The 251,038-nt window shown below is 36.1% G+C and overlaps 3 protein-coding genes and 1 long non-coding RNA gene across 17 annotated transcripts; 2 read left to right on the plus strand and 2 right to left on the minus strand.

Annotated features, from left to right (window-relative positions):
* Positions 1-3,625: 3,625 nt before the first annotated feature.
* On the minus strand, positions 3,626-142,490 carry WDR70 (WD repeat domain 70). The gene is made up of 18 exons (XM_031594528.2): positions 142,328-142,490; positions 142,185-142,247; positions 141,938-142,021; positions 139,426-139,540; positions 132,793-132,973; positions 105,756-105,815; positions 99,818-99,951; positions 95,961-96,114; positions 93,817-93,893; positions 62,457-62,631; positions 43,358-43,457; positions 37,841-37,925; positions 36,570-36,708; positions 19,327-19,427; positions 17,668-17,747; positions 14,914-15,030; positions 13,108-13,270; positions 3,626-5,380 (listed from the first exon to the last, which is right to left on the minus strand). The coding sequence occupies exons 1-18, from the start codon at positions 142,350-142,352 to the stop codon at positions 5,296-5,298; spliced, it is 1,938 nt and encodes a 645-aa protein (XP_031450388.2). The 5' UTR covers positions 142,353-142,490; the 3' UTR covers positions 3,626-5,295.
* Positions 142,491-143,758: 1,268 nt separating this feature from the next.
* Positions 143,759-175,254, plus strand: NUP155 (nucleoporin 155). Of its 2 annotated transcripts, XM_031594525.2 has the most exons (35): positions 143,759-144,024; positions 145,497-145,634; positions 145,974-146,070; positions 147,239-147,309; positions 148,164-148,256; positions 149,112-149,278; positions 149,654-149,759; positions 150,029-150,102; positions 150,399-150,490; positions 150,627-150,724; positions 151,065-151,217; positions 151,643-151,743; positions 152,905-153,075; positions 153,503-153,613; positions 154,510-154,604; positions 156,147-156,235; positions 157,816-157,878; positions 157,961-158,114; positions 158,889-158,955; positions 159,844-159,962; positions 160,170-160,273; positions 161,809-161,942; positions 164,014-164,205; positions 165,549-165,687; positions 166,529-166,664; positions 167,070-167,223; positions 167,508-167,612; positions 167,735-167,889; positions 168,340-168,469; positions 168,722-168,835; positions 169,332-169,452; positions 170,310-170,420; positions 171,641-171,777; positions 172,504-172,604; positions 173,683-175,254. In XM_031594525.2, the coding sequence occupies exons 1-35, from the start codon at positions 143,889-143,891 to the stop codon at positions 173,819-173,821; spliced, it is 4,167 nt and encodes a 1,388-aa protein (XP_031450385.2). In that variant the 5' UTR covers positions 143,759-143,888; the 3' UTR covers positions 173,822-175,254. The 2 variants fall into 2 exon arrangements, with proteins under 2 accessions (XP_031450385.2, XP_031450386.2); XM_031594526.2 differs by lacking the exon at positions 157,816-157,878 and having other exon boundaries at positions 143,765-144,024.
* LOC116229808 (uncharacterized) lies at positions 168,731-175,354 on the minus strand. Its single transcript, XR_016462032.1, has 3 exons — positions 175,263-175,354; positions 171,036-171,181; positions 168,731-168,817 (listed from the first exon to the last, which is right to left on the minus strand). It is a non-coding gene; the product is annotated as an uncharacterized LOC116229808 (long non-coding RNA).
* A 460-nt stretch (positions 175,355-175,814) lies between these two features.
* Positions 175,815-241,088, plus strand: CPLANE1 (ciliogenesis and planar polarity effector complex subunit 1). 13 transcript variants are annotated; one of them, XR_016462029.1, is made up of 54 exons: positions 175,815-175,937; positions 176,061-176,201; positions 177,024-177,159; positions 177,346-177,465; positions 178,303-178,529; positions 180,284-180,390; positions 180,782-180,938; positions 181,519-181,622; positions 181,798-181,980; positions 183,658-183,907; positions 184,927-185,079; positions 185,939-186,696; positions 188,756-188,940; positions 190,519-190,599; positions 191,408-191,572; positions 192,133-192,306; positions 193,466-193,694; positions 193,914-194,053; positions 198,156-198,379; positions 198,733-198,897; positions 199,926-200,067; positions 200,529-200,638; positions 201,782-201,943; positions 202,119-202,227; positions 203,541-203,847; positions 204,282-205,215; positions 206,326-206,483; positions 207,676-207,821; positions 208,092-208,159; positions 209,295-209,377; positions 210,730-210,798; positions 212,431-212,602; positions 213,135-213,422; positions 213,647-214,369; positions 215,150-215,316; positions 216,174-216,300; positions 217,045-217,099; positions 217,715-217,816; positions 218,273-218,365; positions 222,104-222,216; positions 222,444-222,642; positions 222,899-223,143; positions 224,597-224,690; positions 225,535-225,666; positions 227,100-227,130; positions 228,252-228,383; positions 230,564-230,702; positions 232,642-232,703; positions 233,626-233,790; positions 234,926-235,038; positions 237,191-237,360; positions 237,714-237,896; positions 239,430-239,599; positions 239,688-241,087. XR_016462029.1 is itself a non-coding variant. In XM_090132008.1 (53 exons), the coding sequence occupies exons 2-52, from the start codon at positions 176,115-176,117 to the stop codon at positions 237,852-237,854; spliced, it is 9,396 nt and encodes a 3,131-aa protein (XP_089988134.1). In that variant the 5' UTR covers positions 175,815-175,937; positions 176,061-176,114; the 3' UTR covers positions 237,855-237,896; positions 239,430-241,088. The 13 variants fall into 13 exon arrangements, 12 of the variants coding, with proteins under 12 accessions (XP_089988134.1, XP_089988133.1, XP_089988137.1 ...); XM_090132008.1 differs by having other exon boundaries at positions 239,430-241,088; XM_090132007.1 differs by lacking the exons at positions 239,430-239,599; positions 239,688-241,087 and having other exon boundaries at positions 237,714-238,324.
* Positions 241,089-251,038: the final 9,950 nt, after the last annotated feature.

The following is a 251,038-nucleotide window of genomic DNA, read 5'->3' on the forward strand; positions in this document are numbered from 1 at the left end:
ACAAAGCACCTAACTGGAACATGCTGGAAATATGTTCAGAATGTGGAGTACTGAAATGCTGAGCACAAGGATGTGTTGAGGTCTCCCACATCAAACACTTCTCATGTCAGAAGGATTCCGGCTGGACACAAACGGACAGAGCCAATAAAGAAATCCTTAAAGCAAAGGACATGAGGGAATTTTCTAGGAAAGTCAGCTATTTTTCCAAACATTTCTGAGCAGATTTATTAGAAGCTTATGAACCCTTAGGAAAATTACTGAAGAAAAGCATTATTAAGAAAAACATTTCCTTCTCATACATATGGGAAATCTTATGGATCTGCCACTAACCAGCAATTTCAGTTCTTCAGCTGAATGAGGAGAGAATACATTAATTATATTCCCCTGACAACTGGAAGCTGTAAAAAGCTGCAGACACTTGGGGATCAAGAGAAAATTCAAAACAAACTTAACAATATGGAGATATATTCTGAGAAAATGCAATTAAACTTTGTACAAAGGAATAATGCAATACTTAAGAATCATACGTAGATGCTAGACTGGCTGGACAGCAACCCTGCAGAAGAGGTTCTAGAGGCTGGGGGAGGATTATGAACTGAACACAGATCAGTAACGTCAAGCTGCAGAGGAATATGTAATGAGACATGCAAACGTTTTTCCTGTTTACTCAGCTGTTCTAAAAAAGTAGCTTCATCTGAAATACTGAATACATTGTGAGCAATACACTTCAAGAAGCATGTGGACAATCTGAACAAGGCAGAGAAAAGCAAGGAAATGGGATGTCAGAAAACAGACACATTAAAGGAAAGCTACAAAAATAAGAGGGGATAGGAGAAGATAGTAAAACTCAAATACAATAAAAAGCTGCTGCTAAAGAGAAGTTCATGCACTGACTCCTATGACTGCTAGAAATGGGATAGAAAATAGTGAAATTGTTACAAGCTGCTAAGAAAATTTTGTGCTGTTAAGCAAAATGAAGCATTGGAGCAGCTTGTTTAGGGAGACTGCAGAATCTCTACTATGAGAATGTTTATAGAGCTGATCCAATAAACTTGCCAGAACTGATCTTGGTTCAAAGATGGCCTACTTAACTTCTCAAGGACCCTTCTAGTTGAGTCTGTCTACCACATGTATTTATCTATTGCATCTATCATTCCATGACATACCAAGAGAAGGCCAAGACCCACCTACAGGATTACATCTTTGAAAGGCTAAGAAAAATCTTAAGTACTAGTTGTGACATATAATAGTCCTGCAAAAATACCATATTACACCTAAGGTTAAAACAACAACTAAAAAGACATTGGCTATGCTTCCTGCATCAATCTTCCTCTGGGTAATCTCTCAGAGTAAGATGAACATGCTGCCTATCAGCCATTAGAAAATATAAAAGTGCCAAGCCCCTCAAGTAATACATAGATTATGGAGATTCTAACAAGATGATCTTAGTGTAGGACACTGCTGCCAAGTGTGAGGCTGCCAGCATGCCCCAACACCTCTGTGTGTAGGATGGAAAACCTTTACAACCAAAGTGTATTGCAACTAGAAAGATTTGCTACGGACAGGGAAATATCTTGTATTTCAGATTGTCTAGACTCTATGAAGCTATTAGTTACTGGTGTCGCAGAAGACAGAGGATGCACATATTGCATACAAAATTATATTTAAAGTTGTATTTAAATTATCTAAAATCTTTCCAAATTTAAAAGCTGATGTAATAAGATGATTCCATGCTTCAGTGCCAGGCAAGCTGGACATCTTTGCTGTACAACTCCTATCTCTTCATTTATATGTTTCCATGTACATTCATGAACATTCATGAATTGGTGCAACGGATAAGAACTTGGGGATCAGCAACAGAGGACAGAACCTCACAAAGTTCTAGTCTGTTCATTTTTAATGGCTCTAACTGTGTGGCTTTTGGTAAGTTCCCACTGCTGAGAGGCAGGCCTGGAGAAGATACTTGGGCATTTAACATGACCAAGAAACACGAGAGGGATTTTGCAATACAGTTGTGACCAACAGGCCACAATAAAGACATAAAATTTCAAATGATTCAGTATTAAATGGAGAGCTACAGATGTCTCAAGTTGGATACACACAAAGTCATCAGAGGTCAAAGAAACAAATGGACAAAGATCCAGTCAAGAGGATGGCAATTCTCAATAATGCCACTCATTGCAAAACACTCCTCAGGGTTCAGCAAAGATCAAACTGATAGGTTAAAGATTCATGGTTTTTATTCCCATAAGAAATACTCTTCTTCAGCCCTAACAGAGAAAAGCAGGCGTGACAAGAAACACCAAACTAGTCATGTAAACAAAAGCAAAGAGCCAGAGACCTTTGGGTATAAATTCACAGTTCTCACTAACAATCACACACACACATACACACACACACAAAGAGAGAAGCAAGTACAATCTTCAGTAAATAATATGTCATAGGAAGTACCTGAGCAGAAAAGAATTCAAGCAACAACAACGTAGTGGCAGACAGGAAGAGAAAGTGCTAGCACTCAACTTCAGTCTTAGCAATCACCTGACCTGTTGCAATAGTTGTTAAAAATAAGACATGTAAGCAATACAAGAGAGAGTGTGAGACTTCGATAGCAACAGCAACAGTACAAACATGGAATGTGAATCTGGGCTGCCCACTTGGTGGGCTGCAATGATCTGGACAGAAAAATCCCTGCACAATGGACAGGCAAGTAGTACTGAATGAGTCATTGGCACAAATAATAGAAGAGCAGGAAATGCTGTAAGGAAACATATAGAAGCTGCACAGAATATGAAGAGAGATATTCAGGTTTGGAGAAGGCACCTCTGTAAGGACATCTACTATGAAAGCAAGAAAAAAGGCAAGGAAACAAAGCCCTTGTTTCAGAAATATTTAAAGCAAAGTCTGTCTAGTCTCTGGCTACATTAACACTCAATATGGACATAGAGGAGACCAAGATAACAACTTGGCAATGACTGAGACCTATATCTTGGGTAAAGAAAATTAGGTTCATAAAAATAAATATAAGTAGTGTTTCATGTTCCACTTCACATGTAGAATTGCATCTTTCAGTACTAATATTTAATCATGTTAATATTTTCCCTTGGACAGCTCAAAAAAGTCACAGCTTGTTATACCAAGTATGGTCAACTAGAGTGTTCCTATCTCCTTCCCCACCAAATTATCACTGAACTGTTCAATATGAAAAACTGCTTTTAAAAATGCCTTAACATTTGTTTTGTTGGTGAACATGCTGCAGAGATGCCATATAAGGACTATGGGAAACAAACCAAGCCAGGAATTAAAGCACAAGAATAAGTACAGTTAGTTAGTTTTAAAACTTCTAAACACACTTCTAAACAGACATCATTTGCAGGACTCTTTCTTCTAAGAATTGGGAAACAAGATATAGATGATCTGAATAAATAACATTAAAGGAGAAGCTCCCCTCAAGCTCAGAGAGTTGGTATAGCATTTTTCCTCACCACCTCTCCTTCCAGCACTGCTCCTTATTAAGCCACACTGCCTCAGTAAACAACTTCTAACAAGATAAATGCTAAACTTTAGTACTCATCCTAAAACCACAAACATAATTTTACAAACATATACAATTTTTATTCAACATTTTATTAAAGAGAAATTGGTAATATTTTATCTTCTACTACATTATATGTATGAAAATAAAAAGATTTAAAATAGCCTTGAATGAAACCATGTTGTTTAATTGCTGAGGGGGGCGTTGCACAGGAAGGCCTTTAGCAGCTCTAACAGCTGCTCTTCATCTAGCACTTCTTTTTCCTCCTCCATTTAATGCTTACCCGGATATTAAGCCCATCATTCTGCATATCACATCTGTAGCTGTAAACTAAGCATTTATTTGCTATTCTAGATAAATATGAACTGAAACATTTTTTTACAAGGGACAAGGACAAGTTGTGGATTATCTAATGTGGTTCCACTATTATCAAAACACTACACCAAGTGAAAGCAGTGAAAATATTTCCTTTTGGGAATGTTACCAGTGCTCATGATACTCTTTGAGGTCAAGCTTACTTTTCTCTAATGCATAAAAATAATATGAGAAAAAGATAAGCTTGAAAATCATACAATGCTTTTTAAAAAAATATCTAAGCTCCGCTGACAATATCAGGACCACATGCTCTGAGTTAGGAAGGTGATGAAGTGCTTGCTAAATATAGCCTTAAATTGCGCTTTCAGAATCTATTCATAATCAAGAAAGCTTGATTCTATATGATGTCTACTGCTCCGTGTCTTAGTAGAAATGCAGAGCACTTGTTATTTTCCATACTATTGTAATCACAATACTTACTGTATTGTATATTACTGCATGAACGTCTAAAACTAATCCAGGTTCTCTAAAGCACATTAGTTTTAAATCTGTCCTTCACATTCAGCAATTCTGTGTTAATGCTGAACACACACTTAAAAAACGCCTACACTTTATAAAGGATAGGATCAGTTTTCAGAGAGTGTGAGCTAAGGTATACATAATTCAGGCATACAACAATATCCACCTCTCTATCTGTATACATTAATATATAAAATGCTCACCATAAAAACACAGCTCAGCTCTATCCTGTACTAATGAATACACACTAATAGAGGTAGGAGGGCCTGAAAAAAATCAGCTAGGCAACAAACTTACAGTGTTTTTAATGCAGCATAACATATGGTTGTCTATTCCTATTTCACATTTTTGAAAAATGAAAGCCATACAAAACACTGGTGTGGGACACCACACATACATAACAGGGATGCAATTTATGTAAGAATAAACACCAGAAAAATTTTCTAGTGGATTATTTCACGCATGTGAAAAATGAGAAATAAAAATGTAAGTTTGGTTTATTTGTGGTAACATTAGACCTTACTAGTAAAAATAAAAAGTATATTTTATTTATATATTTAAAATCATTGAACACTGTTGTGACACAGCATTAGTAAAGTTTGCAATAAAAAAAAAAAGCACTCGGCAAAATAAGGAAGTCACTACAGTTCTATTAAAAATTATTAAGAGGAGTATTTTTTACTTAAATCAAAACATTAGAACATCAAAACATTAAGAAATTGGGAAGAGTTCTCCTTTGCACCACACACTTCATTCTTTATTACAGAATTCAGATGTGATATGACAATCCATTATAATACAATTCCTTTCGCACTGCAGCAAGACTTACAAAGTGAAGTAATTTATGCTTTCAAATTTTGATCCACTACACAAAACAAAGAAAAATGCTACAGTTTATTTCTTCTTCATTATTCTTTACACCAAATTCCTCAAATTTTACGTTTTTTCCATTCTGGCTTGTCTGTTTCATCATCTTCTGGTTCCACTTCTGCAAAAACTGTTTTTGGTTGTGTTCTAGAAAACATTAAGAAGAATATTATTAGAAGAAAATATTAAGTCAAACTACAATTATTTATCAGGAACTGTATTAGACATACATTAGACACAAATGACATCCTTTAAAAAAAAGCATCCTAAAGTTGGCTGGTTTTCATTCTCACACACACACACACAAAAACTGAAAAAGCAAACTCATCAACTGATTTTTTAAGAAGAGCTGAAGGCACAGCTCTTGGGCAAAGTATGGAGAGCAAGGTAATAAGCACGTATCTTCTGCAAGTATATTCTCATCAGCTCATAATCATTATCTGTGTGTCCCATAAGTAAAATTATGATAGATGAGAAGAACAAGTCAATTTAACATAATCTAGAAAAACGAAGCTTCAGGTCTCATCCCGTTATTCAGAAAAAGAAACCTCCATTTTGATACTCTGTAGTATTACAGGAGCCAGTGAGCAAAAACAGAACAGCATGGTTTCTGGCTGAGTTTGTGCATGAAAAAAACAGCTTCTCCTTAGAGACTTTATCCAGCACTACTGTAACATAATAAAACTAATGATCTACATATGAGAACACAGTGTATCCTACAGTCAAGCCTGATGGTATCTATTCCTCCAATGTTTACCTGTATTTTAAATAACACTTACATGTTGTAAAAATAATTATTAATTACTTTTAAAATGAACACAGTATCAAGCAGCATTTCAAAAAACCGTTTGGACATTCAGTTCCCGTGTTTTACACTTTAATTACTGCATGGCACCCACTTCCAACCTAATTCTTTGCACAATTAATGTCTAGCTGAAACTAACAGATTTCTGAAGTTGGCTGTGCTCAACTTCTCATTACATAATTACATGACAAAACACACAACACATCCAAGGCAGTCATCAGCTCACTAGTGTATTAACTAATGTCTTCACAGCAGTTTGAGGATGCAAAGCACTATTGTTACAACAGTTGTTATTTGGCAAACTCAACAAAATGCATGAAATTCACCCTAACTGCCTTACTGACACAACAGGTGTAATTCAACTGACTTTGAAGAGTAATAGCAAGACACTGGCCAATAAAGAACAGGATTCTTCAGTTGTTAAATATACAGCATAAGATAGGTAGTGGTGAAAGATGATTTTCTGTATACATGGAATCTTTCTATTGGCCTGCCTCCTTCTCTGTCTTCCAAAGGATACTACACTACACTTGATCTCAGCCAAAAGGCCGAGGATGTTCCAGAGATGGTCCTATAGAGGAACTCTCGATTAGTACATAGTCCCCTGGTGCAGGCTGTATGCCTCATTACACATTAGCAGACCTTGAATGCTTATGAAGACCTAAACTAGTTAGATGAGTCATTCTGCTCTCCATGGAAAACAGAAATGTAAGTAAACTCTCATCAGAAAATAGTTACATAAATTGTTCTTAACCAATCACTGAAAGAGGATTTTTTTTTTTTTAATCACCATTGATTCCAAAACAGCCAAAGGGGATGAAGGCTTCATTGGCACAAATACTGGATGCCATTGTCTGCTTAAGAAACAGAATGCATGGAATCTTCTGTCTCTCTCATTTTTTCAAAACCTGTTGATGATAGCTTATTTAGCACATTTTAGAAATGTATCTTCCTTTTATCACAATAATCAAACGAAAGGTACCCAAACTTAGGTACTAAAGGTACCAGAACTGAGATGTCTGTTAGTAAGACACAATTAATCAAATGCAAATCAATCATTTCTGACCATGAAATTTCAACACTCACAATTTTTATCAGAAACTTCCACTTGTAAAATGAACATCAGAAGCTATGCAATTTCTCTGATGGAAGAGGCACTGTGAATAGTTACAGATGTCAGGAAACGCCAGTAAGGTACTCAGACTCCAATAAAAATGTGGCCAAAGGGGGAGACTGTAGCATAATCCAGCGGTAACTGTCTCAAAAAAATACATACGGAGGAAATCAGGTCTGCTTGCTATCTCATTTTTAAAAATTAGCATGAAATGGCTGTAGCCTCAGCTCAGCTGCAATGTAAGCCATTCAACTTCCACAGGTTTTACAGCAGCAACTGGGATACTTATAACACCTGCCTGATTTAAAGGTGTAAGCACAGAAAACACTCTTTCTTACACAATTATCAATAGTGACTATTTAATTTAAACACACATTGTTTTCCTTACTGACTGCACTGGAGATTGCCAGTATATAGGAGCTTGCTGCATGATTATTATTTATATAAAAATTATCAAAACAGGTTTGCTACTTCAAAATGATTTCATTTTTGAGAACAAGATAATATTTTGGAAAGCTGTGTTCTTTTTCTCCATCAACTCTCTTATCAATTTTATTTATCTTTGTCCCTGAGAGCTACAAAATCAAACACAGAACAGACTAGGTTGGAAAGGACCTCAAAACATCAGGTTCAACATTTTCTGGGAAAAGCAAGCCTAGATGAGATTATTTAGCAGCCAGTGCTATCATGTTTTGAAAACCTCCTTTGATGGGGATTCTACCACATCTCTTCATCTTCAAGAAGTCATGGTCATCAGAACAGGGTCTTGATGACTGACAAGGGCAAGTTATTCATTTTCATATCAGGCAAAAGGAAGTTTTGGGAGAACTACAGGTCAGTCTACTTAACCTTTCACCCTGAGAAAGCTATGAAACAAATCCTCATGGAAGCCATTTCTAGGTGCAAGAACTCCAATAAGGTGATAAGGAACAACTGGCACAGTTTTAGCAAAGCATACTGTCCCTGACTATCTTAACAGAGAAAATCATAAGAGATTCCATAAAATTCCTCTTTATTCAGCATTTGTGAAATGACATCTGAATTAGTATAGCTACTTATAGGCTCTATAGCATAAGAGACAGTGGTGGCCATCAGACTGGTTACAATGGAAATATACTACCAAGACAGTTAGGGGACTGGAATATACCATACAAGAGAAGAATCTGAGCAAAGTGTGTCTTCAGTCTTAGCACAGAAGGCTAAAAAGGTATTCTGCTGTTAAATTACCTACAGCTACATCGCGACATCATGAGAGGCTACAGAGAAGATGGAGTAAGAATCTTCTTGAAGCTGCAGCTATAAGACAAGGGACAGCAGAACATGTGGAACATGGAAAATAATAGATACAAGTAATTTTATTTTCTTTTATTATGAGGGTGGTCAAATGGTAGAACGAACTGCCCAGAAAGGTTGCTGAACCTCCATCCATGAGGATATTCAATCCCAACTGCGTACATTCTTGAGAAACCTGATGTAATTGGACCAGAATAACCTAATCTAAGTGAGAAAGTTTTAAGTAGGTGGTTGGACTAGATGATCTCCAGAGGTCCCTTCCTACGTACATTATTCTACGATCATGTAATTCCACATGACTGTCAGAAGAAACTAGTATCTCATACACTGATAAAGGCGTTCCTATTGTCAGTTACATCAAAAGGCTGTAATCAAAAACAGGAAAACAAACTAAGACTATTCTTACTAGATTTGTTAGTATGACTTTCTGTAGACTTCCTAGACTCCTTTTTGCTTCACTGTTTTGCAAAGCATTCAGCTCTGCAGAAACTTAAAAGAAAAACATCCAGCGTTCACATAGACCTCTCTAGAGTCACTACAATCCCTCTGGTTATGTGTTGTCTTACTTAGTTGCTTTTTACAGATGTTGTAAAAGTAGCTCATTGACATCTGTGATTTACAAAGTTGCAGTTAAAAAAAAATACTGCTACAGCTAAACCAGCTGAAAAAGACAATTGCATATCACAGCATGTTACTTCTGTCACAGTAACTTTTAAAATTAGAGTTTATTTTGCACTGAAACAAATTTAAAGGTCAAGCATGCTTGAAAAACAGAATAATGTCAAACAAGTTACTTTCAGGCAGGCAAGAACCTTTAAACATCAGGCACCTTTGTATTCCTTTCCTCAAGAAGTAGTCAGACTGTTCTCAGTGACTTCTCTCTTCTGGAGGTTAACAACCTCCCAGAAAGATTTAGCTTAAACATACCAACGTGTCAGCAAAATCACTGTTCTAAAACATTCTGTTCACTTCTGCTTTTTCAGTTAAGGATAGTACATGATCCACAATATGACTAACACTTCACACACTTATAATGCTATTTAGGAAAAAAACAGTAAATAACAATAAAAACCAGTTAGACTATTTCGTTTTGCCTATGGCAAGCAGCAATGACAAAGACAGCCAAATAGGAGCAACAACTCTGTAATGTAAGATGTTTTCTAAGACCTGTGGTCTATGTTGATGCAGAGGGAAATTTCTGATCTTCCCTACAGTACAGAAGAAAGATACATCTGGGCCTGATTAGCCCCTCAGCTACAATGCGTAGTAATTTATACTGATCCTTCAGAGGGACATCTGAAGTCCTTACAGTATCTCTGTACAGCTGTGTTAAAACAAACAGCTCACAAAGAATGTAATTTTCAAACATTTACAACTGATGCCTCAAGTTCTTTTCCTGTCGTTCTTTAGTTGAAATCTTCAATCTGTCCTTCCTTTCCATTCACTCCAATGGAAAAACTCATGCCAAGGTCTCAAACAAGCTTTTTCCCCCCAAAAAAAATCTCAGGGTTTTTTTAAATTTTGTTTCGTTTTTTGTTTTACTCTTAAAAAAAAAAATAAAAATTCCATCCAGACTTTTCCTGCTGTTGTTCTCATCTCTTCTGACACTTTATTCACATTGGCCTTATGTGATATGTCATCTTCTGATTCCATTTGTACTTACTATTATTCCCTAGCATTATCCTCTCAGCAGCATGTGTTATTTTCACCCACCCTTTTGCCATTCATGTATTTTCTCTCCTTTTCTGGCTCAAATTATAAGACAAACAGAAAGGCCAATGTTAATAATAACAAGCTTGAAAATAAATTCAAGTGATAAATAATGCTAATATTTAGCTTCAAGAACAGATTAGGCACCTTTAAAAAGAAGGAATTATTCTATATACAATGTATACAATAACAGCAAAAGTTATGCCATAGGTATTAAACAAATTTTCTAAAGTGAAAACACAATTAAAGAAATTAATTGTCTTAAATGTTATCTGGCTGAGAATGACCTACTCACTTAAAATTCAGACCAGAAGAACTCTTAACTCTGGCATCACAATCAGACAGCCTATAAAAACTTCTTTGACTAACATTACTTTGTAGCAACCTCTAAAGAAAACAAATATCTATTCCTTAGACATCTTCCCAAGAAGGAAAATTGAAGACTGTAGGCGAATAACCATCTATGAGACAACGAAAATAACAGCCTTATCAAACAAGAGCTATCAGAAGTGAATATTTTTACACCACATTTAAATTAAAATTAACACAGAAATGTGGAAAAACCGATAGCAAAGAAATAAAGTAGTGAAAAGAATGAAAACCACTGAAAAAATGAAACACTGTGTTCACACTGATTGTGTGTTTCCAAGGTCCCAAGGCAGCACATCATTTTAAATACACATCAGGATATCACCTTTCCTAACTCTCAAATGTATCCTGTGCTATAAAAGAAGCACTAGTCCTAACTAAAGGAGACAGTTCCTCTAAGTTTGTATACTGCTTACTATTATGAACCCTGATTGTAACAGGGTCTCTGGGGAAAAACAATACAGTATTTTGTGATAATTTACATCGACTGTAAACTTGTACTTTAATAGAATACATATCTGATAAGAAGGTCTGTAAAATGCTTTATGCCAGGTAAATGTGCATTACCCATAAAGTCACATATTGAATGTATTATAATACAACCCTCTGTATTATGCATGCATGCAGGTAAGCAGCTAATGAATCTATGACTGCCATTGGTTTGCAGCTGCTAACATAGAGCTCCGTTTCTGAAAGTTAAGAACATAAAACAATTGTAAATTTTTTGCATTTGTTATAACTGTATATAAATAATAATAAATAGTAATTACAAAGAACAATAAGAATGAAGGTTTAAAAAGCTCTTTGCATGGGGTACATCTTGAAGTCAAGATTCTGAAGCAAGGATAGCTGCAATTTCCTTGGCATGAGATTTATCAACTGACAAAACTGTCAAGGCAGCATGCTGCTGGCTGCAGCCCAACTCCCCCACATACGTATCACCTTCTGGTGTGTAAGTTAATAGCAGTCTGGACTTGCATCCTCCCTATTTCTCAGCCAGCTCTCTTCTTCCCCTGCAGCTACATCTTTTAACAAGAAACCATAATGAGATCCACCCACCTGACACAGTAAGCCTTCTGTAATACAGCTATGTTTTAAAACTTTCATGTCGACTACAATGCAGGTGTCGGAGGTGAAACTCAATATAAAATCAATGAAGTTGCTTAGCCAAAAATACAATGAGGTATCTACCTGATGGAATGAGTGATTGTGTTTACTGCTGAGAACAAATAGTTGCACATTCTAAATAAAAACAGGTACCCACACATTCAAAGTAAATTTCATCCCTAGGAAACATGAACCCTCAAGCAATTAAAAATCAACAGTTGGCATTACAACTGTTACAGAATTAGCCTTTCAAACATTTCTTTCTTTGACTTCATACAAGGATGGTATTATAGAATGCACTGATTTGATGTACTTCAGAGCAACACCATACTTATTAATTATTTAGTCAAAGCCAGAGTGGGTACTAATGTTCTCTAACTCCTTTGGAAAAGGTATTAAGGGTCAAATTAGGAAATACGTGTCTCTGATAGAAAGATGTTACATTATTACATTCAGAGTTTCTGGGAAGATGTGATATTTTTTCATTAAGGAGCTACAGAAATAATAAGTACAGTAAGTAAAGTACAAATGATAATACTGCCTAGGAGATAAAACAATGAGCTGCTAATAAAAAAAATCCAATCTGTTACTGGCTCTGCCAATTCTGTGAAGCCTATTTCATCTTTTCACAACCTTTCCCTAATAATTTTGAAGATACTATTTATACTAGGCAGATTACTTTGTGCAAAAAAAAAAAAAAAAAAACAGCAGCAGTGACAATAACAAAATGTTAAAATATTTGTAATTTTTAAGTGGCATTTTCTGCTCCTTAGTATCAAATGCATTTATTTACTGAGTATTTTTATACTATCAAAATTTTATTTTTAAATGGTTTGAATTGTACTAATTCTTAGAAAATAAATAAATATTTGATAGAAATCACTAAAGAATATTGCAGCTTTCAGTGTAAAGTGGACAAGTACCACCCCCATATATACAGTTTAAATTGAGTGCAATTCTCAGTGTGATTTTTAATACTTATGTACCTCTCAAACCAAGTTAATCCAATGCATGAAAAATCCAAGTAATCAATGACATCTAAGAAACTGTTTAAAATACACTGTCATACCACCAAGCAAATATTTCTGAAGGTTTAATCTAAAACTCCGTCAGGGCCAGAGAGCAGACTGGAAACTACCATGCCGGACTCTTGTCAGTGGGACAGTAACTTACCAAAAGGCAAGTTTTAAAATCAGTTTCTGATGTTTACTTGTAGAAGACTTGTGAATTCAGAAAGCTTTAAAATTATTTCCTAGCACTACCAGGCAAATTTTAAAAATGGAAATATCAAATTTTAGTAATTTAAACTCATGGAAGCTCTTATTCACATGTAAGAGCATGATATAGTCTTGGTTTACCTATTAATGGCAATAAGCCAGAAAAGGCAAAGTATACTGTTAAAAATGTGTCTTCTATTTTTACCGAAGTCCCACTGGTCTCCAGAAATATTACTTGTACTTTTAATTGCTTCCTTACTTAGCATATGCTGGAGCAACCCAGTATGGATTCTCCTCTGCTTCCTTTGCATGACGTAAAATAGCCTCTCGAGGATTGCTATCATCTGTCTTATCCAGTGCAATATTCTTGACTATGTATGACGACAAGGTACCTCCATGAGTTCCAACACGGCCACCACGGCCTATAGCAATAAAAAAAGAGAAATTAGTATTTTATAGAAAAACATTCAAGAAGTAGATAAACAGATAATATCTCCAACAGTGATCTGATATGAAGAAGCTAGGTAAGATTACAGTAGGAGCTTAATTCAGAACTGTGTTCACTTAAATGTTCTACTGATTACACAAAGTAAGTAATTGTGATTATCAATTTATTTTAAGTTAAGTACTCCAATCAAAGAGCAATGTCTTACATTACTGGATGCTGCCCACCCATACAGCAGTCCCTCACTAGAAATGTTTGAATTCAAATCCAAACAAGCTTAGAATCACAGAACTATGGATTCATAGAATCAGCAAGATTGGAAAAGACCTTCCCTCAAGAATATCCAGTCCGATCATCCACCTATAACCAACATTTCATCACAAATCATGTCCCTTATTATAACACCTAAACATTTCTTAAACACCTCCAGGGATGGTGACTCCATTACCTCCCTGGGGAGCCTGTTCCAGTGCCTGACCACTCTTTTAGATAAGAAGTTTTTCCTAACATCCAACCTGAATCTCCTCTGCCGCAACTTGACACCATTCCCTCTATTCAAATTGCTACTTATGCAGAAGAAGCTGACCCTCACTTCACCACAACACCCTCTCAGGTAGCTGTAGAGAGGGATAAGGTCTCCCCTGAGCCTCTTCCAGACTAAACAATCCCAGTTTTCTCAGCCACTCCTCACAAGACTTGCACTCCAAACCTCCCATCAGCTTCACTGCCCTTCTCTGAACATGCTCCAGGGCCTCTATGCCTTTCTTGTAGTGAGAGGCCTCAAACTGAACACACTAGTCAACATGTAGCTGAGTACAGAGGGATGATCACTTCTTTGCTTCTGCTAGCAACACTATTTCTGATACAAGCCAAGATGCCATTGGTCTTCTTGGCCACTTGGGCACACTGCTGGCTCATGTTCAGCTGAGCATCAATCAATACTCCCAGGTCCATTTCCTCTACACAATCTTCTCAAGCCTGTAGCTCTGCCTGGGGTTACTGTGGCCAAAGTGGAGGATCCAGCACTTGGTCTTGTTGAAGCTCATCCCATTGACTTCAGCCCAGTTATTCAGTCTGTCCAAGTCTCTCTGTAAGGCAGATCGACATTTCCAGCCAACTTGGTGTCATCTGCAGACTTACTGAGGGTGCACTCAATGCCCTCATCTAGCTCATCAATAAAGATATTGAAGAGGACAGGCCCCAGCACCGGCCCCTGGGGAACACCACTCGTGACCGGTCACCAGCTGGATTTAACTCCATTCACCACCACTCTCTGGGCCGGCTCTCCAGCCAGTTCCTTACCCAGCCAAGAGTGTACCTGTCCGAGCCACGGGCTGCCAGCTTCTGCAGGAGAATACTGTGGGAGACAGTGTCAAAGGCTTTGCTGAAGTCTAGGTAGACTAAATAAACAGCCTTTCCCTCATCCACCAGGCGGGTCACTCGATAACAGAAGGAGATCAGATTGGTTAAGCAGGACCTGCCTTTCATGAACCCATACTGGCTAGGGCTGATCCCCAAGCTGTCCTGCAAATGCTACGTGATCTCACTCAAGAAACTCAGAACTCAAACAAGACAGCCTTTTTGGCATAGGACAGTATGAAGTGTTTATGTGTAGATTACCTGGTCCTGCTACTGGAGGTTCTGGTTTGTGAGATTTCATTGGGTCCAGCCTATCCTTCTCCAGCTGCTTCCTGGTGCTTCGCTGTCGTGGTTCACGGAACATTGGAAGTGCATGAGCTGAAAAGTCAAAGTTTGAAGAATAAAAAATGTTAGAAATTCCATTATCTTTTTACCATCTTAATAAGATGATGAAGACTGCGATTTGCTCGTACAACATCAAACGTGGCAGAAGCAGTCACCCAAGCAATGAGTTGCATTCTGGAGGCTTTTTTCACTTTAAATTTTGAATTTTTTAAACAAGGAAGATTTTCCAGGGTGCCTTCAGGCACCAGTATTTCATGTGAAATACTGATTGCATCATTTATGTATACATGATTTATTCCTCTGACATTCAGTTCGCAACATTAGCATTGCGATCATTTGGTTCCCTTTTTTTCTGAACTTTCAATTTTTCTACACGTTTCCAGTAATCCAGCAGCATGAAAACTCTAGACGCACTTTTGGATCTAAGAAAGAAAAGGAATCCCCTCGATGAACCATGATGCTTCTGCATACAAAGTCATGCTCATTTTTTTCTTAAATTACTGCACTAATCAAGGTTGGAAGAATACTGGAGAGTTTGGATGAATTATCATGATTTAAAAAATTCTCTTTCTTCAGAAAATTGCAACATCTTCAGTCACTGTAGTTTACATGTATGCTATTTCAGTCTGCTCAGAAAAACTACACTCAACAGCAGAAGAGGAACACAATGTCAAGGGACATAGTTTTCTCATGGTGAGGCTTAGCTTTCACATCCAGTGTGTGGATAGCTGGTGTTTCCCAAAATGTGTTGGAGTCAAAAGACTCAAAAAAGACAAAAATCCAAATAAACAAGACCTTAAATGTAGGGAAATTAGCTCTACATTTAATAATATAAAAAGGAAAGCAGCATCCAGAGACCTATCAGATTATTAGGTCCCTCTTTTCCAGTTCACTTCCAGAAGCCTGCTAAATTTATTAAACAATGAAAAGTCAGTCATACGAAACAGCAGTAGAACTTTTGGAATAATCTTAAGGGTTGTTTTTTTTTACAGATTTCATGATGGATTACAGCAAATTGTTACTGGCATTTCAAAGCAATGAATTTGATTGGTTTGCATAGAGCATCTGAGGAGTCAAGTCTGTCCAAGGGAAACTCAAGCTGCATATTCCTACATTTTGAAAGTAATATACAATTCTCCAAAAACATTCTTGCTTTTCAAGTAGGTATTATAGGCAATTTTGAGATTAAGAAGCAGCTACAATTAAAAATAAACAAACAAAAAAACACAAGGAGGAAAATGCAGCTAGTTCACTTTGAAAAGGATTTCTGAGATTGCCAGCTCTTCCCAGTTCCACCAGTTCCAGAAGAGACACATATAACCTCTGAAAAGTTTCATAAATATACAACAAATTTAAAAATACAAAAAAGCAAATTTGTAAACCAGTTCACTACCTGTTCACAAGTATTTTTACTACTTTGTTTTATATGAAAATATCCTTACATAATTTCAAAATGATGTGGAAGATTCACAAGTTCTATTGAATTTTAAGCAGAATTTAAAGGAAAATATATCACTCTTCGTAATATAAACTTTAACAGCACACAGACAATTTTTAGAGAACAGATAGTGTTGATATAATCAAGGCTGTACTAAGGATCAAGTGAGAATGGCACTCAGAGGAGACCTACGATCTTGATAAGCTGTTCCTTTACCCACAGCAGTCCAAGAACTGGAGCTGCACACCTGCAGCAGTGAAGTAGGAGACAGCTATGGCTGGAAAGTACCTGAAATGGGAATCGAGAACCAAAATGTCTTTGATATGGGCCTAGTCACCAAGACTTCCCATACTTTCCCATTCTAAATATCGTTTATTTTGCTGCCAACAGTTCAATAACAGTGGTTTCAGCTATTTCTAAGACCAAGATTACCGGTAAGCACAGCTGGATCCAAACACCATGGGAATAGAAGAAGAAAAGAAATAGGATAGCAGAGTCATGGGACTGCTGTCACTTCAGTTGAGGAAACACTGCATAGGGTGGTGCTAACAGGGAGGGCCAAAATCGCTCAGACTCCTAATCTCCTGGTAAAATTTGCCCTTGGGAAAAAGCAGGTCATTAAAATTTTCACAGTAACAATAACAATTTCTAAGGCCACCAGTGAGTCGTATGACAGAAGTATAACTCCTAATGCTGGAAAGACATTTTAACTATTTAAAAACCCATATACTACTAGGCAAGTTCCAAATCTTGAAAGATCAATAGGAATTTGCTTAAGAGCAATCCCTCACATAATATGATTTTGCCACTGGCACTTGTTCATGTTACCAAGTGGCAAAAGGCATACTCAGCAATTTACTTATGTAAAATAGAAGATTCAAGAAAGGATGAAAATAATCTTGGATCTTAATCTTTTTTTTTTTTTTTTTTTTTTTTTTTTAATTTAAATACAAAATCCTTATAAAAGGTCACTCCAACTTTTTAAGGCAGTTGTCTTTTCAAATGCACCACAACCTAGAACACACCACCATCTTTACAGGTCATACCAGATACATCCCTTTCCAGATTTGCAGGGCTACAAATAAATTTGATGAAGCACCCGAAGATTAAGAAATGACTGCAGGTTTTTAATAAGGAAAAATACAAAACTAAATCCTAAATCATCTGCAAATAAAATAATATCTGAGAAGGAGTTAAGGATGCTCAGATAAAAAGATGTATAAATTCCTTACGTGTTATAATGTAATCCTGTGTAAGAGTCTCTGCTTGTCTCTCTTTCCTTTTTGTTTTGACCACACATAATTTTGCTCCCCTGGAAGAAAACACAGAGCAGCACAGTTGGTCTGTTTATATCAAACAGAAACCATTTTTTATTCAAGCACAACATATTCACTTATTCAACATATTATTATTATGGATATTATTCACTATTCAACATATTTTTACAACATATTCCCCACTAAATCATATGGCACTTTGAACACACATGACTGTGTATATCTTGGTATGCCCACGAAGATGTGAAGGGGGATAAAAAGATGTAGTTTCTGTTTCAGATCAGAACAACAAGACTAATTTTAACTGGTGGTACTTTTCTTATTACTGTTATCTACCAGGAACCAAAAGGGTACAAAATTGAGCTCAGATTTTTGCTGTGTGTGTACAAGAGACTTGGGGCTACATCTGGGATAAACGTTGTCTATAGAGAGGTCCAAACAATGATTACATAATTTCCTTCTCTCCTCTAAATTGATAAGAAACAGAAAAATAACACTTCTTTCTGCCAATCTTACATACAAGAATTTAACTTCATACTCAAGAGTCCAGGTCATTGTAAGTATCTTGGAATTCTGAACTGCAACAGAGAATGTTTCTGCATGCTAGTGAAACAAAGATGAGGGCATATAAGGGAACTAAACTCTTTACTGTAACAATAGTCATACCACTCAGAATATATGAAACACACATTTTTCCCCTGCTGATAAGGAAGGAAGTTCTTCAGCCAACCCAGATGGTAAAAGCAAGGTAATTGCTGAAGTATTTATAGACTAGTTAAATCCTCTTCTATTCATTCTAGATTGACAAATCACCTTCTGATTAATCACTACCACCTTTCATTAGATGCAGGCAGGCAAAATCCACATGTGACAGGAGGGGGTGGTGGAGATGAGGTTTTAAATTAGGCCTTCCACCACTACTTCACATACTCTGAAGTTTAGGCTTATACTTCTGAACAACGTTTTTATTGCAAAAATGAAATGAAATATGACATCAAAAAGACTAATCACAATAAGCAATCTTTCAATAACACCATATCAGCAGCCTTCAACTGCTCAACTTGAGGTAATGGTCTCAAGTTGCACCAGGGGAGTTTTAGGTTGGATAGTAGGAAAAATCTTTCCTCTGAAAGAATGATACTGCTTTGGAACATGTTGCCCAGGGAAGTGGTGGAGTCACCATCCCTGGAGGTGTTCAAGAAACTTGAAGATGTGACACTTAGGGATGTGATTTAATCAATATGGTGGTGATGAGCTGATGGTTAGACCTGATGATCTTAGAGGTCTTTTCCAATCTAGATGGTCCTATGATTTTGTGAAATGAAAGGCTGGTTATTCTTACAGCACATTTCTCACCATTTCAAAATGCATGTGTTTGTAAATTCAGGTAGAACTGTCACCATACAGCATCACTAAGATTCTGGAGGAAAATGAACAGCTTTTGAAAAAGAAGTTTCTGATTTTTTCTTTTTTCTTCTTTACTGTAACTAAATAAGTAAAACCATGCAAAACAAACACTACTAAATATTTTTTTCTCATCTCCTAATGTAATCACAGAATCAAGCTAAATCCAAGGGAGTAAGAAGTTCTCAACAGTTAATCACTATTACGTACCTCTGGCTTTTAACAGGATCATAGTATACTTTAGCCAGTCCATTACCTGTACCAACCATGATCTGGTTCAGCTTTGGATGCCAAAGGCAACGCACAACACTCTGAAATAAAGCAACATATTAAATGCCAGTCATTCACTTAGATTTTAACATTGATACTCATATGTTCAAATAGCTGATCCTACATTGTAGTAAAAACAAATTTGAAGACATGAATGAATAGAAGTTCTTCTCCAGAATTGAACACAATGTAAAAGGAGTGACAACATATGGATGCAGGCTGGAAGGAAGTACAAATGAGTAGCAATGAGAAAACCAGTGGTTTCCACAGGCTTACTGCTCCACAGTCTTTGTGGGCATGATGAAAATACGAAATTGAAGGGGGATTTGAAAGAGAACAATGAAGTGCTTCAGATATAGCAGTGTAGGCTGTCATGACACTTGCATTTTTCTTTATAATTCTTAATTCTTCCACCCTCTTCTTTACTTTATGTGTTTTTCTCCTCACACTAAAGCTTTCTCATACAGTGTTGACCTCTCACTCACTGACCGCAGACTGCAGAGTGGCTAATTTTCACTTTTGATTCTTTTTTCTTCTAGAACACCCAGGAAAACTTGGTATTTGAAGCCCATGTCTCACAGCTCTGTCATCCTTCTGATCTGCACAGAAACTCATTTTCAGATATTAAAAGTACTGTTGCTTTAAAAATACAGCACAGTTCTCCATGTGACTAATCACTATACTCAATCAACACAGCAAGTCTGCAAGACTAGCCTGACTTAAGTGGTCACTATTCACAAAACATCTTAACACTAACAAAAAAAGCATGTGCATCTAGTTGAAAGAGAAAAAAAACCCAACACATTAACTATTTTCAAGAGACAGTAAGAGCTGAAAGAGATACCGTCCAAGACTGATGTCTTCATAATATTTTTTCATCCATGTAATAAATGCATCCAAAGCTAGCAGGATGCATCACCATGTTCAGTGCAGGGGAGTTGGACCAGATGACCTTTAAAGGTCCCTTCCAACTCTAAGGATTCCATGATCCTGTGATTCTGTATTAGTATTTCACTTAATAATGCTGATTTTTCTAGTCATTTTTCCCATAAACTTTCCATGTCAACTTTTACAAATTAAAAAAAAAAAAGACTCTACTCAAAATGAGTTAATAATTCAATATTCAACAATCTGCATCCATTTATCATTAAAATACCTCTATTTTTTTAATTTTACTTTTACACAATCCTGGGGTGCATTAAAAACATCATCGCTAGCAGGTCAAGGGAGGTGATCTTTCCCCTCTACTCTGCCCTACTGAGACCACATGTAGAATACTGTGTCCAGTTCTGTGCTCCCCAGTTCAAAAAAGACAGGGATCTCCTAGAAGGACTCCAGCGGAGGGCCACAAAGATGATAAAGGCCTGGAGCATTTCCTGTATGAGGAAAAGCTGAGTGATTTGGGTCTGTACAGTCTGGGAAAGAGACTGAGGGGGGATCTGACTAATATTTACCAATACCTAAGGAGAAGTGGGAAACAAATGGATGAGGTCAGTCTCTTTTCGATGGTGTGCAATGACAGGACAAGGAGTAATGGCCTATAACTTGAATACATGATGTTCTATACAAACATGTGGAAGAACTTCTACCTCATCAGGTAGGGGTGAGGTAGCACTGGAATAGGCTGCCCAGAGAGGCTTTGGAGTCTCCTTCTAGGGAGATACTCAAGACTCGTCTGGATACCTACGTGAGAGACCTATTGCAGAGTAGCTGCTTTAGCACTGACTCCAAGCCCTCTACCATTGAGGGCTTGGACTCAATGATCTCTTGAGGTCCCTTCCAACCCCTGCGATTCTGTGATAATACAGCACATTCAAAAAAATGGGAACCACTAATGTACTACAAAGAGAAATAACACTAAAAAAGCTAAAACATAATTAGGAGTGCAAGTAAAATATAGCCCTTTATCTTGAGAGGGGATAAACATTTAACCTAGAAGACAATGGTTACATAGCAGCTCTTTTGAATCTCTTTCGAATGGTGAATTGCTCTTGGTATTTCATATTCCTTCCTATGTCTAGTTTGGTCCACATCCCCCCATTCCCTCTTTTTGAATGTTACAAGGCATTTGACAAAAAATTCTAAAATGAAAATGTGAAGCCCATTCAGCCAACATGAATTAGATCTTCATTCTACTATAAGTTGAAAGATGACTTTTTAAAACCTATTATTCTCCTTGCTGCACTTCTCTAAAAGAAAAAAGTTGAGAAAAAAAGTTTGCATAATCTTTCTTTACAATAGTTCCTCTACAAAATATCCTACCCAATTGCATACAAACACATACAATGCTATATCTTCCCATTTACTTTAAAGTACAAATAAACCTGGCTTATCTATTTTGAGAAACTAAATGGCGACAATGTTTTTTACAGATAACTCTGAAACATAAAGTAAAATTCTGGCAATGCAGTATCTCCATAATCCTTGCAACAAGATAGCAAAATAATCAATGCAGAGTTCTTAATAAGTTGCTTTATTTAAGTAAGAGATTATTTCATACTGTTATGTAATGCTATTACTCAAAATGTTACGGTAATTCTAAAACATACAAAGCTAATAACAAGTTTTGAAGGTCAAAGGTGGGTGGCCTTTTCTTTTATTAATATTTATTGCATGTGTTTAGCCAGCCTTTTAAAACTTTGTAGTTAATGTGGTTCTCCACTTTCTTCTGTCAAGTAAATGTATTTTATAGCATGGTACTGGATATCAGCCAACAAAAACAAAGCCTGAGACAGTGTGGCTAAGCGCTGATGGGGATTGCTAAGTTTCTAACTTGTCAAACATCCACAGCACACTTAAAACCAGCAAGGCACGTGCTCCAGACCAGGCAGAAGAAACTGCCATAAAATGCAGCACTATAAATCTCCTCAATCTGTAAAATGTCTCCAGAATATAATTTGTTAAAAACTAAACAAATATGAGCTCTGAACATGCAAGTAATTTTATTAAGCCACTGGCATATAAACCTACTTTATTAGAAATAATGAAAACTACTTACAGAGATTTTCAGATTATTTTAGAAATTGGCAATACTTTAAGAAGAACGAAATACTGAATTCCTAAACTGAATCCTAATAATCTTTCCTAATCACATAATCCTACAGAAGTAAAAAATCTGAACAACTATACATCATAGGGATCTTTGTAGGCCAGGATTTAACACTGAGAGCAAGGAGCAAAGGAGAATCTTCACTGTGCATAAATAATTGATTCCCAAACATAGTATTTCTCCATCAATATGTCTAACTTTCTTGCCATGTTTATGCAGAAAAATTGGGCAGACATCTTTATCACTGGAAATGCAAATAATCAAATTTCAGGTCAAAGAAGGTTCCAGCTCTGTAGGCAAATAATTGTGCTCATACTAAGAAAACAAGTGTTTCCTTGGCCTGTCCAGTACATGCACGCACCCCTTAGAGGAATCAGAGAATGGCTGATGAGGCTGAAGGACACCTCTGGAGATAACCTAATTTACCTTCCCTACTCTGAGCATGCTCAGCTGCAATAGGTACCTATGGATGTTATCCACAGTTCAATTCTACATATTTCAGGATGGAGACTCCGTAACCTCTCTGGGCAACTTGTTCAATCTTGACCACCTCCATGACAGCAAAAATACACATTTTCTTATGCTTAAGTGGAATTTGTTCTAATTCATTTCGAATGCCTATTGCCTCTTGTCCCACCACTGGGCATCACTGAAAACTATCTGCTTCATTTTCCCCATCAAGCTTATGAATAAGCTTCTCTTTCTGTCCTCTTCTTCAGAATGGACAGTTCTCTCACTGTCAGCCTTTCTGTTTTCAGATACTGCAAGCATCTAATAATCTTTGCAGTTCTTTGCTGAACTCACTGTAATGTATTTGCATTTCTATTGTACTAGGGAGCTCAGAACAATACCCAGCACTACAATGTGTCTCACCAGAGCTGAGCATAGGGCAGTAACTGTCTCCCTCGACCTACTGGTAATGCTTTTTTACCTGGTACAAATACCAGCAGCTTCTTGCCAGTTTCTGCTTGTCTGAGATGGAAAGAGAATCTATCTTGAATCCTTATTTCAATTTAAGCAATGACTTTTTAAGAATAGTTTGTATCATTTTAAAGTTGTGTCACACAATGGATATCAAAATGAACAAGGTGATACTATAGTTTTAATTGCCTCCCCATAGAAAAGAGCTCAAGACAGAAGTATTGACATCAGCAGTTAAAAGAAAGCTCTAAGTGTACTAACCAAGCTGGCTTCATTCATGCTTTTTCAGAGAAGTAAAACAGGAGCACAGAATTAAGCTGTCTGACAGTGCTTTATGAAAGACTAGAACAAAAGACTACTAATTACTAGTACCAGCTTTATAAAAATTCAGTGGATTCCACTTTCAAGGCTCAGGAAATACCAGCAGTAATAACTTCAGTTAACTACGTTAAATTCCAGATTCAACACTAAAAGACTTAACCTGTTTCTTAAAATACTCAAGAGTTTGAATAAGGACAAAGCTATGCAGGTTCCAAAAACCATAAAATTCGAGATAATCTCTCAACTCTGCAAATGAAAAATATTGTCTTACTATAACAAATATAGACAATGCAGAATGTATTGTTATGCAAACATCATCAACATCTGAAAAAAAGAGGTTTCTGTAAACACTGAAGGTATTGAACAGCATATCTTTGAAACATGAAGTCCTGCAAGCCTGACATAAAAGTCCTCAAAGTGATTTTAACCACAGACTGAGCTGTCCAGCTGTTTAATCATAAGACTGATCTATCTTAAAATACAGCACTTATATATATACATCACTTGCAAAATATAATTAGTAGCAATGATTCAAAATCTGTTTGATAGTTCTACTGTAATCTAAGTACTAAGATCTTTGAGTGAAATCAATCCAAAAATACTTTGACAATATCTACTGCATGCGTAAGTTCGGAAGCATGCACTGGTACCAACCTTGGTGATTCTATGACTCTATTGGGAAATACTGGAAAACGATGGAGAAAAAAATGCTATGAAGTTAGGTAGGGAGAATATTAAAAATGTGAACAGAACATTGAGAAAGAATTTAGGACAGATTCAGTGGGTGTTATTGAGAGGAGGCCTTTGTCATTATTTTCAGATAACATATTATCCTATAATAATGACTGACTGAAAAGAATTTTTAAAAAATCGATGGAACTTTAGTGATATATTTTTTTTCCATTTGAGATCAACACATTTTCTTTCTTAAACAACAGCCTAAAATTAGCCATACCTAGCTAGTCCTTGAAACTAGTGGTAAAATTTTTCAAAGCAAGTATATCATTACATTAAATAGAAAAAACAAATTGCCTAAGCAATACTTTCAACTTTATTTTACACTAAAGCTTCAAATTTCATATTGTTTGAAAATCAGTACCAGTGATAAAAAATTTACCTGTAATAATGTAAGAGCTTAATAGTATGTGGTAATCTTTAACCATAAAACTCGTAAGTACAAAGGTGGCAGGCAAAGGTGCTTTCTCCCTAGTTTGCCATTCCATTTGCATTTCTTCTGAAACAGCTGCAGCCCCAGTTCATGTGGGGCTTATAAATACTCCCCTACAGTCTGTTTTCACCTGTGTGCTTCTCTTTGTATTGCACAAATAGAGCTGCTGGTGCAGGTAAGCAGTAAACTACATCATATAATATTTCTGTTAGGTTATTTTCCATTAGGCCTAGTTCAGTAGGCAACTATTCAAATGGCATTGCTGATACTATGCATGTCCCTTGCTTTGACAGAACTGGCCTCTAAATGCAGTACTGCAGCCTGAAACGGAATTATTTGTAACACAGAATGGAACATTTATTCTGGCCTAGAAATAGACTTCTGTGTTTAATAGGCAAAGTGAAGAATAACTGAAACAGATTTTTCAGCAAGCAAGAGCTAATTGCCTCAAATGAAACTGTCCAGAACACTTGGGCTAACACCCCTACAGGGGTAAACAATACAGAGAGGGCATTTTACAAGGTCAGCAAGAAAAGATTAAAATGATTTGTTGCATAGGAATGGAAAATTTACCACTACGATGAAACCACGAGGCTGGTAAGGTCATAAAACTGCAGACTGATGTCAAGGACTGAAAGAATTCTCCTGGATCTTTGGTTATAAAGACAGTTCAAGATTGCAGCAGTGATGACAAAATTCAGTTCCTGGCCCTCACTTCAAGTAAAAACATTCAGTTTTACAGCATGGACAGAACAAGGATGGAATGAGCACTGCCTACTCTTTTCTGCGATTTAGAGATCTCAACACCTGCTGTGGCCTCCTGTTCCTGCATTAGCTCCTTGATGGTTCCCCTTTCCACCCAGTAACAGAAGCTTTCCCAACATGGAGGAAAGGTTTCATGAGACTGTCAAGCCAAGCGTTAACAGGTCAGTCTCACTTCTCCCCAGCTACACAGCCCATCCCAGTAGTCCTGGCTTTTGTCTGATTACGAGCAGTTTCTTCAGTGTACAGAACAGGCAGAACAGTTCTTGTGTAAGAACATAAAATTCATGCCATATTTTCTGTAGCCCTGAAGTATTTAATATATTGTATTGCAATATATTAATATTCCTACAATATTCCTATTGTAAAGCAAAAAGGAACTATGGAAAACATACATAAACACGGAGCATATCAAGGAAAAAAAAAGCAAATCCAGCAAGTCTTAGTAGTTCCCACTATTAAAGAGTATGTATGGCCTTTACAGGAACATTAATTCTAACACCTGCAAATATTTTTCTGTCACATTCAAGAGTGGAGGCAGTCACTTCAACTCACTAGTATGGTATGAACCTATGAAAACCTAAGGTTGCCTGTTACACAACAGAGTAAGGACAGCATGTACAAAGATTGTCTCTAGAAAGTACTATTCATCCCTATCCTCCTTCACTTTCCTGCAAGATAGCTAGAGAAAATTAAGGATTCCCTCTATTGCTGTCTTCCTTCATTCCTCTTACTAACATTTTACATGAATGAGTTGATGCTGCACAAAGTACAGACTTCTTAATTTTTTGCACTTCAGCTGAAAATTTAACCAGCATACAACAAAATGTAACTGCAAAGAAATATGTAAATAAACACCAAGATATTAGGCAATCTTTTGCTATTAGCAGAATTTTATTAAACAGACATCGTTTGTATGCCTGTGCGTGCACTGATAACTGGAGTACAGAGGTCATCATTTGTTGCAAGACTGGCATGGTATCAAGTTTCATCATTTTCCAAAACATTCCAAGGGCCTATTTTTGGCATAAATAGGAATCATTATACACTTCTGCAGCACTCAGCTCAGTGGAGCTATATTCTTTCCTTGCTACTGTAAAATTTAAAGTAAATTTAGATGGGGTCATATTTTACAATGATAGTTTAATTTCTTTCCCCTCCATAAGGAGGTCTTACTGCCTGTCAGTCAGGAACTGTTTTCTTTGGAATCAACCTCTTTTCCCTAAAGACAGTTAAGTTTTAAGGTTAAATACCACACATTTGTGTTTGAAACGGAACATTTCATGGGAAGTGCATTTCATGATAATCCATAATAATGTACAATCTTACTTAGGTTCATTGGCATGGTTTCTTCTGCCAAGCAGGCCAGAGGAAGAAAAAAGTGTTTCTACATTAGTAATGCACTATTGGAATAAACCTGTTCGATTTTTCTTTCCCTTCACTTCAGATACAGTCTTTCATTCCTCTATAGCAGCACCACAAAAACTGCAGCTATCACACTTTTAGGCTAAGTTAACTGAATTCATGTCTGCTTTCATGGCAGCTAATTAAAAGAAAACTGTCTGAATGAAAGTACAGACCAGACTGATAAGTGGAGAAGATGTATTTATTTTCACCACAGAAACTATACTCGGAGGGCAGAAATCTTTGCTGAATGATGCTAACATACAGCTGATACTCATACTATCTCTGTGGTCAGTGCGCAGTCAACATCCCACTTGTAAGCTGAAAAAAGCAAAAATGATTTCCTCACAAGCTATTTGCCACGTGCTGGTAATTTACCACTGGAAAAAAAGATACTGTCAATTAGAGATTAATTGCAAACAGGAAGGAGAACATACTAATTCTAGACTTTCACACGTTTCAACAGTTGAAGAATATACTGTAGGTTTGATGGTATTTTCACTGATCAAAAAAAAGTCTGTTCAAATTTAGATAATGTTCTGTAACCATAAGGTGAAGATGCTGATGTTTGGAAAGTTATGTTTGAAAATCAGGTATTATTAGGAGAGCTTACATTTGAATCTCATCTATCATGGTTCTTCCATGGAGTGGCAGGATTTTCTCAATATATATTGCCTAAGGTCATAAATCCTTAAATCAACACAAATGAATGCAGAAGTAGCCTACTGTCTAACTTTGCAATTGAGAAGATCGGAACAAGTGAGGTGAAAAGTTTAGTAAGAGAGAATCAACACCATCAGAGGGAAGTGAAGATGTTAAGTGGGACTTATCTCACCAAACTTCAGATATCTACAACTTTATAGGTCTACTCTAAATGTCTGTGCCCTACTGCCTCACTTTTCAGTTAATGCAGATAAATCAGCATTTTACAGTGGCCTTCATCTAACCTATTTTAGGTATCTATTTTAGTATGAGATAAATCACAGTCTGGATGTGTTTATTTTCTCTGCTTATTAGAAAGGGAGCCGAGGGTGACTGGATCAGCTGTAGACATCTATATTTGGTCAGGTGAATCCCCTGCAGCCTACAAGGGCCAAAATAACTATATAAGAAAAACAGAAAACGAAATGGAGCAACACAATGAGAATCGGTATTACAGTATGTTGTGCTACTTACATAAAACTCCCCAGTTCAAGGATAAAGGATTCTGGAAGCCAAATTAAATATTCCCTATACAGAATGATACAGCAGACAGAAACTTCTAAAACTCATCAACAAATCTTCCGAATCTTAGTTTGAAAGTTCAGCTCTAGCTCTGTAGACGCTTAAAAATTGAATGAGGGTAATACAGAAACACAGTTCCCCCTTGCTGCTTCTCCCTGTCCAAACCTATAAACCTACTAAATAATTTCTGTTTTGAAGCTATACAATAATGATAGCAAGAGGTGCTGCTCTAAGAAAATATTTTCAGTTAGGAAAAGAAAAACTTTAACAAAATTTCTTTCTTACATGCAAGCTCTGCTTCAGTGGCCATGACGGTATGTGACAGGTCCTGTTTGAACAGTGCTGTTCAGATTTGCTGCACTTGGCTGTCCAGACAGTCAGATAAGAGGCATGTCAGCAGGGTAGATACTGAATGTGTAAACTGACATTCTGACTGTGCTTGTGGACTCCGTAAGCGTAGGGCACCATAACAGCAGACAACCTGGGCTTTTCTGATCGAACATTTACATTTGTTTTAACTGTATTTTTACAGCTTCTAACACTAATGAAGGAAATAAGTCCAGTATGCAAATGCAAGCAATTAGTTCATTTAGAAGATCTATTTTCTTTAATCTTATTAAAAAGAGTTACATATTCCTGACGAAGAACTGCTTGTTCAGTGCAACTTCTTTTAAATACGGAGGAGTTTAAGACATACATAATATTATGTATGTAAGCCTTACTGGCTTCTTATTATTGCTTTTTTTTTCTTAAGAAGCAATAATGATTACATTTCAAATTATTTCAAACATCAAAATATTTGAAACAGCTGAAGACAGCCTTCCACTAACAAAGAATCCTTCAACAATTTTTCCCCCATTTCTCTTTGACTATCTACCAAGTTTGAACTGTTTCTGCATTTAAGAAAGACATTAGTGCAATGACTTTCAATTTTTCCATTTTATAGTGAAGGTATGAATCCATCCTACTGTACTCATACGAATCTTCACAGACATGTCTGAAGTCACCCACCATTTTCATGGACTGAAAAGCTCTGTTTAAGTGCTTATAAAATATATTTTTGAAAGAACATATAAGATAATTGAGAGAGATAAAGGTCTCAGAATATAATAAATAAAAAGATGCCGCAGGATAGGCTCATTAGCATTATAAATTAGAAGCAGCAGAGTAATTCCTGCCTGTCTTCAAGATCTGGGGTGACCTCATTGTAGCCCTACAATACTTAAATTAGGGAGCCTACAAACAGGAGGGAAATCAACTCTTTGAAAGGGTAGATAACGGCAGGACAAAGGGAAATGGTTTTAAGTTGAGGGAGGGAAGATTTAGGTTGGATGTCAGGAGGAAGTTCTTTACAGAGAGAGTGGTGAGGTGCTGGAACAGGCTGCCCAGAGAGGTTGTAGATGCCCCGTCCTTGGAGGTGTTCAAGGCCAGGTTGGATGGGGCCCTGGGCAGCCTGGTCTAGTATTAAATGTGGAGGTTGGTGGCCCTGCATGTGGCAGGGGAATTGGAGATTCATGATCCTTGCGGTCCCTTCCAACCCTGGCCATTCTGTGATTCTGTAATTCTGTGATCTGAAAAATTCAAAAGAAGGCATTTATTTCCACCCTCTCATATTCTACCAAGTTCAGAAATAGGTGTTTATGGGCCTGTTTCAGTGCATTTGTCACCAACCCTACAAGACCATATTTTTTCTCTAATTCTACACAACTGGAATTTAAGGGGAATGAAAAAAAAAAAAAATCAAACTGAACATTTTAATCTGAATCTTACTTGCAGAAATACCATTATTTATACATAATAATCAAGGATCATTAGTAACAATGGTTAATACCGCAACTGACAGAAGCCAGAAATGAAGTAACTATAGAAAAAGTTTTCATTCTATAGTTGCCCTGATGTCTCTGCAGAAGGTATGCATGAAACATCAGCTACAATAGCTGTCTCCTCCCCTCTAAGAACAACAAAAATTCTTCTTAAGAGACATAGAAAGATAATGGTGGTCCAAGATATTAATTCCCACTGCTCACTCTGTAATCTTGTTTTGAGAGTGTGTTACAACTCATGGCTTGCCATAGTGTTCTGTCTGGGAAAGGCTGGTCTGCATTCTGGCTGCACTCATAGACCAGAGGATGGAAAAACATCTTACAAAACTGCCACATTTTCAACTAACTTAATAATAAATAACATTGACTACTAAGCCATTTCCAGAAGTCAGCAAAGATGGGCAAAGAATGCTATCAGTTTACTTCCACCTTTCTTCTTTTGAGCAAAGGTTGGTTGGTGGCCCTGCGTGTGGCAGGGGGGTTGGAGATTCATTATCCTTGAGGTCCCTTCCAACCCTGGCAATTCTGTGATTCTGTGATTCTGTGAAAGGTTGGTACCTATACAAACTATGCAGACTTTGAAGAAAAAAGAAAAGGCTGCTCACACAAGAGAAACTTTCTAATATTATTTAAAAAATATACTTTAAGCCACAATTGCAAAAATCTTCGGATTTGAGATTCCACTGGAGCTCACCCAAGGAGAAGAGCCAAGTATAATAAATAAGGTGGGAAGTTAGGGAATATCTAGAATGCAGTGACCTGCTATCATTAGATTTAAAATACTCATGTGAATATAGTAGTAGAGGAAACAATACCAATGATTTTCCCTTATGAAACATGACTGAGAAAAAAACGTGTGGAAACATTCAATAGAAAAAGGATCAGAAATTGATAAAATTTACTATTTTCCATGTAGAAAACTGAAAAGTCCAAACAGCATTTTCAGAGACCAATAATTTAAAACAGGATCTCAATGTAAAACACATGGATAATAATGCTGTATCATGCATCTTTCAATGCACGTCTATAAAACATTCCTAGAAGTGAAATGAATCACTAAGTAATGATTATTAATTGATGAAGAGAGAAAGAGACATAATCAGAGCCATAAACTGTTTTTCTTGTAATTGCAGGGCTGAACATTTTCAAACACCTGCTCTGTGAGAATTACGGTCACATTTTCACAACAGTATACTGCAAAACTAAGGCAGACAGCTCTCATGTACAACCCCCACTGTTACGGTGAGGAAAGCTGTGCAGTTCATCTTTCTCATACACCTCAAATCTCTAGTGACAGCTCCCCTAAAATAAAGTAAGTGCTGCTGCAGGATACAGGAGGGAAGGACTACACTGTCTTTACATATATGAAAGCAAGGAATAAAAACTGACAAGTTACCTCATTAAAAAAGAAAACACCTTCCCATTATTCATATCTTATAATAGATAGTTTTTACTTTAATTGTCACAAAAATTAACCAGACCTTAAATATTGCATTTACTTCTTTATTCTGAAATTTATATCCTCCTTCCAAACAGAAGAAATAAGTTAAAAAAACAAGACATACCATGCTGATATGTCCCCTAAGTTAAAATAATTTATTTTCCTTTTATTAAAAAGCTTTAAATCTTCATCAACTGGGCCGCAGTGGAAAAGCCCTTTCACATACTACATTGCCTTATAAACAATAAATGATATTGCTTGAGGTCAATGAAAGGAATACTGCAATCCTATATCAACTCTGCATAAAGGGTGCTGGAAGTTTCATATTTCTTTTTCTTTCTTTCCTTTTCATTCTTTAATTTAAAATGAATGTTTATTTATAGCTTGCCTCACAAGACCTTCCTGAAACATCCCTTAGAGAGATTTTCAGAAGTTATAACTTAACTTCTATTTATTTTGAAAAACTAAGAAAATATTAAAGAATTCTCCTAACAGAAATATGATTCCCCAAACAACATAAATATATGAATTTGGACTGCTGCTTATCTACAAAAACCTGATGGATATTTTAAAAGCTTGCACATCTCTTTCTAGTATACATAACCTCAGCATCTTTACTGAATTACTCAGATTTTCATTTAAAAATAGTAATTTCCATAATTGTACAACATATTTTTTTAGTGCCTATTCTTGCCTGTCACTAATTGAGTGTACTTCATCTCCTTTCTGTACAGCGAAAAAGACTGCTCTACTGCTGCCAAAATCAATCTTGCCTCTAATAAGAATAATTACTGGTCGATATGCTTGAATCAGATAAATGAATGACAGACGTGAGAGTGATTCAAGTGAGTGTTCACAGCTATATTAAATTAATGTAACATAGGGGGGAAATATGTAGCCAACACTGTTTCCCATACAGTAGGCATTTATAACTAATTCTCATGAAGATCTCATTGTTGCATAAATTGACCCAAGAATTAGGAATAAATCCTCCTTGATTTGTGCCTGACAATAAAACCTCCCTTCCACTCCAAAAAAGGTCCATTACAAAAATCCTGAAAGATGATTATTTACTAAGGTCCTGAAAGACCTTATTTACTATTAACCTATAGATGTTTTTATACAAATGTTTTCTTGTGGCTATTTGAGGTGCTGGCAAAATAACTGCTTTCTGAATACTGTATCATAATAATGTAAACTGTGACAGAAAAATCTACAAAAAGTAGCATGTGCATAGGACGATGAAGACTTGTATTTTGTCCATAGCAGGGTAAAGATTTGTTTTCAAAAATTTATTAACAAAAGCTAAGAAATAAATTCTCTATATTTTAGCAAGTTCAACTACGGTTACTCTCCTCATCATTTCCCTTCACTTCACTGGAGACTGAACCAGAGTAAGAGTGAAGTACTGCATTAGAGAGAGAGCATCAGAGGCATTTCTGACCCCAGAGTTTTGATTTAATCAGCAGCAGGTAAACAAACCTGCCATTATCCTGTAACACAGTTGTTTCACTCCCTGATAACATCCCAGAGAACTCCACTGAAAGCTGTTAACCACAGAATTCTTGTCTGTGTCCAGATTGCTCCAAGTCACAGATCACTGGAGCCAGAAGAGGACAGCTGAGAAAAACAATGCTGTGTATCTGCCTTCTGCACGTATCATGCAGGCATACTGCTACTGGCCAGAGACAAAGCTCGTGGCCTGCACCACATTTGACATTTATCTAGCAGTACTTAGTTTTTCTTCAAGAAGCATTACTAGCTCTAGAGAAGTCCCTAATGCTTATGTTGTGGGGCAGCATTCAGTATTTGGACAATGTAGTAGTTAGTTTAGCTACAAATGGTGACCAAAAAACCCCCAATCCTTATGCATGATATTGAGATTTAATTAGTATTCTATTCCCAGCCACAAGAAGAGACTAATCAGACCGTTAGTCCATTACTGAAACCACAAGGTTTCACTCCAGCAGCTCTGAAGCAGTAATGGTTTTTCCCATGAAAACTTGAAAGAAAAGGTGAAAAAAAGGTTTGTGTGGTATGATGGAAAGGAATGTCACACACAGCTTTGGTCAAACATTCCCATTAAATATTTTCCCATTACTTCCTAGGTTCATTCACAGGCCAACTGCACTGGCTATTTACCACAGAGGTTTAAGATAATGTTTACTTTCTTAACTGTTTTCCATTTTCCAAGATTACTAAAGACTTACTTAAAAAAATGCCTTGTGAAACAAACAAAATAAGTTACACATTAGCTGTTTATGTTTTCTCTTAGCAGTGTATTTTTTGTTACTCTGATTTAAATCCATTCTATCAATAAGCTGGCAAACAACTGTTGCCAAAAGACTTATAATTTTCATTGAATATTTGAAATAAATGACTAATTATGCCCTTCTTCAGCAATTTGAAGTAAATCCAATTGAAGTCACTTTCGTGAAAGTGAGCTCTTTGTAGAGAGAGTTACTGGTGTTCTTGTGCTCTTTTCCTACACATAATGGCATAATGCAACTTCATACACATAAAGACTAAAAAAAGCAACAAAAAAAGTGCAATTACATATTTAAGCAATATATAACATACTAAAGATAAAGATACTTGATATTTAGTTAAAAAGTCTCAGGCAGCAGTACATACTTATCTTTAATATCACTAACTGTTGTACCTGCATTTTTGAAAGTGTATAAGGAGAACACAGCAACCAAGAAATAAGTCAATACAAACAGTCATTAATTATTAAGCTGCTGAAAAAACACTTTGATAAACTACACACAAGATACAAACCAATCAATTGATAGATACTAATCTTATGAATTCATCAATTTATATATACAGACTTGAAGGATCATTTCAATAAATAGCTTTTGCCGCTTATAAAGTACAAAAGCCTTCATCTTTAAACTTGTTTGCTTTTACCATGCCTTTACTCATTTGTAGTTCATCTAACACTGCAATTTGAGAAGGAAAAGCAAAAACTTTGATTGCAAGAAAAAAGTCAAAGGATATAAAAAATAGAAAAATTTTGAAAAAATATACTGCTTTGATTTTAAAACACTACTTATAGTAATTTTTCTTCTTTTAGACTCACATCAAAATGTTTAACTATGTTTTTCTTACATGTGTAGAGTTGAAGTTGGAAGCTGGACAGTGATTGTAGATGTACTGTTAGTGCTGGCTCACTGAAAACTACATCGTAAAATCAGCATTTATGAGAATGAATTCTTCATCTATTATTTCCACTATTTTCATTTGATCCTTTATATTCCAAGTAGGAAAATCACACTTAAATTTTATAAGTACAGATGAAGAAAAACAGCAGCACTAAAACTCCATAGGCAATAATTTATTACTGTTTTAAAAAGTACTATATAAATATAAACACCTATAGAAACTTACAGTACAAAAACTGTGAACTTGCTGAGATTTGTACACATACTTAAATTTTTACTGTCTGAGTGGCCCGACTGAAGTCACATATGGACGCCTAATTCTGTTTTTCCAACAACTTCCTACTGCTAGTTCTCAACTCGTTTGTTCCTCCCACATTTTTAAGAAACAGAACTGTATCTCCAGATGCTGAGAAAAGTCAGCAGCAAAACAGTCCCTCTTGGACCCTCTTATTGTATTATCTACCTGAGAAAGTGAGCAGACCTTCTATTTCAAACAACTGAAGAACAGTTTTTCTGTAAAACAAAGTTATTCAAGACAGTTACATTCAAATTAGGTAGCTTCTCATTCTTGAAATCTTAAGTCTCGGTGGAATTTTCTGTCCTCTGTTATCAACTTCCTCACCAGCAAATGAAGATGCCATCACTGTGAATAGAACTGCTAAGTTATTTTGTTTCTTGCACCCCAGAAAAAAACAGCTCTCTTAAGAACCTACCTCCCACACTTTTATCTTACATAGTTTGTTTCCTTTGATCTGTCATGGAGCTTCAGAGGGAGTATGGAGGCATTCACATTTTGTCCCAGAAAATGGTTATGAATGCTTGGTTGTGATACTGGTATCAGAAAAAACGACATTCAACAGAAATCTGAAGAAGCTGAGGATCAGTATGTTCCACAGGAGGAGGATTTAAAAGCTAGTTTATGTTAACTTTGGAGGAATACTTTAGTACAAAATGAAAATTGCTGTGCATATAAAACCTATATCTAAAATGTATTTGTCTAAAATAAAAAAGTCTTCTTCCTCTCCAGAAAACCATGTTCTTTTTGCTTTAACATGAATTCTGCACTGTTACATTTGTAATACTGCTGCCACAGAAATGATGGACGTAATACATTCATCATTAGCAGTTTTATGTTAGAAGGAATTCAGAGGAGAAAATTAGATTTGAAAAGTAAATATAAATTTAAATTCTGCCTAATGAACTCCAGCACAAGCAGTTTTGTTGTGCTAATGAAAGACTACTGTGCTCAAGAAGTGAGTTAAGAAAGGCATAGGAGAGAAAAATATCCTGAAACACTACAGCACAAAAAAGATGTGGCCAGTTGACAGACCGCAGCAATTAACGGGAATGCAACAGCAACACTTAAGCAACAGCAATTCTGTTTTAATGTCTTGCACTCCTGATTGCTTTTAATAGTGTTACTTATTTACACTGCTGAGGACTTTTTTCAACTATGATACTAAGCTTCTTCCTTCTATACAAGGAAATACGTCTGCTGACTGAAATACATTCTACAGGAGTCTATTTTCAGGGACAAGCAGGACTTTATCACTAAATGGAATTTTGTCATGATGAATGGTGGAATGAACAACATAAATATATAAGCCAAAATCTGTGCTCCATTTCACAGGTCCAAAAAAGTTCACGCTAACCTTTGAGCAACATAGTGCTAACACCAAAGCAGAAGTCTCCTACTGATCAAAGGTCTCGTCTTAAGATTCTATTTATTAATTTAACTGAAATAACAGGGAGAATAGCACTCTACTTATGGTCATAATTCTTGAATAATGAATATTGAATAGGAATAAATTACAGCAGTGGTAGCAGTATATGGGGAAAAATCCAATGAATAAGATTTCATTCTTATTTTGAATAGTGGATAGAAGAAAATTAAAACAAATACCGCATCAGTAACTTCTATCTCATACAACTTCTGAAACGTCCCCCGATCAAAGAAGAAAAGCTTCCCACTGCCACCACCTTTCTTAACAGAGGTCCCTGTGACAAGTATTTTATCATCCGGGCTGAAACAGCAATCTGTCCTGTTAAAAAAAAAATACACTGTGACACTGAGCAAGCCCTTAATTACTGTGCAGTTAATTTATAAATCCCATTCCTTACAAATAATCCTATTTGTTACTCCTTTTAACACAAAGCTTATAAAGACATCGTCCGTCAGTTGTCATATATTAACACAGTTATCGGGCACAGTTCACATTTATAATTACAACTGTGGACAGGATGTGCAAAACTGGCAAAAAAATACCCCCCCTCAACAAAACTCCTCTTTCTCTCAAAAGTCTTGTGAACTTTTCCATGTAGAAAAGAAACAAAATAATCCTTTCAAATCTAGTTATCATCATTCAGTGAGAAATTGAATCAGTCTTGAACTTTGTTTTCACTGATGATACATTCTTAAATGCTGCACAGCAGTTTTATTTATATAGTTGCTAAAAAATGTTTTTAAATTTTTCCTTTGTGCTACAAAATACAGTGAGTGGATGTGACTACAAGTTTGAACTGTCCCTAATCTTCCTTTCCAAGAACTTGTTCTAAAAGTATAAATTTTCAGCAGAGTTGGATTTGATTGTGCTACAGGTATAGAACATAATGCCAATAAAAGCATCAAATTCGACACTTAGCAATATTCAGTATAATACACTATTTTAGTACCAAAGAGCAGAGTAAATAGCACTTCTAACATCATAACCTGCATTAATACCATGCACCTTTATGTTATGTCTGCTTTTCAATCTAGCTTTTTCTTTTAATTAATCATAGACCAAATAGGAATGAGGCTCACTTGATATATCTCATTACACAAACACAAGGCAATGAACTGGCCTCTTCCTGATAAGTTTCTAATCTAATTAGGCATAAGATATATGAGACTACAAAACTGCATAAAATAAGCATAGCTAGCTACAAATTATCAGAAGAAATAGGAGATATTTGAAAGCAGCTGTTAAATCCTAAAATAGCCAAGAACATTACTGCACAGTTCTCTCTGTGCAGGTTTTTTTCTCAACAGTTCCAGACCTATTGAGAAATGAGAAAAATCCATTTCTCATATGAGTTCAGAACAATTCATTTCTTAATACACATTCAATATCCTCTCCTCCATAACGCAACTACCACTGTTTATGCTAATTGCAATAACTTAAGAGTACTTACATTGGAAAAAAGCTAGACAGTCTTTCAGCTGAATGAAGAGGCTTTTTAAATTGTCTAATATCCCATATCTTTAAAGTATCATCTCCTGCGAAACAAGAGAGACAAGAGTTAGCAATAAAAAATTTAACAAACAATGATATGGTAGAAGCATTCAAAATGGGAATGTTTTTGGTAGGATTTTGTGCCTTAGTGGCAGTAAAAATGATAAGAGAAAAGAACTGAAGGCAATGAAGCCCTCTGGCTTCTTTAGCCCGCAAACAGCAAAACACTACAACTTCAGTTGTTGGCAAACAGGGCCTACAATCAGCCAGAAGTCCTTGGGGAAGGGTAGGAAGGAAGTAAGTGAGCCCAAGGTTACTATAATTAAACCTTTTCACACCCCTCCACAACACCTTTGGCCATAAAAGCCAAAGCTGAGGTTATAGTAAAACATTTACAGCCATTCTCATCTGTGTTTGATAAACACGGTGCGATTCTGCACACCCGTAAAAGTCAGAGTGTTTATTCCCTTCCAAAAGATATGACATATTAACAAAGTGAGCATGAAAAAATAAAAAAGAAAAGTTAGTTATGCTAGTAGAGATCAACATCTCTGCTGATCATCCTTCTGGAATATGTATTTCAAGCATGACAATTTGAGCCTTGAGCCATCTCACACAGACACCTAGGAATCTTCTTTATTTGACATCAGTGCTTGCAGGGGTGAAAAGAAGAACTTTCAAACAACAATTTCCCTTAAAAATACCCTAAGAATAATTTTAGAAAAAAGTTATACACTCTTCATAATCTAAGTGGCAAGTAGGTGAGTGGCAAGGACATGCTTTCTTACTGAGCTTTCTTACTAAGCACAATAATAATAATAATTATCCCAGAAGGGATGATGATGATGATAATAAGTATTATTATTGTATAAAATATTATATTATTATATTATATTATATACTACTACTACTACTAATAATTATATATATATACAATTTATAATATAATTTCATTAGTAGTATTAATGTTAGTATTATTTTGTTTTGGAGTATTCTAGGGATTCCCAGGCTTTAAGATTAAGAACTCAAAATAGGCCTTGGAAATAAAATGCAAACACAAATAAATAAATAAATTTGACTTTCCACAACAGAAGAAATCAAGGCCAGCAGTCTCCTTCACAGGGAAAGCAGTAATGTGTGGCCTCGTACATCATGTATGTTTATATTAAGACTAGAATAACTTCTAACTACAAAATATTTTTAAGAAGTGGACAACTTAAATAAATGATGTCTAGAGCAGAGTATATTTCTTTTCATTGGGAAACTAAATATGACGAGAAAGAAAAAATGGTGACTCTCTATTTTGGGAATATCATAGCATACACCAACCCAAGCACTTCAAAGCATTTGGTTTTGTAATATGAACCTTCCCTTTCCCTCTCTCACCCTCAACAAAAGAACACATCATCAAGATATTGGTGTATAGGTATCTAAAAACCAGCACTTTATAAAAGTTTGCAAACCATTTGGCTGACCTGCAAATCTCCTGGACAGGGACAGGTCTAAGGGTACGAATCAAGATTGTTCTGTTCCCAGTGGCATGACCCTTGACATGATCTTCAAGCTGTAGTCCTGCCAGGCTTTAGCAGGAGATGTTGTCAGACATTTAGATACAGCTCTGCCACTAACAAAAAGTGTACTCTGCTGGTTGATTCAGAAAGAAACAAGACATTTTGGATGGTATCAAATCAACATTGTCTTAAAGACCGCAGAAATAGTCAGTTGTGAAAGAGAAATTAGAAAACTTGGCCAATGCTTTGAATCTCTAACCATCTTTAAGAATAATACAAGACTTTCCAAATTCATGTTTAAATTACTTTTTTTTGTTCTGTAAATATGGTATTGATGCCTGGATTTAATTTGCATTAGGAGCTGAACTCACTGTCACTAAAAAAGTATACATATTAATATTTCACAACTCCAAGCATTTTTTTCCATCGGTGCTTAATGGGTTTCTTTTAGAGCTGCAGTAAAACTGATCTATTTTTAGCTACTTTTTACACAGCCAAAACAGTTACTCTTAAGCAAAAACATACAAACAAACTTGGAAGTTGCGCATTTCAGTGCAAAGCATTCAAAATAATTCATTCTTAGATAATTCAATATTTTTCTTCACGGCAGACTACTCCAAAGCCTGGCAGAATTTTTAAAAATTTTTATAGTCTTATTAAACAGTATTTCAAACTATTCTTTGCCATTTTAATGAGAAGGATACCAATAACCAGGTTGTAGTTCAATCTGATCAGGTCAGACACTATTTCTCTTGATAAATACCATGGGCATAATAATTAAGTGCTAGAAAAAGAATCTGTAATGAGCCAAGCCAGGCATTTTGCAAACTGCTTTTTGTCAAATTAAGGCCAGTGCACTAAGACTACAAAGATTTTATCTTTATTTATTTACTTTTCTCCAAAAGATACTGACCAAGTAAATGGATGCAAACAGACCCAGAAGAAGCAAAAGCTTTTGTCAATGTAAGGACCTGCCAGAAACTTGAGAAGTTTAAAGGCAGCAACAGCCTTCAAGAAGATCCTATTTTAAGAGGGAATCTTGTCTTGAAAGCAAAATTCAATGCTAAAAAAACTCACAGAATCATAGAATGGCCTGGGTTGAAAAGGACCACAATGAACATTGAGTTTCAACTCCCGTTATGTGCAGGGTTGCCAAACCACCAGACCAGGCTGCCCAGAGCCACATCCAGCCTGGTCTTGAATGCCTCCAGGGATGGGGCATCCACAGCCTCCTTGGGCAACCTGTTCCAGTGTGTCCACGCTCTGTGTGAAAAACTTCCTACTAACATCTAATCTAAACCTTCCCTTGAAAAGTCAAAATCAGGAGTTCTGTACTTACATCTGTAACAGCTCTCGCCAACATCTGTATCAACATTACCAAATCCTCTCTTATCATCCTCTCTATACATAATATTATTTTTCTACATAAGTTTACAGACAAACCAACCAACATATACCACCATATATATATCATATATATATACATATATACATACATACATATATATATATATATATATAGAACATGAGGTTCATGAAATTAATAAAGTCGTTGTTTCATATTATAACAAAAGCAGATTCTGTACAGACCAGGAGTCAGAAATGTATATTTTAAAAGGACCCCAAATACTAATGCTCACCTATTGAATGAAGAAAACATTCCCAAGTAGTATTTTTTTCATACTTATATAAAAAACATACTTTCATGGTAACAAGTATGTAAAAATATCACTTTCTTAAGTTTCCATCAAGTTGCTACCAAATCCCAACAAGAATAACACTGGGAACTCTCATAAGCATGTCCTTATTTTTTTTCATTTTCCCTTGTGCCTGCAGCTGAGCTCTGCCTCATCTCTCTTACATCCGACACAGAACTTACACTAGATGCAGGAGAATCAATAGGGCTTTCAATGAGAGTTCCCATTCCCCAAACAACAGTCCTCTCTTTGATCCTCAGCATTTGGCAGGTGTGTTAATCTATGAATGCTGGATCCACATCTGCTTTTATTGATACAGATCCAAAGTAATATTCACATTAGAGCACTAACTGAAGAAGTCAGTCAAAATAAGGTAAGAAACTTCCTTGTTTTGCAGCACATCATACAGAGATTAAAAAACAAAACAAAACAAAATAAAAAAGCACTGGACAAAGGTAGTACTTGCAAGCATACTAAGGGGACAAATTTCTGTACAACTATGAAAATCTGATACAGTTTTTACCACAGTCAGGTAGACAGAGCATAAGATAGAGAATCGTGTTCAGCACAATGCAAAATCTGGAGACAGATGAAGAAAAGCAAACAAGTGCCACAAGCAATTAAAATGTGCAAGGGTCATTTCTGGTATCTACATTCATAAATGCAAAATATAAGTGAATTTACATAAACAAAGGTTTCAAGATAGTACTACTGAATATTCCTAACATGAGCACTCTTGATGTGCTGTGGATATTTAAAGGGCATACAAATGTTCCTCTTTACATCATTTCAAGTAAAGTATGTCTTTGTGGATTTTGCGAGGGCTACACCACTGGCAGGCAGAAGTAGCATTTTACTTAGCCCAGAACAGACAGACTGATGGTTTACCCACTTTCTGAAGAGGAGAAGGTCTCACTTTGCACATGTTCAGTTCAGTAAGAATCACACTGAGGTTTTATCTCAACCCTTTATGAAATACCAGGATTGTTTATTAATACAACAATTAATAAACAATCCAAGCAACAGTAACATGCTCTAGTAAGCCAACGACTATCAAGGGCTAACAAGACCACTGCCACTTTACTCTGAAATATGTGATCCAAGAAATATAAATGTGTGGAATCTTAGAAACACGACAAAATGTACACAGTGAAAATACCATCCACTAGCAGCTGCACACCATTGTAATAGTCACCAATGCTGCTCAACTCATAAAGGACAGGGAAAGGGAAAAGGACACAACGCAATTGTAGATTTCACCCCAGACTAGAATCACAGCTTCTTCTTCAGAGAGTTTGCAGTATGTGGATACCTCTGTGATGGTAATTTGTACATGTAATCTCATTCTGTCTACATACCAAACTGACCAGATGTCACGTACATATGTTAGGCACAATACTGAGCCTACATTAACATACACTGCTTCTCCCTAAGCTTGTTTATTTGGCCTTGAGGCCATGCTAATGCATGCACACAGCTTCTGGTTACAGCTGGTTTCCATCCAGACAGCTTGGATTGCATGCCTGCACCTGCCAGCAAAACAGGGTAAACAAATCTCCAGTTGAAAAGTTGTTTTAGGTAGATACTGCCCCATCCGGTGCATCTAAAATAATGGAGAGATTGTGTCTTCATGTATATCATTGCCTTCTCAATACTTCTACAACAGTTCTAACTGAAATTTAAAAAACAAGGTGTTTTTTTTGCCCTATCCAGTAGATTATTTTTTTTCCTTTCAAGTATATCTTGGCCACTTACTTCAAGTTATCACTTTTTGATGCTTATAATATAATTATAACTACAAAACAATTCCAATTAAATCATAAAGGCAGACTGTATTAGAAAGCTGGAAGAATTAATAACTCTGCAACACCCATACTCTGACTAGAGAAGTAATAACCTTACCAGAAAGAACTAAGTAATATAATCTATTGTATTTTATTTTTAATTAAGCTAATAATTTCCTTCTTGGTGTATTACTAATGCTAGGCAAGAAGAAAGATGAGAAACTTTCTTACAACATAAACCAAAAAAATGTTATCTTTATATATTTCCTAACTGCTCTACATTGGACTTTCAGGAAGACAGTATTTATTGTATGGCATATCAAAGAAAAATAAGCAAACAGGTTTCTATCTTCAATATCTAATTTCACTATTTTACCTCCACTATGAATATTTATATTTAGAAATGATACAACTTAAATGGCTTCTTTACTGTGTTACGTTAAGATTAAGTTCAATACATCAAAGGTTTCTTTTGACCACTTACCTCCCCGGCTAGCAAGGGCAGTACCATCATAAGAGAATGTCAAGCAGGAAGTGTCAGTGCCTGTAGCATGGGCTTGCCTGCAGTGGAACTTTGTATGTACCTGTTTGTCAAACAAACAAAAAAAAACATTACAGAAGTTTGTGTATTTCAAGATTAGAAAACTGTACACTTTGTGTATTATTCCTAAACTTAAATAGAAAACCCCGTATTCTTAGCATTGATAGGAACCAAAGTTGTATGTTTCTACGGCCTTTAAAAAAAGTCATATACACTTTATATGGTTAGAATAGGCTTTCACAGTGTTTTAATGCAAAATTCAGTTTTTTCGTAGCGTCAGAATAACTGAGTAATTCCCACTAGCACTGGATAAAACGTTGTTAGGTCTGCTTAAGATAAAAATACATTTGAAGACTGTTCTTATCAGCCCCCTAAGCAGGCTCATTGCTTAAAAAAAACTCACAACGAACAAAGGAAAAACATACATACTTTGGAAAGAGCTTAAAAGAAGGACTGGAAGAATTGACTTTAGCCAAATTTCAACCCTGCCAAAATTCATGGTTTATAGATTAGAATGAAGCTCAGATATGCTGAAGTTTGTGTTCCATTTACATGTAATAAAATTCAAGTTTTAAAATGATGTATGTTTGTTTATTTTCAAGTGTATTTCCCCAATAATCCTGGAGAAACATGAAAAATACTTTCAAAGTAACATCTTTTTCTTGTACAGCGCTGACTTTTTGTTTATTAAGTCACAATTAATTTTAATCCCTAAAAATGCTCTATGTTAAAATTGGAGAAATCTCCTGTGAAATCCCAAACTAAATTTTAATACATTTGCAAAATCCAGCTTTGTCATTTCCCAACCAAACCCAAAGGTCTTGGCTGAGATACGAAAATGCCTATCAGGAGCATAATTGCTGGCTAACTCAATCGTCACTTTGTCTTAGCAATTTTATCTTTTATTTTCCATCACTGTTTGAGACTACACTGCACCATCTAAAAACCACCAATGTGTTCAGTGTCTGCTTTATCTTACAAAATGTCAGACAAGACGGCTCAGTGACATTTCAGACTGAAACACTCACTTAAAAACTAATCCAAACTAAATCAAAATACAAGATCAAAAAATGTACTATAAGCATAGTTACTGAAGTGCAAAAACCCTGAAAAATCCACCGTGTGTGTTCCAACCTGTAAGTTGCACTTATAGTTTAACTGTGTTTGTACAGTAGACACAGAATGATGGACTGACAAGATGGTGCAGCCAGGTAGAGGAGGCAGTGGTCTGGTCTGACTGCAGAGAAAACATGAAACTAACAGCAGGAGTAAGTTACACCATGGTTAGCAGTCCAGTGAGACTGGACTAGTAACGAAGAAGAACCAGGACAGGTTAGAACTGAGCTGTTGAGAAGAACACAGAAAGAGATAACCAATGCAGAAAGGAGACAGCAAAGCATCACAGAAGTCCAAAGGACACAGCGGATGTTATGAGATACTGCAAGAAAGGAATGGCCCACCGTAAAGGAAAATCAGAATTCACTATGCTAGCAGACATGAAGAACATTTCAGTACATGGGGAAATTCTGAGATTGGATAAGGAGCTCAGAAAACCTCTGGGATAAAGCATGCAACTTCTAAGGGTATAAATTGGAAGCACATGGGCATTTAGCAGTGAACAAGGAATAAGGCCAAAGAGGAAGGCGGAGATGAGGAGGAATCAAAATGGAAACAGAGACATGAAGGGAAAATGGAAGAAAGGGGAAAAAACAAAAAAAGAGACAAGTCAATTTGTGACAGTTAAATCCTTCTTTAACACTTAGGAAATTACACTTTTGCCATCTTTTCCTAACATAAAGCTAATTCATACAGGTTTAAACTGAAATATTCCAGAGTTGAACACTGCCTGGGAGACCATGTCTCACCTTCTCACCCACCTGTAAGATGGAGAATAAATAATGAAGAAAAAAATTTTCTTTCTCACAGAAAGAAAAAAGGCAAGACATGAAGACATGAAAACCTGGACATCCTTCATGTACCACAATGATGAGTATAACAGCAAAATACAGAGCAGTTTATATTTTTAGAGAAGGGTTTGAACAGTGTGCAATGTCGACCTAGAACCATACGCTGAACAGAAACGGGATAAAATACTGAGCAGCTGCCTAGTGATTACTATCCACTCTACAAATTACCAGATAACTCAGTACAACAGAATAAAATGGAGACTGTGATCACAATGTAAACTCATGGCGAGACTGATTTCAGTTTCCTCGGGATTCCCCAGTTATTTATCTTCTAATTTTTGACTGTAACTTACTGAGGCTCCTTCAATGTCCTATTTTGTATGTAAGAGACCTACGGTGGTAAATACTGTTGTTTACCCACACAAATATCTGTTCTGAATTTGGTCCAAAACACAGAAATCTATGTGTTATGACACTAATAATGATGGAAAGCTTATTTGGTGTGCAGATTTAGTTCAGTTTTGAGAGAAGACATATAAGGCATTAATTCCACAAATGACGCTTCAACAAACAACGGAGAGCTCCAAATATAAAACATACAGTTCTTTCAGTATTTACAGATGGAATGTAATAGCCTATGTTTAACCATAGCACTTGTTTTGTAATTAGTGTCTCTTCTAGCCAATTGCACGCGTACTGAAGAAACTCTATGGACAGATTGCAATTACAAAAACATACAAAAACTGTAAGACTTTTTTGGAGGTGTTAATAAGTACCAGGAAACATATTTTTTGCATCGAGTTGAGAAAAATTTACACATATGTGGTAACATATAGAGGAGAAACTGTGAATTATTTATTAGAAAATAAATGTTCTGTAGCTTTGTTAAACATTAACAACCAATTAAAGTGATGAATTTTTTGTCTAAGAAATACCATAGACGTTTGCAAAAACATGATAAATGATTAATAACCACACCTAAAATGTGACAGAAAGATTACAAAACAGTATTTAGCTATTTCAAATAAATTGTAAAAAGTTTAGTTTAGGCTCCACAGCACACGTCAACCTGTGACAATGTCACACTGGCACACACATGTTAAAATAGCATCCTGTTTTTCATTTTGCTGGCCAATTTCACAGCAAGTTCTTGTATTAAATAAAACAACTAACCAAAGCTTTTTCTTTGAGTCTTTCTAGTACGTAAATGTATGTATTTAAATAAGATAAATACATAAAGTACTCTCTCCCTCCCATCACATAATGTTTCAGGAGAATTTTATCTCCCTACTTCACTGCTCTCTGGTCAAAGGTACTGATTTATTTTTTTTTTAAGGTAAATTTATGAATCCACTGCTCAAAAAGAAACTGTTTCTTCAGGGAAATAATGGCTCACCTGAAACCCGTCACTCAACATGCAGTCTTTTCAGTGAAGTACCTATACTTCAACTAAATTAGTAACAATACGGATATCAAAGACTCAGACATTACTTGCCTCTTTATTAGACAAAAAAAAAAGTGAAATCAAGAGAACAAATTTAGCTCAACTCTCTCCAGCTTTCATACTTTTGGCATTCACATGAAGAAAGTCTCGTCTTAAAAAGAGATGGTAATACTGCATCAGCAATTTTGTCTTTAAAAATGAATTCACTCAGTTTACCACTGAAAAGACCGTTTTCCTAACTTTGAGCTCCGCAAGCCTGCCCTCCATATATTATTCTGCAAGGGAATATAACCCTGAATTGTAATACTAAATCAAATATTTTAAAATGATTGAAGGTTGCTCTAAAAACGACAGAAGGTTGAACGAGAAGTTTTTACACACACTGGCAAATGTTCCTTACAGTTTTCAAAGAAAATAATGTGTTTGGCCTCTGGCCTTTTAACATATTTAACAGACGTCTAATCTTGCTATCAAATCATAAGCAAAAAAATTGTTATCAGAATGTTTCTTGCTGGAAAGACATGAAAAAACAAAACTAATGTACACATTTCATAAGTTTGATTCAGGAAGGAAAAGAGAGAACACTGAAACACTAGGTAAAAATGTGAAGACAACAAGGGCAAAATATATCCACATTTCTCCTTTCTTTTTGTGGCAGAGATGTTCACTATTTCTGAGTACTACTACTGTGCACCACAAAATCTGACAAACTCATCAATTCTTATTTCTTTTTTGAAGGCTTATCTATTTCAGCTACTTATATATACATTCCACTCTATGCTTCAGCAATAAATTGTCTTCTGCAACTTGTCTGAAAGCCGCCAGCAAAGCAAACACCTTCTAGCTTTACATTAGCACATATATCTTTGTTAAGGAATTATGGCTGACTGGACTTGTGTGCATCATGAAATGACAAGCAGAAAACAGGAAGCACATGTGAGAAAGGAAGCAGCTGAATGGATTTGAAAGTAAGATGGTAAAAAAAACTAGCATAACAGTTAAACCTGATGATTCTCAAAGATCGAATGAAAATCAGAAAATAAAAGGGAACTGAGGAGGGCCTGGACAAAAGACAAGAAAACAGAAAGACAGAAAGAAAGACAGAAGGAAAGACTGAAAGAAAGACTGAAACATAGACAGAAAGGCAACGTGACCAGTACATCAATAATGAATATCCTTTAAACAAAAAATCTGGGAAGACTGATGATGGGCAATATGGTAAGCAAAGACACACAAAGTGTTCATCACAAATTAATAACATACAGAGATGCATGGTTATAGCTCTGTGTCACACAAACTGTTCCTCACCAGAAAACCTAATAGGACTCCATGAACAGAGCTCCATGAAAGGCAGAAGACAGAATGAGTCATTTTGTTCACCTCATCCAGAGCTCATCTATGAGAAATACAATAGTAGGCTTAAGCAATAAATTTTTTTAACTTCCCACATTGTTTCATGGATGTAATATTTCATAGTGTGCCAACACTTTCCCAAGATTGCATGCTTCCCACACACACTTTTCCCTTTCCTCAATGAAACAATGGTGTCACACCCAAGTAGTTTTTCTTCCATCTTGTTCCTAATATCTTCAAGACATTTTTTAATGCAGAGGAAGTAAATAAGGTTAGGTACTGAAGAAACTGAGATCTACACAGTTGCAGCATGTTTTTGGATCACAGTAATCTTCTTTTACTATAACATAAAAAAATTTACTCATTATTACTGCAAAGACAATCAACCCTGCAACAACAATCCTGTCTAGAGTAAAGAGAACACTGCCCCAAACTAATTGCACCATTAGCAACATACAATATACTTGTTTGTTTCAGTACATGGAAGGCATGTTCTGAACAAGGAAGCTCATTCCCAGAGAGGCCTCCCATGCTTGCTTCCAAGCTGTTCCCTCTGTTTCACCAGTGAATGCTGGACACATCAAAAAAGCTAGAAATCAGGATTCACCCTGATTTCTAGTGTGAGTTACGAGAGCAGGACTAGCTTGGCAAAGCTATCAGAAAGGCAAATCATGCATGGCTGAGGTTTAAACAACTGATTTAAACAGACTAAGATACTTCAGCAATATAAATTAACTTACACTAATAATTATCGTTGCAAAATCTATGGTTTTTAATAAAAGCATAAAGGCATTCCTATTACCATTAGTTAGCTTTAGAGCAACAAAAGCCTGAGCTATGAAGCTGGGGGAAAAAAAAGCCACCACCACAAGCACCAAAAAACCAGAAACGTTCTTGTTAGTCACAGTTGAGAGAAGCTGTTGGTGCTTGTTTTGAAAGTGTTTGTACCAGTGATGCAATGTCAGAGCTGTGACCACAACTGACAAGACAGACACATTCTCCTTATCCTATTTGGCCATTTCTACTAATCAATGCACAAACGCTTATTCACTTTGCTCTCAATTATAACTCAGAAAAGAAATTTCACTGTACCTTCCAGATTTACTGTATCACTTACAAATTATCAGATATTCATATGTCAGCTATATTCAGGAATTCCCTCTTTTTTTCCCTGAGTAGGTAGTTAGAGGCTATAATCGGATCTTTTTCTTAAGACTCTGTAAACATGATCCTAGGGCTTTCAATTTATTTGACAGCTCTTCAATACCACTTTCCACGGTGTAGAAATGGATGCTGTTTCAGTAATGACCATATTGATGCAAAACAAGATTAACTTATGAAATCTGGTGAAATTTGAGGTTTTAGCATTTATGCAATTATACTCCTATATGATTTGATCTTCTCAGTGATCTTTGAACTCAGTGACATTTTCATGTATCACTAGAAAATCTGAAACAGTCCTTCCCTTCTCTCAATCCTAATTAACCAATTATGAATATGGTAACCTAACTTTATTTGCAATAAGCAGAACATCTAACTGGCAATTGCATTTAGCTGGCCTGCATCAATTACGTTCTCATCTGTTGCAACTAGAGGAGTGCTAATATTTGAGGGGGGATGAAAGTTTTGGGAATTACTTTATCTCACATGCTTAGTTAAGGTTCAGTTTCATATTTTAACATCTTTAACATCTATTCCATATAAAAGATTTGTAATCAGAGTCACAATTAGTAAACAGAAGAGAGAATTGGCTTTCCTTTCTTTTTTTTTTAATACTATGTACGTTTCTTCATGTACTGTAAGGAAAAACAGACATCATCATTCTCTCACCATTAGCATCCTTAAATTTATCACAAGGAATGAATCCTTCTGGGTTTTTTCATCCTAGCCTCCCCATTCCATTTCAAGCACAATACTTCACACTTGTGTTTAACAGTTCCTCCATTAGCAGTGGCATCTTCAGAGCATAGTGAGATATGTGAACTGCTGTTTGTGAACATCATATCTCAAAAATCTTGTTTGTACAATGCACTTTTCATCAAATAGCTTTGAGCGTTTTTTTCCTCCATTGATCTTTTACAAACTTTAAACTTTTCATCCAATATCACTTTCTCCTTCATTCTCATTTCTCGTCAATCCTATCCAAATTCCTTCCTGACTCTCAACAGATTTATCTCTGACAAAGCCAACAAAGCTATCCTATCATCATCATTTTCATCAGCCTTTGAAGAAGTATCTATTCTATATTTCTCTTACTCATCTTTTTTTTTTTTTTTTTAAATCTCCTGTACATCATCAACATGTTCACTCCATTCTTCACTGTTTCCTCTTGATCCTCTTTCTTCCACTTTCAATGGTTATTTGCCATCATTTCATTCCTTTGGTCTCTGAACTTCTATCTCTATACAGCGTATTTTGAGAAACACTATTTAAAACCACAGTTACGAATATTTTCCTGTTATTAAACCATCTTCCAGCAAAAGGTTTTTATTCTGTATCTGCTGAACATTTTAGTTCATCTTGATATCACCCTATGAATGTTTAACTGTCAAATCAAATTCAGTATGTTGAACAAAAAGCTGTTCCTGACTACCATATGCTTGTGGCTACCACATCTTTTCACATTCCTCTGGAAGATTTAACCTGTTTTTATAATTCATCATATGAAAAATATTGTTACACGCATCACAACGTGTCAGCTTCTTTCTGCCACATATTGGAAAGCATACTTTAATGAATCCAATCAATAACTTGCTGCCAGTACTATTATTTGGACTTCTTCACCCTCTTTGCGGTTTTTTAATCCATTTCCTTGATGGATTTCTTTACTTTAGGTGCACTATCAGTTCCTTTTGTTTTATTTAACAGCTGCGTTTTTCCAGTGACTTAAATATATATTTTGCCAACAAAAATAATTACATAATTTAATCCTCAAGCACATCTTATCTGTGTTTTTCTCACATAAAGTTAAAACCAACAAAATCATCACTTCTCTGCTTTCCATAATATACACAAAACTATTATTTATAAATAGAAGGGATGCAAGTGGCAACTGAGTTTGCATACTGCCTTTATTTTGCTTCTTGCCTCATATGAACTTGACAACAAAGTGTTTGTTTTCTAACTCGTGTTTATTTGTTTAGGAACACTTGTTTTATATGTACAGACAGCAGCACACACAGAGCCTTGCCTCACACTCCTAATCTCAGTGCAATAGCCAAGGAACAACAGTGGACTTTTTAAGTACAGAAAACATTCATATATCCCTCTCAACTCCTATCTATTTAGTTAGTGTCCTGCTTTCACATACAGAATATGAAATCAAGAGAGGATATGCACATTTTGCCAACTGAAAAGGCAATGCATGGCAATGAGATGCTTTCTGCTGACTAAAATAGGTGTCCCTACTTACTCAGAGTTTCTGAAAAATCACTCAGGCTCTTGAAGTGGTTTTGAGTATAAACCATTTCTCTCAGTACGAGGGCAGGAAGGTATGTGCAGTAATTGTGATTTTTCAAGTCCTGCTGAAGCTGAGCCACTGTAAAGATCTCAGCAGCATATTCTAGTAACCTCTTTGTCACAAAATGTTCTCCAGAATAGATGATAGACCTGAGGAGGACTACTGGGGAGGAGAACGAAAAAAGCTACTGAGCTATTTCTGCAATTTCTAGGCTTTTACTAGGGTATCTGCTGATTAGACATTTGGCTGGCGTGTCTGGATCTCCTGTGTCCACACAAAACATTGACCATGATTATTCAATGAACTAGATTTTTTTTTCAGAATATTTCAATTTTATCTTTGAATTAGCAAAGTACTTTCTAGTTTGACCATCTTATCCCAAACTTAATTCAACATATTACAACAAAAAGAAGTATGAAGTTTTAGCACTTAACACAGTTAACAGTTTTGAGCACAAAGCCAGATCTTGCAGATGCACAGAAAAAAGTTAAATGTAAAAACATTTTTTCAAAATCTTACACATCAATGAACCCAAATTAAAATTACATACATTGAATAATTTGTTGAGTACTCTGTACAAGTTATTAGAGATCAGAATGATTATACAAATTCATAAGATTTATTAAGTTGGGTCTTCATTACAAACTTGCACGCACACCTAGGCACACAAAGACATGGCGTGCACACATGTACACATGAGGTGTGATACGTATATATACACAGGTAGTCATATCCAACTCCAGATCTAGTTCTCTATCTCATGAGAAATTCAGATTATTACACAAGGAAGACAGCTGTTCCATAGATGTATCTGATTTCAGTCTGTGTAGTATCACTACAGCCATATATGAAAACACAGCTGGATAACGCTCCACCTATGTCACCACTCTCTCTACTAACTGTTTAGCATTAACATCTGTTGAAAACAAACCTTATGAATTAGGAAGATCGTAACAAAAATCTTTTTATTTTTTTATTTTTATTTTTTTGCCCTGTAAGATATTTTACATATTTATAAAGAAAGCTTTAAGATTTTACTTGTGAAATTTATACCTGCAGTTCAAAGTAACTTGTACGCTTAAGGCTGTCTTGCAAAAAGTGTATTGAAATACTTCTCCTTTTGCATCATTGTATAATTTTGTAACTGTTGCTAAGAGATGATATAGGGATCTCCCACATCTTCTCATCTGTAATTTATGTGAATACAGTACATGGATTTTCTACAAAAGCCATATAAAATCTTTAGTTACAGTTAACTAGACTTATAAGTGTTAATGAACTGAGGGCAGGCTGTAGTTTATTATAGCCAATTTTTTAAGCATGTTTAAAAGTGTACCCTCGCACCTTTTAAGAGATACAGACACAAAACAACCTTCATGTGGAAATAATTTATTCTTATTCAGACTTTGTCTAGTTCAAGTGATAAATGGTATTATGCTGGTATTACTGATATTACACTATTATGGTTTAACAGAGTAGACAGCTCAACATCACACAGCCATTTGCTAGTTCCTTCACAGTGGACTGTTAAGTGTGAGAATGTACTGATTGAGATAATGACAGTTTAATAATAAAAAGAAAAATAAAAAAGTGATGCTTATAACTAGCTGACTGACACCGAGCCAGTGTCTAAGCAGCAGCAGCACCCTTGTCCAACTCACTCAGCTTTATTGCTGAGCATGATGTTGTGTGGTATGAGATGTCCACTAGTCACTTAGGGTCAGCTGTCCTGATTCTGTCCTTTCCAAGCTACTTAGGGACTCTAACCTTCTCTCCAGCAGCATGAGAAGCTGAAGCAACCTTGACAATTAATGCTATCACTGCTTAGCAACTATTAAACCATCAGTGTGTGATCAACATAAATGAACCATACCAGCAAGTATGAAGGAAATTAACTGTTTTCAAACAGACAAAAGCTATGTTTCATTACAATTTATCTTTTCAAGTTTCTCACTTCCTAACATATTAGTGGTATTAAAACTATAACTTCCTAATGATATGTACCTGAGCATATTTCAAAATAATTCATGTCCATGTTCTAGGTAACTCAAGAAAAAAAAAAAAAACAAATGACTTGTATCTGTTCTTTTGGATAAATCAAGTTTTTCTAAACTAAAGTTATGAAAATGTTACACACAAACACCAGACAACATTAAACAATGAGTTTCTTAGGCCAGAATTCAATGTTTGCTAGTGATCAGCTACACAGACATACATTGCGATTCCACAACTGTTTAATTACTTTTTTTTAATACACCAAAGAAGAAAACTTTGTAAAAGTTCTAAATCGATGAGATGAAGTCTGTAAGAAATACATTCAAATATGAAATTGGAAGAACGTGAAGAGCTCGTAAACTAATCCAAGACATAAAGTAAGCATATGCAGACAGAGAACATGCAATGTTCACACCACAGATTCTGATCTGTTACACAGATTAGGAGACGTTTCCTACTTTTTTGTTCTTAAGTAAATTGATTCCGTCAAGTTGTAATAGTTTTACTTTCATAAGTATTCTAAAGAATGGGAATTTTAAGCTCTAATAAAAGAAACTTAATGACTATGAGTTGCACAGAAATGTACTTTTTATTGCTTTTGTGAAATTCATATTATGAACCTGCTTCTCACTACCCTCAAGAAATAGTGACATACTATATATAGACCACAATGAGAAACATTTGGACACTAAACTAGCTTCCTATTAAACACATCACACACAAAAGAATGTCCTTAATTTACTAACCCTATCAGGTTCTAGATCAATTACATGTTCAACTTGCTTGAGAAGTGCAAGGACATTGAGAAATGTCTTACAGTACCTAAAAGACACTTCTCTGGTAAGTCTGAAAACTCCAGAGCTCACTTCTCATTAGAATAATACACAGCATTCTTTACTTTTATTTTTTTGCCTTTACATGTATGAAGCATCCTTTTATCAGCAAGTTACAGAAAAAAAATGCAGATAGGAAAATATTCTATAAAATAACAGAAACTAGTTGATGCAGGCTCTTCTATTTGTGTTTGGAGATTATTGTTTGGTTAATATTAATAACACTACAATATTAATAAACCCAATCATGTAGCCATAATGCCTACTCTTGTTCTAAATTCATCTTTTTTTTTTTTAATTTTTATTAATGCAATCTATACATTAATTCCTCTGAACAGTATACCAAAGAAAGATATCACAGAATCACAGAATGGCCAGGGTTGGAAGGGACCGCAAGGATCATGGAACTCCAACCACCCTGCCACATGCAGGGCCACCAACCTCCCCATTTAACACTAGACCAGGCTGCCCAGGGCCCCATCCAATCTGGCCTTGAACACCTCTAGGGACAGGGCATCCACAGCCTCTCTGGGCAGCCTGTTCCAGCACATCACCACTCTGTAAAGCACTTCCCCCTGACATCCAACCTAAATCTTCCCTCCTTCAACTTAAAATCATTTCCCCTTGTCCTGCTGTTATCTACCCTTTCAAGGAGTTGACTCCCTTCCTGTTTATAGGCTCCCTAATTTATTGTTTCAGGAAGGCTAATAGGTAACTTAATGACAACCTCATTAAGGTTGAAATGATCAAGAAAGAAAATACTTCCATAGCATCTTGTCTGGACCACCTATGCTTCAGTGACATGGCTATGTTGTCCCTTTAGGTATATATAAGATAGACATAATCCTTTTCTTCTCTAATGACACATGAATCTGAAGTAAAATCCTTCATGTTATTTTCATTAGGACGTGTCAGACTTTATGATTTAGAATTGTCTTTCATCAATTGAGCAAACATTTAGATAGCTCTTAACTATAAACTGTTTACTGCATAAGAAAGAAATGCACTTAGAAATACAACAGGACACATTTTATCTTAGCATATGACTGTCAGATTCTTTACTGCAACTAGTTTCAGGGTACAGATAGTGATGTGCTGACTAAACCAGGTGTATACAAAAAGGAATAATATATGAATCTGTTAATATTTGCTGCTGGCAAGCTTGTGCGTGATTTCCAGTTTCTGGAGCAGAGGTCTGGCACATATACATATGGAATGAAAGGGTGGGATATTATGGATATGGAAAACTTAAGGTAAGTTTGAAAGGGAAATATAGTATATTTGGATATCTTTCATCTCATATTTACACAAGAAATTTCCAGATGTAGCCAGACTGCCCTCTTCAAAGCATGAAACCCCTTACACAGCTGAGGGAAACTGGAAGATTTGCCTGATGTTTTGCTGCAATACTAATTTTTAACAAACCTAAGAACTGTCTCTTTAAGTTGTTTTTATTAAATTTTTCATTTCTCTGAGACATTTCTAATGTTGTGGAAGTCCTGCTATAAAAGTAAAAATTATAAGTCAGCAAAACCAAAACAAAACATCCAAATAGAAAAGTGAATAGTCCATGGTGAATAAATTCTAGCTGGTGTGAAAAGAGCATAATCCTGGAATGATGTAAACCATCAGATGCCAAAGACGCATTACAATCTCTGGCTAAGAGAAACTGTAACTGAATAAGTATAAGCACAGTAATAAAGCTTTTTAGTAGATGTATACCAGACATGCATTTCAAAAGTTTAGTACTGAGAGCTATGCCTCTTTCACTGTAAGAGAAAAGCACTCTGCAACTGTGCAAAGATGCAAAGCAAGGGCATAAATCCCCTCAAAGGATTTTCCAATTAACGGAGAAAATATTTACAGCAAGTCTCAGACCTTACTACTAGCTTCCATTACTCTGTCTGGAAACATTAGCTGTAAAATTCATCAAGAAAAGCAAAATAAAGCTTAGGAAAAAAAAAATATCCAAATAACATCTGGGCTTGGATTCCTAATCCAAAACAAAAGGGTCGTCATAAGTACCCAAAAAAGTATCTTACTTGATCTGACACCTAAATCTGCATTTTTAGTTGCACAGCATTTCTTCAAGATGGCTCCATTATTTTAAAAATCCTGACTTAAAAGTTCTGTGCAGTTATTCTGCCCGCTACAAAACTAAGCCTTACAAAAACCATTTCAAAGCAAGCAATTGCTAAATATAGAAATGTATTTATCTTCCATTTATAAATCACGCAATTATTTTGAAAATGCTTTTAACATGACTATTGGTAATTAAAAAAGGTGCAGAGCTTACATCTGCTTAACTTCAGAACACACTGCAACTCCACTTTTCCTCCCTTTATTTTTTGTTGATCAGGTGGTTCTAATGTGTGTGGAAAGCTGGTTATTAAGAATAGCACTTGATCACACTATTTTTGGGGATAATTATTTGGGCAGCCTATTAGTACAGTGCTGAATTTCATTTATTACTGTGCATTCGAAGTTCTATAAAATCACTTGGAGCATTAGATAAGTAGTTTAAAAGTGAACAAAAATAAATAAATTATTTTAGAAATTCCGAATCAAACTAAGGTTTTAAAAGCAGGAAAAAGAAAAGAGTGGCAAAGCAATAGTTCAGTTGTTGCAGATCCTTGCTTGAAGCAGGAAATAGCATAAGTAGAACGGAGAAAAACACAACGCTAAGGCTTTTATGAAACAAGAAAAGTTACAAAATTGAAAGACAAAAAGGAAGAAATTAAACACTAGCTGCAGTACCTGAGCTCTGAAACAATTTATAATATGTATTATGTTGAAAATTATAGAACACTGTAACCTTCCCGTTCAGACTTGTCTTTAAAAAGACAAACCTATTACTGATTTCTCAGAGTTGTCTTCTGAATACTTAAGAGTGCAGCCACTAAATGCCTCAGAGCTAACGCAAATTACTCAATGTTTCTAAAAAGATTGTACGGCTAAAAAAGCAAGAATAACAAAATAGTGAAGATTTTGTGTGTACAAGTTGTACGTTAGGTTACTGAAGACTTCACCATTCCTGATAGACTTTGCTGCCCTGATATCCTTATCAATATTTTTGCATCGTGGCTACAACAGCATTGCCATAAACTACATGAAGCGTGAAACTAAAAAGCAGAATTCAAGCTTTCAAGTTCTGAGATGATATTTATGAAATCCAGAGCAGAATGAAAGCAGGATAAGCGGGAGAGAAAAATGACATTATAGGTAGCTTCATCAGGCAGTTTGAAAGACTAGGACTAAAAAAGAACTTCAGTCTTCCACTACCCAGTAAATCCTATTTGGGTCAGTGGAAAGCATCTCAAACCTTCCACATTCAGCAAAGAAAATGAGGACAGCTTTTTTACTGATGACTTTAATGAAATTTCAATTCATTTTAAATCACAACATATTTTTAACCTGTCCGTCAGATATACTAACAGTCTTTAAAAAATGACTTCAGTCTTTAAATGCCCGTATGAATGACATATTCCATATTTCTACATAGGAAGAAACTGAAGTTTCTTGATTGCAAGAAACTCTTTGTACTTGATACCAAAGACTCACAGACTCACTCCATGGATCTGCTTTTTCAGCAATATGTATTTCTACTGGCCTTGCAGAAAGCTCTGAACAGGAAAGTATAGGCAAGATGAATCTGAAACTATCTGAACTGCAGGTAAATCAAGTGATTTTACTGCACTGCCCTGTAAATCAACTATTTTCAGGTTCCATCTTATTTTTACCACTAATGCTCTCCAGTCCTCCCTATTTGCCAGACACTTCTCAATGTCTCAGAACATTTAAATTAAGAGTGTTCTAATGTGTTATGATATGATTGACTGTTTCACACTATTGTTTCCACTAGTCATTGGAAGTTTCGAGGAAGTTATTTTTTATGTCCTTTGAAGCTGTTATTTTAAGCCAAGCTGACAGTGTTCATAATATTTCAAACAAGCTGACAGATAGTTCTGCTAATGTGCACTGTAAACGCACATGTACGTGAACCTTAAAGAAAAACCATGCATTGGCTAAATAGCATCATGAGAAAATAATACAGATTTATGATAAAATGAAAAAACCCTCAGAGGCAGGTGATTATAATGGATCATGATCACTCTGAGGAAGTTTGGAGAAAGGCAAGGCAGAGCTGGAATACATTTGGCTAAATTCAGCATTAGCAAGTTACCAGTGTCAGTGCAATGAAGACGGAGACACTAAAAAAATACTGTTCCTCAAGAAGCATTTTTACTTTCACTACATACAGCTGGGAGATTTGGAATTGCACCAGGAAAATGGTGGAAGCGGAAAACTGAATGAAATGCTCATGGTGCGTGCTATTAGTCAGAACTATGAAAGAAAACTGATCCTACACTGAAGTCCTGCTCCGAACACTGCAACAAAATTTAACAATTGGCAAATATCTATAGGGTTCTAGCTGCCTCAGAAAAAAAGAAAACAAAGTCATGACTGAAAACAAACATAAATTATCTTGTCCTTGTTGAAATTAACTAAAAAAAAAAAATTGAAACGATTATTTAACCACATTGTCCTAGATTGAATTCTACACTGAGAAGTAAATATAAATGATGTCACACTGGTGATGGGAAAGACACTTATAAAATTTATTTTAACTGCAGTGCTCCAGGGTTTACGAACAGTAACTACAATGCAAATCCAGCTGAATACACTAAGTTAGTTTGCATCATGCAAATACTTCTACTGCCAATGTTTCAGCTGATTAAGTATTCCCAAGATGCTACCACATATCAGCAGGATTCCTGTAAAGTCATCAAGCCAGGTCTGGAGGAGATAGTAAACTATAACTAGAAGCCAGAAACTATGGGTAAAGTGGCAAAAAAAAATTCTGGGAGTTTTGTCATGCAGCTTCTGTCAGCATGTATACACGCGTGGGCTTTGTAAACCACTAGAGTGGCTTGCTACCAGCAGAGATAGCCATTTTTGCTCTCAGTACTGTTGTTTTCATCATTTCCTGTGGGAAAGCAGATGCTTTATCTTTTGACTGTGGCAAAAAGGAACTTCGTTCTGTGTGAATTTGCCTCTGTGCTGTAGGAATTCCTACCCTTTTCAACATTTTAAGGAATATAGCTGGAGTATTCAACTAACAGAACAGAATTAAGTCTGCCTAGAAAACCTCCACAGACACCAACATAACAGACAATATGGATTGTACTTATGGTGTGTTACAACATCTGGAAAAAACACATTCTGGATTTAGTTTCTGCTGTTACCATCACATGAAGGAACAGTGGTATGGGTTTTCAACAGCAGTACTGAAATTTTCTTTGTATTTGTGCTTAAAGGTGAAAACAAATTCAAAGAGTCAAAACTGGTCTTTATTGTATCAGCTCTGGTATGACAGTACAGTGAACAAAGCTAAATAAAACTTGAAACATTACCCTGAAATCTGTCCTGCTTTTTGCTGAGAATGTGCCAGATTTGTAGACTAAAATAATGATGCCAGATCATTTCTAACTGAACAAGGATAAGAAATTATAGAAACTATTGAAACTGCTTTGAAACACTAATGATTTTTGATAGAGACTCCATTGAGTCTTCTGAAGTTAAACGCAAATAGAGTTTAAATTTTGATTTGAAACAGGGCTGGTAATGTAGCACAGTAAAACCTTACATAGTTACTCTGGTTTCAACAAAATCAAATGATAATTGACAGCCTGACATTAAAACTTTCTTTAAGAAAAATCTAGTTAGTATATATGCTATGTATATATATATAAGAAGTATATATTTTCTCAAGCAGCTTAATCCCAATTCTAAATAATTCACAGCATCACCTATTTTCCTGCATCTTCTATAGTGGCTTGTACCCCAAAAAGTGCACCACTTTCTCATAAGTGAACATTCTCATGTATGCCTCTGTGAGTATCTCAGCACCCTATCATGCTAATAAGTGCTCTCATTACTCCTCTGCAGGGGTTCTTTGTAAATCCCAGTCTGAACATGTATTCCTTTTTCTTTTTTTTCACCTCTTATTTCTCCTCTCTCTCCCTACCAGTAATGTAAAATGAAGACCTGTCTCTTTAAATCATTCTTTCAATAAGGTATGTTCCAAAAATGTCCAATGTTAACTATACACAGAGATTCCCAGTGGGTATCAACTGCTTTAGAATTCCGCTTAAAAAAAGAACAGTTTACACTGCTCCTTTGCATAAAAGTCTAGCACATTTCTTAGTGACACCAAGAAAAGTGGAGGCAAAAAATCTTTTAAGCTTTAAAAACACAAATTCAAGAACACTATCAACATCGTTTCCACTAGGAAATCGCCTTAGTCTTTCACTGGCACAGAGAGGTCATCCGTTGGAAACTGCACAAGATGCACAGGACATGTCTTTAAATTATTCATAATCACCTTAAACTGCACTCAATCAGCATTGCAATATGTCACATTATAGACACACTAAAGTTCAAAAGGAAAAGCACATGAAAAAGCAGACTACCAAGACCACTATTGTGAAAACCACACCAGAAAGCTTAATATTTCAATACTGTATATGTTAAAATAAACAACATACACAGGTGATGAAAGCCAGTCTCTGAAAAATTTATTATTCTGCTAGAACAAGTTTACACTTAGGATGAATTCTCAAGCTTCATGCCATTAGGAAGTTTTACTGGGTTTATAGTGGAAATAAAAACAGAAATAAAAATAGATGACAATCCAAAAATACAGACTGTACTTTGAATATGATCAAGAGACTTTCTTTTCCTTACATCTATACATTTCCCTTCGCCACCAACAATCAAATTTCATTCAACCTTTTTTGAAAGCTTCTCTAAATTGTCTGGTTGGTTTTTTAAAATTAAATGTTTTGAAAGGTGAATTTGAACAGATTAACGTAACTTGTATTATTTCAATATTATTTCCCTAAAACTGTTCTTTTGCAACTGTACAGTTTTCAAAGATTTATAATGCCAGTTTGATTCTAAGGGTTTTTTTCATTCCCTTATTCCTGTCCCAGAATTCCTCCATATTCTTACTTTGCCTTCAAATAACTTTACCATAATTTCATTTTCTCCTCCTATGCATGCCATAAGTATGCATTTTCCCACTGAAATCAAAGGGAGTGGACATGAGTTCCTTAGGTAAGATGGACATACAGGTGGTATTTACTGAATAATTTAAAAAGTAATAAAGTTCAGATTGGTGAATTTGAGCTCCACATTCTAAAAGAAAACCCTTGGGAGTAGACTGGTTTGTAACTGCACAAAGCAACAAACCAGTGATTGTTCTCAAGTTCCAAATTATTCTAAACCAGCAATAAGAGTTATGTATGCAAAGAATGCATACACCTATGAAAAGAAGAAATTACGAATGGAGTATATTTCATAATTTTTCACAGCTACAGAATTGGAAATAGTTCCAATTTTGACACCTTATGATCACACTTCCCTTCCATAAATTGCTCAAATTTCCCTTTGTAATGAATTCACACTTTGGACAAAATATATCATAGGATATTTAATACGCAGTGCTATCCTTGTCTTCATGCACTTGGATAATAGTCTCTGCCTATCATCCGAATGAATAACTGATTTCAGTATGAAGATTCATGAATTACTGCCTAGTGTATCCAACATCTCACATAAAATATAGAAGCATATATATATATCAATTACATAAAAAGCAATAGTTTTGTTTTGTTTTGTTTTGTTTTCTGAAGGCACTGTATCTTAATTGAATAATATTTTAAATGTGCATATCACAGAATCACAGAATGTCACGGATTGGAAGTGACCTCAAAAGATCATCTAGTGCAGGAATATCTAGATCAGGTCACACAGGAATGCGTGATTAATGTTTATCATTTTTCTATAAGAGACAGCCAAGAGTTTCCTCAGTGTTGAATAGCAGCACACTGAAAGGTGGTTGTAAAAGTTGGGAAATATTACCGTAAAATTATTTAGTTTTCAGGAGGAAGAAAAACATAAGTTACCAAAATTATTTTCATCAGCTGCAATATTCAGTACTACACACATTAGAGTTTAGTATTATTATTGTGTATACATGACTTACACTCATATTCCTATCCCAGATCTGGATGGAGCCATCTTGACAGCCAGCTGCAATAAGTTTACCATCTCTGCTGTATGTGCAAGTTGTAGGAATGACTCGTTTTCCTTGAGCTGATCGTGGTTTAAATACACTTTTGTGCTTCTTCTCATTGTTAACATCCCATGTTCTCACGGTTCTGCAAAGAAATTAAAATAAGAAGTAGTTTTAGATGAAGTAACTGGACATGAAGTAATAATTTTTATTACCTAACTTCTTTATTCAGTATAAATACCATATAATATTATTGAAATGAAAGTTATAATGGCAAAGTAGCATTTAAAGTATGGCTTGGCAGTCATGAAACTACAAGGTAAGACACCTTTCCAAATAAAATACATCATATTCACTGATACGCATGAGGGTCAAAAAAAAAATCTTTCCCAAGCTCTGAAACCAATTACTACTCTCAGCTGCATACTTTGATGAATGATGATGCCATTTTTTGTTTTCTAGCTTTTTTTTTTTTTTCTTTTTTAGTTCAAATATGTATGGCCCTGAAAATCTTTGTCTCAGCCACCTTACACAAGATCATTTATAAACTGCTGAGGCTTTGAGATTCAAGTGCTCATTTTATCACTGAAATAATGAATGTGGCAAAACACCATCTACCCTTCTAACTACGGCATTCCTCCTCCTATGTTTTCTCAATCAAATAAATAAAACAATGTCTTTTAAATGTCAGTTCTTCTAATTCATAAACAGAGAAAATGGCAGAATGAGTTGTAGCATATTTTTATGGGAAAAAACAAATAGCAGAGAAGAAATAAAAGCTCACAGTATGTTACAAGAAATTTAGTGAAATGCACCCTTCTTGTTGGAATATATATTTCAACTACTTTTATCCATGAATAGCTAACTTAAGCCAGGCAGTTGGATTCTGAAGCTCAATTATGCTATTCTAACCATTCAATTCTAACAATAAATACATAAAATCATTTCCTACTGGAGAAATGAGCAAACAAAAGTATTACATAATCTGTAACATCACTTGAAACCTGGAAGAAAAAAGTATTCAAAATCCTTTACAAGAGTGAAGACTTCAGGAATCAGGCATACATGCTTACAGAAAGCGTTTACTGAATAGACTGTTTTAGTTGCTCTGGCATAGCAACAACTGACAAACCTTCTTTAAACCTGCAGTATTGCAGATTGTGTGGTTATTCTTTATGCTTTCCTTTACTTATAGAAGGCAATTTAATTATTAACTGCAATATTATTGTAGATCTGTTCTACTTATCCTGTATGTATTCATTTCTGAAGTAAAACTTCAGAAATACTGAAGTTCTTCAAATACTTATTTACATGATATGGTGTTATTTTTTAAGTTGAGCTTTTCTCACATTACTAACAAAATACATCCTTTTTCTTCTTAATGGAAAAAGAGTAACTGCCTGGATCTCCAGTGTTTCTTAGATACATAAAAACATCCAAATAAGAGAGAACTAAAACACTGAGATACAGGTGGACTCTTTAAACTGTCTTAGATACAAATGTTTTCTGTCCATTTAATATGAAGAGTTCTTTCCAGATAAAAATTCAAAACTCTTCTGGCATCTAATGCAGAGAAGAGTTTCAGCATTTGGCAAAGGAAGTAAGAACATTAATTTAGAAAGAAAGAAATCACTAAGTTCACAGGACAACTCATTTGTTTAGACTATACAAACATTGCCCGTGATCCAACACTGGTCTCTAGCAAAGCAAATACCACTTTAACAAGGCAGCCATTTTTCCAGAACAAGACAAGACAATGTGGCACAATATTAGCAGCTTCCATCACAGCTACAAGACAGGCTACAAAGCTGACATCCGTAATTCTAGGATAACACAGACAAGAAAATCGGACAGAAATAGCTCATGGAGTTATTTATAATTGCACTTTCAATGACAGTAATCAGGCATCAAAAACCTGAAATAGAATGAATCTCTTGTTGTTTGTAATAAAGTCAAGATCATTCTCATTTTAAAAAGTTTCCAAATCTGATATCTGCAAAACATCATTTTATTGTTCTACCTGGGGCTTTAGCATAAGATATTTAAGTGTGTTTTGCTTGAAGGTGTTTGTTTTGTGCAGGTTGTTTTTTTTGTTTATTTTTGTTGTTTTTCGCTTTAAGGAAACACTGCATTAAAATTCATTTTGCAGGGTCACATAAAGAAACCTGTACTTCTGTGTGGAACAAGTCGCCATTCTTGGAGATATTAAAAAGCCACGCTAGGTGATCCTTCCCTGAATTATGGTTGAACTAGCAGAAGGGAGGATTAGATGATCTTCAGAGGTTCTTTACATCCTTTACCATTACATAATCCCGAGATTTCTCTTTTCCTCCCCATGCTTTATCAACAATTATCTCCGTGTTCCATCTTTCAACAGGCACCCACGCTCTTTATCCCACTGATATATTTACTCCTGTTTATTTTTCCAGTTCTTCTCCCTCCTCTCTCCATCCGTTCCTTTGAAAATCTCAGCTGTACCTCCAGCTCCTCTCCTCTTCTGTCTAACTCCTGCTGGAAGGCAACTTTCAGCTACTTCCTGAGTTAGCATTCTCACTTTTCAGATCGTTTACCAAATAACCTGGTTACACATGGAGAAGTTTAATGCCTGTGTCTCCTTATTTGCTGTTTTGAGATTCCTCACAAATATCTCAGTTTAAATTCCATAACCATTCTCTGATAATCCCTCATCATACTAATTCTTTCCTCCTGTTATCGAAACACGTTTTTTTTCTTTTAAACCCTTCAGTCCTCCTCCTTTTAGGGCTGAATAACCTAAAGTTACTGAAGTTTTGACAGAAAACCATAAAGAATGTTCAAACTTTATTCATTTCATCTTTCAACTGATAAGAAAAAATGAAGTAACACTTCTACAGTTCTCTCCCATACATAATGTATGACACATTAAAAAAAACCCTGATCCCTAGATCAACAGCAGTATCAGCAAGTCAGAGGAATAATATAAGCTTCTCAAACTGCTGCTTCCACTGCAGACTGTTGGTCACACTCCTCCACATCTGAATTACATGCCCTGTTAGAAATGCCCACACAGACTATAAAATGTTTAACGTCCCCACACTGAATGTGTTTATTGTTGCCTTGATGCTATTGGATCTAACTACGAAACTAAGAGAAATATTTTTAAAGAAATAATCTAGATATTATTTATAAACATATCAATAACTTCCAGAAAGAGCGTTTAGCTTTTGTGCTAAGACTCTTTTGTATCTTCTTTCAAGTCAGATCATTTAAGCGTTTTTATTCTTTACAGAAATATTTCCAAGTTTTATTTAACAACTGAACATCATATTGAAAAATATCTCATAATATAATGAACAAAATTTCTTCTTACCACGTGAATCAATCTGCCCCCAGTATCTGACTGTACCACCACCAATTACAACACCAAGTGTCTACACTACGTTTCATATTTTCTCTAAAACTAGTGATGGACCGGGACTGCAAAGAGACACTTTCACTGCTGCATTGCATAGTCTGAGCATGACATACACTAATTAGTTCTGACATTCCTCTTTTACTCTCCATGCTCTGTCAATAACGATCTCAGCATCCTGTCTTTCAACAGGCACTTTGATGCTTTGCCCCTCTGTACTGTTTACTCTTGAAACTTATTTCAGTCTTTTTCCAGTCCCTTTCCCTCATGACATCTAATCCTCCTCAGAATTTAACCCCTCCAGTTCTAGTTAGAAGAAAAGACATATGCAAGAAATGAAGCTCAGAAATCCAAATGATTTACCTTTAGGGAGCATGTCTTTGAAGTGGCAATATGGCAAACAAACGATAACTAGCACTGCTTCTGTATTTTCTCTCCCCTTCTGCTTTTGACACTCAGTTCACTTTGCCCTATCATAGCAAATTCAGAGACAGCAAGGAATTCAGAGACAGCAAGGATTTGGAATGATTTTGTGTTGGTGGCTTTTTTGTTAATGTAGTTGTTTTTTTTCTTTCTTTTTTTTTTTTTTTTTTCTCGTCAGACACAAATTAATAACTCAGATAGCATTATCTAAGCCCATTTTCACTTCCTACTCTATCTCAGGTCCAATTCAATATTTATATTAATACTAATAAAATAAATTACCATTGGATTCAATCAGATTGATGCTAGGAGACACCAAAGGGTCTAAAAAGCCTCTTATTATTTCCTTACGCCTAAAATAACAGTAGGCTCAACTAGTAGTGCTATTGTACACTATGTTGCTGCATTAGGAGGAGTATAACAATAATATTTATCTGTTGATAGCTATAACCAAGTTATTTTTGAATTCCATTGAAAACAAAAGGAGAACATTTCCTGAATGAGTTTCTTAGTCCCTGTCCATTTCCCTTCTTCAAAATGTTCAACAAAAGTTTGTCATTTAGTGAAAGCAACATACGTGGAAATATTTTTTTAAGCCATTCCTCCAACAGATAACACTTATTTCATGACAGTCAATTTTTATATACTGAATAATATGCACAGTCACAAATCTTTTCAATTCATAAATTTATTTTCAAAGAAAACTTCTGTGGAATTGGCTCCACATACACGAGTTTAAACTTAACTTTTTAAATGGTGTATTCCACATCTGCAAAACAGATTTTGTAAAAGTTTTCATATTTGCCAAGAGCAATTCAAAGTAACTTAGAAAAGGATGGGAATGTTCTTTTGGAAAGGTAATGTGGATATTTTCTTGACCACTGAGAAGTTAAATGATCCATACTTAAATAAACAACTAATTTAATTACTGGAATTTTTTTTTTTTTTTTTTAATATTACTCTTCCCATGAGTGTTTTTTCTCTTTATTTTTTACCCTAATATTTTTCTAACTCTCTGACTTAGTCAAAATTTCTAGTATAATTAATTACTGAGTATGTTGCTGTATTACATGGACTATTAAAGGTGTTTATGTAGCTTCATAACCCAGCATGAAAACATGGAAAATTTATCTAAGTCCTGATTCATCAAGCCATTCCAGATTCTAAAACTATGTTAACAGTCTGCTGGAATTCACAGAATGAACCAATTTAAACATTAAAAATCTGTCATGTCAAATTCCAGTGAGTTTCTCTACCTATCCTATCTTCGATACTTCTACTGGAAGTCTCATTTGTACAGTACTGAACATTACAAGGACTGTTCAGAAAGTAACACCTTCTCTTTTATTATGCTGGTCCAGGATGTCAGAGGTGGATGTTGGTGGTATAGAAGTAGAGGTTGAACTTTCCCACCAGTCTTCCATTACATGTTGTTGCTGTGTGACTGACGGCACCAGATGGGCAGTCTGACAAAATGCCACTGACATGGAAGTGCGTATGAAGTGAAGGTGCATCACTGAATTCCCCCATGCCAAAAACCTGGTACTCATTGACAGTCATCAAGTTTTGCTGAATGCTTATGGAGACCAAACAGTGGGTGTGAGCACTGTTTCATTTTCTGTGGAAATAAATCAGAAGCATTGCTTTTGGAGCAATTATTATTTAATGTAGTGTATCTTTTATCAAACCAAAAGTTTGACACAGAATGCATTACTTCTACAAATACAGGGAAAGCTTTACACTGTGTAACTAGTAATGATGTTTTAATGCCTATCTTTGTCATGAAATAAAATGTCCACCTTTGTGACAAAGTTTGTCTAAACAGGCTACCTTGGAAAGCTATTAGATACTTTAAAACCATCATATAAATATTGCTGCAATGGAATTTACTTGCAGAACGCAGATTTACAAGTCGAACTATCAGTGATCCAAAAATAGATTTAAAAAAAGTCATGGAATCATAGAATCACTGAATCATTTGAGTTGGAAGGGATCTTTAAAGGTCAGTGAGTTCCAACTCCCCTGCAATGAATAGGGATACCTACAGCTACATCAGGTTGCTCAGAGCACCGTTCAGCCTGATCTTGAATGTCTCCATAACATTCAAGAATGAGCGTTAAAGGAAGCTCCATTACAATGAAAGCCACTGTTCCTAAAGCAAGGTTTTTGTCATCTTTCTTAATGATGTACAAAAACAATCACTGAATTCCTCCAGCAAAAAGGTGTTTACAGAACATGGTGAAAAACAAAGCAGAATATGTAAAAAGAACAGAAAAATAAGAAATAGCTGAAATGTCCTGTTATAATGCACTTTGTGTATATGTCAGTACAAGAACATGAGTGCAAGAAAACTTTGAATAATTATACTTGCTTTGCCCTCTTTCAGTGAAACTAAGTTAGTCTTCTGTTAACCACATGGAACACAATGAAGTTTAAACCACCTGCCAGACACTGAATAAAATGTATACACAAACAGATGGTGAAATACTGAGAAACTTTCCAAACTTGTTTGGCAGAAAAATTTCTACATAAGCTACCAGCAGATGAACACAGTTAAAATAATTTAAACCAGAGTATTAGAAAAGCCATATACAACATAAGAAAAATCATAACTATGAAAGAATCTGCCAAGAAAATAGACACAACTTCATAATTTATGCAAAAGCAACATAAAATAAAATATTTGATGGGAGTACATTACAAAAGATCAGCGAGTCTCGGTAGAGCTTGGGTACTGTCTGTAAAGGAATGGTGGAGACAAAGAACTATGGAGAAGAAGCAAGAACCGTAAGAATCTGAGGACAGTACTGCCCTCCAATATCTGCAGCAGAGTCTAGTATATTCAAGTCTAAAATACTCTTTGCTGTCACAGTATCTCCTGGTTACATCTGCTCCTGTGAAGATGACAGAGTGTTTACATTATTCCTTTAGCACTAAAAGACCCAAGTTTATGTAGTTTTTTGGATGTCTGATGTCCAATACGCTACTATTTGAGTTGTCTTACATGCTTAGAAAAATATATACTTAAATCTTGATAATACATTAAATCTCCCATATGAATAATTTTAAAACTAAGGTTGAAAAGCCAAGTTTCTTTAAAAGGAACTGAAGTTATTACATCAAACTTTTTTAAAAGCCATCAATTAAGCAGGCCTACCATATTCAGTCTATAATCTTAGAAGCGTTGGGCAATTTCAACTGCTAATTTAAGCAAAGTGGTTCTTCAAGTAGATAAGCTACAGCATCATAATGTATTCTCAAGATTCTTGAGGGTTTAAAATTAGACAAAATCAGTAGAGATTTTAGGTATTAATTTTGTGCTTGCCAATTCTTTATACGTAAAATTGAATATCCTTTCTGTTTACACTGTTGCATAGCTGAACTGTTTATTTGCATGTACTGTAGCAAGGAATGTCACATGAGATCCCATGTTTCTGTCTTCAGAGAAGAGATGGAATGAGAAGAAATAGAAGGTAAGACCACAGAATTCTGATGTTGTTTCAAAACAGGGAAGATATAGTTCTCACCTAGAAAACTATTGATTTATTTTAACCTCTCTGCTCATGGATATATACTTTAAGTATTTCTACCTGTTTGTTTTTTTAAATTTGAGATTATAACAATATTGTTTTAAAATATTTTGAATTCTTGTCAAATGCTCAGAATCACAGTCATAACATGAGGCCAGTGAGACAGAAAAAATCCCACAATGCATTTTAAAGGATAAGGTGTGTTATTCAAAATAAAAGGCAAAACTACCTCATTCCAAATTTTGCACGACTGCTTCCTAGTCAGCTGTGTAGCACGTTAATAGGAGGAAAACAATAGCAGCAACCACTAGCAAGTTACGGTGTATGATCACTTCCGGACAAGAAACTGGCCAACAGATACATTCAAAAACAAAGGCTACCCATCACTGTGCCCATACAGCCCTTTTCAGGATAAGGAAATAGGCAGAATATTTGACAATAGAATGTTGGCATAAGTCTGTTTTCATTAAAAAACCAAACTCACAAACTTACCAGATTGAGTCATTTTTTTGTTTTCCCATATCAGACAAAAGAACAAACTAAAACTACAAAGAGTCATACTTCAAAACGCTAAACAAATTTCCTAGAGATAAGCTATTAAGCCTCTACTGATTTAGCATCGACACCATCCAAGCAGAACTTAGTTGTTCAGACTCTCTATTCCCAAAGGTCATCAACAGCTAATTAAGCCATAGACCACGCATTGAACAAACAAGGATACTTCACTTAAGGAGAACTTTCCACTGTTTCATAACTTGCATTACATTTGAAAAGTAACCATAGGAATTTAAATAAGTGTAAGTGTAAAAACAATACATCCTCCAAATTTTAAAATCAGGACAGAAGTTCCAGTAAGCACACTATAATGTATTTGCATATGAATTAAGCGTTTATTTCACGTATTGCTTTCTAAGGATCAGTCCGAGACAAGGGACAACTATCTTGTGGAATTTCACACACACAATCAAGTCAATTGTTACATCTTTCAAAACCTGAAAATTCCAGAGCTTTAACCAGTATTTGCTGAGCATCAAAACAACCAATTCAAAATTCTATCAATCTCAATAGTGACAGATGACAGAAGCTAGATGCATAAATCACCTTAGCAGTGAGAAGGAATAACAAAATACGACATGAGAAATAATTTATATTATAACTGTAGGGAGATTACATTTACCAACTATCACCACTAGTCATCGAATCAAAGCACAAGAAAGAGAATCCTGTCACATAAATGGGCAGTTTTCATAATGGACCATCAAAGAAATTCTAAGATTCTACCCCAGTCTTCTTTTTTCTTGTGAATTGCCACTGGACTATATTATGCAATTCAAAATTCAAATAAACATTTCATTCCAGTCTTTAACTTCAAAGACATTGAAATTTTCAATGCTTGAAATTAAATCAGTAAGTTTTAGCTGAGACCTAAGTAACTATTTTCTGAAAAGATTCTGTATTCACAGATTTTTTTTTCAAGAGTCTCAAAACTTTAAAATACACTGAAAATTATATTTGTTTTCTTTTATCAGATTTATTTTGCTAAATATATAGATAACTCAAAAGAGTTACTTGTAATCAAAGCATTCTTATGTAATAGCAAGCAGATAAAAAATACACTACATATAATCAACCTGTTCTAAGTCATGAGGATACCAACAATTTTTCACCTACGGAATTTGAATATATTTAAGAATGTGCTCAGTGGGGTGTATTCTCCATTCAGTGATATCTAAAGCTTTTTTTAACATCATTCTTCTTGTAACTTACTCTTGTGCACTGGTTCTTGGAGCTGTTTTGTTTTGTTTTTCCTTGGGCAATGATCCTGTACGCTAAATGTAATCACTGTTTTGAGTTTTCCAGCAGCATTTGATGCTAAGCAGCACTGAATGTATGGAATGCTAATCCTTCTTCATTAGATGTATGCACTCTTATTTGAATAACTGCTGCATACCTGCACACCCTCTGCTATTCCCTGCCTGCTTTCTGTCCAGCAGTTAACTTAGTTAACATTTGTAGTTTTTCCATTTTTAGTGGAATTTTAGTGTACTATTCTTCACTTTTAAATTCTTCCTTGCTTTTTAAATTTTTGCTATTTATATATTTATGTATTTATATATATATTTATATATATATTTAAAAAATCGTATTTGTTTTTCCTGAAGTTAACCAAGCTTTTTGGTTTATTTGGGTTCAGACTATTTGTTTTTATATGAGGAAAAAACCTACTAAGCATTAGTAACTTTGTTGGACCTAGTATATTTTTCCTTGCCAATAACTTTTAAAGGAAAAGTCACATAGTATTGGTGGATTATTTTGTTTGTTTTTCAAGAAAATTTTATATCTTTCATTTACTTTCCTCTGGGACTTCCATCATTCTGTATATGATCTGAATTTTAATATGTTATACTGTCTTCCAGGATACTACATTGAAAGCAGATTGGAAGGCAAATCACTGAGGCATTTGGAAATAAAAAAAAAAACAACAAACCAGCAGTCTCCAGAACATTATCTAGACTCTCAAACGAGTGACACAGAAAAAAACCTCTTCATATAAAGAAAATGCACATCAAATTAAAGGCATATAGTGAAAACGGATTGTAGAACTCATTAAGTAATCAATAATAATTAATGCAGATGTTTCAAACTCTGCTGGGTATGATGGTTTTCTCCTTGAGTAATTTTTCTCAAAACTGATACAACGGATTTAAATCATTTGGCAAATCTCCTTCCCTTGTCTGTTATACAGACAAAAGCTGAATACACTCAAAATGCCTGAATTCCATGTAAATCTTTCTTCCTTCTCAGTGCATTCCTACAACATTGAATATATTTGATTGTAATAATGATGAGTATATGAACAACTAGGCTGCACTAAAGTAAAAAAAAACAAAACAAAACAAAACAAAACAAAAAAACTTGCTATGGACTTCTTGCTGATACGGACAGCTGATTTGCTTTGTTTCCTGTTTAAACAAACGAATTTGATAAATGAAAGAGATTATTTTCCTTTGCTTTAGCCATTAAGCTGGCAATCAATAACATCTACATCTACGCATATTACTTCAGTTCAAAACAGTAAAGCACCTATACAAGTATTCAGAAAAATCACCTATGGATTACAGGACAATCCCCCTAAGATTTTTTAATCCAATGGGTAATAACAAGTTCAATGATTTTACTAAATTATACTAAATTTTTGAAAAAGAAAAGTGTGTGGTTCTAGTGCTGAACACTTATTTTCTCTTGCGTTCTTTGCAAAGAAAAGTTCCTCATTCAGCATTCAGACTGCCTCTGAACAATCTGTTAGACACAGAGTAGGGACACACACAGTAATGTTGGGAGCAACCCACCCTCATATGGAAATTGGTGTGAACAATTGAGCACAGACTCAATACAAGTAAGAAGAGCCATGTGATGGAAAAAAGAAATTAAGAAGTCTAAGAAGTTTGTACAATTGCTGAACTGTCATTCAGCTACACAGCTGTACTCCCATTTCAGAGCTCAGTACAGTTTTTACTTAGAGCTTCTGCTATACTGGGCCACTTCAAGATCTAAGCATTGGTATTTTCCTGAAACACTTGCAAATAACACTTTGCAAACAACACAAAGTCCTTTATTTATAATCTCAGCAACATCTAACTTCAGCATTATTATTTCTACACAAAACATCAGACAAATTACAGATACTACACGGTTGATGTCTGAGACCCGTGACAGTAAAAGGAATTACAACTTTATGCTATTCTACAAATGGGGCAAGAATGTATGAACTTAGATCTCATCTCTATTTAGTCAAGATAAGAACGGGATGTAAATCAATCTCCCTATGGGGTACATCAGATTAAGATCAAAGACTTTCAGTAAAGAATATCTCCACAGTTCAAGTTACTGTCACCTGCACAAACTGAAATGACTCAAGAGCAGTCTTGCATGATACAGAAAAAGCAGCAAGAGAAAATCACTAAGAAAACAGGATGCTCTCTAAAAAGCTGATTAGTCAAGGCTATAAAAGAGTTATCATTTGGATCACGAATTCTCCTCCACCCCAATAAATAATTTTGATTGATACCAACATTCAGCAGTGCTCATAATTAAACTAGTGAAAAATCTACTGAAATTTAAATTTAAGCAATTAAGTAATTCTGATCTCTCGAAAGCAATACCTCAGCTAATCATACAGACATCACAATCAGTCTTCACAACAACTTTTAGAACTGCCTTAGATCTCTTTCACAGCCAGTTTCTACAGGCCCCCAAGCAACAAACAGCCAACAAATCAAAGAGAGGTAAAAAATAAAGGTAGCTCATTGTAATTTTTTGAGTGCATCGCTGTTTTTGAAGTTAAATAATCTGTTCTAAACAATGCAGAATATAACAAAGCTCTACAGATTAACTAAGTACTTTGGGCAACAGAAAACATTAAAAGCAATTTATATGTTGTAGTATGATTTCCACAAAAGAAATATGAAAAGCTGCTAAAGATCAGGCCAAAGGGCAGTGTATAAAATTCTAAGTAAACACAAACCTCTTCATTTGTCATACTACCTGAAATACGCAAAAAATCCTCATCATAAAAAATCAAAAGAAGGGAGCAAATTTTGTAGAGAAGATGTGTAGTTCTTCACCATAGATCTAAACAATACAGGCCCGTGTAAGACTGGTTAACCATACACACAGCCATTTTTTCATAGTTATCACCATCCTCTGTTCACATCGTAATATCGCTGCTCTGCAAAAACCCATCCATTCTTTTCCGCTGTTTGTATAAGGCTGAAAATCTAAAGCAAAAAGTTAGCGGACAAAAAATCATTAGATTTTATAACTTCTGAGAATGAAAACCAAGGGAATTATTCTCTCTTATCAATAACATTCTCCATCTGGGGGGAAATGTTTATTATTGTTTTGCTGGAGTTGGAAGTATGTACATTTTTAAATACTAAAGGCAAGAGATAAACAACCTGGAAAACATTTCTAGCAAGCTTTTCTTTCCTTAAACAGAGATGACCAGAGAAGACTTGTTTCAGAGCCCAAGGAGGTAAAACACTGGTATCTGTAGGCTTTCAACAGATTCCTTTGTAGTGCTCTAATTCTCTGTCTGCCTTAAGCCCTGAAATTTCCATCTGTTTAGAAATTCACCTTTTCATTTACTACAGAGCCCTGTGCTGCCTGAGCATCTTGCTTTAAGTTGGCCCTGCTGCAAGGAGGGAATTGATCACATCCAAATGTCTTTTTCAGCCTAACTTATTCTGAGACTCCAAGCAACTCAGAAATAGTTTTCTAGAAATGTATATGAATATTCTTGCATTCCTTACACCTTATTTGGAAATTCCACAGCAGTAAGAACTTAACTCCTTAACACTTCATGAAATTGCTCCTACAGAAGTCAATCAACTAAAAAGAAAATTCTCGACTCCATTTTCAGCTAGGTATGGATCCCTACTCATTAATTTTGCTGCTATTCCGATGAGTGTAAATGCCCAGCTCTAAACTTCATTTTAACTAGGAAAGCAGATAAATTTGTATTTCTTTTTTAATTCCATGAGCAAAAGACAATTTCAGGATGTTTTATGTTTAGTTCCTTCCTACTATGACAAATGTAGCAATGAAAATTCTCCAAAAATTTCTGGAATTCAGTCTCTAATTGCTGTACATTTTTATGTTTGAAATCCAAATACGTGAGCAGAAGAGCCCTCACTAGCAGATACAGACAGGTCCAATTGCTAGTTCAAGACCGAATTTGGTCCCTCCCAAAATTTCATCAGTCCCAACACTCTCACTTTTGCGGAAATGTAACACACCTTTTAGAATTAACTGAGATCTCCTCTTGCTTTTTTTCTGTGGCCAGTTGCTTAGACTCACAAATCAAGGTTGTTTTCATACAGCTCAGGATAGAAGTTCCTGAGATGTTATTCAGATCCCACAGATGAAAAACATGGATCATCTTGTTTGAAATTAAATATAGTTGATGCTGCCAAGTCAGAAGTGTAACTTTACCTGACATTTCTAAACAGCCTTTTGGTGAAACACTGTCAAGCTGTAAACAAAGTTTACAAGATCATTTTTATTTCCAAATGGGAGGTGGGAAAGGTGTTTTCATGTCACCTCTGGTAACACATGAACAACTTCACATTCTTAATAATTTCACTGTGTTTAATCACACAAAATCTGCGTATGTCAAACTATCAAAGGAACTACAAATCCTGAATCTATGGTCCATCGCCGTTATGCAGATATCCTAGCTTTTCCTATGTGAATTTCTCTGACTTACATCACCAGACAGAATGAGCCTACACTGTTCTGCAACAGAAGTTGGAATCTGTGGATAACATGAAATCCTATGTTTATCATTTTCAACAAAATATACTGATCTAGTCTTGGAATCGCAAGACCAGATTAGAAGCAGAATCGTGAAATCAGAAGATAGAAGTGAAATGATTAAATAAAAAACTGAACCTTCAACAAAAAAAATAGTATTTACGTGAGAAGAAATGTCAACTCCACTTCACACATGCAACACAGAAATAAGACTTGTGTCTGTCTGCAAGTATACATGTACATGCACATGTACACCTGGATTTTAAAACAAAAACTGTTCCTTAGGATCTAGGGATTAAGCATAAACCATGCTTCCACTGAGTCTGTACAATAGCGAGACTTAAGTAAATGAGAAAAAAAACACAATTTCAAGTAACATGTTTTGGCCCCCATTGTTTCTGCTTTGCAGCAAGAACTTTTAATCCCATTTTAAATCTCCAGTTCTTAAGATAGATAAACCATATGAAACTGTTTGAACACTTTTTATCTAGTAAAAATGTCTGTTGAAAAAGCTCTTGAATGCAAGCTCTTATAAGTGACTGCATTTTTTATTGCAGCAGCTAACATTTTAATCAAGGAAAACTTCAGAAAAATAGTAATATAAATGTATACATAGTTTATAAAGACGAAAATAGCTTCGCTAACCCTTTTGTAAACATACAGCTTTCAGCAAGAGCCAGCACAGTCATTATTCAAACTCCTCTAAACCAGGCCTTCTCATTTGCTGTGCTTTCTTAATCAGCTCTATGCTGAATGTGTCTATAAATAGATAAGTTAATCCAGGAAAAGCCATCCTCACATATTTGGAGTGGACTTCACACCTTTACGCATATCGAGACATAAAGCAAACTGCTATGCCAGTACAGAGTGTGTTACTAGACATATGCAAGGTAGTGGCAATCTCTTGATGAAAGCATTCCTATATTACAAACAACTCTCTGGAGGTGATTTTTCCAAATACTTTTACCTTTGACAAATCTGATGAGATTTTCACAAGAGCAATAGAATATATCCCAACACAACCACAATGCTCCCTTTTCCTGACAATCACCATGCTTCTGTACCAAAGGACGAGAACTTAAGCTGTTCCAGAGATAGGAGTAAAAAAAAAAAGTAACCAAAACTTAATAGAATTGAAACATGTAATTTGTAAGTCTCATTACTTGAAACAGCTGGATTGGTATGGTTGAAATAAAAATAAAAATAAACCAACTCTGTGAGTTATATGTTGAACATACAAATCTTCCTATTTAATTTGATTTCCAGAAATGTCAATTCTGCTTCATTTTTGTCTCAGAACAAGGTTTTTGATATTCTGCAGACTAATTTAATATAGGTATTTAAGCAATAACTCAATAGTACACAGGCTGTCTCAAATATCTGTTAAGGTTCCATGGGTGTCAAACCTTCTGGGTTGTATGAACCACACTGAGCAAACAGGAGTTGTCTTGGGCTGCATACACAAAGGTTGCTCCAAAAGTAACATCTCCTATTTAATATTTCCATGAAACCTACAACTGATATAACGAGCACAAGAACACTGTTTGATAGAACAAATTCTCAGCTACAAAGCAATATTTTGTAGCTACCACCATTAGCTATGCATTTTTGCCAGTAATTAACCTACACGCCAAAATGACTGCATCAGTGGAGGTGTCCCATTGTTAGTGTTGCTAAAACACAACACCCATCGCCTCACTGTGCTTGCTTCCATAAATGTTTCCATGAGTGTTCAGGAAGCAACAATGAATGTCTGTGGATTCCATCTTTTTATGCGTGACAGAATTCAATTCCACATTATTGCTTCATATGTGCTTCCACGTCAGACGTCATTCTGTGAGACTGCCCCTCTGCTGCCATCTGCCAAATGACCTCTAATGTTGTGGGCCAACATAACAAAACAGGAGGCATTATTTTCAGAGCAGTCCTCATAAAATATATAATAACATAGTTAATGTCTATAAGCAACAAAACATATTTTGATCTTCTCTGGTAAGATGAGGCTGATGAAAGAGCCCTGGTCAGATTTTTGAGTTGAGTGTCTGATCACAACTTTATGCACTCCATTTGAAAATTCCCACGTCATGCATTTATGTCAACTGAAAATGGAGGTGCAAATAGACAAAAAAAAAAGATGACTGTTTTTTTCATCAATCTTGAAACCTGTTCTCAAATGCCTTTATCAAAACGGGAAGCATGGCAGCGTATTTTCTGCTGCTCACAAGACTGTGTTCAGACAGTGAACCAAAATGCACACAGCTCTTTGCTGTCAGTTGAGCTGAGCTGCCCTGCTCCCTCCCCATGCCCAGCTCAGGCAGTGCTCATCACACACCAATGTTTGGCTGCTGTGGGGCAGTGGGTGCATGCCTGGGGCCGGGCTGGGCAGCTTGGCAGGCAGAGCTGTAGGTTGTGCAGGGCTGGGGCTGGGCTGCAGTGCCAGCTGTGCTGGGCTGCATGAGGCCTGAGAGCTGGTCATGTTTGGGTTAAAGGAAGTTTGTGTGGATATTATGTTTTACACTGATCATGACTGAGACAATGACTTAAAACTGTCAAAGAGAGAAAAAATACTGAGGAACTTATTCTGCCTCAGGACCAAGTCCCAGATGCTCACGCTCCATATTCTCTTTTATGTACTTACACACCCTCAATATGGAAACAACTTCTTTCCTTGAAGCCATATATTGTTGTTATCTCACCTAGCTCTAACTTTCTTCTTTCTTTGACGTTTGGAACATAGCACTAGTTACATAAGCTTGCCAATCAGTTCTAAGTAATATCTGCAATAATTTATAAGCGCCTTCTTTAAGCTAACTGCCTTTAAGGTTATTCACAAATGGTCAGTACAAGGAATAAAACTTGTAGGGCTCACTGCCTTAAATTCTTCCTACTTTAACATGTTGAATATGCATGGAGTATTTTATTTCATATAATTACATGCGTTTTCATGGTAGGCAGATCTACCACATCTCTGCTGCTTTTGAAAACCTTGAGTATTTCATATTTTCCAAAGATCATTTTAATTGGTTAGCATAAGTATTTCAACTTTCACTCAAACCACAAAGGCTCAGAAACAAGGATACAAATAAGCAACTTTTAAGTATTTAGCTTATTTGGATTTTGAACAAACAACTATATAACAACTACATAACTACTTGAAAATCTAAACAGCATCGCTTAAGGCACTACCATGTGGTTGTTTCAGTGCTAAATTATTCATTTCGCATCAATCTGATGAGATGGATCTCTAGAACAAATCACTACTCACCTACTTCAGGAAAATGTTAATGTTTACAAAAACTCACTAATTCTACAATTACCTTTACAAGAAGATAAAGTATTAGTGAAATTTAGAACTGAAATAGCTACTTGTCAGTTTTCCCCAAAATATCAAAACCTCTGAAACCAAGCAATAATTCTATGAACAGTTCTTCAGGAGTCTAGTAATGTCACCTAGATCCTTCTAAACACATGTCCTCTGCTCCACAATCAGCCATTCTACAGTAAGTAGAGAGTTAATACTAGATGGCTAGCCCTTGTGTAATTAAGCATAAGTTATAAAGCACAAAAGACATCCTTTGCCTACTTGGAGAAGTTTCTACAGCAAGCAAACTTGGTCATATACTGTATGAATGCACTCTGGTCCTTTAAGTTAGTCAGTCTGCATAGAAGTGCTGGAAACACACTGCATTTAAATGGTGATTTTGATTTAGGTTTGAAAAGATAACTGTAAGACCATATTCTTATGTTTGCATCATAATTGTCCAATGACCTTAAAAATTAACAAAACAATAAATTCTAAAGGAAACATTACAGACATGTAACAAATCATGATCTTAGAGATATAGAATAAAATTAATTATCACAGTAATTATAAGGAAGAAATTTAAAAGAAAGAAGAAAAAAACCTTGAAAAAATTCTAGAATTTTAGCCCCAGAAAACCTCTGTTCAGGTAATTCACTGAAGTTTAAAATAAAAATGTTGACAATAATGAAACAATTAGTGCTCACGTATCTTCCACTAAAAAAAGAGAAGGCATCTCTGTACCATAATTTGGTTAAATATACATTTAGTTCACTGTGAGTGGGTCGCACAATAGAAGGAACTACAAATGAGTATAAGTAAATTATTTATTTTGAAGGAAGGAATGTATATGGACTAGTGAGCTTATGATAACAAAAGAAGATCTGCATCTTATCTCACCAGAAGTTCAATCGCTGAAGACTGAAATGTTTGCGAGTGAGTTTTAAATCATGCCACCAATGAATATATATCTTAATTGTAACTTCCATTTAAGAAGTTTTCATTATCATAGATACTACTCAGTTTTGCTCCTTAATCAGGTATTTTCTGTCCTGGTGGACAGAAGATTTCACAAATGTTTTTTCTTGAAAAAAAAAAGTTTCTAAATCAAAAACAATTCCTTTCAAGAGAAATTATTAGTGAATAGTTGAATGATAAAATTAGCATAAAAATTAATGTTAATACCATCAAGGATGATAAAGCAATCAAAATGGGAATAATTTGGAAATGGCAAGAAGAAAAAAAATGCAAAAAGTCAATGAGGGACTGGTTAGTAACACTGTGTAGGCAGACTGATTTTGAAGAGAGATAACATACAACCAAAATAATGTTTTATTTTCATTAACGTACTACAAAGAAAGCCAGTAGGTCTGTTTGGCACCAGAATTTACATGTGGGCAGCTCTGCTACAATCAAAAGGATCCTGTATGGGCTTTTGCATGGCCTCATAAAGTTGAATAACAGATACCCAGAGCTCAAGGCCCAAATGCTTATCCGTAAGTAACTAAATCACATGCATGAGTTGATTTGATATTTATTTTTTCAATCACTAATTAAACTATATATGTATTCCAATTCCAGGTTTCTTATCCAATGTTTTTTGAGTTCACTATTTTATCTGCTAATTAAAGGATACATTTAATTCACCAATTTTGATGTGAAGACAACAAACGGTAAAAAAAAATATTGCATTCCTTCCTCAATAATCAGTTTTACAGCCACATAACCTCTGTTGAGAAAAAAAGTATTTTTCTTTTCTATTCAAACCTTGTTATCAGCTTCCAATCAAAGGATATAGTTACATCTTTCTATTAAATATTAAGCAAATTTCAATGGTGCAAAGTCTATTAATACCCTCTTTGATAGCTAAGTCATACTCAGCTCCTTGAATTTCTGTTAAATGCAAAATCAACATTTTTCTCTGAAATTTTTCATTTTTACTGTCTTTCAATTCTTTTTTTAGGCTGTTGTTACTGGAACTAGACTCAGAATTCAGCTGCAGTCTTAATGATAACTGCTGAGCAAAATACTAACAAAACATCCTTCAACAATGTCATTACTAAAAGTTAATTCTCCATGTACATATTTTTTATAAGATGTACATCTGTTCTTCTGTTCCCTCATAGTCAGAACTTATGCACAATTAACCCAAGATGACTTTTAGGATATGTGTCCGATTTTGAAAATATTCTTCTCCGTGTATGACCTTGCAAGCTCTTATCTTTACCCAGTTGACCAATCAATCTGCTTTCATTATCACTGACTACTATTAACTATTCATGTTTTAAAATACGTTCTAATTTATAAAAATACAAAAATTATGAATACGGCAATCTTATGAAACTGCACTAAAAATATAATGCTTTAATTACTTTCACTTATCAGTTTTAAGATCAGTCACAATTACGCAATCCAACTTACATGTGCTGAAGGCTGAACATGTATTTACAAAATTAATCTTTCAAGTTCAAAACAAAACTTACTGCAATTAATAGAAAAGTTTTGGATTGTAATTTACTGCTTGTAACATTCAAAGCTACAAAGTAACATTTTAAACTAAGTTTGATAAAATAAACAACAGAAGTTTTGATCACCAAAAAAAAAAAAAGAATTTTGTATGAGATATTCTATTGCACTTATGAAATGGGATTTACTAGGTTTAAATGGTATTTTTAGAACTGAAAGTATTTCAGATCAATTAGCATTCAGTGAAACCACACACATTTGAAAAGGCTACCTATTAAGAAACACAACTTCATTCTGCTCCAATTCATGTAATGAAAAACAAAAACTATCCTATATACAACTCTTCTATTTAAAATATCAGTGGGATTTTATCTAAAAATGTATTTAAATTACATGAGGAAACTGATAAGAGGAACAAATTAAAATTTTATTATACATACAGTGAAATTACCTGCAATTCAAACTGTCAAAAACCCAAAGCAAATATTTTTCTAAAATTTCAATCTGTAGGATATTAACTATCATTAGTCATTTACTGCATAACTTTAAAACGGAATCAGATTTAAACATGAATGGTGGGGATTTAATTTTATTTTCTTAGACATAATGCACGTTTATCTTCGTAAGCAAAAGCGCCAAAATAAATTCCTGTCTACCCTAGTTTAATTTCTCATTATCAAACAAAAACATTTGAGTTTGCTTTACTAAGGCTATTGTACTTCCATTTATTACTAGAATAATCAGAGAATTCTGATCATTAAAACAAGATGTGTATCTCATGAGAAAATTGTCCTTTAAATTGAGTTAAAGGTTAAAATTAACCCGTGAATACATGAGAGGAAAGAATTTCATCTACATGTAATAAGACATAATCAATTTTTCATGGGAGAAAACAGGAAAGGAAATTGCTAGAGTGAAATCTACTTTATAACAAAGTTATCACAATGCAAGTGTTTGCTCAAAAATCTATGTATGGCTCAAAAAAACATGGGAGATTTCCTACCAATTTTAAAAATAGCAAATTCTTGCCCCCTTCCCCATTTAATATGAAGCTGAACTGATGAAAATATTAAAGCTTCCAACCTCCTGTCATTTTTATCCTGCCAGAAGTTATTTACCCCTCAGGTCTGCTAACAAGGCTACTCAAAATTATTGTTCATACTACCTCAGTCAAAATGAACCAAGACCAGAAAAGATGTAATAATTAAATAGCTTTTGCAATCTGTCTCATTTTGTAAGGTGTTAGGAAACAATTCCCAAGGAAAGTTTATCTATATAATGTAAGTTTTACACAATACAGGTTTCAAGTGAAGTACTAAATTTTCTAGGACAAGAAAAGCAAATGCCCGCATTGAAACTATTGCCTTTGCATGCTAAGCAAATACATTTTGATTGTCTAGCAAAAGACAACTTCCTTCGAAAAAGTTGTTCCTTCTTGCTGTGGTCATTGCATAGATCTAAAGGGAACAAATTGTTTAAAAAGCATTTAAGTACTGTAAATATCTAAATTCCATGTCTGCTGGATACACCAAGCCTTTTTCTTTTTCAATTTCTATTTTCATTGTAAGATTAAGGAAAAGAAGGCACAAAAGAACATTTCAGCAATAACAGAATCGCAGAATCACAAGGTAAAAAGGGACCTCAAGAGATCATCTATTCCAATGCCACCTCCTCCCCCCCGCCACGAAAGCAGGTACCCTACAACAGGTCAAACAGGTAAGCACCCAGCCACATCTTGACTATCTCCATAGAAGGAGACTTCACAACCTCTCAGGACAACCTGTTCCAGTGCTCCATCATCCTAACCGTAAAGAAGTTCTTCATGTTAATATGAAATTTTGAAATTTCCTATTTTCAAGTTTCAAACTCCTTGCCCTATCGCTACACAGCACCAAGAAGGATCATGCATGAAGTCCGTGTCATATGTATTTGAAATAATGTGACAGAAGGTTTTTTTGTTTGGTTCATTAATTGTTTTTGATTTGTTTACTTTTTTCCTTCCTTGCAGAATATAAGTCCTAGCCATACTACTGCACTGGAAAATTTAGTTTTTTCATCTCAATATAATTTGCTTTCTCTTCCCTATAAAGCAGTGTGCTACAACTAGATATACTACACAGTGACTTTTTAGAGAATACTAACTTCGGATATCAGTATAAATGCTACACACTACAGTATGTAGCTTGTTTTAAAAAGTAAATCCAGAAACTATGCAGAAGCACAAGACAATTATACAGAAGCCTAAGACTGCAATTAAGTAAATATTTCTTAAAGTATTCCCTAAACAAAGACAGAATGCTAGTAGTTAGTTTCAAACATGCTTTGCCAACTGGTCTTCAAAATTGTGAAGAAAGGCAGTGCTGAAACCTAGATTCTAAGAAAAAATTTATACAAACCCTTTCATACTGGTCTTGGCACTTGTGTATGATTGTTCTCTGTTGTTTTCAAAGCAGTCAACTGATAAATATTCATTGTATTTAACAAGCATAAAATGTTTAACACTGATGCTGAATGTGCATTAATTTAACGGTATTAATTAGTAATATTACTAGTTACATTTATCTGAAGACTTTCTTTACTGCTGTGGTTTGCTTGCTGTTTTTTAACAACCAAAAAGACGGCATACGTAACTAGTTAAATTACCATATTTCTTCAAATACATTATAGAATCATAGAATCATTTGAATTGGAAAGGATCTTTAAAGGTCATTTAATCTAACTTCTCTACCATGAACAGGAGTATCCCCTGCTAGATCAGCCTGGCCTTGAATTTCAGTCTCCTAGCACGATCCCTCTCTGGGCAACCTGTTCCAGTGCTTCACCACCTTTATTACAAAACAAACAACTTTTTCCTTTTAGTTTGAAACCATTTCTCCCTGTCCTATCGCAACAGATCCTGCTAGAGTCTGTCCCCTTTTTCCTCAAAGCCCCTCTAAAAGACCACTATCAGGTCACCTCAGAGTCTTCTGTTCTGCAGGCTGATCAGCCCCCCAGCTCTATCAGCCTGTTGTCATAGGGAAGGTATTCAATCCCTAGGATCATTTTTGTGGCCCTCCTTTGGATGTGCTCCAACAAGTCCACAACTCTCCTGTACTGAGGACTTTACATCTTGACTCAGTACACCAGGTGAAGTCTCAACAGCACATAATACAGGAGCAGGATCACCTCCCTCTCCCTGCTGACCACATTGCTTTTGATGCAGCCTAGGACACACGTGGCTTCCCAGGCTGCATGGGCACACTGCTTGCTTATGTTCAGCTTACTATTCACAAGTACTCCCAAATTCTGCGGTTGTGCTCCATCCTTATATTTCCCAGCTTGTATTGATAGTGAGTATTGCCAGAACCCGGGTGTAAGACCTTGCATTTGGGCTGACTGAACATCAGCAAGTTTTCCTGGGCTCACTGCTCAAGCCTGTCTGGGTCTTTTGGGTGGCATCCCATCCCTCTGGTGTGTCAACCGCACAACACAGCTTGGTATGAACAGCACACTTGCTGAGTGCACACTTGGCCCCACTGCCAGTGTCAGTGATAAAGATATTAAAGAGCATCCATCCCAGTTTCCTGAGGAACACCACTTGTCATTGATCTCCATCCAGACACTGAGACATTGACCACCACCCTCTGGGCACAATCTCGCAGCCAGCTCCTCATCCACTGAACAGACCACTTGACAAATTCATATATGTGCAATTTAGAAAAACAAATGTTAGGTATAGCATCTAGACAATACTTCCACTTAAACTGACCTGTGTTAATCCAGATTCTGCTATTAGTTCTGTTTCCATACATGCAATATAAATGATACTTACAACATTGAAGAATGATAATATTATAGCTTCAGTTCTCCAACTCCTAACAAAGCTATTCCAGGCCTTGAAGGAGCTCTGACAAACTCAAGCATTGTATTCACTAAAAGATTGCTCAGGCTGACACTGTCAACATGAAGTGATATCATCAGACAGCATGTCACTTGAAGAGTGAGAAGTGCTGTGAAGGGAGAAATGCTATGTAATTCCAGTTTTTCGAAGGAGTCTTTCTTCACAGCCATGCAATTTGGAGATACCAGAACTTACTCTGAATCTGAAGTTATGGGGGAAAAATATAAAAAACCTAAGGAACAAGAATGTGAGCTGCAGTAGGTGGTCTAGCTCTGAAGATTATGGGACAAAGACCTCATCCAATGAAATAAAACAGGATCTCTTAGGCTGAAGTCATATTTCCATTTCAGGAAAGATATAATGGCATTATGGAAGGAAGATCAACTGATTGCTTTAGAGGCAGGAAACTGACTGCTGGCCACCCTCAACAGTACTATTCCAGACCTCCCTCAAATCTCTTTTCTAACAGGCTATCAAATCTTTATGTATTTCTGGGCCCAACTAAAGGAACACATGCCTAAAAACAGTGGTCATGAAAGACTCATACTGATAGCTACCACCTACACAGAGAAAGAAACAAGGCAGTAATAGAAGGAATATGAGACAACAGCTGCTCTAAATGTGAACATAATTAATATGATGGAATTGGTTAACATATAAAAAGCAAAGGGCAGTTGGGGATGAAAGTTATCAGATATATACTTCACTGAAATAACTTCATCTGTTTAACCGAAGACAGGTTTATCTTGAAGTATAATTTATCCCTAAACAACTTTTTGCAGAGGTCACGCAGCCAATATTTTTGAAGCTATTATTTAAATGAGTATGAACATTAACTTATTACAGGATGAGAGAGGGAAGGCTTGTGAGAGGAATTTTCTACTGTGAACCAGATGTTGAGCAACTACAGCAATGGTTGCTACAATGAAGCACAAAGTTCAGGACTGCTAAATTTCAGGTTTGGCTGCCGTTATACTTCTAAAAGAAAAAATGAATGAGAATAGGGACACAGAACACCTGTTGTGGAACATTTAATATCACTGAGCTTTCTTGCTTATTCATACAAAAATATCTATCACATTTGTGATAAGAAAAAATCCAAATAATAAAAACAATATTATCCATTTCCTCTTCCTTTGTTGTTTTAACATAGAAGTCAACTTATATTTTGGACTGATATAAACAAGATGTTAGTTTTGTCTAAAACACAGGATATTTTTTTTAATGCACACTGCTCAGGTATATCTCCACAGAGTGATATTAAGCTTTTACCATTTTCAAAATTTTCTTTCGCACAATGTATTAATGTTGACATCAGTGTTACTATAAACTTCAGTGCAGTTCTGTAAACGTGACATACCTTGTCTTAACTGAAACTCCAAATAAGCCTGAATAAAATGGTAAAAACACAATGATAAGTGCAAGGAGTGTGTTGAATACACTTTATTAAGCAGACAATATATAACACACTGATGCAGAAAGTACTAAAAACATTTATTCAAAAGCTTTGTTCAGCCTTACCTGGAACAGCAATATGTACATGCACTTAAAAGCAGGTGACAGGTATTCAGAATCTTTTAAAATATAAATTCTAGGTACCACACAACCATAAATGAAAAGATGAATGAAAGCTTGCAAAAGAATGCATTTTAAATTAGGTCAATAGCACTACGAAAAAGAGCTTTGGATGTATGCTTTAAAAACGGTGAAAGGCTACATTAAGTTTACAGACAGGGTTAAAGTTAGTAATGATTTCTGCAAGGCAAGCTTTTAAAGACAAGTTACAGCAGTCTCATGAACAAGACAACTGAGATTCTATACCTGCTTTCTCTTATGATACAGTTTTGTTCTAATCAGTTAAAATATCAGGAAACAACACTACACAGATCTGTGTATATGTGCACAAGACTTATTCTAGTTAATAAATACACTAGTATTAAAAGTACTTAGCTAAATTTCTAGGTTAATTACTTTTATTCAGCCATAAATAACATTAGTTATAGAACTGTTTTTTTTATTTCCTTCTGTAACTAACAAGCTAACAAACTGAAAAATTTGCAAAAGTACAATGAAACTGATGTCCATCTCTAACTCAAGAATAATGAAAATATTTGTATAAAAATAAGGCCAGATTTTTACTTTTTTAAAAAAGGTTATTATTATACTTTTTACACAAGCCATTGTCTGGAATACTTTTGAGAAAAATAAAATGAACTCAACCAGGAAAGGAAAGTTTTGCAGGGCACACCACCCCTAGTGACGCAGGCAAGCTAGTAACAACTGAAAAGAAGAAGGCAAATGTACATAGTTAACATTTTTGCCTTGGTCTTCTCTAATAACTGCTCCTCACAGAGACCTCAAATGTTTGGCCCGGTAAGAGAGGACTGGGAAAGCAATATCTCTCCCACTGAAAGCAAAAATCAGGCTCGTGACTACCTGAGGAACCCAAACATTCACAAGTCTATGAGTCCAGACAAGATGCATCCCAGAGTCCTGAGTGAATCAGAATTATAGGGGCTGGGACCTCTAGAGATCATCAAGTTCAATCCCCTGCAAAGCAGGCCCCCTACAGCAGGCTGTGAAGAAGTTCCTTCGCATCCTGGTGCGGAACTTCCTATGCTTCAGTTTATGGCCGTTTCCCCATAACCTGTCCCCACCGACTGCTGAAAAGAGGTTGGACATGTCCCTTTGATTCCCATACTTAAGATATTTATAGAAGTTAATCAGATCCCTTCTGAGTCTTCTTTTCTCACAGCTGAACAGACCCAGGTCACTCGGCCTTTCCTCATAAGAGAGATGCTCCAGGCACTTTATCATCTTTGTGGCTCTCGCTGGACTCTCTCCAGGAGATCCCTGTCTTTTTTGTACTGGGGAGCCCAGCCATTCTCTATGATATTTGAAAAGTTGTGGCAATCAGGTAAAGACCTCGGTGACTGGAAAAAGGCAACATCGCACCCATACTTCAGAAGGGTAAAAAGGATGATCCTGGGAACTACTGACCTGTCAGTTCAACCTCTCTGCCTCAAAAGATCATGGAGCATTCTTGAAGCTATGCTAAGGCATTTGGAAGGCAGTGGGGTGATACACGAAAACCAGCATGGTGTCACCAAGAGCAAATCCTGCTTGATGAACCTGGTGGCCTTTTATGATGATGTCACTGTATCAGTGGAAGGTAAGAGCCACTGATGTCATCTATCTGGATTTCAGTAAGGCCTTTGACACAGTATCTCACAAGATCCTTCTCTTCAAATTGGAAAGATATGGATTTGATGGGTGGATTGTTTAATGGACAAAGAACTGCCTGCAGGATCGAGTCCAGAGCGTGGTGGTCAATGGTTCAACATCTGGAGGGTGATCAGTAAGGAGTGAGGTCCGCCAGGGGTGAGTGCTAGGATTGATACTCTTGCTATCTTCATCAATGACACTGACAATGAAATTGAGTGCACACTCAGCAAGTCTCCTGTTGACACCAAGCTCTGGAGTGCATCAACACACCAGAGGGATCTACCTAGATAGGCTCAAGCAGTGAGCCCAGGAGAACCTCATGAGGTTCAATCGATACAAATGCCAGGTCTTGCAACTGGGTGCAACTCCCACTACCAATACAAGCTGGGGGATGAAAGGATTGAGAGCAGCCCTACAGAACAATACCTGGGGGTACTGGTGGATGGGAAGCTGGACATGAGCCAGCAATGTACCCTGCAGCCCAGAAAACCAACCATACCCTGAGATGCATCTAAAGAAGTATGGCCAACAGGTTGAGGGAGGCCCACTATTCTGCACAGCTGAGGCCTCATCCGGAGTACTGCATTCAGATGTGGAGTCCTCAGTAGAAGAAAGATGTGAACCTGTTGGAGTGTGTCCAAATGGAATGGAATACCTCTCCTACAAGGAGAGGTTGACAGAGCTTTTCAACCTCTCCTACAAGGAGAAGCTGAGAGACGTTCTTCAGTTTGGAGAAGAGAAGGTGACCTGATAGTGACCTTTCAATATCTAAAGGAGAGCTACAGAAAGAATGAGACAGACTCCTTAGCAGGGTCTGTTATGACAGAGCAAGTGGAAACTGTTTCACACTTACAGAAGGTAGATTTAGATTAGATATAAGAAAAAAGCCTTTTGCAGTAAGGGTGGTTAGGCACTGAACAGTTTGCCCAGAGATGTGGCAGATACCCCGTCCCTGGAGACATCATGGTGAGGCTGGATCAGCCCTCGGCTTCCTGATCTAGATGTACATGTCCCTGTTTGTGGTAGGGAAGTTGGACTTTAAAGATCCATTCCAACTCTAAGGATTCTATGATTCTATGAACTGAACTGCTCTAAGTTACACATATTCACTAAAAAATCACAGTAGCAGACAAGCTTTCACAGGTTAATACGAGAAGTTTTCGGAATTATTTTATAATTCTCAGGTCCACAATCTGACTCATTCCACTGTGTAAGCTGACCAGTTGCTGTTTATCATATATACATGTCAGAAGGAACTTTCTTTTTTCTTATGTACTCTTTTCTGAGTTAAACACTGTGCCCTTGAACAAGTCATACAAAACACACTGAGACTCCCTGCTGGTAACCCATATATCTACAGTCTGAAGATTTTAAAAAAATTTAAATAGCCTAATAACAACAAATTAGAATAAACTATCATCAAGACTTACTCACGGGATTTGTTTAGAAAAAAAATAAAACCATTCTAAATGTCATGAATAAATCAGAGACAGACCATCTTTCAAAACATTTCTTTTACGATAGCAATCCTAAGAGCCTCCTCTGAAATTACTTTTTAGTTCAGCATACCACAACATGCTTAATCACCTGAAATCAAACCAGACAAGCATATATAACTGCTGTCTCCAAGTAACAATTTCAGCTTTAGCAAGTTCATGTTAAAAGGAAAAAAAAATATGTATATAAAATATCTATACTTAAAGTGTCTAGATGAAACATTCTTACCTGAAACCTCTATGTACAAAAGCCACACAAAGATGTACTGGGTTCTACCTCAGTGACTGATGACTTTACAAACAGTTAATCTATTCATATTAAAACTCCACCAATTCCAGATATAAAGTCACTGCAGAAACATCATGATATTTCAAAAGAATACACACATCATTTTTCCTGAAATTACTGTCAATTTAGAAGGTTAAACATCTACCTACATCTAAACATGGATTCAGCTAACTCACTGTTTAGTCTTTGATAGCAAGAACAGTGCTGACCATAGTGGTTTATTCCCTTCATTATCCACAACTGTTGTACAAGGGATGTTACAAGAGAATGCTTATTGCTTTTCCAGTTTAATCTCCTAGTTGCTTTTTTTTTTTTTTTTTTTTTTACCCTCAGCATAAAACAAGTTTTCACAGAGACTCTTCTCTATTTTTGCAAATATTACATTAAGTGCTAACCTATTCACTTAAAAACAAACAAACAACAACAACAAAAAACAGTACTACAAATCAAGGAAACACATTTCCTCACCACAGAAGAGTTGAGTGTAAATAGTGGAAAAAATGCAAGAGAATAGAAAGATATAACTATTAATCACATCCATTACCAAGTTTTATGCAAGATACATAATAATCAGCATAAAATACAACATTCTAGTTTTCTGTAATATTTTACAAAAATCCAGTTTATATATTGCTTTCACCTGAAATTCAGAAAAATCTTTGTCCTTCCAGTCCAGATCAATAACAGCCCATAATTGCATCTCTTGCACTGCTCATTTTTTTCTTTAAATTTCACAGGTGTGAAAGTATTCTAATCCTACCTTGCTAAGAAAAATGCTCTCCTAAATTACTACAATAAACAAATCTTACAGCAGATATTCCTCCTCACTGAGTAAATCACTAGACACTATCCTCACTTCTACTTGATCATTGTAAAAGCAATAACAAAACTCACCACCAAAAACAAGCCAGAAATTCAGTTGCTGTATAATATCAACAACTATTGCCATTTACTAATGGAACTTACATTTTAAGTGGCGTTATTCATTAACAAACATATACAAAACATAATTAATGAAATTAACAGTTTACTATATTTCTTTGTATTAAGTATTAAACTTTTTCAAGCTCATGAAACATTGCAGTAATTCAGTGATCATCTCTAATCAGACTTCTTTATTATTTGTGTCTAGTTCCAGTCTTAATTATGTAGTACATTCTGAAGATCACAACTTGTTGTTACGGAATTTCACACATTAAATACTGTCTTTAAAATGTAAGTCCTGTGTTGAAAATTATCAATCTAAATAGTTACTTTTCATACAACACATCAAAATCCTAGAAATAGTGATCACCAGTAAAAAAAAACAGAATGAAAAAGGTTTAAAATAATTCTGTAATGTCAGCTATGTATGTGCCTCTGAAAATGCAGTTATGTATCCATTTATGGTATTGGTGTACGCAGATTTTTATTTACTTGACCAGAGCATTTCAATTCACAGCAATTTAAGTATTAGAGATGTGGAGAATTCATATTTTATACATTAGTTATGCAGTTATTTACGTAGGACAAAATTAGACGATCTTGAAAATGTATAATGTCTTAATATATTTTTCACCATTCAGAAAGCATTCAAACTAATGAAGCTGTACTACTCTCTCTACATTTAAAACAAACAAACAAACAAACAAACAAAAAAAGCCATTTTAAAATATTCTAACACAAAATCAGTATTTCTATTATTGAAACCACTTACAAGCGATACTGCAGGAACTGCGGCTATTTAGTCTGGGGAAAAGGAGGCTGAGTGGAGACCTTATTGCTCTTTTCAAATACTGAAAGGTGCTTACAGTGAGAGCGGGGTTGGTGTCTTGTCAATGGTGACAGGACAAGAGAAGACAGCCTTAAGTTGTGCCAGGATAAGTTTAGGTTGGGTATCATGAAAAACTTCGTTACAGAAAGGGTTGTTAAGCACTGGAATAGGCCCCCCGGGGAGGTGGTTGAGTCACCATCCCTGGATGTGTTTAAAGCACATTTGCTCAGGGACATGATTTAGTAGAGAGTTGCTAGTCAGGGTAGTATGGTTAGATTGTGTTGGACTCAATGATCTTTAAGGTCTTTTCCAACCAGAGCAACTCTATGATTCAATTTGTACGTATTTTTATGATTAAATCACTCCATGAAACACATTATAGATATTTACTTTTTTTTTTATTTTATTTTTTACTCCCAGTAAAGTTTGAGTGGAAACTCTGAATTTTTGTTTTGGAATCATTTATTCATGTATTTGTGAGTTAAGCTGTTAAACTGGTCCCCTTAGGGAACAGGAAAAGTCAAAGTAATTGATAATTGGAGTTTTAGGTCTACTACTGATAAAGAATACATCAAAAAGCAGTTCAGTCTTCCAACTTATTGTTACTCTGGAGCAAAGAAGACTGCATAGCTAGAATGTCAGTCCAAAAACCATTCATCAACTTGCTACTGACAGCTGCAGTAACCTTCCTGATAAATGAAATTGCCTCAGAGACATTGTTTAGTTTGATTCTTAGCACAAACATCAAGAATGAGACCATAAAATCATTTTTACCAGTCTCTCTGATACTTGTCAAATAAGATTAATCAATATTCAGTTACAATTAACATGAAATTTCCAACTTCCAACTGAAATACTCCTATCTTCCCCCGAAAATTCATTCATATGAGTCTATACACAAGAACTACTCTTAAGGAAAACTCCAGGACATTTAAGTGAGAATTAAATTTTGTTCAAGCATTTTTGTAAAACCAACTTTAATCAAATTCTTTCACGAAATACCAGAAATTATTTTAAGTCACAAAACTAAAACAATACACACAAAATATATTGCCTACAGCCTAAACAATTACAAATTTTTGCTTCTAGAGCTTACTGAAGGTTGTCTTGAGCACTTGATCAAGATTTAAAAAGAAGAGTTTTAAAGTCAACTGGGCACAACATTAAAATGCAAATCCTAAAAAGTTAAAAAAAAAAAAAAAAAAAAAACAACAAAAAACATCCCAAAACAAAATTGTCAAAGATATGCTTCAATACTCACCCATCATTAGAACATGTCAAAAATTCTTCCTTTATTTTTGGATGCCAACAGCCTGAATTAAGCATTGCTGTATGACCCTAAGGAAATGAAAGAAATATATAAAGGTATTCTTAAAAGCTGCTATAACAAGTCTTAAAAGTTTTTGTAAATTTTACTCCAATCCATTAAGGCGAACTATGGTAAAAACTGAGGGCAGAATCAGAACCTCCTGAAGAATGACTGACTGAAATTACAATGATTTGACAAATTTTATGGATTGTGATCCATTTAATTCTTCATGTTTTCATTTTCAAAATATAAAACCCCAGATATTCTCCTATTCATATTTTTTCCCCTCAGAATAAGGCAAGGAATCATATTTCTACTTTTTAACTTGGCAAAATTGTAATGCAGGCAGAGTAAGGACAAAACAACATGCACTAACACGCTATTGCACAGATTGTTCCAAACTACATAAAAAAATTGTTCCAAACTACATAAAAAAAATAAGAGGAATGACAAGAGTTATCAGGAATGACAGAATACACATATTCAATGCCAAACTGCAGTACCCAAAGACTGTGTTGGAAAGAACTTAAGAAACAGAATTCTACCATCAAGATGGACTTAATTTAGGCAAGTTATTCATAAAAGATTTTATGCTGCAAATTGAGTAGATAGCCCTATCACCTTTGAAATTAAAAAAAAAAAAAAAAAAAAAAAAAGAATCAAACGATCAAATGATAATTCCATTATCACAATGTCACCTACAAAGAAACATTCACAGAGAACTCTAAAAACTACTCTTCCTCTACTAGGATTATTTCAGTTTGTGCTTTAAGCATAAACATGGAGAGAAATACTTAATAGTTAATGGAGCAATAAAAAAATATTTTAGCATTTTGACTGTTGTATCACAATACACTGGAATTACAGAAGTTTACAAGAGAAAGAAAATAAAGAAAACCTGTAATAATTTTTAAGTAAACAAGGACTAAAGCAGATGTTAGCATTTGGTGGTTTTATATTTGTATCACTTGCCAAAAGAAATAGTGATCAGACAAGAATAGCCTCAGGTAAAACAGTATTTATCCTAGTTATTTGGCACTATGCTTTACAAGCAATATATAAATCAATTTTGTCATCAGCTTGAGCAGTAGATACTACTTTTTCAGGCTCTTAAGCTATTTATAAAACTGACCTGAATTTAAATAACCAATGTAAACAGAATCCTTGTCTCACATAGTTTGCAGATGTAAGGATGCAAAGTGCTCAAAGCCCAACAACAGTCATAAAAATATTTCAGAACTATGAATCTGCTGTTCTCCACTTGCATTTTTTAACTACTACTAAAAACGTGCACATTGCTGCTCATTATTTTTTACAAGACTCAGAGAATGAAGAGATGAATTTGTCATAGCATCATAGATATACTAGTTGGAAGAAATCTCTGGAATTCATCTAAGCCAGCCTCTCACCCAGAAACAGATAATAGTCAAGATTAGAGCAGGCCAGCTTGGTCTAGATGGGTCTTGAAAACCTCCATGGACTGAAGTTCTGCAGATTCCATGGATAACCCATTGCACGACCACCCTACTGAAAAGCTTCTGTAGCAACAAATACCAAGAGACCTCTAGTTTAATACCGCTCTGGTTTCAAAAGCATTTGGCTACACCATTGTTTAAACTTTTTCCTAATCCTTGTGGTCTACTATCATGCTGCCCTGTATTCTGCATCAGACTAAAAGGGTACAGATCCCTTCACAGCACAAATGCTTTAGATGTCTGGTTTTCTTCTCCTGGACTTCTTCCAGTTTCTCCAAATCCACCTTGAACTGAAGGGCCCAAAATTAATCCCAGAATTTCAGACGTGAAACAAGGAGCATGATTAGAAGGAGATAGTAACTATCTTTTATCTGCTGGTCACATCTCTTATTGTAGCCCAGTTTACAGTTTGTCTCATTTACAACAAAATGAAATCATAAGCTCATATTCAGCCCAACATCCATTGTCAGCTGAGTTCCCTGCTAAGCTACTTAGTTCCTAGTCGGTATCACTATACACGACTATCCATCCCAGCACCAGGGCTTTGCACACTTGTTCATTAACTTCATGAAGTTTCTCATTACAAAACAAATTGAATGCAAAAAGAGAGACTTTACTTACCTTGGTATTTGTCATATCCACGATATATTGGTCTCCTTTTATGCATTCCATTACTGGGAAACCATCTCTGTCAAGAACTTTTGCCTGAGAGTTACCAGAGACAACCAGAATGACATCTCCCGTGCTACTATATTGTAAAGATTTTATTTGGTGACTGAAAGAAAAAAAAAAGGAGAAAAAAAGAAAAGGTTTCAATTACATTCAGTTCCTGTAGGCCAGTATTAACACAGAACTGTCAATAGTGAGAAAATACATGGCAGAAATAGACCCATATATATTCCTATATCAAAAAGAAATCTGAGATTAATGGATTAAAACTTTTTATTCCCATGTGTCCAACTTTCTTATTCAACCAAAGAGCATATCAAACAAAAATATTTACAAAATTGGCACCTAAAATGTCATCTCTGGCAAACATATTTACTTGAAGTACACTTTATAACTCCAGTATATATCATATGCAGCTCTTCAGGCCTGAAAATTCTTTTTCACTTGCTCAAAAGCAATACCTGGATTTACAGTAATCCTCAAAGTATTACAAAAGGATGTTGGAGACCCACACAGAACTCCATTATATATTATATATCAGGAAATTAGTAACATATCATCATTCTCTCACCCTTTTCTGGTTCAAAGCTACAATTTCATGAAAAATTCAGATAAAATAAAATATACCACTGAACCTGGAGACATGACAGTGGAGAATGATTTGCCTAATTTACTTTACCTTAAGTGATTATTCATTTGCTGTACAAATCTGCTGTATGAGTTTGGTTTTTTTTACATACATCCTACCTTGATTGAAAAAGCTTGGGGGAGAAATCATGGAATAATATAAGGATGACAAAAGCAATTAAATTAAAGTCAGAAGATAGCTCACAAAACAGAAACCCCTTTCCAGTCTCAGTGATAGCATCAACATCATTTCTCAGCATTATTCTTTATGTAGAAAGCTCACTGCATTAACATATTCAAAGCAGATACCTCCTGGTCTCCCTGCTAGGCTATACACCATTGCAAGGATGGCCAAATAGACAAACTAGTGTATCCTGGCACATTAACAAAAAGCGTACAATTACATTACGTTTTATTAATACTTACCCTGAAGTTAAGTTAGTTTGAAAATAGATATCAGAATGCATTCATAACTCTATTTGGATTCTCATGGCATCCAAAGCATGCTCAATAAACAAAGCAACACAAAAAATGTTATTCCAGTACATTACGAAATAATATTTTTGTGTCTTTCTTCTGGTGAAGAACATAAACCATGTGCATTCAAATCCTAGTAACTTTATGGAAAGAACTTTTTAACCTAAAATTTCACATCAGTAAAATTAACACCCAGATGGTAGACAAAACAGCAAACAATTTGCAACTAAATTTAGTTTGTGTCTTAGTATTGAATTAAAGGCTGACTCAGCAGGAACTATTATTTACTGAACTTCTCCTTGAACTAAGATAATATACAACACACCAAAAAACTTACAATGCATGTTTTAGAAATTCTGCATTGACTATAGTAATGTAAGTATAAGATTCTCATTCAAAAAATGTATGACAAAACTGGTAACGTTATGATTCAAAAGCCAAGAACTGCCTGAAGCACCTTATTATGTAATACAAACTGGAAGCCAGTTTGGCCAAAGTATTACAAACTCCAATTTTTTGTAAAAATAAGACACTCGAGTCTGAGAATTTTTGAAACAAATCAAAGGCAATGTCTGAAAAAGCATCCTGATTGTAAAGAGAAAGAGTGGATACCTGTAACCACGAGAGAAAAGAAGGCCAACTGTATTAAGCTGAAACACTGAAAAATTTAAAAAGAAATTCACAAGAGAAACAACATCTAAAATATTCTCTGCAGACAACCGATAATTGTAGAACACAGCTACATAATTACGTTTCAACAAACTTTGTTTTCATCTTAGATTTACACTTAACGTTCATCTAACAAGAAACCATACCTAACTGTACAATGCTTAGTACAATGGAAACATAAGCCCACTAGTCAAATCAAATTAAAAAAAAAAATTAGTCTGAGAAAAAAAGTATTGCCACAAACTCTAAAAGCAAACAAACACCTAACTGTGCAATGTGGCTTTCAAAAATTACATCCAGAAAGAGGTTCCATAAGCAAGGTATTTGAACAGCCCAGAAATTACCACTTTTCAGATGTTTACTGGAGCATGATCAAAAGCAAGACTCTACAGGGGCAATTCGTAAGAAAAAAAATTGGTTCTTATTAGTATTAAAGCAAGAGTGTTGGAAAACTTACAGAAGCTATTAATTTTAATAGAACTAAGCATTGAAAAATATAGGTTTAAAGCTTCAAAATCTGCATAGTATTTTCATAGTATTTTTTGCTGGGACATGCAGATTATACATTCGCAGAGACAACTGAATTCTACACATTTAACACTGTCTTACAATTGCCTTAAATATTTGCACCTTAAATATTGAGGTGGTTTTAAACTGCTATTTTTTTTTCCCCCAGGCTTTTTTAAAAAAATAAATTTGTCTTAAATCAGAGGAGAAATCAAAGGTAATACAAAAAATTATGCTATAAACTTGATCCTGGACAATATGGAATTGTTTTCAGACTTTTTATTCTCAAAATGAAATTCAATATATGGCCCCAAAACTACACTTGTGCTAACACCTAACACTTCCATACCAGAACTCCTCAGAATTCTTTGAAATTGAAGTATGTGAATGCTAACAGCCCTTGCAATAAATTCTATAATGAAAAAATAAAATAAGAATACACACACACCCAGGCACAGGTTATATAAGACTCTTCACAGCGCTCACTGGCATACCTCAATATATGAAATAAGATTTACTTGTTTTAAGATCTTTTTACCAGTCAGAGCTGGGGTTCCAGCTTTATATTTATTACATGACACAGAAGGTATATGTAACTTGTATATTTTAAAATCAAAATTATGACAAAACAATTACAATATAATTGAAATTGCTATACCTGACAGCAGTTAACTCTGCAGTCACAAGATATAATTTTTAATATTATATTTAAGCTTTCAGACCTTTAAGTCACACTTCAGTGTACTTAAACTACAAGTGTCATTCACCAAAAACATTCTTCCTTGATTTGCACGAAATACAGTGCCTGGAGTAATAAAAATAAAATTCTGATCTGCCAAACAGACAAAAATTCAGGTTCAGTCTTTTCAGAAAATAATGATTAAAAACAGACATTCCAAGTGCTGCTTACTGCCTAATAAATTTCTATCCCTTTTAAGTGAACCGAATCATCTTATAAAATGTTCCTCATTCATATAACATTAGAAAGTATTTTGCTATAAACAACTGAGCTATTAATATATGCTTGCTTATTTGAAAGTTAGCTGTGCAGAAGACATGGCCTTCTTAAGGAAATCTATATCCCAATTTTCTGAAATTAGTAAACAAACTTGGTAATAAAAATGAGGTCCCCATCCCATCTACAGAAATACTGTTGCAGTAGTAACAGAAATTCTGTTATTCCTTTAGGCTATTCACCAATGGTTAAACTGCATTAACTCTTCTCTTCCTCATTAGTTTCATAAAAGGAAAGTCCATATGAAAAGTGTAGTCCATTTGTTTTGACAATAAGAACATCAGCCTGTGTCTATGAGAGGCTCACAATCTGTTTGCTGACATGTTATTAACAATTCAATCTGCCAATTCCCTTGTAGTTTTCTAAAGAGAAAAAATATGCAAGTTCCTGGTTTGCATTCCATTTACCACATGAAGTGCAACATCAATCTTTTAAGTCACTTTACAAGGTTTCTGTGTGTTCTGTCAGATTAACATAAGCATTCTCGCAGATGAGAAAAGAAGTCTTTTCATACCATTCACAAGGCTGGAGTGACCGAAAAGCTTGGAGGGAAGCATCCATTCCAGCAAAATCCCAAAATTTAACATCGTAGTCATATCCACCAGTTATTAAACGGGCACCAGAGGGATCCAATCCCAAAGCAGAAACCTACATACAAAAAAAAAAAAAAAAAATCAGCCAACATTTTTTTTTTTTTCTACAGTAGTTCAAATGGCACCAAAATATATAAAATATTATTAAAAATTACAGCGTAATAATTTCTTACTCTTACACTTCAGCTATGTTTCAGTTTCAAATTCTCATTATCTTGCTAATGTACAATGTACATCGTGTAAAAAGGGCATGGAAAATGACAGCAAAAAGTTACATAATCTGAAGACAACAGAATTAGGATAAGCTTCATTTCTCAGAAGAAAACTGTGCCCTGCACAAACAACAGTTGGAAATATGGCATTTAATATCCATCAGTGTAAAATGTGCACTATTGTCAAGTCAGCTCATATGTGCATATATGCTCACTGGTTAAATATGACTTCTGAAGCATGAAAATAATGTAGAAAGTTGAAATTTAAATAGCACAAATTAAAAACTTATCATTTTAATTAAAATAGCCCAAGAAGCTTTCAAAATGCATTTATTTACCAAATTAGCTGCATAGGGCTACTAAATACCTGGAGGAAAGGGTAATCTCACATGTAATCCTCAAATTAAAAGTTCATTAAAATGGAGTTTTTAGCAAAAATTCTATTTTAAATCTCTACTTCAAGAACTCTTTCACAGCAATGTTCAAATCATCCTATGTAGAAATGCTAACAACAGAGGAGTAACAAAAGTACTTCATCAACTAAACATTCTTTCATTTACCTTCAAAAAACTTATTCTCTATTCAGAAATTATAATATCTACTACTATGATTTCAAGCATGATTCAATCATGAATACATGATTAGATCGACAATGTGCTCAAATAATAAAGAATGTTAACTCTCCAAAATTTAGTTGTCTAGATCAGATGGCATTGACAAGAAATGTCAAAAAAATCCAAAAGAAAGAGCAAAGACATGTTCAGTTTTACTCAAAATTAAAATCAACCTAGGAATGTTAAAACAAATGGAAATGTTTTCATGTAAAGACAAAGTTCATATTAATCAGATCTAAACTCATTTTTAGGTCTGAACCTTCTGAATCCAATTTAACTTCCTTTAGGCACAGACTCCAGCAAGAGGACTGTTATTAACAATAGGACAAAAACACAGGTGATCTCTCATACATAAGATACATAATCATTAGATTCAGAAACACTTTCAAAAAAAGGAAGGCAACCCTCAGCACAAGAAAGTAAAGTGCAGTAACAGAAAGAAATTGTTGAAGAAAATACTCTGAAATCGATTTAAAGAAATGAGCCAGAAAGTTTTAGAAAAAAAAATATATATATATTCCAAGAGCACTTATACTTTAGAACATTAAAACAAACAAACAAACAAACAAACAAACAAACAAACAAACAAATAAGCCTGGGCTGTATACACAATAAAAGAAAGGAAAGAGCAAAAAGCACTTACTTCTGAAAGTCTGAAAGTAAGTCTAGTGCCTGGCCACAGGCTAGTATCACTGGAAAAAGATCAGGCCAATTACTTCTAAGTGTTTAAAGTCAAAAAGTCCAGATATTCCTGTTCAAAAATTCTAATAATGTGCATGCTGTTCTCTGTATATACTTCGTATACCTAAAAATCACTGTGATTCAATGCATGCAGAATCGTCACATCAAAAAACTTAAGGATGTATTAATTGACTGTACTTTTTTAAAGCTTTAGTCTATACATGGGACTACTGAGACTTTTAAAACTTATGTAAGTTATTGAATAATTCCCGCAAAAAAGCAGTATAAAAAATGGAGTTTTACATGAGATATTCTCTTCTCAGAGTCCAACTGAATAATTAACTAACAGAAAATAAAAGTTTCAATAAAAACACCAGTCAGGAACTGTACATCTTAATGGATAAGTTAAATTTGTTTTGCTAAAATTAAGGTTTCCTTAAATGAAAGAGTGGGCTTTTTTGCTTCACGTTTGAAAAAGTTTGTTTACATATTTTTATCAACAACTAATTTCCAGTTGTCATCTCCTTAAGGATCATGATGCTCCTTCATGCAATTCAAACATACGATGATATGGTTGTAGAAAGCACCTTCAGAAAAAAAAATTAAAAAGAAGGATGTTGCAGAAGCGATGCTGACTGCAACATGCAGCAGATATCTTATTCTAGTTGTCCTGGTTTGTTTTCAAAGTGTCCATTTGAAGAGATCTTCTGCTTTAAGAGAAGATTCAAAACCCTATTATTCTAAAGAATGTAAAGAAGCAACACCTAGGCAAATTCAGTGTTATTAATAATCTAATGAACATTTCTGTATGGGAACTGCTGAGTCAGGGCCTGAACCTCTGATTAGTCACCTGAGGCGAGCAATGAGTCAGCCCTGGGAGCACAGGTGAAAGCAATTCACCTGTGCTGCAGGAAGGGGTGGAGCCTGGCTCCACCTCTCCTAGACCCATTTAAGAGCTGACTACCAGTGGGGAAGGATCTCTCTCTCTTTGGAAGATCCACTCCACTGGACTTTCCTGAGCGAGCCCACAACATGGGTAAGCCTCCTATTTATTCTCTTTGTCTCGCTGTGCCTAACTCTCTTGCTTATTTCATTATTATAACATCTTAATATTATTAAATTATATAATATTCCTTTATATAATTTTCATTGATTATACAATTTCCAAACAGATCCAACTGTTTAATTTTACTTCCCTGAATAAAATGTTCACACATGCAACTTTATGTAGTAAGAATGAGTTCAACTCCACTTGCCACTTATGTCACAGTGACATGTTTGACTTATAAACGAAATAGATGCAGTGCCTTATACATTCCCAATAAAAGGCCTCTCTTGTAATCTATGTACAAATTTAAAGCCCTGTTCATTTCATTCATGATTTCTAAAATGGACACTTCAGATATCACACTAGACATATTCACATTAATGAGGCACACAAATCAACAGACCTAAGTATTTTACTCCATAATAACTACTATAGGAAGGAGCAGCTGTGATATGAGAAGTGATGGAGAAGTGATGCTGACTGCACACAGAATACATAATCAGAACTATTCTGAACAGTGTGCTTTCTCTCACATACCCACTATGTATCAAAAGTGTCAGGAGAAAAATATATATATATATCACTGAAGTTTCACTGGGAACAGTAACTCCTATTACACTGTACAAACAAGGCAAGTGGGAAATTAATCAGGTTTCTGGAAAGACTCTCCAGCCTGGGAAATCTTTTCTGAGACCTTTCAGCTGCACAGGAATATAGTCATCATCAAACCCAAAATCATTAGATTGAAGAGGTACAGATGGGACCTAATGTAGGAATACAATGAGAAGAATTTAAAATGTCAGTGGAATACACTGATATCAACATATCAGGTTGTTCCCAACCTTATACAACTGTCATTTTATGCATGTGCAGTTTCATTATTAAAAAAAATATACATAAAAAAAAGTCCTTCACAGAAGAACTGTTTTCTTTCCAGTGATACATTTCATTCACTGCATCCAATCTAATTTAAGTATGCTACGCAGATCCACATTATAATTCACCTCTGCTCTAGGTGATGACAGCTGCACTCTCATGAAGTCAAAAAACCTCAGAAGTCTTCCAAAACTGTAACTTCCCCCTTCTTAAAGCCCTTTAGTTAGAAATAACATGACCTTCCACTTTAAGAAACCAGTAAAAATAAAAACATTTACCAGTTTAATGTTGGGGAGAGAGGAAATCAAATTTACATAATAAAGATTTTTCCAGAAATGTATTCAAGAAACATACTACAGAAGCAGTTATTGTAACAAGAAAAAAATGGGAAGGCAGTTTGCCCTAGACTGCAAGTGATAGTAGGCAAAAAAAAAATCACAAGCACCAAGTGCAAAAAAATCTGCTCTACTTTTTTGTTTTTGGTTTGCAGTTTAATAGGGTACATCTTCTACAGAGTTTAAAATTCAGAGTATTTCTCTATTTCATTAATATCACACTTATTAATTTCTTTCCACCCACTACATGTGTATACTATGAGAATGCACATGACATGCCTTATCAACTCTCCACACTCCAAGATTCAGCATAACAAACTGTGATGCAAGATTATTGAATATGTGCTTCTGCAAATAACCATTTCTGAAAGCTTATAAAAACATTTGTTCTTCACTGATAAATTTAAATCTCTACTAAGTTCCTTTTGAATGTATATAAATAATACAAGAGGCCTTAAACTTAAAAGTTATTTAATGTTTTAATTTGTTATAGCTGTTAATTATTCACTAATTTTATGTAAAAAAAAAAATAAATTATATTACTGAATTTAAAACTAGTAAATGTGTAACTACGAGGACTACTCCAAAAGTAATGCCTCCTATTACACGATGTTGGGCCTTGACTTCAGAGCAGGATGCTGTGGTATGGCAGTAAAAGTTGGAGCTTCCCGCTGATATCCTGTTAGATGTTGTTGCAGTGAGATAGAGGACAGCAGAGGGGCAGTCTGACATAATGGCATCCAACATGGAAGTGCATATGAAGTAAGAGTGTGACATCAAATTCCTCTGTGCTGAGAAGTGGCACCTACTGACATTCATTTACACTTGCTGAACATCTATGGAAACCTAACTGTGGATGTGAAAAGTGGGTGGGTGGTATGTCTCAGTAGTGGCAACAGCAGGTCACCACTGCTGGTGCAGATTGTTACGGGAGCAGCATGAAGGTTCTTGTTCAATACCAGCAAAAATGCACAGCTGATGGTGGTGACTACATTGCAGAATAGTGTTCTGCATCTGAGAAAATGTTTTATCAAACAGTGTTATCGTGCTCTTTGTATCTGTTGTATTTTCCACGGAAATGAATAGGAAGCATTACTTTCAGAGCAACCTGCATCCTTAATTACATAGAAATACATTTGCTCAGATTATTTAAAAACATGCGTAAATAGTGTATTTCTCAAAAGATTCTGTGTTTTATTTTTCTTGCCTACTCCTGTCCAGGACATTCTCAGGCATACTATCAGTGCCAATTCCAGTAACCAGCTAACAAAGCTTTCACACTGATAAAAATAACAGGCGCTCTAGCATTATTTTCTTGTTGAAACTTAAGTCATGGCCTGAAGTGAAGAAGATAAACAGTAGCAGCATGTTTTTTTATGACCAAAGAAGAGTAAAGGGAAATGATCTGGAATGGATTCAAGGACAGTCAAGGGCAGAAAATGTTTTATTCTATAGATATTGGATCAATCAGCAAATAAAAACAGTTGAATCTATGGTAAAGGATGAAATTGCCCAGAAATAAGAAGTACAGTACAAAGAGTGCAAAGAAACAGTAGTTCCAAGCCAGAGAGTGTGTTCTTACAAAAAAGTCAAGGAGCATTTTATATGAATCCTAGAAAAACATGTAGTTAGACAAGGAAAAATAAAATTTTAAGAAACTGAGGATGGCTTACTAAAGGCAGTTAGCTATTTAAAACAAATGAGGGAGATCCGTATTCAGCTACAAAGAGGTCATTTGCACCAATGATATCCACGCTGAAATGCATGACAAGCCAAACAAAGGTCTGTGCCTAAGTTAGAAATGTATGGATGACTTGAAGAGAAACTGTAACAATTGCAGAGTATACATTTAACAAAAAAAAAAGAGACAACAATTCAGTTAAATGAAGTTTTAGTTAGTAGCAGAAAGAGAGAGAAGAAGCAGTTCTAAAGCACATTTTAATTGCAGTAAGAAAAGAACTAGACTAAAATAACAAACAAAGAAAAAAGAATTAGCTTCTCGTTCTTCAGCTGACATTAAGTATTCATAAAATTATTTTGCAGATTTCACAGTTCTAGAAAAAAAAAGTGTTGAAACTGTATTAACCACTTACTGTTTTTGTCCCATGTTGGAGTGTAATTTCATGAGAATCTGGAATTTTCTTAATAGGGTTCTGGAGAAGAAAAAAGAAAATTTATGTCTATGAAAACAGTGTATGATAAACAAAACAAACACCTTTATATGTATATATACATACACAAACATAAAGGTAAGAAACATTTCCCTTGCACCAGCCAAAACCTGAGAAGGAGAAAAAGGAAATATTGGAAACGAGAGACTGATTCCAGTTGTGTTTTCATAAAAATCTGAGGAATGAATAAAAAGAAAACAAACAAAAACTCCAATAAAGAATGAGAACAGTACAAGTTTTCCTGTTTCTCCTCTTCAAGACACACAAAAATTCTCTTAAATCATTAATATCATTTAATCTTGAATTGTTGTTAAATCAATCTATCATATTATACAACAATCTTTCAAATACTAGGAATCTGTGAAGTTAATGAAACTAAGGAAAAAATCTGTAATTCATTACACAAAATAAATTTTCTATTGGTTTTGTTAAGTTGATGGATTGGCTTCCATTGTTTTCTCTTCTGTGGCACTGACCAGTATAATACTTTTCTCTTAATAGAAACACAGAGATTGAAGGAAATTGCAGGTTAAAACATCACACCAACATCTGCAATGCAAATATGAAAATTGTTAATTTACTGAGAAAGAAGCATACTGGAAGCACTTCAGTGACTGGAAGGTTCTACAAAGGTCATGTGAATCGTTACTCTAAAAATCTTGTTTGTCTAGTACCAGTAAGTTTCCTAAAACACACAGAATCCATTATTTGATGCCAGAAATGTATCAGTTTGATACCAGACATTTTCCTTGTCCACATCTGCCAATTTCTTCCTTTTATTCACTCTTCAGCAGAAATTCTATATGGCACTACGCACTCCTAAACAGCCATTTTCTCCTCCGATACTATCAGCTTTATTTTGCTAATAAAACAAACTTTCTCTGTCTTTAATTTAGCCAAATCTACCCTTCCTCTATCTTTGCCTCTTGCCACAAATAACAACCCTTTTTCTCAAATCAACTGTACGGTTCCTGTCTCCTTTCACAAACACGCAGAGATAAAGCAGCATAATATTCATGCCCTGTGTATTCACATTCACAGCATACACATCTTTGACAGTCACAAGTACTTGAAAGAAACTCTTGTCCTGGCACAGAAATCTTATGTATGCACTTCAGGAAAAAAAAAAAATTAAAAAACATCCTCATGGGACTGTGACAGTCTGACTGAAGAGCCAACAGAAAAGGCTGAAAAATACTTAACAAAGGATGGATCATTTTTGTGAATCAAAGGCTTTTATAAAAACTTCATCCACACTTCATCCAATCAACAACTTTGTAGTCATGGTTCTCATTTCAATCCACAAAGCTTTTATTAGTTCTATGTCAGAACTACTTTTAATTTTGAGAGTATCTTAACTAATTTGAGTTATTCCATTAATTCAAACAAAAGTTCTTCTGAATATCTATATTACAAGTAAAACAGCTAAGAGCACCATTCTAGACAGAGACTAAACCATCTACAACAGCAAGTGACAAGTTCAACTGTTTTCCGTCAAATGCTTTATGCTTTTGGCCAACTTAAATGGTTCAGATGTATTTCACTAAAATACCACTGAACTACTATGAAATAACAACTAAAAAATAAATCAAATTCAAGTAATCCTTCATCTTCCAGATGAAGAAACAAAATATGCTAAATTACTTAATTTCTAGCTTCTTCAGGTGATAATAATCATAATCCTTTTGATTAGAACAGTCAAATACATAAAAATATTTACAGTGAACCCACACTGAACACAGTTTTAACTTATTATCTTTAAGAGAGAAAAACAGATATGAATACATTCTGTCACCTGATAAATCAAGTAGCTTGAGCTCGATAATCAGACATTTGGAGAGAGCCGCAGCGTCCAAGAGTTGAAAGTATTGCTCAGACTATTCAAAACAAAAACTAAGATAACCACCTCCAGAAAAGTATCTTGGCATGACATCTTCAAATCAGCCAAACATTTATATAAAACAATGTCGTCTGTTCTATTTTAGTAACTCTGAACTTCCTAAATTACTGCAAATAAAATAAATATCTCTAACCTAATATAACAAATGCCTATATATAAGCACACAGAGATTAGGTACAACTACCAGTTTTCCAGCTGTTACATTTCATATAATAAGTAATCCTAAGAATCAGAATCCAAAGGAAAACAAAAAAATACATACCTAGATACAGATATAGATGTAGGTATATATACCTCCTACGCTGATTTGAACATAAACATTTAGTTGTTACGGAAAATGCTTATGGAATTATGTAGAACCACAGAATCACAGAAACACAAGGTTGGAAAAGACCCACAGGATCACCCAGTCCAAACATCCACCTGTCACCAATAGTTCTCACTAAACTGTCTCCTTCAACACAAAATACAAATGTTCCTTGAACACCTCCAGGGTCGGTGACTCCACCAGCTTCCTGGGCAGCCTATTCCAGTGCCTGACCACTCTTTCAGACAAGCAGTATTTCCTAACATCCAGCCTGAATCTCGCCTGGCACAGCTTGAAGCCATTCCCTCTAGTCCTATCACCAGTTACACGAGAGAAGAGGCCGACCCCCAGCTCACTACAACCTCCCTTCAGGTAGTTATGGAGAGCAGTAAGGTCTCCCCTGAGCCTCCTCTTCTCCAGACTGAACAATCCCAGCTCCTTCAGCCACTCCTCATAATGCCTGTGCTCCAGACCCTCACCAGCTTTTTTGCCCTTCTTTCAACCCGCTCCAGGGCCTCAATGTCTTTCTTGCAGTGAGGGGCCCAAAACTGGACGCAGTACTCAAGGTACAGCCTTACCAGAGCTGAGTGCAGAGGGACAATCACTTCCCTGTTCCTGCTGGCAACACTGTTTCTGAGGCAAGCCAAGATGCTTGCCTCTGAAACACTGGCCTTCTTGGCCACTTGGGCACACTGCTGGCTCATGGTTAGCCCAGCATCAATCAATACCCCCAGGTCCATTTCCTCTACGCAGTCTTCCAGCCATTCTGCCCCAAGCCCTTAGCGTTGTGGCCAAAGTGCAGGACCCGGCATTTGGCCTTGTTGAACCTCATCCCATTGGCTTCAGCCCAGCTATCCATCCTGTCCAGATCCCTCTGTAGGGCCTCGTTACTCCCAGGCAGATCAACACTTCCAGCCGACTTGGTGTCATCTGCAAACTTACTGAGGATGCACTCAATGCCTTCATTATCAATAGCGATATTGAAATATAAAATGAAATTTTTACAGAATTATTGTTTTTTGTTGTTGTTGTTGCTATTATTCCTTTTGAGACCTTCCTCATCCTCAAACAATACTTGGACAATACAAATACACCAGTAGAAACTGCATGCTGAAATTATGTCAGGGTCTCCAACATCTCTTGAGAAAAAAACGAAGTAAATCAAAAAAGAAATAATTCAATAATGCAGGTCAAAACAGGTGAAAAAATGGACACATCAAGAAAAAAATAGTTAAAATCTAGATTTCTACATGCTACAGGAAATCCTTCAATATCCTTGGTGATAAAGTATTCTCTATCAATGGGCAATAATCATCACAGGGATTTCGCAGAAGACAGAGAGTTTGAAGAAGTGGGAAAAGAATCAGCAAGTCCTTATGTAATAAATTAAAAGTTTGGCTTGAGGCAAAAGTTAGGGCACACAGAAAAAAAATAGAAAAAAAAAAAGGAAATCCACTATATCATACTATGATGGTGAACTTAAAAAGTACACCTCAGATGTAACGATCGGTTAGCCCTGCTAATAATTTGACAATTTGGAAGTCATTTTCAAAGTCTGAAAAATTAGATTATGTTCCCCACCTTAAAATAGATAAAAGCAAACATAATCAAAAGTAAAATGTAAATTCCAGAATGTCCTGAAATGACTTCTCTTTTCACAGTCAAATCAGAGAGGGGCAGAATGATGAAATTATGCCTAAAAACACCTCTATTGCTTTGTTTCCAGTGACCTGCATTTCATTAAGTGGAAACTGTCCTACATGAAAGAAAATTCGAAGCTTTAAGTAATTTTTCACACAACAGGCCCTTAAACAAGAACACTTCTGGGCACTCAGAAGACTACCGTCTAGCAGAGAAAACAATTGCTTTTTTTTGACTGCACTGGGAACGGTCCTTAGATTCTAGGATTGAGGATCCTGCTTCCTTCAAGGATTTCAGGATCAAATGTTGCCCTGGAAGCAAACGTAACTGTCCTTATTTGGATAGCTCTTACGTTCTTAGAACTCCCCCAGGATGCTGACTGATTAGAAAACTGAAGAGACTTTCCACTGCAGTAACAGAGCTACGGTACAGCATGAAGGAAAAATCTGCATTAACTATGATCTGTTGAAATAAATGAAAGTACTTCCCATATCTTTAACAGGGGAAGAGGTTAAAGTAGGCTCAGCTACTACTTACTTTAAATATCTTAAGCACTATACTAAAAAAGTCCCTCCTGATTGATTTCATCCATCAGAAATGAGCGGGAAGTGGATGTTTGCACATGTGGGTCCCTGCTTTGGTATACACACCTGGCAGATGCTGTCTGCTTATGGACTGGAGTGAAAAAAAGAAGGCATGAATTATACAGAGATTTCTCCATTTCTGGCAACATTTTAAGTTTCAGAAAACAAATTGAAAAATGGTCTGAAATAGAAGATTGCTGCCTTGCTAAATGAGGGACAGAATAACAGGATTATGGGCAGTAGAAACAGCTGGTGAAGTGAGAAGGTGGTGGCAAAAAACCTTTACATCAAATGATGACAGAATGACCTTAATCAACACCTAAGTAGCAGCAGTTAAAAGTCTCAACGGAAGGACTTCCTGCAGAAAGTCACATCTTAAACATTTTGAAACCCACAAAGAAAAAAAAAAACTAACATTTAAAAAAACTTTTTTAAAAAAATAAATAAATAAAAACATTTTTTAAAAAACTTAGCATTTTCAAGCATTTTGTTAAAATGTCATGTTTATGTTTTAAGTTTTGTTTTTATTAAAGCCTACTCTCCTCCCCTCTAAATGGACTGAATTGCATGGAAAAGCAAAAGCCACTCTGCTGGAGCATGAGCAGGCAGGTCTGAATGCCTTTGAGGGGCTTCCACTTTAAACTCTAGAATGCAGGTAGGCAGTACTGAAATCTTCCTCCTTATAAGCAGACAAGAATATTTCTGCAATTTTTTCATTCCTCTCTTAAGAATACAAAGTAATAGGTAAAATTAGTGATAGGAGTAATTAAAAGGAGAAATGTGTCTCCTAATGAAATATTCATGCTGTAAATTATGGGACATCTTGAAAGAAAATATACTTAAGAAATTTTATGAATAAAACAAGTGTGCAGACTCATATCAATAACCACAAGAGAAAGAATGGGATATGTGACGTAGTAATTCCCAAATTGGAGAGGCACATAAGCTCTTCAGTCTACAGGGGCTAAAAAGAACAACACACAAAGCCACTGCATTGTGCAGAAAGAACTGACACTCTATCCAGGCACAGGGATACATTAATCCAAACGATGGAAGGTTTTATTTGCTGATACACAATAATTTCTGTATCGAATGCACCCAGTTCACAAGTCAAAGTATCTCTGAAATATCACCTAAAAAACAACCCAAGTGTTTATCTTCTCAGGGAAAAAGAGATGACAAAAATCCACCACACTTAATAGGGAGACACTTTCTTTCTACCTTGCCTCCAACTTAACTGATTCTATGTATTAGTTAATGAGTGAAATTCAAGTAACAAGTCTGGAGATGAACAGGAAAAACAGCATCTTCCTTCATCCTTCAACACCAAGTCTTGAAATGTCATCAGAAAGAGACAAAAAGGGTGTTGGAGGGAGTTTTTCATAGATCTGGAAGAAAACATGCCTCATTCCTCCTTTTAGTCTAGAACAATACCTCAAGCTGTTCGGCACCTAGCTGGATTTTCCATGACAGCAGTGAAAGCTGAAGAGAGTAATAAAAGTTTAAACTGCCTTTTTTTTTTTCTTCCTGTTTATCTTATATTCCTTTAATAAATAAACACATCGCGATGTTCATGCTTTGTTTCACAAGTTATTCCACAGGCACTAATTAAAACCATAGTACTTGTAAAATGGAAGTTTTTCCAAGTCAATTTTCCATTATTTTCCTCTGTATCTTAAATTGAAGATAATGGTCTAAGATGTACACTAAACCTGCATAAAAGTATACTCAAGAAAAAGACAGAATGATGAAAAGATGAAAAATTCAATGTGAGAGATGTGCAAAATGTTGTTACAGCAATAGGAAAACAATGGCTTCTGGCTTCTAAAAATGTATTATCCACAAACTTGCATGCATTAAGGAAGCATTCAAATATGAGATACATTTCAACACCTTTTAATTTCCTTTCTTTTAGGTGTCAGAGATATTTTCTCATGCCAACTTACACGCTATTAAATTCACTTTGGCCCAGATTCATATAATTAGGTTTACAAATGTGATGCATCTAAATACGGAAAACATTTACCTCAGATTTCCCATGCAGTTTCAAAAACAAACAACTTCAGAAGAAGAATCAGTATACCAAAAACATAGATCATCTGAAGACCCCTCTTCTTCATAAACTATTCATTTACAGGGTGTGTAAGGGAAAATGCAAATTCTTCAGGGAAACTCCTAAGAGAGGTGTTTTGATTTGCTTAGATTTATCAGTGCATGTGTGTTTATTACCTAAATTTTTGGCCTGAAAAAGACAAAGAAAAATGAAAACGTTATGGAAAACAAGAGGATACACACAAACACTGCCATGAATCATCTTGGTCAATATTCCCACGGAACACCAAGCATATCTGTTACTCTTTTAGTAAAATATGGCTAACTCCTAACTTCATGACAACTGAATGGAATTTCAAAATGAACAGTAATATTAGAAGGGTCCAATGCTATGTCCCCCCATTACTGTTCTGCATTTGAGTAACACCTAAACAGCCAATACTTACTTTCTAAATAAAAGGAAAGATTATTCTTCTCTTTACTAAAACACATCACTTAGGCTGCTTTCAAAAAATTAAGGAAATTTATCTATTTAAATGGCTCCTTCCTAATGTGTACAGGAAGTAAATGGATTTACTCAATATGTAAACGGTACTGTGGCTAGCTTCTCTCAACATTTTCTAATTCACAGCCTCATGATTTTTTTTTTCCTGTGACCTGACCAGAATGTTTTGTCAGGTTTAACAAGCAAGGAAAAAAAAAATCTTCATTCCAACATATGGCTTCTTAAAGCTACAAATTCATAACATTATTATATGTCAGATACAATATATTTTATTAGATGATGGGTCATATGGTAATTCAGAGAAAGTTCCCAAACACAATAGGTAACATGAATTAAATCTCTTTTTTTGTGCCACTAAGTAGAATTTCTCCTTATTGAAAGTCTCTAGTGGCCTAAAAATTTACAAAAGGTATTGCAATTAGAGAGTCTCAGCACAGCTGGCAATTTTTTATTTTACTTTTTAAAATATAAACATCATACTTCTGAAGTACACCCAAGTCTGTCTGATCTTTCTCCTGGGAGTTCTAGATAAATTTCAGGAGGTTGCTATTTTTCACCTACATTCTAAAGCCCCATTCAGATAATTTCTAAATTAGTAACAAATTGTTGATTTATGAAACTCAAATTTATATTAATATTTATAACCTGGGAATTGTTCTTACAAGACATACAAGAAAGATTCTCTTGAGCTTTTTCCAAAACAAGTGGTAATCACTGATAGAACTGATTTAAATCTAAAATTGCTTGCAATAATTCAAGTTTCCTTTGCAGTTTCTGGGAGAGAAATTTACTTAAGCACATTTTTTCCATGTTATTCCAGATATGTAATATTCCACTTACATAACTAACTGCTTATTTCATCTTTATTATCTCAGTTTCAAATATGCATAAATCTACTACTTCTTTTTTGTTAGAACACTATGCAGAACTGCCATATACCACAAAAAAAGCCCATGTTCTAACAAGACAATTTTTACTACAGCAGTAAGATACAGAATATGACTGCTATGTAGAGAATGAAAGAAAATGCTGGTGTTTTCAGTCAGACAGAACCCTTAATATTGCTCTTCAGAGCTGGATAGATTATTTTACTTTGAACTAAAGGGATACATTCATTTACTAAGAAACAACAGAACTGCACAGAAACCACAGATCTGCTGACAATAAGAAGAAACAAACAAGCAAAATCAAAATCTGTTCTGAAAGCTTTGCTCATTCTAGCCAGTAACAGAATAGCAGGTAAATTCTACAATCACAAAGGAAAATAATTGCAAATTTTCATCTATTTAAAGTATCAAATGTTTAGTTTAGATGCAAACCAGACTTATTTTGGCATTCACATATATCACAGTAACTTTTACCTGAACATAGTGTTCCACTTATAAAAGTTGGTGACACCATTAATCTTTTGTAATTGATTCAGCAAAAGACAGTTTTAGTTATACATACTTCTATGGAAGTACATTAAAACAATATATGCAGTAGCATGTGTACTTGTTTCTTTTGCAAGTTTCATAAAGCAGTGGAGTTAAGCCCATCAGCAATTCAAACCCTCTAAGCTTTCATTTTAGAGTCATGAAAACCTGAAAAACCAAAACAAGCAATCCATGTTCCATATACAGCTGTTATGCCAGAAACGTACATGGAAATTCTTACAATGGAAATAAAATACACTTTTCCTTTTAACAATAAAGACGCTGATGTTCACTTTCTGTGATCACACTTCCATGGAGTCTCAAAAACATCCAGGTGACACTAATAAAAAGTTCTACACCAGTATAACGGCAAACAAATTAGTGAGCCATCTCTGAAATTATGCAGATTTTAACCCATCAAAATTAAAACAGTACATGATTTAGGTATAGACCAATCTATGACCTCTAACTTCAGGCAATTTATTTCATTCCTGCACACCCTGGTTTCCTCATCTGAAAAACTTGAATAAATAATATGTATCATAAAGAATCTGCTATAAGGGTTTATTCAGCAATGCTGATGAAGTTCATCAAGGTCCTTAGGGATCCTGTTATTCTTAGCAAACACTCTACAGTCAGCAAAAACTAAACAATCACATCTCTAGAGAGAAAGAGTTGTCCACAGATTCTACTTTTCAACAGTTCTCTGATTCTGATTGTAAAAAGGTGTTCACTCAAATGTTTACTCTGAGAAATATATGTAAAAAAAAAAAAGAAAAAAGAAACAAAGAAAAAATTATGCACATTGTCTCAATTAGTGACAAACATTTCAGCTGTCTACAAACTTATTAAGCAATTAGGATAAGGAACTAAAACTGAGGTGGAGGGAAAATCATCAGATAAGTCATGCAAAGAAGATCTACAACCACAGGGTAGGGATAGGAGAGGTGGGAGTTAAAAATTACAGTATGTCTAAGTTACTGCAGGAAGGAAGGACAATTTCCTATCTAGCTCCCACAGCTGGTTCCAATTCTATTACTGTTTCGATTACTAATTCTCCCATGCCACACATAAATTACCTTCAAAACATTAACATTTAAGCTGTGTTATAGCAGCAGAATTTTATGTAATGTGACATGAGAAAAAATTGCTAAGTGACTTTATGCATCTGGAAATAAGAAAAGATACATTTATATTGCACACACATAAAGTCCATGCTCGGAAGGAACACCTTTCTCTGTACATCACTGAGGTATGCTCCTTAAACAAAAGCTGTTATATCAAAGAAGGATGGTATGTGACAGTCAGATATATACCCAGTTCATTAAAAGCACTGTAATACCCATCAAAACTGCAAACAACTTTCAAGATGTTCAGTGCAAATACTAAGCAATAGAATAAATATCAGTCAATCTGAATCATTTGATTTTAAACATAAAATCCATCATTTTTAAATGATACACTCATGAATCATAAAATACTCCCATATGCTTCTATAGGATAAGCTATACTATAATAAGTTGAGACTCCTCTAGCACACTATACGGAAAACACCAATAGCTGTATGCATAATGCAGTTTCTGGAAATTCCAAATAACTGCAATTAAACCTGACAAGACATATAACTAGACAGACAGACATTCATTTTGAAATAGCAATTAAAAAACTATTATTCACTATTGCTCAGTTGTCTATTATATGGAAACAGAGCAATGACCTCAACACGTTTTAGGATGAAAAAATGCCCACATGCCAAACCCAAGACTAATATGGTCAGTTCACAAGGAATCTAAGGGATAAAACTGTACAGAAGTGATGCTCTCATTTATAAATCAGACTAAAATAAAGAGCCATTGTCAAGACTGCACATAAAGTTTTAGCTGCGTGCAAGGATAAAGAAGGCAGAAATTCAAGAACCTCACCGAAATGTCTCATTTCACAGACTTGCACTGACATTATGTTAAGTCCTCATACATATTTCTCACTCCATAACTGTTAAAGAACGTAGAACATCAGATATATTCTATAAGACCTTTCTTCAAATTATTCAATAGGCTTTTTGTCTGGTCCACGAGGAGCTGCTTCAGATACTCCATACTACATGAAGATTACTTGGGTCACCAGGAGAGTCTTCTTACTTCTACTAACTAAAGTTTAAATTTGGCTTTTATAATTCAAATTAAGTTACTATTAATCATATATCTTGTTAATCGAGCAGTTAAAATTCATTAACTGTAACATGCACCTTCAACTTTGTCATTAGTAATAGTTACCAAGATACTTTCCATTCACTCAGACTTACCTAGTACAGGAGATAACAATTTTGGATGCTTATGTGATGTTCTAGAAGAACTTTCTTTTCAAAGCAGAATAGTCCTGGATATAAGAAACTCCACATTTCATACCCCCTATTTACTAAATATCTGCTGTAGATCAGATGTGAGATTTTCAGTATGATATTTCTTGCATATCTAATTATCATGTCTTAAAGGGGTAAAAATGTCCCATCTTGCAAGCATACTACATTAATAAATATGACTGGTTCACTCATGTTTGAGCTGCCCAGGTTCTAACAAGCCAGAAAACATTTTAAGTGTCTATTAATAATACTTCACACTTTGATGTACTCCAATTCCCTTACAAACTCATTAAAAAAGAAATAGAAAAAGGAACTCTGTGTATAATGTTCATACTACGATTAATCCCGCAATTGCTGAAAAACAGATCTGTAGTAATTTGTATCTCCTGGTAAACTGGCTGGTGAAGTTGCAGGGGAATGTACAATTCTATAACTGCTGTTTCCAGGAGCAATACAGCTAAAAAATATTCCCCAATTGTTCTTCCCTTCACTGTACAGGAAGAACAAATGCTAGAACATAGGTCCAACTTAATATTCTATCAGGAGAAACGAAAGTATAAAACAAGCCAACAATAAGCATAAGAGAAACAGAGCTCGCAAACACTTCATGGTTTTCCACAGGAAAAGCTGCAGTGGTGGGAAGGAATGTATAACCCATAAAATCATCTGAATCAAATGCAGACCAAGAATTTTGGCTCAGATTTGTTCAAATTCCCTACAATGGACATTTTCCAGACAACTACAAAGGGAGCCAAAACAAGGATTCCCAATTTTGCACAGTTCACTGAACTAGGGTAGAATTTAGCTGCCACTTCTGTAATTCGTTCTGTAGACCTCATGTTTGACATTCACCTTGGATATGAAATCCATGAAGTGATACGGCTTAGTCTTAAACTAATGCTATCTCATATTAATACATAATGCTATCCCAGCTTTGACTTTCCCAGGAGTCTCAATAATTTACATTTCACCTCTTGGGAGCCACATGAAATGCACAGTAGATAAACTTACAAACTCTTCTGGCCAAGGTTTGCCATTGCTACTAATATGCTTAAGATAAAGAGCAAAAGTGTACTGACCACTTCAAATCACTCTTCTAGACACCCTTGCCTTTGAAGTTTACCCTACCTTCTGTGAATAACCTTAGAGATTCATTACACACTCAGATACTACAGATCCTCACTTTATATGACCATTACAGGTAGTATCCAGTCTGAGATATCAAAAATGGAACCTTGGTGTAGAGAATGATGGTAATCTCTTTTCATCGGATTCCTCTCATGAGATCTTGATAAAACACTACAGATTGGTAGACATTCCTCTGTATTCACGTTATTAGCCGAAGTCTCTCTTTGTAAAGCAGCTATTTCAGGCATAAGTCTAATTACTGCACACAGCAATCTATGGAAGTAGGAAAACACTGACGCTCATAGCAATCTGCTCCGATCTGTGAATGACTTATCCTTTGAATTTCAGTGCACAACAGAAATATGAAAACAGAATCATACTCTTAAAAGACAGTTATATGTTTGACACAATCACGTACTATTACAATCACAATATTACAAATATATATTTCATAGAATCACAGAATCTTTTGAGTTGGAAAGAACCTTTAAAGATCTAGTCTAACTCCCTGCCATGAACAGGGACATCCATCTACAGCTAAATCAAGTTGCTCAAAGACTGATCCAGCCAGACCCTAAATGTCTCCAGGGATGGGGCATCCATCATCTCTCTGGGCAATCTGTTCCAGGGTTACAGCCTTTACTGTAAAAAAAATTTCTTCCGTATGTCCAATGAAATCTCCCCTCTTTTAGCTTGAAACCATTTTCCCCTGTCTTATCACAACAGACCTGCTAGAGAATCTGTCCTCTTTCTTTCTTTCTTCTTCCCTTTAGATTCTGCAAGTCCTCTTATCAGGTCACCTCAGAGCCTTCTGTTCTCCAGGCTGAACAGCCTCAGCTCTATCAGCCTGACATCATAGGAGAGGTGTTCCATCCCTTGGATTGTATTTGTGGCCCTCTTTCAGACATGCTCCAACAGGTTCACATTTCTCCTGTACTGAAGACTTCACATCTGGACACAGTACTCCAGATGAGGACTTCCCAGCACAAAATACAGTAGGAGGATCACCTCCCTCCCCCTGCTGACCACAATGCTTTTGATGCTGCCTATTATACAGTTGGCTTCTTGGGCTGCATGGGCACGCTGCTTGCTTATGTCCAGCTTACCCTCCAAGTTCTTTCTAACAGGGTTGTGCTCCAACAGCGTTCCAACAGGTCCACGTCTCTCCTGCACTGAGGACTCCACATTTGGATGCAGTACTCCAGGTAAGGTCACATCAGAGCAAAGCAGAGGGCAGGATCACCTCTCTTGGCCTGCTGACCACACTGCTTTTGATGCAGCCCAGGATATGGTTGGCTTTCTGGACTAAGAAGGCACACTGTTGGCTCATGTCCAGCATACCACCCTTATGTCCTTCTTGACAGGGCTGCATTCCATCCTCACATCCCCCAGCTTGTACTGATAGTGAGGACTGCCACGACCCAGGCACAATACCCTGTGATTGTCTTCATAGATCCTCTTAAGGTTCAACTGGGCCCACTGCTCAGTTTGTCTAGTTCTCTCTGGATGACATTCCATCCCTCAGGTGTGCCGAGCACATCACACAGTTTCATGTCACTCACCAACCTGCTGACAGCAGACATGGTTCCACTGCCAAAGTGAATGGCATCTGTCCCTCAATTAATGCATTAAATCCCAGCGCAAGGTATTCATGCATTCTCATATTCTCACAGTCACTCTGACAGTGAACAATACCAGCAGTGTGTTATATAGGTGAAGGAACAAGCTAGCAAGAGTGAGCAAGTGTACATAAATAGATTTCTGCAGTTGGCTGTGGGCATCAATAGCTTATGAATATCTATTAATATCAACAGGCACAGAACAGATAGACACTGCACTACAAAGTTTGCACAATAAAGGCAGCAGGGAAGTTGTGTCTAAGATAGTGGAATTTTTCATAAGATTCAATATTTGCATTAAGATGATAACTACTTGATAAGTTTGTTTACAAACTTTCACTTAAAGAACTCAAATAATTCATATTGTAAACTGTACAAACTAATCTATCTGCTCCAATGGATCAAAGACCTGAGATGACCTCCTCAGAACTTGAAATCACAGCTAGGTATGGTATGTTAAGCCTAGTGCTTACACAGTAAGCCCTTTCCATGTCCGATGTGCCAAGCTGAGAGATTATCATCAGTGTGTCTCAGAGCTTCCAGAGCTTCTTCACCATCCCTTTTCAGAAAGAATAATGGCAAAGATGTAGCTCAGACAGTGGTATTGCCAGTGGTTGCCTTGCAGTTTTTTCAAAAAAGCTATGAAAATAATAATTGTTTTAGAGAATCTGTGCCTCTATCATTCTTGATTTAATCTTTTATCTGCAGACACTGCAATATGCACAAACTGCTCAGGACCAAAATTGGTTATTAGGAAGTTCTCCTGCTCAATTTAGTTCTGAAAGTGAGTCAATGACATTCATGCTTATGCAATCAAAAAAAAAAAAAAAAAAAAAAAAAAAAAAAAAAAAAGTCAACAAACAGCCTAGTATACATTAGGCTTAAAATCCTCCAAACCAAGGTATTTCCCAAAGAACAAACTGCATAATTAACTGCAATATTCCAGAAAGGTGAGACACCAGGGAGTATCAAAACTGGATGTAGGGGGAAAAGAATCAATCTTTTTTTTTAACTATACTTACAAGTACATCAGCAAAGAAAATCAACAGAGGGAAAATCTCCATCATCCTATGTTTTCATTCCTTTTCTCTCTCCACATTTTTCAGAGTAATACAAATTCTTTTTCTGACACTTCTCTCTCATAACCAGGAGAGGACCCATATTCTGTTTGTATGCCACTAACTTTCTCTATAGGTAGTAAAGTACTTCCTCATATTACTGGTTCTTAGCTGTCTAATTCATCTTTGTATCATTAAACTGAATCACATGGGATTTCTGGGATGAAATCTACTACAAAAGGTCTGCTATCATTAATCTGATTGTACACAATATAGTCTAGATGTAGCTAGACACAAAATTTTCTCCTGTATCAGCCTTAGAAGTTGAGTAATTTCTGTGATATTCACTATCCATCAAATTTGGTTGAAGTCCATTATGAGACTAGTCCCTGAAAGTATTAGATAGGGTTGCAGCTTCCATTAGTACCTATACCATGAGATTACTCCCACAAGACAAACTAATGCAAAATTACATTAAACTACATAGAATTAAACTGCAGCTGACAACTATTATTTCTTGACAGGACAGATGTAGTTTTCAGAACCATCAGGCAATTCAGACAGATGTTCATTTAACACAGCATTATAAAAAGGATAGCTAAAACTAATTTAAATTTAATAACATTCATCATACTCCAGAGAATTAATATTTTTGCTAAAAATGCAGTGAATTAATTGATTACCACTCATTTTGCATTCAGACACTTATTGCAGATTCTTGTTTGGACTACAAAACTCAAGGAAGTCACAGAAAACTACCTTTGGGCCCTTTCATAATTCACTGTCTATTCAGTGCATGGTAATTGTCTTCCCTAAGAAAAATATTTTACGGGCAGTTCTACTAAATCTGGTATTATTTATACATTTAATTTAGAAATAACTGAAAGAATCTGGCCTTAACATTTCAGCCGTTAAATGCATATTCTTTCTTCATTACGCTACTAGCTGTGGGTTTGCACTATCACAATAATTGTTTATTTTTATTTTTAACATTTAAGAAGCAATTTTTAAGAAATTCCTTTCCAGAAAGAAGAACAAATCTTTAATGGAGACACCAGAAAGAATACCAGCAAGGAGGGCACACAGAGGATCAGGATGCCTGACCCTTATGAGGCACCCTAGAAAGTATCAAATTACTACACAGTAAGGGTTTGCTGTGAGAAGGACTGGGAGAGAACAGTTACCATAAAAATCTGAAAACAACTACAACTGTTTGCCATCACCGGAGAAATTAAGCAGCATTTAATCCTAAAGGAGAAAGACTAAGAAAGGCATTAAGTTGCAAGTATTTATTTTAGACACTTATTGTAGGTAGCAATACAATTAAGTTCCTTATAAAATGAATGTCACAGAGAAGTACATATATGTTTATATGCTGGACAACAGTAGTAGTTACATCACTGATATTTGTTTTGAAAGAGACATTCACTGACTATCTCTGTTGAAATAAATTACGAATTTGTTAGCACTGAAAGCTAGCTGATCCCTGCAGATGTGGTTACAGCGTGATAGGTAATCAGCCTTCTCACAGAGAACAGCATGTTAGAAGACAACCTTGTAACAGCAACCACATTTTCAGATAGTTACATTTTCAGATACATCTTTAATTCCTGTTACAGCCCTTTCAGTCCTATTAGCATAGGCCATTAACATAGCATTTTCACAAGATTTGCTATGTGCCCGCACAGGTGTAGCACAACAGCAATATCTGCAAGCAAGATATTTATTCAACTCATAGTAAGTATAAAGGCAGACTACCACGCAGACGCAGTGACAAAGACTCAACAACACACAGAAAGTACGTCACCAGTTTGTTGCTAGTTGTCATTTGGATACAATGACTAAGCAAAATAAGAAGGCAAGCTCTTATCATTCTGAGATAACAAGTCTTTCATGACTTACATTTCTAGTGCATCATAACCAAACGTGGGTACAGAGCCGTCCAAGTCACTCCAATTAACCTCCACTAATGAGTAAATGCCTAGTTGCAAGACCTGGCAGCACATTGGTACTATGAGGAAATCCCTTTTTAATGTGCTTGCATTTGTACTACAAGACTGTATTTTCTCTGAAACTTTGGAGATTTCTCATCATCATTATTTTCACAAGGATTAACTGGTAAACATTCTTACAACCACATTCATGATAGGTCTTAGTCATACGGTTAAATGTGGAAAAAAGCATTCTATTTTGGCCTCCATCTCCCTATTTTCTAATGGAATACTGGACAAGATACACTCTGTGTGCCTGATCTGCTTTACATATGATGTGAACTGCCTTAAGAACATGCTTGCTATTACTGATCATTGTAGCCATAGGACAGATGTTTCCTCAAGTACAAGAAAGGTCTAAGGGATAAAGTGTTTCAAAAAACTGAATAGAAAGTTCTTTATCTCTGTTGCAGATGTCCCTCTAAAACTATTTTTTCAACCAGAAAGGAAACATTACATAACTTACCACCTTTTCATTATTCTTGCATATTATGCTAACAATATGAAAACAACTTTTGCATCTTAATGTGTTGATTCAAAACCAAATGCTACATCTAGGTAACCTGATCTACATCAAGGTCCTAATAAAAAGATACACAAAATTTTAAAGGCTCCTTTTTTTGTTTTCTTATTTTATTCTTCATTAAGTAGGCATTCCTTAAGATGTTTCAAAAAGTTTTTCTGCAGAAACAACTGATTATTTTCACATTTAAAATAAAAAATATTGCCAGTAGAATAGATTAATAATCTGCTTTAAAAATAAACTAGTGTGCTCATTGGAATCCTGCTAGGAGCTTTAAATGATTTCAAAAGTCTCAGTACTGAGATATGAATGGGGATGGTTAATAAAAAATTAATACAAATGACATATTCCTCATAATATTTGGCTCTGTGAACATTTATCATGCCAAATTACAATTATGTAATTTGAATAAGCATTATAAGTAGCAGACAAGGCAACAGCATAATATTATCCAAGACCCTAATATTTTGAAAATAATTGTATTACATTTTGAAATACAAAACAAAATAAGCAGGACTACAATAAGAAAGCTCAGTATGATTCTTTTGTGATCTGGATAGTGTTAGCATCAAGTATGTCTAGTCCCTGAATAACTGCTAAGTGCCCACCTGCAAATAAGAGATGCCATTGCAGCGGTTGTAAAACAATACACATGGTAGACTCATGTTCATAAAAATCCAAAGCCATCTTTTAAACAAACAGCAGACATTCCAAGAGTCAACAAAATTGCTCTCCAAGGATACCACTGGAGCAGCCTATAGTTACAGCAGTTTAACATAAATCATTTGTTAATTGAAAATCCTGTGAAGACTTGCTTTAGAAAGGAAATGTAACTACATGTCACTTAAACTCTTCCTTCAAATCTAGCCTTTCTAAATTATTTAATCGTCTCCATCATGAATATTTCAAATACTTAGCATTTGAAATGTAGCTATTCCCTTTATTTTCTATTCGTTCTTGCAAGTGTTCTCTGTATTTCTTATTTTTCTGTTTACAGCATAAATAACTTGTTCAAATAACATTTGCATGCCAGATATAAAGAAAATCTACTGTTTACACATTAAACAACAATACAGCATAGAATACTACTAGCATTGTTGTCAAATCTAGAAATATTTTGTCTTCCAACAGTGAAACAGTATGCTATTTGTGTTTTTTTGTAAAAGTGCATGGTATATTTTTTTTTGCAATCGTCAATAAAATCATCATGGAAGAAGATACTAACTAATTTGTTTTGACTGCATAAGTCTTTCAGCCTCTCAAATAACAAATTAATTTTACTCTCTTAATTCCCAAAGATTTTAATCTCATCTTAGAGTAAAGGAAGTCATATTTAGGATCATATGTTCTTATGCCATTGCATGAATTCCTAACATTTACAACTACGTATTTTGTTAAATATTACAATCTGGAAAGTACAGTGTTGCCTCAGACTGAGATATCCATGTATAACATGTGTTTAGAAAGACTAAGAATTCCATACATCTTTTAAAAGGTTGATTATAGAATTGTACAGCCTCAAATCTGCCCTTGTCTCAAACACAGCAGGCAGCAAACACTCTTCTGTACAGACATTATCTTCCACAGAATCTTCTGAATTTAAAGAAAACAACAGTGTCATGAGAGACCAGCACAGAGATCCCATACACGGTTCACTTTTCAAATACAGTAGTAGTACCAACAGCTCCCAAAGGAGCTTTCTACAGGCTCTGTTAGGTCATGCTGCCCAGATGAGCCTCAAAGAAGGTGTCAAAGAGTAAAAATGGGACATAATTACTCTTACTACTCTTATTTATCAGCAAATCTTAGAGATCTTAATTATGTTCTGTATTTACATTTATGTTATTATGTTAAATGAAATTTACATTTCATTTAACACTACTGAAGCCACCTCTGTCTAATTCTAAAGTATTTGGAAGTCAATAAATATGTCTGTTAATTATTTCATAAAGTATGCATAAAAACAAGTTCAAAGAACTAAGCATCTGAAAAAACACCTACAACTTCTCATATTCAGTAAGAGTACCAACTAAAATCAGTACCATGAAGGCATAAAGTTGCAACAAGAAATACAGCAGAAAAGTCCTACAACATTCCGCAGACCTGATAAATATTTCTGTAAGTATATTTGTTTCCTCCAGGCACAATCATTTACTCTAAGGCAGCAAGTTGAAGAGGAGAAAAGCACATACCCATGCCTTTTCATGAAAGATAAGCATTTTCTAAGGGGAATTACCCAGTTAGACACCTCCTGTATTCCTTAAGTACAATGCTCTCTAGTTCTTCCTCTCTAACTTCTTATTGATTTTCGTAAGTACATACACTGAGTTCATTATCTGAAATTTCGGGGGTTGATTACACTTTAATTTTGTAAAGCTTCCAAATCTTTTTTAACTCACTTTTGAGACAGTCTTTCTCATTCTTGATACAGCAGTAACCAAACTGATAATCCTTTAAAAAGTTTCATGACTTATCTCATACACAGCAGAAAAAAAATGCATTTTCCTGATTTTTACAGTAGAAATGCTGTCAAAACCATATAATACACTTTGCATAGCTATGAGAAAAGTATTTTCCTCCTGATTTTATAGGAAGGTGATGCAAAAGGAAATGAAAAGCAATGGTAATTACCATCTATTTTTCATCAACATATCAGTGCCTAGAAGATGTTCAAGAAGAAACTCTCTCATCTTCAAAACTGCACTTTTCTACTTCCATTTCATACACAAAAATTGCTTGGTTCAGCTTACTTCTCTTTTGCTTCTTTAGAAAGGAAGAAATATGACTGGGTAAATAACATTTAGTACAGGCAATTCACAGAATAAATGTAAAAACTCCTTAAGACAACTAAAAATTCCCATAACATCCATTTATTTTTATGAGACCACGATTTTTAGCCTGGTACCATAGCCAGGGTAAATTGGAATTTGGAATAATTACTGTCTACTTAAATTCTCCATCAGCAGGAAATGGCTTTGTGAACAATCCAGTATTACTAGCGTGTAACCCTTGCAAAAAATCTGAAGTGTCTCAAAACAATTGGAAAACTTGGAATAGGACTATGCTATCATTTTGGAAATATGCCCAAATCAGAGAACAGCCTTGAAGAGGCTCGAGGCTGTATTTGTTTCAGGGACATAATTACAATATGATTACTATCCGTTTGGTACTGAAGGGAGAAACAGTTCTCAATTCCAAAGAGGAATCAAATGTAACCATGTTCCACAGAGAAGATAAAGGCTTACAAATCCATCCAGGAAATCCTTTCAACAGCCATTCCTATACCTGTTGCTTCAGTGAGGAAAAAAGGATTGCAAGTTGTTAGTGCTCAATTAAGCTAAGAGAACTCAGCAGTTATCTGATCAGATGTAGAAGAGAATATTCATAAATATCATCTTACAAATGCATTTCAATAGGTGTCGTCCATTACCTTGAAAATGCAATATGTCCTAGATTAAATGCATTAATTCATTAACCTGATATGACTGCAGTGGCTAGTTCCCTGTCTGCCTCCAGACAGAATTTTTTGGATCACACAAATGCTAAATACAGCTCAAGTGTGTCCAGCTCAGACAAAAAAAAAAAAAAAAAAAAAGTCAGAGACTACTACATCTCTCAATTTCAAAGTTTACCACATAAAAAAACTGTCCCTGCAAGAAACTTGTCCTTTGAGAAATAAGTCGCACACTTATATTCCTTATATTTTTAGGAAAGAAAAAGATTTTCAAATCTTCCACGACAGAGTTTTGTGGATAGAAATTGAAGTTTAAAAACTTCAAGACCATAGTAAACACACTGCTCCTTCCTTACCAACCTCAGCTTATGACCACATGAAAGTACTGACAACCCAATCAAGATTTTATTCCCTCAGGGGAAAAGAAGTACTACTTGAAAGCACCAGTCACACTTCAAATGGACAGCTCTACTGCTTATCTACCTTACCCCCCAAATTAATGCAAGTATTCTATATAAAAAGGAAAATTGTAACAAGAGGAAAGTATCAAAGAGACCTGACACCACATGTACTAATTTCCTTAAAAGCATACTCTATATAACAGTGTCCCTTACATTACTGCAAAACAAGCACTTTAACATATTTGCTTAAGTACTTACAAGCATATTGTGTCATGCTATGAATCACCACTCCTGGCTCAAGCAGAGGTATACCATCAAAGATAGATAAGCCATTAAATCTAAATATTGATTTGTTATTTAAACATATATACCATGAATATCAACACAGAATTTAATCAAGAACAGAAAAATCCTTTATGACAGCTATTGTAAATACTTAAGTATACAAAACAAACTCATATAAATTCAGAATAAAAAGTAACTCAAGTCAGAATTTGTATGTAATATAGTATCCATTGCTCAACTCAAAAGGTTATGTTTAATTAAATGTAAATAACAGAAATGTAAAGTCTTATGTAAAATACTCAAAAACTAATAGTGCTGACTCAAAATATTACAAGGCAAAACATTTGGTAATTAATTTATATTAACAATTTTCCCCAGAAACTCCAATAACAAGAAAAAAATCCCATCTAAGACAATAACCATTACTTATTCCTTCTACATGATGATCACTTGGTAAAATAAGGTATGGGTTGGGAAGTCCTGAAGCACCCCTAAACTCAAAAGATGCTCTTCTTTTTGCAGTCAGATTTGACAAATGTGTCTATTGACAATCTCATACAGGAAACGGAGAGATACAACTGAACAAGTAGTGGCAGAAAAGAAAAAAAAACAATACACTCCTATAATTAAAAAAAAATACATCTAAAGTTGAGCTCAAGAGACAGTGGCAAGTTACCACAGCAAAGCCACTATTCTGATGGTTTTTTCTTTGTTATACAAAGTTTACAAGACTCCAGAGTACAGAACTTCAATTCATATAACTATTAAAGAAAAATTCCTTCAGGGTCTAAACTATAAATGCTCATGATTTGAGAAAGACTGTCTCACAATCCATCTGGAAATAAAAAATTATTCAATGAAGCTTTCCATTTCTCCTCTCCCAAGTGTGTCCCCATGCATACCAACCACAGGCTGAAGTACAACCAAGAAAAAGAAATAACAGAGTTCTTGTAACATCAACACCTGCTTTTTGGGAGGCTCACAGGATCGTACTGTGATCACCAATCGATCAACAGGAAATCAGGACAGCACAGCTGTTTCCTTATTCCCTTCAGAGGAAAGAAAACAACTGAGCTCATGAACAGCAGTAAGGAGATGCTCTACACCCCAAAGGCCTCTGGCATCCATGCTGACACAATGTCTTCCCAGTTATAAATTAACTGTTTAGACTGAAAACCCACAAGTCTCATATTTCTGCTGCTCTGCTTATTCTCAACCAAATCTATTCTAGACTGTTTTGTAACTATTGTCTTAAGTTCAGACAAACTTAAATCACACCAGACTGTGAGTTACCTTTCTGTCTGAAACTTTTCATTGGGGTCTTTTAACTCTGGTTTCCAGTTACTTCACTTTTATCAAGATAGTTGTAGGGTTACTTAAATACTATATATTTACACGCACACACTCTTAAATAAATTAATACTACAACATTGTTACAAATTAACACAGTCTACAAGCAAAGTGAATATTGAGAAACACAAGTTGAAGTAGAAAAGAAACAGGTCTTTGAAAAAAAAAAACCTGTTTCTGCATTTTAGAGATTTCAAAATACAAAGCCTTACTATGGTATGGATGGTATGGCCATCACTGACAGAGGACAATAGGTACACAGCACAATAACAGGGAGATTGAAAAAAACTGGTACCTTTTTTTTTTTTTTTTTTTTTGCTGATAGCTTATGAAGAATGGGTTCTCTCTGCTACTGAAAGTCTTAACCTGTTCCATGAAACAAATCCACTGCTACTAAAAATACATATAGTTTTACTACTTAAAGATTTCTATGCATCTTCCTGTAGTTTCTCAATTATTAGAAAATATCGTTTGCCTAAACTACAATGCTACCTAAATGAATGTTCAGCTTCTATTTACTTTTTCCTACAGGACCTCATTCATTCCAAAAATACAAAAATAACTGAAGGAGTCTGCTACAACCTGGCGCTAACGTGTGGTTGGAATGTAACTACATTTAGAAATGCATACAGCACTCATCACTGAGATGAAAGAGATAACCATCTCATAAGTTAGAACAGTAGCATATCATCTGCCTATAAGACTTCTGACTTGTGTGAATTTAACAAAATTACATGACTAAAATTAACCTACAAAAGAGGTGTCAAGAGAGTCTTCCACTGATAATTCAACAAACAGATCTTGAATATTTTGTTTTGTTACCACAAATAATTCTGCTAATTCAGTAAATGCTGGGAAGACAACTGCCAATAATCTTTATTGCAAGAGATATCTATTTTATCTCAGAATTTCACTGCAAAAAGCTGAATACACAATGCATTTTTCTAACTGCAGAAAGTGATAACTCTGAAATAGGCCACGGTACCACAGCAGAAATCTTTCTGAATCTGAATCCAGTCCTATAATAAAATTGTGGTCAAATCACAAGCTACTTGCATTCAATTCTCATTTGTAAAAGAAAATTCCAGTAATTTCTGTCACGGAAAGTTCTGTGTATTAATTCTATGAAATGCTAAAAGACAGAAGGCTAAATTTTAGGTTTAGCTGCCAGGATTTAGTATGATTTCAAATTTACATTGTTTTACTTTAGTGTTATACACTAAATTAATAAGAATTACCTTCTTTGATAACCCTTGAAAACTTTTACTCTGCCAAAGATCAAAGGCACCTGTAGGACTTGATTCCCAGGCCTGGTTATTAATTTCTATATAAATTTAGTTACTGCTATAAGGCTTCAAACTTTTAATCTGCCATCAGCACTTCTATTTTCTCAAAGAAAAGACAGCTAGAACCAGAGATTTAGAAGGGTAGTGTGATGAGGCTCCAAAGAAAGAACAACATACCTGTGCATAACAAGTATTCTTTTTTGAGATTTATCATTTCCTAGTATGTGCATACACAAACTTAACAGATATTAACAGATAACTTTAGACTTTGCTCTTCTTTGTGCTAAACTTATTTTCTTCAAAATGAGAAGGAGCTGGGCTCACTACTAACACACAGGATCCTAAAATAGGCCAAACTCACAAAGACTAAACAATTCCTACAGCATAGATGTAAGTACTTTTCAATACAGAAACCGTTATACAGAATAGGGGATGAACTCCTTGAGAGCAGCCCTGTGGAGAAGGACGTGGGGATCCTGGTGGACGAGAAGCTGGACATGAACTAGCGGTGTGCACTTGCAGCCCAGAAGGCCAACTGTGTTCTGGGCTGCATTAATGGAGGAGTGGGCAGCAGGGAAAGAGAGGTGATTGTCCCCCTCTACTCAGCTCTTGTGAGGCCCCATCTGGAGTACTGCGTGCAGGTCTGGGGCCCCCAGTACACAGGAAGGACATGAAGCTATTGGAATGGGTCCAGAGGAGGGCCACTAAGATGATCAGAGAGCGGAGCACCTTTCCTATGAAGAAATGTTGAGGGAACTGGGCTTGTTTAGCTTGGCAAGAGGTGGCTCCGGGGGGACCTCATTGTGGCCTTCCAGTACTCCTGTTTATATGCTCCAGTAATGGAGGAGAATGGCACATGTGCTGATAGTGATAGGACAAGGGGGGATGGATTTCAACTGCGAAAGGGGAGGTTTAGGTTAGATATTAAGAGGAAGTTTTTCACACAGAGCGCGGTGAGGCACTGGAACAGGTTGCCCAAGGAGGCTGTGGATGCCCCATCCCTGGAGGCATTCAAGGCCCAGCTGGATGTGGCTCTGGGCAGCCTGGTCTGGTGGTTGGCAACCCTGTGATACAGCAGGGGGGTTGAAACTACATGATCACTGTGGTCCTCTCCAACCCAGGCCATTCTATAATTTTATGATTCTATGTTATTCTGGAGGTTCTATTTGATAAAAGTTCTGGATAAAGTATTGTGTTTTGAGATTTTACAATGATCTAAAAGATGTATAAACAAGCAGATCTGAGATGGGAGAAATTATGAAAACTGGCAGGAAATAAGTGGTCACTTCAATATGAAGTGAACCACAGCAAGAGAAACCAGCCAAGTCTATAATGTTCTGAGGACTATGGACTGAGTACACAGCACCACTACATGAAATAAAGGGGATTCCTGGTACAGATACAAGTAAGAAGTTAACTTAAGGCATTCGACTCCCAGGGGAAGTCTGGGATCTGACAGCAGCTGGTTCGCTAAGACAAAATGAGTCATGGGTAGAGTACAGAAATGATCACAGGAGATGTGAACCCAGAACGTACAGTTTGATAATCAAGGAAATCAGGCAACAATAGCATGAGGCAGATCAGACAGAATCATACAAACCCTAAAGCATCAGTATTTATACTTAATCATTTTCCTAATAAATTTAAAAAAAAAGGTTGAACTCACACTAGAATGCATGTCTATTACTGCTTAACTGCTCTTGTTCTCCTTAAGTGGGTAATCTAAATTTTATATTTGAAGCAATTCAAGATAAGATGTTACAGGAAAAGGAGCAACAAGCTAAACATTTAGCCAGAACTAAATAGGAATTGACAAGAAATCCCCGAGATAGCTGAAAATTTCTTTTTTTTAGGATTAGATTTATTTTGTGTAACAAGACAGAGATTTTGCATTCTACTAAATGTTACCAGAAGCTGTTTTTCCAGCATTTATTGCACTGTTGCTACAAAAGAACATGGAAACTGTTGTACAATATCCACTGCCACAAAATAGTCAATTCAGGTATCTAAGCTTCATCTGGGACAGTTGATGTTCTTTGCAGTGTCTGGTATGAGGCCAAGCTTTGACTTTAGGAGAAAAACAATACTGATACACTAACGTTTTAGTTGCTGCTGAGCAGGTACAGTGACAAGGGCATTTCAGTTTCATTATGTGAAAAACAATAAAATTGAGGGGAGTTGATCATGAGGGCTACTGCTGCTCAGGGACTGGCTGGACATCAGTTGGCAAGTGGTAAGCAATTGCACTATTACTTGTACATATGTATAACCATTACATTATATATATATATATATATATATATATACATAGTATATGTAATTATCATTATTATTATTTCTCTCTTCTTTTTCTGTCCTAGTAAATAGCTTTTTTTTTTTTTTTTTTTTTATTTCAACCTATATATTCTACATTTTTCTCCCTGATTCTCTTCATTGTCCCATTGGGAGAGGGGGGAGTGAGTGATTGATTGTGTGATGCTCTGTTGCCTGCCTGGCTAAACCATGATACCAGGAAGATTTGGAGAAAGAAGAACTAAACATAGAGACGTGTATCAGCGGAGCATCTGTGATACCCAAGTTCAGCTGTTTGGTGTTTACTCCTTGCTTTCAGTAGACATGGAAAAGAACTATGTTCACTTTAACAAAAGAGACTGGCATTTATTTAATCTAAATACAAAAAAAACCACTCCTCAACTACAGTTGCATATTTTCTCCAATAATTTTGGCATAATTATTCTCCTTAAATTTAAGCCTACTTTTACATACCCTTTCCTGAAAAAACTTTGAACATACTAGAAAGAAGGTACCTAAAATATTTACACAAAATACTTATTTATGTATTCTACAGAGTGGAAAAAAGACATGAAATAAATAAAATATATTAATTAATGATGAACTTCTGGTAATATTCATGTATATATATTTTAAAAATGTGTATTTTCAAATGAAAACAATTGTTTGCATTTGTTATCACTACAAAAAATCTGCATTTCAAATCACAGTCATACTTCATATGCAAATCCAACCACAACGGAAAGAGCATATTTAAAAGTTAGAATTTACTCAGAGCATTAAAACATTAAAGAGGACAAATTACTTACATTATCTTCATCTTCTGTATCATCATCATCACTGTCCTTGAACCCTGGTGGAAGTGGTGGCCCAATGAATTCTTCATCATCATCATCCCCAGCAGAACTTTGAACAGAAGCTTGGAGTACTGTGGAAGGACCAGTTAACTCTTCATCTGAACTGTCTTCACTTTCACTGCAAGTTATGTCTCTGTATGTAAAAAAATTAGACAATTACTATTTTAAGAAATTGGCAATTCCTTTGGAATTTCTGATATTCAGCAGTGACATAAATTTGCAAACGTTGAAATTAGCAGAAAAATGTAAATTCATTCTTATTAATGGAATGTTGGCTCACCATTATCTTGAAAGTATAAGCACATCTTTAAAAGAAGGGAGCAATGCAGCACCATATAGTTCAAAAAAAAAGAAAAGGGGACAGAACAGAATAAAGTCAGATGTAAAAGTAACAGTGCCACATCATTAGTATGGGTTTAAACATCACTTAGAAGACAGTAAAACACACTGACACACAGCATTTTCAGGACACTGCTAGAAGCTGCAGCATACCTAAACACACTGCATCTCTGTTTACTCAAAACAGTAACCAGAGTGCAAACACAATTTTCTGGCACTGGAAAATTTCTAGAAAGAAAGCAGAACTATTTAATTCACATTCATGGAGGTTATTCAAAATAAACGGGCTCCCCCTACTGGTAGTTATCAGTTAGAAGGTATCCTAACAGGCACAATATTAAAAGTCATCAGCAGAATTTTGCTCTCTGCCTAGGCCACAGTATATCATTACTGTGTTTAGCAAGCCAGCTGTTGCTGTCTGATTCAGTAACGTAAACTGGAGGTGCTAGAACTGCTTTGGAAGCTTACATTATAACTCAGACTAGTTATCCTCAGGGTACTCCAGTCTCTGACCTGGAAGTCTCAGCTGGGGAGCAGACTAAACCCCCACGATTCAGGAGGACACAGTCAGAAACCTACTACTCCAGCTGGACTGCCACAAGTCCATGGGGCTGGATGAGATTCACCCAGAGAGTGCTTAGGGAACTGGTGGAGGTGATAGCTGAACTGCTTATCTAACCATTATCTATCTAGCCATTATCTATCAGCGCTCTCTGTTGACTGGTGAGGTCCCAGAAGACTGGAGGTTTGCCAGCATGACTCCAATCTACATGGCTTGTAAGGAGGATCCAGGGAACTACAGGCCTGTTAGCCTGACCTGGGTGCCAAGGAAGGTTGTAAGAGCAGACTGTCTTGAAGGAGATCATGCAGCATGTGCAGGACAACTGGGGGATAAGGCCTAGCCAGCATGGGTTCATGAAGGGCACGTCCTGCTTGACCAACCTCATCTCCTTCTATGATCTAGTGACCCATCTGGTAGACAAGGAAAAGGCTGTTGAAGTAGTCTACCTAGACTTCAGCAAGGCCTTTGACACTGTCTCCCACAGTATCCTCCTGCAGAAGCTGGCAGCCCAAGCTGGTGGCTTGGACAAGTACACTCTTGGCTGGGTAAATAGGCTTCCTGGCTGGAAGGCCAGGCCACCAGAGTGGTAGTGAATGGAGCTAAATCCAGCTGGTGACCTGTCATGAGTGGAGTTCCCCAGGGGTCGGTGCTGGGGCCTGTCCTCTTCAATGTCTTTACTGATGATCTGGATGAGGGCATTGAGAGCACCCTCAATAAGTTTGCAGCCAACCAAGTTGGCTGAAAGCATTGATCTGCCTGGGGGTAGCGAGGCCCATACAGAGGGATCTGGACAGGCTGGATAGCTGGGCAGAAGCCAGCGGCATAAGGTTCAACAAGGCCAAATGCCAGATCCTGCACTTTGGCCACAACAACCAAGAAGGCCAACAGCATCTTGGCTTGCATCAGGAACGGTGTTGCCAGCAGGAACAGGGAAGGGACTGTCCCCCTGTACTCAGCTCTGGTGAGGCCGCACCTCGAGTACTGTGTCCAGTTTTGGGCCCCTCGCTGCAAGAAAGACACTGAGGCCCTGGAGCGGGTTCAAAGTAGGGCAACAAAGCTTGTGAGGGTCTGGAGCACAGGCATTATGAGGAACGGCTGAAAGAGCTGGGATTGTTCAGTCTGGAGAAGACAAGGCTCAGGGCAGATCTTACTGCTCTCCATAACTACCTGAAGGGAGGTTGTAGTGAGCTGGGGATCGGCCTCTTCTCTCGTGTAACTGGTGATAGGACTAGAGGGAATGGCTTCAAGCTGTGCCAGGCGAGATTCAGGCTGGACGTTAGGAAATACTGCTTGTCTGAAAGAGTGGTCAGGCACTGGAATGGACTGCCCAGGATGCTGGTGGAGTCACTGACCCTGGAGGTGTTCAAGGAACATTTGTATTTTGTGTTGAAGGAGACAGTTTAGTGAGAACTATTGGTGACAGGTGGATGGTTGGACTGGGTGATCCTGTGGGTCTTTTCCAACCTTGTGTTTCTGTGATTCTATGATTTTAAGAGCAGGCACATTAATTTACAAGTGAGTAGACTTTAAAAGCCAGATTAAGAATGAAAAGAAGAAAAAACTAAGGAGTTATTAGGGTGTGGGGTTTTTGGGCTTTTTTTTTTTTTTTTAAGTTTGGGTTATCATTTAAAAATTATAATAAAAGGAAACATGTTTAAGAACATAATAAAGCATAAAAAGAAAAGAGAGATTCTGAACTCTGTAACAAAAAGCACACCCTGCCTGTAACAGCTGTACACCAAGTGGCTTAGAGGTTATACAGCAAATGAGTCTTAGATACACAAGCAGAATTATACTTCAGGAAGTAATCAAAACAAAATAAAAACAATATGAACTAGGTGCTCAGGTGTCACAGTGAAAAATAGGTTTGCATAGCTGAAAGCTTGTCTAATTTTCCAACTGTGTTTGCCATCATAACAAAAGAACTAGCCTTACATACAAACTTTTTTCTGCATACTTAGGAGTTATATTTAAAGATCTAGGTTGGGATATGACCATCTAATAAATCTAACGCTAATAAAATGAGCTTATTTTACTCTACAACAATGGGGTAATCAATATGCTTTTACCAAGAGGAAGCTTTGTCATCTCAGAAACAGATTTGGGTCCTTCAAAGGTCTTCAAGTTCGGTATCCCCAAAAATAACAATGGGAATGTGTCAAACAGTATTGTCCTCAAAGTCAGTACACATTCCCAGACCAGCAAATCACTTACATTTTCCCCAGAAGGAAAACAATTTAATTAGTTTTTTAATGGAACAAAACATAAGCGTAGCTGCCAGTAAAAAGAGTATATGTAAGACTCCATACTATGTACTCTTTTTTCAATCCTGAAGTCCCAGACTTTCGGATATTTCTACAGAGATTCAAGAACAATACCTATCTTCCCTTCTAATTGCCTACCCCTATAACTCCCTTATTTGCTAAGCAGAATCAATCAATTCAAACACTTCAGAATTTTGAGAGGCTATGTAGTCGTTTTTCACATTTCACATGAAATAATCAGAATTCCAGTGTTGTTTTCACCACACTTCAAGCTTGCTAGAAACAACCAAGTGCTAAAGCTCCAGTTACTGATATAGTCCATTGAAACTAGAAGGGCAGTCAAACATATGAACATCCCAGTGCAGCCATGGCAAAAGCCCATCAGGCAGAGTCATTCTTCTGACCATTATGGGGAGTGGTACTGATAGAAATGACAAAGCAAGACAGCAGACATTATGGCACTTCCTTCAACTTTCAGGGATAGTTTTCCTCTACTAAATCCTGAAAAGAATCAGCGCCTTTCCCACAGTTTAGAGACATATAAGAAATTGATTTTTGCTTTCCCTCATTACTTCCTCAATATGAGAAATATGCTGTAATAAGAGAAAAGATAGCTGAGTTAGAGTACAGATGGCACACAGAGAGTGGGAGTAATGAAAAACATTGAGAGTTGTGTAAGTATGTGGGCACATCCCCTCATGGCTTTGCTTTCCTTGCATCATTCACTCTAATGTCTTACAATTTGTGAAATGAAAGCATCTGTTGTATATAAATGTATAAAGCCTAATTACTACTTCCAAAATCTTTATGTATTTATGTGTAAGTACTATAACCATTGTAAATGATTCTGGTAGCAAATTAGTTTAAGAATCAATAGAATCACATCTTTCTGGAGTGACCAATCTTTTGTTAACAACTGTAAAATTAGTAAGTATGCTACTAAGATAATTGAAAATATTTGGAATTTTAAGTGAAAAAAAGGTACTATTTAGGGCAATGTTGCCATTTGCAAAAAAATAGAATAAGTTATATGTAAGTTCAGTTTATAGTAACCAAAGTCTACATGAAGGGGAAAAAAAAAAAAAGGACCATGAGTCCTATAAACCAGATTTCCTTTGTTGCAGGATTTTCCCTGTGAATTTAGGCTCAGATACAATAGGTGTGTCTCCTTTACTAGTATATTGTTTTCAGAACTAAGTTCTAAACTGGCTATCATAATTTACAAGAAAATAAAATTCTGCAAGCCGACATGTTCAGCTTCCAGTTCATGAGTTTTTCATGCCATGCACTCCCTTCTTAATCCTCAGGAAAAATAACGTAATGGAAGGGAACAGAAAGGAAACTTAACATCAACAGGACTTTAGTGAGTTACCCAGGCCTACGCAGCAACATTCAACTACTGAAAGGTAGTTATTATCTTCTTTTACACTAAGTGCCTAGAGTTCTCTCAAACCCCTTAATAAAATGAGAAAAGCTCGACAGCATTTGCCTATCAGGTGCTTTAATTGATTCCTTATACTGAAGCCACCCACACAGTGCATAATCACACTACATCCATCTCCTGCCAACTTCCATTGTTTCATCAGGAACACTTTTAAGAACATCAAAAGTAAATGGGAATACAGAATGCTTTTCCCTCCTGGATAAGTTAAATACAGATTGAGTACTAAGTCATGTTATCGTTATTTCTGTGAGAGTCCACAGCTCATTTGACCTTTCTACATGCCTATACACATAAAAAAAAATTGTAACAGAAATTTGTTGTCTGCAATGCTACAAGCATGTACTCTTCAACATTTTTATCAGTGACTTGGATAGCGTGATTGAGAGCACACACCAGTTTTGATGATGACTAAGCTGAGTGATGCAATTGATATGGGAGAAGGAAAGGATGCCATCCAAACGGACCTGGACAAGCTTGAAAAATGGTCCCACGTTAACCTAATGTGGTTCAACAAGGTCAAGTGTAGTGTGTTGCACTAGGGTCTTGGCAATCCCAGATATATGTACAGACTGGGAGTAGAATTCAGAGTGCAGCCCATGGAAAAGGACTTGGGAGTTCTAGTGGATGAAAAGCTTGACTCAAATCAACAATGTGTGCTTTCTGCCTGGAAGGCCAACTGTATCCTGGGCTACATTAAAAGAAGGTAGCCAGCAGAGAGGGAGGTGATCATCCCACTCTGCTCTGAACTCATGAGGCACCACCTACAGTACAGTATCCAGATCTGGGACCCCAGCACAAGAAAGACATGGAGCTGTCGGAACAGGTCCAGAGGGGGGCCATGAGATGATCAGATGACTGGAGCACCTCTCCTACAAAGAAAGGCTGAGGGAGCTGGGCTTCTTCAGCCTGAGTATGAGAAGACTTTGGGGAAACCTCACTGCAGCCTTCCTGTAAAAAGAACTTACAAATCGGAGGGAGACCGAGTTTTTACACAGGCATACAGTAATAGGACAAGGAGGAAGGTTAGATTAGATGTTATGAGAGTGTGGTTAAGCAGTGAAACAGGCTGCCCAAAGAAGTTGTGGATGTCTAATCCCTGGACTTGTTCAAGGCCAGGCTGGACAGGCAGCCTGATCAAATACCTGGTACAACTCTTCTTGCAGCATGGTGATTGGACCATCTAATGATGGTCTTTAAAGTCCCTTCCAACCCAAGCCATTCTATGATTCTGTGATTCTACCACATACAATTCGGCTACAAGATGCATACAGGTCTACCAAAGTACTGATGGATTATAAGACTTCGATAGATTCAAAAAACTACATATTTACAGAACAGTGATCTCAACAATCTCTGTCACACAATGGAGTGATGTGGCCTCCATTATGCTTAGCTATTTTTTATTACACAGCATTTAAGAATTTGAACAAGATGCCAGAATTTGAACAAGCTGCTATCTGTCAAAGACAAGCAAACTTTAAGAAGTTTTGGCATAAATTTCTGAATCAACCTTACCACTACTCCATACAGTGTGCATACTTAAGTCCCCATATCTACTCTATTTTGTTATAAGCGTGAACAATTATACTGTATATACAACTGAGAATAATAGCCAGTCATTAAGTCAGAATATGCATTAACTATATTTGCTCATATCTTGTCAAACAAAAAGCAACAAGAAAAAAAATACGGATAACATTTTTTAAAGTATGCCAAGCAAGATAGGGAGGAGACTATAAAATTTACTATTAACTATATACAGTATTCACAAATATTGAGACGTCCAAGAAGGCAGAGAAAAAAAAAGCAAACAGATTTTATACTTAAGATAGCACAGACACATCCACAGAAGTTAAGCAATGCTCATGCACCCCATCCCTCTCTTCCCTAAGAAGAAGCCACAAAAAACAACAACGCAAATTCTTTCAGATAAGAAAGCTGTTAAATGACACTTCCAACCATAACTAAATAAGTACCTTGGCTTTAATGTGGACCCAGTTCCCGTTGCACTTGAGACTGAAGCTGATGGATCAGCACATGAACTTTTAAATTCTTTTCGAACCTGGACCTCCTGCTCTCTTTCACGAGCCTCTGAATGAAGAGCATAGAAATGACAAACAACATAATTTAAAGTCATACTGAGAACAGTGAAACAATTATCTTCATTTTAAGACTTATATAAGTTATTTGAAAAAATAACAGTAAATAAAGCATTTCACCTGAAAAAGACTTTGATATTTTTCAAATAATTAAATTTCCATTGCTACCATAAAGATCACTCAGAAAAACTAAAAAAAATCCAAAAAACTTCCATTTATTAGCTTGCATAGTTGATCATATTTGTCAATAGCTGAAAAGCTTCTTGTACAACAATGCTAATATTTCAACATTTTCAATTTATATTAAGATAGTATGAATTACTTCAGAGAGCTCTTGAAGTGTGCATACCAGGAAACTGAGTTAGATCTGAAGTTATCACAGGTGCAAATAACTTATTTCCCATAAATTATATTTAGTTATCTTTTTATTTATTTTCATTTCACTTATTGAAAAAGAATTCCAGTAGAATAGCAAAACAAAATCAAACAGAACCTTCCATTTCAAAGTTGAATTAGAAATCTTATAAAGCATGGTGGGGTTAAGATACAGAAACAGATAAAGCTACCACAATGTAAGAGTGAGATGCATCTAATCTATTTCTAAGAATGCTCAAGTAACTTCTATAAAACAAAATTTTCTTGTTTGCTCACAATGCAAAGAAACATTTTACTCCAAAAGAGAAACAGAAACAACTACAAGATACAGGTTCAGATGACACATTATTTTAGTTCTCTTAATTCCCAGCTAAATAAGAAGAGAGGTTTTCAAAAGAGATCATCACATTTATTTCATAGTTAGAAGTCAGTAGTGTACTTTATGAAAACTGAAAAAAGTTCACAGTATCAAATTAAAAATTAAAAAAGCTGAATTACATACAAAGCTTTGTCATTTTTAGTAAAGTGACTAAACTTGTAATCAATTATATGTTATGTTTCCTTTATGGGGAAAATTCTAGAAATCCTTCTTAAGGACAACAGAGGAGAAAAGATGCCCAGATGCAGTTCAAAATGTCTTGACTTAAAAACATTACACTTCCTGGAATTAGTTGATTAAATTTCTCTTCTAATTTTTAACTAGGAAATGGTTTCCCAAAAGAGATCATAGTTTGATGTAAACAGGAATTGAATCTGAAAGCATTTTCAACATAAAATAAATATTACTGTATTTTGATTTAGTTAGTACAGAAAAGGGTTCAAATTAAATCTTGGAGTCCCTTGTATATTTGAATTTCACAATGTCTTAAAGTCTGTAACGTCACAAGCATCCACAGAGCTGAAACAGCATGATTCCATGTAGAATCAATAAAGAATGACCACATTGATCTCATTCTCCCAACAGAATTGTGGTTTCCTGATGGAAGACTTCCAGACTACTATCTTCATAAACTGAAACACTTCAGAGAGAAAAAAAAAATTATCTCAGCTATAAGCTGCTCAACTATAATCATGTAATAACACAAAGAAAAAGAAACCAAACCAAAACAAAAACCAAACAACAAAAATCCACTCCATTTTCTGCACATGTTAAGTGGAAGCAGAAAGCACGTGTCTGGAATGGCAAAAAGAATTCTAGAATGTTAGCATCTTCCATATTTGGAATAGTGTTGTTTGGATATGAGAAGGAAAACATACAACTCTCATCGCCTTCTTCTCTCAGGCCACCTATTCCCAGCACAGTACAAAACAGAAAAAATTGTGAGCTATTGCGTAACTCACTGTATGTCACAGAAAACATTTCCCTATTATTCTGCATGTCTAAATTAAAGCTCTCTGAATCAAGTTCCCTTTCAAAATAAAAACAATAGTCTAAGTTAATAGACTCTTTTAGCAGGGTCTGTTGTGATAGGACACGGGAATTGATTTCAAACTAAAAGAAGGTACGTTTACATTGGACATAAGAAAAAGGCTTTTTTAAAGTAAAGGCAGTGAGGCACTGGAACAGGCTGCACAGAGAGGTGGTGATGCCATATCCCTGGGGACACTGAAGACAAGGCTGGACCAGGATACAAGCACCCTGATCTCACAGTAGGTGTCCCTATTCTTTGCAGGGGGGGAGTTGGACTGTTTGACATTTAAAGATCTCTTCCAACTCAAACGATTCTGCGATCCTATGAAGAGTCTTATATTTAGATTCAGCTTTCTTCCTGGGTTGGGGTGTAATGCCTCACAGCAGGAATCCTGCAGTCACTGATCCCTCGCACACTCTGACAACATACGTAAGCGAGTGGTTTTTCCTATTTATCCATCTCCACCGTGTTCAAGATTGCCTTCCTGCAGCACAGCTGCGCCAGTTCGCTCCCTAAACAGCCGGTCTGAGCCACCGAAACATCACTCCAACAGAGAACAAAAGGCGTTATAAAACACAACTAACTGCTCGCGCGTTTCTTACCCAACACCTTCCTGCTCCTCTCCACAGCAGTTCTCCTCGTCTGCTCAAACATGGCTTCGAGATCGAAAGTCCGAGCCTTCTTCCCTAGAAACGCAGACAAGGGGACAGTCAGCGCGGCTCGGCCCGGTGAGGGCGGTGCGGGCCGTCCGGGCACTGCGAGTCGCCATGCCCCGCCGCCCGCCGCCCGCCGAGCCCCCAAGCCGAAGGCCGCCGGCTCCGCTCAGTCGCTTCCCGTCTCGCAACGCACCGAAGCCCGAGAAGCCCATGGTGGCCGCTAGCTCCGGGTCGGGTCCCGCCTGCATCTCAGCATCTGCAAAGAAGAGGAGAAAATAACGGCGGTCAGCGAGAGGCGACGAGGCTGAGTCCGGTCCGGCCCGGCCCGCCACTCACCGCCCTCAGCAGCCGGCGGCTCCATGCTGCGGCCGGCCCGGAACCACAACAGCCGCGGCAGGAAGCGGCGGGGCGGAGAAAGGCGCAGCCGCCGGCACCGCCTCACAGGGCGGACGGAGTGTTTTACGCGTCGTTTTGCGGGGCCAGCCCTTCTGTCAGCCACCGAGTCGTTCGGAAGCCGGGGAGCTGCTGTGATCAGAATCATAGAATGGCCAGGGTTGGAAGGGACCTCAAGAATCATGAATCTCCAACCCCCCTGCCACATGCAGGGCCACCAACCTCCACATTTAATACTAGACCAGGCTGCCCAGGGCCCCATCCAATCTGGCCTTGAACACCTCCAGGGATGGGGCATCCACAACCTCTCTGGGCAGCCTGTTCCAGCACCTCACCGCTCTCTCTGTAAAGAACTTCCTCCTGACATCCAACCTAAATCTCCCCTCCCTCAACTTAAAACATTTCCCCTTGTCCTGCTGTTATCTACCTTTTCAAAGAGTTGATTCCCCTCCTGTTTGTAAGCTCCCTTTAGGTACTGAAAGGCTGCAATGAGGTCACCCCGCAGCCTTCTTTTCTCCAGGCTGAACAAGCCCAGCTCCTTCAGCCTGTCTTTGTAGGGAAGGTGCTCCAGTCCCCTGATCATCTTTGTGGCTCTCCTCTGCACTCTCTCCAACAGCTCCCTGTCTTTCTTGTACTGGGGGCTCCAGACCTGCACACAGTACTGCAGATGAGGCCTCACAAGAGCAGAGTAGAGGGGAACAATCACCTCCCTGTCCCTGCTGGCCACCCCTCTTTTGATGGCTCAGGACACTGGATGTGATGTATAAAAAATGGGCTCGTTCCACAAAAGTCAGCTTCTCCATTTCCAAGGTTGGAAGCATGTCAGTTACGCAGAGTGCAGGCACCGCGCTCACCAACACAGCGTACCCTGAGCTGGGTGGACTCGCGAGGATCACTGACACAACTCCCAGCTCCACGCAGCACCACTGCGTCCAAACCCAGCGTCTGAGAGCAGCGTCCCAACACTGCCTTACGGACCCTTCAACCACCTTCGCAGCCCTCCCTTTAGCACTAACAGCTGCACATTTCATGTTGTGCCCCGACGGCACGCAGCCCTTAGCAGAGCCCTGAGCCGAGCCAGCGCACTGCGTCTCAGCGACGTGAATGGATGAGCCCGGATTTTGTAAACCCCCTCATCATAAACACGACCGCTGCAGCATTAAGGCGGCTCCTGTCCCTGCACTTCAGCTCGGAGTCTGCGTGCATGCCCACGGAAAGGACCCTGCGCTCGACGCTGGACGCGCTCCGACGCGCGCCGCCCGCAGCGACCTGCCGCGCCGCGCCCACCCCCTCCGCCGCAGCCCCGCCCCACTCCGCCTCGGCTGCCGGAAGGCGGAACTGCGTCAGCCGCGCGAGGCCTGCCGGGATTTGGCGGGGTGCGGAGCGGCGGTTCGCGCCGTCTATCTGTGTGCGTGGGGGCGGCGCCGCTCCCCGGCCCGCCGCCGCTCTCCGGCCCCGCGGCCGCCCGCTCTCCCCGCCGCCTCCGCTCTGCCCCGCCGCCGCCATGCCTGCCGCCGTCAGCCCCGCGGTGCCCGCCGGGCACGAGGCACTGGAGATCGCGGGCCGCATCATCGACCGACAGATCCAAGACGATCGCTGCTACCCGGACCTGTCCGAGCTGCTGGCCGTGCCCGCGCCCGGTGAGCAGCGCCCCGTAAACCTCCGCGTGCGTCGCCTCAGCCGCCCCGCTCCCGCTTCCCCTCCCGCCGCCCTTCGCAGGGCAGCCTCGTGAGCCCGGGCTCCACCTCCCGCCCCGGGCCGCCATGGCCCCTTAAGGCCCCGGCGGTAACGGGGCTGGATCTGCCGCGGCCGGGCCCCTGGGCTGTAACAGAGGCGGCGGACGTGTACTGCTCCTCGGTCCTGTCTCCCGCTGGAAGGGATTTCGGCGTTTGATTTTCCACTGCGCGGTGCTCCTGGTGTTGCCAGGCATCCAGCGGCATCCTGAAAGCACGGGCAGCCTCACTTTCTCTCTCAGGCTGCTTTGAATGACTTCGATTTCACAGCAGCCACGTGTCACATGTAGTTAGGTTGCCCTGAAAGTAATGTCTGCTTTTTGATTAAAGGAAAACGCAAGAGTTACATAGAGCAAAATAACTCTGTTTGGTAGGGCAAATTCCTGGCTACAAAACACTGTCGACGTAGTTGCCATCATCAGCTATGCATTTTCACCAGTTGTGAAAATGAACCTGCATGCCACTGTCTGCTCCAGCAGAGGTGACCTGCTGTCACCACTGCTGCTGAAGTATTTTCCTGTGCTCACGCTCACTGTTTGGTCACCACAGGCATTCAGCAAGCAATGAGAGATGTCAGTGGGTGCCATTTTTTGGCATGGAGAAATTCGGTGACACATCTTTGCTTCCCATGCACTTCCATATCAGATGCCATTTTGTCAGACTCCCCCTTTGCTGCCATCTGTCACAGGGCAAGAAAATGTAATGGCATATTGGCAGGAAGGTTCATTGTCTGCTGCCATGCTCCAAAATCCGCTTATGATGTTCTTGGCCAACAAAATAGAAGGCATTACTTTCGGAACAGCCTCTCCTAGTTAAGATTTAGGGTGTAGCTCTTCTCAAACACTTGCTTTGTCCTTTTTGAAACGTCATAGCAGCATTTGCTACTATGTACAACCACCCGCCTGTACGAGTGAGCAGTAAGGAGGCACTGTAGAAGTATAGGTGATCTGATCAATGTGCATCCAGTGGGTAGCGGATGCCTTCAGATAAAAGTATGAGTGCATAGCCAAAGTGTAGCTGCTTGTGCCATCAGAGAGTTGCATTACATAAGATAATATAGAGGCTTGAGAAGTTTAACTTTATGCTAAGAGCTAAGAATACATTTTTCCTAGATGAATGAAGGTGCTCCTGGCTTGTTCACGTGACATTTGTTGCCAGGTCATATGAAAAAATGGCAAGAGAGGTTTGTGGAGAAAATGGCATAAAAATAGCTTGGGGGACAAATGAATTATTCTAGGAATTAGTTTGTAAATTTGTTTTCAAATTTATTTTCACAGATTAGGAAAAAAAAAATCAAGGAAAATAAAGAATTTTCTTTCTCTGTGTGAAAACATCCAATTCTTTATGGGAACACTAATTTTTGTTGCTCTTAATTGCAGGTAGCCCTACTGTTTCTGGCATGACAGATATGGATTATCCTTTGCAAGGTCCAGGCTTGCTGTCTATACCTAATCTTCCAGAGATCAGCTCGGTTCGCAGAGTCCCACTTCCCCCAGAGCTAGTGGAGCAATTTGGACGTATCCTGATGAAAAATAATGTGTTGGGTTTTGTATGTAATAGTACTAGTATTGAACTTCTACACTTCAGTAATCATTTTTCCCTAATACTTCTGTCAGACTCCTATTAATGAACTTTGATATTGTTTATATTCTCATTTCAAGGCTCCAAGTGGTAATAAAGTCAATTTGCATAGAGGCGCTGGTGGAATTAGTTCCTGTATGAGGAACTTCAGGCATTTATGGTACATAGTTTGTGTACTGCTCCATTTAGAGCAGGTGTTTTTTTTTTTAATATTCCAAAGGAGATTACCTTTGCTGGTCTGAATACATTTAGTCCTTACATCAGTAGTACTTCAGATATGCAATGCAATTGTATGATGGGAGTATTTCCAGAAATCAGCAGAGCTTGGCTAACAATTGACAGTGACATTTTTATGTGGAACTATGAAGATGGGTATGTTGAGAACATGTTCTGGATTATATAATGTTGATAATTATAACTTAACTAACCGATTATTATAAGGAGATTGCTTACTTGCAATGCAGAGGTGTGTTGTTCTGTTGAAGTTACCTTGATTTCTTTTAGTTTTTACTAAAACTTCTGAGTAGTAAGTGTTGAGGGAGTTTTAAGAGTTATAATGTTGACAAATCATCTAGAGTCATTTTCATCTAGAAATGAAAGAACTACTTAAACTACTAAGAACTACTTGAAGTGCCTTTTTTTAGAGTTCAGCATTAAATGATATCCTATAAGTCCTGTTTCATATGTGCTAGGCTTTGATTACGCCAAAGAAAGTAAAAAAGTTGAAAAAGTATATTAATTGTCTGACTCTTCTAAGTAGATTGGGTAAGTACAGTGGTCGATGGTTACTTAGGATAGTAGTTTGACTGTACACTCTTAATTGTTTTTAAGGTTGTGTGATGGAAGCTTTTCTGCATAACTTATTTGAGGGATGCATAAAATTGGAAATAATTTAATAACCATTTCAAATGGCAGTTTTTGATATCCAGATTTATCAGATTTTTTTTCTTGTTTTCTTGTGGGTTTTCTATGTGTATGAATATTAAAATGAATTTCTTTATAGAATTTGGTGAGTTTTGTTTTATTCTCACATCACTCCACATCACTCCTCCCCTTACATGTACATTGTGTCATAGACTATAAAGCACATTATTTTACTATTTACCAGATAATAGAATTCTTTATGGTGTTAAGTTGCTAGGGAGGAGGTTGGGACTTCTTTTTGTTAGGTATTTTTTGATACAAAAAAGATGCCATATATGTTCCTTTCACTAGATGTTAATTGCCATTACAGATACTGTAATTCCGAGTGGACTGTGTGTAAATTAACTAAAACCAAAACCATAAAATAGTGCAGTTTGGTTTCAGGTTTAAAATTTTGCCTTAGAGAGATTTGTCATTCTGTTCTGCTGGATCTGTTTTCACCCAAAGCAAAAGGGGGAAGATGTCTTCCAAACATGACAATATATATTCAAAATGTTGTAAGAAGTATTAAGAATTCTAAACTATGGGTATCTGATATTGTTTGCTCAGTTAATATGTGATACCTGACGTGTCTCATGCAATTGTGTGGGGTTTTTTTTTCCTGTTCTGTTAACAGTGGAGATCTGACTTATTTTGATGGCCTTAGTGAAACTATACTTGCAGTGGGTCTTGTAAAGCCAAAGGGAGGTAAGAAGTATATGACAGCAATTAGACTTAAATAGTAACTAATCTTTTATATATGGTTTTTGTATGTACTTCTGTAAAAACCGATGTGTATATATGCAATATAAATTGTTTTATTTTTAGAAACATGATGTAATAAATTACAAGTGAAAATTAATGTTTAGTTTAACAATCACACTGATGAGTGTGGAAGAAATCTCATGTCGTATTAACATTTGTGCTGTTAATCCATTGCCACAATAACTTCCTAGAGATTCTGATTTCTAGTGCTTGCAGTTCATTTCATACCTAATAATGTGAAATAACATTTAAATAGACATTGAAGTAGCTTTATAAAAGAATCCTGGTTAATTAAGAAAAAAAGTGTTTTTAAGAAAAAACTGTTTTTAAGTTCTTGTATTTCATGAAGTGGAAGCTGAACAGCTGACTGTTACTCCTTTGTGGCTCTAGACTTTTCTAGACCACAACCTAACTATACTACCCTACCTAACCACCCTCCACTAAATCTTGTCCCTGAGTACCACATCCAAATGGTTTTTAAACACATCCAGGGATGGTGACTCAACTTAACAACCTTTTCTTTAAACAAGTTTTTCCTGATATCCAACCTAAGCCTCCCGTGGTGCAACTTGAGAGGAACCCAGCTCTCACTGTAAGCACCTTTCCGGTATTGGAAAAGAGCAATAGGGTCTCCCTTCAGCCTCCTCTTCCCCAGACTAATCAGCCCCATTTCCCTCAGAAACGACTGTTACCTCTAACCATCTGCTGCATCTATCTTATCAATATGGTGGATACAATCATTGTGAGTCTTGCGAGCTTGACTGCAAAGTAAAATTTGATTTTCTTTCCTTCTTTAGGGATATTTCAGCCTCATGTACGACACTTACTTGTTCTGGCAACCCCTGTGGATATTGTGATCTTAGGGCTCAGCTGTGCAAATATACAAGCAGGTAGTTGTCTCTTTTTTTATATTTCTCTATGTAAATTAAAGAACTGGTTGTGCATTAATAGTTATACAAGTGCACAATGGTTATGTTATCAGTAACAGATTAAATCTAAAAACAAGACCACACTTTTGCTGATTTTTAAATCATGTTACAGACAACGTACAATAATTTCGTTTTTATAGGGTGAGTACCTTCTGGATCCCAGACTGACATAGGACCATAGAGTAGTACTATTCACTTGTTTAATGTGAAAAGAGAATTTGAAACAGATATTCATTTCATGTTAATTAAACTTTGTGAGGGGAAGAAGAGAGAGGCATGAATCAAGATAAAAAGGCAATGAATGCACTTTGTTAATCTAGTTGTCATTTATTTCAAACCACAGAAAAAAAGGAGCTGATACCATTTTAATGCTATATATATATTAATTAAATATATATATATATATTAATTAAATATGTTTCTATATGTATGTATTAAATATATATATGTGTGTGTGTGTGTATGTGTGTTGAGAAAATGAGAGAAAAAGAATCCTTTGTTCCCTTTCTATAGTTTTTTCCAGTGAAAGAGAAATGCAGAAATTTGATTGAGAATTGTTGGGATTTAGAGGAGATAATGATATTTCCTTTCTTAGAAATATGTGCAGTGAGTTTGTTTTATTTTAACAACAAGATTCATTATTCTGTGGTGCATCTTGAATAATAGTTATTACAGATGGTTTTTTAGTAATTATGAAATTACCTGTAATTTTTCATGCTTTTTGAAATGTTTGTAATTACTGGTCTGATGTTTATACAATCTATACTTTTTATAGAACTTAAAAACTAAAAGCTAAAGAGTTCTTGTTTATTTAAGGTACAGGATCACTCAATGACAGTTTGTCTGGTGGAATGCAGCTTCTACCAGACCCTCTCTATTCACTTCCTACTGACAACACTTACATTTCTTCAATAACGTCCACTGATAATGGACGTATCTTTCTGGCTGGAAAGGACGGCTGCTTATATGAAGTTGCTTACCAGGTGATTAAGGGCTTTATTTTTTATTTTTTAATGGTGATGGGGTAAAGACTCCTAGAGTTCTAAAACATGTCAAGTCTACCGTCTTTTTTCTTTTACTGTTGTGTTACATGGTTTAGTTGAACAGCAGCTCTGAGTTCTTATGTGAAAAACAGCAATACAGCTTTGGTCAACTTAAAATAGTTGAGATAATGATAATCTACACCCCTTTCACATAAAATTTTTGTTTTTGTAATCACTTAGTGCTTTTAGTTAAGTAATACATACTGAAATTAATGGCATGTATTTAGATTTTTACTTGTTTTCACACTTGTAATGTTACTACCTTCTTAGTTTCAAGGCACATTTTCTTTCAACATCATCTTTTTTAAATTGCAGGCTGAGGCAGGCTGGTTTAGTCAGCGATGTAGGAAAATCAATCATTCAAAGAGCACATTGTCTTTCCTTATTCCTTCGTTGCTACAGTTCACGTTCTCAGAAGATGGTAGGTACTGATGCTGAAGATTTCCTCAATGGTTAAGTATAAATTTGAAATGGTTATCCTTCTTTTGCTTAATTTTATTCTAGATTTCTATTCGTTATGTGAAACCATTTGACTTTTTAAATCCTGTAAGAGTCCTCCAGGACTCTTATTTTTATGAACTTGCATTTAATTATTTTTTTGTTATTCTGTAGCATTTATTCTATTAAACTTGTTTTCACCAAATCAGTTGTTAATTTGTTACTTCTCCCTTTTCTTTCCCCACTGTCAAGATCCTGTAGTTCAAATTGCCATTGACAACTCTCGAAATATCTTATATACCCGGTCAGAAAAAGGAGTCCTGCAAGTATGTTATTTACTCTAATAGCTGTGTGATATGTTATAAATGTGTATGTAATTTTTTAAAGTTTTCTTCAGTACTTGGAAGTACTCTGTATTTGTGTCAAAGCATTTCATTTTTCTCTAACAAACTGTTTGCTCAAGACCTAAAATAGTCTGAGGAAAAGCAGCCTTTTGATCTTTCTCACAAATACATTGAAACATGATAGTGGGATAAAAATGGCATTCTAGTTACTGCATAATACATGAAGCCGTAAGAGTAAATTCAACTTTAGATCACTACACTGTACTATTAATTTGCAGGTTTATGATTTGGGTCAAGATGGTCAAGGAATGGCACGAGTTACTTCTCTTTCACAAAACGCTATTGTTTCTGCTGCTGGAAGCATTGCCAGGTATACATATAGTAGGTATACTGTAAAGAGATTTCCTGTAAGGCCAATAGTTTCACAGTGTATTTTTTGAAGAATGTTTTTTTTCTTGTTTCTTTGGATTGAGGGAGTACAAGGCTTTTTTGGTTTTGTTTTCCAGAACAATAGATCGTTCTGTGTTTAAGCCTATTGTTCAAATAGCAGTGATTGAAAATTCTGAATCCATAGACTGTCAACTACTTGCAATCACACATGCAGGTAAGAAGAAAGTGCTAGTTACTCCTTTTTTTTTAACCGATAAGTGACATCTGCACAGTTAAACAAAATTGATAGATGTTTTCCTTTTCACAGAACATTTCATTCTAGTATATCAAGTTTTGTTAACAAGTTGTTTTGATATTTGATGCAAGTATAATCTGGTAACACAAATTATTATCCACTGTTTTTATCCAAGATAGCCAGCAGAAAATGGTGTGACAGAAGTAATTCATGGAACTAGTAGCGGAGCTTGAGTTAAAAACCTTGATGAACTTGCTGCTAATAATAATTAGAGTTATATCAGATTGCCTGGAGTTGACTTTCTTATCCTTTGGTTTAGGTGTCCGACTGTACTTCAGTACCTCACAATTTAAGCATCCAGCAGCTCGTCCCTCTATGTTAACTTTGGTACATGTCCGTTTGCCTCCTGGATTTTCAGCATCTTCTAATGTAGAGAAACCATCAAAGGTTCACAGAGCTCTTTATTGCAAAGGTAAACAGTACACACAAGTCAGAAGAGTAGTAAGGTTTTTTGGTTTTTGTTTTTTTTTTCCTGTGACTGTCACTGTTGCACTCTTTTATATCAGGAAGGAAGGGGAGGACACATTTCTGTGTTGTTTACCCTTTCAATCATGCATACTGATTTTATCCCTGAAGTAATTTTAAGGTATTTTTTCACTTAGGTTCTCTTTAAACACCTCATGAAGTGTTTTCTACCTACTTGAGGTTCATTTCTCTTTGAACCTTTCAGGGTAAATGATGCTATTGATAGTGGCCAGCTAATCCTATGACACAGAAAATCAAGAGATAATATCTGCTGTTCAAATTGTCTGATTGATTTTTGTCACATAAACAATTAATAAATTTAATGCGTGTTTATTGCTTCTAGCACAACCTTAATATCTCTGTTGTTTGTAGGGGTCTTGCTGATGGCTGCTTCAGAAAATGAGGATAATGACATCCTGTGGTGTATCAATCACGATTCTTTTCCTTTTCAAAAGCCAATGATGGAAACACAGGTAGTAAAGTAAACTTTCATGTAATTTTGATGGACTGTAGATATGTATTTTTTTCTTAAAAGCTTACATGAAGTGTTTGGAAATGCTTATAAAGCTACAAATTAAAATGCTTTAAATTAAGAACATGTATTAAAGAAAAATTTAGTAGATTCTTTTGTCATTAAACAGAAAATGATATCTTAGTAGAAATTCCAGGTTCAGCCATACTTCTATCATTCTTGCGAACTACGTATGAAAAGTGATTGCTTTCACTTCTGAGATTTAAAACCATTGTATTGGAAAATATCTTATTTGTGTCGTATTTTTGCCTATGTGTATCATGACAGCGTATCATGCACAAGCACAGGAGGATGTGATCTCCCATTGAAAGTAGTGTTTGATGAAAAGGATAAAGTTTGACAAGAAAGAATATTTAAAATATAGGTGTAGGAGACTTCAGGTTTCTTTACTTTGGCAGATATGCCATGTTTTCATCAAATGCAATCTATTCATTATTTCATTCTTTCTCTCCTTTTTTTTTCTTTTTTGGTCCCTAGTTGTTACATATGTGGATTTGTAGGGAGTTTGCTTGTGCACCAACTCGTAGATAACATTACATGTGTTTCAGCATTGAAGCAAGATTATAGTCTTCTACTGCTTTTGATCTGTCAAAAATAGTATAATCTTAGTACCAGTTGTAGAATTTGAGTGAATGGAGAAGCTACATAAGTTTAAAAGTCAGGTTTTATCTTATTTTCTGTTTTAATAACAGCTATAGAGAAGCTTCATTGTTACACCTCCTTTCTCTGCGAGGACTGATAGGTTCTCTGTTTTTCCAGGGGTTTTGAAAGTGGCAGACATTAGGTTTCCCAAGCAAAACTGCAATATATTCTTGAACAGCAGTTGTTTCACATTAGTATGTAGTTTTCTTACTTGAATTAAAGTACTACTCTACTACATTTAAATACAGAACACTGTCCCTAACACACAAGAAAAGCACTATGTCGCTGGAAGCTTGATGTTAATCTTCTATCAGACTACAGAATAGTGTGCTCATTTTCTTTGAGATCTCTTGTGTCAAGAGTAGCTTTTCACCTGTGTAGTAAATGGTAAAATGTCTCCATGGAGATACAAAATCCGAATCTGCTATCAGAATTTGAATTATGTTTTTCTGTTGTTCAGATGACCACTCGTGTTGATGGGCATTCCTGGGCTCTTTCTGCTATTGATGAATTTAAAGTTCAGAAGATTGTGACACCACTAAATAAAGACATTATTCCAATAACGGATTCCCCTATCATTGTGCAACAACACATGCTGCCACCAAAGAAGTTTGTTCTGCTTTCAGCCCAGGTGAGTAACAGTTTTCTTAATATAGGAGATCAAATAATTAATATAAAACTAGAAGACTGATCCCAACCTGCGTTGGTTCAGTTTACATGAGTTTTTAGAATTGTATTCTGAAGAGACATTGGGAAAAGGGAATACTGCTGAAATTCTCAGTATCTGTTTTAAACTGACTCAAAGCTATTGGGCCTTCTTCTCTTGTACAATGCATTAATCATTTCTGTTGGCTTCAGGAAGTAATTTTTTTTGCCTTTTCTAGACTTCCTAGAGAATGTGAATGGAAACTGGGCGTTAAGCGCTATTCATGTTACCTGTCGATCCAATAGTGTAGTGAAGGAAAACTTGGAGAGCAACGAAGATAATAAGCATTGTGCCGAGGTGGAGAGGTATTACAACTTTATTCTAACTTTGTGTTATTCTGGGTTATTTTTAGGGGAGCTTTATGTTTCATAAACTCAGACCTGTTGACCAGCTGCGGCATCTTCTTGTTAGTAACACAGGTGGTGATGGAGAAGATATTGAAAGATTTTTCAAGTTGCATCAGGTAAGAATTTTTGACTTGGAAAACAGAAGATAATACTATGTAATTGCTTTCTGTACAGTATGTGTTTTGTTGTTGTTATTACTACCAACTTCTAGTAAACATCAAATTTATTGACTCAAGTATTACTTTTTCTTTCTATGTTGTCTTCATGAAACAAGATTGTATAATAAGAAATATTTTCCCATTTTCTGATATGTAAAGACAGAGGTGTAGATCACTCCCAATATTCTTGTGAACTGTAATGCACTTCTTAGGTTAGGAAAGGAGTTAATTAAGATCAGAGGAGAGAGAATTTTCTTAAAAAAAAAAAAAAGAAAAGAAAAGAAAAAGAAAAAAACTTGAAATCCTACCACTATACAAAAATTTTACATTTTGAAGGCCAGTACAGCCATAGCATTCATCTACTTCTTGTTTTATAACAAACATGGGAAGGGAGGGATAGCTTCCTAAATGGAAGATTACAATTTTAAGTTGACTGTTCCTGATTAGTATCTGTAGTGTACATCTATTTGTGCTTTGATATAGGATGTTCTAAGTGATATTTTAAAATCCTTTCAGATATGCCAGCCATTATTGCTTGTATAGATAGCTTTTATTTCAAACAATCTTAACTTGGCTATAGAAATTTCACAAATCTTTGTCAGAATTAAGAGTTAGATGAGATTATTTCCTATCAGTAAACGTACTGAGCTGCAGAAGATATACATTACAAATGCTTAATGTGCTAAAGCGATGCCTCACTGCCTCATAATTTCTGTTACTGGAAAGAGCTGATTTCTTTGACTTCTAGATAAAATGATACAAGAACTATTTACTGCTTATTTATTGATATCAAAACTTCACATTTCTTATCAACTTGATATAAGCTCCCACTCTAAATGCATAATGTACCCTAGGAGGATCAGGCCTGTGCCACTTGCCTTATTTTGGCCTGTTCTAATGCTGCATGTGATAGAGAAGTATCTGCCTGGGCTACTCGAGCATTCTTCAGGTAGGTTTCAGTTGGTTTGGATGTTGTTCCAAATATTATGCTCAGGATCACTACAGCCACTAAATACTTGTACAGTCTCTTTAACTTGCCACCTGAGTAAGCATTTTTTTTTAAATGAGCATAGACTATTAAGCTTGGTGAAATATATGTTGACACTAATTAAATCTCACTAGTCAAGGAAGACTTCTTGTTATTTGCCCTCCTGAATGTTTCCATGGGATGTGGTCCATGTGTAGAGAAAGTTATTCTAAAAGTATTTTAATCTGCTTTAAATTTACTTATCTATATTTGATGATTTTTCAGTTCATTGAAGCAGACTGTGTAGAGAGAGATAATGTCTTTAATCAGAGCAATTCAGTTGGAAAAAGAACAGACAAATTTTGAACCACCGAGTCATTATTTGGATTGGTAATAGAAAATAAATTGTTTAAGACTAAATACAACACAAACACTAATGTTCATTTTAGCAGATAACCTGAAAGGTAATGTACTTGTTGACTACAGAACTGATAGAAAATCTCAACAGATCAGAACGCTGATACTGTACTGAAAAATATCAAGCAGTTTGTAATTCTGTAATAGAGAAAAGTTAGGTGAAGTATTGTCATACAACGTCTCTTACATATCTTGGTACTTACAATGCAGTGTATTTAAAAGTATATATTTCTAGGTTGTTCTTTTGAATAACCTTTTGAACTGCTTTGTCTCCTTGAGGATTGATTTAGAGCTAACGGTTTTGTGCTGAATATTCTCCCACTAGCAGTTCAGTATTTTCATCCTTTGTGTGTTTTGATAAAATATATGCCTTCATTCTTGTGTAGCTGTGTTTTCTTTTACAAGTACAAAATCAGGAAAAGCGTCTGATCAGGTTGCTTGCAAGATATTGCAAGTTTATTGAAGATTACAAGTACATTGCAAGTATGTTGAAGATTACATCTTCAAGTATATTGCATCCTGGGAAATGTATGAAGGATCCAAGAATTAGGACTGTACTGTTGTAGTTATTTCTTCTGGCTTTGTGTTGTCAAGTAGATACTTCAGCTGCAAAGTTTCTAGTGCTAAGGGAAGGCTAGTGCTGTTAATCGAAGATTCACTTTAATTTAAGGCGGTATCATCTTTAATTAGCAGAGGGATGATCCACTGGTTTGGAGGCCATATAATACTCAAGTAACACTTAATTGGAGTGAGATGAATAGAAATGACTTGTGGACTATAGAAGAATGAGCTTGGGTTACCTCAGCTGTTTCCTTTCTATTTCTACATACAAGCAAAACCTTAAAAAGATAGCAAAGCAGAAATAACTTAATTGTCCGTTTACTATGAAGTTACATATAGTAATGCTTTTCATATAATGTGCATTCCATTAGTTTTATTTTCATGTGTTAAAATGAGTATCATGACTGTTTCTTCAGAGTTACATTGGTATTTTGTAGTTTGTTTTACAAGAACTACTAACTTGCAGCTAGTTTTCCAATATATGAAAATTAAACAGGCTATGTATAAAAGTGAGAGAAACCTTTTTTCTGTGCACACGAACTTTAGGTATGGTGGAGAGGCACAAATGAGATTTCCATCAGCGATTCCTCCTCCAAGCAATGTTGGACCTATTTTGTGTTCTCCCATTCCTCCTGGTGAGTAGCAAGCATTCTATGACCTTAGGTAGTACTTATTTTTTCCTTTAAATATTGTCTTCTTATTGTTCCTGTGTTGAAGATCAGTTGTTTATTTCATGTCCATAGCAGAATATCTTCTTACATTATGAAACAGTTCAACACTTTCAGAATTCTTACTAGTAAGAATACTGACTATTTATCATGCACCAGTGACATCACTTCCTAAGCCTGATGGTGTGGCATAATAGCAGTGTATGCAGGAGCAGGAGTTTAAAAGGACAAGTGTGGGAAGAACAGGGGCTAGGAGCAGATTGAGAGGGAAGGAAGGTGTGGGAGAAATGCTGAAAAGTTCTCTGTTTGCTGAAGTTTACTCTTTCAAGAAATAATTCTATTCTTCCTAAGTCCGAATATTCACTGGTTTGTTGGTTTAAAAAAAAAAAAAGTTTTAAATTCTCTGCAGTCAAGAAGGATATTGTCAGAGTGCATTTTTATTTTATTTAGGTGATCGGTTCATGTGGAATATGATAATGTTCTTTTGCTACTACTTACTCTGTTTGTTCCAAGGGTAAAGAACTGTCGTGTGAAATAAAGATTCTGATACTGCAAATGACTCATGCAGCAGGTCAAAACAGTGCTAATAGAATGTTTTTGAAACATCTTGAAACTTGTATGTGAAACTACCTTGCAATATTGTCAGTTCTTTGAGGCCCCCTGTGTTCTTACTGTTGAAAGTCCAGTCATTCGGTTGCATGCATCTATTCTGCCAACTGTGCCTTGTTAGATACAAAGGAGAATGTGCTTTCAAAATGGAATGGGATTTGTTAGTGAAGAACTTTGTGCTGTAGTGTGTTGCAAAGCTGAGAGAATTGTAGTGAACAAGACAAGAAGGACTGATTCTTCCATGCCAGTTTTTCAAGGTGCCAGATTTCATGCCCTTTCCATGCTGATGGGGCATGGATATTTTTGTAGGTGGTCACATTTGTTCATCATATTCTAAGACACCTAGGTATTAATTTGCAGAAGACTTGAGTATGCTTAGTTGAATCTGAGACCAGACTCACTCACAGTCTTAACCTGAATGTCCCAAGTAGTACTGCTGCTGGTGTGTTCAACTACCCTATGTAAGAATTAAGAGTAATGAAAACAGTGTCTTCCCAGATGTGTGCTTCAAAAGTGAAATTGATGTTCATGGAAAAGATCAAAGTGAGTGCTTTCAGAGTGGGTGCCTGTATCGGGAATAGGGGCAGTCAGAAGATGAAAAACAAGAAAAAGCATGTGAACAGTATTAATATACATACAGGGAACAGGCTGTGTGCAGCAAATGCTGTGTGAATGCTGAAAACAAAAATGCTTACAAACAGCTATTGAAAGAGTCGTATCTATTTGGCTCACATAAGGAGTGCTGGTTTCAGCACAAATTAGTGCTGTTTTGTATTTAATTAAATAAAAGCTGTTGGAATGGATTTGCGGAAGGGTCCTGTAAAGTCTGTGTTTAGTATTATGTTTTGACAACTTAGCATAGTGTTTTTTGGGGCTGTGTTTTGTTGTTTTTTTTTTCAAAAAAAAACTTAGATTTCTCTTTTGGTTTTTCTTTTTAGTTTCCCCATTGACTGTTGATAGTCCTTTTCCTAGTCCTAGCTTATTGGCAGCACCTGGGGCAGGTAACCATTACTCTTCCTTTTCAACTACACTTCTATTATTGTACGCAGAATGATCAGTAACCTTTGTATACCTTTATCCTAGGTTTACAGTCTACTGGTATGTCAACTCCCATATTCCCTCCTGGGAATTCTGTATCTCACCCTGGCACATCCATTAGCAGTGGTATGATGGGTCCAGAGATTGTATTTTCTGGAAGACACAATGGCATCTGCATATACTTTGCTCGGATCATAGGGTAAGGTGTTCATGTGAAATAATCACTCCATTCATTTAATAATTTTCCCATCCTCTAATGCTTGTAAGTGATTAAATCAGTTCAATCTCAATAGGATGTAAGAATGAGATTATGAAAGTACATTTCTCTTCCATATTTTAAGCACCTTTTGATAGAGTAGACTCTCTTTACAGCTCTATTGATTGTTCTACATTCAGTGAATGGATAGGATGGGAAAGTTTTTTGGATACTGAGTGCGATATGCATAGCTCAGAAAATTTCTGTTTTATTTTTCAACCTTATGAACTTTATGGTTCTTACTCCTCCTATAGGATAAAACAGAAACACAGGGCTTATGGGATCAAAATCCTAACTTGAAGTCTTTCCTGTTACTAAGCTTTAAAGAGACTAAAGAAGGTTGTATTACTTTAATAGTGGGTTGTGTGTTACTGAACACTCCCAGCAAGAGTAGAATTCCTCATATGTTGGTTCATATCCCTCTCTATGCTTGTTTGCCTATATTATATTTCCAGAGAATAGTATTAGTCGATATATAAATTATTTGAGAGTATCAAACCTTATCTGATTAAATATTTAAAACTTTTGTTAATTGTCTGTACCTGTGCTATGCATAAATATGCAATTCTAACATTTCTTTTGAATGTTAACTTTTTATCTAAATCTTTAAGTTTGACTTTGAAGTAAAAGATACTGTTATTTCTTTAAGACAAATTTAGCAAATATGCAAGCTTGTGATGCTTTGGTTTTTAATACAATTTTTTTTTTGTATTGCAGAAATATCTGGGATGGCAGTATAGTAGTGGAGAAAATCTTCAAAAGTGGCAATCGAGAAGTTGTTGCAGTATGTAAAAGATAATGTTGTATTTTTAAAAGATTATTGTGGTATATCTCTCCAGCCCTTTATATTTGTGTTTGCAAATAGATAAGTTAAAAATGATAGCTGTCATTTTGATGTTTTGTTGTTGCTGTTGTTTTTTAAATTGTACTTGAGTGCTTAACTCTGGAGTAATTGTAGATTTTAATAAAATCTTTGTAAGTTACTATTTTGAATGTTGCCACAACCAATTGACAGTGGCCAGTTCCTTCTCTATTCAGTGAATTTATTTCTTTCATTTCTGCATATCCTATCCAGTCAAAGCCTAAGAATAAAATGCTTTGGCTGGTTAGGATAAACACTGCAGTTATGTAAGAACATAAAACAGTCTTCCAACACGTTCATCATTAATATCTTTACATTTCACTTTTCCTTCATAATCCAAGCATCAAAGTGTTTTCTGACTTTGGATGTTAATACAATCCTACACTGAGTAATTTCAGCAATGCAAAATTAACTGCTTCATAAACTTCTCCAGTTTTGAGGCAACTGAGAGACTCAGAAAGTCCACAGCAGTTACAGTCTGTGTCTTAGTGCTGCTCAATCATTCTAGTTCAGTGTTGAAAATAATAAAACACAGCTGATTTGATTATCAGGTACAACATTAGATACCACTTTCTTTGAATTTCTTCAGAGACTATTGTCTCTTCACTTGTCACCCCTCCCCTTTAAGTCTGTTATAAACAATGGCATTATGGTGATAATGTTATTATTGTGCTTTTTATTTGTTGTATGGTCTTTCATCTGTCTTTTTAGTGACTTTAATTTAAAAATTTAATTTTAAAATTGTAGACTTCCGAAAAAAGGTTTGGAAAGTCTAAACCCTTCTATAATGAAATTTGCTTTCTATTGCAGATAGAAAGCAGTGTTCCATCCCATGTGCTGGAATGTGTGCTACAAGAACTCAAAGGTTTACAAGAATTTCTAGATAGAAATTCTCAGTTTGCTACAGTAGGAGCTCTCGGAAACCCAAGGTATTGTTCACTGTATTAAATTCACAAGTGATGTTCAGTGTCCAGCTCTTGAAAAATTATCCCATGTTATCCCATGTGCATCTGTTCATTGCATGGAAGTAGTCTCCAGCTTCAACTATTTGGATGCTAACAACAAGATGTTAGATTTCATCTTTAAAATATTCTGTGTTTGTAGTAATAATATTTCCTTTTATTTTGGAATTGCAGTTTCAGTACACCAGCTAATCTGCAACAGAGGCTCTTAGGTTTCATGAGGCCTGATGGTGGAAGTTCTCAGCAAGTGCAACAAGAACTGCAGCGGAAGTATCATGGTACACAATTACTTTTGAATGGAAAGTATAAGGGAATAGTGCATCTTGAAGTACTCCTACCTGAGCACCTTGCTTTTCTTTCATACGATATCATATTGTTCCATCAGAACCAGTGCCCCAAAATGAAAACACGATCTAAACTAACAATGGCAAGAAGCTGCTGTCTCTTCACTTCTGGCATTGTCTTTCATTTTACTGAAACACTGAAAGTTTTAAAATTGCAACTTGTGAAAGCAGTTGATAAAAGTCATCTCTGTATTAAGAGAATCCAGATTTCTGCAGAGAAATATCTACTGGTTCTGAGCCACTGCAAAAGAGAAACTATATGTCTCAATTTAATAAGCTAAAGTATAAGAGATTGAACACAAAAGCACTTCTTTTATACAATTCTGTAAAGACACATCCTCCTTCTCCTATTTGGTACATTCAAATAGAAAACTAGATGTTTCTTTTTATACTCCCTTGTCTTCTTTTTTTTTTTATTTTAATGTTCTCCATGTTTCATCTCTTCATTTCAATTCTTAGTTATGGCATACCCATTTATATTTTCACTTGTTAACCAGTTCATTTTCATTTGTGAGACAAGTATATTGTCCTGTTAAAAAAAGTGCTCCAGTGCAAGTTCCCAAAGTTCCAATCACTGAAACCTCCACAAAACTTAGTTTAGTGGAATCAGTCCTGTCACATGATGTGATTGAATTTATGTTCTCTAATGTAGTTCTTGCTCAGTACTTGTAGAGGTGTATGCAAAGTTAAACATGGATGAGGTCCATGTGAGTATGATTCTGGTTTTTCAGTTCTGCCTTTTGTTTTGCACTGCTCACTTCAAACAGTGTAAATGTAATGTTAAAAAAAAAAAACAAACCAGCAACAAAGAGTTTTGTAGACATTTAATCATTTATTTTCATTTTTACACATTCCAAAGCTGATATGTAATTTTGGATTGCTTGATGCGATATAATTGTTTCTGCTTCTGAAAACAGAAGCAGACTGAAATGTAAGCACTCATAAGGAAAGACATGAAGTGTTGTAATTGTTGTCCACTCAAGTAACAAGTAGGCCTGCTATATTCAACTGTAATACATCTTACCAGATTTAAATGTTTCTTGTTCTTCATGTAGCAGTTTCTTTGAAACCTTTGCTTTAAAGACAGTGTACAGTGTTGACTGATGATTTAACTATAGTTGTTCTAAAAGTAAACACAAGCAATCTAACAGGAAGAAAATGTGTGGGTTTTTTTTTTTTTTTATTTCACATTCAATACATATAAAATTATACTTCTGAAAAACCAAGATAAAACTTGAGACTGATTTTGGAAATCCACTCACATGAAACTATACTTTTATCAGAAAAAAAAACATTTTTTCAAGGCACTTTCCTCCAAAGAGATGGACAGCCATAATCAAGAACAGAGACTAAAAACTTGAAAATTTAAGGAGACTTATTCTAAAACTTAAAAAAAAAAAAAAAATCAATATACTGACTCAAAATATGTACAGTATAGTTACTTACTGACTATCTCTTTGCTTTCTCAGCTGAGGCACAGTTAACCGAGAAGACTTCACTTCAAGGCATCCAGCAGCTGGTTCGCAAAACTTGTCAGGCATTGGCTTTATGGAAGTTGCTTTGTGAGCACCAATTCAGTGTTGTTGTAGGTGAGCTTCAGAAGGTACGACCTGAATCATGTGATTTTTATTTGTTCATACTTAATAAGCTTCCTGTTGCTGCTTAGATATTTCCAAAAGTGCATTGCTTTAACTCATTAAGAGGCAGGTTACGAATTTTAAATTGCATAGAGATTTTTATTCAGGTTGCTACTGTTTATTTTTAGGAAACAGCCATTCAGTTTTGATCTCATCACCCAATTTTAGCAAATTGGAAGCATTGCTAGCAATAGATTCAGTTTTATTTTGTTGCGAGTTAATAATTACTCTGTTTCATAAATTATAATATTGTTCTAAATTTATAGTTTTATAAAGTTTTCTCTTTGAACACATTGTGGAAGATGTGCTGTGAAAGAGATAGGCTAATGTTATGTAACCTAGAGGAATTAACTCTTTGCATTACTGTTAGTAGACTTTGGAGAGACTAGTAGATTAGTGGAGAGCAGTAGTGTTGTAGAGGCTTCATACTGCACTTTTGCATAAGCAGAGGTCTAGAATCTATCACAGAACAGCTGAAGGAGGAAGAAACCACTGGAGATGCCTGCCTTCTCCTGCTCTGAGCAAGGTCTACTCTAGACTAGGTTGTCCAGAAATATGTCTAGTCAGATTTTGGATGGAAACTTTGCAACTGCTCTGGGCAACCTATTCCAGTCTTCAACCATTCTTAAAAAAAAGGAAAAAATAGTTTTAATTTCTGGTGTTTTGACATTTGGCATTGTATCTTGTTCTGTTGCTGAGCACCACTGCAAAAAGTCTAGTTCTGTCTCCTTGACACCCTCCCAACCAATTATTTATGAACATTAGTAAGATCCCCCTCTGCCCAACCTAACACTTCTGTCCTTCTGCCTGAACAAAACCATTTTTTTTCAGTCTGTCCTTGTATTGCAGTTGGACAGATCAATACAATGGGAAAGGCATTACAACAAAGGTGTGATGATGGAAGGACTGACATGACAGAAAGGTGCTATAACAGAAGGGGAAAAGACTGTTCACCCATATCAGAAGATTTTGGTTCACAGGGGAAAGCTTCACCAAGGAGGGATTTCCAGAAAGAGATCCTTCCTCTGTGTCAGTCAGCACTTAAATGAACTCTAGAAAGGTGTAGCCAGGTTTCACCCCTTCTGGTCACACAGCTGAATTGCTCCCAGGGCTGATCAGGTCCTTTCCCCAGGAGCTCAATCAGTGGTTCAGGCCGTGACTCAACAGTTCCCATATACCCTATTTGCAGGAAAGGCAACTTACAGAACTGTTGGTTCTACTGCTGTGTTGAATTTGCATCCAATCCCTGATGAAATTAATTATTTTAATATAGGGCATTCAGTCCTAGCAAGTCATAGAAGAATTGGTTATTTCAAGTTGTATTCTTTATCACTAAAAAGAGCAATTTTTGAATTTTATGAATGCACAGATGTTGAAGCTGTTCACACTGCTGTCTTTGGGTTGTAGCACAATTTCTAACACAGACAGCTTTTCTCTTATCTTGGACAAGGAACTAGTTGCTTAACAAATAAAACCTTTTTGTTTTTGTAAAGTATTTTCATGTTTGTGATCATCAGTAGACACTAGTGGCAGCTAGCTAGCTCTATTTGAGCAAATATTCCTAATAATTTTTATAAAATGAATAAATTATGTAACTTATAAAAAGGCATAGAGTCTAGATTTTATGCACTTTCAAAATATTCCATCTCATTCATTCATGAACATACTCAGATTGTTTCTGTTATTGAAAACTGATGTTCTTGCTTTATAGTGTTCTGACTGTGTCCTATGAAGTTGGAGAACAATTAATAACTTTCTTACAAAGAACTGAAATAGATATGGCACATTGTGTAGACTACAGGTAGTCATACAGAGTTCTCACTATCCTTTCACATCCAATAATCTAGTGTTTTCATTTATAGAGCTTTCTCTAGTACTTTCCACTTTGCTACATATGCTTTGTTTAAAATAATGTATTTCCCCGCTATGCACTTCAGTCACTATGTTTACTTAAGTGAAAATAGTTTACTGTAACATTTTTGCATTCCAAACAACATAAAAGTATTGGTGAAATAATGAAATGCTGTCTGTCTTCAGGAACTTCAAGAACATCTAAAGATGACTGCTTTCAAAGACTTGGTAATTAGAGACAAAGAGTTGACTGGAGCACTCATTGCTTCTCTTATAAACTGTTACATCAGAGATAATGCTGCTGTTGATGGCATAAGCGCCCATTTGCAAGACATCTGTCCCCTTCTCTATAGTACTGATGATGCTGTCTGTTCCAAGGTAAGCCCACCTTAGACATTTTGCAGCACCAAAACACATTATTAGAGTGTATTAGAGCACAAGTGCATCTTCATCAAGTTTACCAGTGACTCTAAGCTGAGTGAGGCGGTTGACAAACTGGAGGTAAGGAATTCCGTCCAGCCTGTGCAAACCTCAGCAAGGCCATGTGCAAAGTCCTGCACCTGGGTTAAGGAAATCCCAAGTACGAATATGGGCTGGGCAATGAGTGGATAGAGACTAGACTTGCGGAGAAGATTTTGGGAGGATACTGGTGGATGGATGCCCTGACAGGAGCTGGTAACATGCAGTTGCAGCCCAGAAAGCCAACTGCATCCTGGGACACATTAAAAAAGGTATGGCTGGCAAGTCAATGGAAGCGTTCCTGCATCTCATATGAGTCCTCACCAGCAGTAGTGTGCTCTACTCTGGGGCCCGCAATATAAGAAGAATATGAACTTTTGGTGAGTCCAGAGGTGAGCCATGAAGCTTACCAGAGGGTTGGAGACCCTCTCCTATGAAAACAGTCTAAGAGTTGGGATTGTTCAGCCTGTAGAAGAGAAGGCTCTGGGGAGATTTTAGAGCAGCCTTCCAGTACTTAAAGAGAGCCTTCAAGAAAGATGGCTACAAACTTCATTATAGCAATAGGAGTAGGTATAATGGTCTTAAACTAAAAAAGGATAGGTTTAGATTAGGCATTACGAAGAAATTCTTACCCCCCCATGGCAGAGAGGCTGGAACTAGATGATCTTTGAGATCTCTTCCAGGCCTAACCGTTCCACAATCCTGTGATTCAGATCAGATAACTTGGGCATTTTGTGAATACCTTGCACTCAAGTGATTTCAAGAGCATAAGAACTAATCTCTTGTTGATCGATGCTGAAAGCTATGTGAATTCTAGTTCAAAGTTCTTGCAGTTATTTGTAGGCTCCATAAGGTCTCTAGCTTCATTGTGATGCGTAAGTCTTTCTGAAATTGGTAATATATATCTTATTCCAGCCTTTCCTCAGCATAGTTTTTTACCTAGTTCTGTGGAATTTGTAGAAGGATTATTATCTTGAAGAACTCTTATTTGAAGCTCTTCCAACTAAATTCAGCAAAAGTATCTGTTGAGAGCAGAGGGGAAATGGTTAAATCTTATCTTCACAAGTATCCAGTCTAGAAAGTGCTTGTCTCTAATGCAGTTGCATAGTCCTTATGCTGGAAACTTGCTATTATGTACTAACAAGAGGAACTGTTTTTGAGAGTTTTGTTTGTTTTTTCTTGATTCAACTTTGAGTCTTGTCATAGTAACTCACTAACTCAGTTATGTGAATAGTTTCCATTTTCCCCTCATTTGTATGTAGGCAAATGAATTGCTTCAGCGGTCTCGACAGGCTCAAAACAAACTGGAAAAAGAGAAAATGCTAAGAGAGTCACTGAAAGAATACCAAAAGATCAGCAATCAAGTAGACCTTGCTAATGTTTGTGCACAATATAGGCAAGGTAAGAGGCAATCACTGATCTTTTTCTGCTAACTAGTTTCTGTTGTATCATTTTACACCATCTTCTTTTATTTTTGTTTTTTTAACTTCTAAATAATCCTACAATGTTTTCTGATTACTTCCCAGTAACTTTCATAATTATCTCTCTCAACCTGTTATTTTTAAAGCTGTTCTAGGCTTTACCTGCAAATGAAAAAGGAAAGCATCGGTTCCTGTATTGTACAACTGTTCCTCTGTGTACACCTGTTTTAAGCATGGTGTGTGAAGTAGTAATTTCTGATACAGAATTTTATAACGTGATAGTATTATAGAGTAGATAGTATTATAGAGTATAGAGAATCTGATTGAGTAGAATGCAGTAACAGCCAGCATAAAGAAAGCATTCCCATCCACTGACTTCACAGTGCAGTTTGCTTTTGTTCCATGTCTGTGGTAATAATGTTTTTAGCAAAATTTTTTGACTGCAAGTAAGCAGAAAGTAAACTGTGATATTTTTGCATATGAAGTTTAAAACCAGACATACTGCTTGAAAGATGGTTCTGAATCTTGTTTTGTCTAGCAGAAGCTAATGCAGTATTTAAATGCAGATATCACTCTTTTAACAGTCAAGATTTCAGCTTCTGCTCTGTAAATATATAACTTCAGACTTGCATGAAATCCCATAAGTTAGATATGGGCATAAATCTTTCTGAGATCTGTATCTTAGAGTGAATATCTCTGATCATTCATGTTCAGAGATATTTTGCAATAAAAAGGGGTAGTATTTGACATCACTTACTTGTCATAAATTTAACACAGTAATTTCTAGGGTATTTTTTGTTTAATTTTATTTTAAATTGTAGTGCGTTTCTATGAGGGAGTAGTAGAGCTGTCTCTTACTGCTGCTGAGAAGAAAGATCCCCAAGGTCTTGGCCTTCATTTCTATAAAAATGGAGAACCAGAGGAAGATGCTGTTGGACTCCAGGCTTTTCAAGAGAGGCAAGTTTTCAGGATACCTTCTTAGCATTTTTGTAGGGGCCTTGATTTCAATTAACTAGAAATTAGTCCCTTTGGTGAAAGCATTGAGGGTAATGACAAGCAAGCATTTTAGAATAATATACACAATATAGATGGTTTTGCCCAACATACTTTCCTAGGTTATCATTAATTTGGCAACAGCTTAGTTTGAAACAGGATAAACTGATACATACAGAAAACATTGTGATCTGATCGTTACAGAAGTATTCATTAGAAAGATGACTTGAGACCAAACTAGATTTTGTGAAGTACCTGATAATATCCAACTCTTTATTTTAGTAATGATGTCTACAAAGGCATGCAATAATGAAATTTAGAAGGTAGTTAAAATTGTGTGGCTTTAATTTTCTTTTGCTTTATTTACAGATTAAACAGTTACAAGTGTATAACTGACACCCTTCAAGAGTTAGTGAATCAAAGTAAAGCTGCTCCCCAGTCTCCCAGTGTACCCAAAAAGCCAGGTCCTCCAGTCCTGTCATCTGACCCCAACATGCTAAGCAATGAAGAAGCAGGACACCATGTAAGAAATTGGGAAAAAAAAAAAAAAACTGCATAATAGAAAGCAGCGTGATTTTAAGTGTTTACCTGTATATTATCTATTAAAAAAAACAACAACCATATTTGGAATATTTTTGTGAAATAGATAAAAGTCAAGATTTATCATGTACTGGCTTATTTTAGAGCATTAAGAAAACTAATGATATGTAAGTAACATATGAAATGGAATGTTGTCACTTATATATTCAGTATTTGATGTAACATAATGTCTTCAGGAATAACAGATTTTGTCTTTTTTGTCCTTAGTTTGAACAAATGCTAAAGCTAGCTCAGCGTTCAACAGATGAACTCTTTAGTATTGCGCTTTACAACTGGTTGATACAAGTTGACTTGGCTGACAAACTGCTACAGGTGAGCTTTATTCAGGGAATAATCTGTTGGATGGTCCACTGAATAGACAATTTCATTGTAATAATCCAGATGCTTTAGAAGAGCGAGCAAGAAGATAACTGTTGTCTCTGTAATCTTTTCAGGTGACTGCCCCCTTTTTGGAACCTTACCTTGTTAGGATGACCAAGATTGACCAAAACAAAGTCCATTATATGGATTTACTGTGGAGATACTTTGAAAAGAACAGAAATTTTAGTAACGCAGCCAGAGTCTTGGCTAAATTAGCTGACCTACATAGGTATGGATCATGTGGGATTTATTTAATATACTGATGTAATTGAAAAAATAAAAAAAAAATTAAAGCCAAGGCCAATGCCTTTTTTAATCCATTTGCTCTTTAAAAAAAAAAATCTAAATTAATGGAATAGTTAGCTTTTGACCCATGTCTTTTTTGCAAAAAAACATACGTTAACTTACAACATATTTCCTGTTTTAAGTATGGTGTGTGAAGTAGTAATTTCTGATGCAGAATTTTATAGTGCGATAGTGTAAGTATAGAGCAGCTGATTGAGAAGTACGCAATAACTGCCAGCATAAAGAAAGTGTTAAAATGGTTCAAGTAAAATTTTTTGCATGACTCAGTAAAATGAGAAATGAGTGATAGCTAACTTCCAGGTCTAGTTAGAATATAATTAACTCTGATAATTTTATTAGGTACTCATTTTGTATTATAATATTTGTTTTACAGCACGGAAATTTCTCTTCAGCAGCGTCTTGAATACATTGCACGTGCTATTTTGAGTGCCAAAAGTTCCACTGCCATATCCTCTATAGCTGCAGATGGGGAATTCTTACATGAATTAGAAGAGAAAATGGATGTAAGACAATTTATTTTAGCTATACTTTCTTTGTATTATTGCATTTGGTCTCACTAGCACATGGCATTTATTTTTTGACCAAATCTGCCAAAACTGTTTTCTGTACTTTACTCCCAATGTGATTAAATTAAGCAGTTTATATTCTGACATAAGACAGTAACACATCTATATTTAATTAAGGTGAAGTTAATACTGAGTGTTTTCTTCAGATTTGATTATTTTAATCCAATCTTGAAATTGTTTCTATGCAAGGTTGCAAGGATCCAGCTTCAAATACAAGAAACGTTACATCGGCAGTATTCCCATCATTCTTCAGTGCAAGATGCAATCTCCCAGCTTGATGCTGAGCTGATGGATATAACAAAGGTAGTTAGAAATTTCTCTGAATGTCAGTATGTCATATTTGGGGACTAAGTGGGAATACTCTGCAAAGAATGATCTAATGCTGAGCAGAAAATGTGAGAGATAGTTAGGCATTTCTGGTCTCAGAATGCCTATATTAGACTTTCTCTTTTTGATATTTCTTCAGTCTTCTGTACTTCAATTTCTTCCATGTGTTTTTTCTTCTTTAAGCTTCAGAGTTCTTGATTTATTGGAGCATCATATTGGAAAACAGCATTCTTAATTGTATTTTCGTGGAAAAATAAGGATTATATTTAAGAAGTTAAACTACTTATACTAAATGAAAAATCATTTTAATGTTGCATTTGACAACAGTTAATTAAAGTACGCCGTTTCTATATACACCATATGTCTACCATATAAGAAATGGAAAAATTGATTTTAAAAAATTTCAAGTTTTCTCATTACTCTACTTGAAATGACAAACTTGGTCTCTTTTTTTTTTTTTTTTTTTCTTCAGCTTTATGGAGAATTTGCTGACCCTTTTAAGCTCTCAGAGTGTAAGCTTGCAATTATACATTGTGCAGGTCATTCTGATCCGATCCTAGTGCAAACTCTCTGGCAGGAAATCATTGAGAAAGGTAAGTCTTGATGGACCAAGACTGGTATAAGCTAGAATTATAGGAAAACAGTATAATTAAAGCTTTTAAGACTGATTAAGTGTTGATACTGGTACATCTTTTCTGGAATATTCTTTAACATATTTGATAGGCATAATTCATTAAAGTTTATACCTTTGGTTTGAATGCAAAAAGGATATAGGTTGAAACATATTGCATTAGTGGCTTGAATGATCAATTCCAGACATTAAAATGTTGTTCCATCTTAACATTTTCTAAGTTCCCATTATGTATGGAATTCAGCATAACTGTGAAATTTTATCTAAAGGTTTCAGTAATAGGAAATTCTAATTAAAATGTTAAGTGGCAAAAAATGGCAAGAACTAAAGAATTTTAGGGGAATTCAGTGTTTTTATAACAGTGGTAGCAGTGTTTTTTTCATCTATGTGTAGAGTAGCAGAGTACTGGCCACTATTTGGCAAGCCTGGCCATTCACATGTGATAATCTGTCTCCATCTGTGCCATGAGTGCATAATTTGCTCTTCTCCCTCCCCCCCTTTTTTTTCCTTGGGTTTTATACCAAGGTTGCCACTGAGCAAACAACACTGGCAGTGATTTGAGAAAAAAGCTATACATTTTGGATTTTGTTTTGTTTTTTCTTTTTTTTAAGTAGAATTGTATGGAACTTCAAAGAAGCATAGAAATATCTGAAAATACACGCATTCATCCTTTCACTTAAGTATGCTGACATTGCTTTGACAAATATAGCATAGTATTTTTGCAGTGCTGAAATAAATCTAAGTATCTCAGTATGGTTATCCATAACGTGGAACTTCTTATTTTTCTGAACATCTCATTAATTTTTTTTTTTCTTTCAGAGTTGAGTGACAGTGTGTCTCTGAGCCCTGCTGACAGAATGCAAGCACTTAGTCTAAAGATGGCATTGCTTGGAAAGATATATGCTGGCACACCTCGTTACTTTCCTTTAGGCAAGTGGTTTAGCCTGCATGGCGTATAAATATATGTATTACTTGAATGGGTCTCAAATTTTTCTGGCCTTTAAGAAGGCTGTAACATAAGAAATTTCAGTCTTTTTTTTTTTTTTTTTTTAAATCTTATGAACAGAAAAAATGCTGATAATTTTGTTCCTTCCAGTGCTTGTAATACTTAATTGACATATTTTGTTGCGAAATTTTTCCCCATATCTGGTGAAGCAATGCATTATTTCAACCAGTAGTAGTAATGGAGCTGATCTTCATGGTAGTTAGGTGGTGCCTTTCCTTTTTATCCAAGAAATTAGAAGCAAAAGCATTGTTCACTGTTATGGTAACTTTGATGAGGGACTGAGAAGAGGGAGGTAAGATGAGAAGTAGAAATTGTTGCCTCTAACCTTGTAAATACAGTATAATTGTGTGTTTGTAAAACCATTATGAGTTTTACAGTTGTAGTTTTTCCTAAATTTGAGCAGATTTTACAAGTTTTTATGATGAATTGGAAGTAAATGAAGCTTAGGTGGCAGCGACAGTTTGATTTGGATGGCTATGTAAATCACAAAGTAATTAAGTATGTTTGTATCAGAGTACCAAGTCAAAATGTGCACTTACGCATGTAATAAGATCTTAGGCCACCACATTTGTCTGCTGTCTGTTGAAGCATCTGTTGTTGACTGCAGAGGCAAATTCAGAATCAGAATTCAGAGGATCTCTGAATCTTTTGGAGGTTCTTTCTGCTTCTGAGATGCTCGGGCACTCTGACAACGTGGTATTACATAAAAATCGGGAAACTATCTTACTACAGGTTTTTTTACAGTATCAGGTTATTATTACTGATGCCTAAACGTGATAAAGATGTTTAGTTTTGCATATAAAGCTAACTATGCTAGCAAATGGTAATATGTTTTGTGCTAAAGAAAAAGTTGACGAACTTCTCTTAATAACATAGTTTGGTATCAGAATTATAATAAAGAGTTCAGTCTGAATAATTCCTCTCATGCATTGCTGATAGCTTAAAACCATCTTTGGAGGTAGTTAGGAATTACATATCCTTGTACAGATGGGAGGAAACTTGTATATGTCACAGGTGAAAGTTGCCAACAAGGATGCAAAAGACAGAAAATCAGACTTGGAGCTACTAACTTTTGAATGACCTTTTTGCTAGACTGCCACTAACACTTTGGAGTCTAAGTATCCCATTTTATTTTTTCCTCCAGATTTTTTAGTGCAGTTTCTAGAGCAACAAGTTTGTGCTTTGAACTGGGATGTAGGTTTTGTAACATACACCATGCAAGAAATCGGCGTGCCACTGCCAAGGCTGCTTGAAGTATATGACCAGTTGTTTAAAGCACGGGTAAGGAAAATAGCCACACACATAAAATAAATAGTTCAGTGACTGTCAAAGTCTAACTCTGGCAGAAAACATAAAATAGTATTAGGTATGATTATATCAAAATATCAGTTTCATAGCTTTTGTTACGTGTTTTTCAAAGACTTCTAGAGCTGCTTTTCATCTGTTGATTTTATACACTTCAGCTCTGTATAAGGTGCATATATAAGGTATAAGAAAAATTGTTTAGTTTTTGTCAATATTTTACTTCACCTAAATCTGATTTAGAATTAAGTAGAATTGTTATGCTGCAGAAGGAATGCCAAATTTTGAATATATTAATTTCATTTCTTTCCTACTCATGACTAAAATTTGCTGTGTCATCAATATAGTCAGTGCAATAGGCATAATTAACAGAGACTTTTATTTTTAAATTTTGCTTTTTAAAACAAGTTTTCTGAATTAAAACATTGAATGATTTCTTTTCATGTGGTTCCTTAAAGTAAGGAATGCAAAACTTTGTAAAATCTCTTAACTTTACAGAATCCTAGGTATTGGAAAGCTGAGTTAAATTTCTGTAAGTTTTTAGTATTCAAACTTCAAAACAGTCCTCAAAATACAGATTTAATGTCGGTTAAGGTAGAAGTCCCACTTACCTTTGATTTTTGTTACAGTGAATGAATATCAAAGCTAACTATTTGTTTGTTTTTTTCATTAATATTCATCTTAACAGTTTGCAATCTCTTTTAGGACCCCTACTGGAATAGAATGAAAAAGCCCTTGCATCTTTTGGAGTGTATTCATGTATTACTGTCAGGATATGTACAAGATCCAAGCAGAGTACTCATGAGGTAAAAAGAGCAGTTATATCCTATTGAAGTATACAATAAAATATATAAAATATCCTAAGGTATGGCACTTCAGTTATTTCCAAAGCTTTTCTTCTTTTCTTCTGGGTGAATTTTTAGTGTTTGTTTTCAGATAGTAATTTCCAAGACTCCTAATTTTTTATCAGCTAGCGAGAGCTTGTAGGTCTTCCCTATAAAACTGACTCAATAAAAATTATTTTCTCCGTGGCAGATTCTGGAGAAAGTGGCAGTATGATTTTGTAAAATTTTTGGCAATGTATTTTAAGAAGCACTACAGACAAATTGGAGGGAATCTGGAAATAGTGTGGAAAAGTGAAAAATAGGTCTTTTTTTTTTTTTTTTTTTTGAATGAAACGGTGTAATGTTTCTTGAAGAAAGACTGGAAGAACCAGATTTTGTATCCTGGAGAAGACTAAACATGGGTATAAATCTTCCCAAATTGTTTTTAAAACGCTGGTGATTAATCATTCTCCAAGACTAAAATTTAGCTTTAAATTTGGTATTGGAAATAAGTGCTAACTAAAAGAGTATTAATGTACTTCAATAAATTTCATGTATCCTGTAGAATCTCTGTTTACAGAGTTTACAAAGTTACAGAGTAGAATTGTAGAATCTGTGTTTGCAGTTTTTATGAATGGACTGTAAAAAATTGTAATCTTGCCTCAGAAGAAAAGAGCAGTGTTAGACAATGTCATATTAACTCTTCTTAAGATCAGTTTGTAACTGTGTTTTGAAAAATACACATGCAAACATTCCCTGTTCAAATATCTAGTTTACCTGCCTTCCTTTTTTGGGCTTTCTATGATAAATATTCTTCCTCATTAGAATTTGTGAATATTATGAATATATATCAAATTTGATTCATTTATTCTGCCATTATAGCTGGCTTATAAGCACTAGACTTATAAAACCATTTCTTACAATAAAGAGCTAACTAATTAAAAGTAGCTGAAATGCCTTACTGATACATTATTCCATTAAAATGTTAGGCTTACTTTCTATTTTGGAAGAATTCTCATATCCAGAAACTGTTCCTCTGAGTTTTATGTTTTCTTCACAGGCGGCGATTCACAAACGTTTGCTTGGATGCTGTTAGCTGTTACCTGGTTGAACTTCAGTCTATGAGCCCAACACTAACAGTGCAGACTACCATTGGGAATTTTAAATCGCTACAGGCTAAGTTAGAAAGGCTTCACTGATTGACCAATACAGTAAAAATTGCACAGATAAAATGTACTGTGAAATGAAATTTCAGGTGTCTGCACTGAATCTCTGCAAGAACAAATGCTCATTGAATTTATAAGACAGTTGCATGTCCTGCCAATTATTGATTATGTGGCCTGCCTGTTAGTCTAAATGTACCTACAAATTGTGGAACAGGAATGTGGAAAATAGTTTCTTTTGCTACTACCACAATTTTTAATTACAGAAAAGCTCATTTTTTATACTATTGAAATAAAGTACATTGTATGTTTTTTCTCATGAAAATTAAAAATATTTGGAAAATATTTTCTTTTTTCTTTGTTTAACATAAGGTAATGGGGAAAAGCAAGAGGTATAATTTACTTCACAGCTGTTTTACAAGTAATAAAACAAATAACAACTGAAAAAGGCAAGAATATGATAGGTGTACGTGCTGGTGGAGTCAGTTTGTAAACACAGGTCAGGTCAAGGATTCAAACATAACTAGCTGGGCACTACTGGCAAGTCTTTCAATAAGAAAGATGCTCGTTGCTTCATTATTATCACTTTCATTATCACCTGTAAATAGTATGTTTGGGATAAAAGTGCAGAAATTAGCAACCAGATTCACACTGCAAGTGACAGGAAAGTATTAAAAACCTGTCACATCATTTTCCCTATTCCATTTTAATAAACATGTTTTGTCTGTTAAAAAGTAAAGAAATGACTTATACTTTCAGTATGTGCACACAAGCACCAAACTGACACATGTTCCTTAAAATGAGCGACATCTGTGCCTTATCTTGACTTCATGCTTCCTAACATTTAAAATTTCACTCTACAAATAAACTTATGTTATTTGTCCCTGGTTCGTTGCCATGAGTTGTATACATATCTGCTAATATAAACTGTATACCGTGCACAATAAGTTACCAGTTTATGTGGGTATTTTTTGCAAATAACTTTCTAATGCAAATAACTTTTGATGTAAATCAGAGGCAAGGGAGAAGGAAATACATTTGTCTATGCATGCAGAGTAGGTAATGCATTTTTTTTTCCCAGCACAATGAGTAATTGATATACATACCACAAGTGTTCAAAAACAGGAAAAAAAAAAAGTTGCAACTTAAGATATTCATTCACATACAGGTTAACTGTGACCTTTACTGCCAGCGTTACTGTAACCCAGCGTTTTGTTGAAAGCACAGCTGTTAAATGTCTTTAAAAACTGCCTGGTCCGTTTCAGTGGGTTTCTATAGACTGCACCCAGTAAAGCGTTACATAAATTAGGATAAGTCTGGGTTGGTTGTTTTTTTGTTGTTGTTTTTTTTTTTTTAATCTCTTATTAAACCAAAATAAAGATGAAGTCTTAATATGGGCTTTTCCAAGCCAGCATCAGTGTTGAAGTTCATTCAAAAAGTGTTTAAATAAAGGAACTGATTTCTCTAGTATAGTTGCCTTGGTCTGGTTGCAGTTCTGTTCGTACCCAAAGCAGTGATGCCTGATCCGTTTAACTTCTCGTGGTACACCGTCGTTCTGTAACCTGCTGCAATCCGCTATTCTGAGAATTGTGTCATCTTCTGTAATCTGATAGCTGTTTTCACACCTGGGCGGGACGAAGGGCTGAGAAGTGACACAAATCAGAGGCTTTTTTTCCAGTTACAGAATACAAATGCCTCCATAGCGACATGCTAGAGGAATTTCGAAGTGCATCAAGTGTCACCTTTGATATTTTTGCTGCATGTAACTTCAGTATAGAATCATAGGACCGTTAAGGTTGGAAACCGCTAAGATCACGTACTGCAGCCGTCAGCCCATCCAGCCGTGCACGCTTGCCGCGGCCCTCGGTGCCGCCGTTACTCCTGCCGAGCACCTCCCGGACCGCCTCACTTTCACGCTTCCCGCGCTCTGCTGTGGAACGCAGAAGCGAAGAGGACGGAGGCGGGGCGGAGCGGCGCGGCGCTCTCGCGATGATCTCGCGGGATCTTCCGTCACGGCGGAGGCGGTGGCGGCGTAGAAGAGCAGCGCCTGCGCGCTGCGTTGTGCCCGCGCGGTCCGTTGGCCTGGCAGCCGTTGGCGGCCGTTTGTGTTGGTGTTCCCGCGCTCGTTTGTCTCCGCTCCTTGTGGAACGAGGTGTGTAACCTGTATGGCTGAGCTCAGGTGCTGCCAGTGAACTGTGTGAGTGGCAGCAGGAGTGTGTTTGAAAAGGGTCCTCTGGAAAGAATGAAAACTTGTTTTTTTTTCATATCTCTTTAGGCATATGGAGAAGACATTATTTGGTTTTCTTTATAATGGTTACCTAGAGGTTTAATGAGAATGGAGGTCAAGCTAGACGTTCTTGTGTCTACGTCTATCAAACAAAGAAAACCATGGACTCGCATCACCTGGATTGGGCAGGTGAGTGTGAGGAAGTGTAAATGAAAGAAATTTCCTTAAAGAGTAGATATCTTTTCATTATATAACACTTTGCATCTCTGTATACGGAGAGGAGGGGTAAGAAAGGGGTTAATTTGAATGCATTGCACTTAAGGGTTGCAGAAAATAAAAGTGGTATCTTCCAAGCTGGTCTTGAGGCTGGATGACAAGATGAGAGCGTTTCACAAGATGTGCCTCACACCTGAGTCTGTTGTTTGGTGGTTCTGGTTTCTCATACCCTTTCATTTTAAAGCACATCATTGAAAATTTTGAACAGAAGCATTTTCCCATTCCCAGCTGCCTGTGTTGAAAGATGCTTTATTAAGCCTTTTTGCTAAGATGAGGCTGGATTATATCTTTTTGTAATCTGCGATTTCTGCTTAATTAGATAAACTGTCTGAGGCCCAGTCTGTTTGAAGCAGTGGCAAAAGTCTTACTTTAAACAGGACAGGGTGAGGGAATGGGTGTCTGCCTTTTTGGTGTGTGGTTTAGTCGAGATACTTTGAAGAACTTTTTAGTAGTGATTGTAAGTTTAGTTTAATAGTTTCAAATCTGTCTAAATGACATAGACTGATGCTATGTATGATCCTTGACTCATATCTCAAGTTGAAAGGAATATATAAGGATAGTTGTGTTGTACTATAAAGCAGATATGCCAAAGAATGAAGTTAATATGATAATCACAGCTGTAACATTCTTTCTTTCTTTTCCCTCTTCATTATTTTTTCTAACACTTCTATGTCTTTCTTTAATGTTCTACAGGCTGAATAAAAATTAGTTTAAAATGCTCTTTTCTTTTAACAGGAAAAAGAGGCTGTTTTTCTTCTAGATGATAAACATATAAATGAAATTAATCTTGCATCAGGGAAGACAAAGAAGAAAATTCCCCGGCTGCAATCACTGTTAAAAAATGTGATTGTCTTAACAACATCAATAAATGGTTAAGTATACTATTTCATGTATTATAAACTCAATACATTTAGTTCTAACTGTTTAGAAAGGTACAATACTTGAAATATATTCCAGTTCACTTTCAGCTTTAGAATTGTGGCTATAGTGGAGAGGAAGTAATTTTAAGTTCCTCATAATAATGTGCCTCTAAATATCTCTCCCCTGATGAGCACAGGCGCTTGGCTGGCAGGATTACTTACAACAGGAGAGTTATTTCTTTGGAATAAAGACCAGGACTCTTTAAAAGTAATACCAGCAATTGAAGATTCCAGGAAGGTAGCTGCAGCAGCACAAGGTAAGTGTTTTTCAGTTTGTCTTTTGAAAAACGAAGTAGAGGCAAAAGTCTCTGTGTTATAAACTGTTCTTGCGCAAGTTAAAAGCTATATTCTAGTATTTTGCATTTCTATTACTTGTCTGCAAACTAAGCTGTGACAGATGTCCTTTTTGTTACTTAAGTAATACAGATTTCTAAATGCAAAAAAATGTATAAACTGCCATCCATTTTTTAGTGCAGTTTATATTTGTTTGCAGTGGTTAGTTATCAGTTGTAGAAAAACATTCTTTATTTAGGTTATAAATACCTTGGAGAAGACGTACATCTGATTTAACTGCTATATGCATCATTCTAGGTTTATTTTCTAGGTAGGATTTTCTGATAAGCTGTAATTAGAGAGACTATTACAAAGGCATGTATTTGCAAATTTAGTACTAAGTTGCATATCATTTAAATATCATCTTACTGGATAATCTCACTGACATCAGGTTAAAAAATGAAGTATTGTAGAAGCAATCTGTCATTTTGAGGAATACATGCACTTAGGAGTTGAGGGTAATAAAAAAGCAGAGCTTTTATGCATTTATTTGTAGTTTCCATAGGAGGAGGACTTCAAGAAAGACTGTTTCTGATGGTTGAGTCTCCTGGGAGGATAACACAAAATCTATAAGAACAGGCATCCTCTCTGACTTTACTGCTGCCAAATGACTAGCATTAATGATGAGGTTGGAAATCAGAGGTAGTTAAGGAGGCAGCTTGAATTTTTTGTGATAGAGGTGAAAGTAATTTTCCTGTTCTTTTAAAGTCTAAATCTAACAGAGGATCAAAAATAATTCTGGCGTTTACTGTTTTTTCTAGAGTGTTTGATGAGATTGTATTTGTATGTGTCTGGAGATGGCAGAAGGGCACTGTTAACTACTCCTACAGCACATGTCTTCTTGTGGGAGAGCACAGAATCAGAAAACATACTCTCTTTTAAAAAGTCTTCTGGGCGGTGGACTCAAATTTTGCCTAGTGAATCAGTCACGTTGCCTTCTACTGAAGAAAAAGAAATTGGAGTTCATGCTGCTTTCTTACAAAATGAGGTAAAAAAAAAAAAAAAAACAGAAAAACAAAACAAATAAAAACAACAACAAAAAACCCAAAAGCATCCATCCAACCTTTTGGCTTGCCTGGGCTACAGTGATTGAACAGAAATAGGTTTGGGCTGCATACACAGGGCTGCTTCAAAACTAATGCCTCCTATTTATTTCCATAGTAATTACAGTATGAAGAGTGCAATAACAGTATTTGATAGAGCAAAATCTCAGCTACAAGGCACTATTTTTCAGCACAGTCACAACCACTATCTATGTATTTTCATCATCAATGAATAGGAGCCTACATGCTGTGCTAGTAAAAATCTGCGGCAGCAAAGGGGACCCACTGTTGCTGTTACCACTGCTGAAATGCACCACACACTGCCTCACTGTGCTCACATCCACTAATTGGTCTCCATAATTCTTCACATTATAAAGGTGTCGATGAATGTCAGTGGATGCCATTTTTTCTGCATGGAAGAATTCAGTGACACACCGTTTCTTCATCTGCACTTCCGTGTCAGAATGCCCTGCCCTTCTGCTGCCGTCTGTCTCATGGCAACCATATGTAACAGTATTGGTGGGAAGGTTCAGCCACCACTGCCAGAACACCAACATCTGCCTCTGACACCATGGGCTGATGTTATAAAATGGCAGGCGCTATATTTTGAGCAGCCCTCATAAAATATGTTAAATAGTTAATGTATATAAATAATAAAACTTGTTTAAAAAATATAAAAGATTAAAATAAAAAAAAAAAAAGAGGAACACAGAACCAGTGGGATATGTGACTTGTTCTTCTGAAGCTAATGCATCAACCCCTGGTTCCATGGCAGTGCCTGCAATTCTTAGTGAGCTCTCAAGGGTTTTTGATGAAATTTTACTCCTCTTCATCCTCAAAAACAGTTGGTCATCAATGTGTGTGTTGCCAAACAGTGATGACATGAATAAGGTGTGATTATGAAGGGAGGGATGTTCTTCTCTGGTAAGATAGGGCTTACAAAAGAGTCCTCAGATTTTTGAGTTGAGTGTCTGATTGCAATTCTGTGCACTCCATTTGAAAATTCTCGGGTCATGTATTTATGTTGACTGAAAATGAAGTTGCAAATAGACCAAAAAATGAGGATCTTTTTTCATCAATCTTGAAGCCTGTTCTCAAATGCCTTTATCAAAAAGGGGAAGCATGGCAGCGTATTTTCTGCTGCTCACAAGACTGTGTTCAGCCAGTGAACCAAAATGCACACAACTCTTTGCTGTCAGTTGAGCTGCACTGCCCTGTGCCCTACCCACGCCCCGGCTGCAGCTCAGGCAGTGCTCGTACACACCAGTGTTTGGCTGCTGCAGGGCAGTGGGTGCATGCCCGTGGCCAGGCTGGGCTGCTTGGCAGGCAGAGCTGCAGGTGGTGCGGGGCTAGAGCTGGAGCTGGGCTGCATGTGGGGTGGGGGTTGGTCATTCCCACGTGGAAGTAATCGTCTCATCTCTTGAGTAAGTTTGAGCAGCAGAAGCTAGAGTGAGTGATGAATGGCTATTTGTTGCATATACATTTCATCATTCATTTTGTATGAAATTTAATGACAACGTAAGAGCAGCCTTGCTGGATCAGATCAGAGTTCATCTAGCCTGTTGTATTCTTTTCTCCCTTAAACTTATGAATGACAATATTTTGTTATTTTAACTCAGTATCTATTTTGATTAATGTAAAAGTACATTAAAGTACAACCAGGATTTGAAGTTCGTTTTGTCTTCCTTTTTCTTCACAGGTACTAGGTGATTGTTGTTTGTGCTCATTTGTCTTTTACTCTGGCGAGTGTTTGGTTTTAACATTTTTGATTCTTCGCTGGCATGAAAATGGCTTTAAGTACGCCAGGTACACTCAAAGTTATTTGAAGTTCACTGATGTAAGAGAAAAACTGTATTAAAATGTATTTTACGGTGAGATTTCAAAACTGCATGTGAACACACTTAGATTCAGTTAGATTTTGTAATCTCTTTTGTTTCTTGTCATGTTTCAAATCTTCTTAGTTTTTTTATTTAGAATAGCATACAGTTTATTTTCATATTCATACTCTTGAGTAGTCCTGTGTTAGATCTCATTATGCTGTCTAATTTGTAAGGTTTAAGAAGGAAATCAATGGGATTTTTTTTCTTGTACGTGTTTCATATGTTTTTGTCTGTCATGTTTTATTTACAATATGAGTAATTTCACTCAGCATATTTGAATTATCTCTTTTTGTGGTTTTTTTTTTCTTTAAATTCAGTTCTTTGCCATACCAGATCCACTGGGTACAGGAGACTTGTTCTCTTGTTAATTTAGTGCCTCAGTGTGTATCTATAAAGTCAAGAGGAGCTTTGCTATCTGCATTTGCAAGAGATGGACTTTTTCTTGCAGTAGCTGTTAACCAAATTGATCCTAAGGTATGAATAATAGGCATTACTTAATAGTTTCACTTGAATTAAGTCTGGTAAAAGGAAATTAAGAAATTTTAGACGGGATTTTCAAGATTCATATTGGTATACATGATTATATTCATATTGATATTGATAGGCATGAAATTCTGTTATTCCTCCTAACAAATGACAGGTTAAATCTGAAGCTAAATCCTGATGCAGTTTTTAGTGCTAATGCTGTGTGGTATTTAGCATACTGGGATGGGATAGCGCTGTCTTTAAAACTTTCAGTTATTCAACAACAAAACAGGAAAAGTTGCATTTTGAGAGTTTAGAAAAAAATGTCCAATAGAATATCTATTATATATTCAGTATATAATCAATCTTTAACCATTTTTAAAATGTAGAAGTAGGTATACAAACTAATTAATAATCTAAATAATATTAATTATTGAAATGCAGTGGCACAGTGACATGGAATAGTATTTTCAGGACATAAGATGTAACATGTAACTTGCTAATATAAATTGCTTTTAAAACTATTACAATTTTGATGTAAACGTTTACTAGCTTGTTTTTGTTTTTAACATTAACTTTTTTATTTTAGGCAACTCAAATTTTGTTTTTAAACACCCTGAATTTTTTAACTGTTTCGGGTAGTGTTAAAGGTTGCAGTAGCAAGAGTAGCACTGTCCCATCCAAGTTTATCAGGTAAGAAATTGATCTTATTTCTGATTTTGTTGTGCTTTTTGGTTGTTTTTTGTTTTTGTTCGTTTGTGTCTTTGAGGGGGATGTTTTTGTTTGTATTTGTTTATTTTAATAAAGTTAACGTAAGATTTGATGCAGAGATTTGACAGAAAAACAATATTTTTCCTGTCCTATCTAGGTCTTACTGGGTTGGTGACATGAGTTGGACTCCTGATAGCCTTTTCTTGGCTTGCATGTTAAAACGTGGATGTTTGATTTTGTTGACTGGTATGGGTGAATTGCTGACCTTGATTACTTCTGGCTGCTCTGTAGAATTTGGACCAGCAGAGTTTATTCCAATTCATCCGCTAATAACATACAGGTAAAAGGATTTGAAAATATATAGATATCTTTATCTGATTATCATACCTTACTTTCAAACATACTTACTGCAAATTTAAACTTCATCTTTCAAGTTCAGTCTTTTACTTTCATGTCTCCTTTCAATATCTGTTTCTCATTCATAGTTCTATTTCTTGTAATGGGTTTGTCGTGATGAAAAATTGGCATTCTGATAATGTGAGTATATGTTATTTGACTTGTTTTATTTCAATTGTTTGAATTTGATAGTAATTAAAAATAGCATGTGTTTGTGATATGGAAAGAAACTAAACTTATACCAGTATTAAAAGTGTACATTTATTTTAATCCAGTGATGTTTCTGTATTCTTTTTAAACTTTACTTACAGAACTTTGCCGTGTTTCCATCTCAGATCTTGTAAATGACATGTGCATGATCAAAACCCAAGGTTTTTTAATAATATTTGAAGTACTCCAAATCAGATGTTACAAAAAAGTAACACATTCTGAATATCTGGAAGAAACAGAATAGAATTTAAACATTGTTGTATTGAAAATATATGTGTATTAACAAAAAGGAATGATATATTAATGATACGTAATTGCATTGATGTGTTATTTTGTACTTTTTCTCTTCTGTTATTTCTGAAAATCCAGTAGCATATAAGTTGTATCTCATGAAAACATTCAAAAGCATTAGAATACATTGTAGTCTGGTTGAGAATTCACTTAATATGATGTATTTAAATACCTTAATTATGGATATATATTGAATATATGAAGGTACTTCAAGAATCAACTCTTGAGGGTTTTTTATTTTTCATACACAACTACTAGAAGTAGGACTTCGTTTTCAAGCACTTGTTACACACAATAAGACTCAGAAAAGAGGGTGCAGTACAGAGGTTTAAAGTCAAATTGGGGAAAAACATTTAATACTTAAACAGCTTTCAGTATTTCTGTATTACTCAGTGAATTTAAAGAAAAATTATAAACTAAGTTGCAACTGCAGCAAAATACTAGCATCTTTCAAGCATAAACAGTGTTATTCAAAGTGCTAATCTTTTGGAAACTTAGACATTTCCTTAAAAGGTATCAGGGATTGGTTCTGGGACTAGTGCTGTTTAACACTTTGTTGGCAACATGGACAGTGGGATCAAGTGCACCCTGAGCAATTTTGCAGCTGACACCAAGCTGAATGGTGCACTTCACGTGCTGGAAGGCAGGGATTCTATCCAGGGGGACCTGGAAAGGATCTGAGAGAGAGGTGGGCCCATGAGAACCTCATGAAATTCAACAAGGGCAAGGTCCTGCACTAGGTCAGAGCAATCCCAAGCAGAGATGCAGATTGGGCAGAGAGTGGCTTGAGAACAGCCCTGAGGAGAAGGATTTGGAGGTGTTGATGAAAGGCTCAGCATGAGTCAGCAACATGCACTTGCAGCCCAGAAGGCCAACTGTATCCTGGGTTGCATAGAGAAGCATGACCAGCAGGTCAAGGGAGGTGATTCTGCCCCTCTGCTCTGCTCTTGTGATACCCCACCTGGTATACTGTTTCCTGTTCTGGGGCTCCCAACGCAAGAAGGACATGTAGCTGAGGATATGAGCTTATTTCTTCTATATTCTATTAATAATAATCATTAGTAATGAGTATTATTGATATGACTTTTACATCTTATATTGAAATGTATCTTTATTTTAGGCAGCACAACTCTTTGTGTCAAGACTCTAGTCAGACACTTGGATCTTCAGCTTCTGAAAGTGATCTTATGAGACAGAGATTTTCTGTTGCTTGTCACTCAAGATTACCCTACCTCATTGTCTCTGATGGATTCATGGTAACAGTGCTAAGATTTCATAACAGTGTTTCACCTGTGGGATTTTTAAGATCCCTTTTGCTTGATTCAACACAACGGCTTGAAAATATCCGTAGGAATCTCATGAATTCCCAGGTAGGGTTATGAGTTTTTCACATGTATTGCTAAGTAAAATAAAACTTCATATATATAAAGATGCAGTTTTTCAAACAGAGTAACTCAGTTTATTGTGAAGTTAGTATAAATTCTTTTGAGTTAGAAAGCCATTTCAAGAATAGAGTTGGTCTGGAAAACACTAAATATTATTATATATTATTTCAATAAAATGTAAGGAGCACAGTCTGAATTATCACAACGTATTCTTTCTGAATGTTGTGAAAAATTTTGCTGAGTTTCTTTGTCAGTGAAATTGGTTCAAAAAGTTGACAAGTAATGATCAACTCTGACCTACTCATCTTTTCAGAATGATGCAGAAATGATTCTGTAAAACTTCTGCCTCCAGATTGCTGCTATTTTAGAGAATCAACAGCTGTCCAAGTTGTACTGCTTGTATTTATTTTGAGTGTTGTTAAATGAGGCTTGCTAAAATATTTGTTTATTTTATATCACTGCTCAATAGAGCTAAGTCTGGGAAAACAGAAATCTTTGAAATAAAATGTTCTGCAATTGTTGCCAATCACCTAACTCTATGATATAATAGATATTGAGAATTCTTGCGTTTGCTGTTAGAATACTATGCATCTTCAGATGGCTATGAATTTGTATTTTGAATTTTTGGAGAAGAGCAATATATTGATATGTAGAAAAGTGAGGTAGAAAAGTGAGCAAGAATTTGAGAATGTGGAGACATGTTGCTATTAAGATGCAAGGACATAAACACTGCCAAACAAGCAGGATTATTTGAGGGATCAGGAAAGCAGATTCTTTCAGTGTAAGAAGAGTTACTAGATGCTGAGAAAAATGCAGAATTCCAAGGCATGTCCAAGTGATAGTTTGTTTCTCTGTAAATACATATACTTCCTTACCCGTTCTCCCTTTCTGCCTGGGACTTCAAAACTGAAGGTTCTTAAATGAGATCAGTTTCCTTTTTTTATTTCATAAGTATTTAGTTTGATTTAGAGACAAATAATGTTTTGCATTATTGTTTCTTTTAGACTAAAGGGAAACATCTGTGTTTACGATCCCTGTTGTCTTTAAAAGACAGCCTTTTGAAACACACACAAAACCATACCTCCATCTTCTTCAGTGTTCCAAAATTTCTGGAAGAGGACACAACAGAAATGAGTCAGAAAGCCACAGACTTACTGGTACATAATAATGTTTTTCCTTTTCTAATTATGCAAATGATTTCCTCATGTCATATTCTAACTGTAAAGATTTTTTTTCCCCTAAAATAACAGTTTTTTGTACATTTGCCCTTACTAAATATTTTAAAAAAATAAGCTCTCATTTTCAGTTTAAGTGCAAGGAATGCAGTTTTTTCAACTTTTTAAAATCATAACTGGAAAAAAAACTTTCTGAAAAAAGCATACTAATATAATTACATCTATTTGTAGCTTGAAATCTTCAGCTTCACTGTATAATGAAATATTACATCACAGTAAATATATTGAGGCTGCAAGGTATACTAATACAATATGTGATCCTAAGAAAATTGTTTTGATCCTAAGGAAATCAAATATCTATTCTCGGTTTCATCAATTTCAAAAATCTACCTGTATCTCATGCAAGAACAGCTCTGTGATCAAAGTCACTGTACAGCCTTTGTCAATTCCATTTCATGCTTTCATTTTATGAGTTTTTGTTGAATGGTATTATATTTTACAGTCATTTTAAAAAAATTCTACCTCCAATTCTAGGCTAAATAAAAACAAGTTTTCACTTTCCCATTTAAAAACAATTGCTGTCCTTATGCTGTGACTTTTTTTTTTTTAGTTTGGTAGTTTTATTTTTATCTGCATAACTATTCCAAATAAGATTTTTAACAAATGCTCTAGTGAAACTGCAAATGGATTAGATGTGTTAGTAGTTAAGTAAATTACAAATAGAACACTATTTGTGAAAATCACTAAGTAGTGATTTTTGCAGACTGTGCTTTGGTAGTAGACTTGAATTAAACTAGTTTTGGTGATTATTTTTTTTTTTTTAAATTCTTCTCTGGTTTAGGATTATGAAGACGAATCTGATGATGAAAAACTGTTTCACAATAGCTGTTCTAACCTCTTCAGCCAAAGAGTCCTTTCTTCTGTTGGTAAAGCTGATCAAGGCCACATAGAGTTTGCATCAATGTTTGATACTATTCATGCAAAAGACAATACAGAAGAGAAAGACAAGTTAGCAGTAGAACTGAACTCTGTTCAGAGAAGTCTTATTACTGCATGGCACATAGGGATTTCAAAAAATATTGAAGAAAGAGATACTTTTCTGAATTACACAGTAAGCTGCATTACCCATTTTTTCAACATTCTTCAGTTTGTAGAATGTTCTTCGCTAAACCAGGATGCATTTTTAAATAAATCTGTGAAGAATTCTCACTGGATTCATTGTGTTTTAAAATACTTTCAGCTGTGTTTAAGTGTCTTGCACTGGCATTCAAGAGCTGGTATGACCAGGCATGTGGCAAAGCTAACATTACAAACACTGGAACTTATGCTTGTTCAGAAACAAGGTCAGTTCTCAAAAAATCTTTTGGCATGCTTCTGTCTTTTGAAGATGGTTTCTCATACTCTAAGTAGCATTTGCATACCACAGTATGAGAGCTTGTTTGCATCTCCTGGTGTTAATAGTCTCGTGGAGCTTGATTCATTCATTGTGCCTGTATTTCTATTTCTGGATGAGAGCGCAACTCAGGAATTCAGCTCACTGAAATCTGTGCTTAGAGAGCCTCCTCAAGCACTGAACTTCGATTCAAAAACAGAAAAAAGGTATGCGAAATTTGCATGAAAAAGATATTAAAACAACTGTATTTTTCAGTTATATAGTAATTACAACATTCATTTGGGTTTTTTTGTTGTGCTCTGCGAGAAAGCATGATAATCATAGAATGGCCTAGGTTGAAAATGACCTCAAAGATCATCTCATTTCAACCCCCCTGCTATATGCGGGGTCACCAACCACCAGACCAGACCAGGCTGCCCAGAGCCACATCCAGCCTGGCCTCGAATGCCTCCAGGATGGGGCATCCACAGCCTCCTTGGGCAACCTGTTCCAGTGCCTCACCACCCTCTGTCTGGAAAAACTTCCTCCTAATATCCAATCTAAATCTTCCTGTCTTAGTTTAAAACCATTCTCCCTTGTCCTATCACTATCAATCCATGTAAACAGCCATTCCCTCTCCTGTTTATGCACTCCTTTCAAGTACTGGAAGGCCACAATGAGGTCTCCCCAGAGCCTTCTCTTCTCCAAGCTAAACAAGCCGAGTTCCCTCAACCTTTCCTCATAGGAGAGGTGCTCCAGATCTCTGATCATCTTAGTGGCCCTTTTTCAAGGGCTCTATAGCTTTCTTGTGCTGGGGGCATAATCTTGAAATGCGTGCAGGTGAGGGCTCATACCTATAGCTGAATATGATTTAGTTACAGAAACTTAGTACTGTCAGTTCAGAGATAAATTGTAAGGGAACAGCTCAAGGCATGTTTCACAATTCAGGGTATTTTTACTGTCTGTTACTTGGTCCCCTCCCTCCCAAGCAGAAATTCTGAACTCAGTGAAACAAAAAGGCTGCTTGCTTGTAATATATCTATAGTTTTAGTTATAAAATTTTGTATTCGATTATAGAAATGGTGCATATGATCTGGAGCATTCTACTGTTTGGAAAATACAATTGGTATTGTATGAAATAGTGGTATGTAATTGCCTCTGATCAGTTTTAGGATAACTCAAGAAAGGTATTAAGTCACAAACCATTAACAATAAAGGAATATCTTATTTCACCCCATTCCAAAGATAAGGTCTTGCTGGAAAACTCCCAGAAGGAAGAGATCTCTAAGTAAAGAGGTTTCCCTGTCGGCCACTACTCCTTAAATTAGTTCAGAGAGGGGTGGACACTGGGTGAATTGCTTGTACCTGCGCTCCTATGTCTATTCACTCCTCTTTGCCAGGTGCTCAGTCACTGGTTCAGGTCATGCCCTAACAGTTTCTGGACAGCATTTTTATTGTCTGAATATTTTTCTGCTGCAGATACCTAATTAACTGAAGTATGTTAATCATTCAAGCAGACTGTTCATTTCTGAACGAGATGCCTAAGAAGCATTGTATCTCAAGAATTTCATCTTCCTGTAGTGGAAAGTATTTAATAAGCTTAAAATATAAAATTAAGCTCAATGTAAATTTGATGGGTGACTTTCAGTTGTCTGTGACACGATAATCCATGTTTTGGGTTATTTGTGCTGCAAGTGCAGAGTAGTGCATTCATTAAAGTGACTGGCTCTGTATCTATTGATATTGGAAGCAGAAGTGACAGAGAGCAAACTGCAGATGTAGTATGATCTTATGTAATCTTTCTCAGGTCCACTGGAATGCATATCTGCTGTTATTTATAGGCTTATTATGTATCTGAGCTGATACATTTGATAGTATTGTGTTGGGCTATAGGGAATTGGCTCTGCAGACAGCTGTTCTGCCTTTGCTCTTTTTGTTATGCTTGCATTGTATGTTTTGCCAGGCTTTAAAAAGGTACTGGTGTTCTGTTTTGACGTTTATCTGCGTTATTTCATTTCCTTGTTGTAAAGACAGGCAGTGAATCGCTTTGAAGCCTGGTGTTCAAGCTGGGTGCTTGAAGGTTAATAATCCTTCTGAATTTGCAAAGACATACCAATGTTTATTGGTCAGAAAGCAAAATGCAGGGCAAAAATGTTTATTTTTCCCCTGCTAGTCAGAAAAACAGTTTTGTTTGTTTTTTGAATATATAATACAAAAGAAAAGAAAGTTGAACTCCAGTTTTTCTTTTTTCTTTCTTTTTTTCGTGTTCTGCTTCTTGAACTACAGGTTGATTGCCCTATGGCGGTTCTTGTATAAAAGAGTGGTTTGTTATTGGATCCAACTGAACAAAAAAGCGTACAAGAATATAGAAGAAGAAAATGTTGTCTCATTGCTTTTAAGCCAAATACAAGCAACTCTCCAGTCCTCAGGAGTGATATTAGAACAACACTTCAAGATTAATTCTGTAGCTGGTTAGTACTTTGGAAAGAAATCCAACTGTTAGTAGCTGAACAGTTAACTGTACACTAAAAAATTAAGTCCAAGCAATGATACTCAGTGAATACCAGATTGAAAAATAAGTTATCAGTTAAACTTCTCTTAAAATTCTGATCAGATCTTTCTTTATAGTTCATGTACCAATACACCTGTAGATTATATTATAAGCTATAGAGCTTGCTAAGATAAATTAAAAAAAACAAAAAACTACCTGACATTTTGCTTTGAATCATGTTCTAAAGAATCTGAAAGCGAAGTCTGGTTTGTAGATCTTACTTCTTCTGAGGTGTATGGGCAAGAAGATGGCTATCTTAACTGGATTTCTACTTAGAAATCGTAGTCATTTTGTGTGATGGCTGTGTACATGAACATATCGTGTATGTGAATGCAGTCAGCTTCTGCTGATCATACAGTTCAGTGTAGTGTAATGTAATAGATTTAATGTAAGACATTTGTTTTGCTAGAAGGATGTGGTTTTAGCCAAATTTCATGTGCACTGGTGTCCTGTCCTGTTCTCCATCTTCCACACAGTAGTAAGCCAGGTTTCCTACTTAGGTCTGCCACCATGATTCTGTTTCTTCTCCATATCTTTGGTCTCTCTCCCAAAAATGATACTTTGAGCTTTACTTTCTGTATTGCTCAATACAGCACAATAGCTCCTCTGTATCTCTTTTCGTTCATCTTACGTGCACCTTCCAACTCTTCCTTTCCACTCATTCTTTGTTAATCTTCAGTTTGCCAAATAGTCATAGAACATTTTGTGGATGATCTAGAGTGACACACATGCAGATCAGCCAGTCAGTACCTGAGCTAGCTGTTGCTGATTGGTCCATGCCTTTTCTTTCCTGATTTTTCTGTTTCTCTACTTCTCTATGTGATAGCTGTGCTCCTTTAGAGTTTTATCTGTATTTCTATTCATTTCATCAAAACTGCATGAAATACAAATACAGATGTAAGAATTCACCTTTCTGTCAAAATATTTTGGAATTGCCCTGTGAATTAAAAGATGTAATGGGAAAAGAAGCAGAGAAATGAAATGTGTAACATTCCACAGACCTGTTTTGAAATTCTTGAGCAGTAAAACAATATATAGGTTAAATATATGAAATAATTTTACAACTGTTTTTTACAATGAAAAAAAAAAATAACCCACTGATTATATGTCATAAGAAATCCGAAAACATAGAAAGTGTTTTTTCCCCAGTAATAATCTACTGTGGAACTTGGAAAGCGACATTTCCAACTATATATGCTATTTATAATCTCATTGTATGTAAACATTTTAGGAGTGGTCATTACCCAAATGGATTTTTTTTCAATTAACAGTGACATAGCAATTAAGAAGAAGAGGGGTGTGGCGGTGAAAGGGACATTCAAGAGTCATCATTTCGTAGATAAATAGATTTATTTAGCAGTGACAATAAAAAATTGCTGGAGATGTACATATTATTTTACTTTTCATAAGCCTGTAATTCTGAAGTGAGTGTATGCTTACAGATGTAAAATGTTACCTATATAGAATTTTTGATTTATTGTTTATGTGATTTTTGTAGGTGAGGAGAAATTCCTTTTAGGCACATACAGAGAATCTGTGGATGTTTGGAAAAGATGTCTTTGTGAAATCAAGGCAAAGGGTAAGGGATGAAAACTTTTTGCTGGTGATGGGAGGGGAGAATGTGTATTGTCACTGTATGCAGTTATTCTTGATTTTCTTGATTCCTTAAAAGGGATGCAAAACAGGCAAAGGGTGCACATTCCAGTTGAAGTCAGAGTTTGAATAGGGACCAGCCAAAAGTTATGTTAAGAAAAGTCCTTGCATTTCTGCATTGATACCAGTTTTCTTATGGCTGTAGAGTATTCAGAACAAGAGAATCCCAATTGTGTTCTTCTGAGCAAGGAAGTAACAATGAAAAACTGATGGATAAAGTCAATGGCAGTGACTGTAAAATCAAATGTAGTGGTGGTTGAGGATAAACTAAGCAAAATAAAATTTGTGACAGGAATTTATTTAGGAGTTATTTTGAAACAGAACAGAACTTCTTCACAAGTATCATAAGAATTGTTTTTCTAGTTAATTAGTGTGGGGATTATATTGTGCAGAAAGAAGTAAGGATACTGAAAGCCTTCTGAATCTCAAAGCAATCTCTTTGTGTTTTATGCAGCCCTTCATTAAAAGATAGGCTTTCTTGAGCTGTCCTGTCTTTGTCTCTTAACAGTTATATACTGTATTGTTTAGAAAACTGCCAGGTCTCTAGAAATAAAATGATAATGGATTGTAATTAACTTACTCATAGCTTATAGTTTGAAGGAAGATTGTGTTTGTATAGATATGTTTCTGGAAGAGGAGGAATACTTAGTTTAAGACCTGCTGACTTTTTGGGGGGTTATTATTTCCTTTTGTAACTGGTCTTCTTTTTTTTTTTTTTTTCTATTTTAATGCAGGAGGAAAAAGAGCATGTTTTCTTCAGAGTAGATATTACCTTGCTATATTATTTTGCCACCTATATCATTATAACTTATGTGAGGCTCAAGGACTCTGTGATCATCTGGTAGGAGAGATTCTAAGGCGATCACAGCTCTCAGTGAGTCAGATGGAAAATTTTTCTGGTATGTTTATATTACATAATATTGATTGTGCATGTTAGACTGTTTGGATAACCTTATGTTTAATTTATATACCCACACACACATTGTAATGTTTTCCTTTTTACACTGGACTGAAGCCTGATTTGTTTTAAATTACTTTAAAGATGTTTTTCAGATTTTCAGTTGTCCTTGTTGGCATAAACATCTTTCACTCTATAATGAAGGTGTGACCTGTTAAAATATTCCTGGATTCAAATCTGCTGAAGAAAAGACTTTGCATAAAAAAGCAATGGGGACATACTGCAGTTTTTTTTGTATTGATCATAACTTTTTTTTTATGATACAGTATGCTGAAATAGTTGATTTAAAATTAGTCACCAATCTAAAATTGACAGTGGGATATTTTTTTTGCAGATGCTTGTATCAGTATTCTCTGAAGTCATAATATGGCATCTGACTTCAATAAGTTAATACTATAGTTCTTGTTAATCATATTTTTTTTTTAAAGTTAAAACAATTTTATCATTCAAATTTAGAACCATTTTCCTTCATATTTTGATATCTGTTTTATTTATTTTTAGACACTAAGTATTCTCAGCATGAACTGTGGATGATATCAAATGTTCATACTGAAACTGCTATGGCTGTGATTCGATCCATGGCTCGATTCATGGCTGCTTATTTCACAAATCAGCTGCTTTATATCTTTCCCCCACACAATGTGGATATCCTGCATCCACTTCACATCAAACCAGGTATTTTCTTTAAAAGCAATTTAATTTGCTGTGTTTAACTTGTACGTTTTTTTTCATGTTGTCTTGTTGATTTGTTTTCAGCATCTGTAACTGTAAAGATAGAGTAACTTAATTTTTCCAGATATTGCTGTTAAGTGTGCCGATGTCTCTCTGTGAAATTAACATTTTTGATTGTTCTTCATTTTATTGTTCTTCTCTTTATCATTGAAAATATTTTGCTAATAAAGTTAGTAATCTTTGGGAAATTGAGTTATGTAAACTATTGTCTACATAACTACATTATATAGTTAAATTACTTTTTTACATCTCCACTGACTCCATAGTTGCATCTGTCAGGTGAGTGCTCACCACCGTTCTGGCTGAGATCAGGTGCCCTGCCTGTGCAAACTACTATGCAAACTTTTAAATACAGTACTGCTGTATTTAGAAGAGAGAAAGTGGGCCACCTGCTGTCCTCCCTGCATGCCCTCCTGCATAGACTGCAGGGCAAACTGCTGTGCCACATTCAGTAAGATCTGCCCTGAGCCTTTTCTGGGCTAAACAATCTGAACACTCACAACTTTTCCTCATAGGAGAAATGCAATAGTCCCCTAACCATCTTAGATTGCTTAGATTTTCTGAGAAGTTTTTGAATCTATTGATGATTTTAATGTTTCTATACAACAGGAAGTGGTATATATGCCTTCATAGTCTTTGAAAATAAATGTGAGCTTCAAAATAATGTGATACTCTTCTAAATTTGCATTGTAGCTTTGTATCTGCTACAGTTATGTGTTTAGTCAAGTATGTACAACTTCAGTGTAGTAGAAAAACTCAGAATTTCCATTCAGCTTAGATGTGCCCTTTGGAATATCAGAAACATATGTATTGTACTGACAAATGTACTGTCAATGTGTCAACTGTCAACTTCAAAACTCTGAAGTTAGAATAACCTGCTGATTTTGTATATCATTGCATGCACCACATTACTAAGCAGGAAAATACTGATCTCAGTCTTATATCACAACATGAGCTGCATCTGCCAGCTGCAGATAGACCCTTTGATGTTTCTAATAGAGAGCTCAATAAGAATCAAAAAGCAACATGAATGTATGAATTCTGTATTATTCATTTTACAGCACCGAGGTCAGTTTAAATTTAATGGATTTTTTTGTCTCAGATGTATCTCCTCGTATTATTCCACTGCAACGCCATCTGGTTACAAGAGCTGTCAGAGACCAGAACCTTTCATCTGTGTGGACAGTAGAATATGCTCTTGACTTGTTCTTTGTTGGGGGACTCCTTCCAGAGGCTGTGTGGTTAACACACAGACTTGGTGACTGGAAACTCTCAGTCTCAATTGGTGTGGCCTACACTCTGTATCATCAGAGCTCTGATGAATTCACAAGGTAAAATTGAGCTTGGAATTTGTATTATATATTTTGTTACTGAGCTCTAAGCGTTAACTTATTTTAACAACATATCCTTTTTCTCAAAAATTTCTCAGACTCCTTGTATCTGTAGGACCTAACATGTTACAATTAGCTACTTTGTATTAGATTTTCTTTCTTGCAGAAGATAATCTGTAGTTCTTGTTTTTAAAGAACTGTTGCTTGCTATGCTTTCAGAGTGAAAATCACAGAGCATCATCTGCCATTGAGCTTATCACCAATGCAGATTTTTCAGGAAAAACTACAGTCTTTGCTAGGGCAACCAGCTACTTCTGAAGCAACAACTGAAGAACATATTAAATACAAACAGTTTACAGGTACATAAAACTATGAGTATTTGTTATTATTTTTCATGTCTTCACTGCATATTCTATGCTGTTCACATTCACACTGTATATTATATGCAGTCTTGAAAAGAAATAACAACTTTATCTTCTCTGTGTGAATTGATAATGTAGTATATACAAATGCTGTAGTGTTATATGAGTTTGGGTTTTTGACTTATCATTTTAAAAATTAAAACCATTATCAGTTTTGACCATGTTTCAAGGAAGACTATACAGTTTCATTTATGACTTACATGCAGAAGTTTTTCATACACCATCTTCTGTCATCCCTCTAAATCCATGTATTCCACTGTTCTTAATATATTAGCCAAACCTTGTTTGACTATATTTGAGATTTATTTAACTTGGAAGAAAACTAATGCTTCCTTAAAACAAAGAGAATAAAGCAAATGCAAATAGTATGGAAAGTGTCATCAAAATTAGATTAGAATGATTTATTTTCGCCATGTTAAAGTACAGTGGGGACAAATCTCATCACGTAACAGAGATAAGACTTCACTAACTCCATCAGACTTAACACCTAGCAAGGCTGAGAGTTTATGCCCACGAGGCACATACACAAACACATGTACCTAAAGTTTATGTATGGCTTGCCACATTGGTAACTGCCTACAGGCACTGTTTAAGTGAATGCTATGCATGTCAACAGCTTAATCCTGTTTCTGCCTTTTGCTGCTCAGGATGAAGGTCCATATACATATAAAAGTGTATGTACAGTGTAGATACCCCCAGTAGTTCGCTTTGAACTTACTGACCAGAGGTGAAGTGTTGCTGGACCTGCTACTCACCAGTGCGGAGGAGATCATTAAAGGCGTTAAAGTTGGAAGCAGTGACCATGCCCTGGTTGAATTTGTGATCTCGATGGATATGGGCCTGGCGAAGAGTGGGGTCAGGACCCTGTACTTTGGAAGAGCGAACTTTAAGCTATTCAATGGATTGTTGGCCAAGATCCCCTGGGATGCTGTCTTTAAACACAAAAATGTTGAGGAGAGCTGGCTACTCTTCAAGAATGCCTTCCTCAGAGCACAAAAGCTCTCCGTGCCTATGAATAAGAAAGAGGGCAGAGGAGGTAGGAAACTGGCATGACACGGCAAGGACCTGCTGGGCACACTGAGGACAAGAAAGGTGCTCTGGGCAACACAAGCTCTGGAAACAAGGGCGTGTCACCTGGAAAGAATACAGGGATACCATCCAGACTTGCAGATGTGGGATCAGGAAAGCCAAGGTACAGGCAGAACTGAACTTGGCGAGGGACATGAAAAACAATAGGAAGACATTCTACAGGAACATTGGGCAGAAGAGACAGATCCCCCACCATTTGTCCTTTGGTAAATATAAAAGAATAACTGACTTCAACGGGAGAAGGCTGAGGTACTGAATGAGTTCTTTGTCTTGGTCTTCATTGGCAGCCAGGATTCTAATATTTCTCACATCCCTCAGCCCTGCATCCCTAAACCTGTAGTGAGGACCGGGGCAGTAAATCTCCCCCCACTGTAAGGGCAGAGCAAGTCCGAGACCACCTCTTGAGACTGAATGTGTACAAGTGTATGGGGCCGGATGGCGTGCATCCCAGGGTTCTGAAGGAGCTGGCTGAGGTGGTTGCTGAGCCGCTCTCCATCATATTTGAAAAGTTGTGGCTGTCAGGTGAGGTCCCAGATGACTGGAGGAAGGGTCACGTCACTTCCATTTACAAGAAAGGGCGCAAGGAGGACCTGGGGAACTACAGGCCGGTGAGTCTCACCTGTGTACCTAGGAAGATCATGGAACAGATCGTCCTGGACGACATGCTTGATCACATGAGGAATGAGCATGTGATCCAAGACAGCCAGCACGGCTTCACCAGGGGAAGGTTGATGCCTTCTATGATGGACTGATGACATCGGTGGACAAGGGGAAGGCAATCAATGTCATTTACCTGGACTTGAGCAAAGCCTTTGACATGATCCCCCACCACATCCTTATCTTGGAATTGGAGGGATATGGATTTGATGGGTGCACCTCTTGATGGATAAGAACTTGGTCGAAAGGCTGCAGAGGGTGGCCATCAATGGTTCTATGTCTGGGCAGCCTGGTCTACTATTAAGTGTGGAGGTTGATGGCCCTGCATTTGGCAGGGGGGTTGGAGATTCATGATCCTTGACGTCCCTTCCAACCCTGGCCATTCTGTGATTCTGTAACTTACCAATTGGACTCTGAATTACCAGTCTTCTGTATTACTGACATCTGCATGAATGTATCCCCAAAACCCGGTCCCCATGCTTGTTTCTGCTACGTACCCACTCACCAACAAGGTATCACCTTGTCTCCCTGCACCTTACTGAAAGTTGGTCTTGGATTTACATCCAAGTCCATCCAGTAGCTAGCTGATCTTTCGTTTTCAGTCTTCCCATGTGCTTAGTCCTTAGAGACACATATAGAGAGCTCAGACAGCTCTTTAGACGTCACCTGATCCTTATAGTGGCCATCTTCTCCTGTGGTCTTATGCTTAGTGTCACATGTGCACTGGCACACCCTGCCTCTCTGGCTGCTGATCAGGATTTACTTTGTCTCTCCAGTATCCAAGTAGGTCCCCCAAGTGGTCTCTCCAGCAGTAGACCAGGACATCCCTGGTACCTATATTAGCTGGCAATTCATGCAGTATTGATCATGTGAAAGTGAGATACATTCATTCCAAGCTCTTAGAGCATTCTGCCTCCTTGTCAGCCTGACTTGATACTCAAATAGCTTCACTTGTTCCTATTCCTGGCACAGTGGACAATGGTCCCTCTGCTGCTGCCAGTTCTTAAACTCTTATATGCTGACACACAGCATGTTGTCTCTCCCTCAGGAAAATATACGCATGTTAACAGGTCTTAGAAGTGGTAAGGCTGGCACAATTCAATGCCGTGCCTTCAATTTCTTTCATAAGGATCCTGTAATGAGTCCTGGACAATCCGAAGAGTTCTTCTTTGCATCCTATAATGTGGCCTTTCCCTCTTGAAAGTGAGGACTGTCTGTTCAAGAGTTACTTAAGAGAGCCACTCCTATTTGCTCATCTTGATGGATTTCATGCCTTGGGATGATGGTGTGTATTTATCTCAGTGTAATTAAGTTTTTGTTCTTTTTTTTTTATATTGTGTAGTGAGCACGCATGTCACTTGGAACGCATGGAGACAAGACTTTTACAGGTTGATTTTTTTTTTTCCTGTGACAGTCCTATGAGTAGACTGGCTTGGATATTATTCAGGCTCTCCCACCTATTCTGCTCTGTTGCATGCATGGCAAATGAGGTTTTTATCACAGTACCTAATTAAACACTTTACTGCTAAAATTTCTCCGTTTAGCTAGATAAGATTTACAGAACGTTTACTGTCATTATTTCTTTGGTGTGTGTTTTGAAAACCTTCTCTAAGTCCCTTTCCAGAGGTGGCTACTAATTACTCTTTACCTGAGTTGTATCCCAAACACTGCTGAGATTCTTTTACATTCATTTCAAATAATTTTTGCTTCATGGACAAAAATGCATGTTGTGTATAACTATCTCTAAGTATGATAGGTCATGAGGAGACTTGGCGACATATATTTCAAAACAAGCAGAAGGAAGAGAAATGGAAATTGAACAGTATGATATTATGCAAATTTTAGGAGCCTGTAACTGATGCATGTTGAACTTCCTTCTATTTCTAAAAGATGAGAAGAAAATGGAATAATAGGTCAAATAGATCAAACAAATATATTTCCTTGTCCTCTATTGTGCTTACTGATAAAAGAATTGCTATGATCATTAATAATAAGATGTGCAGTCTATGCCTTCTTTATGTGAAGAAACTTGTAGAATTTATCCTAGGCAAATGCATGGCTGAAAAGTTGTCTTCTCCATATTGAAAGGCAATAGTTTCTCCCTTAGTCTGGCAAAAAGTAAAATTAATGATGGAATACTATTTCCAAGTGAAAAAAAATCTTAAAGAAGTGGGTAAGATATATGCACTGTAATAAATGAACATGAATTCTGAAAATAGAACTATGTAATTTTAGAATAAATGTATGTAATGACTCAATTAATTTATTGATTTCTGTGATTAATATTTTATAGATCCAATTGAAGAAGAAGATGCAGATGTCCTTTATAGTTCAGTACAGGAACTACTGAAAGCTGCTGTTATGGCAGATGCTGATATTCTCTCAGAGACATTTCAGCTTTTGATAGATTCTGTAAAGGATCTTAGTAGAAAATTTTGTGGTCTAATTCCTGATGGGCTTTATCTACCAGCACCACCATTATACTGTCCTCAGCCAGCTTCTCTCAGTGAAGTGAGTGTATGTGATAGAAATTTTTGTCTCATGTTTGAATGCATATATGAAATCATCTATATTTTTGTTCATTTCAGTTTATTTTTCTTTCTGATGTTTTTCCCTGTCTGTTCATTTACTGAAGTAGTGTTAAGAAAGTTTATATGTCTTTCTTGTGTTTTTTCGTTTTTTTTTTTTTGGGGGGGGGGGGGGGAAGATGGGGGTTCCTCAATAAAGAATTTGTGCTTTTAAGAGAAATGCAAGGAATGTACTCTTAAGAGCAAAAATGATATTTAGGTCATGTTACTTACTATTCTTTCTGATAATACGTTCTTTATAATTTTTGGCTTTGTCTTTGGCTTGGTTTTTCTATTTTTCAGGAAGACTGCAATGACATTATTTTAAAAACTGAAAGAGAAAATCGTCAGAAAGTATCAGGAGTTCTTCAGCGAATTATCTTGCTCTTCCGGGCTGCTTGTTGCTCCTGTCCTGCAGCACAGTGGTATATTTCACGGCTGAAGTGGGGAAGAAAAATTATGCAAAAAGTAAGCATTTAATTTGTAGGGTTTTTCTTTGTAATATGATTATCTGTAGCAGATATTACTGACAGGGTTTTGATTGCATTACAGGAGCATTCGGTCTCACCAGGACTTATTCAAATCATGTTTTTAATGTCCTCATAATTTTGCAATCCTATATTCGGTTACATTTAAAAAAAAGAAAAAAAAATAAGGAATGTAAATTTATTTGATAATCTACTTCATAGAATTGTTTCCTTTCTGTACTTTACCAAGAAAGTACAAAATTGTCTATATTTTCATTTGAAAGAAACAAACTAATTTTAATTGAGCCACAGCTTCTGGAAAATGTGTTTCAGATCAGCTTAGGGTTGATTATGTAACAGAGAACGTGACACCTAATTTGGATAAAGTGATCTTGCTTCACAAAGCACAGAGCTCAGAAGGTCTTGCTCTACTCAAGTGTATTTTCCATGCACTTCCATAGAACGAAGCTTGTTGATGAGTTTTGGTGGCGTTTTTTTATTATTGTGAGTTACAGGTTGACTTGCTAGAGAAGGGTATGTGTGACTGTATCTTCCTTCAACTGCTCTGCACCTGCATTCAAGTAGAGAGTTAATGTAGGAACAGACAAATAAATACTATTTTCTTTTTATTCACTTAATGGTTACACAGAGGCTTAATGTTAGTAATGGGAAATGGTAAGAAGTAGCAGCTGAAATTCGAGGGATACATATTTGCCCTTATGTTTCACTGTACCATGCAAAGAAAAGCATTTTGTTTGCCATATCTTGCACTAAACATAATGGTTTAAATGAATTTTCAGAATACTGATTCGAAGAAAAGGGAGAGCAAGCTTAAAGCAGTTTTACTGATCTTGTCAGTATTTTGCTAATAACTGAGGGGCTGTACATTTAGAAGTGATGTGTTAAAATTTTTAACTTATTTTAATTTCCATTTCGATGTACAAAGAACATCTGTTGACATATATCAATGCATACACAAATTGGTAAATCGTATCAAAATAATTGATTGTTTACTTTCTCTGTCCATAGATTCGAATGAAAGGGTCTCTTCCTCCACTGAACCCATTCCCAGAGACTTTGCTTCATTACTTCAATTTCCATACTGCTTTCTGGTCTGAATCTACATCTTCTGGAGACCATCAACTTGATGATATTTCCTGTAAAATTTTAGGTCTGTATGGAATAAAATACAGTAATTTTATTATATAAAAATAGGTAAGAAAAAAACACAAAATTTCCACAGGTGCACAGAAACTCAAATCAGAATTATTCTTCATTGCATGCAGAAAAACATTCTCTTTCTAGCTTTGAATTATGCTAGTTATCAAAGCACTGAATCGAAAAGTTCCTGTGCTAGATTGTGTCATCCTCCATCCCTGGAAGATCTAGTGCCTGCTGTAGTGGTCAGCAGTCCTGTGTACAAAAGGGGAGCTGAAACTAGATTATCTTTGAGGTCTCTTCCAAAATAAGCCACTCTATGATTTTATGATATAAATCTGATGAATGTAAAAACAAAACAAAGCAAGAGTTAAAAGAGTTAAAATAAATTCCTTTCTTCTAGCTGAAAATCTCAAGCTGTTTTATTTTATTTATTCCAGTAGAGTCTCACCACGTTGCATATTTTTCTTGTAGGTTGGTTCAGAGAGCTGTGTGCATTGTGTTGGATGTTTCATGTTCGTGAAAGATTATCTGACAGTTGTAGGCGGTACCAAGCTGCAAGGGAAAATGCAAACAGTCGTAAGGTGATTACATTACTAGTTTAGTAGAGATACACTTTAATTGCATATACCTATAAGAATAATACTAGACATTTGATGTACATTTCTGTGAGGACTCATATTTGCAAAGAAGGACAAAATTAATGCGATGTTGCAGTGTGCAGTAAGTACTTGCTACAAAATAGTGCTGTACGTGTGAACTAAAACTTCCTACTAGTTTTTTCTAATTTTTTTTCTTCTATTTTTGCTTGGTATTCAGCTCAAGTAACAGAAAACAAATACTGCCAGAAGCACAGTAGTTTGTACAATTGCTGTCTAGTTAAAGTATTTTATATATTTATTTTTCTGCCGTAGTTATTTTGAGTGCTTCCTGTTCAATGTGTATTTAACTTAGAATTTTTCTGTGAGTGAAGCAAGTTTTATGATAGAGGCCAGGTCTTGGTGTTCAAAAGAGTAATGAAAAATATGAAAACTTAAAGATTTTTTTTCTACTCGTACCCTTATATCCAAGATCAAGGAAAAATAGAAAGAAACTACTGACATAAATATATTTGGCACATATATTGTAATTTTATGGATATAAGTTTCTATTATATTTGTTTTGCTACTCAACTGTCATCAGCAGTTTGCTTCCTTTTTAAAATAAGTCAAAAATTTCTCTACTGCAGAAAAATTAAACTTTGAATCTATAGGATGGTTCTCTTTTAATTAGAAGAATACTCTTTTTTCTTTTTACTGCGGTAGTGACAAATATGATAGAAGCCTCTGACAGTTTGAAAATAAACTGATTCATTGTAAAAGCTTGCTTAAATATCTTGCTCCCAATAAAGAAGTTACTATCACGTTAAGTTACATTAAAATGATTTGCTACTTATAGTAATTCCATGTGTTTTATCAACTACAGATGATTTAACCAAATATTTAAGTGTCACTCTGAATGGATTGAAACATGCTCTTCAGCAGGATATGAATTGATTTGGTTTTAAAGGATGTCTTCTGTTTTTTAATATAAATTACGGTACATTGCAACTTCAGTTTGTTTCCTGCTTTTCTCTTTTTCTCTCTGAAAGTTATGTTAGTTGATTATATTTTATCCAGTGGTGTGAAGCACTTTGTTGAAATATATTGTTTGTTTAAATTTATGCTGATATAGCGAGTGTTTTTTAGGATCTTAAGAAGAATGAATATGGTGCCTCCACAGTTGAGCATTGTCTGAATGCAGCAGAATGGGCTTGCAGAATGCTTCCTTTCTGCAGGTTCATGAATGTTGAAGAATTAATTCAAGATGTAATTCTGAGCCTGCTTGGAGAACTGCCACCAATCAAAAAGGTAAAAGAAATTAAAGCTAGAACAAAAGCAGTAGATATCATCACAAATGGTTTTTTTTTGTTTTTTTTTTTCTTGTAAATGCTATTTTCTAGCATTTCTGGGCTAGACTTTCTGATGGTGTAAGTTGTGTTGGAAATTCTCTGTGAGTAACTTTAAAAGAAACTATTTTGTACAGGTGGCAGAAATTTTTGTTAAGGCTTTTCCTAATCCTGAAGATGTACGAGTTCCACTAAGAGATAAATATCATGGTCTCCAGCAGCGACTCAGACACTGTACTGTTCAAGGTAATGTGCATCCTTCTTCAGGAAATATTAAATGAGCATTCTTTTTTATCTTGGTAGCTAACAAGTTATTAGGGGGCTGTGATTACATTGCAGAGTCTATTTGGAAACCTGTAGCTAAAGGTGTTCCATTTTGATCAGTGCTGGGCACAGTCTTGTTTGACATCATCAGTGATTGCATGGAGAGGTAGAAACCACCTCAGCAAGTTTACAAAGCTGGGTGGAGTGGCTGACCCACCAGAAGTCTGTGCTGCCGTTCAGTGAGACCTGTACAGGCTGGAGAGTTTGGTGGAAAGGAATCGCATGAGGTTCAACAAGGGCAAGTTTAAAATCCTACATGTGGGGAGGAATAACTGCACTCATCAGTACATCTAGGAGCTGACCTGCTGGAAAGGATCTTTTCAGAAAAGGACCTAAGTGTCCTAGTGGACAATGAGTAGGCCATGAGTCAATAGTGTGCCTTTGTGGCCAAGAAGCTCAGTGTTATCTTGGGATGCATTAAAAAAAAGAATGATCAGCAGGTTGAGGGAGGTGATTCTCCCCCCTTTTCACTGCCCTGGTGAAGCCACATCTGAAATACTTTGTTCAGTTCTGGCCTCCCTAGAAAGATTTCAAGAAAGAGGGGAAGCTACTGGATGGAGTCCAGCAGAGGGCTACAAAGATGATTAGGGGCCTGGAGCATCTGTGTTACAAGGAGGATCTGAAGGGTCTGTGACTGTTGAGCCTGAAGAAGACTGAGAAGACAAATTTATCAGTGCTCATAAATACCTAAAAGTGTGGCTGTCTGGAGGAAGGGGTCAGGCTCCTTTTGGTAGTGCCCAGCAACAAAACAAAGGGCAATAGGCATAAACTGGAACGCAGGAAGTTTTGTCTGAGGAAGAGGAAAAACTTACTTTGAGGGTGACAAAATACTGGAATAAGCTGCCAAGAGAGGTGGTGGAATCTTCTCTGAAGAACCCACCTGGATGCTTTCCAGTGAAATCTACTCTAGTGAACCTGCTTTAGCAGCCGGAAGGACTAGATGATCTCCAGAGGTCCCATCCAGCCACTACAGTTGTAGTGCCTCATGTAAAGCCGTTACAGTTTTTGTTTAAACAATTTTAAGAGGATTTTGTGGCAAATTATTTATAATATGTCTTTGCCAATAACAGCATATCATGACTTCCAAGTCAATGGTTTTACTCACTTCATCGTATTCGCTGTCAGGTTTTTAAATGGTTATAGTTAATGGTGAAATTTGTTTGTCTCAGTCTGAAACAGTAAATCAAAATTGAGAAATTTGCGTTTAAAATCTTTTTTTTTTCTTTTTTGAGCAGGTCCTGAAAGTGAAGAAATGATGTCTGTTGTCATACAGGCTATGGAAAAAGCAAGAATGAAGAACTTGAGGCTTGTAATAAGGAATATAGGCCCTATAGAAATTAATGTTTGGGAGCCAGCAGAAGAAGGAGCAGATTGTCAGGAAGAACACTATTATGACAGAGTCTCACTAGGCACTAGTATAAGCAGAAGCACACTTACTGATCTTGGCAGTCCTCAATTGCATAGTGAGGCTGAAACAGTAGACACGATTTCAGATGCTTTGCTTGTTGAAGAAACAAGAATTCAAACACCTTTACCGCAAAGGTATGAAAAAGTGATAGCAGAAAACAGTTAAGAAAAAATATAGTTGTCCTACTATTTGAGTAATCTTTTCATCAAATACAATAACTGTTACTTTGAATAATTTATCACATGAAAAATTATGAATTTTGTCAGATCTCAGAACTGATATTATGTCGAGCAATGTGACTAATACTGTTCTTGAAATGTAAATTACTATTAGCTACGTCCAAATGCACATATGATGTTTTTGAGCTCCTGTCTTTGTGAGAGCTATGGATTTTATGTTTGATTTTTAACTTGCCACCTTAACATTGCATTAATGTAAGTTTCTTTTTGTCATTTTCCTGTTTTTAACAAAAGAGGAAGAAGAGGTAGTAATGCTCCATTTACTCATTTTCCATGTAAATCTTCCTACTGTTGATTTTGGTGTTAACACTTTGTTTGTTGTCTCACAGGAAAAATGAATATCAAAGACAAGGAGAAATAGGTAGCAAAAATGCTACCTGCAAGACAAAAGCTCTTAGTTGGAAAACAAAACATACGGAGAAAGCATATAGAAAGGACACACAGAACCAGTGTAATTTGCCTATAGTTGGTGCATGGGAATTTGAACGTGATGATGAAGAGTATATTAATTTCTTAGAGCTGTTTCTGAGCTATGTTCTTGAGAGAGATCTGTTAAAGTACAATGACCTCAGAATTCCATTTCTTACTAGCTTTTCTGGACTTCTTCGAAAGCATGAATTAAACTCTCTCTTGTTTGATATTCATACAACACTAAAACGTCGACAAGCCAAAACAAGAAGCCGAAGTGTATTTAGAGCAGGGTCTTGCTATACTGTCACCCTGACATCCTGCAATCCTGAAACAGTTTCTGTCCATAGTGTAAACCAAAATATTCTGGAAAATCCAGACATTGTACAGTCCACTGTGCAGACAACAGAACCTTCTGTGTATAACTCAATCAAAGAACTTAAAGAAGGATTATTTGGTTTAAAACACAAGTCAATTTACAGAGCTCAGAGTGAGAATCAGGGGGTAACTGTTGCATCAGCAATCCAGACTATTCCTGAAGATACTTCCTGTACACTACAAACCCTGGCAACTTCTAAATATGTATACAAAACCACTCATTTTCCTGACACAGTACCAGGAGAAGAACTAGCAATAAAACTGACAGATAAATTTCACATTATTGCAAGATTACTTGAGTGGATGATCAGATGGTCTGACAGGAGACTGCTGTGTGGTTCCAAGAAACAAGATTCCATAGAAGAAAGTCATCCAATGATACATGTGAAGACATCAGCAGCTGCTGTCCTTACTTCCTTATGGCTGCTAGAACAGTTGTTCAAAGATGGAACACAAGCAAGGAGTGTAGCATTTAAGGTAAGAAAGGGATGGAATAAGAATAAATTTATGCCAGCAAACAAAATTGTATACATCTTTTACATTATAGTTTGATTCTCAGTAAGGAAAGGAGTGTTGATCAATAGTCTTTTAATTGAGGAGTTGCTTGGAAAATAGATATTTTCTAGGAATACCAGAATTTTGGGAAAACTTCAGTTGAAAATGCAAATCCTCTTTTATAAGTCATATTTAAAATCATTTAAGTAGTTATCACAGTATTTGAGCAGATGCCTGGAAGTTAAGTCATTGTGTCTATTCTTACGTGAAGAAAGCCAGAATTGGTGACAGAGTATTGGAAAAACAAGATAATTAAAGAATGGTTTGTCAAAGGAAAATTGAATGCAAGTTTATTTGTCCTTAGAGGAAAGCACAGTTGCATTTTGACTAAAGCTAGATGTTAATTTGTGAGAAGTGATCTTTGAATTTCCAGCTAACACTTTTAAAGTTGGGAATTTGTTTTAAAAAACAAAAATAAAAAAATAAATAAAAAAAAAAAGATTTGCGAGGTGGGCCAGGTACAGTATTGCCTTATCTCACTGGGGGCAGCTAGAACATTTACCTTCTTTAATTAATGCTACATGAAATGCTTTGGATGAAGAAGGTTGTGGGGTTTTTTTAAGGTCTTTTCTCACAGATCAAGAGAGATTTTGACTTGTATTTGGTTTCCATATTCTATTTCCTTGCAAGCACCATATATACTTTACTTACAACTTACTGTCAGAATACTAAGTGTGCTAACTATGCATGATTATGTAAGTTTTTTGCCTTTCATACAGTGATAATTTGAAGTAGGTCTATTTTACTGGTGCTGAAACCAAACATTATTGCATTTCTTTGTATGGAGAATATTAATTGTCACATCAATGACAAAGGAATCACGAAACATTTCACAATTCTTTTACGTACTTCAGAGAACCATTTCTTTGTCAATCAAAAGGTGAAAACTCAGACTCCATAGTTAACTGTAAACCCAGAATTTCTCCATTACAGAGGAAATTGTATGAAGGTAAACATACTGTATGAAATAATATTTTGTTAAGTCTTTTTTTTTTTCTAAAACAAGTGAATTTTTTTTAATATTGTTAATAGAATCCAAGTAATCAGTGTCTGAAAGAATCTACATGTCTATCAGAAGAACAGCCTAGGACCGAGAGAGAATGCAGAATAGTTGAAGGCACTTCAGCAAATCCTCCAGCTGATGTCCATAATGTACAAGCCCATGACAACCTTTGTGAAAACCATTCGGGGTAATTTTTTTTTATCTAAGAACTCCAGTTATTTCTCATTTCCCAGCTACTGAACATAGCAAGATGAAGAGTTCTGCTGTTTCTGCATGTTATATTATGTTAAATTTTGAATGTAAATTCAATCTCATACTCAAATCTAATAGCTATATGTAGTCTATTACATCACTTGAATTTATTCCTGAAACAGGATAACATTATATTCATTCTGTATGTACGTAAGTTAATAATTTCAGTGGAAATGTTAAGGTGTTCTCTTTTATATTGTGATATTGTCTCAGTTTTGTAGAAGAGAATCCATATTTTTATGCCTTGTAATACCACGATTGTGTCAGTTCTTCTCAAATCAATGGACCAAGTCTGTTAACAAGAAACATTCATGAGAACTTAATGTCTTCGATCATTCTATTCTGTGCTCCTTTTATTTCTCATAATATTTAGAAAAAATCTTAGTTTGTTGTTTAAACATTATGAGCACTAACACTGTTGGAAGGTGAAGTCTTGAAAACTGTCATATAAATTGTTGCAAGTCTTCACTCTTTATAGAACTTCTGTAATTGAGAAAAAAAAAAAAATGAGTCCATCTACCTTCCCTAGACATACCTCTAGGTTGCAAACAAGATGGCTGTTTCATATGAATTGAAGTGTACATCGTTGTTTATACAGTTAGCAATGTGAAAATACAGTTTAGATTTTTGATTTAATAAATATTGTTTTCTCAAATAACAAACTCTATGTAGGGAGAGGGAGAAGCTTCATTCTTTTCTTATACTGAGATGACAGTTCACAGTGTTAATTGTTTTTTCTTAGCTTTTGTTGTTGTTGTTGTTTTCATTTTTCCCCTGGATCCTTAATCTAGCTATGTTGATGTGTGTGTCAGAAAGAAAGATGGAAATGGGAGTAAATATGTATTTCTTAATATCTTAAACAGTTCTGGAGTTGGAGATTCTGTAAACTGATGGCTTTTGTAACATTTGTCTCCGTCTGCTGCTGCACTAAAAAAATATAAGATCTGGTGTTATTATTTGAAGACACTGGTGTGTGTTTCCTATAAATTTTATTTTATTTTTTATAATAAAGGAAGTTTCTGTGAGGGACTGTAGCCTGTAGTCTGAAAGGAACAGTATATTTAAATTAAGTCTGATACTTAAGTTATTTTTATTGTTAATTTTTTTTTTTTAATTCCAATGATCAGAATGTCTACAAAATCAAAATATTTTGATAAGAAAGAAATTAAACATGGGAGTTGTTCTCTGCCTCATGTGACTGAAGATCTTAATGAAGTTGAGCTATTTCTTCAGGAGGAGTCAGATATAACAGATATAACATCACAAAGAGAAGGTTTGTGTTTATGCTATATTCTTTTACTGTTGTCTGACATAGCAAAGTAGGAGCTTTGCGGAAGTAGGATTATATATTCCTTGCATGTCACATCAGTAGTAATAGCACAGACTATTAGTTTGCTGGAAGATGCCTCAATCCCTTTTCTTCCTCAATAGGAATAGGACTCAATAGGAATAGGATTAATATAAACCATCTGACAGAAATTATGTAACAGTGCTGTATGTCATATAGTTTTCTGATTTAGAATAATTTTGTTTGTTTTTGTAGAGATCTTTGAGGAACCATTTGAAACTCCAAAGAGCTCCAATAGCTCTATCAGGATCAAACCTGGAAAGGCAAGTCATCATCTTTTGAGGAGAATTCCTCAATGTAATTTAGAAATAGAGATCTTGGTGGAATTACTTAAATCAGTAGTAAAAATTATTAGTACTTAAACAGTGGTAAAGTGTTAAAGTTTATTCTAAACACTTTTCAATATTGATTCAGAGTTTATAAAACTCAGTGTGTGTCTGCCTGTATCAACAGGTATATAATTATGTTGCATAACAGTTTGTGTACCACTGTGTATAAGTATATACTATCAATGTATGCACAGAAATGTACAAAACCATGTAAACTAAATAAACAACAACAACAAGAAAACAGCAGATGGTCTTCTGTTTAGTAGAATTTTATAGCTATTTTATTTACCATAGCTAGCTGTATTACAACTTATTTTCTAAAAAATGTGTGCTGACTTGGAAGTTGTCGCAGGGTGACTAAGTAATGACTTATGACTTGTTTACTTGCTTGCTTACCTGCTTTTAAATTAAATGTATAAAAGTGTATTTAATGTGTTGGAGTCTGAAAAGTCAGTTTAGATCTATAAATTAGCCTCATTCTCATGCATCTTCTGATAGAAGTCTCCTGTATTTGAAGTTGGCTAGGAACTGTTTTGAACAGATGTGGATTGCAACAGCATTAGCTTACTCTCCTGTAGCACTTTGGATTCAGTGCTGTTAATAGAATTAGACCCAGTAATGGAATGATTTTCAATTCCCTGCTATGTATTACTACATTTTACTACAGTGAATCTGTGGCGTATGTGAAGTCCTGGATTTGTTTCAGTTTTTTAGTTTGTGCGTAGCTTCTATATATAAAGTTTGTTTCCCTATTGTCATCCTTAATAGAAGGTGTGAGATTAGCAGACTTGATTTCCAGGGTACTGTATGTGAATACAAACTTGAAAATAGAAACATATAATAACTAATTAAAAAAAAAAAAATTGTTTGGATGGAATCATTAGGATATCTCCAAATACCTAAGCTGCAACTGTCCTCTGATAAGTGTGTAATTTTTGTTATTTTTGTCAGATTTTTTTAAATGACTGCTTAATGAAAAATATTTTGACTTAGGCTAACAAAATAACATTTCATTGAAGCAGGAGTATGTAAAAATTTACAAGTTGAGACACATCTTTTTATATTCCAGGACATCTCCAATTCAGCTATAGATAGTCCGCAAGAAGACCAAAAGATGAAAAAAGCAAAGGAAAGAAAGGCTGAACAGAATGTGTGAGAGACTTATTATTTTAATTTCCCTTGGATTTTGTTTAAAAACAGTTAAAATAGTTTTGCTAATTATGGGACTCACTCAAATCTGAATGGGTTGTTACTGTAGGAACAAACTCATAGACTAGAACAAAATTTCAGTCGTTCTATTTCACATGAATAGGCATTTTGCATATACAAGGTGCTGGGGGGATTAATGGTTGGTTTAGAAATGAACAGGTAATACGGGCATGGTTTATAGTAAGGACTAATATTTTCTTTCTGGTTGAAGTATGTAACTGGAGAATAACTGGGAAAATTTTCAGATTGAAAATTCTCTGAAGTTGAAGCAGTATCTTCAGACAAATTACAGGGGGAGAGCTATTATTCTAGGAAATGTAGTTGTTGACTTGTTAAACAATTTAAAAGAAATATATGAAAATGAATATAGGTGGTAAATTCATCATATCTTGATAGAGAGAGGGAGATATTTTACAAACTTAATTTCAAGAAATTTACATAATTTTGCTTGTTTTAAATTGAATGTGAGTTAGATGTGTATTTTAAAATATCTTTACATTTAATGTAAATTTATGGAAACAATCCATAAAGCTTGATTGTCACATCATTAGTTTGAGTTGATTACTGCTTAGTTTAATTTCTTTGAAGCTTTTCAAGGGAAGAAACTTTATTCTAAAATGCAGGGTTTTTTTGTTTGCTATGAAGAATTGGTGTTAGGGGATTTTTTTCATTTAATGAGAAATGTAACCACCTATTTTTATTCTTTTTATCAATTTTCTTTATGACTCCACCAAATTTGTCATAATAAAACCTTTTTCTATAATACAAAGTAACTGACTTTATTTTTTAAATCTTATTTCAAGGGCATATAAATCCATATTCTGTTTGTGTAATATTTGTTAAGAACTCAAAAATGGCCAGCTGTAGGGAAATAAAAGTTTCCTTATGGCTCTAGCTTTCTTTTTTTTTTTTTTCTTGGAAAGCGGATTGGAATCATATTAGGTAATATTAACTGTATTGCTTGTTCTCTTCTTTTGACTGTTCAGAGCAATCTATTTTTTTGCCTGTTTTTTGTGTGAACAGCCACAACCTTTTCCATGTTTTTGTTTGAGTCAGTTTCTGATTGTTAGGGAGACAAAGCTTGAATGTCAATATTTGCCAGCTCAAATTGCAACGTAATGCAATAATCAAAGTAATACAGATCAGTATAGCTCTGATAAGGTAGCATTCAGCTATCATTGCTTTAAATATATATAATAGTGTTTGTACATAAAGTGGAGAAAAAATGAAAAGCACAACAAATTATTGTAGCATTTACAATACTTGGTTTTTTGTTCTGTTGTTTTATCTTGAAGCATGACTGAGGTTGCTGCTAGCACCATTTCTCAATCATTCTCTTTAGAGCAAAATTCTGAGATTCCCAGGTAAGATAAATATGTTTTATACAATGAAAAAGTCCTTGTTAAATTTTTAATCTCAAGTAACATAATTACTGTACCTGAAAACTGTATACTGAGTAAATTTTCTGAAACATTTTCATGCCGTAATTCTTGTGAATCACATGCTCTTGCAGTTTTTCCAGAATATCACATGAATCAAACTCCTTGAAGTAAAGTACCTATGATAAGATATAATTATCTCTGTGAGCAACTTGAAAAATGCTCTATTTAATATTGTAGGAAATATCCAAATAATTTTCTAGGACAGTATCTCTGATAAAGCAGATTTTATTCGCAATTGCAATGGCAGGCCTCCTGCAAGCAGGAGAGCCCCGAGAAAACAGGGTTACATCTTTTATCCCCTACTGCCCGACGCTTATCTCTTTCTGCCCTGGTTCCTCATTGGCTGAGTACTGCAGGTTCACACTCTTTCACCACACTTCACTAATCATACAAATACCAAGTAAACATAAATCTGTGCCACCCAAACACAAATATCTTAATTGTTTAATTGCCTTCTAACAATTGTTTTCTCAACAAACATTTGGTCGCGGTTTTTGGATGCCTGTTCTATAACATAAACATAGCCTCTTGATTGTTTAATTACCCCCTCCCCCCCTTTAACATTTGTACCCCTTTACACTAAGTCATTGTTCTGGTCATTCATCTATCCTTACATAGAGATAAGCTCGGAAGGAGGATAGAAGGGAGTATCTTGGAGCCTGTTTATGGCATCCTAACATTCCCACAGAGTGGGACAGTTCTGCTTTGTGTAGAGGCCCTGACTCCTTGTAAGTTTGTTAAATGCATTTCGCTTCTGCCGGTCTAATGAACAAAGTTACAATATGTTTTTTAGTTCAGAATACTATACCCACATTGTTTAGAACATTTAAAATCTACTGCAGTTTTGTGAGAACTAATTTGTTAGGTAATTCAGTAATTATGTTTCTAAAAATGTTACTAATATGTGTATGTTATTCTTACTTTCCGCATTAGTTATTTTTAAGAATATTTTACAACTTAATTCTTTAGATCAATAGCCCTTTTCCATTGTTCACTGCAGAAACAATACTTCCACTTTCCACAATATCATCTAGTACATTGTATTTTAATTGTTTTGTAATCTGCAGTTTTATTGTTGCTTTTTAATTATCCAAATAGGTAAAGTCACATTTAGTCATTTAAGTGAAAGTAAATCTGCCATCTCTTATATTTCAGCTAATAGTGTCCATCTCCATTTTCTCTATCTTTTTGGTTTTATGACTAGCAGGACCTTTTTCTGTCACAGTATTGTTTTCTTCTGTATCTCTAGAAAAGTCAATGTTTCAGACACCCCGTGACTGAAAACTGTGTAGATCTTATGTGTTTACTGTTATTTTTCATTCACTATGTTATGAAGTGCTAGGAAAAAAGGCCTATATGCTCTCCAGGTATGATTGTGCAGTGTTAGTTGTTAATTTTTTTCAACAAATTAATTATATTTTAGATAAATCAAGATATCCTTAACATTTTGTGGATTAACTTAAGACAACTTACTATATGTTTTCTGTAGGATGAGTGTTTGTAGCAATTTATTCTTTTCATTCTATTGCTAAGTAACATAGAGATTTCTGTAAGTTACAGTCAGCCGTCCCTTGCTGCTGTGTCAAGTATATCAAGTGTTATCTCCAGTACTTCAATTTGTGCAAAAAAGGAAGACATCACGAAAGAAGTCCCAACAGAAGAGAAACTGAATACATCAGAAACTGTTAGACATATGCTCCAAGATGAAATGTTTAAGTTAGTTCAGGTAAGAGCACTTCATTGTTGAAAATTGTGCTCCCGGTATAAAATGGTATTTAACATACAGTTGGGATAATTACTGTTCTAAAGAATGTTTTTTCTTGTTTTTAAAATTATTAGCATAGTAATGAAATGCTGATGTGTTCTAATTCAAACAATTCAGAGTGCTCTAATTGTATAGATAAGGAAAGATTCTGAAGTTGTAATAACTTCATAGCTGTGTAGCAATTAGTTTTTGTTAGCACATTGAAGCAATTGCATACAAGCTTACTTTTACCTAAACTTCACAAAAAAGGTGAAGGAATTTGTCTTGATTTAGCAAAGCCTATCAATGACAGATTTTTAATGTATCTCAAGTTCGAATCAATAGGCAGTCATAAAAATGAATCTTCATTGAAACTTATGGAAGTTGTTTATTGATGCTTTATATTTTATGTTGATAAGATAGTGAACTGTTAGAACATGGCTTAGAGATGATGCTTTTGTGAGGATCCCTGTTAGAAGTGTTTTTACAGTGTTACCTTCATGTGTGTGTGTAGCTGCAGCAAATCAACTTCATGAGTTTAATGCAAATAGTGCAGTCATCATTTGCCAACCTGCCAAATGTGCAACAAACTTTGCAACAGTGTCAATCTGCTCATCTGGAAGGAATCCAGCCTGTGCCCCCAGCAGAAGACAATGGCTCTGGAAGACCTTCATGTTCTGCCGGTGCTTCTCTAAAAACACAAATGTCCACTGAAGACAATAAAGGAAAATATGATCAAAAGAATTCAAATTTTCAACCAACAAATAGTTCAAGAGATGAAAGCGACTATGTCCATATAAAGGTAGGTGTATCAGTATATCACCTTTGAAGATGTAAAAGTCTCTTATATATTCTGTATATGTTCTAATATGTTATCTGTTTTGTTGAATTACTAAATATTTTTGTAGTGATTGCTGTAGACAAAAACAAGCCTAAACAAAAACCAAACATATTTTTATGCATATATAGATTATCATCTCTGTTTCACTGTGCTTTCAAATGCTTTTTTTTTATTTTCTGATTTAGAATCGTCAGAATGTTTCTTTAAGCCTACTAGAAAACCACAGCAGAGAGACAGGATTTATGCCACCATCCCAAGATTTGCATTCTTCAGCATTTCATCTCCTAGCTCCTTCCTCAGATGTTCAGAAAGCACCCAAGTTTATCCCTATTGAAAAAAACACAAATTACTCAGATGGATTTCCTTTGCTTAAGCTTGAATCAGGTTATCATTCCAAACCAGCATTTTTAGATCCAATAGAAATGTCATCAGCTTTTGCAAGACCACCCCCACGAGTAGCTTGGAATTCATCAGATTCTTTATGGAACCGTCAGTCATCATACAAAGAAAGAAGGGGTAGGTCTACAGCACATATGGACATCAGTGGATATAAAACTGAGATCTCAAGACCAATGCAAGAGGAAGAGAAAAGATGGGCAGAAACTGTGTCTAAGCCACCCTCCAAACACCTATGTTCAGTTCAGTATGAAGAACAAGAAGTTTCACTTGAGCAGCAGTTCTCTGGTAATGTGAAAATGAACAGTACAATGATCACCAATGACCTGGTTGGTATTCCTCTCCTGCACTTGAATCTTGATCCAGTAGCTAGATTTCCACCAGTTATAAGACAGCCAATCACCACTGCTTTAATACCTGTTAAACCTGTAACAAAAGAGACTGACCACAGAGAAACACTACAGCACACAGGAATATCACTGCTCCATGCCAATCTACCTCAACGAAAGAAGGTACAGGATTTAATAATACATTTTTCTAAGTTGCAAGAGTTTTTAGTATCATGATTTCTAATTTATCAAAGATTAGTTAGTGTTTCCACTTTATGGAATTTAGAAGTCTTCAATCCAGTTGACAGAAGAGAGTCTGGAACTAAGGTACCTTTATACTGGAATGTTAATGCAAAGCAGGCTTAGTACTGTTTTGGAATTGTTTAAAGAATGTGCTGGCTCGAAATGATAATATTTCTGTCACAAAAAGTAATTACTGCTGTTTATACAGAAAGTTAAATACAATTATTTACAGAACGACAAAGGAAGCAGTAAGAAATTCTATTCTATGCAGAGCAGATATGTAATGCCCTGTAGGCATTTTTCTTTTAGGCTTGGAAAGAAAACTTTGTCTTGTGGATATTGGGAACCTGATATTTTGAAACATGTTGTTCTGACAATCTCATATGCTCACCCATTTCAGCTGAATGTAAATGTTTTTCCTAGAAACATTTCAAAATTTGTCTAAAAACTTTCTATTTTCATCTTCAGCCAGATATGTAAGAACATATTAGGGAAATAAGTTCTGTGGAGTAAATTCCTATCTTCTACTTTGTTTAATGGAAACAGTTTGCACATTTACACATTGCTTTTGATTCTGCTATTACATTTTCATTCTCTCCACAAATTAACTGTGTTTATATAACTGAAATACAAACAGGACCTGCTGCATTCATCCAGTATGACTGGGGTCCCCCCGTTTTATCACTGTTTCATTTTTTTCTTTACTCTCTGAACTTCCAGGTGCCAAAACTTATACCACCTCAAGATCTCATTCAATTTGAGCAGTACTACCATCATCATACTGTGACCAGTACTTCCTTTGTACAGGACCAAGCTAAGCCTATCCAATTACTAAAAACTGATTTTAAACCATTTGAACCAAGAGATGTGCAGAACAGTACAAAAAGGCAAGCCAAACTTGTTGGTCTTCATTTTGAAGAGACTATGCTGCGGGTCATCATTATTAGTAGTAATCTGTAGGAAGGAAAGGATTGCAGTGTTTTAATATAGTTTAAAATACAGGCTCTGATAATGAACCCAGAAGGCGTCCATTAAAATTCCAGCAGAAGAGCTTTTTTTTTTTTTTGCTTGCTGTGTTACGCATGACTTTTGAAATTTTTATTTTTACCTGTCTGCATTTATCTGTACCTTACTGGGAAGGGATAATGACATCATTGCATCTAGAATAGAATGCTTGCTTCTGATTATGATGCTTTTAACTCAGACAGATGGACAGACTCTGAGTGTTCACTGTAAGATTAGGAACAAACAGTGCATAAATAACTGCAGCTGTAGTTTAGAAAATCTGTTATGATATTATCAGTTGAAATTCTTAAGGCTATAGTTGTTGTCTGATAATGTATTCATCAGATTCTTAAGAGAATTGCAACTTCTTTAGTTCAATAGTAAATAAGAAAATTTTATTGATAACAGAAGTCCGTATCTTGCTGGAGTATTTCTTCGAGTTTCCTCTAAGCGTTGTGTTCTAATGATTTTTTTTTTTTTTTTACTGCACAAAATATAGTTACATTATCCAGTCTGTTAACACATTTTGCTTTGATTGGTGAATGTTTTTATGAGCTCTTGTAATTATTTTAGATGCATTTCTCATATGCAGAATCATCCTTCGAACCAATCTTTATGCAGCTGTTTTGTTTATCTTTTCCACCTTTATTTCAGTGTGTATTTATAATTATATAATTATAATGACATGTATTTATAATTGTGGAACAGTTCTTACTTTTATTTATAATTATGTTGGCAGACAGAAGAGGCGTAATAAGAAACAAATGAAAGAGGAAGTGGAAAAGGAGAAACGAAGCGTGTCTTTCTGCCCAGATGATTCCATCATCAATATTAGTGATACAGTGATCGCTGTTGAATCAAAAAAGGTAGTGTAGAAAAATATTTTTTTCTTTGCCTTTTTCAAGTATTCAGGTATTAAAAGAAAAAAATAAACAGAAACAATCTTCCATGCTGTCCTCTAGAAACAGTACATATTCTTCGTTCACATCTTTGTATTTACTGCGGGGAAGAGATTTATAATGGAGAAACAGTTACAGGAGTGCATTTGTTTCTCCTGGGATATGAACTTTCCTAATTAGAATAGCATGTTTTGACATTTAAAGTAAATACAGATATAAGCACCAATCACTTAAAAAATGTTCTGCCCATCAGTAAAACAAGGACAGCTATCCCAAGCATTACTTTTTTCACATGAAGCTGATTGATGACAGTATAAGTCAGAATAGGGAGAAAGAACTCTCACTGCTGTTTTATCCAAGTCACTGAGAAAACAAACCCTTCCTCAAGCTAGGTTTTGATTTGTACACTTCTGTTGTTTACATTTTAGGCCATTTTAGTATCCTTTAACATCTTTTGGAATTATCCTTGCCAGTATTAGATTGAAGACCAGAATGTTTATCCAGTACTGCAGGCTCTATTTCTGGTCCATAAAATATATTCTTTGAGACTTCCTTATCTATCACAACTACTGGAGGATCTCAGCAGTGCTAGAAAATATTATGATACAGCAGGGATAGTGTATCTTACAGAGAGAAAATTAACAGCATCAATAGAACCTTTCATTGTGGCTGTAACTTATTTTTTATGATTTTTTTTTTTTTTTTAATTAGGATCCAGAAACAAAATGTACCTCTTACCTGCAAGATGATTCTTTCATTTCCATGGGCAAGTATAAGTACATTTAGTAATTTGAGTGTTTAAATAAATCAAGGAACAGAAGTTTGTTAGACTTCGAAGCAAAATTCCATATTAAGACAATATCAAAAGATATCAAAAAAAGATAAGTCAAACTGTGTAGTCTTTAGAAATATGATCTGCACTGTATATAACAGGATCATTTCCCAGAAATTGAGAAAAACCTTTCAAAGTGATGAGCAAATGTTCAGTCCTTTTTTGGAATATTCCAAATATATTGGAATGATCTTGCAAAGATCTGTAAAAATATCAGTAAGGAAATGAACGTATACATGTTAATTATTTCCCTCTGCTTTTAGATTATGAAACAAATTCATTGCTCCATGTATTAGTATATTTGGTTTGAAGATCACACATCCACAACCTAGTTTTGATTTCAATTCAGTATAACATTGCATACATAACATTCAGTTGTGTGTTTGCAGAAGACAGGTATTGCAAATTTTCTTGATATCATTTATAAAATATACTTAAAATAATGTGTCAGAATGCAGGGAAACTTCTTCCGCAGCCGTTAGTTTTAAACTAAAATGATTACTTTTTCTAATTCATGAACTAATTATAGAAGCTATTTGCACATTTTAGACAAAGCAGCAGAGGCAGTTACTACTTCAGATCTGCATTACATGGCTTCTACAAGGAAAAAAATAGCAGAAACTCAGGATGCAAGTACAAACACTCACCCAGGTAAATGTTACCTGTGCAAGTCACAGCAACCATTTATCGGTATTGTTTCGAGTTAATTGTAATATTTGGTAATTTTTTGCCTGTTTAACATTTTGTTACCAAAAAAAAAAACCAAAACCCGCAAATGAGAAGATATTAGCTACTATTAGCTAAATATTTAAACTATTAGCTAAAATAATTATAACTAAAAGTACCACTGATGTGATTGTGTAAGTGACTCTATGCTTTCTGTAGGTCAGTTGTGTTGTGATTTTTTTTGAGGGCTTCTTTTAGCTTACATAGTTTTTATGAAAACACATTTTAGACATCGTTTCACATTTGATGGAAATTGCTTTCCTACCTCTTTTCTCCAGCTTTTCTTTGATCATAGACTGGCAAATCAGAACTGTACGTTCAGATCATGCTGTACGTGTCTTTCCTTAGATTAATGCATTTTGTTTTCTTTTTTCTATCAAGTGCTCAAATCATATAAGGATATTGGAATCACTACAGAAATAGAGATTTCTGACCTTGAAAAAAATGAGTCAGATACGTCTATTCCTGCGTTGGGTATGGTTTCAGACTTTCTTTATTTCATTTATTTTGGAAATCTGTAAAAATAGAACCACTTAAAATGTATTTTTGTGTGATGTAACTTTATATGTAGGGTATTGATAACCTTTTGATTTATTCACCAAATGTTGAGTAATAATAAATACAGTTTATGAAACATTTGGTTCTGTTTTAGCTAGTACATTGTACCCATGCTTTTGTTTCTGTGTTATGAGAGACAATTATGGGCTTTACAGTGGTTTTACTGCTGCTCAATTTTTTAAGTTTTTTTTTTCTGGTATGTAAAATATTGGTGCAGTTTGCAGAATACAAAATCAAAAGTGATTTTGATTTGAGGCTAAACATGTATTTTGTTTTATGTTTTGTGAGGGACAAAGGTCCCTCACAAAACTTATAGCTCCCTGATAAATAGTACTATGTAAGATTTATTACCTAAGAATTTTCCCTCGGCTAGCACACAAACATATTAATCTTTCATTTTTAGAAAATTCAACGACATTGATCCATTTGGAAAATTATTTTACTATGTAGTGTACATTGCAAATATTATTTATTTATTTGATTTTTCTAGACAAGTATTGTCATTTAATATGATCAAGTCAAGATGCAGATTTTTTTTTAACTACTTAAGATGGAATTGGAAATGAATAGCAATTTATACTGCAGCATGCTGCTCCGATTTTAATCTTTTGAGTATTTTTCTGCTAATTTATCACCAAAATGAAAAATAATTAAATAGTGATTGATATTGTTTGAACCAAACTTTGAAGAAACCTATTACACAGTGGCCTGGGTTGGAAGGGACCTCAAGGATTATGAATCTCCAACCCCCCTGCACAGGCAGGGCCACCAACCTCCACATTTAATGCTAGACCAGGCTGCCCAGGGCCCATCCAATCTGGCCTTGAACACTTCCAGGGATGGGGCATCCACAACCTCTCTGCACAGCCTGTTCCAGTACCTCACCACTCTCTCTGTAAAGAATTTCCCCGACATCCAACCTAAATCTCCCCTCCCTCAACTTCAAACCATTTCCCCTCGTCCTGCAGTTATCTACCCTTTCAAAGAGTTGATTCCCCTCCTGTTTGTAGGCTCCCTTTAGGTACTGAAAGGCTGCAATGAGGTCACCCCGCAGCCTTCTTTTCTCCAGGCTGAACAAGCCCTGGACCCTCTCCAACAGCTCTCTGTCTTTCTTGTACTGGGGGCTTCACACTTCGATGCAGTACTCCAGATGGGGCCTCACAAGAGCAGAGTAGAGGGGAATAATCACTTCCCTGTCCCTGCTGGCAACCCCTCTTCTGATGGAGCCCAGGATACCATTTGCCTTTCGAGCCACAAGGGCACACTGCTGGCTCATGTTTTTCATCCATCAGGACCCCCAGGTCCTTCTCTGCAGGGCTGCTCTCAAGGACTGCTCCTTCCAGTCTATATAAGTGCCTGAGATTCCTCTGACCCAATTGCAAAACCTTGTACTTTGCTGTGTTGATCTGCATTAGGTTCACCCAGGCCCACCTTTCAAGCTTGTTGAGGTCCCTCTGAATGGCATCCCTTCCTTCAACCATGTCGACCGCACCACTCAGCTTGGTGTTGTCAGCAAACTTGCTGAGGGTGCACTCGATTCCGTCATTGATGTCATTGATAAAGATGTTAAAGAGCACCGGTCCCAAGACAGACCCCTGGGGGACGATGCTCATTACTAGCCTCCACCTAGAGGTAGAGCCATTGATGACCACCCTCTCTTTGCAGCCTTTCAAGCAGTTTCTTATCCATCGAGTGATCCCACCCATCCAATCCACATCCCTCCAATTTGGAGATAAGGAAGTGGTGGGGGACCATGTCAAAGGCCTTGCTCAAGTCCAGGTAAATGACATCAGTCGCCTTTCCCTTGTCCACCGATGCCGTCTCTCCATCATAGAAGGCATCAGATTAGTTAGGCATGACCTTCCCCTGGTGAAGCTGTGCTGGCTGTCTCAGATCACATGCTCATTCCTCATGTGATCAAGCATGTCGTCCAGGACGATCTGTTGTTCCATGATCTTCCCAGGCACACAGGTGAGACTCACCGGCCTGTAGTTCCCCAGGTCCTCCTTGCTCCCTTTCTTGTAAATGGAAGTGACGTGACCCTTCCTCCAGTCATCTGGGACCTCACCTGACAGCCACGACTTTTCAAATATGATGGAGAGCAGCTCAGCAACCACCTCAGCCAGCTCCTTCAGAACCCTGGGATGCACGCCATCTGGCCCCATACACTTGTACACATTCAGTCTCAAGAGGTGGTCTCGGACTTGCTCTGCCCTTACAGTGGGGGGAGATTTACTGCCCCGGTCCTCACTACAGGTTTAGGGATGCAGGGCTCAGGGATGTGAGAAATATTAGAATCCTGGCTGCCAGTGAAGACCGAGGCAAAGAACTCATTCAGTACCTTAGCCTTCTCATCGTCTGTTGAAGCCAGTTCTCCTTTTACATTTACAAAAGGAGGTACACTCCCTTTGGCCTATTTCTTCTGGCCAACGTACCTGCAGAAGTCTTCATACTGTTTTTCATATCCCTCACCAAGTTCAATTCTGCCTGCACCTTGTCTTTCCTGATCGCACATCTGCAAGTCCTGACGGTATTCACGCCCTTGTTTCCAGAGCTTGTGTGCACCTTTCTTTGCCCTCAACATGCCCAGCAGTGTGCCTTGCTGAGTCATGCTTCCTCTGCCTGCTTTCTTTCAGAGGGATGGAAAACTCTTGTGCTCTCAGAAATGCATCCTTGAAGAGTAGCCACCATTTCTCAACATCTTTATCTTTAAGGACGGCATCCCAGGAGATCCTGGCCAACAATTCCTCGAACAACTTAAAGTTTGCTCTTCTGAAGTTCGGAGCCCTGACTCCACTCTTTACCAGGCCTACATTCCTCAAGATCACAAACTCGACCAGGGCATGGTCACTGCAGCCCAGGCTGCCTCTAACTTTAACACTTTTAATGATCTCCTCCACATTGGTGAGCAGCTGGTCCAGCAATGCTTCACCCCTGGTTGGTCTGTCCAATACCTGGACCAGAAAGTTATCATTAATGGGTTCCAGGAGCCTTCTGGACCTCTTACAGCTTGCTGTGTAGTCTTTCCAACAGATATCCGGATGGTTGAAGTCCTCCACTGGGATAAGAGCCTGTGAGCACGACACTTCCTGCAGCTGAAGCAAGAAGGCCTCATCAACAGTCTCTCCTTGATCAGTCAGCCTGTAGTATACGCCTATCATCAGCTGGCCTTTATTAGTCCTATGCCTAATTCTAACCCACAGGCTCTCAACCTGTTCCTGACTTTTTCTCAGAGGGAGCTCCTCACAGTCTTTCTACTCTGATACAGAGTGCAACTCTCCCACCCTTCCTACCTTGTCTATCCCTTCTAAAGAGCCAATAACTCTCAATGATGGTATTCCAGTGATGGGAGTTATCCCACCGTGTTTCCATGATAGCAACAAGGTCATAACTTTCCAAGTGTATTACAGTTTCCAACTTCTCCTGCTAATTTCCCAGGCTGTGTGCATTGGTGTAAAGACACCTGAGCTGGGCTTTCAGTCTCACCATCTTTCTAGGGGATCTAGGATCCCCTATTGAGCAACACTGTTTATTTTCATTTTAAAAAGAACAGCTAATCAAAGTATTTATCATTCGGAGAATGCAGACCAAGTGGTTTGTCCAGAGTTTCATGGCTTTTACTGTAAATATAATATTAATCTTTTTTTCCCACAGAATCATCTAGCATCCCTAAATTATCATCACCTGACATGTATTTAAACCTGAGATTCTCCAGTGAGGTGAAGGAGAGACTTCTACCATCATCTTTGTCTGATGTACCTGATTTGGTTAGTGGTGCATGTGGTTTAATTACAAGAATACCATTTGTTTTATCCCTTGAATCTGTATTCTTCATTTTTGGATAAGTAAGTTGTAGAATATGTAAAATTGTAGTTGTTCTGCCTCTGAAGCAAGAAATCTCTTTCAACTCTTACAAAGAGTAAACATAGGAAATGTTTAATGTACTGCTCAAAACACATACTGGATAATTCTTCATCATCTTGTTCTTGTTTAGAGCGAACATAAATATATTGGTGTGATTGACATTGAAGACAGTGACATGCTTAATGATTTACCAGTGGCACCTGAGTCAGCAGCTGAAATAGTTACTGTGGAGCAAAATGAGAAGTTTGAAATTTTATCTAGTGCAGAACTTCATCACGAGGCATCTTCTGTTACTGATGCAATTCCATCTGAGCTGCTTCAGAAGAAAGGTAAACATTTTATTTTTAAACCAGGAAAAATGCTGTCCATTTTAATTATAATATTCTTACTCCCTCACAGAATATCCTCAGCCATTCTCCCACTCAATTCCTGCTTGTTTTGCTTTATACATCAAAACATTTATACATTTGACATGTTTGTATTGATGCGTGCCTGCTAAAATATGCCGTAGCTTTGTCTAATTATTTGTAGTACTTAAATGCTTACAGTTCATTCAGGGATGTTGATCCACTTTTTTATTTCAAGACAATGATCTCAAAGATGTATCAAGCCAAAAGCAAAATGAACGTAAAGAGGGAGATTCTGCTAGAGAAAGTATAACTTGGAACATAGAACTTGAGGATGTAAGAGCTTTCCCTTCTACGAGGATGCTGTCGGAAGTAATTGACAAAGAATGCTTATCCACAAAGCATCAGGAAATAGATATGCAATTACGTATACTGCAGAATGTAACAAAAAATATGGAGGAGGATTTCAGAAATACCAGACAGGTGAGTTCAAACTGCTAGCTTGTTTCTGAAGTGGCTTACTTTTTGCTTTCTTCAACTAAAGAAAAGCTTGTATCTTGGAATAATACATTTTCAAACCTAGTAGGTATATATTGAGAGAGAATAAAATGCAGTTCTTTCACATTTGCAGTATCTTTTGGATGACATGGTTGTGTACAATTGGCCAAATACTGGCTGAAATGGTGATGTTCTTAGTAAACCAGAGGAGCATATTTAATTTCCTTGTAACTGTGGAATAGCAAAAAGTTAAGGGCTCAGCAGGAGCAATTTTGCCTCTCCAGAATATTAAGAGACTAATTCTGGATACTGTTTCCACTGATTTCATAAAATACTTTCACTTTTAACATCTTTATGAAAGTTCATATATAAGTAAAATAAATACATTTTGGACATGGTGCATTCAGATGATCTTATATAGTAAGATCTTATGTAATAACAGACCTCTTAATAGAACATCTAGGGGAATATTAGCATTTATTTCTTCATGTTATTTTGACTTCCTAATAATGTTAGAGCAAAGGAGGGGGTGACTATTCTTAGCACAAGCCAGTATTTTACCAGTCTGGTTCCAAGATTTTCTATTTGTACGTTATTGTTTCCCATTTGCTCTGTAACTCCACAGCATCTGCTTTTTCTATAATCATTCAAACTAATAGTGTTCATTGCCTGCTGTTCCAAATATTCACAGAAATATAAGGACTTCAGTGTGTCAACTGCACACATAATCACACTAAAGAGGATAAATTAATCACTTATATCCTTCCTTTAGGTGATCATCTAAGCTGATTTTTCAAAGCTTGCATTGAAAGAAATCTTTGCACATCTTTTGTTTTAGAGCATTTCACTGTGTTTTCATTTTTAAACTTATTCTTAGTACTTAGCCAAATTGTGATCCCTGAAAATAAACTGATTTTCTTTTTGCCCTTCCTTTAGTACATAAGAACTGATCATTTATTTTGTAACAATTTCTGAAGTATTAGAGGTCAGTGTTGAAGCCACTTCTTTAAAGTGCACTTTAAAATGTCTCAACAAGATTAATCAGTTTTACTTTATATTTTTCAAATTCAGGAAGCCTCTGACTTAGAGTATGGAAATATTTTTAGTTTTAGTTTTTTTTAAATAAGATATAGTTGGAAAATTCAGATATTTATAAAATAAGAGACAATGTGTTTAACGCATTAAGACTTCTCACAAGAATAATTCATATGTATTATCAAAGTAATGCTCCAAAGTTCTTTAAAATAGATAATTCCACTTTAGATACTGTGATTCGGAATTATTTTCTTTGTTTTGAATAAGGGTGCTCCATTATAATGTTCCTAAGATTCAGAGGAAGAAAAATTATTTAAAGCAAACTTTGTGAATATCTGCTATGTAAGTCACAAAAATACTTTGGAGATTATATTTTTACTTAGCTTTGGGGTTACATTTATAGCTCGTGAAAATAATAGAAGATTTGGAAATGGCTGCCAATTCAGACTCTCTTGGTCATCCTTCATTCTCTGAAGATTCTAGAATCATTGATGATGGTACGTGTTCAGTTAACAGACAGACAGTAAACTTTGAGTTGCATATTAACCTTGACTACTTCTTATGAATGAAATTGCAGAAATGTTACTGAAATATTAAAGAAATTAAAATACAAGAGGAAGAAAAAAAAATCTAAACTAGAGAATCTGAATAACACTGTTTATTGCCTTAACAAAAAAATTATTTGAAAGCATCTGTATATTTTCGTCTTTTCCAAAACTGTAATGCAAGGCCTGAGCATGGGACTTCAAAGATGGTAGTGTATGTTTATATTTTATTAAAAACTGAAATTGCTGATCATGGTGACTTTTTGCTGATGAAAAATGAGTATGGATTTAGTTCAGTTTCCACTGTGTATATACTACAAATACTTTTTTTATGTGTCTCTAGAGGCTATGTAGTTGTAGTATCTTCTGATTTTATTAAAAGCTTACAGCAGCTTAACTGTCTGCTAAAGCAGATACACTGAATAACTTGTTTTATATATAACCATAGAATCATGGAATCATAGAATGGCTTGGGTTGAAAGAGATCTCAAGAGTCATCAGGTTCCAGCCCCCCTGCCACAGGCATGGTTGCCAACTGCTAGATCAAGTACCAGATCAGGTTCCTAACGTCCCATAGTTTAGTCTTGTTGACATGTACAGTACTGTGTAGAGCACTTCCATAGGAAGGCACAGCTGGTCTCTCAACAGTGTACTAAATTGTTGATGTTATAAATCTAAGTTGTTGTAGGTCGGACACATAAACTAAATATGCCACCAATATATAAGATAGATAGTTGTATTTTTGTTTTCATTAGTCTGTAGTAATAATTTTTTTTCCATTGCATAATTTTTGAAGATGTTCTGGATGATGAAAAGGGGGGTTTAACACCTGAGCATCCCTTACCCAGTTATACTGCTTTGGAAGTGAACTCTTCTTCATTTACAACCTCTGCTTCTAAATTTCTCAGTGGCATAAAGTCATCTCTGGGTATGATTTTTAATGTTAGCTATTCCCTTTTTCTCTATTTAAAATGAAGCAATCCTTTTCTTCCTTGATGTAGTATTTGCTCATGGCTGTTATGTAATGGCACTGAGCTTGTAAATGGGAGTATATGGCTATTTATTATTATGGATGATTATTATTCCAGTCAGCTAATTTTCCAGTCTTTCTAAATTGCATTATTTAGAATGGCTTCATGAATGTGCATTGATAATGAGTTACATATTACATGACAGTACAGTATCACTAAGCTTTGAAGACAGTTTGGCAGTGTATTATACTTGCCCTCAAATTCACCCTGTTATTGAGAGAAAACAAATAAATTTGGGTCTGTTTCTGAATCTGTCCCCTGCAGTGATGTGTAATTTTTTGCTCAAGTATTATTTTCTTAAGTATTAGGTGACACAGTGCCATACAGTGCTCTTTTTTTCCTCCTGAAGCTGTCTTTATAAAAATCTCTGGCATATTTTTGTGTTTTCGAGATAAGAGATTTCAATTCAGTCCAGCAGCATCAGCAGAATAATTTTTTTAAATCACTACATGGTAACTACTGTTTATATCCCAAAACATTATTTTATGAGGTCCCATTTCATTTTGCAAACTGACAGTATGTTGATTTTTACAATTTTGAAGATTTGGTAGCAGTAGAAATGTTCTTAATGTTTAAAAATATAGGAAATTTTATCTCTATGTTGCTTATATTGCATGTTTTTAAGCTTGTAAGAATTATATATATTTCATACAGGTGAACATGCATTTGATTGTCATATTTGCAGAGATCTCTCTTGATAGGTGTTAAAGCAGTTAAAACTGTATCTGCATATATTAGAAGCAAATCTCAAATGACATGCACATACATTTTATAAAGAATATTGTGTTTATTATTTCCTCTTGAAGTAAAAACTTGTAAGCTAAGAAAACTCCTGGTCATACTGAGTTGCAACTGTAATTTTTTGAGTGAATAATTACTAGCTTAGACAGAACTGCACTCATCTTGCCTCTGAGACATCCATGTTGCTCTTTAGCCACATTCCTGAACTGCAACAGTTCAAAACTTGGCTTTTTAAAGTAACTGGGAATCATTCATTTTCCTTAAATACCTGGACAGTTAATTGGAACAGATCTTTCCCACTTAGCTGGAAATAGTTAGTTTCATTGTGGCAGAGTGGCAAACTGACAGTATCTATCTCCTTTCCCTAGCAAAATTGTCAAGTGCTGTTAAAAAATGTTCTGTGAAAACTCTGTATTAGATAGTAGATGACATGCCCTTACCCAGGCTTAGATCCAGAATTCATTTACTTTTAATGCTGGTATATTCTGTTTGATACATTTTTGTGTTTTATCTTGCAGGCATAACATATATATATTTAGCTTGTGTATGAGTGCAAGGTCTTTATTAACAAAGGCTGTTTCATTTTCAGGCTTTCATTTAAATGGCAAACTAAGTGAGAGGTATGTATTTCAACATTTTTTTTTTTAATTGTTTACTATCAGTAAAGGAACTGTCAAGTAAAAGACTGGGCATTTAATATAAAAATGGATGAAAGCTCTTTTGTTAACTATTTTTTGGCATTTGTTCGTAGTTCAGTAGTGCCTGCTACATTTATTTTTATGCAAAATTTGCAGAAGTATTCACAATTGCTTTCTAGTTATACCTGAGCTTTTAATGTAGTTGCTGCTGATGTAACTGTTTAGTGAGCTGTCACTAGAAGATTTTTGAAGAGTTGCCATGTAAAAAATAAAAACTAACAGACTGGCTTTCAAAACTGGGTTTAGGTACCGTAGCAACTTTTCCCTGAAGTGCAGAGTAAAATCAATGCTTTAGTTTATTGTATAAATATTTAAAGTCAAACTGTTTGTTGTGAGTAGAGCAAATATGGGGATGATTACATAACATATGAGGATGTATAAGAAACAATAAACAATAGCAGATAGTGATTTCACTGGAAGGATTCTTCAAATTAACTGTAGCTTGTGATAGTAGACTACAAAAGATTTGGTTTAGATTGAAAGTAACTGATTAAGAGAAGATAGAAGTTAGATAAAATCATTCTCTCACTCTCTTGCTCAGGTCATTAAGAGTTGGGGTTCCCAAAGCATCACACAGCTTCATCTCCCCATGTGCAGCAATGCAGAACCTTGCACATTGCTCCTGGCCTTCTGGGCTGTTGGTTTTTGGCTCTTCTGAGCTGTCCACATGGAGCTAAGGCAGTTCAACTCTTGCTGGGGCTGTATTTCCTCTGGTTTATTCAGGCCTCTCTTTACTGCCACACACCTCATGTTAGTCAAGTCTGGCACATTCTGTGCTATTCACACTGGGAGAGTGTTGGCTGAAGTGCACATGGTAACAGTGAGGCTGGTTAACTTCTTAAAGAGTGCATCTACACATATTATGAATGTATTGCTTGTTTGCATAAACATTGTGAGATGCAGAGGAAAGAAAATTTTCTTAACACATTCTGACAAAACAACATGACTTCTCTTTCTGAATGTAATAGGAAGAATTCAGTTTGTATTTATGGGCATATTGTGCTTCAAATTAGTAACATTTTTTTCCCCTGGCTGTCTTCAAGTTCTGTAGAAGATCCTCTGCAAATCACTGGTTTGAGTGGTGTTACAGACATTATTAGTGATCTTGTAAAAGAAGGTGGCATCTCTCCGATGGAGCTGGGCTTCCCGAAAACACACGCTAAGAAAATCTCTAGGTAATAACATGGCTGTTTTTCATTATGTGTTGGTTAAATAATTTAAACACTGGGTATTCTTATTGCTTACATCCTCTAAGCAATAGAAGAAAACGTGATTTCTGATACTGTTGTAAGATTACTATTAGAACTGTTCAGTAGTCATTATTTTACTGTTCACTACTGTCCAAAGTGGTGATTGTTTGGATTTTTTTTATTCTTTGTTTTAAAATTCTTTCCTTCCTACTAGCTTGTTCTTTCTGTAGGAATAAGTTTTAGCACAAGTTTTTACAGACGGCAGAATCAGCTCAGCCAGGAGAATAGGAACCTCCTAAAGCAGTTCTGGAAGGCAAAAACTTAAGATGCTTCCAGTTGGCGTCTAGTGTGTCATTCTTGAGATTTTTCACTTTCCTGGCTAACAGTTACAAAACAATGTGTGTTCTTTTCTGAGATAATTTTAAATTGCAGCTGTTTCCCCTTTCTGTTTATGATATCAGCTGCTTACAGGGAAAAACTACAATTGTTAAGGATGACAGTCTGTTGCACTGATGTAACAGCTCACACCAGTTTAAGAACCGTGTTTCAGTATGTTCTAGTGAACCATTTTAATAGAATGTACTGCTGTGATTTTGTTTGTTATAACATTTGTCATTAAAACTGTAGAAGTAGCTCAAATCTAAATCTTTGACAGAGCGGGACAGTTCCTTTCCTCCCTTGCTGGCAGTGCAGGGCCTGATGCACCCAAGGGTAGTATTAGCCCTTTTGGCTGCAGCGCACACTGCTGACTTGGAATCAACTTGCCATCAATCAGAACTGCCAGCTACTCTCACCAGCCCACGGGACTGCTCTCCAGTCTCTTGTCCCCTGGTCTATAGCCAGGGCTGTCCTGTTGCAGATGCAAGATCTCAGCTTTGTTAAACTTCATGCAGTTGGTGATTGCCGAGCCCTGCGATTTTTCAAGATCTTCTGCAAAGGCCCCTCTGCCATCAAGGGAGTGAATAGCTCCTCCCTATTTAGTGTCATCCACAAACTCGCTTAGTATACACCAAAGAGAACTGGTCCCACTATGGAGCCCTTCAGACCCCACTAGTGACTGACCGTCGGCCTGATATAACCTCATTTACTATAACACTTCAAGCCTAACTCATCTGCCAGCAGTTCACCTATTGCCTTCCCTCGTGAACTCGTGTTGGCTGCAACCAGTGGCTACATTGTCTTTCAGGTATTTCCAGTAACTCCCGGAACAATTATCCCCATAATTTTACCAAGCACTGAAGTGAGATGACATTGCTCTTTGCCATAAAATAAATCAGTTTCAAATCCCCTAAGGGCTATAGTGCTTCAATATATAAGGATTCAGTTGATAAGCAGCTACTAGAGATATCTTGTTTTGCTTTGCTTATATCTTCAGTTAATTCTAGAATTATTACTGTGTGCTAGCCTTGAAAATAAGAGAATGGGCTGCAAGAAGTTAGGTATTTTAATACCTAACAATTCAACAATTGAAAATTTGTTAAAATTTAACAATTAGAAATTTTACAATTTAAAATTATAATACTTTTCTTGGAAATGTGACTACTCTTATAGCTGTAGCATGGAGAAAATATTTATTACACAGCTGCTGAATTTAAAGAATATTCAAAAATGAATTAAGTATTTCTGGAGAGCTCTAAATGTGAAGTACTGCTAGTGTTTACTGATGTCAGTGTTAATATTCTGAGTTACTGTGTTTAAAGTGACATGTACAAAGAGGCTTCTGAAGAAGCTTGTAGCTGGAGAGAAAAAAGGGTGTTAGAGTCATCTGTTTTTTTTATTTGTTTGACGTGGAAGTTGGTTTGGCTTTTTTGTTTGTTTCTTCTTTTGTTTTTTAGATAGTGTTTATATAATAATATAAGAATCAAAAATAGTTGTAATATGACTTCTGCTTTTTACTGTACCAATTTTCCTATTTTCTGAATGTAATTAACAGAAGAAAAGTTTTAGGAAATATCTTGGAAATTAATTGTGTACAAGGACTTACATGAAATAAAATTTTACAGAAGAAAATTTAATAGATGGGAGATTTCAGCTCACTGAGAATTTTAAATGAATTGCAATACTTTTATCATGTCATATGTGGCTGTCATTATTTGCAAATTAAAGGATGTTCCAGGTCATTTACCATTTATGTCTACTCTCAAGATTCATGATTCTGCTTTCAGACATTCTCAAAAAACAGAAAAAGAGAAAAAAGAGATACGAGCATGGATGAAAAGAAAACAAAAGGAAAGAATGAGAGAATATATCAAGAAATTGGATGAACAGAGACAGAAAGAACATAATCCATTCAAAAAGAATATGGTAAGAAAAAAGCTTATCTTGAAGAGTAGTTTATGTACTGTACAAGTGTTGATAGTTCAGATTCATAGAATCATAGAATTATTCAGTTTGGAAGGGACCTCAAGGATCATCAAGTCCAACCGCAGCCTAGCTATAGTACCCTAACTCTAACAGCCCTCTGCTAAATCACATCTCCGAGCACCACATCCAAATGGCTTTTAAACACATCCAGGGATGGTGACTCAACCACCTCCCTGGGGAGCCTATTCCAGTGTCTAAGCACCCCTTTCTGTAAAGAAGTGTTTCCTAACATCAAACCTAAACTTACCTTGGTGCAACTTGAGGCCATTTCCCCTCGTCTTGTTATCTGTCACCAGTGAGAAGAGACCTACCCCGCTCTCACTGTAAGCACCTTTCAGGTACTGGAAGAGAGTAATAAGGTCTCCCCTCAGCTGCCTTTTCCCCAGACTGAACACCCCAGCTCCCTCAGCCTCTCCTCATAGGGCTGATTTTCCAAACCCTTCACAAGCCTCGTTGCCCTTCTCTGGACCTGCTCCAGTACGTCCACATCCTTTTTGTACTGAGGTGCCCAAAACTGAACACAGTACTCAAGGTGAGGCCTCACAATGCCGAGTACAGGGGCAGGATGACTTCCCTAGTGCTGCTCACCACACCATTTCTGTTACAAGCCAGGATGCCACTGGCCTTCTTGGCCCCCTGGGCACACTGCTGTCCGTCAGAACACCAAGGTCCCTTTCCATCAGGCAGCTTTCCAGCCACACCTCCCCAAGCCTGTAGGGTTGCCTGGGGTTGGTGTGACCAAAATGCAGGACCCAACACTTGGCCTATTGAAACTCATGCCGTTAACCTTGGCCCATTGATCCAGTCTGTCCAGGTTCCTCTGCAGTGCCCTTCACTCCTTTGGCAGATCAACACTCCCTCCCAGCTTGGTGTCATCTGCAAACTTACTGAGACTAAACAACAGCTGTCAGTGATTTTTTTCCTATTAAATATTTTAATATTGCTCTGTATTTAGATATAATTTTGCTTACTGGAATTGGCTATAGTTGTGTCAGTGAGCCTCACAGTCTTCAGTAATGATGGCTGGCAATAACTGAAGAAAAAAAGGATTAGGAGTATATCAGAAATTATTTCTGTATCTGTACTAAGTCATGAAATATGCATTTGTCACGTGGATACTTTCAGGACCTGAAGGTGCACTGAGTCAGGGAAATCTCCACTTCTGTAGGAGATGAGACCAAACAACAGCAAATGATTCCTCATATTTCTTTACTGATGTAAACTGAATATAGGGTTTGCTGTAAACTGTTTCATGGTGAAGTTCTATTAACTTTAATTCCAAAGGAACAAACATGTAAAAGGCAAAAATATTCTGTTAGTTCATGATTTGTTATTCACTTTTACTAACAGAGCTGGCCCAGCCTTGTCTTTTGTATCTGTGCACAGATAAGTGATTTGAGTTAAATGTATACTGACTTACTTCTTTTGTTGAATTCACTATGTGGGGGTTGACACAGCTTTAGTTAAAAAAAAAAAAAAGAAATAAAAATTGTACAATTGTACTCAGAGCGAAACCTTGCCATGTTTTTTGTTTGTTTGTTTGTTTGTTTTTTAATGAAGTACTGTCAAGAAAGTGACTGATGTTTTTGGAAGTTGATTTTGAGGACATTTGGAACTTTGACCTCCTTAGGATTAATACTTTCAGCATATGAGCTATGGAAGGCAGAACTGCAGCCTTTTAATATACTTTTAGAAGCTTATAGAGACAAATCTCTTGATTAGGACATATGTCTACATACCTTTTTTCATTCTAAAGAGTGTTTTAAACAGTGATTTCCACGTCAGGTAGATCTAAACTTTCAGGGATAGAGTGGAATGAGGCCACAATACAGAAAAAGTTAAATGATTGATTGATTGATTGTTGTACTTTCTTGCACAGCATTGTCGTCTTACTTCTAAGGATATTAAATTACTCAAGAAAAAGAAAGAAGAAAAAGACAAGTAAGTTGCTATATAGGTAACTTTTGGTATTATCAATGTAACGAACCTGAGGAAGTGTGGAATATGTGAGTGCATGGTGAGGTGGGTTGAGAACTGGCTGACTGGTTGAGCTCAGAGGGTTGTGATCAGCCGTGCAGAGCCTGATTGAAGGGCCAAAAAGATGATATGAAGAAAGTAAACTGTATCTGTTCAGCCTTGAGAAAAGAAGGCTGAGAGGACATCTGGTCAGTGTCTATAAATATCTAAGGTGCCGGAGTCAGACTTTTCAGCAATGCATGGTGATAGGACAAGGGGAAATGGACACAAAGTGAGGCATAGGAAGTTCCTCTTAGGAACTTCTTTACAATGAGGGTGATGGGGCACTGGAACAAGCTGTCAAGGGTGGCTGTGGGTTTTCCTTCTCTGGAGATATTCAAGACTCACTTGGATGCCCACCTGCACAGCCTGCTGTAGGGAACCTGCTTTGCAGAGGGCCTGGTCTAGATGATCTCTAAACATCCGTTCCAGCCCCTACAATTCTGTGATTCTGTAAATATTCCATTATAAGGAAGAGATAGTTTTAACTAACTGGTCTGTGAAAATTTCAAATATGAGTGGCATTTCAACAGAAACCATAAATGTTTCATGTTTGCTTTACCATTTAGGACAAGTCTGAAAACTTTTCATCCATTGCCTTTTTTTTTCACATTCCAAATATGTATGTGTATAAAATTTTGAATTAATAAAATTGATTTGTTCTTTCTGTCAAACCTTTTTTTAAAATACTTTAGGTTTTTGCTAATTTTCTTAAAAAGATTAGTATGAGCTTTCTGAAACTGTGAAAATACTTTCCTCTTTTGGATACCAAAGAGCCTTTCAAGCCAGTTGCAATTGAGTGATTATACAGGTTAATATGTAATATAATGGTTCCTTTTCTCCATAGAGTCCTGTTTTCTGAACATCACAGTATGAGACTATCACAAGCACTTTCTCTGATGAATGAAATGTTATCTGAAACAATGATGGTACCTGCAAGTGAGCACAGACCATGGTCCAGGGCAAGATCACCTCAGGAGTGCAGGAAACGGCGCACTGTGTCTACTAAAGGGTAACAACTTTACATGTTAACTAATTTGATTGGCTTCTCTTCCACACACATTCGTCTGCAACTTGTAGTGTTGTTGTAGGATTAGCTCGAGAGGAGATTTATAATCTTACAGAAAAAGAGAGACACTTTTATTGGATCAGAGGAGTAGGAACTCAAGTTTTCTTTTAACTGCCAGATCAAATCTTGGAAGAAGCCTTAAAAATGCGTTTTGGAGCACAGGCTGAGCCAACTCTAGATTCAAAGCTGTCATTGCTGCCCATTTCACTTGGCAGCAGTTGGGTACTGGAAAATAGCCAGTAACATAGTTAATAATTTCTGTAGCATCCAGTAACAAGCAATAGGCAAGTATAAACTCTACTGTGAATACATATAGAACAAATAAATTAGTGTTCAGAAGAGTCTAGATTTACTCTTGTCTTTTCTAACTTAGGAAATCAGGTTTTTTAATTCCCTAGAGTTTTACTTTTTCTATTGCAATTTAGAGCTTATTGCCTTCTGAGGACCTGGTGATATTTTAGTTTTACAAATTGGTGAATATATTCTCCTTAATGGCTTTAATATCACATATACATCATCTATGTGTATATTCTAGTGTCCGTTTTCATCCTCTACAACTTTATTTTCAAGAATAATAGGAGGAACTGGAAACACTTCAGAAAATTTTCTAACTTCCAAATTTAAATATTTCTGCATTTATTTTAATTGTTAAAGTTCTAGGATAGATTGTTCAACTGAATACAGTCAATGCTCTACACAGCCTACTAATGTCCAAGGGCAGTTTAATGATACCAGGCCTGCCTGCTAGAGTCAGAACGCAGAAAGCCACTTAGGAGTGGTAGTAACTTCTGAATAATTGGACTTAAAGAGGTTCTCTGTAAAGTCAATTTTATTTGCCTTCACTCTGATGCTCAGTGCTTTGGAGTGTGGTTTTTATTGGCCTGACAAGCATTGTATGATGTTGATCTTCAGCTAGCTGGGCTGTCAGTACTTTTTGAGGTGTTTCTATCTTGTCTGAGCATGCCCTGTGAGATACAGTTTGTGTGAATGAATGATTTGTGTTAAATATTTGGATTTAGTAGTTTTTTTTCTTTTTAAGAGAGAGAGATTTAGATTGTTTGTTTTTTCCTTCTTGTAGAGGGCATCCATACAGTTGTGTTCTGTCAGAAAGGCATAGAACTGCTGCCAGACACTGCTTTGGCCAAAAAGGACATCATTTCACTCCAGCTCTTGGCTCAACATTGTCCAAGGGTAAGAACAGACATTCACTTGTGAAAGCATATATTACATAGCTTGTTAAAGTTACTACTGGATTTTGAGAGGAGGAATTTTCATACATGTGTAGAAAGTCGAACGCATGGTGTTGGTGATTTAATGCCCTAGCAATTTAGCAATTGTGCTGTCACTGATGTATCAAATGATGAGAGTTACCTTTACTTAACATCACTTTCTAAATTCAAAATAGGTTAATTTTGCTACAGAAGGAATACTGTGTAATTTAGGAAGGAAGCTTATAAATGAAAATTTTGAGTACATTTGAGAGACCTACATCTAACACTGGAAATGCTTTTTTTATGTTTTCTGGAAAAGGTGATGTGCTTTCATAGAAAAGTACTGTTAGAGGAAGAATGAGAAATAATGCAAACTATCTTGTTAATTCCAGATGCTGTAAGTAAGAAGAAAACAAAGATAAAGCATTGTACAACTACATAATGAGGTGGAAAAATAAGATGTATATTCCTGGATGGAATTTATGCAACACAGGCTTCAGATACAGCATTACTTTAGGAGAATAAACATTATTTTTTCTGCCACATAAAAACCCTTTCTATAAGGGACTTGTGGAATATTTGAATTACCACTATTGATCTACTGGAAACTTTTAGATGGTAGTTCCAAGATTCCTAAGGCAAATGCGCTGGATTTCAGTGATTCCCCGAAACAGTCATGATGAAGTCATGACACTCAGCCCTTTTTTTCCAACTAAAATCCACAGAGTAAGGAGTACAGCACACAAGCACACTTCCTTACCCTTCTATGCTGCTTACTTTCTTAGCTCTTTCAAGTAAGATTTCTGTTCTTTATCTCTCTTTAGAGTATCTGTTAAAGGTATTATTTTGTCATAATGTTAGTGGAAGAGTTGGTCTGAACTTCCTTTTAAAAGATTAGGATTTTACTGATCCTTTTTCTTTTATGCTTATTTGTATCCACAAGAGTTTCTTCACATAAATATTTTCTCCTAATCAAATTCTAACAGTTGCAAGACTTGGCTCTAAGAGTGGAATTTCTGAACAGGCAGAAAAAGACCATGGAAACAATTTCCTAGGTCTGAAATGTAAGATGTACTGTGGGCTAATTCCATTTTGGCTTACACTGTAGTTACGACAGGCATTAATACATGGCCATTGTGGCTGGCCAAATATCAGTTTATTTCAGCTACTTGGTGTTGCAGGACGTGTATAGAAGTGTGGTAAGCAGGTAGGCATTTTTTTCTAAATGTTTCTCTCACTTCTACACCTATGGAAAATCATTTTCCTCTTCTCACACATTCTCTTTTTAAACTAACTCTAAAAATTACAGGTTGGTGTGTCTGTGTTCTCATGTACTTTAACGATTACTCCAATATATTTCATCACTGCTGAGAGTTCCAATGAAATTCTCAGTCTTCTAAGATGCATGTATTTTTTTTAATCCAGAATTTATGTAGTTTTAGTCACCTATCAAATAATTACAAAATCATATAAGTTCTTTTAAAGGTCGTCTAGTCCAATTCCCCTGCAGTGAACAGGGACATCTGTAGCCTGATCATGTTGCTCAGAATCCCCTCCAGTCTGACCATGAATGTCTACAGGAATGGTGCCTCTGCTACCCTTCTGGGCAACGTGTTCCAGTACTTCACTACTCTTATTGCAGAAAACTTTTTTTTTCTTATATCCAGTCTAAATCTCCCTTCTTTTACTTTGAAACCATTTCCCCTTTTTCTCTCACAGCAGACCCTGCTAAAAGGTCTGTTCCCTTCTTTCTTATAATTCTCCTTTGGATTATGAAATGCTGTTACGAGATCTCCCCAGAGCCTTCTTTTCCTCAGACTGAACAGCTCCAGCTCTCAGCCTGTCCTCATAGAGTAGGTATTCCTTCTGAGGGACTGTACTACAGAACCTATTCAACTTCATGTTTTCCCTTATGAAGACAGTCCAAAGGGTTGGGTTTGAAGGAACAACCAGTGTTTTCCAGCCACAACCATCTTTCTGTTCAAGATAAGAGGGCATGCTGATTTTATGTGTGTTTACATACAGTTTCAGTTTCTTAGAACTTGGAACTTCTGTTCTTGGGAAAATTACACGACATGCAAAAGAAAACTGCCAGAAGTGTTACTATTGTGGTTGGCTTCTGTTTTCCTCAGTTGCTGAGTACAGAGGGAGCAGAATATCACAACAAAAGCCTCCAGCTGTTTCTACAGCAGTTCAGACAGAATGTTTTGATCATGAGACTGATCAAGATGTAGAAAGTCCTTGGACTGTGCCTGATGATATCCAGAGAATACTTCAAGATTCTCATGACAGCTTGTTTCAGGTGAGAGGTCTACTTATTCTAGGAATTATGTGATACCCACTGTTTAACACCAGTCCTTTGTTTACTTTTCTGTATTTGAAATGTGTTTCTCTGTTTAAATTGTGTGGGTAGGAGAGAGTCAGTAGGGAACGATGGTTAGTCATCAGAACTAAATCATATGTTCACAAGTGGTCTTGCAAGTAAATGTTCCTTAGAGCAACTATATAGGCAAGTCTTCTGCCCAAGCAGAATGGTCAAATACACAGCTTGATTAGGTCATCTTTGAAAAGAGCCAGTACATTTCCAGTGACTGCTCAGAGGTGTTGTTACAAATGATGCACAATGTTTCAGCTCATCTTCCTTTTCTCCAACAGGATTCTGCGCCTCATACTGTTAATTTCTTTCCTGTTGCCACTAATGACATCGATGGTATTTCTGAAAGCACAGGAAGTATCCTCAGCAGAATGGACTGGAATGCAATTGAGGCTATGGTAGCTGATGTGGAAGACACTTAAACAGAATTTCTCAGTGATTGTGCACTCTTGAAACAGTTACTGGTGTTCATCTCATTTTTTTTTAAATAATCACTGTTCTTAAAATGCATTGAGGCTTTTATTGGTTATCTTCTGAAGCAGCACAAAAAAACTCTCACTAAGTCTTGCCTAGATGATATTTAATTCCTCAAATGGAGGTTTGTTTTCCATATGTCTTAAGTCTTTAAGAACTAAATGATGTTGGTGAATGCAGACTAGGAATCTTAATCAAGAATTTCTGAGTCAGGTACTTTGCCCCTCTCAAACACCGAAAAAGTTCTATTCTATTTTAAGAGCACTGCAAAAACAGCTTACCTTTGTATTTAAAATTTAATGTCATTATTGACAGTGTTTATTTCGTAACTAAAAAATTGTGATAAGCTGATTTAATAAAAATGAGTTTATTAATTTCTGCTGTAAAGTTTTAATTCTGCTTTAAAGATTTACACACATAGCACTTTTACTACTGTGTAGCCCTGACTGTCCATATACATACATGTGCACTATCCTAGTATTTTTCACCCAACTCATCTGTACAGTAGTTGGTAAAAATGCAGAAACAGTTTGAATGATAGAGGTATATACATATATATTCTGTCAGGCAACAGAAAAGTAAGAACAGACATGTGTATAAGATACTACTAACAGCGTATACTTAAGTAGAGAAAAAAATTGCTCTTCATCAGTACTGTACAACACTGTCTTGTTAACACTCTTCTGCCTGCTAGCAGATATTTGTAGGAAAATTTCCTATATGTTCAATGGTCATAAACTATTCAAAGTGCTCCAAAAGTAATGTCCCCTGCTTATTTCCATGGAAATTACAACAGCTACAAAGAGCACAATAGTACTATCTCATAGAGAAAATTCTCAGCTACAAAGTACTGTTTTTCAGTGTAGTCACCACCACCATAACTGTGCATTTTCACTACCTGTGAAGAAATACCCACGTGCTGTGCTTGTAAAAATCAGCACCTATGGAGGTGATCCACTGTTGCCACTGCTGAAGCATACAACGTGCCACTCACATCCACTGTTTGGTTTCCATAAATGTTCAGCAGGGAGCAATGAATGTCAGTGGGTGCCATTTTTTTTCCACATGGAGGAATTTGACAGCACAGCTTTGCATCATCTGCACTTCCATGTCAGATACCATTTTGCCCCTCTGCTGCCATCTGTCACACAGCAACAACTTAGAAAAGGATATTGGTGGGAAGGTTCAGCCTCTACTGCCATACCAATAAAATCCTCCTCTGACCTTGTGGGCCAACATAGTAAAGTGGGAGCAGCCCTCATATTTATAGTAGTCCTGGCAAATGCAGCTGTGGTGGCTCTTTCACACCAACAGCAGTTTCTATTTTTGTAGTGAAAAAAAATTGAGATTTTCATGGAAGTCTAAAGAATGATATGCTATAATGTATGTTTGCCTGTTTCAGTGTACAGCTGCATCGTGACAAATGTCAAGAAATACAAAAGGCTGTTACTGGGTTACAGACATATCAGGATAGAATTGCCAATTTCTGTACACTGAAATCCACACTGACTGTGTATTTTTAGGGGTCTTCAGGATCTGCTTCAGCTTGTCCCACAGGAGTGACCAGTACGTTCATAAGACTCTACTGGGAGAGACCATCTCCAAATGGAAAGGGGAGGTATTTTCAAAGAACATGTCCAAAGCATAAAACTGATGTATTCACAGACTTGAATTGTCTTCCTCCAAGATGGCAGTAAGTAGGATAGGAAAAAAAAAAAAAAAAAAAGGAAAATCCTATTTTAGCCAAGTATGAAAGTCTCCTTGTCTCCTTGTGATCACAGATACTTACTTCATGAGAAGGAAGAGAATGCAGTCAAGGATGTGATGGTCAGTCATAAGTGGCATCCTAGAAGATGTGTGAGAACTGTATCAGTTCTAAGCAGTTACTGTAACTGCTCAGCCTTTTCAGGCAAACATTGCAGCATCGCTTTCATTAAAAGCTTATGCATATATTGCAACACACAAATGTTTTAAAAACAACAAAACAAAAAAGCAAAAGTGGACAAAACAAAAGGGATAGTTTGCTAGCAGTTGAGTTACACAGGTTAACAAGACCTGCTGCAACCTGAGAAGAATTTACTTGTTCATAAATAACTTAATATAGTGCTAAAGATCAAAGTGTTCAGTTTTGTTGGGAGGGGTAAGAGGAGAAAATACAGAAAAAAAGCCATAAGAATTGTATTTATAAGGATAATGAAGGCATTCAAAAGAGCTTTACAGTCTCTTCACAAATCTTATTCCTTAACACAGACGTTAGAGTTTTGGGGCTGCAGTGCTCTCAGATACAGGTAACACCAAGCATTTAGTGTGGGCCGCAGGTGTAAGATGGCTCATCCCAGTACAAGAACGACAGGGAGCTGTTGGAGAGGGTCCAGAGGAGGGCCACAAAGATGATCAGGGGACTGGAGCACCTCCCCTGCAAAGACAGGCTGAGGGAGCTGGGCTTGTTCAGCCTGGAGAAAAGAAGGCTGTGGGGTGACCTCATTGCAGCCTTTCAGTACCTAAAGGGAGCCTACAAACAGGAGGGGAATCAACTCTTTGAAAGGGTAGATAATGGCAGGATGAGGGGAAATGGTTTGAAGTTGAGGGAGGGGAGATTTAGGTTGGACGTCGGGGAAGTTCTTTACAGAGAGTGGTGAGGTGCTGGAACAGGCTGCCCAGAGAGGTTGTGGATGCCCCATCCCTGGAGGTGTTCAAGGCCAGATTGGATGGGGCCCTGGGCAGCCTGGTCTAGTATTAAATGTGGAGGTTGGTGGCCCTGCACGTGGCAGGGGGGTTGGAGATTCATGATCCTTGAGGTCTCTGGCCATTCTGTGATTCAGTGATTCTGTGATGGCTTTCCTTTTTTTGACTCCTGATCCATGGCATCTCGAATCACCAAAAGAGAGAGCCAGTTCACAGACCTCTCAACAACAAGGTTAACTATAAACTTCTGTTTTGCTTGAGATATGTGGAAGCAGATATGGAAAGTGTATCCACACAGAAGACTAGGATCATCATCTTAACCCTGCTACTCCCACCCACCCAGGAGATTTCTCTCACTTTCTGTTTTTGTATGATGACTTCATTTATTTACATCCCAAGAGTTTTCCGGGCAGATCAGATATGTATATTTTGTTCTGCACTGACACGCTACATTAAATTTTAAAATGTTAAGAAATACCTCCAGGAGGTGTCTGTTTGAAGTGAAGTTATGAGGATCAAATAAGTAAAAAGCCTTCAAAGCAACTCCTAGAATCACTGTGTTGATTTAGAAATAAATGTTAAAATATTTTTTCTCTAATGTCTCTTTAAAGATTTTTAGATGAAGTGCAACTGTATTTACAAAGACCACTGCTTTTACATAGGATGAACTTTTCATGGTCAAAATTGATAAGTAGGATTTTCCTTCGCTATCCAGCTTACTTACTTCCCTTCTACTAGATTATTGTATTTTGTATTTGCCACCTTTTATTTACTACTTTTTCTCACTGCCTCTTATGTGTTTAGCCCTGTTCTCCCTTTCATTTGCAGTTTCATACTTCCTCCAGGTTCCATTTTCCTCTTTAATTCTCCCCTCTGCCACTGGCCAGTGGCGATTTCTGAAACTGTATTTTCTAGCTCACGAGTTGCCTCTTCCTCCTTCTTCCTGTCAAGGAAGCAGCAATTTACTTTATTACTGATCATTAGGATTGTGCAGATGTGATTTTCAGGTGGCATTCTTCCACGAGAACGATGACTCTGGGGAAAGTAATTCTCTGGAACTGTAATGATAGTGACATGGCTAAGTCCTGAGGACAGTAAGTAGAAAAGGGCAAAAGTAGATCAGAGACAGTCAAATTCATCAGAGGGAAAAAGAGCAAATGAGAAAAAATCCTATAAACCGTATGTTGAATTTGTTCCTGAATTGGCCCTATTCTTCCCCACCTCCCCCAGATTATTGCCTAAAACTTGGCAGCAGCAACTACACACATCTTTTATGAAATTCAGAAGTTACATTTTTCACACTTCTTTACTGATATGTCTCTGTTGCACATCAAGTATAGAAATGTAATCAAAGATTTAGAAATTGTATTACTGTGTCTTTGTATGTTTCCCCATGCAAAAGTAATTTTTCTGTCTTAAACAGAGGGAAGGGGAGCTGTTCTTTCCAAGTAATGAGTTCTATTGTATGAAGAAAATAAATACACAATCCACCTTCCCTTTCATCAGCTCCTACATAAAGTACAAGTGTTGCTGATGAAACTGCTGATGATTACAATTACTGCAGGACCATTTTGCTGGAATGTAAGGCTGCAAAGGGAAAGCCATCCAGTTAAGCTGAAAACAACTTTAAGCAATGCTCCCCTGCCCCCCAGCCTTGAACAAAGACATACATAAATGCAGTACTGTAACATGCTAGGAAGTCTGTGACTGGACTTCCTATAATCAGACAGCGTCTGAGGGGAGGGAATTTCATACAACTTGGGGTTTGGGTTGTTGTAACTTTTTATTCTCTGGAAAAAAAAAAAAACTTTCTGTGGAAACCACCCCATAGATTCTCAGACAGATGGCCTTTTTCTCTAGGGTATACAAATGTACAATTTTGCTCCCATTAATGTCTCTGAAGATAAAACCAAACATTTTAATGACCATGAGTTTTTTCACACAGCATTTCTCCAGATAACCATTGGTTGAGGGCTCATACCTGAGAAATCCATAGATGAAAGATGATTTCTCAGCTGCCCAAAACTGTATCTTTAGCAGCATAATGCCAGGATAATGAGAGCAAAGGCAGTGGGGGAGAGAACTGCCCAGTGCTTCGTTTTCTTCAGCAAAGACACCAAAATAAGCTTGTGAGACTGATTTGAAGAAGAAAAAACACAAATTTGGCTATTGAGGCATAACTGTGTGTCACGGAGTTAACTAGATCAGTTTATGCCCATGACAGGGGGCAGTAGGCACCTGCCCTTCCCACCCCCTGCCTGGCCCCACAAAATGGGAAGGAAGGAAGGGGGGAAAAAAACAGCGGCAACAATCTATGGAGGTAAACTTATTTTACTAACTATGATATTGGAATGCAAGATAACACAATACAATACAACCTAATTGAAACTGAGACTAATAAATCAAATAAGATATGAGAGAGAGTTCCTGAGACTGAGTCAAACCTGAAAAGCTTGGAATGGCTGGGAAAGCACCTCCAGCACCCACTGCCAGGCAGTAAGAGACCACCCCACCCGGAAGGGTCAGATCCCGTGACTTCTATAATATATAGGGAAAGGTACCTGGAATTGGAGCATTAACACTTTAATTCCAGTACGTGATGTTTTGATGTGGAATACTGAAAATCAAAAAAAAAAACCCATAAAACCATGACACTGTGCTGGAGTGTGCTCTTCCAAAAGATCTTAATAACTTGAGTTTGTATTGTTTTGTTTTTTTAACTTGTCTACATTATTGGAGGTAAAACCATCCAGTGTTGTGATGCTCCACTGAAACTCTTGTCTGCAAAATGCAGCTGACATAATCATCACCAGCCAGGAGTTTTCAAAGGTCACTGAGAGAAGAAGTAATGTCCATCCTAGTGAGAAGTGTACTGGGAAGATGTACATCACCATCTTCGCTTTTCTCTAATCAGAATAGGGAGGGTTTTGTAGTCACAGCCTTGATAGGCATGGAAATCTCCCTTCTCTTGTCCAGGATGTTGACAGATTCTTTGTTTTAAAACACTTTGTATGACATTTCTTAGTGTAAGGAAACAACTGGTATTTGTGCCAATAGTACTGCATTCCTAACTTTCTGACAATCAGTGAAGACAGTTCAGTTCTGTTCAAAAGCAAGTAGTTCAAAACCATCAGCAATTAAATGATTGCAGAAGCTTGTGAGATGGAGATGGACAAGCTGCAGCCACATCAGCAACTCTCTGCTCGCAGAACAGTTTAGAATTGCCTTAAAAGCCTTTTAACTTAGGGTAGGCAGATACACAGGATTGACAAGTGAGTTAACATCTGCCCGTCATTAGAACTGATTTCATGTCAACGTGATGTGGAAGAGTGAAGCAAGTCCAAGGCATCCTTCTGAAGCCAAGAGGAGCAGTGCCAACAGATAGGAACAAGTTAATACTGTATCAGTTGGAATATTTTGATATTCTGTTGATCACCTGTTTTCCTCTGAGAACAGAACAGCAGGGAGGGAGCAGCAGGTGATGATTTCATAGCAAGCAGGTCAAGAATTGTTCTGTCTCTGCAGCAAATAATGAGTCCAGTAACGTCCTTTTTTTCCCCCCTAAGAACTAGTGATATAATTGGACTTTGTTCTAATATTCCATAAGCAAAGGGAGGGGCAGACTATACAGGAATGTAATGCAGTGCTTGGACGAATATAAACACTTCTTCCTCTTCTGAAGCATGGCAGGAAAACCAGCAAGGAAGTTTTGGAAGATATAAAAAAAAATGAGAGTGGTAGTACACAAACTGCAGGTACATGAGGAAAACAAATCAGGAGCCACCAAAAGCAGTAGCATAACGCAGTGAGAGCAAATATCCCATTGCTTCTAGTAGAAAAATTAGGAGAGAATTTGTCAACCTGTGAAAGGAAGAGCAGCTACATGGCACCATGCATATGGCTGAGCCTTGGGCTGGAAGGGGTAACTCAATATTCAGATTTACTGTACTCCTTCAAAGTGTTATCCGTTGTAATAGGACAGGGCTGAGTGCCTGCTGAAGAGAGAGAAGCAGAGAAGGGAAGAACAAAGATCGTTAGTAGCATGCAGTGTTTTTTTCACGAGAGAACTTCACATGTTTTTGTGAATCGTGTTTTTATCACTTTTTGTTTGGCTTTGGAAACGAGCCAAACAGTACATTTTGAAAGGGATTAGTTGCAGCAAGTTGGAAATAGCAGTTAGTTAAGAAAACAGAGAGTAACAAAAATTACAGTGTACAATATGTATTATCTCTTGCATACTATTTGGAAGAATGTGATAGAGAAATGAGAAATGGAAGGAAAGAATTTTAAAACAATGGTTGAGGCTCAAGTGGGGCAACTCTAGAACTTCTTAACTGACACGAACTTGAGCAGTTTGCATTTTCCTAAAACACAGTAATGTTTCTGTTTAAATCCACATTTACTTCACCAATCCAGTATCGGATTATTTGCATCCCACTCTCAGGTATGGAAACTGTAGTGCTTTAAGATTAAGATGATTTTATTGAGTTAAACTGTATACTTGGCCATAGAAAATTCAGTGTAGATATCCTTTTTATGACTATTTAAAACAGTTTTTCCAATAATTTGTATTCTATTGCTGTGCATGCAACATCCTTGTCTATGTTATCATTTCTGGTTTCTTTGGTAGTTGCAGTCAGAATGTTGTTTGGTTCTTTGGTTGTTTCAAAAAACAGGGATACTGAAAATTCATCACCAATCAAACCCCCCAGGAATACAGTAGAATTAAAATAAGAAAAGAAGAAAGAAAAATATACACAAATGAAAAGATTCTACTTAAATATTTATCTTTAATGTGGAAACTTTCTTACTAACCAGAGAATAGCAAAATGGTACTTACATGTTCTTGACTGTTTTCAGATAGCATCATCATACTTTACATTGCAGAAGTCTATTTCTTTGACAGAGCTCTGGCTGAGGTATTTGAAGTGAGGGACTATAAGGAGATGTCCAATTACAAGATAAAGCAGCCTAATAATACAGGACTGGCATACATTCCTTATTTTCACAAATATTACCTAATTAAAGAACAAATGCATGGGGGACATTCAGGCAAACATTGATGGGTATTACGCTCCTTCACTCTTCAAAGTCACGGTCATACCTCTGAAGATGGAATGGGGTGCATTCAGCTGTGGAATGAGCTCCTTTACAAGTCCTACATGGGCTGGGAAACAATCAAAAACTGTACTTGTTCCACAATATGTACTCATGGTAAAGTCTGCCCTACAGTTTGCATTTTTTTTCCCACACAGCAAATACAATGATGTGAACTTAGTTTGGAGGCAACACAGGACAGCTTCATGTAAGGTGTCAGCAAATTACTCTGACTCTAAAATGGGATATTTGTAAAGAAGCTAAAATAACGTATTGGTTTTCTTTGTATGATGAATCAAATGGACAAGAAATAGAAAGAAGGTGAGTTGTTCACAAAAAACTCAAGAGTTAAAAAGGACCTTTTGAGAGAAATACATGACTTGCTACGACCACTCCTAAAAACAGCATTTAATAGAGAGGCATCAATTAAAACTGAAGCCAGGAAAAGCTATAGCTAACTATGGAGCATCCAGTCCTACTCAGAAGTGGTCGAAGAGAATGAAGGTATGTAGAAGACCTTGCATGCCAGACCTTGGAGTGGGCTGAAAGAGTATGGAAGTTTGGAATGCATGACTGAAAATGGGTGGAATGCAGACAGTCACTCCGACTTCAGTCAGTTCGAATGGAGATCTGTATGGGATGAAATGGAATCCTCACTGAAGTAGAGCAAAATAATGGTCAAAAGCACATTAATTACTAGTTCAGGAAATAACTCCTTGTGCAGTTTTTGCTTCAAAATACCACTGCCTCTTTGAGAGCACAGCATGCAGACCCTTTGGAGGAACAAATCATTTAAGGAATGAATTTATGCCTTTCCAGAACATTAATCAAAACAGTACTGATATTTGTTTTGAGAAGCCGATTTCTAAAATAATTTTTGGTTAAAATTCTGAGTTTTACAGCCTGCTGTTGAGCTGATCAGAACTGAGAATTTTATTTAAAAATGTGTAACAGCCATCGCATTTTTAGAACACTGTAATATGTGAATTATTATTTTTTCTAACCATTGATTTTAGACAATTAAGAAGAATTGATGAAAAGCGATCCAAATCATAGAGAACTTAATACTGCATGGGTCTAAAGTGCAGTTTTATGTTTGGAGATGAGGCATTATTGTTCAGAACGACACTAGAATGATTACGTTCAGGACTGGCCTAGGAAAATTCAGAATCAAAAGTTCCCTAATAAATTTGCAAGAGATCATTACACATCATTTGTCTGTTCTCACGACAGGAAGCAGAATACATTCAGCTCATCTACACATGTAGGGATTGAAGTGCAATTCAGCTTCTGTATTACTCTGTACTAACATAACTCTAACAAATGAGAGACAGAAAAAGCCTCAGTCTAAAGGAAGCACGTCTTCAGTTTGTTTGTAGAGAAACATCAATTGTAATGAGAGAACTGTGCTGTTTACAACACACAAACTGTAGCTCTCTGTTGGACAGAGGAATAGTTAAAACAAATAGAGAAGGTTTCTTGGGAAGGTTAATGTGGAATTGCATCATAGATGAGCTGATTCACAAGAAAGGATGATTGGAGTGAGGAAAGATGTACATCCAAATATAGCAGCTGAAGGATTGCCCCATGCAATGTGTTTGGTGCTCCTAACTACCATTTCCAAAAGACAGGCTACATTGCAAAGCAGAGGTGGCACCCAGCTCAACTCTCAGATCTCTGGAAGGGTGGTGGGTGAAGAGCAGCTGTATCACTATTTTCTAGCACCTAGGAACTAGGATACTTGTTTTCAACACAGCTTTGACAGTGCTGTTATGCAGAAAAGCTCATGAAAACCATGTTTGTTTAAATAGTCCCTGAAATACTGAGAAATACTTGCCACTCTGAGTCACCAGCTGTAGCCTGGACAACTGCTGTAGATCCCCTTTCTTAGTGAGATGGGTGCTAAAATACGTCACAGACTTGCACAGCCACTAAACTGGTGTCTGGTGCCTGCATAGGCATCCACACATCACAGGATCAGGTTGCCTCCCTCATCTTCTCACTCGCCTCAAAACCAATGCATGGGCTAAGGTTTTTGAGGAATTTTAGAAGAGACATTTTACAACCAGTATCTGCAGTGTATGTCAATGAAAATGACTCCTTCCTCATACAAACAGTCCAAACTCAAGTGGGAAATGGGACATCTGAATCATGTTTTAGAAGCAGTGTAGGTCTGATCAACAACAGAATGGCCAGAATTATCTCAGAATGAATAAAGCACAATGAGAAGGGTTTATAACTAAGTGTATGTGTGGTCTGGGATAAAAACTTGAAAGTGTCATTTTGGAAGGGTTCAAACTGAACTCTTAAAATGTTTTTTTAAAATAAATGAAATATGAAAATACTATGAATTTATTTGTATATAACAGTAATACTTTAATATTTAGTCAATGAACCATGAAATCTAAAAACTCACAACTTAACATTCAGAACTCACCTAACCATTACAACTCAGTACTTCAATGACAAATTCTTGGAGGGATATGGAAACACTTGTACAGTTATGGTGTGGCTCTAAAGTGAGTGGGAAGAAGCTAAGGTACAGGACTTGTGCCTTGAGCTCTTGCTATTTCTAGTGTTGGGCACATGAACAAAAAGCAATAGATGTTTCTTTGAATTTAACTCCATTAACACCTGTGCGTGGCTTGGAATTAAAATGCATTGTTAGCTTTACAGTAAGGATCACTTGAACTGATCCATTCATTAACCTGGAACATTAACACCTGCATTAGGCAGAATACCCTGCCGTTTAATTAGCACCAGATGAGTCAGACTCTGTTACAAGCTTTTTGTCATGAGCCACAAACACGTTAGAAAACTATGTCAGTGCTACAAGATATTCCGTGTTAGAGCTAGAAGAGATTTGAGGTATGTTGAGCACAACCGACGCTGACAATATTCTCACTAGTGACATTACAATGGAAAACAAACACTAAGGTTTGACTCAGGTTTTGCAAGTGTAAATAGCTTTTTAATGGCCACACCTCACTGAAATGCTTAAGCTGAATATTGTCCTTTATACACGTTAATCATTGATATAAGCAATAGAGAACCTCAAAAATACAAAAGGGCATTACTGGATCATTTAAAAAAATACTTATTTGTAATTAAAAGTTTTGTCAAAAACTATTGTGATCTTTTATAGCTGCAGATAATGAAAATATTCAGGAATTATTCTGGAATTTTACAGTACTGAGGTGGAAGATTAAAAATAACCATCTCATTCTCATTTAGATCGTGGAAGTGTGCATGTTTTCTCTAAGTACAACATGGCTAGTGTTAATTCTGAACGCCTGACAACATCCCTCTGTTACGCACAGTACCACAACAAGTTTCCACGTACAGAACTGGTACGCAAAGGGAGAAAGCAAGAAGAATAAAAAAAATTCAATAATTATTATCGTTACGTATGTAAAAATCTATAGCCATACGGTGAAAAAATACTACCAAGCTATGTCAAAACAAAGGAGTAAATTGAGTAAATTCTGTTATTGTTCTCAATTACTGCACTGCAGCACTTTTTTTTTTCTTTTTTTTTTTTTTTAATTTAATTAACATAGGAAGACCATTTAGCATGGAGCACGCTGCTGCCACACAAGGTTACTGCTGGTCCCCAGCACTGCTAACTCAGGGGCGGAGCAGTGCTGCGCCCCGGGCTGTTCTGCACTGCTGAAAATCATCAGCCCACGTTACACAGACAGCAGGAACTTGTTTCCACAAGAACCCTGCTAACTTTTTCTTTCATAACAAGCAATCTGAACGTCTGTGGTAGCCAAAGTGACAATAAATCTTACTATCAATAGTACGGAAAGGGAAAATTCAACTCTTAACTCTTGAGGACGTTATCAATTTATTTAGTTATCTATAACTAGTTTTGTAAGTCTGCATTACGCTACAGCCAACAGATCCCCACCAGAAGCACGTGTGCCCTTTGGCGTATCACACAAAATGGAACCAGTTCAAATCTTCTCAACTAAGACAAATTTAGACATCTGTTTTTTATAGTTTAATTATAATTATACCGATAATTTTATTCTAATAAATATCGAACAAATTAATATAAAGCAAAACAAAAAAATCCCCAAACAAAAGAAAGCAACAAAACAAAAAATCCCCCAAAAACGAAAACTTCACAACTCTTTGCTATTGGGAAAGCCAGATGACCAGGAAAAAAAGAGAAAACAAAACTGTTAATGAACATGGAAATGCTTGTATTACATATGAAAAATGATGCTTTGATATAAACCAGAAATGCCTAACAGATGAGTGACAGATTTTAGGCTGCATCTGTGTAAGCAGTTCTTGCTTCAATCACCAGGAGTTCACCCTTGCAAAATATTCTCAACTTTCTACTTAACAACATCAACAGGGAAGACAAAAGGCTGAGAAAATATTTCTGTTCCAGTGGTGGAACAGTAAACAGGTATTTCCCACAGGAACATTACTAACTAGATTCTGAGGAGTTATCAATCATTTCAGTTTAACGTCATTTCTGTACTTGAGTGTATTTTGGAATGCTGTTACTATTCCTCACAAATTGGATAAATTATTGAGAGTTCTGCAAATTAATTTCAATAAAAATATCCTACTATTAAGTAACTAAGTTTGCAGAAGAAAATATACAAAGAGATATTAACTTACTGAGAAAAACCTGTTTTAGATAAACAAATTTTGGAACACAGGAGGGTTTCATACACTCTTTAAAAAGTTACTGTTTTAGATTTACTTCTTTGCAATCTTCTGCTTTTCTTGCAATCTAGAAAATCAAACTCATGAAAGGCTCAAGGCAATACAATTGAAGCAAATGCTTCCAGAAGCTTTCAACAATAACTTTTTTTCAATTTACAAAATATAAAAATTCAATTAGTTACAAAAAAAAAAAAAAAGCCTAATATACAAACTTGAAAAAAAAAATAATTTGTGAAGGAATGTAGCATAATTGCCCAGATCCATAGCCATTCACTCCTCAGATACTGGTATTTCCTTTTTACACAAACCTCTACTTTTCAACCCAGAGAGATGCATACATGGCCAGTTAGCCCAAGAAGAAGAGTCATTCAACTTTCCCAAAACTTAAACTATCATAAATTACCATTTGGACAGTATTAGAAAGAAATTGAAGCATACAAGGAATAAACTATAGTTTCTTTTTATATCAAAATGTACTCTTGAAAATGTGTTTGGCACAGTGCTAAATCATATAGTTAATACTAAATATTGCAGGATACAATCAAACCCTGGAGTTATCTTGTGTTTACACCCTTTAAGGGATAAAAATAAAAAGATACCAATTATTCAGAAGTCAGCCTATACAAACTGTATAAACAATATCTTATGTATTGTTTTGAAA

Source organism: Phasianus colchicus, chromosome Z, assembly GCF_987193195.1.
Source record: "Phasianus colchicus chromosome Z, bPhaCol1.hap1.1, whole genome shotgun sequence".
Classification (NCBI taxonomy): Eukaryota; Metazoa; Chordata; class Aves; order Galliformes; family Phasianidae; genus Phasianus; species Phasianus colchicus.

Excerpts from the sequence above, each read along its gene's own strand:
- WDR70 (XM_031594528.2), bottom strand. The coding sequence starts at position 142,352 with ATGGAGCCGCCGGCTGCTGAGGGCG. Across the intron at positions 142,022-142,184 it reads CATGGGCTTCTCGGGCTTCG|GGAAGAAGGCTCGGACTTTC; the intron begins GTGCGTTGCGAG and ends CTGCGTTTCTAG. Across the intron at positions 105,816-132,792 it reads ATACAGAAGATGAAGATAAT|AACCCTATTAAGAAAATTCC; the intron begins GTAAGTAATTTG and ends TTTCTTCTCCAG.
- NUP155 (XM_031594525.2), top strand. The coding sequence starts at position 143,889 with ATGCCTGCCGCCGTCAGCCCCGCGGTGCCCGCCGGGCACGAGGCACTG. Across the intron at positions 146,071-147,238 it reads ATGTGGAACTATGAAGATGG|TGGAGATCTGACTTATTTTG; the intron begins GTATGTTGAGAA and ends TTCTGTTAACAG. Across the intron at positions 168,836-169,331 it reads AGCTGATGGATATAACAAAG|CTTTATGGAGAATTTGCTGA; the intron begins GTAGTTAGAAAT and ends TTTTTTCTTCAG.
- CPLANE1 (XM_090132008.1), top strand. The coding sequence starts at position 176,115 with ATGAGAATGGAGGTCAAGCTAGACGTTCTTGTGTCTACGTCTATCAAA. Across the intron at positions 217,100-217,714 it reads TGATTCTTTCATTTCCATGG|ACAAAGCAGCAGAGGCAGTT; the intron begins GCAAGTATAAGT and ends TGCACATTTTAG. Across the intron at positions 218,366-222,103 it reads TACGTCTATTCCTGCGTTGG|AATCATCTAGCATCCCTAAA; the intron begins GTATGGTTTCAG and ends TTTTTCCCACAG.